This window comes from Podarcis gaigeae (genome assembly GCF_964106915.1).
Source record: "Podarcis gaigeae genome assembly, chromosome: 15".
Classification (NCBI taxonomy): domain Eukaryota; kingdom Metazoa; phylum Chordata; class Lepidosauria; order Squamata; family Lacertidae; genus Podarcis; species Podarcis gaigeae.
In genome coordinates, this window is record NC_139692.1 from 20,249,827 (window position 1) to 20,493,871 (window position 244,045).

Below are 244,045 nucleotides of genomic sequence, written 5' to 3' on the forward strand. Positions count from 1 at the left end.
ATTATTGAACAAACCAAAGGAAAAAAGAACATCTATCATTTCTAGGGCTATGAAGCTTATGAACAGTGTGTTATGGGGGGGGCGGGGAGGTCGTCTATCGGGGAAACAGTTCAGTTTGCTTAATGCCCAAAAGGCATTTCCAACCCAGAATTTCTGCATGTGAATACATGAAAAGCATTCCCGAGAATCTAGGGAACTGTCGTTCACCCTTCACAGCACTGCAGTTCCCAGAATCTGTAACGAACTACATTTCTCAGGATTCCTGGGGAAGTCCTTTAAATGCATGGTGTATACGCAGCCAGTGTCTTACCATGCACAGTGCCATTAGCAACGTGACTGGAAAAGAGAGAAGGAATAAGCAGGTGTGTGCGCAAACTGACCCCTATTTGAGTGGCAGCTCCAAAAGGAGTTCGGTATCTATCCTCAGAGGTCTGAACACACCCTGCTGACACTTCTGAAAACCGAGTGTGGGATCAACGCTGGAGGTGTGGAACCTGGAAGATACACTTGAGAAAACATGCCCGACCCTTCCATCCTTATGCATGTCAGATTTGGCACTCCTGGTCCAAAAGTACACCTCCAAAATCAGGCAAGCGGAACCACAGCCCCTGCTGCGCCGCATCGACTTATTCCAGGTTCTAGGTGGTACACATAACATCAGAGTAAACACAGTCCCCAGCAGGCGTCTGATTGCACAAATTGGTTTTCGCTGCATTTCCGTCAGTGCAGAGTGCACTGCAGGGTCTGCTCCCCGCCGTTAGGTACACACAGAATTAAATTGCTAATGGAGACGAATTTACAACAATCACTTGCTAAGTCCATAAAACAGAGAGTCCACATACTCTCGATTACTAATCACTGGTCATAATAAAAGCATGGCCAAATTCTGGATTGTTGTTGTTATCAATTATCAACACAGCTACCTTTTAAAAATTAAACCAGTAACTAATGATGACTTTTCCCTATCACAGCCACCCTGCCAAGATCATTGTTCCCCCACTACCATCACACATTTTACAGATGGAAGACTGGTGCTCAGTGAGAATGCCTAGCCCAAAGCCACTCCATAAATCCAGGGCAGAGGCTGGAATTGGACCCAAGCACAACTCTTAACATGCAGCCAGGGCCAAACAGATTTGGGGGGTGGGTGGGATGGGGCAGGACAGCAGGCAGGCCATTTGCCCTGGGTCTCCAGCTCAAAGAGAGTTGGGGAACATTTTTCAGACCAAGGGTCTCATTCCCTTCTGGGGGGCACATGACAGTGGTGATTGTGAGCAGGGTCAGTGGCAAAGCAGAGCATCAGATGCAAAGGATACCTTCATACAGTAGACTACTTCCTACACACACCCCTACCTCTATAAAGGAGCAGCCCATCCCATTTTGCCTCCTGAGGCAAAATGGGGAGGTCCCGCTGACACCACTGCCTTGATTACTGGAGTTACATGGCTGTGGCTTCTGGGTTCCGGTGAAGTCCATGTTATCTCGCCGGAAGCTGGAAGCTGCAGCCATTTCTTGCTTCTCCAGCAGCAGGGGCAGGTGCCTCAGTCCACCTCATGAGTGGGCCAGCCCTGCATCTATACTCCATCCAGAGAAGCAAAAGGTATTATCAAGAGTTCAATGGCATGTTTCAACCAGACACAAGGAGGGTGTGAGTCAGAGCCAGCAGGGGGTGCTGTGAGGCTCAAATGCTGCTCTGAGCAACTTTTGGAGGAAGGGATACTAACATGCCAAGGAAGCAAATGCCATACCTTGCACCCCTGCAAAGACTTCTGGTATTCATTTCCATAGTGCAATGATCATTATGCATGGCACAGGAGGACAGGCCTCTTTCTTAAGGGGTTTCTAGTCTAAAATTCAGGACAGGGAAGAGGAGTGAAATAGAAGCAGGGATAATTCAGGGAAGAACATGTATTTGTTTCACTAGTGTGCATTTGTTCCGCTGGCTGTGGCACTTTCCTTCAAACACAGTGCTTTGCAATGGGAGTCCTCAGTTCACACCCAGAGATGCGAGGATCAATGGAGTGGCAACACCGCCAATCAACTTCCAAACCACAGTCCCACACAAGACAGGCCTTGTTTCAGCTGAGAGCTCTGGGGTACCACAAGCAAACCCCTACGAATCGGACCTTTTAGTTTGTAAGAGGTGCAGGGTGAGAATGGCCAGGGTGGCGGTGGCTTTTTCTGCTCAAGACGGCAACAATGCCCAATCTTGCCAACTTCTGCAACCAGCACCACTTGACTAGCTTTCAAAGAGCTTTCAAAGAGTTCCAGGGTGCCCAGTTTCCTGCTGGACTGTTGCGTACAACCACAACCACATACACAGCATCCAAACAAGGGATGTTTTGCCACACCCCAAATTCCCCACCTTGGCACCTGACGGTTTGCATGAGAGTAACAGCTTGTCATTTACCCCCAGAATTCAATAGTCAGGTGTGCATCCATTGAGCCAATAGCTACTGGTAGAGTCATCTGTCCACCAAGTGCCTTAATCCTTCCCCCCGCCAACATAATCATTCCACCTTTTGCGACTGCTCCCAATTTTCTCTCTACTGTAGGAAGAGACGTGGAGAATCAAAATCCATTAACAAATCAACATTTAATGACTGTTGGTCAGGAGAATCACATAGTGGAAGCACCACACAACGTAAGTAGCTTTTATAGAGCATTTATATGTTACACTACCTCTGTGGTCCTTTCAACAACCCTGCAAGGAAGGGGGAAATTGTTATTTCCAGTGTTTTTTCCCTAGGGGTACTAAAGGGAATGCAGTATCAGCACCTTCCCCCAACCCCCAATGTTAAAAGTGTGGCACTTACTGGAACAACTTCATGGTGAGTACCAGCACTTAAAAAAGAAAGAAAAGAGCACTGGTTATTCCCATATCCCAAGAGTGACACTCAAAAGTGTGGTTTGCTGAGAGCTACCATTTGAGGCTGTGTATACACTAACCCATTTGAAGTGCAAAAGTGTAGTTTTTCTGAGGCTGGAATTGTTCACGCTCATCTACAACATGCTGCTTTCAGTGTAGATCAATTCCACATACTGCCACGCACAAGGGTGGCTGTGGTTACTTGATACTTTGAAAAACCTCCTTTGGACTTTCTTCACCGCCTCTGTTGAATCTGCAGAAAACAGCAGCAGGAGACTTTTTCAGGTGGCTCGCAATTTAGCGGAACCACCTGCTACATCGGGGCCCAGTACAGGCCACATGATCTCCTGCAATGATTTTGCAAAGTTTTTTGCAGATAAAGTCGGTCAGATCCGGGAAGAGGTAGAATCCACCGTGGGAGCAGGGCCGGGGCAGGAGAGTGCTAGAGTCCTGTCTAGTCAAGTTGCGTGGGATCAATTCCAATCTGTTACCTCCGAGGATGTGGACAGACTGCTTGGACAAGTGAAACCAACCACCTGTCTCCTTGATCCTTGCCCATCCTGGCTTATAAAAGCGAGCCGGGAAGGGCTGGGCGATGGGCTTCGTGGGGTGGTGAATGCTTCTCTCTGTTAGGGAGCCTTCCCAGACCCGCTAAAAGAGGAGGTTATCAAACTGCTTCTTAAAAAACCATCTTTAGATGCTGCCAATATGGCCAACTATCGCCCAATATCAAATCTTCCATTGTTGGGCAAGGTGATTGAGCAAGTGGTTGCTGAACAACTCCAGGCATGCCTGGAAGAAGCGGACCATTTGGATCCCTTCCAGTCGGGATTCAGGCCTCAACATGGGACTGAAACTGCCTTGGTCACACTGGTTGATGATCTCCAGTGGGCTAGGGAAAAAGGTGAGAGGTGTTTGTTAGTTCTGCTGGATATCTCAGCGGCTTTTGACACCATCGACCATAACATCCTTCTGGACCATCTAGAGGGGCTGGGAGCTGGGGGCACTGTTATACAGTGGTTCTGCTCCTTCCTCCTGGGTCGTGTTCAGAAAGTGGGGGGGGTGAGTGTTCAGACCCCTGGGCTCTCACTTGTGGGGTGCCTCAGGGTTCTGTCCTCTCCCCCATGCTTTTCAACATCTACATGTTTGGGGTTTGGGCTGGGTGTTCATCAGTATGCGGATGATACCCAGCTCTACCTCTCTTTCAAATCAGAACCAGTTAAGGCGGTGAAGGTCCTGTGTGCGTGTCTGGAGGCAGTTGGAGGATAGATGGCGGCTAACAGATTGAGGTTGAATCCTGACAAGACAGAAGTGCTGTTTTGGGGGGACAGGAGGTGGGTGGGTGTGGAGGACTCCCTGGTCCTGAATGGGGTAACTGTGCCCCTGAAGGACCAGGTGCACAGCCTGGGAGTCATTTTGGACTCACAGCTGTCCATGGAGGCACAGGTCAATTCTGTCTAGGGCAGCTGTTTATCATCTGGTACGCAGGCTGAGACCCTACCTGCCCCTGGACTGTCTCGCCAGAGTGGTGCATGCTCTTGTTATCTCTTACTTGGACTACTGCAATGCGCTCTATGTGGAGCTACCTTTGAAGGTGACCTGGAAACTACAACTAATCCAGAATGCGGCAGCTAGACTGGTGACTAGCTGGGAGCAGCAGAAGATGATGATGATGATGATGATGATTATCCTCCCTGCACAAGCCCCAATGAATGAAGAGAATGGTGACAGCAATCTTTGTATACACCCATCCACGATATCATTGGGTGGGTGTAGCTGCCCTGCTCCAAACACACACATATCTGGGACCCCCTACATGTTTTCAAACACACTGCAGGGTAATGCAGACTCAGTCTGCAACGACCTTTTATTTTTGGAGTAAAACCAGTTTTCTCAATTAGTGCTTTTCAGGGGCAAAAAAAATATGCATCAGAGGTCGATTGTGTGTGGACTACGTAGAAAAACCAAGCGCTCTGTCTGCATCAATTTGAGAAGTGGTGTGTGAACATAGCCTAAAATCATGGCAGATGTAAGATCTGGACTGGGGACCCTGATAGGAGTAAAGGGAAAATTCCATGGCCAACTCAATGGGAGAGGACATGTTTCCTATGTAGGTCCCAAGTTTAATCCATGGGATCTCCAGCTATCAATAAGGCCCCCTGAGCTGCACTAGGGAGCTCCCATTGGGGAACGGCCTGGAGCAGCCGATCCCAACGAGGATCTCTATCAGTGCTAATCAGCTGTCAGCGAGCCCCACGGGGCAAGGAGCAATTGGGAGCTCATATTAAGTACCCCAATTGTTCCTCTAGAGTCAAGTCCTTAACTGCCACACACATGGTGCCACATATTCCATCAGATGGGGGGAGGATGCCTCTGATTTGGGGGAAATGGCCTTGCAGGCCAAACATGGGATCTGTTCCAGGTCTAATGAGGCTTGTGGGCTGGAGGTCCCCCTACCACTGAGAAAATGGGATCAGTGAATACAGTGGTACCTCTGGTTGTGAACGGGATCCCTTCTGGAGGCCCGTTCGCAACATGAAAAGAACGAAACCCACAGTGGCACATCTGCGCATGCGCGGGTTGCAATTCGCCGCTTCTGTGCATGGCATCATTTTGCGTGCATGCGCGAGCAGCGAACCCCGGAAGTAACCCCTTACAGTACTTCCGGGTCGCTGCGGGACATAACCTGAAAGAACGTAACATGAAGAGGACATAACATGAGGTATGACTGTAAGTACTCAGGATCTTGAATTGGTGTGACTCTTCTCTTGTGCCATGTAAACGGAAACAGATACAAAAGGGCAGAGAAGCTACATCTTTCTCGCTATCTAGAAAAATAGAGGACACTTTGACACATCAAGACAGCAACTAATTCCAATAGCACAGAACTGCACAAAAGATTCACTTCCTTCACAAAAGCCTTGCTGTCTTTCTGTTATAGCATATCTTTAACAAATAAGATACATTCTAGATTTCTCATGGCTACACTTAGCAGATAAAGCTTATTAATCCTCCAGTTGATTGGGTTCTTTCACCAGCACTAGATCAAAGGCATCAAGACAAAGGCATCTTCATTTCTCCACAACAGTCCCCTCTCCCTTGTAAACAACAATGTTCTTGTCTGTTTCATACACTTTGACTTTATAAAGAGTCCCCTTAGGAAGGTGCTTCTGGAGGTTTTCCCAGATGTACACAGCAACATTCTCTGTAGTGCTGCAAGAAAGAACAGCGAGTTAGCCATTCTGCCCTTCTAGTTAGATTTCTGTCATCTTCACAGACACTCGGGACATGCCTACACCAGAGGGAGAAGCTGCTATGGATCACTGCACAACGATCTACAAGAATCCTTTATGGATGTACCCTTGATGTCCACGCCTGTGCTTCTTTGAGTATTTTCACCGATTCACTTTTGAGTTGCATAAGCTTAGAAAGTTTTTTGCACTCATCCAAAACAGATTATCTGGGTGCTTGCATTAGAATATACTGCTGAGGAAGGTTTGAAGTCTAACAAGAGTACGGAGTTGGAAAGGGCCACAAGCACTGCATACACAGATTTCCCACCCAATGGGACATGCACAAAAGAATGGCAAGTGACATTAATCTGCCTATATAGTGTAAAAAAAAATGGTCACAAGATCCTTGAGCTGGTGGGGGCCTTGGAAGTCTTCTGGTCCAATCTCTGCTCAGTGAAAGGAATCCATAGAACAAGCCTTCCCTGCGCCCCACCCCCCAAACAGTTGGATGTCCAGGCTCTACTTAAAGACTTCTAGCTACATAAAATGTCCCATAAAATTACCACTGTTGACCTCCTCAAGAAGCTTCTCCTAATGATCGGCCAAAACCTGCCCTCTCTTGTGCAACGGCCATTAGATCTAGTCCTTCCCTCTTTGCGACAACCCCTTCAGGAATCTGAAGAGGGCTGTGACATCCCTCTGGCCCCCAGTCTTCTCTTATCCAAGCTAAACCTTCTCAGCTCCTTCAATTTTTCCTCATAGGGCATATTCTCCATATCGCTGATCCTCTGTTGCCTTCCTCTGAACCATTTCCAGCTTGTCCAGACGCTGCTTAAGGTACACCACCCACAACTAGACACAATATTCCAGATTATGCCTAATTAGTTCAGCCTAATTATGCCTAATTAGTAGAGCTGTTACTTCTTGTGACTTGGAAACTACGATTCTGTTAATGCAGCCTGAAATTGCATGAGCCTTTTAGACAGGAGCATCACACTGCTAACACATGTCCAGCTTGAGACCAACTACAATCCCATGATCCTTTTCACACATGTGACTGGCCCAAGGCCACAGTGAGATTCATGGCTGAGTGGGGATTAAATAAATTAAATTAAATTAAAAATAAAATAAAATAAATAAAATATTACTGCCAAGCCAGGTATCCCCTCTATACCTATGCAAAATTTCATTTTGGTTGTTTTGGCCCAATTACCATCTGGTCAAGGCCATTTTTAATTTGTTATTCTGTTGTTGTCCTCTGACGTGCTAGCAATCCCATTCCAGTATCGTGTCATTTGCAAGTAAGATAAGGATCCCAACCACCCCCTATCAATCTAAGTAACTGATAATAAAAAATTATGGATTAAGACAGAGAATTATGGCACCTGAATTGAACCCTCCCTCCAGTTTGAGGAGAGCCATAGATAAACACTCTCTTGAGTATGGTTCTCCAACACACAACGAGCCCAGCTGACCACATTATCACTTACGTAGATATGGGAAATCTAGCGCCCTCTATTATTATTTATTATTATTTATTGAATTTATATACCGCCCTATACCTGGGGGTCTCAGGGTGGTTCACAGAATAAAATCAAGATATAAAACCACAAAATACGTAATAAAAATTAAAACAACAACCCAATAGCCCCGCCCCCCCAAAAAAGAAACACATTTTAAAAGGGCATAGGATGTAAATCAGATCAACCAAAGGCCTGGTTAAAAAGGAGCATTTTTGCCTGGCACCTAAAGGTGTATAATGAAGGCACCAGGCAAACTTCCCTGGGGAGAGCATTCCATAGATGGGGAGCCAGTGCAGAGAAGGCCCCGTTCTCGTGTTGCCACCCTCCGGACCTCTCAAGGAGGGGGCACACAAAGAAGGGCCTCAGAAGATGATCTCAGGGTCCAGGTATGTCCAAATGGAAAGAGGCGGTCCTTGAGGTATTGCAGTCCTGAGCCGTTTAGGTACTGCTCCAGGGACTGCTAAACCACAACTGCCATCATCCCTGACCATGTTGGAGGGTCACAGGTTGCCAACCCCTGTATTGAACATGCCTGCTAACCAAAATATCAGGGAGGACTTTGTCAAATGAAATCAAAATTCAATTATGTCCACAGTATCCCTACGAAAAAAGCAAAAAAGGACTAGCTGTGTAAGAGGAACTCAACAGCCCCAGTTCATAATGAGATGCAGAAAGCTCCCCTACCTTACGACTTCAGCAAAGTAGGGAACATCTTTATCCAGATTCTTGTGATCAAGAGGCTCCATGATAGCTTCCTAAGGATAGAAAGGAAAGGAGGTTAAACAGTTATGTCCATGCCTAGTGCGGCATAGCAGTGTTAGACTAAAGACCTGGAAGGCCAGGGTTGAAATCCCCACTCAGCCAGGAAGCTCACTGAATGACGTTGAACCAGTCACCATCTCTCAGCCTAGCCTGCCTCACAGGGTTGTTCTGAGGATAAAACCTAAGACACCGTAAGCTCCCTGGGAAAAGGGAATAATGGCAATAAATAATAAATAAAACGTAAATAAGAATGTTGTTGGTTCTTATTACAGGTCTGCAATGATGCATAACTGTTTGAATGGGGCGTTTCTTCTTAGGTTGTAGCAAAGCGGGAGATGAATAGTTCACTGCTTGGATTATAAGGTGTGTCACTTATTGATCTGGAGGAATTCCCTCCTTGTCCAGATCGTGAAAGACAAGCAACTGGTCTGCTCTCTCTCCCCCGCCCTTAGTTTAGGAGGACTGATGCGTCCCTTGTCTCTTTTCCGCTACCTGTCTGAAGGAAAATGCAAAAGCTTTCAGGTTGTGTTCATTGCTCTCCCAGTCATGTTTCTCTCCTGCATCAGCCTCCTGCCCCCACAACCCACTATTCCCTGCAGCATACACTGGGCTGGGGGCTGGGGGAGTACTGCAGACAACGTTTCCACTATAAAAAATAGGGCATTATTACCTCCATGTAGTCTTTCAGATCTGTGAGGTTGATCACCATACCAGTAGTAGGATCAATCTACAAAACAAGGACAAACAGAGCTTGAACCAGATGCCAAAGGAGAACAGAGAGTGCTGGACCAGATGGACTTTTCTTGTGGTCTTAAGCCTGACAAGAAGCAAATAGCTATGTTTTCCATAACGTAAACAGCAGAGATATTTGCCTATCGGTGACTACCTCTAATTATTAGTCCAAAAAAAGGCACACAACTTGGTATCCAAAATCTCATGCTGCTAAACCGCTCCTCTCATAGCCCCTGTTCAAAAATCAGCAGCAACAGAAGGCCTTGCCACTCTGTTGAGAGCCAAAATGTAAGATTTCTGAAGCTCACAGCTTGCCAAGTACACTGGACTTTGGTCTGGTGCAATGGGTGAGTGAACAGAGAGATTTGCTATAGACCTAGGACTTTGTAGCCACGATCTACGAGCAACATCACAGCACCCTCAACAGCAGCAATGAATCAAGGAAGCCTCTCTGGAATTTCTGGTGCTGGACAGAAGTTTCCTCTGTTCAAGTTTGTTATCACAAAGCTTGTTGTTGGAATCAAAACTAGTAAAGGGTACAGGGTAGGGAAGAGAAGAGAAGGGAAATTGTTTCAAAGGAATGGCTCTTCTTTTGCTTTAGGAAGTTCTCCTTCCTACAAGTCACAGGCTAGATCTATTCAAGACAGCAGCATCAGTATTTAACTCTCTAAAACTTGACATCTCTCAGATAAAAGACGTTTTATCTGATTTCCAGTACAGTAGTACAGTTGGATCTAAGCCATCAAATCATTTTTTCCTGGGCATTTTTTAGGTAACAAGATCTCATAAGAAAAAGACAGTATGATCTGGGGAATGTTTGGAGCTTTGTGTCTCTTGTAACTCTTGTAACTCTAACAAGGAACTCTCCATACTATCCAGGCCTTTGGTCCACTGAGCCCCACAGTCTACTCTGCTAGACAGAGTTCCAAGCAGGGAGTTTTCCCACCACTGGCCACCTAAAACCTTTCAGCTGGAGATGTGGGGGTGTTGAACCAACCTGGGAATTTCTGTGTGCAAAGCAAGGGAAGGGCGGTAGCTCAGTGATAAAGCATCTGCTTTGCATGCAGAAGGTCCCAGGTTCAATTCTGGGCATCTCTAGGTAGGGCTGGGACAAACTCCATGTCTGAAACCCTGCAGAGCTGCTGACAGTCAGTGTAGACAATACTGAGCTAGATGGGAAAATGGTTTGACTCAACTGAAGACAGGTTTCTATGTTCTGCTACTGAGCTTTGGCAATAATCTGGACCACTTTGCCTTCTCGTCTCCATGACAATAACCACCAGAGCACCAGTTTCACATATCTGAGTAAGAAAAAACAACTGCAGGCATTGCAAGGTAAAGTATACATGAATGCAGCCTTCTGGGTGCTGAGATAATCCTCAAACTTCACCTGGGCATGATGCCCAGTCCCCATGGTGAGATCAGAGGGCGACACACCACACCTTGGAAGCAAGGAAGAAAAGCCTGGATGTGCAAGACAAAGAGTTTTGTGCCTTGGAAATTTTGGAAATCCAAAATTATGACTGAGTCTGTCAGAGGGAATATGTTTCTGAACACTAATTGCTGAGGATTGAGAGCCAGTGTGGTGTAGTGGTTAAGAGCGGGAGTCTCGTAATCTGGGGAACCGGGTTCGATTCCCCGCTCCTCCACATGCAGCTGCTGGGTGACCTTGGGCCAGTCACACTTCTCTGAAGTCTCTCAGCCCCACTCACCTCACAGAGTGTTTGTTGTGGGGGAGGAAGGGAAAGGAGAATGTTAGCCGCTTTGAGACTCCTTAATGGGAGTGAAAAGCAGGATATCAAATCCAAACTCTAAGCAGGAAGCACTGAGGGCCTTCTTGCAGGCTCCCCATAACGGGCATCTTGGAGGCCTCTGTGAGAACAGGATGCTTTGGCCTGTTCCTTCAGGGATCTGTGTATGTTCTTATGAGTCACTCCCACAATATGAAGGAAATCCCTTTTTCTGCCCTCACAACTAGCACTCACTGAGAACAGCTTCCTCTTTCTAGGCTGAAATCCAAAAGCCACAATATGGGCTGTGACTCACCAAAATGTTGCAAAATAAAGACTGGATAAAACCCAGGTTGGTTGTTATCTAGAATCTAAAAAATGGCACATTGGTGCCAAACAATCTGAAATGTACTTCAAAAGCCTTGAACTTACCTCTCCATGTACAGTTACTTCCACTGGGGTGGGGAAGCAGAAAGAGAAGAAAAATATCAAGTCACAGTGAGTTTCAAATCAATTATGATGACGTACATAGAGATACTCATCAAGTTCAGCCAAAAGTTTTCAAAAAAGAACCCTTTTTCCCTACATCTTTGCTTGCAAAATACCGGTAACTCCTCTGATTTTCTGCCACAAAGAGGCACTATTATATGGAAAAGCCATTTCAGACAATTCTCCTCTGTTGCATTTAACTAGCAATACAGGAGCATAACTATCAGTTCTGCATTTACCTAACTGTGTTTTTGCAAGCACCCAGTTTCCACAACTTTTTTGAGTACTCAAAGCAAATGCTTGCAAAACAAAACAAAAAAACCCCCCACACAAATACTCAGAATAATGAGGACTGCTCCTGGTAAAAAAACTGGTGTTGAGGGAAAAAGCCCACCCTATCGGGGGGCGGGGGGAGAGTGTCCATTATGGCAAAAGGATGTCCTGTCCTTTTGCTGCTCCCCTGAAGTAGCCCTCCAAATATTCCTCCCCACCTCCCACATGCAAACCAACAGGGAGAACGTACATCAGTTTGTGGCCGGGGTTATTTGAAGGCCTGCTTATGAAAAGCTACTGGGGGAGCACACCCGCCCCATATGGGGTAGTCTTGTGATTCAAGAGTCCCCTGGGGGTGGGTTTCTCTCCCCCACCCAGCCCTCCAAATCACTCCCATCTGAGCTGTAGAATGTGAGCAGAATCAAGGTAGGGGGGCTGGGTAGGGAGTGGTTCACATAGCTGAGCACCCCCTCCTCAAATTTAAAACACAAGGATGCAGGAAGTTGCCTTGTGCTGAGTGAGACCATTGGTTCACCTAGATCAGGGACATCCAACTCCCAAGAGACTGAGATCTACTGCCAGTATTAAAATATGGCAGTGATCTACCCATTTGCAGGGGGGACGGGACCAAAGTTGTTGAGCTTTCTTAGGGGGGCTCCACAAACGATCGCTCAGTAAACAATAAAGCATGCAGCGATAACTCCATCTTCCATTTTGGCAATCATGTGTGTGAATGAAGGACAGAGCAAGGGGGAAGGCCAAGTGTTCTTTTTCCCATGCAGAGGAAAATGAGCCCATGATCTACCGCAATCGACCACTAGCACCCGGGGATCAACCTGTTGATCGCGGTCAACCAGTGGGACATCCCAGATCTAGATCATTATCATCTGTACTGACTGGCAGTGGCTCTCCACAGTTTCCACTTGGGAGATGTGTGGGATTGAATTTGGAAACTTCTGTGTGCAAAGCACTTGCTACTGAGATGTGAATTCTCACTGAGTTTTTCAAGCATAAGAAGTTCCTGCAAAGGATTTATCACCCACACAGGAATATCTCCTGCATTATATACCCAATGGAATACACCACGTTTATCAGGCATAAGTACCAACAAGTCGTAGCTTAGCAGAACTTAAGTTAGTAAGCCCAGGATCAAATCTCATCCTAACGCCATGAGTTTTAAAACTACACACAGGTATGGCTGTACATGAGTGCTCAGATTAGCTGGTCTTCACCTTTGTAGTTGTGCCCATGTCCATTGGGGTTATTGCATTTCCCAAAAAGTTTCTTGTTTTCTTCATCACTCAGCAAGTTACTGTGGAGAAGTGCATTAAAGAGCTTGTTACTAATCCAGTTTCACCAATTTAAGCATGTGAAAACATGTGTGCATGCATACACACATGCTTTCTCACTAACCTGGTGGGGCAACTTTTGTTTTTGCTACAGTTTTAACGTGAGTTTTACACATGTTTCTGGGTGGGTCTTATTCTAAACATGCCCATCTCCAGAGAATAAACAAGAGGTTTTTGTCCCTTATCTTTTCTGACTAAGAAGCGTCACAAGAGGGCTGAACTTTCGTAACCAGTAGTTCCTTTCCAAAGTTGTAAAATGCATAATTTTTAAAACACGGGAGTCATTCAAGACTGATTCAAGGACAACCCACAATAAAAGAAAGTTAAGAGGCAAAAAAATTAGTCAAGAGATTTTTTTTTAAAGAGCTGGTTGAATAGCTGAAGAAATAATTTGGGGCACATTTTCACATGTAAGGATTACAGCCCAACCCTAAAAATATTTACTCAGATGTAAGCCCCACCGAGTAGTACACTGAGTATTTCTTAGTAGATGTGTAAGGATGGGAAAAGCTGAAGAGTCACAGCCCCTCTTCAGGTTTAGGGACAGAAGGAAAAAGGGAAGAGTGTATCATTCCCTCCATGCCCTCCCCAAATAACTATGAAGCCTCACAGCTGGGTGCATCACCCTAGTTTATGTCCACTGCATGTGTGGAAATACAAATCTCCACTTCTCCTCTTTTACATGGCTACTGTGAAACACAAATGTGTGTCGTCATCATCATCATGCTTTGGAAAGAGGGATGAATTAGTACCAGGTATGCTTTTGAACTGCTAGGTTGGCAGAAGCAGGGACCAAGCAACACGGGGTGAGCTCCCGTTGCTCGGTCCCTGCTCCTGCCAACCTAGCAGTTCAAAAGCACGTCAAAGTGCAAGTAGATCAATAGGTACTGCTCCGACGGGAAGGTAAACGGCGATTCCGTGCGCTGCTCTGGTTCGCCAGAAGCAGCTTAGTCATTCTGGCCACATGACCCGGAAGCTATACGCCGGCTCCCTCGGCCAATAAAGCGAGATGAGCGCCACAACCCCAGAGTCAGTCATGACTGGACCTAATGGTCAGGGGTCCCTTTACCTTTACCTATGCAATTTAGATAATGGTTGCTCAGTGGCGAGTGGGGAGGATGCATAACACACTTTGGTGCTGGGGTTCAGCCCTAGTCTAAGTGAAACCTGTGCCTTGAACCCAGTCCTGACCCATCAAAGCAGCACATTTACCTTGCTCTGCAGGAAAGGAAGTTTGGAAGCCCCACATCCTTTCTATCCCCCTTAACTTCACAAAGCCTGCTTAGAGCTGGATTTTGGTATGACCAACCATTCTGAGGTGGAGCCCTGGAGCCAAAAAAAATTCGCATGCACACACACACAGAACGGCTCCATATAGAGGGGATTTGTATAAGGGGTGCCTCTCTACTGCTTCTTCGGGCAGCACTCTGCACATGCTCAGAGCAACCATCTCCCTTAACCTTAACATCATATCGGGAATCTCGGCCACGATCTTGCTGCGAAGAATGCCGAGTCTTGGTGCAAAGGGAGGAAGCGTACGCCCCCTCCCCATATACATACATATATACATATATATATATATACACGCAAGCGGGCCCCCCGCGCGCATGCGCGGGCCCTCCACTCGCCCGCTGCCCCTTCGTTCCTAGCAAGCAGCCGAAAAGGGTCGCTTCTTAGTTCCCTTCCCGCTCCCCGGCACCTGTGCAGCCGGTGGCAGGCGCTGAAGGAGACGCAGCGGGAAACCCGGGCCAGCCGGCTAGGTCCGGCGAAGCGCGAAGGCGGCGCCATGGCAACGCCGGGCAGGTGGGCAGGGGTCTTCGCTTTCCGCCGCCGGGGGCTCGCACTTCTGGGTTTCCCGAGGGGGCGCTACTGAGTCTGCGCGGCGGGCAGAAGGCGCAAGCTCAGTAGCGGCAATTGAAGCCTCTTCCTTATCCCTCTCTCTCCCCCCCCCATCCTCTGCCCACTGTTGGAGAAAGTTTGCAAAGGAAAGGAGAGATTTTTGTGTCAGTCTCTTAAGAGGATGGCGCAGGTGTTGGGGGGGGGGGGACTTTGCTTCATTCGGAAAGGTTTTGGAATATGCGTGAAGGGCTGCAGAGCTGGCAAAAGGCAGGGCAAGCCCAGTCTCCCAGTACCCTTTAAATGCTGAAAGCATGCACATTACAGTATAATTACAGATGAAATACTTGGTAGAAAGGTTTAGGGTTGCATGCAACGCTAGTCATTCTTAGACCTGTTAAATCGATGCACATTCAGTGGGTCTACTCTGAATAGATGTCAGTTGGCTTGAAATGATACTGGCATTGAAATACAACAACAACCACCACCACCACCGTAGTATGAATGAATGCAGCATTTTCTTGACCTTGTCTCTGACTGGTCCTGTTGCTGTTGTGGTTTTTTTGCGTTCCAGACAAATGCAATAGCCACAAGCCAATATGCAGCTGAACATACCCACAGATATGAATCCAATCTTGTGTTGGATCGCAGCCACTATTTTATCCTACTGCGACAATAAATAAAGGCACAGGGAGCAGATGCTGGCAATGAACAATTTTTGGCAATAGTCGAGGAAACAAACATTTTTGATTGTCAAGTCTGTCCACTATTGCTGCTCCCAGCACTGAAGAAATTGTGGTACTGGGACTAGTTGGAAAAGATGTTAAAAAGAAAGATAAAAACCTATTCCTGTGTGCCACGACAGCAGCAAGGACTATGTTAGCCCAGACTTGGAAAACAGAAGTAATACCAACTATTACTGAATGGCAGGTCAAAATGATTAATTATGCGGAACTGGCTAGAATATCGGGGAGAATAAAAGATCAGGATGAACAAAAGTTTTTTGAAAATTGGAGTAAATACTTGGATTATATAAGAGACAACTGTAAATCTTTAAAGACACTGGCAGGATTTGATTAACTTCAACAGCTTATGATCAAATAGATAAATGTATAAAATACCTGACATAAAGAAAATATATGGTACTTACCGAAGGGGAGGAAGGAAGTCCAAAGCTCAATAGAGCTAATGTTATGTATGAAACGTTTTAATACAATGAATGTATTGGAATGTATGTCTGATGAAAACTAATAAAAAATTAAGTTGAAAAAAAAAGAAGAAGAAAGAAATTGTGACACATGGCTACAATCCTGTTCATGTTTACTCATAAGTAAGTTCAACGGAACAGTTCAGAGGCCGTATGTGTCTGAAAAACAGTTGCTGGAAACTGCAGAAGCTGAGAGTGCAGTTGCACCCGGGTCCTGCTTCCCACACGCACGTGGCTGGCCACTGAGTACAGGACTGGGAACAGCTGTGACGTCACATGAGACCCTTTTAACTATAGATGCTACATAATAACCCAGAAACCTCAGCATGCCAATCATGCGCTCCATGTTCCTTCTGGGTCAATTGATTGGTTCTTCTATCCATCCCATGATCTCAGCTTCCAAGATGTAGTGTATAAAGTTCTTCTGTGACTTGATCATGTGATGAGCGGCTGGTCTTTATCTAGGATGTGGCTCCTCTGCTGCTGTCATTAGCAGAGCCTCTCACTCTTCCTGCCCTCCGACGAAAGATCAGCTCAACTCCAGCAATGCAGAACCAGGGGTCTCAAAGAACGATCCTAACAACCTCTCCTCCGAGGACAGCAACCTTCTCCAGGATAACTACATTTAGTGCTTCCCATAGGCTGGCCTGGTAACTTGCTTCCAATGATTTGGTGGTTTCTGACAGGGGATACATCCGGGATGCACAGCTGTTGGCTGGAGGATTGGTACCCAGTGGCTGGAAAAAAAATGGGACTTTGGGGGATTTTAAAACTTTTGAAAACTGCAGGTTGATGCTTTTAATATCTAATGCATCTAGGAAATAGAAATGCTTTCCCCCCATTCACTGCTGTGGCACAGTCATAGGTAAAGTGCTTTGTTGGAAATCTTGCTATTCTTGTTGCTGTGCTGCACCGTTAATGGAAGTGCACTTTGCAGCGTAGCATAAGCCAAAGAGAGAGGGGAGCTCTCTGCCCCAAGGAATTTACCATCTAGGCTGAAAAAGTGTGGGAGTCAAGCAACAGGGTAAGAGAAGAAAACTGGAAGAAGGGAGGAATGAAAGAGGCATGGGTAACAAGGCAAGGGTTGGGGTGAGAGACTGTAAACTGCTGGTTATTGGTGTTGCTCAGAAACATCTCCATTTCTTAAATGTACCTTGCCTCTTTCCTCCAGCTTGTGAAATTAAATCTTTGGAACATAATAATTTGTGCACAAAGTTTCACCCAATGCTCACACAATTGCTGGAGCATGGAGATGAATGCAGCCCCTTCTATGCAGTAACTGTGCAGAATGTGTGTACAGTAACGAGTCTGAGTCCATCTGTGCAGCCTTGGCTGGATGTTAGGAAAGCTACCCATAAGCCACCTGTGCCTGTCCAGTGCTCACTTGGGAAAGGAAGCATATGCAAAGCAAGTTGATGGTGTATTAAAAAGCCGGGGGCGGGGCGGGGCGGGGGAGAGCTGGCTGGGAATGTTTGAAAGCAAAGAGAGGTGTGAGCCTTGTTAGTGGCTGGGATTGGGTTTTCACTGTCTTAACACTGGAGCACTAATGCTCAGCATCTTGAATTCACTGAAGAAATGGGAGGGTTTGGGGAATGGGACCAGAGGGGAGGGAATCTTTCAACTAGAAATGTAAATTCCCAGAGGTACGAAGAACCAGTCCCTTCCAAATTATGTGCCACTGAAAGGTCATTCTGGTGAATACCAGGCTCCTTAAAGGCTTGTTATGAGAGAGAAGCACAGCTGTCCTGTTGGGTGCTAGTGCCAAGTGTGGGAATGCTGCTTTTATGCAACCCTTGTTTGAGTGGGACCCATCCGGAAGAAAAACTAAACCAGAAATAGGACTAGCAGCTTGGGTTGCACAGTGTCAGCTGGCTCCCAGGCTTGCTGCTTGCTCACCAGTGACACATTATTTTTCTTTCTAGCAAGATGCTGAGTGACACAGAGAATATGACGCTGTTTGGGCCGTGCAGTCAGATGCATGGACACAATTATAAAGGTGAGGTGGCCTGAATAACTTTGCGGGTGATCCTGCTTATTTTGAACATCACCATGGGGTGGAGGGTAGAGCATCTGTTGAAAATTTATTTGGGGGTTTCCACCTGAATTTTCTCTTGACAATTTGAGCCTCCCAGTAGTCCTGCAATTCTCTCCATCTGTTGTGCAGATACATAGTGGAACAGCAGAGGCTGGATATATTTGTCTGTTACATGGCTTGAATACATAGTCAATCCCCATAAGCAAAACAAAATAAAAAAATTCCTTCCAGTAGCACCTTAAAGACCAACTAAGTTAGTTCTAGTTGGTCTTTAAGGTGCTACTGGAAGGAATTTTTTTATTTTGTTTTGACTATGGCAGACCAACATGGCTACCTATCTGTAACTGAATCCCCATAAGGTTCCTCATGCCAATAAATGGCCAGGGATAGAATCACAGAGCCTAGGATTTGAATAAGAGTAGAGGACCTCCAAATCGAATGGCGGGAGCCTAAACACAACTGAGAGGTAGTGGAACAAGAGGTTGAGTGCTTTGGAATCACTCTTGGAAGGTGAATCAGGGGTGAACAATGGGGCCAGGTGGACTAAAATGGAAATAGCACCAGGTGCCAGTGCATTAAGATGTGTTTGCAAAGTTGGGTCGGAATAAGTCAGGATCAAGGTAACCAGGAGGAACTTGGTAAGATGGAGAATTTTCAGAGTTAATTAATAGCCTGGAAGCAAAACGGACGTCTGTTATTTCAACCACCATTGCATCCATTCACCATTCAAGGGATGTATGTGTTAGCTGCTGTATCAACTTAATTTTCTTTGTTCAGCTTTGTGCAAGTTCACATTTTGACAGGTTTGCCATGAGATTCCAACACTGTCCCCATTCCAGAACAAGCAATAAAGGAGGATCTGCAGACAGGTCTTGGAGAGTTAATTGTTTTCTTCTTCTCTTCTAGTTGTGGTAACTGTCCATGGAAAAGTAAGTAAAACCATGGGTGGCGTAGGGAAGAAACCATGAGTAGCTAGGTGTGACTGGCAGACTCAAGAGGTGTTTTGGCTCTTTTGTTCTTCCATGAACATCATTCATTCCACTACAACCTGCTCATCACTGAATTATCATGAAAAATGGAGAATGCCAAAATTATATTTGACAAACAGGCTGGTATTATTCTACAGTACACGTGATGAGAGCTTAACTTACCATCTTCCAGAAAGTCTTCATTATGTGGTTTGAAGGAAAGCACATAAGCCTATAGGGACATGAGTGGCGCTGTGGTCTAAACCATAGAGCCTAGGGCTTGCTGATCAGAAGGTCGGCGGTTCTTATCCCTGTGATGGGGTGAGCTCCCATTGCTTGGTCCCTGCTCCTGCCAACCTAGCAGTTCGAAGGCACATCAAAGTGCAAGTAGATAAATAGGTAGCGCTCTGGCAGGAAGGTAAACGTGTGCTGCTCTGGTTTCGCCAGAAGCAGCTTAGTCACGCTGGCCACATGACCCAGAAGCTGTACGCCAGCTCCCTTGGCCAGTAAAGAGAGATGAGCGCCGCAACCCCAGAATCATCTGCAACTGGACCTAACAGTCAGGGGTCCCTTTACCTTTACATATGCTTATGCACACAGAGACAATATTCATATTTACGTTTGCATGAAGACAATGTAATGCACATTTTAAAAGGCAACCCTAGAAATAATTATTGCCATGAAATATAATTACTAAGAGTATTAAAGGCTTGTGATTCAGGAGTCCTAACATAATCCTAACATTAAATTGACAGAACATTGGAGGGGAAAGGCATTAGGGTTCTGCTGTTGGTTAGTTGGCTTGTGTTAAGGGTTGTATTTATGATATTGTGAGCTGCTAAGTTGCCTAGAACATCTGTCTAGTTGGTGGGTTGCAGCCTCACCTAATGTGGATTGCAGCAGCAACACCTACAACCATACAAATATATGGTATAAAAAAATGTGGGCTTCCAAATGCACGTTTGGACTAATGATGGATCCCTGGTCTGAAAATGCTAACGTCTACTGAACTAGTCTGCTGGCGTGCTCTGGTCCATGGGGTCACAAAGAGTCGGACACAACTAAATGACTAAACTACTACTACTACAACAACAACAGAGCTAGAGGCTTTTTTCGCATAGACGCCATGTATATATAAATTTATTATTTTGATTAACCATCAAGAAGTTCTCCTATGTGATCCAGACTGAATAGGCAGCTCCCAATTCATTTTGGAGCTTGCAAGGTCGATTGTACCCAATGGACCTTTTTTCCACCCCACTATATTGCTAACCGGTAACCGCAAAAGCCAAGTCTCTAACTCTGAGGGGTGTTGCCACATTAGCCCATTGCTGCAGCTTTGGTGACACCTCAAAGGCAAACAGCTTTATTGTGGCATAAGCTTCCACCTGCAAAGCCCACATCATCAGATCATAGAGATTGCGGACCGTGCTTTAAAAAAATGTTGCAGGTTGCACACCTATGTCATGAGGCAGCCGTTATAAACTAGACACAAAGTTCTGGGTCGTTGGGAGTGCCATGCAGAAGGCTCTGAGACTAATTGCAATAGACTTCATGCCCACACCCTCTAGCGGGGAGTGGGTCGCCACTAACCTCTGGGTCATGCCTGTGTGTATTTGACTTTAGTGTGCTGGTCAGCTCCCAGACTTTCCTTTCCTAGATGGCTGTAGAAATTCTCCAGCGGCCATCAGGAATTCAAAGAGTAAATTGTATTCCCACAAAATCACCTGTCCATAGATTGCTGAGATGCCCACTGATCTTCTTTCTAGATTGATCCCACTTCTGGGATGGTGATAAATCTGGAGGATTTGAAAGCATTCATGAAGGTAAAGATGCTGGATTGTGCCTGGGAGATTCTCGGCTGAAACTGTAAACACAAAGGGGAGGGCAATGGTTCTCTAGCCCAAATCTGCTCAGCACTTCCCAGCTTTCCAACTCTCATAAGGTTGATGACTGCTGTTTATTAGAAAAAGACCTCGCGTAACCCAGCTTTCATTCTGAGAGCGCAAGCGGTCAATCACAAAGTTTGCTCAAGGACTTGCAAACCAGCAGCTGGCATGTCTGTTTGAAATGCAAACTAAAAGCTTTGGCAATTTCAGTCAGCCTAGTGAGCCATCTATTTTTATTTTGCCTTGCGGGGAAGAAAAGAGGGAAGGACATTGCAGTAATGAGTATATACTGTACTAAGAATGTCGGAAGAAAACTATTCAATCAGATGAAAGGTTCCATCTGTTTTAGCAATTCTTGTTTCCCAGAGTGGCTCGACCAAATGTCCCAATGGGAAACCTGTAAGTAAGACATGAGGATAATAGCCTTTTTTAGCTCATGTTCCCAAGCATGCTGCCTCTGAACCTGAAGGTAGCCATAATAACTAGTAGCTTTAAAAGCATCCCAATCTAGGGACCATCATCGTATCTTGTTGTAATGAATTTCATGTTAACTCAGGGAAATGTTTGGCCTACCACACATGGCTGTACTACAATTCCCATCAGCCCCAGGGCTGATAGGAGTTGCAGTTCAGCCACAACTGGAGAGCCAAAGGTTCCCCACCCCCGAGTTAACTCATATGTGCATAAGGGAAAGAACAATTATTTTAACAATCCTGCTATGCCAAAAAGTAAAACTGATTAATCAAAACATTGTTATTGGTTTGCTTGCTTTTCAAAGTACCAAGGAATAGGTTCAGCAAAAAAAACTCTTCTGTGATACAGGGCCTTGCATATAATTTGGTGCTGAACGTAAAGTTCAGCATTCTAAGACCCAGTTTTTTTAAAATAAATAAATGCTGGTTCCTATCCTTCATGGCCCTATTAGGCTTGAATATATTTGGTGAACTCTCCAAAGTTAAAGCAGAGGGGGAGGAGGAGATTGGGGGTAACATTTTCTTCCACTGATGATAAGAATTCGATACTCTATACATAGCTTTTTGCCCTGTAGCAAAAATAAAAGCGGAATTCCTCACACACTGCCCAAAGCCAGCATGGTGTAGTGGTTAAGAGCGGAGGACTCGTAATCTGGTGAAGCGGGTTCGCTTCCCCGCTCCTCCACATGCAGCTGCTGGGCTAGTCACACTTCTCTGAAGTCTCTCAGCCTCCCTCACCTCACAGAGTATTTGTTGTGGGGGAGGAAAGGAAAGGAGAATGTTAGCCGCTTTGAGACTCTTTAAGGGGAGTGAAAGGCGGGATATCAAGTCCAAACTCCTCTTCTTCAAAGCAAGTACTCATATTCATATAGGCTTATATGAATATCCCTATAGGCACATTCATATAGTACGTTCAAACTGAAGAATTAAATTATACTTGGTGTAAGATTTTGGCTTGTCTTGGTGCAGAATTCTTCAACAGAGTTCTGTGGAAACTAAATGAATTTATAATAGTTAACTGCTCTTTGCTACTCACTTCGCATCCTTTGCCTTATCTTGCTAAGTATCCTTTTCTGCCCTTCCCCAGGAAGCCATCACAAAGCCCCTTGACAAAAAGGATCTTGACCGAGAGGTCTCCTACTTTACCAACATTGTAAGGTAAGAAACCAGGATGATGCTCACGATAATGATAGTCATATACCTTACCCACTGTCAGTAGTGGACCACGGGGTCTCAAATTTCAGCAGCGCCCTGTGCAACACCAAAATCTGGTGCCCTCCCCCAACCTTCACCTTCCATTCTACAACATAGTACCCCCCAAGGCTCTGCACCCAGTGTGATCCCTGTGAGGTTCCTGGGAGGGTTATAACAATTTTAAATTCGCTATTAAAAAGAGTTAAAAACAAATCAGAGGAATAGTTCAACTGTGTTCAATTTTTGTCCAGCTCTCACATCTTTTATTAAAGCCTCAGCAAACCACTCGCCACTTTCTCTTGTGTTCCTCTAAGTCGCATGCAAGAAAGATGCAGACAAGCCTTATGCCCTGATTCTGTCTCTGTCAAATCTCCAGCACAACCGAGAATCTCGCTGTATTCATCTGGGAGAACCTCCGAAAGTACTTGCCTGCAACGGCTCTTCAAAAAATAAAACTCTACAATACAGATGAGAGCAGCGTTGTCTATAGGGGAGAAATGCCAGCTCCATCGACTGTCGTGAACGCCTGCAAAATGCCCCCCACAGATGACCAAAGGAAGCTTTGTAGCAGTCCTAAAAATATGTAACTGCTGGTCACGATTGCGCCCTTCCTGCCATGTGCTCCATTTGTGGGCTTGGGGAAAATCCACTGATCCTTCGCAGGTTACAAAGTCTGAACCCACAGGCGTGTCCAGCACTTACATGTATTCATGCGCACACTGCCAAGGGGTTTAGAATCTTTGGCTAGAGTTATGATGTGCATCCATTATGAGTGAATTTTCCTCTAACCCAATGCTCACAAGAAGTTCGTATACAAAAGTAATAAAAAAAGTTTGGTTTATGATATGGAATGAAAGTGAGAGAATATATAACTGCTGCTTCAGACAGCAAAATTTAAATTTAAGCAGCCAGCAAACCCTACAGTACATAGACACCTTGATTTAAAGAGTGAAAGAATCCCTAACTATTCTCAGAAGCCTACAGAAAGTGAGTGGAAAGTGACAATTTTGCTAATAGCAAGTCAAGGAATGAAGAGGGAAGAGTATACCTGTCCTTAAGGGCAAAACATATGATGGTTCCTTAAAGAGTGTGACTAGGTTCGTTATTGGACCTTGGAGCACTAACAAACCACTGAGAATATGAGGTTTTTGTATTAATTTTAGCCAGTGCAATCTAATGAAAACGGGAAGCGGGCTTTGAGAGGAGCGATTTCTATAACTCCAATAGTTTGATTGTTCTGTTGTTTCTTCCCAAAATTTCCCATTTTGTTTATTCTGCTTAATTAAAAGTTGAAAAAGTATAATCTTAGTGAGCAGTGACTAAACCGGTTCTCCTTCTTTGCTTCCTTGTTATCATGGCACTTTGCCTGGTAGCAAGCATTCTTTAACGGGAGATGTTGATTAGATTTTACCGGTAACTAGATTACATGTACTGATCTTTATTCAAGGTATTAGGAGCCCAGGAGTCTTCCAGGGCATGTTTGAAGTAAGATTGGTACCAGGGTCAAGAAAGTTCAGAATGGGGATCTCCTTAGGCCAACCTTTTTACTTGTGCCATGATCTTCAGAAATAAACCATAGAAAAAGTCCAGAATGACACACACCTATACACACACACACACACACACACACACACACTGCAGACTCTGTTTTTGAGCCTTCTTGATTTTAATTTGTTTTAAGTCTAGTTTTTTGCAGTTTTAAACTTCTGTCAGGGCTCTTTTACCTTTACATTTTTATGTTTTAAATTATGGTTGCAAGTCTTTGGTGACAATTTTATTGTTTTATCTTTTTGTTGTCCGCTTTGAGGTTTATCTACATCAAGCGGTATATAAATTTTATTAAATAAATCAATAAATAGACAGACAAATGGTGTGACTCACTATAAGGCAGTTTCCTAGGTTCCTGGTGCTCTTCCCAGATGTTTTGGACTACAGCTCAATTCTGGGTGGGGTGGGGCTGATGGTTGTTGTGCTCCAAAACATTTTTAGGGTACCAATATGGTGAAGGTTGACCTAATGAATGAAAGCAACATCTCCAGACACGGAGGCGGTCGTCTGGTTCTTAGCATACTGCCCCTGGGAAGAAGACCTTATTTCCACCTGTCAGCTCCTGCAGGTGCAACGTTGTGTTACCAAAAAACAAAACACGAATCCCTAACAGAATCAGGGCATCTCTTTCTCTGTTTCTCTCCTCTGTCTGTTTCTCTCTCCACCCCTTCGTTTTCAGCAGCCAACTTCTCCAAAAGAGTACAAAGCACATTAAAACATTGCTGTTATCATTGAAAAGATTTGAAAATATACAGAATATGTCCAAAGCACTTTAATTGCATTTAGATAAGTAAATCTCAATATAGATAATATAAAAATAAAGGCTAAACAATTAGAATTGTCCAAAAGGTTAGATTTGAAGTTGATATTGCTTGAGTGCCTCCTTTAAAAAAACTCGGATTTATGGTCAATGTTTTTCTTTCATTGGCAACAGCTCTCACACTCATTAACCTATTTCCTTTTGAACATCTCTGTGGATCAGAATAGTCCCGAGAACTCCTCTAGAAGGCCTGTTTATTGAGCTGATTTGCTGGCGCAAAGCTTACTTAAGAAGTTAGTCTATGGTCTTTGCAGAGTATTCTTTCAAATCTGTGGCAATGAGCATTCATCCTGATTTGCTGGTGGGATCTTCCCATTAATAATTTGTTAATCCCACAATTTTCCAATGCATTTCCCTGTAGCTTTCCAAACTTTAAAAGGTCAGTTTTTTAGTGGTTTTTTTCTATACCAAGGAAAGGGCTGTAGATCAATGGTGGGACACCTGCTTTGCATGCAGAAGGTGCCAGGTTAAATCACCATCATCTCTTGGTGGAGCTGAAGCCCTGGAGAGCCACTGTTGGGTCAGTGCAGATAATACTGAGCTACATAGCAGTGGTTTGACTTGGTATAAGACAGATTCCTGTGTTTAATCCGCCTTAATTCTGCAAACCTAAATTCACAGATGCACTTCAATCCCTCCCTCAAATATTGACTGCCTGTTGGCACCCCTAGACAGGTTAAGATTAAGTATATTGTCAAAGGTTTTAAGCTCAGAGCATTGTAGAGCAGACTCTTTCTCCTCCGCATCCTGCTATGTGACCACTGGCTAATCTCTATTGACCTGGAACAAAGATGCCATGAAAACCATAGGGGAACTGGACAGGGACTTCTGCCCGGCCCAGTTCAGTAAAATTCTCAGCATCCAGAATGAGCAGGAAGGTGCCTCGATTCTGAAAAAAAGAATGATGGTCAAAGTCGAACAACAACACTGAAATGCAGTATTATCTCCCTCCCACCAATGAACCCTCTCACAATGCTCTTTTGAATTAAATTAGAAAGGTGAAACACAGAGGAACAGAGAGGCTGTACAGGGTGCTTCTACATGGTAGTTTACTGTGGACTCAGCACTGTCCATGCATGCAAGTTTTGCGCAGCACCCTCCCAGTGCCACCCTCATCAAAACTCCATTTGATATCCTCACTTGACCCAAATTTGAACCAGACCTTGCCCGGGTTGTTTCACTTATCGGATATTCCACAGAAATGGTAAATTCAGATTAAATGGGAGAAAACTATATGGGATTGGCATTTTGATGAGGAGGACGTCACATGGTTGCATGCAGGAACAGCACCAAATCCACACACTGAACTGTTGTGTTGAAGCACCCACAAAGTTCTTGCATTTCGATGCAGAACACAGGATCCTTCTGTACACACCAGTGTTCACTAGAGATCATTGTTATTGTTGTTGTTCTTTATTATATATTGTATTTTCCTGGTTCTAAAATTAATGTTCAGACAGTGGCCATTTATATAGGCAACGAAGACCAAATTACCTGCTTGGCTGTGAGCACAACGGACAGAATAATCCCACGATCTTCTGCAGAAGAGTTAGGTTCTGGCACAAACACTGGCTCAGAAGGATACATTCCATCCTGTCGCCAAATCTTGCAGGCAAAAACAAGGGGACAAAACAGGCTTCTTATTATGGGTTTTTAGAGCCGGCTCTTGCCCACCCTGAAATTAACTGTGTCGCATCCTTTTACCTTCATCTCCTTAGTCTTTATGTCAGTCTTAATCAGTGAGTCACCAACCATATGCCCAAAGCCACAACCATAGAAGTAACGATATTTCTTCGTATTGTAATAAGAATAGTTAATCTGGGGGAATTCAAGACCGCCTGCTTCCTTGAGGTTCTCATTATGTAGACTTTCATATGTGCACCAGATCTGGAAAAGGAATCGACACATTATAGGTACATTGGCAGTTGCCTTATACTAGGTAAGCCTGTTTCTCCATCTAGCCAGTGAGAGCCAGTGTGGTGTAGTGGTTAACAGCGGTAGTCTCGTAATCTGGTGAACTGGGTTCGCTTCCCCGCTCCTCCACATGCAGCTGCTGGGTGACCTTGGGCCAGTCACACTTCTTTGAAGTCTCTCAGAGTGTTTGTTGTGGGGGAGGAAGGGCAAGGAGAATGTTAGCCGCTTTGAGACTCCTTAAAGGGAGTGAAAGGCGGGATATCAAATCCAAACTCTTCTTCTTCTAGCCCAGTATTGCCTTCTCTGGCTGGCAGTAGCTCTTTAGGGCACCAGGCAGTGGTCTTTCCCATGACCTTCTACCTGATTCTTTGGAAATGTCAGTTCCTATATTCACATGTGCTTGCTAAATTGGAGCCCAGTGTTTACATTTTATTTTGGCAAGGAGCAGCTTGGTGGCTACAGCACGTAGGAGCAAAAGGGATATTGGTGGGCAATACCATCATGTGGAGAGTGAGTTCAGCACAATATGGAAATGTCAGGCATAAACAGTAGCCCCTATAGCATCCCTTTGTACAGAGAGTACGTACCTTCCCGTTGGACTCTTTCGTGGCCGTTGCCGATGTGTAGGACAAGGGGCTGAGATTCTGTCCCACAGCTGCACTGGGATCCACAGTGATGGGCAGAACAAAGCGTCGTGGATACGGCCTTGCCACTGAATTGTAGGCCTGCCAAGGAGACAGGATGTCATTGCAAAAGGAAGAACCGGTCCCTTTTGCAGGCCTGGTATGGAGATAGGGAGCAAGAACCAACCAGTAGAGAAATAGAATTCCTTGGCCTCCCAGTTTGGGCTACTTCTTGGGATAAATTTGGTTCCGTTCTGATTTTAATGCAAACATGCACTTTCTAAAATAAAATGCAAACCAAAATATAGCTACCCTTTGATATTTGCACTTCTCTGAATTTTATGCTACAGTTCTCCAACCAAATAATCTGTACAAAATGGATTTAAAGATCATGAAATGTTAAAGTGCACCATTGGTGATTCAAAGCTTCTTTCTTCTGGAAGCTGGAGATTTCAAGCACCTGTATAACTAGCTGTCAAGTGCAGCTACACATGCTTTGGGCACAGAATGGCATTATATCCAATGCCAGTCCAAATCAGAGTAGACCCATTGAAGTTAATGGACATGACTGTAAGTTCATTAATTTTATGTAGGACTAGCACTGAAGACGACCCACTGGAGTGAAATGCTGCACTCCTGACCGCAACCCCACACCCACAACAACAGCACAGCTGTACTTACCATAGTTAATTATGCACTAAACTCCACCTTCACAGCATGTAGTGAGAGGGAAAGGGAATCTTGCTCCAGGAAAAGACATAGCTGAATGCAGCAGGAGCTGTACCTAGGCATTCCTTGCCACTGATGCCATCTGCCTACAACAGGCTGCTTACACAATACCTGAATATGAGAACCACCCACCAACAGTGCCTCCATCTTGCCAGGTTTCAGCTTCAGCTTACTGGCCTCCACAACTGCCTCCAAACATTGGCTTTACCTGATCCAGAGCCTCGCCTGCCTTATGGAGGTTTTGCAGCCGGTAAACGTCAAGAGCCCCTCCATCATCTTGACAGCATAGGTCAAGGACGATGCATCCTTGATCTTCAAAGGCATTGATTTGATGGAAAAACAAGAGAGGCTCACTGCAGTACTGCCCAGGCAACACCTGTGCAAGGAACACAAGACATGCCAGTGATGGCATCTCAGGCCCTCAGTGACACCTAGAGAACATTCCACAAAGCATCCCCTCTGAAAATCTTAAGTTATATATTTCAGCGTTGCTGGAAAGGGTTTTAATATAGGGGCAAAAGTAGGAGGTCTGCCAGCCAGCTTCTACTTCATAACCCTCTGCTGCTACAGGAGGTGGCTAAAGTATCGCACTTCACAAAGAGTGAGGGGGCAGGGTTGGGGGGCAATAGTTAGCAATGTCATGAGATGGTGCCTTATATACCTGAAAACACCAACAGCCAGATAGCTACGTATGAGGAATCTGATCTTTCAAGCTCCCCAGCCCATGATTGCAGAGTTTGACCAACATACCAAATTTGTACCAGGTGTGCAGGTTTTGGCGCTCCGGCAAGAATCTGGTTTTGAGAAAGTGAAGTGGCTATCAGCTGAATTCATGTTGTTACAATGGAGGCAGACTGCAGAAGCCTTGCAGGAGTTTGAGAATATATGATCCAGGAAGGTGGATCTTTAGTTCCATCTAGTGCAGCTTTCTACTTCCCCCCAGTTGATAGCCAGAGGCCTCTCAAATCTCATAAGCAGGGCTTGAATACAATGAGATCTTTCCCAGTTGTTTATTCCCAGAAGCTGATATTCAGGGGTACATTTTGAAGAAGTGGAATTCTTCAGGGGTAGGGAACTTCCAGCCTATGGGCTGAATGTGGCCCTCCACATTACTCTATCAGGCCCTCTAGACTTGCCCCAGGCCTTGCACTCCCTGACCTATCACTGCATCTTCCTTGAGTGCTTCTGCCAGGCTGAAATGTGACCTTGGATACTGTGATACATACAATATCCCTTGTGCATTTGCCCATGAGGGCAGATGGTTCCCCAAGCTGCAGAACGTTCTTCACCCTTTATATACTTGCAGCTGCATTATGAGTAAGTGACATGAGCTCATTCCTTCAAAACTCAATAAGTCAGCAGACTTGGCTGCTGGGCAGTTTTTCAGCAGCTAAACCTATTGTAGCAAAAGCCAGGCACTGCCCAGAAAAGAAAAACAAAAAAGGGCCATGAGGCAGTGAACCCAGAAGACATACCTGCCCAGTGAGCTTGTTCACTACGTGGAAGCGGGTACTGTGTTCAGGCTCCCAGCTGATCGCTTCCAAAAAGGATTTCCCAAGAACCTTGGCTGTGATGAACTTCCAGAGGTTCATTTTGAGTGGCTGCTCAATAAAGATCACATAGTTTTCACTCATTCCTACAAACAGGAGACAACAAGGCTCAGGACAAATGCTTCCAACAACACTTCTAAGCTCCTGCTGCTTTGCTTTCCATCATGGCCACGTCTAACCTTCCTCCTGCTATCTTGACCTTTCCTTGCCGAAGGCGTTTCAAATTGCACCCAGTGCAACCTGGCATGCTCCAAATGATCTTGGACTACAGATCCCATTAGCCACAGCCAGCATGTGACGTTGTAGTCCAAAAGCACCAGGTTGGGGAAGGCTTCAATATGTAGAGCTTTGAATAAAATATATTTAATCAGAGTATTGATTGCACTATTTATATAGCACTTCTCACTATACCGCTTGTGATCTGTGCTTAGCAGCCTGCTAAAAAAAAAAAAGGAATGCCAAAGGTGGTCAGTATATTCCTGCAGCTATTAAAAGTTTTTAATAATAGGATAACCTCCCCATTTCTTTATGGAACTGCTTTTTGGATTAGAGGAGTGCGGTCTAGTTAAATATTGTCCAAATTAAATTCCTCCAGATCCCAAGATGTGTTCCTAATGCAGCTGCACTTTTGGAAACAGGACAGTGCTCTTCTGAAATAAGAGCATGGTTGCCAACCTTAAACCTTTGGCTTAAGAACTTTTTTTAAATGGAAACGGGACTGTTAGCACATTTACCTGGGAGCACCTTTTGCAGTGCTTCAACAAAGCTTGTTGTCCTCCAAGCTGTCTGTGTTAGGCTCTCACCCTTCCTCCTCCTCCATATGGGACATGACAGGAAGTAGAATCTGTAGAGCATGTCCTATTTTATAATTTCAGTGCTGGAGTTTGGCAGCATACGATTGGCCCTTTAGTAACCAAATCTCCAGGAAGGTCAGTAAAATTATAAGTTAAATATCCCATGGAAGATAAAAACCCAAGGGTATCCCTATCCTGATGGTGGCTAAATTGCTATTAATATCAGTGAGAACAATAGGATTCCTCAACATCTGAAACTGGAAGGACTATCTCCAGGGACCAGTCCAAGATAACTGTAGCTCTAACTGGTAATCTTTATGTTACACTTTTGAATCTGTTGTGCTCTGAGATTCCGGTGCACTTCTGTTCTTTTCAGTCTATTGGCTGTGTTAAAGTGATTTGATGAATTTCTATTCCAACCCACTGACTAGGCTTTCGTTTCGTCTGGCTTTGACTCAGAGATGTTCCATACTTGCAACATCGACTATGGGTACATCTGCTCCACTTAAAAGGAGGGCTGGCAACTCTCACCAAAGCTGTGGTAATAGGAAGGTTTCATCTTATCCTCTGGCTCAATAGAACACAGCACTTTTGCACCCTGCAGGCTAGAGTCATCGGAGCCCGACGTCTGTGGGGGGACACAGATGATGTTATAGTTGGAGCCTGGAAGAGAGAAAATGCAATTACTATTTTTTATGATTATTAGCTGCCACCTGACTGGGTTGCCCCAGCCGTCCTGGGTGGCTCCCAGTAGTCGTAGTAGTAGTTATTATGATTATGATTTATTACTTATACCCTGCCCATCTGGCCAGGCCTCCCTAGCCACTGGGTAGCCACAATAAAACATCAACCATTAAAACCTTCATTATACAAGGCTGCCTTAAGATGTCTTCTAAAAGCCAGATAGTTGTTTATTTCCTTGACATCAGATGGGAGGGCGTTCCACAGGGTGGGCACCACTATCGAGAAGTCCCTCAGCCTGGTTCCCTGTAACCTCACTTCTCACAGGGAGGGAACCACCAGAAGGCCCTCGGCACTGGATCTCAGTGTCCGGGCTGAACAATGGGGATGGAAACACTCCTTGAAGGATACAGGGCTGAGGCCATTTAGGACTTTAACGGTCAGCACCAACACTTTGAATTGTGCTGAGAACATGACCTGGCCAGCAGTCCAGCTACAGATGGAACTACACATTGGCTCCATAATTGCTGATGTGGGGTTTTGGAATAAATGCATGACTCAAGACATTCTGATTCATAAGCCTCCATGTTTCCAGTTGAGAATAAGGTCATGCACACTCCATGCCACTAATTTGGATTTAATATAAGAGGGTGGAAGACACAAACTCCAACGCATGGTTGTGAAACAATAAGCACATAAAGATTCTGGGACAGTTCTTGTCTTATTCATGTGACAGAAGCCTCTTATTCATGTCCAAGGGCCACAGGCAGTGTTAGGAACACCAGTGATCTAACCAGAAAGTGCTTGCCAAACTCCCATGCTTTCCATGACATTACAGCAGCTTTCCTGTATAGGGGCCCTTCAGATGTTGACTGCAACAGACGTGCTGGGGCTAACGGGAGTTGTAGTTCAAAACACCTTGAAGGCACCATGTTGAGGAAGGCTGCATTAAAGACTGCAACCACTTCTTGTAGTGATCAGGTGGGATTGCTATGAGGAATTATAAAATATACATCAAGCCATCGTGTCCACGATGAAAGCATTGTGTTGACTGGGTTTGATATATTGATGATAGTTTCTGATTAAATCCCATAAGATTCTACATTCAGGCCCTTTTCATGCCCTTTTGCCTCTACTGCCCATTTCTCCTTGCCTGACAAGTCACGTACACAGCCCAGTTGCTTAGACAGGCAGGCTCCTGGGCCATAAAGATAGTGGGCAGTTTCTTTGATGTAGCTTTTCTTATAATATTAATCTTAGGATGTTAATCTTAGGGCCAGGAAACAGGTTTCACATTAAGGTGATAATGGTCACTGTCTTCCTGGCCATCCTCCTTATCATGTGTACTGACCTCCGGAGTTGCTGTATTTGCTCCTTTGTAGTATTCATTCGTTTACCCAAAAGTATGTATGCCTAACTAGTGTTTATAGTTTAACTTTGTCCCCACTTGAGGTTTGTTTAAATGTTCAGAGGAAATCTGATTGGTTCTTATGAACACGCTGTAAAAAGCTCTTTTGTGAATAAAACTACCTGGGCCAGGGGCTGCACACAGACAGGCACAGAGAGAGACACGATTATACGCACCCTTCCCAGAGTCTTGCTGGTTCAAGCCTCTGTGTGTATTCTTATTAATCAGAGTTCAAGCCTTCCTTTACTTTGTGAACACAATACTTCTCTCCCCATCCCTTTTCCCTTCTGCATGACAAGGATGTCTGCAAACATGGCATGAAGGCTGGCAACATCAACCCGGCCACAAGTGGGAATACCTTGCAGACGACCGCAGTGCCTGGAGGCAGGCAGTCAAGTCATGTATCCATAGCAATGACCAGAGGAGAAATGACCTCTGGGAGAAGAGAGAAGCAGAGAGAGGAAACGCCATGGTGCATCTGCAGCAACACAACCGGACGTCTTCATCTGCCCCAGCTGCAACAAAACATGTCTCTCCTATATCGGTCTCTACAGCCACAGCGGGCGCTGCAACCGTCCAACAGCTTGACCTCATTCCCAAAGGCACACTCCTTCATTGTCTCCCAACACAGAGGGATGCCAACCATGTATTTTTACATTGTAATCCTGAGGAGCCAGCAAGGACTGTTGTTGTTTTTATGGATTTGTAAACTGCCCTGGGAGCAGTTCTGGCTGAAGAACAGAGTAGAAATGCTTTGGATAAATAAATTATTTTGAATAAAAGCAGAAGAGAAGAGAAAATATAATGATCATCTTCCCCACCACCACCACCCATCTTCAGCAAATCAAAAGCCCCTTGCCTTTGTCTGCTACCAGATGCACTGGAAAAGGTATTGCTCTCTGACAGTTCCAAACAGAAATCAATTAGACAATTGGCAGTGCGGTCCGACAGAGTGACCAGGCAGACATATAAAGAGCAAGCTGCATCTGCTGCAATTTCTGCATCTAAAACCTTTGTTTATGAAGTGTCTGTCTTGGCAAAAGTAATGCTTGAACAATAATGCAGCAGACATCTGATCCCCCCAAACTGGTGCTGCCTTAGGTACATTCTGAACAAAGTGAAATATGAGTTGCAGGAAAGAATGCAAAACTAGTTCTGCAGACTGCTACATTGTTTTCCAAGTCTGCCCCAAATGTTTTATTATATAATGACAGGAGCCTGGCACCTTTCCCTGCTATTCACATGTCCTGACACAGAAGCGAACAGAAGCAAGTGAACAAAGCAACAACACTGAAAGTTCAGCAAATTCACAAAATTGCTGGGAGTAATTGGAGCAAGTTGGCTGCCTAAACTTCAACAACGCAGGGTGCTGAACATTTCTTTCAGGGCTCTCCTCCTGCAGCACTTCTCTTCATTGCAAGCTCGATATTACCAGTTACAATAAATACTCCAAATATTTCAGTTTAGTGCATTCTCTCTGCACTTCACACTCAACTGACTTCACCATTGCTGCCCCGAGCACAGCGACAAGTAGGCTGCAATCACTACCGAAGGCAATAGGAATATGCTTTGCACCATTTCATTTCAATACACACAGCCATATACAGTGCAGAATCAGTTACAGGACTGGAAAAATCAATAGATAAATTCCTGCCAGCTAGTTGTCAAGCTGTTTTGTGCGTTTTAATCAGAGCTGTGAGAAAGTGGAGTGAGGAATCTTTTATCAAAGTAAGATTATAAGGAGAGGGGATCTGCCAATGTTTGCCTTGAATGTTGCTATTGCCTGTCTCTTAGCAGCCCTTATCCAAGAGTCACAAGTGTGATATATTTTTCATCAGGGGAGCTAACATCTTTCTGAAGATGAGCAAATATTTTGATGCACAAAGGGCAATATTGCCGTGATTACGTGCGTCAGAAAAATAAATTAATGATGTCGCCATGAGGGCGGGGTGGTCTTTACATATTATGTTTTTATAAACATGTACCCCCCCACACACAAAAAAAGAGTAGCTGTGTTAGCTACTGTTGCAGAAAAAACAATAATAAATGTGGGAAAAGGCTTTTCCTGAAGCGTGGAACAGTCATTTTAGGGGATATTAATTATGGGATATCTGTAAAATGTGTTTTATTCTTTTTTTAGAGTTTGTTTTGTTGTACACTGCTTTGATGACCTCAGGCTATAAAGTGGTCTATAAATCTGTAAAGAAAATATACCAGAGGCAGTGCATGCAATCCAGGGATTCTAACTCTGTCTCTAACTTGTGGAGCAAGCTTCTGGTATCTTTGGAAGTTGCAGGAGAAGCTCTCCCATAGACCACAGTGACCTTCTGGGTATATACTTTATAAGAAATAAGGCAGCCTCTCAGGGAATCTGGTCCTGAGCTGTATATATTAGTACCAACACTTTGAACCTGGTCCAGTAGTGAATGGAGCTCCGCATCCAGGCCATCCCTAGCATAGAAACATCACAATCTCATACAAATGTCGTGATTTTCCTAAAAGTCAGACAAGTCAGCCTCATCTGATCCATACAATCTCACCATGTTTTCCATATGAGTTGCCCATGTTATACGCTGTCCCGTCCGGGTCATAGTGTGGGTGGGCAGTTGCTCCATTCACTGCAATGTACTTTGTCCAATCCACCTGCAAATGCAAATATATATATATATATATATATTCCCTTTCAGGGTGTAGGTGGAAGCGATTCATTTATAAATATTTCTCCAGCCCTGGTATAAGCTAGACAACATGGCCCTCTGCCTTTGCAACTACAGGTAGTTGTGAACGGCACTCATTGGCTACCTCTGCTAATCAGATTTCAGTAAACAGACCCTTTTGACTTCTTCGCAGGTGCATTCGTCAGAGTGTGCATGCTACAGTTTCATACACACATGCAGAAGATTGGAGTGGGAAAGAGTTGGTAATCTGCTGGGTTAGAGATGGACTCTACCATTTCAAGGGGGGGGTCATTTGTGGATGGTCCATTTTCTTCTTCTTCAAAATAGCCATGCCAATAGAAAACTTGAACAGTGCAGGTGGGGATTGTGCTAGAAACTGTCTTTGCTAACCTGGTACTCTCCAGATGTTTTGGACCCCCATCCAATGAGAGCTGCAGTACAAACGACCTGAGGGGAAATGGCTGCACTAGAAGGTTTCTACCTGTGGGGCTACCTTTCTACTTTCATTGAGTTTGGAGGGAAATATTCAAAAATGGGATCTCTCGCCTGCAAACTGAAGCATTCTACCACTCCAGGTCTCATGTTATTCCCATCTCTGCCACATCTGCAGAGCAGACCAGGTCTGAGTCTCAAAACAGCAAGTCTCATCCAAGGTGACCTACCCTTCAATACGGCTTATTTACAGAGACTTAACCAACACCTGTGGCGCTGTGGGTTAAACCACAGAGCCTAGGACTGGCTGATAAAAAGGTCAGCAGTTCAAATCCCAACAACTGGGTGAGCTCCCGCTGCTCGGGCCCTGCTCCTGCCAACCTAGCAGTCCGAAAGCACGTCAAAGTGCAAGTAGACAAATAGGTATCGCTCCGGCGGGAAGGTAAACGGCGTTTCCGTGTGCTGCTCTGGTTTGCCAGAAGCGGCTTAGTCATGCTGGCCACATGACCCGGAAGCTGTACGCCGGCTCCCTCGGCCAATAAAGCGAGATGAGCGCCACAACCCCAGAGTCAGTCACGACTGGACCTAGTGGTCAGGGGTCCCTTTACCTTTAACTAACACCTATGAACCTTTAATCTCGCCCTGCAAGTGCTGTGATCCAGCTTCCTCCTCCTGTGACCTTAACTCTATTCCTCTATTCCTTCGCCTTCTAAGAGCATCAGGTAGCCGTCCTGGATTCCTGGGATACCCCAGAGAGCCACTCTCAGTCAGACTGAACCATACTGGGCTTGATAGACCATACTGGGCTTGATAGACCTGATTCAGGTTCCTTTACCTTCTCCTTTGTTTCAAGGGTTTCCGGATCGACCTTACGCATTAAGTTGGTTTCTGTGCTGACGTAATAGTCGCCTTTGTAGACCACATAATTCACATTGCAGTTGTCCGTCATTTCTGGAACAAAAACCCCAGGTTGGTTTGTGGGTGTGCTACAAAACACTTGGGATCATTGGAGTTGCATGGACACTTTTAAACTGATATTGAGTGCCAGAAACTAACAGTAGCAGCAGAGAAAACATGTTCTTCTCTTTATTTTCAACTTTCTTGGGTACGTGAAGCTAACCACAATTACTTTGAATTTCTGCCTAACCCTCAAGAAAGAAGGGCTTTTTCGCTGGACAGGTTTAATTCAAATCCATCAAACCTCCTTTGGGGAAGGTTCTCAGGCAGGGTGGAAGGAGAAAGAACTTGCCCATATGAAGACCACCTGGTGGAAACCCTTACACATATGGTTCTTAACTGTAAACTATATGCTGATCTCCGTCAGCAATTTCTAGATCAACTCTGTATCCCCAAAAAGAAATCAGAGTTGGATGTCATACATTTTCTATTACTGGGGAATGATCAGGAGCTCACCAAGTTAGTGGCTAAATATCTCTATGTGGGTTTTTTGTCGTCAAAATACACTGCAGACGTCTTATCTCCCTGGAGACCTAGACACGTGACGATATACTGCTCTGCCTCCTTTCTTTTAGCAAATGTTTTGTGCCACTGGGGAAGTGGCAATTCTGTATTGATTTGTTTTGGATGTATGGATGTTATGCCAATAAAAGGTTTGATGATGGTGGCGGTGGCTTTTAAGCCAGTGGTTTTCAACCAGTGTGCCATGGCACCCTGGGGTGCCTTGAATGATGGTCTCTGCCCCTCTTTCCTTCCCTCCCTCCTGTGATGCCCTCTTGCATCTCTGCCTCCCAAAGGCTTGCACAGCTGTTTATTGCGTCAGCCCTGGCTATAAGCTCTGCAGGTGAATGGTGCCTCTGGGAGCAGTTGCAGAGAGGATTCCCAAGGAGAGGGGAGAGGCAAGGAGGCTGAGGGAACACTCCACAAGGGATGTTAGAGACTGTCAGCTCTGCAGGCAAGGGGTGACATAACTGGGCTCCTGAGCCCCACAGGGGGGCCGCAGAAAGAATGTAGTTGGTCAAGGGAGCCATGGACTCAAAAAGGTTGATGTACAAATGTGCTGGAAATGAAAAGAAAATGAGGGTACTTTTTAATCATATATGGTGGTATGTAAGATGACAAAAGACTTCTGGGAAGTTACATATAATGAACTGGGGGGGGGGTGTTGAAAATATGTTTCCTAAGAAACAAGAAGCTTTTCTTTTAGGTATTATAGGACCAGAGATCCTGAAGGACCAGACGAAACTGTTTATTTACGTGAGCACAGCTGCACAGACTCTCTTAGCTCAGAAATGGAAAGATGGCACACCTCCAACCAAAGAAGAGTGGCAAACAAAATTGATGAACTATTCTGAGATGGAAAAAACTTACAGGAAGAAACCAGGAAGAGGGGTTCTTTAATAAAGAATGGGGAAAGTTTCTAATTTATTTGAAAAGCTATTGTAAACAACCACATACATTGGTAGGACTGACAGGAAACTTGTAGTAAAGATTTAAACTATGGATTGGCAAAGGATTTATAAAAATAGAGTTATGATAGAGATGCAGAGGGGGAAATCATTACATTAAGATCCGCAATGAGGGAAGTCAGAAGGGACTATATGTTTATGTTTTTAATTCATTTGTTTATGTAAAATAGAAAATGAAAAAATAAAATTTATATATATATATATAAAGAAAACCTCTGTTTTCCTTGTCAAAATTGTTTGCGCCTCCAGGAGTCACAAATGAAAGTGGGGGACAGGGTGGGGAGACACACACAAGTGGTGGCAACCTGCCTTACTGTGGCAAGTGGCCTGAAAAAGAGAATCACTTTGACTGTTTTTGATATGAGCCAATAAAATGGCCCCTTCCTCTTGGCTCATTCTCTTGGATTACTGTCAACACTGTGAAAGCTGAGCTCATTGCAACTGAATGAAGTACACTGCGGAGTCTCAGTAGAACTGATTCAGAGGAACCTGAGACATCCAGGCAGCTATAGAGGCCCTACGGGGGCAGGGGGTAAAAAAAGGCACCAAAGATTCTAAGATAAGGTTACCAGATGTCCCCATACAAAATCCACTGAAGTTGAAAAGTGTCCCCGGATTCATTGAAAAACATCTGGTAACCTTATTGTAAGAGGTGTCTCCTCTTGGCATTCTTAGTGCTAAAGAAAGGATTTTAGCGATGTTCGAGAAAGGCTGAGCAAGCCTGTGAAAGTTGGAACAAGAACTGTGGGAGCTTGGGAAGGAAACAGAAACCATGCAAATGAGATGAAGCAAGAAGGTGCTGATCTTAATCTCCAGGTGGGAGGGTGGAGCAACAGAAAGCTTTTTGTGTGGTGGGATCAAAGAAGGTAAAAGATGTACCAAAGCGTTGGGGGAAAGTGCTAAAATATATTCTTTGCTTGCTTATTCTGTAAGGTTAGTCTGCGTTGCATTGCAAGGCTTAATAAACTTTTTTGACACTTACTTGGCACTTCAAACCTTGACATGAAGCGCTCAAAAATGGACTTGCAAGGGTCAGGCATAGCTAAGGTTCCAAACTCAGATACCATGATCCGGTTGTTCCGGCTGTTAGCCGTGTAGGAATCGCTCCTTAGGAACTTGCTGCTGTACTTCACAACTCCATCCTCAATGTCAAACTGGTGCATCAGAGACATGCCATCAAACCAGTGGTTATACCTTCCATTGGAGAAGAGAAATCTAATCAGCGGGGGGGGGGGAATAGGAGTACAGGGTGCTGATTTCGCCCATTTCCCCTTTTCAGCTCCTGCCTACTTTAGGTATCCAAGGCAGAGGGCCTTCTTGGTATTGGCACCCACCCTGTGGAATGCCCTCCCACCAGATGTCAAGGAAATAAACAACTATCTGACTTTTAGAAGACATCCGAAGGCAGCCCTGTTTAAGGAAGCTTTTAGTGTTTGATGTTTTATTGTGTTTTTAATATTCTGTTGGAATCCACCCAGCTTGGCTAGGGAGGCCTGGCCAGATGGGTGGGGTATAAGTAATAAATTATTATTATTATTATTATTTATTACTCCTACTCCTACTACCTACTTAGATCCTCACTGATGATAAAATGTGCACATGCAATTCTGCCCATGTAAAATGCACATACCGTAATTTTCGCTCCATAACACGCAGTTTTTTCCTCCTAGAAAGTAAGGGGAAATGTCTATGCGTGTTATGGAGTGAATGCCTACGGATGGCAGGGGAATCTGCCGCAGTTGTGAGCAGTCCGTGGCTCGCTTTGAAACAGCAAAGCGGGTGTAAGCGGCTCCTGTCAGCGAGCCCAGCCGGGGAGGAGGGAGAGAAGCAGAGCGGGGTTGGCTGCTTTAAAACAACCCCGTGCTCTCTGTCCCTGCCTGCAGTTTTTTTCTGTCTGATTTTGGATTAGCCACTGTAGGGGCTGTGTGTGTGTGTGTGTGTGCTTGAGCTATCGTCCTCCTCCTGCTTCCTGTTCACTCTCCCAGCGCCCCTGCGCTCTCCTGTGACTTTAGGATTGATACCGTGTGTGTGTGTGTGTGTGTGTGTGTGTAGGATCTTTCTCCTTCTCTTGCTTCCCGTTCACTCCCCCAGCGCCCCTGCGACTTCCAGCGCCCCTGCGACTTTAGGGCGACTTTAGCATGGATCCACATGGATCCTCAGGATTTTTGCATTGGGCTACCCCAAGCTCACCGTCAGATCACATGTCTGTGGCCACAGCATGAACCACAAAAATCATACATCCACTGTTTCGTTTATAATATTTTTTTCTTGTTTTCCTCCTCTAAAAACTACGTGTGTGTTATGGACTGGTGCGTGTTATAGAACGAAAAATAGTGTATATACCAAAGTAACAGCAACAAGATCAGGTACAAGCTGATTACTGGGGGCAGGGGTAAAGGGGATTGATGAGGGCACACAGGTGTGTTATTTCCTCTTTTCCTTCTCAGCCAGGTAATAAAGGGAGGAGAAAACACACCTCCCAAACTTGGGAAAACACTTGTTTGATTGAATTTATGTAAACTTCACACAGAGTGGGGAGGAAATTCAAAACCGATGAATGCAAATCTCAAAGGACTGAAACGTTTTTCTTAAAAACTTCCCTTTAGATGAGGGAAACAAGAAATGTTTATTAATAAAGAATCTATCTCCAGGATACTGATTTGCTTGTTAATCCTGCCACCGCTAAGAAGATGGGGGTGGACAGAATTCTCGAATCCCTAAGAACAAACCTTGCCAGCTGTGAACAACATGGTTCTTGTACAGTGGTACCTCGGATTAAGTACTTAATTCGTTCCGGAGGTCCGTACTTAACCTGAAACTGTTCTTAACCTGAAGCACCACTTTAGCTAATGAGGCCTCCCGCTACTGCCACGCCGCCGGAGCACAATTTCTGTTCTCATCCTGAAGCAAAGTTCTTAACCCGAGGTAATATTTCTGGGTTAGCGGAGTCTGTAACCTGAAGCGTATGTAACCTGAAGCATATGTAACCCAAGGTACCACTGTATTTTCTTTCTGGAGACACAATTGACAGAACAACCTACGTATGAAAGAGCATATCCCTGTGTGGCTTGTAACTTTTCTGGGTGGCTTCTACGGCCTGATCCATAAAGAGATGCAGATTTTTTTTTTATCTCTGAGGTTTAGAATCCCTTGCAGGGCACAGCCACAGCAAACCAATCAGGCCTTACTTGTCTTTTCCAAACTCAAACTTCCCTGGGCCAACCCTCAGCAGCTTGCCCTTCAGCCAGGTGGGGACGTGCCCCTCGATCTTCGTAGGAATAGCTTGAGATGTCTCTTCTACGCTGCAGAAAAATGGCGAGATGCATTCCAAGCCCTTCCGGTTGCTGAAGGAGACCTGCTGCTGTTTCTGGGTCAATAGGAGACTTGGTACCACTGAGGAGACAAAAGCAAGAAATTAGCAGACCTAAAAGGAATATGGGCACCCACCAACTTACCTGGAGGTTGCATTCCAGGCTCCTGTGCGCATAAGTGAAATCGTGTAGGCTGCAACCTATGGAGTCACAAGAGCATGTGATATACTGTAATACTTGGGTAAAGCAATGCATTTTCCCAGAAAAACTAAATAATGAGTCCTGGCAGGAGTGGCACACAGAGAGTTCTGTCTCAGTGGAGACTACCACCAGTGTCAAAGACATGGGGGCAGGCTTCTTCTTCACCAAAGGATGTGCCCAATTCTAGCACTTTTTCCTTCCCCCAGCAACGAACTTCTACGGGGAAAATAAACTCATACCCTCAGAGACATTACTGGGATGTCAGGTTTCCCAGGCTCTCAATTTTCTGACCACAGCTCCCCCATATTTCTGTTCACAGGCTTTGATTAATATTCTATTTGATTTTTATTGCATGTCGATAACAGACATTTATTTATTTTTTGCTTGTGTTTACGACAGTAGTTTGTGTAAACCACTTAGAGATTTTCTTACATTAAGCAAAACCAACAAATTTGCCTAATAAAAACCTTCCTAAAAAAGCAGAGGGAGGACCTTCCGGGGGGGGGGGGAATAAAACTCACAGAACACACAGCTACACACCAGCCTAGGCAAATTAAATAAGGGATATGCTTTATAGCAGCTATCAACAACCATGTACCGATTGACATGCTTGTCTTAAGTGTAGTACTTAAGAATAATCATATTTTCACATGCGGGCTAATTGAGCCTTCAGCAGGGATCAGCATTCTAAAACCCCTTCTTATATCTTTAAGGATCTAGAAGCTTGAAAGGGGAAATCCACCTGCAGGGTTAAAGCAATTATCCCTTTGGTGGTTAAGCTCTGGTAAAATACATTCAAAGCAGAAAATCTGATGCTATGTGTAATAATTATGTAGTGAGGTAGGAACACAGAGCTGCCAATATATCCCTTTCAAGAAAGGGAACAACATTCCCTTCTGGGCACACTCTCACACACTGTTGGTGCATGACATGTGCCAAACATGTGCAGCTCCCCAAGCATGTAGGTTCATGGCAGTGAAGTTTTGTGCTGGAAGAAATTCATTCGGACTCCAACTCCTAAACCGGTTCAGTCCTTTACTGACAGGTCCAAAGCATTAAGGCAGTTTCCCAAAGATATATATCTTTGTTATTAGCAAACCAAGGTACTAAGGGAACATTGGAATAAGGAATTAGAGATCTCAGTTTCGACCAAACAGTGAGAAACTGTTTTAACTGCTACAACAAGAGTGTCTCTGGACCTTAAATTGAGGCTATTACAACATCAACAAAAATTTAGAGTATACTGGACTCCATTACCGGTAAGTTTTTTTTTTTTTTTAAGGGGCTATCTAAGGTATCTAACTGTTGGAGATACAATAGGGATAACACTTCTCTAAAACATATGTTTTTTCATTATCCTATATTGAAAGAGTTTTGGCAGAAGGTAACTGAAGCTATCAACAGAACTATATGGAACAAACTTACATTTACAGAGCAAAATATCCTCTCGCATTATATACTCATGGAACCTTACAAAAGGACAATGCGAGTGGACTCTCCGTGCCCTTACCACACAGCCAAAAGAATGATACTCATGAATTGGAAAAATTAAAATGCGGCTCCCTTCTATGATTGGATTGAAGACTTATTCAAACTCGCAACATATGAAAGTTGTTTTTGTTTTGTTTTTAAAGGCAGTTTCACTATATACAGGCCTCTGGTAGATCCCTAGTAGAAGGTGCAGGCTTCAAATGCAAAGCAAGTCCAATTCACAGCATACATACAGCACAGAGTTCAGCGTCAATCTGGCAGGGCTTCTTTGCAGCGAAGCAAAGAAGCAATGTACCCTTTGCTCATTGTACTCTTAATATACCCAAGAATGACCACACCCTTGGCTGGTTGCCAGGTCAGTGACCGTCAAACACTAATCACATGACCTGAAGGTGCAAGATAAGGGAAGCCCATGCACCAGCTTTTCCTTAACAGCAATTAAAGGAACCTCAACACCCCTTCTTAATTCTCTTAAGGAAAAAAATGTATCATAGCATGTTATTATGCCATTATATCAGCAATGTTCTGGCTCGACTCACAATATACAAGTTTCATCAATCCATGTTCCACATTGTCCCTGACGTGTCTATATTTTATGTCCATGTGTTTTGTCCTAGACTTGAATTGTTCAGGCTCTGCCATGGATATGCAGGCCTGATGGTCCTCATAAACTGTCACAGGTATCTTGGATTCTACATTCATGTCGGTAAGAATCTGCACAAAATAGGGAAGCTGATTGTTCAATTCAGACAGAGCAGCCTATTCCGCTTCAGATGTAGACACAGATACCAACCCGTTTCCGGGATTTCCAACCCACTAGAGACCGTCCAAATTCTACTACGCGGAACTGGACAGATTGACACGGAGGATTCGCAACCGACAAGACCAAAGATTCACTGAGGACTGGAGTAAATTTACAGAATATATTAAAAATATTTGTGATAATGATATAACGTTTGTAAGTTTTCAAGAAGCTCTGTAAGAAGATTTGGTAGAAATATTGTTTAAACAACATGGTAAGATAAGATATATATAGTGCAATATAAATTAAGAAATGTGAAGATTTGTGATAATTACGGAAAATTATCAGACATGTTGATGGAAGTCTAAAAGAAAAAAAGATATGTGATGAGTTTTTGATGTTTAATGATGTTATAAATTTGTCTTTATTGGAAAATTAATAAAAATCATATAAAAAAATTGTACTACTATCCCAGCAGTGGACCTTCTTGTCTGTACATCATTTCCAAAGAGGATGACAGTTTTAAACAGTAGTCCTTTGTTGCTTTTAAAACACTCTTTTAACTGCTTGCCAAGCTGCTGTGGTTAGCTTTGAAACTAACCTGCTAAGAACACCCACAGCATTTTTAACATCTAGTCTGGACCACTGTGAATGTACAACAAACTGCCAATGGCAGAGTGGTATAGCTCCTGGTTTTCAAACACCACATTACTCTGCTTTTTAAAAGTCTGTCGCCAGCGGAGTTTGAACGCCTTTACAATTCTGCATACCAAAACGTTCTAACAGTTGTGTAAATTTCTTTTTCTGGCTTAGTAGAAAAACTCCCATCACTTATTCTCTGTACTTCAACTCCCAGGTAACTCTTTATAGCTCCTAAATCTTTGAGCTGGAACCCTTGCTGGGCAAACTCCTGAATTTAGTTGTTTGTTTTCCCAACATACGTTAGATCATCAACAAACACTAGAAAAAACATACAATCATCTCCTGTCACTTTACAATATAGACAGGAATCAGCCCAGCTCTTTTGGAATCCTAGAACAATTAGCGCTTCATGCAAGCACATTTTCCAATTTCTGGCTGATTGGCAAAGTCCATAGATCACCATGTAAAGTCTGTATACACCTTTAGGATTCTGCTCAAATCCTGGAGCTTGCTGCATATAAACCACCTCTTTTAACCCTGCGTTTAAATATGCTATCGCAATGTCAAAGTGACTAACTTCAAGATCACGTATTGCTGTAAGGGTTAAAAGAATTCTCATACTTTCACTCCTGGCTGTCAGAACGAAAGTCTCATCATAATTTAAACCCCTTCTCTGCATGAATCCTTTCACAACAAACTTTTCTTTAAACTTCACTTTACCAGATGCTATGGTTTTACTTTTATAGACCCAACGGAACCCCACAGATTTCTCCTGGCACATCAACAAGTGAGAAAACCTTGTGATCAGTCAGGGATTGCATTTGTTGTTCCATTGCAGCAAACCCAATATCCTGCTGTTGTGAAGGCAGCTGCAGGACTTCCTCAAAAGTTTGAGGTGCATGGCTTCCAGTTCCAGTCTGCCTTAATGGAGGCAGCTCTCATGACAGCAGGAGATCGTCGGTGGAGGATAAACAAGGATGACTGAGGATAGTTATCCTGGCTCTCACTCCGGCATGGAATGCAGGAGGCAGGGAGGCACTGAGTACAAAAGCACTTCTGCCGAAAACCCAATGCCTCCATTAAGAAGCAGAGGTTCTCCTGTGAATTAGAGTTTCATTCAGACTAAAGTACATGTGTGTGCTAGAAGAGATGAGATCACAAACTGCAGAACAGAACCAGCTGCAAGGTTGTTAAGGTTTGAACTTGAGAGAAGACTTTATTCACTGCAAAAGATGGGGGGGGGAGCCTATGGTTTCTTTATATAACTTTTTTTCTCTACATTTATGATTCGGCAACCCTCCTTTGAATGTTATTTCAAATTATATTTGTACAAGCGAGGAGGGAAGAAATTGGATTATAGATATGGAATATAACATTAAACGGAACTGTTTGTGTAAAAAAGGAAAAAGGGAGGGAGGCTTTATTTTGCAAAAGGTTTACGATGGAAACTTAAAGCTGACTCTTGAAGTAAATAAGAAAAGTGAACTGAATAACACTAAGAGGACTTGGAATTTAATTTAATTGGAAGTATAATTGCTCATATATCTTCATTTGGAAGGAAGGATGAAAGGAGTCTGTGAACTGCCAAGGAACTGACTGCTCTTCTTCCCAGGCTGAGAGGAAAAATTATAACAACAGTTTATTTATTGGGACAGAGTGAGTTTTGCAGCTGTTGTTAAAGTTGCAAAACAATGAAGCACGGAACAGAGTGAGGTAGAAATTTCTGGAAAAACAATGGGATTTCAGCTCCATCCAAGGCATGATGGATAATAGCAACAACCGGGAAAAGATAGACATAACATTTTACAAGGACAGGAAGAAACACCATGGACAGAATAATTGCCACACATAGGAAGAACAAGGATATAGGTTTTTTTGGTTTTTATTTATTTTTAACAAGGATATAGTTTGAGTGCCTCACTTGTAGTTTTATAAATCATTTAATGTGTCAACATGAATAGAAGTTATTAATATCGCAGTTGTTGTATAAGGGATTATTATGATGTCCAGAATGTAATTGAAATCAATAAGGTTTTGGAGATCAGAAATAAAGAAAATAATCAAACCTTCAGTTGTAGCACACGGGGAGGGGGGGCATCTTATCTAAATTATATAATTCGGTATTTGAACGATTGGTATTAGTAATTGTATTACAAATTGGTATTGTTACCGTATTTTTCGCTCTATAAGACGCACCAGACCACAAGACGCACCTAGTTTTTGGAGGAGGAAAACAAGAAAAAAAATATTCTGAATCGCAGAAGCCAGAACAGCAAGAGGGATCGCTGCGCAGTGAAAGCAGCAATCCCTCTTGCTGTTCTGGCTTCTGGGATAGCTGCGCAGCCTGCATTCACTCCATAAGATGCACACACATTTCCCCTTACTTTTTAGGAGGGAAAACATGAGTCTTATAGAGCAAAAAATACAGTATATTGAGGCTACTATTAGATTGTCATTGAAAACTAATAAGTTAGGTCAGTTTGCGCTTGAGCAAATGGTCTTTATGACACTCTGTTACTCTTTTTGCTCACTTAGAAAGTTTGCAGGTTTCACACTCCCAAGTATTTACCTGCAGGCTTTTAACTTTACATCAGTGCACAGCTGTGGCATTTTTGCTAAACTTCTAAAGTGTGCATGGCCCATTCTCCGGCAAGTTCTGCCAGTAAAGATTACATTGTAAATATCTTTTGTCAAGCATGCTACACTCAGCAAACATTACTGGAGATTTCCCACTAGCAAAACATTTTCCAAATGTGCCCCCAGACAAGGCACATACGCCGGCCCTCACCCTTGGATTGAAACACATGAACCATCAGCAAGGGTTACATGGTCCTTACTCAAAGTGCTTCAAGAAATAAAATAATTCCCTGGGGTTCACCGCATGCTCAGTACAGGCAGAGTCCAACAGCCAGACTCAGCCAGCAACTCTGGTTTCAGGAACTGACTGTCTCACCACAGCTGAGACAAATTGAGTTATTTGCTTCTGTTTTAAATGGGGGTGCTTTTTATGGTTGGCATCTGGAGCCAGGCAGGCAGTACAGTGTCTCCTGAGGTGCTGTGTTGAGCCACAACAAAAAGAGCCACACCACAACTATCGCCCTGGCTTCTCCCTCACCCAAGAATGACCACACCCTTGACTGGTTGCCAGGTCACAGTGATGTACTTGGCAGGTTGCCAGGTCAGTGACCAACAAAATCCTCCATGCTTAAGTCAAGCTGTTGACTTTTCTCCCTTTTGAAACATTGCTTCTGATCATCTACTCTATCACCATCAATTACTGACATGGCTTGGCTTCACCTGCACGTTTTCTGCCAGCAAAAGCCAACTGCAAGGAACATTCTGTTCCTATCCATTGGCTAAGGAAGAAAGGAAGGCAGCAGTCCTCTACTCATTTGCCTGGGAGTAAGCCTTATTGACGCCAATGGGATTTGCTTCTGAATAGACATGTACAAGCTCTCACTGTAAGCCTGCAATTCTCTAAATCAGGATTTCCCAACCTTGGGTCTCCAGTTGTGTACTTTCAAAAAAAAACAACACCCAAACTTTTCATACTTTACCTGCTCCATTCCTTGAGAACGGTGTGTTAAGAGGCAAATCAGAAGACGATAACGCTAGAAATGCCAAGTATTTCTAAGGTAAATTACAGTTTAGTGCCACTAAAAACAAAGTACATGAATCTGGCAACTAAAGAATTCTCTCTCACTCTCATGCCAGTGCATGGAGTTGGCTCCATTTTCTGGTTCGCCTTAGACAGGCAACTGCCTGCAACTTTGAGATTAAGGAAGCACTTTGCAAACTCATTGGTTTTGTGTCCAATGCAAACGATCTCAGGCTGCACCAAATGCATGGTATGGCAAAGAAACAAACAACCGTGTTTGAAAATGTAAAAGCCAATAATTATTTAGTTTTGTTTCCGGCATTCATCAGAATTCTGGAACACACCTTTAGAAGGGAAAGCAGAAGCATATTAAGAAAACTAGATACTAATTTTAGATTATTCGCTAGGTGAGAATGATATAAAAATTGAGAATGTTTTTATGACTACTGTTCATGCGAAAGGCATTTCAGAGGAGAAAAGTTCAGGCAACGTCTGAAAATCTGGGCCCTGCCAGACCTGCATGCCTGTAATACCCAGCAATTATGACAAGTTTGATGCACACAGGAAAACAGCCACGATGGATCAAGATGGAAGATGCTGTTTCATGTCTGTGTCATTTTTGCATAGGCAGTTTGTATTATTTTTTTTAAAATAGTTTTTATAAAATATTTTCTTGGTTTACAAAAGTACATGTCTTGTCTTTTTTTTCCAGGTTGCAAAGTCTTTGTGCAAGTTTTGATGCTGTACGTGCTGCCGTTTAAGACTCTGGCATAATGATAAATGTAGCAGCAAAACAGCCATGAAGCCACAACATAAATGAAAGCATTATACATTTTGGCAGGCCACTGCTGGAGTGTGATAACCCAAGAGTTCCAGTTAGTTACTTTCTTCCACTCTTCCTGACAAATAATGGTAATTCATAGCTACATCTTATGTGGGTCCACCAATAAGAGTAATGAAATTAATGTAAAATTGGCAAAAAGAAGTCCAGTCTCCTGGTTCCATTGCTGATTGATATAAAAGGTAGCATTGTGAGTGCGCGTTTTGTTAGTTCTTTATTTTGGGGGGTGGAGATGGGAAGAGTTGTATAAGATTTATTTATTCTTCTTGCTTACTGCCTACTACTCAACTTGTTTTGTGTATTTGGCCCTGCTGAAGACTAAAAGGCCTAGCCCACTGCCTTGGGTTGAAAACATTGACTTTTATTCATTTATTTTACTATGCTAGGGATTTAGAACTGTTTCAGAACTAGACTGACTGGAGGAAGGGGGAAGAAGATTATGTTATTTATGACTTCATACCATTAATGAGTACGTGCAAATTGTATAAAGCTGCTTTAAGTTTTGTCTTATGTAAGTTGCTTTAGTTTCAAATATTTTATCTTTTGTAACTTGTTTTATCTTGTTTTATTTACTATAACTTTTGTAATATTTCATGTCGTTTAATAACGCCACTCAGTGATTTGTTTCAGTTACAATCTTGAGTCTGTGGTTTTACTGGTTAAACTCTATTCTCTGTTTTTAATGTATCTGAGATTTGTCAGCTATGAAAGTTACCGCTTTCCCACAATTTGTTTCTATTTTGCTTTGGTGATCCAAAGTTTGCATTTCCAGCAAAAGGGTAAAAAATAAAGAAGAATAACTTTGATAGAAATTGCTTTTTAGATTACTGCTGTGATTAAATGTTGTTTTTCTCCCATCTATGTAATATTGCACAACTCTTGCTCTTAAAACATATTACATTGCTGTCAAAATAGCATAGGTACTGTGAAGCAATACAATACAGAAGATAACTAAAAAACATATTACACTATCGCTCAAGGCATTTATCCTTACAAAGCTTGCAACAATGAAACTAGCAGGTTCTACCTAACAATACCAAAGCTTGCACAGCAGATGAACTGAATTTGCTATACATGGATAATTCCATTATTGCTTTCCTGCTCCATTCTAATGAAAATTTGACAGCAGGCAACACCATGGCTTAAGGATAGCAATGCAACTTAACTAGGCTTTGAGAGTTCCAATCCCGATTCCAATGAGAAACACATTACACATTATTTTAGTTCATCACTCCCTAGCTGACTGTTTTGATATTCTCTGAGTTCTGTATTGTGGAGACTAGGTGAAAGCTTTGGTGTTACATGTTTTAAACAAGCGACTTCCTTCTTAAAAATAAAATAAAAAGCCATTCAAATTTCAGACTGCAACCTAATTGCAGAGATTGTTGTTGGCCGCCGATGACCTCCCAGCCCCCAAACTGCACAATCTGAAATAATTAGTATGTGCGCTTCTGAATAATAACGAGACTCTAATCTTGTGGGATACAGGCACAATCCCAAACAGGCCTCTGAATACAGTCGGTCCAATCTCAGATGCTGAAAAACAGCCTCTAGCAGAAAACTGGGAGGAAATGGAAATCTTACCTGGGATGTACTGGAGCAAAGACCAAAGAAAATCAGCCACATTCCTAGACAGGAGGCTAATGAAAGAGAACATGTGGGAAAGCATCTTTCGTGATTCTGAAGCATACACTGAGGAACCTGCATAAACCGTCTATGCGAAAGATGGTACAGTGCATCTGTTAATGATGGGAGTGTACAACTAGGCTGGCTGAGCACATCATTTCAGAATAAAAGCCTGACTCTGTCTCAGCCTTTTCTGACTGAACAAGGGCATTTAGGGATGAAGCTGAACAGAACAGACAGAAACAGCGATACCAGCTTTTTGCACTGTCATTCTGCAGTGTTCCATCTCTGCAGCTTTGAAAAGAAATTGATGGCATAGTATGCACTTTCCCAGTTAAGATTGCCTTTTCACATGCACAAGCTTTGCTGTCTAACACGTTTAGGACCGTTTACAAATATGCCCAGAGAATCTAATGAAATGTGCTACCAGTTAATTGTTTCAAAACAAGAGGGCAAAGTGATTTGACCCAGCTTAGTAAGGAAGTGAATGAAAGGAAATTCTTACTGTGAATTTCTGTTCCCAGAGACTCCCTTACATCTGGGATGACTCTTCCCTCTCACTAGTAGCTAGGGTCACATAACAAAGCAGGTCCTTGCTAGAGAGAAATAATAATAATAATAATAATAATAATAATAATAATAATAATAATAATTTATTATTTATACCTGGCCCATCTGGCTGAGTCTCCCCATCCACTCTGGGTGGCTCCCAGTCAAGTATTAAAAACAGTACAGCGTTAAATATTAAAAACTTCCCTGAACAGGGCTGCCTTCGTATGTCTTTTAAAAATAGGATAGCTACTTATTTCCTTCACATCTGAAGGGAGGGTGTTCCACAGGGTGGACGCCACTACCGAGAAGGCCCTCTGTCTGGTTCCCTGTAACCTTACTTCTCGCAATGAGGGAACCGCCAGAAGGCCCTCGGCACTGGATCTCAGTGTCCAGGCTGAACAATGGGGGTGGAGACGCTCCTTCAGGTATACTGGACCAAGGCCGTTTAGGGCTTTAAAGGTTAGGATAGCTAGCACTTTGAATTGTGCTCGGAAACGTACTGGGAGCCAATGCAGATCTCTCAGAATGTCTCACATTCTCCAGTTAGGATGGTTGAGCAGGAAATAACCGCTCCCCTTTAGTCAGCACGTTGCAGGTGGTGAAGTTCATTTCCTGCTCCAATTGGTGTGTCGTATCAATTTATCTTCCAGGTGTACTGCTAGATAAAAAAAAACCTCAGGAACATAACTTATTAGGTACTATCTTGTGGCTTTACTTCATCCTGTGAAGTCCCATCCCATACAGCCATGCATGACTCTCTCATTGTGGTAGCTGCTGTCCCTGGAGTCTCGGGGAATAGAAATTCACTGTACTAATTTTCTTCTGTTTCCCAGAGGCTCATGAAGGACAGCCCTTCTTCCATCTGGAATGTACCAGAGCTATTCCTATTGGGTGGGCTTAGAGAAGCATCATGGCTGTACCACCTTTTGTAGTACCTTCCTGCCAAAGGCTGTGTCGGCTGAAGCCCATTTGTCTAGCTTGTAGTGTATGGCGAATGTGTGCAAGGAGGCCCAGATGGTTGCCCAACAAGCATCCACCAGGGGAAAGTCCCCTTTAAAGGTGTGCTGTTAAACCTGCTGGAGAACCTGCTTTGGAAGAACTGCTACAGACTTTGTGAAGGCCTTTGTTCTGTCTAAGAACCTCAGTGCTCTATGCATGCCCAAAGAGTGCCAGGCCTTCTCCTTATCTGGCTTGGGGCAGAAGTAGGGTAATGCTATTTCCTGAGACCTGCAGAAAAGGGAATTCACCTTGGGGATGAATGAAAGATCCACCTTGTCTTGATGGAAGGTACAAAGATATGGGTCGGAAGTCAGTGCTCCGATCTCTGGCACCCGTTGAGCTGATGTGACAACCACCAGAAAAAAAACTGCCTTCAGATGGAAGTCTATTGTTGCCATAGGTTCGAGGGTAGTGCTCATTAGGGCTGTCCAAAACCTGGATTCCAGCTGGGGAATCGACACACCACTTGGGGAATTCTTCTGATTTACGCCCTTCAGCGAGGGGTGTGAAGACAAAGGAAAATCCCCTTTTGCAACCCAAGATGCTGCCTAGGGCAGCTGCCTGTCTCTTGAATGTGCTAGTGCTTAGACCTTTATCTAAGCCCTCTTGCAGGAACTCAAATATGCTGAATATGTCTTTGGCCATAGGATGCCTCCCTTTCTGACTGAACCAGCCCAATAATATTCTCCAATACTCTAGAACCTTCCCGGATGCTGCCAGGTCCGAGAGCCAGATGCACTCAGTCTCTAGCCAGTTAATCAGAACATTCCTAGGTCTGGGTGAAGGATTGGTCCCTGTTTGAGCAGATCCCTCCTAGCTGGGAGTCGCTATGATGGGAAGTTCAATGATGAGTAGGCGCTCTAGGAACCATGGTCTTCTTGCCCAGTGTGGAATGATTAGTATCACTTTGTCTTGTTTATTTTGTTTTTTAATTGATTAATTAATTTTGTATTGTCCTTGCCAGAAGGCTGCATTGGGAGGAGAGAGAGAGAGAGAGAGAGAGAGAGAGAGAGAGAGAGAGAGAGAATCCAGAAAGAAATTAAAAATAAGAAAACACATGCTGGCACGTTGAGAGCTTCAGGGCCAAACTGGGGATCGGGAGATGGCTCCTCCCCCAGCAAGGACCTTTTTTGTCACATGACCCTGTGAGAGAGGAAAGTCATCCCAGATTTTAGTGCTGTCCTTCAGGAGCCTCTTGGGGAATTTTTCTTTCTAATGCATCTGCCTCCTATTTTTAAAATACTCATAACACTTGGTTGCTGTCCCTTTCCAACCAACAGAAAGCAGACTCAAAGAAAACTGGAACCGGTCTGGATTGTGAAGAATATTATTATCACCTATACCCGCATGCCTCCCTCTGTGATCCTTCTGCATGTGCTAAAGTTTTCAGTGCCACACACCTCTGCATTTATGTGAAGGCTGTGTAAAGAGATGAATAGTACTGAAGAACTCACATCAGAGTAGATCCAGCAGGAAAATCTAATTAGAAAAGAGCAATTTCTTCCTCCATCAGCAGCTCATTGTGAAGGGCAGGTCTGAAGAGGAATACAGCTGGTGAGGGGAGGCTGAGAGCCATTTGGAAACCCACCACAGCCACATCCAGCTTAAGGCTGAAAGATTCCCTAGTTTTGTCATAAGCCAACATGAAGGAATATTGGTAAACAGTCTATCTTAATAAGCATATTTACAATTTAATAGGTCACATGTGTCAGAAGAACAAAACATTAAATAACTGGCAAAAGTATGAAAGAGCCTTGTGTTCTCTAGTATTCTGTATTTTATCAATTATGGATATGATCCATATAATTTTTAGTAGTGGTCAGAGTAGTCACAGCTACTCCTAACCAGTAGAATCTATAGACCTCATCAGCGGTCATTTCAAGACACTGGGTTCTGAGGTCTTTGAGTCAAGTTGACTCTGTTAATAGTCTAAAATATTAGGAAGGTTGCATGTTGAACAAAAGGATGGAAAAGATTAGAGGGAGAAGTAATTCCCAGCTAAGCTCTGTTGATCAGACATGGCAGCTTTAAACCCAATTAATTTTTAGTTTAAACCTTACCCTGAGTCTCTAATCCAACAGGAAAGCAGATCATGGAAAGAAAAGTGGAAGTATAATTCTCAGTACAATGAAAAACAGGTATTACATTTAGTCTAGGTCTAGGATATACCAACAATTGTTGACGGATAGAATCTTGTATCAGTTGCTTAATAACTTATCATTACACAATGAGTAAAATAATGTCCTTGATTTCTGAAGGTTAGTAACAAAAGCATGATTTTATTTAGGGACAGATAGGTGTTGCAAATTTGCACAAGCAAAATAAAATAATTTTTGGAATGTCCTATCTTCCTTTCTCTTTTATTTTAATTGACTGAGTCCCCCAACATTCCAAAATAATAAAATATGCAGCAAGAAAGATGAATCTGTAAAATCTATTTATGGTAGTTAAAACAGGTGTTTAGTCTGAAATATGGTTTTACCAAAATACACTGAGTGCACAATCCAACCAAAGTTAAGCACTGTTAAATACTAAAGTTTTTATGTGACAATTAAACATGTGTTTGACTCTCTTCTGTTTAACACAATAATGAGATTTAAGAAGACTTAGCATGGTCTAGATTTTGTTAGTGTAAGCATTATGCATGCAGTTTATGCATGAAGAGGAAAGGGACAATACAGGGTTAATTTTGGTGGGTGGGTAGGTGGGCTTGTCCTTCACCTGCAGCTGGTGAAGTGTGATCAGCAAACCCATGAGAGTGAATCAGGGGAAGATGACTTAACACAAGTATAAATGCCCTTGTGTTTGTAGCAAGCTAGCCTTTGATTGAAACGTTATCTGTGCTGGCTCTCTACAGGCAGAGAGTATTCTGGGGCCACAATCCACTGGCATGTCGAATGGGCACACTGCACTCGCTTTCAACAGATTACAGTATGCCCACAAAAATAAAGTATCAGTCAAAGTTAGCCACTTTCTGCCAAACCATAAAATGTTCCTAACTTGTTTGTCCCTATTCTTCATTGCAAAGTCTGTTTTAGTTCAAGCATTCCAAATTCTCCGCATTCCCTCTTTCTGATACATTAAGTTATTACTATCAGAAAGGGAGCCCAATCTACATCCAAACTTGTTTTAGAAAGAAAAGGTTATGGGCATGGGCCTTTTAATAGACTCCAATCCCACATAATCATATTAAAAACAAAATCCTATATTCTATTTCATCAATACTGCTAAAGTTACATTGCTTTGAAAAGTGTTGGGATATTTCTTGAATGATAAATACAAGTATATGTAAGTATTACAAAAGATAAGAGGGTGTTTTGTTCTACAATAGTGTACAGCAGAGATGGAACCCTAAATATGCAGCCTGTGCATTAAAATTCAGGTCATTTGCCAGATAATCCATGTTCACCTCATAGAGTGTCTGCAATTGCAGCAAATCTGTGTTAGATTCTCCATTTTCACCTTTATGTTATATTCCATAGAACGAGCTTCTTTCAGGATTCCTTCGAGCTCCTCAACATAGGAGGCATCCATCGCTGATCTCTCAGTTTACATATAAACACAAAAAACCCTATACAGTGGTACCTCGGGTTACATACGCTTCAGGTTACATACACTTCAGGTTACAGACTCCACTAACCCAGAAATAGTACCTCAGGTTAAGATTTTTGCTTCAGGATGAGAATAGAAATTGCATGGAGGGGTGCGGCGGCAGCGAGAGGCCCCATTAGCTAAAGTGGTGCTTCAGGTTAAGAACAGTTTCAGGTTAAGAATGGACCTCCAGAACAGATTAAGTACTTAACCTGAGGTACCACTGTACTTAAAATAAAGTTCTATTCATGTTGACACATTAAATGATTTATAAAACTACAAGTGAGGCACTCAAACTATATCCTTGTTAAAAATAAATAAAAACAAAAAAAACCTATATCCTTGTTCTTCCTATGTGTGGCAATTATTCTGTCCATGGTGTTTCTTCCTGTCCTTGTAAAATGTTATGTCTATCTTTTCCCGGTTGTTGCTATTATCCATCATGCCTTGGACGGAGCTGAAATCCCATTGTTTTTCCAGAAATTTCTACCTCACTCTGTTCCGTGCTTCATTGTTTTGCAACTTTAACAACAGCTGCAAAACTCACTCTGTCCCAATAAATAAACTGTTGTTATAATTTTTCCTCTCAGCCTGGGAAGAAGAGCAGTCAGTTCCTTGGCAGTTCACAGACTCCTTTCATCCTTCCTTTCAAATGAAGATATATGAGCAATTATACTTCCAATTAAATTAAATTCCAAGTCCTCTTAGTGTTCACTTTGTAAATAAGAAAAGATAGGGAAGGGTCAGCTCTAAGTTTCCATCGTAAACCTTTTGCAAAATAAAGCTTCCCCCCCTTTTTCATGTTTTAACACACACAGTTCCATTTGATGTTATATTCCATATTTATAATGCAATTTCTTCCATCCTCGCCTGTACAACTATAATTTGAACTAACGTTCAGAGGAGGGTTGCCAAATCATAAATGTAGAGAAGAAAACTTTACAGTAAATAAGGAAACTGTAGGCTCCCCCCACCCCATCTTTTGCAGTGAATGAAGTCCTTCTTTCAAGTTCAAACCTTAAACGCCTTGCAGTTGGTTTGTTCCACAGTTGGTGATCTCATTTCTTCTAGCACGCACCTGTACTTTAGTTAAAATTAAACTCTAATTAGCAGGAGAACCTCTGCTTTTTAATGGCAACATTGGAGAGTTTTTGGCAGAAGAAGTGCTTTTGCACTGAGTCTCCCTGCCTCCCGCCTTCCATGCCAGAGCGAGAGCTAGAATAATTACCCTCAATCATCCTTGTTTTTCCTCCACCAACGACATTCCCCAGGGGGTGCCTCCATTAAGGCAGAGTGGAACCAGAAGCCAAGCATTGTCCATATTTTCTTGTGTAACCAACAACAGTAATTGTTGCGGCAAATTCGCAAAATGCTGGCTATACTCTAGCATTGGCAAGTTTGTTTTTAGAAGTTTTGTTTCTCACACACCCCAGCCAATCGTAAGCAAACGCATCATTTACATTATGTTGATCTCATCACAAACTGCTGGAAGAGTTTACGACCATAAAACAGTATAGGAATATTGCAAAAGAAATAATAAGATAAGCTATAAATCTTTTTAAGCTCAGTAAGGCTCTCTCCCTATTAAATGCGCTTAGCATTGCAGGCATACAGAACAATTGTCTACGTATCACTTCAGTACAATGCCACACTAAGTGCAATGGGACTTACTCCCAGGTAAATGAGTATCACATTTAGAGCAGGACACTGAGGGATTGTTGTTGTTGTTTGCCAGCTTTACCAGCACCATTACCACACACAGTGAACCCCGACAAAGGAGTGAGGAAGGAATAAAAGGACTAGATGCCTTTTATTTTAAAGGAAACCATTTCTTTTCAATGAGTTGTTCCTCGTTCCTCAGCGCTTAACAGATCTAGAACAGAGTAGCAGCAGCAACAGAAATTGAGCTCCAACTCCCCACACAATAAAGGACCCTGTTTTAAAGCACCACCACCAAATATTGCTTGGAGCTCCAAACACCAGGGACAAATTAATCCCTCACCCACATGGAAAGAGGTGTGGGTGTGGGGGATTAGTAAATCTAAACATCCAGCAAGAGTCTTGATAGCACAAGGATGGAAGAATGAGGAAACCCCGACAAAAGAACAGGGGCAAGAGAAATCGATGAACTATGCAGAACTGGCGAAACTGACATGCAAATTGCGAGACAAGGACAACTGTGACTTCAAGGAAGAATGGGAACTTTACACAAATTATTTAAAAACACAACTAAATGAACTGGACTCCTTGGCAGGTTTTGAATAAACATACACAAATTTATTGTTGATAACATGATGGACAGATATGCAAGGATATATACAATTTTACAATATGCAGACAAAGTATGTGTAGCGAAATCAGGGAGAGGAACTGAGGGAAGTTCTTGGTTTGGGGGAGGGGGAAAGGGGGAAATTATGTAGGTGATGATATGGTTTGATAATTTGTTACATGGAAATGGAGCAATAAATATATATATATATATATTTTAAAAAGTAAATCTAAACATCCCCGCAATGGATGCCCTTTAACTTTCAGCATCTCCTTATGTGTGTGTGTGTGTGTGTGTGTGTGTGTTTTGGTTCCACAGTTCCCACACCCATATATGAATGTGCTGCCTTTCCCCCCTCACACCACCCCCTCAAGATGGTGGTGATGATGGAAGAAATGGAAGGAGCCATTGCTTCTCCCTTGCTTCCCGCCCTGAGACGCGGGGAATGGGATGGGCAAGGTGGGGGTCCTGCTTTGGCGGTAAGACGCTGTCTTTCCTTTCCTCCTCAGTCTGGTGGAAGGCAAAGTCAGAGCAGAATAACGGGGCGAACTGCCTTTAAAGGGGTCTTATTTGGGGCAAGCTTTCAGGTGCTGCTTTTGAATTTTATTTATTATTATTATTATTATTATTATTAATCTTTATTGCATTTTTAAAATTGACAGTAGAAAAGAATACAGTGGTACCTCGGGTTACATATGCTTCAGGTTACATACGCTTCAGGTTACAGACTCCGCTAACCCAGAAATAGTACCTCGAGTTAAGAACTTTGCTTCAGGATGAGAACAGAAATCGTGCTGCTGCAGCACAGCAGCAGCAGGAGGCCCCATTAGCTAAAGTGGTGCTTCAGGTTAAGAACAGTTTCAGGTTAAGTACGGACCTCCAGAACGAATTAAGTACTTAACCCGAGGTACCACTGTAAGTTGAGCCTAAACCATATATACTATAAAGGAAAAAAAAATAGAAAACAATCATAAAATAAAATTTTAGAGATTTAAAAAACAAAAAGAAAAGAAATTGAAAAGAAATGTATCAAATACACAACATTTTTTAAGGAGTACAAACCATAATTTGAATATTCTATACACAAAATTCCTAGAAAGACGTTATCTTCATATTTCTTCTTTTCTTCTTTTCCTTTTCACTTTCTTTCTATTCCACTAAACTGGTTTGAGTCCCTTTTGAATTATATACCTGTTTATGAAGTATGGAAAAAATTGAGAGCCAGCCCAGGTCTCCCTTTATCCTACACAATTAATTGCCTTGTACACACAAAGCGTTGTCTTGTCTGCTATCTTAGTCATACACAAAGTCATGGACAAAGCTAATGCAATTCCAGGCTGCATTGTCATCAGCACTGTAAAGCGTGTTCTCCTTCATTGAGAGCACGTGTTGCGGTGGGGTCTGGCGAGCCACCCCTCTGTTACCAGGCAGGGTTTCTAAAGATGGCCTGGGGCAGTGATTGGTTCACTGGGTTGCTGGGGTCAAAGTTATGTTGCAATCTTGGTGGGAGGGGTAAAATGTTTAAATACTCTGCACGCAGCCTGGAGCTTTCTCTTTGCTGTGTGCAACGGATCACCCGCCCACGCGCCCTTGAGTAAGGGGTTGTTGCATTGACCTTGCTATGCCTGTCATGGGGTCGTCTGCCGTTGGGGCAGGGGCTTGGTAGGAATTTTGTCCATCTGGCTGATTGGCTGGGCCATTTGGTTTTTGCCTACTGCGTAGCAAATCGTCACAACTTGTAAGGTTGCGGTTAGGCATTGGTTATAAATTGGTGGAGGAGGGGTTAGGATAGGCTGGGCCTGCCCCTCCATGGTTGCTGCGGAAAGGGAATTCCGTTAAAGGAATCCTGGGGCTTGCCATCTTTTCGTCCAATCCCTGGAATGGGACTAGGGCCTGCAAGCCTTTGGGGAGCATGCGGATGAGAATTGAGAGTCTGTGACTCAGCTCCATTTCTCCCCGACTTGCTTTCCCCCGCACTGTCTTTCGGTGGTGCCCGGAAGTCAGTTCTGTCCCCAGGCGGGGGGACAGATAGTCTTAACCAATGCCTAAACAACCACTCACAGTTTTGTATTTAAATAAAGTTGTGGCCAAAATTATGCCAAAAACCTTAAACAAAAATTAAGTGTGCGTTGTGAGTTATTTGGGGGGTGGCTTGGGGACCTCGACACGCAACAAAAAAATGGCGATTCAGCATGTTTCTATACACTTATTGGCTGGGGAAACCTTACCTGCATTGCTAGCTATTGCAAGTAAGGGATTTACTGTATTTGTCAATTATTGCAAAATAACCCATATGGAGATGGAGGGTGTGCTTTTGTGGCATGTTACCAAACATTCAGCTGATTAAACAAATACAAAAAATCATTCCAGAAACAAATGAGTCAGAAGAAGAGGAAATGGCAGAAGGCAGAAGAATAAGCTCACGCTACAGCAATATTTCTTAGTTTAAAATGTTGCCTAATTTTTCTTCTGCCAGCATGTATGACATCATTCTATCGTTACACAATTGAAATATATTTGTTAAACAGAGAATTGTTGTGCACAAGACACATTTTAGCAGAATTGTTGCTGACAAAACCATTACTGTATAGCTGTCCAGCTCTTAAGAGTTTGAATGAAACCCTAGTCACTGGTCCAAAAACATTCTTCCAATTGTATCCAGCTCTCATTTTTCTCCTTCCTATCAGTATGCCAGGAAAACTATTCCAAAAGCTTAGACTTCTAATGGCTGAAAACATTGTCTCATTAGCAACCCAAATATACAGTCTTTGCAAGTGAAAACTAATTATTCATTTTAAACATTTGTATCCTTATGCTGCAATTGTGATGTTTAGCCTATTTCTTAGCTGCTGCTTTGCTAACAGTGCTTTATAGATTGTAATTGTTTTATTGGCGTTTTGTTAATTATATGATTTATGCTGTACTTGTGGCGTTTTGTTTTGTTATTGTTGTTTATTGCTTGTAAGGCACTTTGGGATTCATGTGAACGGAAAGCAGCACAGACGTACTCTTTGGTGAGAGAATCCCAACAGAGATTTAAAATCACAAAATATGCAGGAAAGTAAAGTGTGGAAATATAGGCTATTAGAGCTTTCAAATATGCCCTCATTAGTTCCAAAACTTCCCTCTTCCCCTAGCATGGATAAAGACCAAATATTTGGTTACAAATGGTTTACTTACAAATTCTGTCGGTCAGATTCATGTGCTTTTCCATACAGCATTCAGAAGAAGTTACACAGGCAGTAAAACTTGGCTTAGTTACAGTGGTGAGAGTTCCAAAATTACTGGTAAATGAACTCAAGAGCGGCTTCTGAGAGCCATGCAGCTAAACTGGAGCAACCAACTTAGCCTCTTTACATGCTGTGCTCAGGTTGGTTGGGGGTTGAACAATAGGCTTGGTTACCCATTTCTTCCCAAGGTAAGGGAAGTGGACATAGCTAAGCCATTCACGCCTTAATTAGACTTGAGCATGTTGGTTATATGAGGCTGGTTATCTCACAGTTAGGGCCTCTTATCTGTTTTTCTCTCCCACTCTTAATATTGTCTCCCAGGCTCTTTGCAGAAAATGACAGTTACGGGGGTGGGGTTCTCCTTCACTATCTCATAAATCTAAAGAGTGTCCCACAGCTGCTGTCCCTTCACATCCAAGTAGCAGAAAGGGTTGGGTGGGCAATATAGCTAATGAAGAACTTGCTTTTTTCTTCCTCCCTCCCAATAACCCTTCCTTTTAAATTGTAAGCCTGCGGGCAGGGACTAGCTTATCAGTGATATGTGTAAGCTGCTCTATAGATAGATGATAGATAGATAGATAGATAGATAGATAGATAGATAGATAGATGATAGATAGATAGATAGATTAGATAGATAGATAGATGATAGATAGATAGATGATAGATAGATAGATGATGATAGATTAGATAGATAGATATAGATAGATGATAGATAGATAGATAGATAGATAGATAGATAGATAGATAGATAGATGATTAGATAGATATAGATGATAGATAGATAGATGATAGATAGATAGATAGATAGATAGATAGATAGATAGATAGATAGATAGATAGATATAGATAGATAGATAGATAGATAGATGATAGAAAGATAGATAGATAGATATAGATAGATAGATAGATAGATAGATAGATAGATAGATAGATGATTAGATTAGATAGATAGATGATAGATAGATGATAGATAGATAGATAGATAGATAGATAGATAGATGATAGATAGATAGATAGATAGATAGATAGATAGATAGATAGATGATAGATGCAACAACCCTAAACCCAGTTCAGTTTTCTAGGGGCTGCTTCTTTGATTTGCTTTCAAAATGGAGAAGATATATAAAATGGTAGGCATGTGAGGGATAGGAAAACATCAGATTCTGCAGAGAAGTGTTCCAAGATGTGCCACACAATTTCCCCAAACTATGGTTAAAGGATGTGGTTAAAGGCCTAATCTCACAGGTTATAAGTAAATAAGGCTAGATAGATGTAAAACAAAATATGTGGTTATGGATTTGATGATGGGTGACCTTTGGGAGGTAAATCTCCATAGATACCATATTTTTCACTCTATAAGACGCACCAGACCATAAGACGCACCTAGCTTTTGGAGGAGGAAAACAAGAAAAAAGTATTCTGAATCCCAGAAGCCAGAACAGCGAGAGGGATCACTGTGCAGCGAAAGGAGTGATCCCACTCACTGTTCTGGCTTCTGAGATAGTTGCGCAGCCTGCATTCGCTCCATAAGACACACACACATTTCCCCTTATTTTTTAGGAGGGAAAAAGTGAGTCTTATAGAGCAAAAAATATGGTACATTCCAGAGACAGTAGAGTGGTTCTGAAAAGTAAGATAAAAGGAAGTATTTGGGCCCAGAATGGTTGTTTCTGCCTTTTGGTTGTCATAAGGAGGACAGTCTGTGTCATTTCAGGGTTGCTGTCAATTCATTGTATTTGTTTTAATGTACGTGGAGCTTCCAGGCGGTTCCATATTCAAGTATTGACCGACCCAGACCAACTTCATAGCTCCAGCAAGGGTCATCTGGAGTTTGTATGGTTTTTCCACTCAAGCCAACTTCATAGTTAAGTTTTTCTCCAAATATATATTGCCTGATAGTGTCCACTTGGAACACTAGTCTCCATTAATCTCTTTCTACTTGCAAATTTATACTTTATCTTAGAATCTCATTACATCTGATAGTTCTTTGAATTAACTTCTGCCTAAGTGTAATTTATAATAATTTCATTTGAAATTGCTTTAATTTCTTTGAAGTTGGTTTTACCGGTATTATTTCAGGTTGTATTCCAATGCACACTTGAGTAACAGAATGTTTACAGATTGATGTTGCAAAGAATTCCTTGCAGTGACATATGTACGGATAGCATATTTTGTACCATAACTGTGACAAATCATTACCATCATGCTATTTGTTAACTGTGCTACCATAGTAAGTTACTACCAGATGTGTAAGTGGCATTTAAGATTGGGCTCCAAGCACATGAGAATGTAGTTAATAAAGTTATGTAAAAAGATTTGCATCTAGAAAGAAAGTGAGAGAGTGAATGCCAGAAACTATATATAAATTTAACAAAAAATAATAAAACGCTGCAACCTCACACTGTGGCAGAATTATATGCTAGAAGGCCCTGAAGAAAAATTAGACACTTCATATGATTCAAATTGATTTCAATAGGGTGTCTCCTGGAAACACAGGAATCTTAGAGGCAAGTTTTTTCACTGGCCGAGAGACAGACCAGTGATTTGATTACAGGTTTTAAATATACATACCAGTACGTCAAGGGAGTGAGTGCAGGGTTCCCACATCCCAATTCTTATGAATCACCATTCCACTCTGCAAATGTACTTTTCCCACACCATGCTGCCCACAACAACATACTGATACTTCCTGGACAAACTGTGGGCACTGCAAACACCCCAAAAACCCAGCTACTTCCTCTCCTTCTTTCAGTTCCTTGTTAGGAGGCTGAACCTTTTATTCCGGTAATATTTCCTCCACGACGCACTGGGTAGTACTGAAACATAACCACACTGACAACAGTGGTACAAAATGACTTAGACTGACATTCTAAGGTAAGGGTAAAGGGACCCCTGACCATTAGGTCCAGTCGTGGCCGACTCTGGGGTTGCGGTGCTCATCTCGCTTTATTGGCCGAGGGAGCCGGTGTACAGCTTCCGGGTCATGTGGCCAGCATGACTAAGCTGCTTCTGGCAAACCAGAGCAGCGCACGGAAACGCCGTCTACCTCCCCGCTGGAGCAGTACCTATTTATCTACTTGCACTTCATGCTTTCGAACTGCTAGGTTGGAAGGTGCAGGGACTGAGCAACGGGAGCTCACTCCGTCACGGGGATTCGAACCGCCGACCTTCTGATCAGCAAGTCCTAGGCTTTGTGGTTTAACCCACAGTGCCACCCACGTCCCAACTGACATTCTACTCTAACCTATTTAGCATATCCAGTTGCCATCATGAACACAAATTTGGCATATCCTTAGAGCAAATACCTAACTCCTTAGCACCTAGGCTGCAAAATACTACCCACGTTACCTGGAAATAAACCACAGTGCATTCAATGGGACTTACTTTTGAGTAGACATGGTTAGGACTGTGCTATTAACTATTATTTTCATCACTTATGAAAAGTGAATGGGGTATGCTAAAATAGATTAGGCTATCAAAACAAACACCTGAGCAAACTAACACCTCTTACTTTAATCATTTATTTACATGGATAGCCTGCCTGAATGGAACTCCAAGAAAATACTAAAAAAATTAAATATTTTTTTAAGGGAAATAATTACAGTTCCTTGTTCTTTTAAGAAGCATGGTTTGAATTCCAAAGACAGATAAAGAAGTAGAAAAGTCTGGGCATTTATGTTAAGAGACATAAATACAAACTCCAGTTTTTCCCAAAGGCAAACAAATGGGCATGTTATTCACCTGTGGCCTTGTGGGAGCAGTACATTCTCAGACTTACTTATTTTTTCTCATGAAATTGCATAGTTTGTTTGCCATGGAGACGCAGATTGCAGCTATAACAAAGACGGGATTTTTTCATCTCCGCCAAGCTAAGCAGTTGGCTCCTTACTTCTCTCGCCCTGACCTAGCCACTGTGATCCACGTGACGGTCACCTCCAGACTTGATTATTGTAACTCACTCTACGTGGGGCTGCCCTTGAGACCGACCCAGAAACTCCAGCGGGTGCAGAACGCTGTGGCAAGACTCCTTACAGGGTCCTCGCTGCGGGATCACATTCACCCAGTGGCTCCCGGTGGAGTACAGGATCAGGTTTAAGGTGCTGGTTTTAACCTTTAAAGCCCTATACGGCCTAGGACCCTCATACCTACGGGACCACCTCTCCTGGTATGCCCCACGGAGGACCTTACGGTCTTCAAACAAAAACATCTTGGTGCCAGGCCATGGGGAGGTTAGGCTGGCCTCAACCAGAGCCAGGGCTTTTTCGGCTGTGGCCCTGATCTGGTGGAACGCTCTGTCCCAAGAGACTAGGGCCCTGCGGGACTTGTCATCTTTCCGCAGGGTCTGCAAGAAAGAGCTGTTCCATCAGGCCTTTGGCCAAGGCACAGTCTGACCCCCCTCCTTTGGTAATCCTCACAGAACACTAGCCCAATGGTTGCCATTAATTTAAATTGATTTTGAATTGATTTTAAAATGAATTGATTTTAGAATGCTGTGTTACTTTTATTGTTGTTAGCCGCTCTGAGCGCTGCTTCGGCTAGGGAGGACGGGATATAAATTATTATTATTATTATTATTATTATTATTATTATTATTATTATTAGAATGTATAATTGTTCACATCAAACTCCTTAATGATGCTCAGAGAACCAACTATTGGTAAATGTCTCCACTTAAATAATAATAATCTATGCATAACAGTTTGATAATATTTTTGTTGTTAAATAAAACAGCCCTGCTGAATTAGACCAAGTGCCCATCTAGTTCGGCATCTTATTCTGGCTGGGCATTTGTGAAGTGAGTTATTTAAACTGATTAAAATTAAATTAGATTGCCTGTTAGTACTCAAGGTTGTTAAGCTAAAGAACTTTGGAGGTTTTTAATCATCCTGAAAAGTTTATTGTGATTAGGAACTCTTCATGTACAGTTAAGGGCATACACTGTTTCTGTAGTAAAGTAAGAAGAAAGGGAATGTTGTTAGTGTTTGAAGAATTAAAATGGGAACTAAAGGACTATCATTCTGCTGTTTACTGACACCTCAGCTGACATCCTTGAGGTGATTGTGACTCCATTTCTGGAAAACGAGCTAAACAGATGCAAACAGTTTGCAGAGACCTGTGAATGAATAAATAATTATTAAACAATTAGAAAAGGTTTCAAAGATTCATACAACCCGAAATGCTGACTTCTGAAGTGAAGGACTTGGAGCCAAGGCTCAATCCCAGGCGGACACAGCCAGAACCTACATTCAATGCCAGAGCACAACTCAGGAGCAAATAAAAAGCGTCACTGAGCATGGACAGAGTGCACAGGCTTTCCTGGTCCGAGAGGCATCTGCTCCATCGCCACTGCTGAGAAATAAGTTACTCGTGATTCTATATATTACAAAGAGAAATGAGATATGAGCATTCTTGATTCTTGAATTTTGGGATAAAGAGAAAAGATTGAAGGGGGCATACTTGTGCAACTCCAAATCATGTCTTTGTTTATTTATTAAGTTATTTGAAGCATTTTGTCTCATTTTTCAAGGAAGTCCAGAAAGATAGGAAGGAACCTAAAAAAGCTACCTTAAATAGGTAGTCAGACCATTGGTGCATCTAGTTCAGGAATCTCTACTGCAGGAGCAGACAAGGCTATCAGGTTCACCTTTATTTTTGGAGACCCACCAACCAGAGCCTAGGACAAAAGCCATACACTTTGAATCAAATAATTCTAAGTCGAGGCCAGGAATGTGCTTTGAGAGTAGCACAGATGAACTGACTTGGCAGTCCTTCCACGCATACCCAGTTTCTGCTTAACTCCCCTCCAACCGCCCTCCAGTTTTCTTATTTTCAACAGTAATGGTTCGGTTTGAGTGGATGCCATCTTGCTGTTCATTTTCCCTTCCCAGCTCCGCCTGGAAATGCCAAGAACCTGGGACCTTCTTACGTGCACGACAGCTACTGAGCCACAGTAGCCCTTCCTCAATTACAGCACTGTACAACCCAATAAAAAACGTCATATGGTTGGTGGTAAAACTGCCTGGTCTGGTGCACTGCTTTCCTGTCTGTTCCTCCCTTCCTCTCCGTGCACCGCCCAGCTTGGCTGTTCTCCTGCATCATCCACATATACTCAGACCTCAGCCACTACTTCCCCAGTCGCTTGTGAAGGTTCAGCCGACTCAGTTGCCGTCGGATCTTGGGCTGCGCAGGAGGCAGGTAGGTGAGGATGGGCAGCCTGGCGCTGCAATGGCACGGGTGGCTGCCTGGCTGCGTGCAAGAGGGGCAACAGGGCGCCCTTCCTAGATTGGCCTCCTGCCTGGGGCTGGTACTTTAGGGCCAATGAAGGTCTGGGTTGCAAAGGAAGCCAGTCCCGAGGCTGCAGCTTGGAAATCTCTCAGGAGATGCTAAGAAAGGGGGATCTGGGACTGCTAAGTCGATCCATCTACTCTGCAAAAAGTGGGAGCGGAGCTGGGCACAGCTTGGCGGGGCCACCAACCTCTGTCTCCCCCAAACGCAAGAGGGGCGCCCCAGAATCCCTCACAGAGGATACTGCTAAGGCACAGCCTCTTGGATTGCGATCTGCTTCATTGACATCCCTAAAGATATCCCTACATGAAGTAAACCAGCCTTGCAGCTGTAGTGGGCACAGTTGTCAAGTATTGAGGATGGGGTAACAACTGGAGTATTGCCACAAGGAACCAAGGTGGGTGCACTCTTCCCACCTTGGATCAAATCTATGCTTCCAGGTGCCATAAGAAAGCTGCAGAGATAGCGCAGGATAGTGCACACCCCAGAAATGATCTCTTTCAGCTTCTGCCTTCTGAAATAAGGTACAGGGTTATAAAGACTAGGACTAGCCGCCTGAGAAACAGTTTCTACCCAAATACGATTTTGGTTTTAAATGCATTGTAAGGAGTCTCTATGGGAGTATATTGTATTTAAAAATGGGATATCAGAATTTTTAGGGGGCTAACCAGGTTGGGATAGCTGGGATAGCAGGCTTGTTGGGTTTTGAATGTCTTATGTAGATTTTTCAATTTCGTTGTTCTGTATGGGACAATGACAATAAAGATATTGTATGGTATGGTATGGTATGGTATGGTATGGTATGGTATCGTATCGTATCGTATCGTATCGTATCATAAACTTCTGCACTAGCTTACTTTGGGAAGATTTTCCCAGCAAGGAGATAAAGGGATGGGGAAAGTTTACCATATTTTTTGAACATCAGACAATTCAGCTTGAATAGGATACCAAAGAGGACACCTATGGCATCAAGATACATTATTTGAAGGGACGCAGGTGGCGCTGTGGTCTAAACCACTGAGCCTCTTGGGCTTGCTGATAGAAAGGTCAACTGTTTGAATCCCTGTGACGAGGTGAGCTCCTGTTGTTCTATCCCAGCTCCTCCCAACCTAGCAGTTCGAAAGCATGTCAAAGTGCAAGTAGATAAATAGGTACTGCAGCAGCGGCGTTTCCGTGCACTCTGGCACTTGTCACAGTGTCCTGTTGCGTCAGAAGCGGTTTAGTCATGCTGGCCATGACCTGGAAAGCTGTCTGTGGACAAACGCCTGTTCCCTCGGCCTGAAGCGAGATGAGCGCCGCAACCCCATACAGTGGTGCCTCACAAGACGAAAATAATCCGTTCCGCGAGTCTCTTCGTTTTGCGGTTTTTTCGTCTTGCGAAGCAACCCTATTAGCGGCTTAGCGGATTAGCGCTATTAGCGGCTTAGCAGCTAAGCGGCTATTAGCAGCTTAGCGGCTTAGAAAAAGGGGGGGAAGCAAAAAAAATCGCAAGACTCGCAAGACGTTTTCGTCTTGCAAAGCAAGCCCATAGAGAAATTCGTCTTGCGAAGCGCCTTGAAAAACAGTAAACCCTTTCGTCTAGTGGGTTTTTCGTCTTGCGAGGCATTCGTCTTGCGGGGCACCACTGTAGTCGCCTTTGACGGGACTTAACTGTCCAGGGGTCTGGACTATGTAAATTATTATTAATAATCTAGTGGTGTCATTGCAAACAAGAAAGGTCAGTGTTCTGCGGCAGAGAAGTAGGAAATCTTCATTCATAGTTTTCATGAGAAATATGCAGCCACTACATCCCTCACAACTCCCTTTGTGCAGGCCTTCACCAACTCTGTGACTTCCATGTGTTATGGACTACAGCTCCCAAAAACCCTTTCATTGGTCAGCAGGCATGGTACTAATTCCAGCTGCCTGAATTCTGTGTGTGTCTCCCTAACAGTTCTGCCACACTACGTTGTGGAGCAGCTGAGCATGGGAGCAGAAAGGCATCATGTACCTTGGAACACTCTATAGAGGACTGATACATATTATTAACACTTTTCTTCCTCCTACCCCACTCCTAAAGAGCAAAGATGGCTGATATAATTCAGATGTGTCCACTGCGTATTGAAGATGATGGGACCCTCTTTTTTGAAGGTAACTCTCACCTGGATTATTTTGGTTTCATTTTCTGCAGAGGAGTTGCTATGGCCATAATCAGGGTCCTACCCCCAAATGACTATTCAGAGTGGCAAATGGTGGCAGTGGCAAACAGACCTGGTGTCAGCATGGTATGCTGGTCACCACAGGATCAATCAATCACACACACACACACTTCATAGTTAGTGTGGCTGAGCACGTGCATAATTTCAATGCTCATTTTATTTTTTTAAAAACCATTGTTTTCTACAAGAAAATGGTGCTTAACTGTGTTTAGAATCAGGGCAGCAAGCCCAATTTTATTTTCAACATTGACTGGTAGCAGTTTTCCAGGGTTTCCGATAGGGGTTTCCCAACCCCACCTGGAGATGTCAGGATTGAACCTAGGATGTTAGCTCTACCACTGAGCTATGACCTTTCCCCACACGGATCAAGGATGGCACCCAAATTTTAAAGTGAAATGAAGTCATACATGTTGCCATCTGAAGAGGAGTGTTGGTAACAGACCATTAGGGTAGGAGTGCAAGATTAGCAAATTGCACCGCTAGGACTAAACATGATTAATCCTGATTTGGATCAGGCCCAGTATCTCCAGAGAAAGCATATAAGGCAATAAGGTAATATCTGAAGGAAAATGTATGATGTGGGTTGTGACTCTTTAAAAAAATTAGGCCAATATTTGCATAATAATATAAGCAGAGGGCAAAATAGACAATTGGCTGCCCTTGTAGGTGAGCGATTCAGGGGCTGTTCTCCACTGCCTGTGGGTACTCAATATATTTCTGTTGGTAGCAACACTTATCAGCACTTAGGAAACAATCTGTGGTTCAGTGGCAGAGCTCCCCTTTGCCATGGTTAAGTCCTAAATTCAGCACTCGGCACCTCTAATTAAAAGATTCCTTGTAGCCTGGCTGCAAACTAGGAGATCAAACTGTCTGTCAACCTACACATCAGTGGGCTAGATGGACCAAGTGGTTTGATGCAGCAAAGAGTGGGTGGAGAGAAACCTTCTGCTATGGAATTAGGAAATTCTGTTTCCTTGTTTCCAAGCTCCCCCTCCCTCTGTTGAAATTGGGCTTGAAATAAGTGTTCTCTTGTAGCCAATGCTACAGGCTGTGGTATGTGTTTAGATGTTGTGTGCAGTGCCTGCTGTTTCTCCAGTTTGCAAATACAGTGGTACCTCGGGTTACAGATGCTTCAGGTTACAGACTCCGCTAACCCAGAAATAGTACCTTGGGTTAAGAACTTTGCTTCAGGATGAGAACAGAAACTGTGCTCCGGAGGCGCAGCAGCAGCAGGAGTGGTACCTCAGGTTAAGAACAGTTTCAGGTTGAAGATAGACAAGGACTGGAAGTTGTTTAAAGGATACTTGCAAAATCATATTGAAAAATCAGAACTCCTATTAGAATAAACAAGTTCCGTTATAAATACCAAAATACTAAATAAGATGTATGACAATGTGTGACAGAAAAATAAGTAGAAAAGTTGGTTTAAAAGTGTGTGAAAGAAAGTAAGAGAAGTGGAAAGGAATTGCAATTGAGTAGATTGGAAGTCTAACACAAGGGTGGAGTGAGGGGTGAGGAATGGTGGTGGGAAAAGGAAGAATCTGTGGGATTGAGTGTGGGTATATATGAATATTTTAAAGGATTGTATGAAATGTATGTTTGTATATTTGTAATATGTATGTATATACAGTGGTACCTCGGGTTACATACACTTCAGGTTACATACGCTTCAGGTTACAGACTCGGCAAACCCAGAAATATTACCTCGGATTAAGAACTTTGCTTCAGGATGAGACCAGAAATCGTGCTCCGGCGGTGTGGCAGCAGAAGGAGGCCCCATTAGCTAAAGTGGTGCTTCAGGTTAAGAACAGTTTCAGGTGAAGTACGGACCTCTGGAACAAATTAAGTTCTTAACCTGAGGTACCACTGTAATGTTGAATTATTTTAATAATAAAATATTTTTAAAAAGAACAGTTTCAGGTTAAGAATGGACCTCCAGAACGAATTAAGTTCTTAACCCGAGGTACCACTGTATGCCCGCAGGCAGGGACAGCCCACCCATGAGGCAAGATAAGGCGCCCACCTCAGATGGCAGGATCCTTGGGGCAGCAGATCTAGCTTCCAAGAAATGCATCGCCTGCTGCCGCTGCCACGGTAGCAACAACAGTGTGGCATGCTCCTTGGAGGCCAGAACTGTTGCCTTCTTGGCAGCTCCTCCACAGTAACCTCTTGGCAAATAGAAGGCACTTCTAGTGCCACAATGTAGATTTTTATCCCGTCCGTTCCTGATGTAGATCTCCATTCACTCCTTCTTCCCTTGTTGGCTGGGGGGTGGGTGTCATTTTGTGGTTTACCTCAGGAGTCAAAATGTCCTGGGCCAGCTCTACCTATAGGCCCCAAAGGGTTGACAACCCCTGTTCTAATCCAATTGATAATAGGAGGGAGGTGTTTTTTTTTGGGGGGGGGGTAAATATTAATTCCTTTGTATTCAGCGGGATGGGGGGATAGAATACACCCAGCTAGCAAATAATAAACTGTCTGGATGCACTCTAACAACATTTTCCCATTCTCTCCCTACTCTGTTCGTGGTTTGGCTGGAACAGAAGATGAAGGTAGTTGTAAATTCTCTGTTATAAATTACTCAACAAACAAGAGTTGTGCCAATGTGTTGTGGTGTTACACTTTTGTATGGAGAATTGCGGCTTTATGGGATAGGTGGGTCCCCCCCCCCGTTTAATCAAATGCTGTCGATAATCAATATTGGGACATTTCCTCACTGTCAGCTTTGCTTTCTAACTTCAGCAATGAATTAATAAGATCAAGTGGTTCCACACACCCAGCTGAACATCACATAGCAAGAATGGCCGTGGTTTCGTGCAAGACATGATGCAAAGCCACCAAACTTTCAGTAAATTAAATCACATATAACAGCACAGCCAATCAGATTTATGCACCAATATCACAGCAATTATATACAGTGCTGTGTTACCCAAGACAAAAGAACAAAAAATAATAATCAAGAGGTGGAACCGATGTAGTTCAAAGATTATAATCCTAGTCCAGAATTATGGATTATTAAACTGAGAACAAGTGTTGTGACTACATCTTTCATAGTCAATCCTCACTCAGCTTCAGCCCATCAATCACGTCTTATTGCCAGTGTTTCCCCTTACTTCCGAATAGGGAAACTGTGGTTTAATTTCCATTTATAAAACAGGATATGAAACCAGGGTTAGTGAGTGCTTTCATATCCTTTCTGGCTAGGAGCAGTGCTCCGAGTTTCCCAGTTCAGGTGTAATGGGAAACCGCGGCTTAATACTCAGAAATTATCTCAGAAGAGAAGAAGAGAGGAAGAACAGTGCTTACACATGGTGTAATAAAATATGGTTGGGGAGGGGACGAGATCTAGGCCTGCTAAAAATACTGATTCAAGGGTGAACCTGCCTGAAGAAAAGTTAATTCAACATTCAAGGGTTAGAAAATGGCCCCACTTCAAAGCACTCATGTGGGGTGCAATTATTATTATTATTATTATTATTATTATTATTATTATTATTAATGTATTTATACCCCAGCCACTCTGGGCAGCTCCCAACAGAATATTAAAAACTGAATAAAACCTCAAACATTACAAACTTCCCCAAACAATTACTTTCTGGAAGAGAAAAATCTACAGCCCTCCTTCTGAATCCACATTTATCATGTCTCTTGAAAGGTTTAGAAGCAGACAGCTTTAAAAAATCTGAAAAATGCAAGGCAGCACAGATCTTCAGAAACCAAGAAAATCACGTGCTCATTGTGAGACCAGAGGATGATGCTGATGCCATGGCAGCATTTGAGCCCATGACAGATGAAGAAATGATAAACGGTACAGTAATACTTCCAACCCTTCCTTGAAGTCTGAACCGGTTTCACCTATATCTTATTTTTTCTCTTGCTTCATGTATTCAGGAACAAAATAAACAACAACGACAGGTGTGTACAGTTAGGTTGCTCATTAGGAAATACCTTTGTAAGTATAAGAGAAGTTTAATAATGGAACAAGTTGTGCAAGGGGAGTTGTGAATCCATTGCAGTTTTTAAAGACAACCTATATTAAACAGGAAATGCATCTGGAGCACACTGATAGTTAAAAACCACTAGTTGTCTTACAAGGTGCACTGAGCTATACCTGTAAATGTTCATAGCTCTGCCACCACATCCCTCTTTGATGAAATAAAGAAAAACAACTTTTGGGGGGAATCACAAGTAAAAGGGTACTACAGTGATACCTTGGTTCTCAAACGCCTTGGTACTCAAACAACTTGGAACCCAAACACTGCAAACCTGGGAGTGCTCCGGTTTGCGAACTTTTTTCAGAAGCCAAACGTGCTCTGGTTTGAGTGTTACACCTCTGTTTTGAGTGTTATGCTGACGATTTGAGTGCCACACTTCTGTTTTGAGTGTTACGCTGAGGTCTGTCTGGTTTTGCTACTTATTTTGCATTTTTGTTTTTGCAGCTCTTTTTTGTTTTGTGTCTGTGTCTGTGTGGAACCCAATTCAGCTACTGATTGATTGATTGATTGATTGATTGATTGTGTGACTGCAGTACATTGTTTACTGCTTTCATTTTATGGATCAATGTCCTCATTAAACAGTAAAATTTATGTTAAATTGCTGTTTTAGGGGTTGTTTTTGAAAGTCTGGAACAAATTAATCCATTTTGCATTACTTTCTATGGGAAAGCACACCTTGGTTTTTGGAACGCTTTGGTTTTGGAATGGACTTCCAGAACGGGTTAAGTTTGAGAACCAAGGAACCACTGTATTGTGCTCATCACCTGCTTCTGAGTTTCCCATTAGAACATCTGGTTAACTAACATGAGAACCAGTTACAGATAGGTAGCCGTGTTGGTCTGCCATAGTCAAAACAAAAAAAATTCCTTCCAGTAGCACCTTAAAGACCAACTAAGTTAGTTCTTGGTATGAGCTTTCGTGTGCATGCACACTTCTTCAGATACACTGAAACAGAAGTCACCAGACCCTTCTATATAGTGAGAAGGTGAGTAATACCCCTCCCCACCTTCTCACTATATAGAAGGGTCTGGTGACTTCTGTTTCAGTGTATCTGAAGAAGTGTGCATGCACACGAAAGCTCATACCAAGAACTAACTTAGTTGGTCTTTAAGGTGCTACTGGAAGGAATTTTTTTTGTTTTAACATGAGAACAACATGCTGGAGTAGATGGAGTCTGACCCAGCAGCACACCTAAGTTCTAACTGTGGGGAAAGGATCATATTTCATGTTCTTAAAAAGCCATCAGTTTTATGCAGATATCTGGTCAGCCCCTATTGCCACCTGATTCAGTTTGTCTTAAGCAAGCAACCTCTGCTTGCTCTTGTAGAAGTGTTGAATATTTGCTCCAGCCTTCACTAAAAACAAGGCAGAAACCATCGGTTAATCACACAAAGGCCACATGCTCTTGTTGTCGTTGTTTAGTCGTTTAGTCGTGTCCGACTCTTCGTGACCCCCTGGACCAAAGCACGCCAGGCACTCCTGTCTTCCACTGCCTCCCGCAGTTTAGTCAAACTCATGCTGGTAGCTTCGAGAACACTATCCAACCATCTCATCCTCTCTCGTCCCCTTCTCCTTGTGCCCTCCATCTTTCCCAAAATCAGGGTCTTTTCCAGGGAGTCTTCTCTTCTCATGAGGTGGCCAAAGTACTGGAGCCTCAGCTTCAGGATCTGTCCTTCCAGTGAGCATTCAGGGCTGATTTCCTTCAGAATGGATAGGTTTGATCTTCTTGCAGTCCATGGGACTCTCAAGAGTCTCCTCTACTGCTGGTCAAATGCTTTTGAGTCGTCAACACAAGGTTACACACTTTTGAGGTTTCTTGGTGCAGAAATCCAGCATGCTGAATACATTGCATCTTACTGAAGTTGTGCCCACTTAATCAAAGGGAAGGGGTGATGAATGATATTGACAGTAGGCGATAAACCTCAAGGAAAGTGGTGCAATTGTAGGCACTCAGCTCTGAGCTTTGTTAGCCACTGCTAGAGACTTTTTCAAAAGGTGCCTGATTGTCCTTTGTGCGCAGAACCTGGAATCTCATTGAATATTCACATTTACCAAGACACCAACCTGAGAGGACTGCCAGTGGCCTTCAGCATAAAGTGGAATGGTGAAACTTACATCATGCAAATCGTGAAAGACGGTAGCAACATGAGGGTGGTATTTAGGGTAAGCCACTGCCAATTGCCATAAAGACTCACTTTTAAAGTTCTGTAGCTTTAACGTTGCAGCCTTGTTGACTCTCTAGGAGGGAATTGCGCAGGTCAAGAAGGGATGGATGAGGAATTGGCTGATTGATCTTTTCGCAGCAGACTGACCCAGTTTGACAAACTTCCTTGTGCATTGGAACATATACGTTCCAAAAATACGTATACTATGATTAGAATGTGTATAAGACGTATATTTCACAGGAAAGTGCATGAAAAGAATTGAAATTTATGTATTTTGAGAAAACACATAAAATAATGTAATTTATTATTATTATTTAATTTATGATTTTCAGTTATATACATTTCAATAGTTTTACAATCATTTTAACATTTCAAAACTCAACTGCCTTCCTCTTCTGCGGTTCCTTAAATTTATTAGCTTCTGTATAAAAACACACAAATATCTTATTTCTTTAGGGTTTTTCTACAACCCTGCCTTCTATATTAATTTTATTTATACGGGTTTTTCCTTGTCTTTTCTTTATTTGCCATGCTAATAGTTTCCCTGGTTTGTTAGCCTGTTTGAATTGTTTCTGTTTTAAATATTTAATTTCCCACTCTATTTCTTGATTTATTATCAATGAGAACTGTGTGTGCAATATCTTAATATCCTGTTTCACAATCTCTTTTCGAGGGGAATTTATTTATTTTTCTTTTCTTTTTATTTCTTCTAAGGTTTCTTGCTTTTTCAACTTTCTCTTCTTTTTTTGGTATGCGGTACAAAATCCTTTCCCAATCTTTTATTAATCAAAACCCTTCCGCGTTTCTTCGCAATGTGTGTTTCCTGGAGACAAATCATGTCCAAATTTAACTTTTTTTCTGTATTAGCCATGATTTTATCAACAAAGTTTTTTTTTTTTAAAAAAAGGTTCAAAATTAGTTATTATTTTAAATAATAAGTACAAAATGGGACAGAATGGACCAATGATTGAGCACCAATGTAAGTGAAATGGGACCAACTTTGGAAAAGCCCAGTAAAACATTTTAAGTAGATTAAATAATATCAAGTAGTCCCATTTGTCTCTGTCCATATGCTCAAGTAACACAGAAAAAGCAGGTTCACATGTAACACCAAACCAGTTTTTCCCAACAGTCATATGCATACCAACTTGTCAATCCATGTTTCAGATCCTGGTTTCATGGACATTCACAAACCATGGTTTGTGTGATAGCACAAATTCAGATATCACAACAAACCATGGTTTGTTGCATTACATCTCACTGTACACAATCACGGCTAAAGCATGGAGCGACCAGGGCCAAGTCATGGTCATGTGAAACTGTCTGATGAGCATCTACAGTGTTGCATTTTCCATGTGAGTTACATATCAAAGTATTAACCAGTTCCCAGAACTACTTGCAGTGACGGGATCCTATTGCTTGAGTCTACTCTCCAACAAGGGTCTTAAATTACAGAGAGGCATATTTAATTCAAACACTGAGAAGCCTTCCTAAACTGGCTGTTTAGCATGGGATCTCTCTGGGCTTCTTTTGCCTCTGTGTTTGGTGGTTTGATCAAGGCCTTGCTTCAGACACTATTTGCAAGATTCTGAACTTTCTTTAAGATAATACATTTCTAATCTTTCTTCTTTGCAGCCAAGAGACGTCCCAGAATTCATTCCAGGAGAAAAAAGTGATATGCTATTCTTCAAAACCCCATTTTCCAAAGCTGACAGACAATTCTACAGATTTGAGTCCTCACTGGAGCAAGGCTACTTCCTTGCCTTTGAGAGAAATGAGAGGAACAGAGTCACACAACTGGTGATAAAGAGAATAGATGGAATAGACGAGTCTATAAAGCTACATACTTCCCCACTTCCCAGAAGAAAAATATAACCATCACAAGAAAAACATAAGCAAAAAAAATACTAGAAATGGAATACAAACAAACAATACAAACAAGTAAAACAAATAATATAGAATACCAGTACTGTAATGAAAAACATCACATCCCTAATAAATAAATCTTGGAATATCTATATAACACACTGCAGAGCCCCGAAGGAAAAACACACAAGGTTTATAGGATCGCGGGATTTGCAGTATAAAGAAATATTTTGTTATAAAGCTCTCTGTGTCACTTTTCTAAGTGGCTGTTTCATGACTGTGAATGCTATATGCAATTTGAGTTGATGAATATTTTTGTACAGAGTATTTTGGACTAAGGCCTACTATTCAGTGCTCCTGAGAAAGTTGCGTAATAAAATACATTGGGCATTTTATAACTCTTAGTAAAGTTTCCTGCATCTTCATACCATTTTGAGTCTTGCCTTTTTCTCATGCATTTGTGTTCCTGCCCATGATTAACCAATATAGATGTACAATAAGCCATCTTTTAGCAGATGAGATTCACCTAGTCCAGAACCAGCTGAGGTATCAAATATGGGCCTTTGCCAGCAAGGAACCTAAAATCCTTTTACTGGAGACTGACCCCAGAACTTCCTCAGTGTGCTCTACAGATGCTGAAATAATTATGTCATTCACACAAAAAAGTTTATGTGCAAGAAAGTGCTTCTTCATTGTATCATCAGATACATGCACAATGACTCATTTATGACCATCTCTGTCGCCTTATCCTTGAAAAATGTGAGTAAGCGTCTAGTCACATTTTCACAGAGACAAGTAATTAAAACAGCTCTGTAACAAAATGTATCCCATTTTTAAAAGAGTCCAACTTATTATTAAGAACCATTCCTATCAGTTTAAAAACAGCAGGTTGACCTCCCTGCTACAAGTTTCAACATTTGTCAGCAAAGAAATATATTTATGCAACAAAATCTACCACTTAAGCAAAAGCAACTATGAACAATAGATTTTCTTCCTGAGAAAAATTGACTGTGTGAAGGTGACAGACTGGGGAAATCTCTTGCAGCTGCAAATCAACACATGCTGTGATAAACATGGATCAATTTAGATGTTACCCTATTAAAAACACAGCAATTTGATTTAAACCAGTTTCTGTTTGAATGTCACCTTGTTTACTTATAGCTAGTTTATTATGATTTTTAAAGTGTGTTTTTCTAACCTGCTTTTATAAATCAACACAACATTTAAAAACTCATTCAAACTCCTGCACATCTTCAAGTCCGCACCACACAAAGGAAGTACTCCAAAGATTCCAAAGCAGCCTTTACAAACTGGTGCCCTCCAGATGTTTTGACTACAACAGCTGGTTGTGGCTGATGGGTGTTGTAGTCCAAAACATCTGGAGCATAACCACCAGCTTGATGAAGGCAGCTCTAAAAATTCCATTTAATGCACCAAATGAAGAGGCTAGAAAATACAGGAACTTATTATGAAACCATTTCACTTTTAGTGTGTGTGTTTGCACAGACAATTTGCATGAAGACTACAAAGTTAAGTATTGTAACAATTTAAGTGACATGCAGATAACTTGCTCTCAGTTTGTTATACGCTTTAAGAGTGGTAGCAAAATATTCAGCTGCCTTCTCTGTCACAAAAGGTGTAGTATCTGCTAATAGTTCTGTGATTGTAGGTTGTTTTAAATGGTTTTTTATACAGTGGTACCTCGGGTCACATATACTTCATGTTACAGACTCCACTAACCCAGAATAGTACCTGGGTTAAGAACTTTGCTTCAGGACGAGAACAGAAATCGCGTGGCGGTAGCGGGAGGCCCCATTAGCTAAAGTGGTACCTCAGGTTAAGAACAGTTTCAGGTTAAGAACGGACCTCCAGAACGAATTACGTTCATAACCAGAGGTACCACTGTATTGTGTTTTAATGTTGTAACCCCCCAGGACCTTAGAGTGAAGAGCAGGTGAACAAAAACAACAATAGAAAATTAATATAAGCAATGGACAAATAAGTGCTTCACGTAAGTCACTGTGGAATTTGCACGAAAAAATATGTGAAAGAGAATTTCCATCTCCTCAGACCCACATGGACACTGAAATTCTGCCATAAAGCCCATTTAAATCAAAGTGGAAGGGCATTAAACAATACAGCCAACTTCGACAAGCCCTAACACAAAAGAGAGATTTGCAATGAGGAATAAGGCTATTTCAGCTACAAACCAAGAGTTAAGTCCAACCACTGCCAGTGAGGAAATCAATTAAGCAAAAGCAATGAAGTCAAAAGAAATGCAAATAGATAGAGCTGTTGGCTTCTGCAGTTTTGTCGTGTTTTCTGGTACAGACACCTGTAAATCTGAGGTTTGTTTTTAAAGCAAGTTTCTAGACCTTGTGACCATGGAAATGAATTGTGGGGGCGGAAACGGGGAAGGCAGGAACAAGCAGGAACCTCAGTCTCAAACTCCTTGGTTCAAACATGGGAGTTTAAGGTCATTCACTGTTCTGGGAAAATCCCTGCTTCAGACAGCCCTCAGCTATGAGAATCAGAGCCTTTGGACTCAAGTGAATCATTGACGGGAGGCAGTTCTGTGAGTTGTCCTCCCACCAAGGCCTTTTGCACTCGTCATTGGTCTTGAGACAAAAACGCCATGCTTCTCCAAGAACTGAATAATTAGGTTTAAACTAAAGACTGCAACAAGTGACGCAGCAAATGATGGGATCTCATCTCCCAGTCTCCAGTGTTGACAGTGCTTTTTCTGTAACATTTGAAGGTGTCTGGAAACATGAAGCAAGCAGAGAACTTGAGCCAAGGTCTTGTTTTCCATATACTTCAAATGTTGCTAAAGAAGAGATTAGTCAGCTAATTAAGGAATATTTGGGCAATTAGGGATGTGAGTGGCGCTGTGGTCAAAACCACTAAGCCTCTTGGGCAGGCGTAGGCAAACTCAGCCCTCCAGATGTTTTGGGACTACAACTCCCATCATCCCTGATCACTGGTCCTGTTAGCTAGGGATGGTGGGAGTTGTAGTCCCAAAACATCTGGAGGGCAGAGTTTGCATATGCCTGCTCTTGGGCTTGCCGATCAAAAGGTTGGCAGTTCGAATCCCTGCAACAGAGTGAGCTCCCGTTGCTCTGTCCCAGCTCCTGCCAACCTAGCAGTTTGAATGCACACCAGCGCAAGTAGATAAATAGGTACCGCTGCGGCGGCGTTTCTGTGCGCTCTGGCACTTGTCAAAGTGTCCCGTTGCATCAGAAGCGGTTTAGTCATGCTGGCCATGACCTGGAAAGCTGCCTGTGGACAAAAGCAGGCTCCCTCGGCCTGAAAGTGAGATGAGTGCCACAACCCATCACCTTTGACTGGACTTAACTGTCCAGGGGTCCTTTACCTTTATTTGGGCAATTTTCCCAAGTGAGAGGCCATAGCTCAGATCTGCAGCACACGTTCAGCAAAAGTTACAGGGTTATCTCCTTAGCATTTCTTGGGCAATAAGGGGCAGGAAGACATCCCTCTCTGCTTCAGAGCTGCAGAAGTCGCAGCCGGTCAAAAGCAGCCAATACTGTGCTTAGTGGCGCAATTGTATATGACAGTTTAAAACGTGCTTCTTAATATATCACTGCAAACAGCACTGTGCCCATTGGACTGGATTCCTATTCATTGTTGGGCTCAATAAAAAGTGTTGCTTTTGACATTAACAGTTTGAGAACAAGTTATCTAAAATTCTACTATATTTTTATTATTGTTTTAATCTTAACTGTTGATTGCAATGAATGCCCAATTCCAAACCTCAATATAGGTGGATTTTGGGGATAAAAGGGAGTGAGAGGCAATTTACAACATAAGCTACCACCTTTGGTATCTTCTTTTAAAATTCTCATTCTATCAACTCAGAAGAACAAAAAAAACAAAAGGCTTTCTTAGCACGCAACCCCAATCAATCAACTAAAGCATTCATTGATTTATCTTCCAAATAAAATTTTAACTGTTTTATTTAAAGTGTTAACTGCCTTGGTAGTAGTAGGAGAGGACACAGTGTGCTGTTAACTTTAAAGGGATTGTGGTTTTTTTTTTAAAAAAGCAACATTATAGACAACTGAAAGGATTTTCAAAGAAAGACTTCAGAATCAAACAGTTGAGGGTTCTGTAAATTCTTTATTGTACATCAATTAAACGAAAAAGAAAAAAGAAAAATTCCCTTTTGCACAGCAACTGCTTAGGGCCCAGCCTGAGCACCATGCAAGATGCCGTGTACACAATCCACTAATTGCAATATCAGGACCAAAAATATCAGGACCAAAAAACCCCAAGTGACTGGAATTCAAGACCAGTTCTGCTGCACCTGTTGAAGCCAAGCTGCCATTTGACAGGGGAAGGGGACAGCCATACAAAAAAAAGGCTGCCACTACAATCACTACTAGTTTGCCCTTTACATTAACACCAAAACTTTGTGAGCTCTCTAGCCTGTCTCAAGCCTAGCTCTTTTCTCAGCGAGAGAGCCCCACAATTTGATGAATGGCTATCTGAATGCCTCCTTCCCCAAGTCATTCTGCTATATGCAGCGTGGGACCCCCTGTCACTATTTCTCCCTCATTCAATGACTCGCCAATAATACAATGAAGCAGAGGCAGCGGTGAACAATCATTGAATGTTGCCGGTAGGTGACGTATCGTGCCTCAGAGGCTCCACAGCATGGCCACGGCCCTGCAGATGCCCACATCGTGGTAATTGAAGTAGCAGAGGCCAGCAAAGGTGAGCGCTGAGAGCATGTAGAGGCCAGTGTTGGCCAGTTTAATAGATGTCTCTCCATGGACGTAGTCAGTTACTATTTGCCCAAGGCCCCTACAAGGAAGAAGAAGAAAAAGCTAAAAATGAAGACGATTCAACCCAACATAGTTTCAAATGTTTTCTAGGAAAATGTTTTCCATAGGAATTGGCTGATCCCCAACATCCCTTTTGGTCACTTGACACACCCCTTAGAAGGGTGCTGGCTGCCTTCATCAAAGATCAACTCCTTTCCATTTCCGCAAAAAAAAAAAAAATTATTTGCCGTCTTAATTGGACAGCTATCATTGCTGAGATCAGGTGTGAGATGTATCAGTGGGAAAGAGAAAAGCTCAAAATTTAACCTTGATGGAACTGAGGACCACAACTGCTTTCACGAATTATCCAGATAGCATTAAGCAAGTCAGAAGGAGCATAGGTTGTGCTGAATGACTGATTGTATTACTGAAGCAGAAAGGTATTTTATGAACTTCGCATTAAACCAACCACTACGCAACAAGCCTATGGAGGAGTGCCAAGGAGTATTACAGCAGCTCTTGCAGACATGTTGCCTATGGGCACAACAAACAGCACTGTCAGCGAAAAGCACAGCAGAACACAGCCCTGGCACCTTTAATCAGCTGCCAAGAATTCATAAGCCAGGCATTCCAAGACTGCACTATTATTTCAGGAATTACCAATTCAACAGAAGGTTAAGGTTGGTATCACTGATCTTGGATGCCTTTAGAAGGGGATTAGACAAACCCACGCAGAATACAGCCTCCGGTATAATAAATATGTCTATGAATGCCAGCTGTGTGCTGTTGCGCTTATAGGCTTTTCAGCGGCATCTTGTTAACCGCTATGGAAACAGAATGCTGGACTAGGTAGTGGAGTAGAAGAGCTGAAAATAATGCCAATATATTTCACATCTGGCAACCAACACATCCCTTTGTTTTCAGATACTACATGCGCAGACGAGTTTTAAAAAAATAAGATGCCTAGGACACAATAGAAAGCCTCCTAATGTATATTTTGCTCTGGGAGGCTTAGTTTGGTCAAAATCGAGTTTACACTTCCAGAGTTAATGCTAAATACAGTGGTACCTCGGGTTACATACGCTTCAGGTTACAGACTCTGCTAACCCAGAAATAGTACCTCGGGTTAAGAACTTTGCTTCAGGATGAGAACAGAAATCGTGCTCCGGCGGCAGCCGGAGGCCCCATTAGCTAAAGTGGTGCTTCAGGTTGAGAACAGTTTCAGGTTAAGAACGGACCTCCAGAACGAATTAAGTACTTAACCCGAGGTACCACTGTACATTACTTCTGGTAAATGAGACACCACAGCCACTAGAGAGCCATGAAAAACTGTGTACCGGGCTTTTTCGACTCATCTACGCATGTACAATCTGAAAACAAAGGGGAGCGCAGTCAAAGTGCAGAGAGTGCTGAGCTTGAGAAAAACACCAACAGACTTTTTAACAAGAAAACAAAAAAAGCTCCTCCTCCACAGTAACAGGTTCCATTAACAGCAACCCGTTCCAGAATTCAGGTGCCTTATCTTCCAGGAGAGGAACAGCTACCCTCACTCTCAAGGTCTTCCTCTGATGTATCCTACTTCCAAAACAAGTGTCTATGGTATGTTTTCTTCTCTGAGTAAAATTTTTGCTCTGTAATGAACATTCCTTAAATTTGCTGAGCTACTGTATGAATGGCTTTGGTTTAGTCTTTTATGGGTCCCTCCCTTTCCTGTTTCTCCTCTTTATATTGCATAAATGTTTTATAATCAATTTAATCAATTTATAGGGTTTATAATCTTGTAAACTCTGAAGAGCTGTTTTTGTTGTTGCAAATTTCTAATAAACATTAAAAAAAAAAACCACAGTCAGTTTGCCGATTAACTAGTTGGATTCTGGGTGCAGTATTGACCTACAAAGACATAATATGGTACCTGAAGGACCTTCTGTCTCAATAGGAATCTGCCTGGATGCAGAAATCAAAGGACCACTTCCAGGTTCTTTGGCCTTCTGAAATTAAGGTGGTTTACTACTAAAGCAAGGCTTTTCCACTGCTGGCTCCCCACCTGTGAAATGCCCTCCCCAGGAAAGTGTGTGTAGTCTCTGCTCTTCTCTCCCTCTGATGGCAAATAATTTTATGGGTTGTGGGCGGGGGGACCTTTGGGAGAGAATAGCTGCTTCTGCTGTACTGCTGGCTGGGGATGGCCATTTCTACGAACTGTTATTCTTACATTGTTTCACTGGCAAGTTACATATTTTCAGGACCAAACTGGATCTCTGAAGCTCCACACTGCCCTCTAGCGTTAAGTCAAACAACAGACATGGATAAACCTCTATATGGCATAGTCCTGGGAATGCTTATAAACTGTAATTGTAAAATGCTTCTAAAGGCTTGTAAAAACCCAGGAAGGGAGAGTAAATTTCTAGGACAGCATTTGGAAAAGGCAGAGAGCAAAAGCAAGAAGCCGTAAGAATTGACTAAAAGCTTCTGCCTCCAGCGGTGGTCAGCCAGGTGCTCCTGGGAAGCCTACAAGCAGAGCATGGGGAAAGATCATAGAAGTGGAAGGGGCCATGAGGGTCATCTAGTCCAACCCCCTGAAAATGCAGGAATCCTTCGTCCAACGTGGGGCTTGAACACTTCTTGCTTGCTTGTCCAGCATCTGGCATTCAGAGGCCGGACCAATCCCAATGCAACAAATTTGTAACAATTTTACTGAAAAGTAGGTTCAAACATTGCAAGGCTTGGGGACCTGGTGCCCTCCGGATGCTCTTGGGACTACAACTCCCATTATCCCTGACCAATGGCCTTGCTTACTGGGACTGATGGGAGCCCAACAAGATCTGCAGAGCAGCAGACTCTCCACGCCAGAAATAAAGTACAGAGGTGCCTGCGCATCTCTAGGGAAGTGGCAGCTCCCTCGGTTACAGCAACCCCTGCTGTTGTTTACAGACTCATCTTTAGTTGAGCAATGTGGCAAGCCAAGAATCTCCCCCAACCCTTTCACACTCTATTTATTTATTAAATTTGTATACCACCCTTCATCTCAAGATCACAGGGCGGTTCGCAAGATAATACAAAAAGAGGGTGCAAAATACACAACAAAGCAATATTGTAATCCCTCTCCTACAAACCTATTTAAAAGGGCCATAGAATATTATCAGCCAAAGGCCTATCAAGAAACTTTTTGCCTGGAGTCAAAAGAGATGGGACGAAGGAGCCACTACAGAAAAGGCCCATTTTCATGTTGCCATCCTCAGAACCTCTCATGAAGGAGGCACATGAAGAAGGGCTTCAGAGGATAATCTCAGAGTCCTGATCAGTTCATATGAGGAGAGGCAGTCCTTGAGGTATTGCAGTCCTGAGCTGTTTAAGGCTTTATAGGTCAAAACCAGAACTGTGAATTGGGCTAGGAAACTAACTGGCAGCCAGTGCAGTCAGGCCAGGTTTGGTGTTATACGCTCCAGCCATCTTGCCCAGTGAGCTGCCTGGTTGCTGAATTCTGCACCAGCAGAGTTTCTGAAGTGCCTTCAGAGGCAGCCCTGTGTAGAACGTCTTGCAGTAATCTAACCTAGAGGTAACCTAGAACATAATCAACAGAAGTTAGGTTATCCCTGACCCGATAGGGGTGCGACTGGGCCACCAGCTGAAGCTGGTTGAAGGTGGCACTCCATGCCAATGAGGCCACCTGAGCCTCTCATGAACTTGCTACCATGCTTGAAAGAAATCCAGATCTCAGAAGGAATGATGGGATGAAGCAAGTTCCAGGGCTACCGAGTCAAAACAGCACAGAGAAACCAGCCTCTGGACCCCACTGCAATCCAGGGTTCTGAACTGAGCAGGAGAGGCAGCAGGAATTAATCCCGGTTGGGTTGCTTCCCTCCTTACTCACCAGTGACCGTGGAGTGTGAGAGTGGCTGCCAGCGAGTAGTCCATGGCTGGTCCAGGATACAGGTAAGCTGCAGGCAGGAGCCCAAGCAGGAGGACACTGACTGCTCGCTCACCTGTCCAGTGCAGAGAGGCAGCCTTGGAACCAGCTACAGGGAGAAAAGAAGCACTGTTAATAATCTCCAGGAACGGCTGCTCGAGAGCTGGGAATGAATAAAGGGTACCTTTAATGATTCAGCATTTGTCAACAAATCAATGCAAACTAGTTGGGTTTATAGGTCTCCCCCTGAAATTTGACAACAGTTGACTTCTTCATGCCAACGATGATATCGGTTGAGCCTCCAAAGAGGAAATGGTAACTGATTAATGTTGGCAGAACTGTTGTCCCAGATCTGAGGTCAAACAGGTGGCAAGGAAAAGGAGGCAACCAGGCCACATAACCCCAGAAAAAAGCACAAATAACCTTGCCTCCAACAGGACTCTTACAAAAAATATGGATTTTTTTCATTGATTCCCAGCATCAATCACACATGGAGGCTGTTTGCTACCAATGTTACACTGATTTGGGTGGAAGGGTAAAGACTTTTTTGTCTTCTCTTCTGGCCCTTCAAGATGTGTAGAAATAGTATATTTAAATATATTCATCCGATTATTTGTATGCCACTTTTACACACAATTGTGCCCAAAGTGGCTCACAAGGTAGAAGAAGAATATAAACAACAATTTGATGGCACAAAAAAAACCCTTCTCCCAGCCTCCCACAACCAAATCAGGAGCCCAAACATCATTTATGCAGATTTGCTTATCAATCATTTGCATGCATTATTCTGAACTGAACAGTGGATATTTGCATACCTTCTTTTGTGTGGAGATGTAGCATGTTGGTGGCAGAAGTAAATCTACAGGTGACAGAGGGATAGTTGAGTGTGTCTTGGAAGAAGAATATGACTGGAGCTGAGAAAGGAGGGGCAGGTAGCCTTGGGAGAGGGGAGTACATAAGCCTGACCCCCTGAATATTGAAGCTTTTGCACATACAACCTGGGTGCACCCAAGCATATCTCCACAGCCATGAGGACTAGAAACTTGCTTTTAAAAAACCTGGTACGGTAAGAGACGAAATTTCCAAAAATCCAAGTTGTGAGCAAGAACACCAGATTCTATTTAAAATTCTGCATACAAACTGCAGGAACTTAGCAGATGCAACAGACAACACAACTAGTGCCACAACTAGTATATATGGACTAGAAAAGAACTATTACACACCAGGGAAAACACCAGCTTCATTCAAGACTAACTGTGGAGAGGATCACCCACTGTGAAAAGTTGAATTGGCACATGTCAAAAGCAAGAGTGTTTAATTACAAAGGCAGATGGTCGAAGATACGGCACAAGTGTATTTTTCCATCACCACCTACATCTTTAAAGTACAAGCTTTGACTTTGAGAGTATTAACAAACACCTGCAGGTTGCACTAAGGTGCTAAGTTTGCAAGGAGAGCTGTAAGTGGACAACTGTTCTGCTTTCATCCATCCTTGCTGGATTACTTTTAAGGCACCTATTTCAAGATATATTACATGAAAGTAGTTACAAAACAACACAGACTCTGAAATGGCTTACTTTTATGCAGTGCATTTGGGACAGGAGCACTAGTCAGTGCTAAAAAACCTCTAGAAGAGAACACCTTTGAGTGAAACAGCTTAGGTCTAGTTACCACGCGCTCTACACCACATGGGGCCTCAGCCAGCCTCTAAAAAAACTGCACCCAAATGCATTCTTAATTGTAGGCTCATCTACTGCAAGGCTGTTGTGTAGTTCCCATGAACTAGGAAACCAAACATCCAATTAGTTGTCCTATTTAAAACAGGCCAGAGGCAACAAAGTACATAATTGTCTATGGACCGTTATGGAACAGAAGGAGGTTGCATGGCAAGCAGGAGAGCAAAATAGTGTTTCTTTCTCAACCCAAGAGTACAGATTCCTGTTTTGCTGATGATCACGACTGTCCATTATATGAGCAGCCTGAGACTCCACTACATTCAAGGATGCAATTCAATGTCCCAAGATTGTTCACCACATCATTCAAGTTCAGAATAAAAGGATGCAAATAAAGCAAACTGCATAAAATGAGTGCACATCTTCTGTACCGGGATGTAAACACATAGCTTTGCAACATATACATTTGTGAAAAAATAAATAAATTGGGAAAGTAGGAGACAGAAAAACAAGAGGCATTGTTTGGGTGCATGCTTGAAGTGTGTAGGATGGAACCAGCATGGTTCAGGCAGGAGACAAAGGAATGCTGAGAACTGAAATTCCACCAAGCTGACCTCTCTTCCCAACTTTCTGGCTTTTCAGACACTCCCAGCACACTCCCAGGTACTCCTCTGCAACCATCAAGTCTAGAAGTTTTAGCTCCGTAACTTAAAGGAATGGGGTTTTTCATAATTATTAATCTAAAACTTATTTTTATAATCCTAGGATCTTCCCCAAGCCTTCCGGGAAGAGTGAAATAAATTCAAAAACAGTAATTTGTTACTGAAAGCACTGTCAATGACGATAATTTGTCATTAAAATGATTTCATTTACCACTTGCTGAACTACAGAAAGCAAATTCTTCCTAACATGTCTCCAGCTTTAGCTTGCCAAGTTGAGGATGACTGTCATAACTTCAGAGAGAGAAAACACACGAACTATTTTGCATGGCCACATGAAACAAAAGCACGGTAAAGGAATCCAAGAAAGACCTACCTAAACTCCTGGGGGATGTGTGGATTTTACATGTCAGAGGATGGCGCTTGTCAGTTGCAACACAAACAGCTGGTCTGGTGAAGACAATCTTGTTCAGGAGAACTGTGGGTAGAACAGGCAAATTTCACCCAAGGTGGAAGAGGACTTTAATCCACAGACTTGAGTAAAGTGCTTATGCATGCAATAATAAGTACTAATGATGTGCTAATATTTTTTTTAAAAAAAGACTTTGGAAGGGAAGCTCTTAAGAACAAAGGAAACTGAAAAGAGATACAGCTCTCCAGCCACTGAATGACAAGAAAATCCACTATGAGAATCTAGAGACAGGTGATACAAGAAGTCAGTGTGGTATCAATATATAAGTATCCTCCAGAGATACCGCCTCACATGGCAACAAAAGGGGGTCCCAGGCCTCCCAGGTTGAAGTTATGAACATGCATGTGTGAAGCAGCCCATAAGTTAGTACAGATGGGATGCTGGATAACAGATGGACAAGATGTCCTCCAGATATGCTTCACTGGAATTTTGGATGCATTCCAAAATCATATTGTGCAAACCTACATTTCCATATATTGCACAAACAAAGAGGTATGGGTAGGTAGCAGTGTGAGCAAAAGAGAGAACAGTTAGGTCAATGCATGTCCCCTTTCAATGCTTTTATTTCTTTGCAAAGAAAGGTAAACTACCCTCTTCTCCACTCACATGCTAGCTCTTAGGTCACATGTTACAGGGCAGTGCATAATCTCAGAGGCTGCTGCACAACATCCCAAAGTGTATGTGACCAAGGGTTTGAGATGGCAGCGGCGATACCTAGCCTGGTTAATATTTTCTATGTCTCGGGGCACTCATGTATTGCAAGTTGATGACTTGCATGTGTTATTAGAACTGTGTGTGTGTGTGTGTGTGTGTGTGTGTAGATTTACAATTGGTAATTAAATGTTGCTCTTCCACATCTGAAAGAACAAGCTGCATTGTTCTGATCTGCACAAAATTGTGTCTGTCTTTCACACAAAACACATTTTAGTAAAAACAGGTTTTACTAACATAGGAGAAATATCTCAGTCTCTATTCTAATTATTAAGACATGCTCCTTTCACCACCCCAACAAAATTCTTAAGGCAGAAAGGTGTGCAGAGTAAGTTGCTTGTGAGCAACAGCTGGAAGGTTAGCAGGTATAGAGTGAAGCGAAAGCAAAGGAAAATGCAGCTACCAAAGCAAATTAGTTTGACATTAGCAAATACCTAAGGACCACAATGATAAAGAAGCCTTTCCTAAGAAGGGAGCAAGAAAACCAGGTATCTCATCTAGGGAGCCCCAAATCTTGCCTCTTGCTTCAAAAGAGAGTCACCTTCAAAAGGATAACGCTACAGCTCCATGCAGCACAGCAAGAAGCGGATAAAAGTTGCAGCCAGGAAAGAAGACCTGAAAGGAAAAACTTCCTGGCCACAGGGCCAAATACTGCTGGGACAGCAGTGGAGGAGAAACAAGCAAGGAACCACCAGTACCAATATATATTATTTTGTTCCCAAAAATGGCTTTCTGGAGGGGGATGGGGTGCTCGGTGGCAGAACCACTCGTGCCCTCCAATGCAAGAGCTCCCAGGTGAAATCCTCTACAGCATATCGGAGCAGGACTGAGAAAGGACTCCTTTGCCTGAAACCCTGGAGAGCCTTTGCTGCCAGTCAGTGCAGACAACAGTGCGCTGGGCTACAGGTCTGACTCAGGACGAGGCAGTATCCTATGTCCCTCTGCCTTATGGGGAAGGGCAAAGCACCCGCCTTGCCGGCAGAAGGTCCCTTCCATAGCGCCCCCTGGCAAGGCAGGGAAAGGACTCCCTGGTCTGATACCCTGGAAAGCCGTATCATACCCTGGTCTGATACCCTGGAAAGCCACCGCTGCCAGTCAGTGCAGACAGTACCGAGCTACGTCGACCAAAGGTCGGGATTCCGTATAAGGCAGCTTCCTACGTTCTCAAATGTCAGTTTAGACAGGGAGGAGAGACAAGGGCGAGTCCCTGCGAGGCAGAAGGCAAGTCAGGTCCGCCCCACCCCCCCGTTCCCCTCCGCTCACTTACCGACTCCCCCGAAGTGGGGTCTGCCCAGCCCCGCCCGCAGCAGCAGCAGCCCCGCCGCCATCTTGCACCGCTCGCCGTCCCCCTTCTGCCTATTCGTGCCCTCCCGCTCTGAGAGAGGGAGGGATAGGGCCCAAGGGCACTCGCTGCCCCGGAACCGGAAGCGAGACGTTGGGCTTCCGGTCGACGAGGCGCCGCTTCCGGTCGACCCTTGAGCGCGCGGGTGTGGGGAGAGTGGCCCTCGCCTTTGCCTTCGTCCTTGTTACGAGGGGGGCTTTTCGTAGCACCTCGGTTCGGGGAGGCCGCGGGGCAGAGGCTCCGCCATGGAGGACCCGGAGAGGGAGGCCGACGTGTCGGAGCTGCAGCGCCTGGTGGCCGTCGAGGAGCAGCGCGCACGCCTCGCCGCCCAGGTACATGCCGCGAGATACGTGTGTGTGTGCATGGAGGTACAACAACCGTGCGAGATCGCCTAGGTTGAAATAGGAGGAGTGGCTGCCTGAGTGGAGCGGGGTCTTGAACCTGGCCTCTTCTCCATGGAACACCCTGCCCAGAGCAACCGTATTACGAACTTTTTTGTCTCGTCTGAACCCACATGCGTGTCCACGACTCAGACCTAATAGTAATTCCCTCTTCTCTTTCAGACTAGGGTCTGACAGATCCCTAATAGCACGCCCCTTTACCCCACCCCGCTCCTTTTTAAGGCCCTTCCTGAGTTCCTCTCCCCTTCCTTTTTTTGGGCAAACCAGGGACTAGGGACCTTCCTGAGCCCCAGGGCCATGTTCCCCCTGGGAAAGCTTCCGGGATCTTCACGCCAGTGTGACACCATAGGTGTGACTCATAACTTTGCACGGTAACATTTGCCTTGCAGCCGTACAAAAGCCAGAGGTTTCTGCACACACCCCTTTCTATCCAGGCAAGTGAAAGACATAAGTCTTCTCCAAACGTCATTTATTTACTATACCTGCTTCCATTAAGAGAATCCAAACTGGATCCACCCTCCTGTTAAGAAACCTGAGCTATAGTTTACTTTACAGTATTTTTCTGCCTAGAAGGCTTTTCAGGTGGCTGGGCTTTCTGAAATGGCTGCAACTGCCTTATACCCTTTCTCCACCCAGACCTTCTGCCTCTTCTTATACCTTAAACCTCCTCCCCAGAATTCATTTAAGACCTTTGATTGTCTATTCTGTCCTGACAGTCACCCCAAGAAGCTGGACATGATGCTTTCTCATGGGGGGGGGGTCTGCTAGAATTGCAGCCCCTTCTCACAAATACTACTTTTGAGGCATGCGAGATTGGGAAGCATCATTAAATTCATTGGGATTAGCTTCTGAGTAGATAGGCATAGGATTGGGCTGTTGGCACACAGCCTCATGCTGCACCGCTGTGGCAAGGTCAAAGCAATTCCTCCCACATGTGTTGGGGGGGGGAGTGATTTCCTACAGCTTCACTTCAGCTCTGCTGTGAGAAATGGAGGAGTGATTTTTTAAAATGTCCAGTTCCAGGCTTCTCCGCCAGAGATCTGTTTCTCACATCAAAAGTTCCCCACAAGAATGTAGGAAGCTATATTATACCAAGTTAGACCATTTGTCTATCTAGCCCTGTACTGTCCACTCAGATTGGCAGCAGCTCCCCAGGGCCTTACCTCTTCTTTTCCACTGGAAAATAGCCAAGGATTGAACATGGGACATTTTCCATAGAACATAAGCTGTACCTCTAGAAATAATAAACAGAGCTTTGAAGAGTATGCACTTCCATTATTATTACAGTGGTACCTTGGTTCTCAAACTTAATCCATTAGACTCCCGAAATGGTTCGAAAACCAAGGTGCAGCTCCTGATTGGCTGCAGGAGCTTCCTGCACTCAATCGGAAACCGCGGAAGCTGCTTCAGATGTTCAGCTTCCAAAAAATGTTTCCAAACCGGAACACTCACTTCCGGGTTTGCAGCGTTTGGGAGCTGATTTGTTTGGGAGCCAAGCCGTTCAAGTACCAAGGTACCACTGTGTTATTATAATTATTATTGGGGGGGGGATGGGACTCATTGATCCTTGATTGTTGTGATTTCTGTAACTTTGAGGTATGAGTGTCGTCCTCAGTGTTACTAGCTACATGTGTACATGCTGTATGGATGTCTTATGTGAGAAATGTGGTTTTCATACACAGATCACTCCCCCTGGAATGTATTTCTCAAATTTGGGGGTGTTTCAGATGTCCTGGTTTTTTGAATATGTGTTAAAGCTTCACTTACTTTACCCACTAAACCCATACTTTTGGAGGGATGGGTTTTTAAGATGGTCAAGACAAGGGCCTATGCCACACATCACCCAAATGGTCAGATTCACTTTCTGAGGGTGTGAGTCTCCCCTGTAGCTATGTTGTGCCATCAAAAGCTCAACACGACTGCAGGGATATCTGCTACATGTACACCAAGCTGGGGAGGGAAATGGGGCCTCGTGTTACCCATGGCAATGGAAACTTGCCATGTTGAAGGTTGTGAGTGGAATTGAAAGAGGCTGGTCCTAATGGGGAGTGCTGTTAATACTTGTATCCGTTCTCATCTCTCTCTCCCTACTTCAGGTTCACAACTTCATGGAGGTCTGCTGGGAAAAATGTGTTGACAAGCCAGGTTCCAAGCTGGACTCCAGAACAGAAACTTGCCTCGCCAACTGCGTTAACCGCTTCATAGACACAACACTGTCCATCACCAATCGCTTTGCACAGATAATACAGAAAGGAGGCCATTGACTGCCGCATGGAGAAGGTCCCCTTTGGTCAACGGACTTAACAAGAGCCAGGTCTTTCACTTGGCCCCTACTCTGTCAGTTGTTCTACCTCAGTGCAGCAATGCTTGAAGAGCCATTTGTACATGACTGTGTCGTGTAGAACAAAATCTTTGCTCCTTTCAAGCTAATAAATCAAGACTTGTCTAAACAAATTGACTCTGCAGCAAAAACCTAACTGCTTTGCTTTCTTCAGTGCAGGATAATAGGGATAACATATACCCTCACACTATATAGCATGCTCTTAAAATTCTCTCTCAAAGGTAGAAGTGTTTTCAGGAAATCTTAGGGGGAAATGGGGGGGGGGAGAGAGCATTTGCAAACTCTTTGCCAAAGGAGCTGTCTTTTTTATCCCTATTTATTAGCCTCTTTGAGGGATCTTATAGCTCACATAGGCTCTCTTGTGTACTCTTTCCATTTGATAAGAGAACAGAAAGTTGCTTTACAACTCAAAACTAATTTGTACGGTAGTTACTGCTGCTGATAATGATTGCAGTCAAATTCCATTCAGCCATCCCATTCTCTATTTTGGAGTTTATACTGCTTCAGTTCCATTCTACGAGCATGCAAATTGGAATTGAAGCACATTTCTTAATGAATTACTATCTTCTAATGAACACCTGTGAACCTGGTCAGCATATTTTATCCCTGCAAAACATATGTTCTGCCATTTGAGGAAAGAGCTGCTTTCAAACAGAGCTTTCTAGATCTTTGCCAGAGTGCTGATTACAAGTTTTGCAAATGTAATGTAGGATTTCCTGGCTTGCACTTAAAGGCCAGTAACAGGTATAGATCCTTCACTCTGCCATTCTCCCTCCAGAAGTTGGAATTCCATTTATAGTGAGTGTGCTGTTGCTGTTCTTCAGATTTATTTTTGAAGCACACGCCTTTCACAGTGTCTTTCCGATCTAAGAGTGTCTCATCTCCCCCACCTCCAAAATCATCAGTGCATGTTTACAATGGTGTATAAAATCTTAAATGCTATTATACTCTTCATTTTGACCGCCGATGGGTGAAACCAACATTGTTATTGCAGACCCTCTGAATTTATTCATGCTGATACCTTGCACATATTAAAAAATAGTTTTTGTCAAAATAATTTGAGTTGCTTTGCTTTTTATAGCAACACATTAGAACTACTTTCAAAAAATAAGCTTTGTGCACTGGTACCACAACATAGGACAGAACCATGTGGCATTCTGTTCACTATTCCCCAGATATGGGGTGATGGCAGGCAACTGTATTTGTGCAGGGAGGCCAAGCGGAGGGGAGAAGGTCAGGAGGCTGATAAAACAGCTCCAGCAGGATGTTACTGTGAGAAGGTAAGATGTGACCATTAAGGATAAGGAAAGAGGGGAAAGGTCCAAAACCCTTTACTCTAACCAGCCTGTTAATCCTGTGTGCGTTGAGTTTACAATGGCCCACTTTAAGAAAAAGGAGGGAATGATGAATTATCTACACTACAAACTTAGTTTTATAGGTACTTTTAACAGTCATGGTTTCCCCAAAGGCATGGTGGGAATTTCAGTAGGAAATTGGTAAGGATGCAAAGAAGCCACTAATGTATAGCCCCAGTCCTCCTTACAGGGTCTGGGTAAGAGGGAATCAATGTTTGGTTTATGGTGTAGACTCTACCTCTTGACAGCATAAGATGCAGGGCAGAGGTAACTACTATTTCAACTTGTTTTTATTATTGCTTGTAAGCTGCTCTAAGCCCGGCCTTGGCTGGGGAGGGCGGGGTATAAATAAAAATTATTATTATTATTATTATTATTACTACCAAGTTCTTTCTTCAGTGTGCATCTTTGCAGCCCCCAAGCTGTAGAATGAGCTAAGCCAGCCTTCCAGCAAACTACTGAAACCCTTTCTGCTGCCTCCTATCAATCATAGAAGGCATGTGGATCTGGAGGAGGGAATTACATGAAAGTCAAGCCACATCTGACTAGTTACACCATGGATGGGACATCTCTGACCCTTCAGATGCCGCTGGTCTCCCATCAACCCCAGCCAGCAGTTACTGTGAGTTAAAACATATGGGGGTGGGGCATGCTCCCCCCCCCCCCAAGTTGCACAACAGTTCCTTTTGGAGCTGCAACTTAAAGTGCTCTAGCAATAACACCAGGAGGGAAGAAGCTGGGTGAACAAAGATCCCAGCAGCCTCTCCATCATGCTGAGAAACCACTTCCCTTGTTAAGTAAGAACAGGAACTCTCCATCTGCTCTCTCATTCCCTGACTGGTAGCGAGATACATTTTTTTCCAGCAAGAGCTGGCAAAACCAAAGGGCCGTCAGCTAGGACATACACCAGCAAAGCTGACAACCAGCTTACCAGAAGGAATAGGATATGGCATTAAGTATACGCTTGCAGGGGGTGGGATGCTTATAACCTCCATTTGACCAAAAAACAGCTAGCAGAGGCGGCTTACTTTAAATCTCACCGTGGCTTGTGTTTGGATAGTTGTCTCTGAACCCCAGTAGATCCTATTTGAACCTAGGGTGGCCACATGCCCTGTGCTGTTCTCCACTTGGCCCTTTGGACCTGATGACACATCTTGTATGCCACCATCTGATCAACCTTGCAAATAAGATGGGTACATGCGAAACACAGGCTGGCAACCTGAGGAGCGTCTGATCTCCTTCATTGTTTATTGCAATTAAATGTTAGGTATTGGCCATCAAAAATAGATTTTAGTTTTTCAAAAAAGGCAAAGGGGACCCAAGGTCAGTTCCGTTCAATGCAGACTCCAATAGTAGCTCTTTTGTGAGTTAAGGTTCCGTATTGTCACAAACTCAAGTTTGAACCTGGGCTGGACAAACGAGCCTTGGGCTGGGACTGAAAGCCCCCTGCAAGTAACTGAGGTTTGCAGCATCTGGATCATAGAGCTGTTGCCCAGACTACTTTTGTTCCAAGGGGGCAGCACCTGGAGACCAATCTCCCAGAACGTCAGTGCCCCTGCCCCGCCCCACGAAAAGCACCGACTGTGTTGGTCCCTTTCCCCTAGTCCTCATCAGAACTGTCCTCTGAATTCTCATCAGCAGCCACTTTCCAGTTCTTCCTCTTACTGCGCTTCTCCTGCACCCTTTCAGCACACCGTTCTGAGAGAGACACGTGGCGTTTCCGTCTCTTTTTCTTTGGCTGCTTCTCCTGCTTTTTATCTGGCTCACTGTCCTCAGAACTGCTGGAGGGGCAGCTGCTGGCCTTGCTGGAGTCACTGTCTTCCCCTGAGGAAGAAGAGGGGGCTGCCTTTGCAGAGCTCTTCTTGGCCTTTTTGTGACGCTTCCGCTTTCGCTTGCTGGCGCCTCTCTCCAACGAGTCAGACTCCTGGGAAGAATCTGCCGCGGCACTTGGCTGCTCCTGTTTCTTCTTCTTCCGCTTCTTATGAGATTTCTTTTTCCGCTTCTTCTTGTGCGACTTTTTGGCTTTTTTCCTTTTGGGCAACTCGAGGGAAGACTGCGTGCTGGGCTGAGACTTCCGTTTTCCGTTCACAGAGTTTTGTTCATCTTGCTCTCGGTCACTGCAACACAGCCAAGAGGACAAACGTTTAAGGCATAATATTGAAGAATAATCAACAATGTTCTAAAGTGGAGGTGGCTTAATCTTTTTCGCTCTAAGGATGTGTTTTCATCCTTGGTCAACCTTCCACAAGGGCTGTGTGCTGTGGGGTATGGTTACCCATGCATAGAACACAGTCTGGGATACAGAAGTCCATGCGTTTAAGACAGATTTCTGCAGGAGCTAAATTTCACCTGGAATAAGAGGTATAACACTGAAAATACACACCTTACTTGTTTTGTAATGGAAATAAGGAACCATCTCAGTTTGGACACAGTTTAGCTTTGCATTTTATTTAAAATGAAAAGTTATACAAAAAATAAAACATGTCCACAAGGCTCATGCGCACACCATGTCTCCTTCTCTAGAACAGCCATAAGTCAATCAGCATCTGCTTTTAAAGTGGGAAGAAGACTCCAGCTCCCATCAGCCCCAGTCTGCAGAGCTGATTTGTCAGGGATTATGGAAATTGGAGTCAAACAACACAGGTTCTCCACCACCACCGGTTTAAACTAACCAGAGTTCCTTGTTATATCCAAACTTGGGAGAACAAGCTCCAAACACATACTACGGTTTCATCCTGGCTTGCGTGAACAAACCAGACTTTAACCAGAGTTTTCTCAAGTTTGGATGTAATGTGAGTTCAGCTTAGTTTAGAAGCAGAGATTTCTTCTTCAATTTTTTAAATTAATTTTCACAAAATTATAAACAAACAAACAAACAAACAAACAAACAAAAATCATAACCTTATTAAGATTACACTTATTAACATTGTTAAGTGATTTCCTCGCTTCCCCTTGGTTGGGTTTCAATGCATATCCATTTAACGGTTTTCCAAATCATAGTTCTTATAAACTTAATCATTTAACATCATTCTATTTTTTTCTATTCAGAATTAAACATATTAATTCATCACTAGGATTATATAAAATCCTAGGCCGATCTAGTACTTGCAAGCTATTTCCAATTAATTTAATAACGTATTTAACTAAATAGTCATTAAATTTCAACCATTCTTTCTGATACTCCTCCACATTCTGGTCACGAACTTAGAAGCAGAGATTTCTGAAATCCTCACTCCTGTGCTAGAGGGAAGGAAGGAGCATGTGCATTTGAGGTTTGTACAGGCAACACTAAGCCAGAGATTAGTGTGAAGGTCTAAAAAGGTCAAACCTACTTTCCCACCCCTACCCTTTTTGCAAGCAACCTTATTGGCTTTACCTGTCTGTATCGAATTCTTCTGGATACAGCTCTTTGTAGCCACTGTGGCCCCACCTGCAAGAGAACACCATGCTGTCTTAAGAGGTTCACAAACATACAAGCTATGCAACCACAGAGCAAAGCGACACAGGCAGCAAAAATCGCATGATGCAACCTTTGTTGGACTGCACCACTTCTGGCTGCAGGCCATGGGATGGAGGGAACTTTACCCTTTAGTGCTGCAGTACCTCAATCTACAATGTGCTTTGCAGATTCAAAAGAGAAGAGAAATTGTCACTGTAAGATATTCCTCCAACTTTAGGATTCCCCCAATTGGCGGAAGGCCTAAAATATGTCCTCTCTCATAACCTTGCCTCACCCCTGCCAAACAAAATCTAGAAAGCAAAATACCTTGGGGGCAGAGGCCTGTCACCTGAACTCATTTTTTCCTGGGAAAGCACCACATGCACGAATGGACTTCTTATCAACGACATCGGTAAACATTCAGACCTGTCTGGCATGTTTGCTTCACATTCGTAGAGCTTCTTGTTCCAGTAGCGGGCATGCCGGAGGTCGTCTTCCATCTCTACTGACACAGGAGCCAAGTTCCTCGCCTTCCAATTGGCCTGCTGAGTCTCTTCATCAAACCCGTCGCTACGCATCCGGCTGCTGCAGACGAAAGACAGCAGGCATTGTACATTTCGAAAGGTAAAAAGCCAAGCCATGAAAAGAGGCTAAAAAGAAGGTCCTTCAGAAGGAGTTCCCCAAACAGTATGGGAAGCTGCATGATACAGAGTTCATCCCATTAGTCCATCTAATTCAGTACAGTATTGTCTACTTTGACTGGGAGCAGTTCTCTAAGGTTTCAGGCAGGGGACTTTTTTTCAGCACTACCTGGTGATGCCAGGGATTGAACCAGAGACAACCTGCATGCAAATCATGTATTCTATAGTATGCCCCTCAGTTTCTTAGCCTGGTTGCCCTATAAACACTTAGCTGGGTTCGGGTTTGTCAGGGTGCATCGAGAGAAATGTCCCACTAGTGCTATGTTTCCCGGAGACAGTGCTGTAGTAAAGAAAGTGTCAGTTTGCATTTCTTGGTACAGAAAGTATTGATCTGACGTGTAGAGATCTTTCCTATTCTAATTAATTCAAGAGGGGTCTGGAAGCTTCTCTGTGTGATACAAACTGGTGCAAGCTAGAAGTTCTAGCTGGCAAAAAAAATTCTATTCTGCCTAGAAACAAGCAGAAGGTTCATAATATTTGGATTATTCCTTCAGAGCTGAGAAGCTGGCTTAAACTGGTTCTGTTATATCTTTATGTAAAGGTCATGCCGACTATAATAATAAGGCCAAAAGGCACCTGGGCTTCACTTTCTATCTCTCCTTCTGGTGTGGTGTTCTGTATATAGCATGCTTAGTGTTAAGGTTTTTGTCTTATTATGTTTTGTAAGTTTAAGTTAAGTCTGTTGCAACTCAATTTCTTATGGACGGTGCCAATCCTGAATGTATTGGATTTTTGACCATTATGCTCATTTGCCTTCAGTAGCAGTAAAGCTCTGCTGGATGAAATATTACCGTATTTTTCGCTCCATAAGACGCACCTAGTTTTAGAGGAGAACAAGAAAAAATATATTATCTCGCTCTCTGCTCAGCGCCTCTCCAGCAAAGCAGGAGGAGAAACGGAAGGGGCTCCGTTTCTCCTCCCGCTTCACTGAAGGGGCGCTGCGCACAGAGGGAAAGCTGCGCAGCACCTCTCCAGAGAAGTGAGGAGAGCAAGAGGGATTGGTGGGCACCAATCCCTCTTTCTGTTCTGGCTTCTGGGATATCTGCGCAGCCTGCATTCACTCCATAAGACGCACACACATTTCCCCTTACTTTTTAGGAGGGGAAAAGTGTGTCTTATAGAGCAAAAAATACAGTAATTGCTTCTGGTCTATTTTGGGGGGAATCCTGCAACATGTTTTAAGTTTTTACTCTGCTAACTATACGTTGGAATCTGCTCTGGATCAATATGAGTAGAATTTTTGACAGAAAGATGGTACACTTTCTCCCTAATATGAAGTTCATAAACGATATTCCTTGGCAAGATAGCTCAGTTGGTTAGAGTGTGGTGCTGATAACGCCAAGGTTGCAGGTTCGATCCCTGTATGAGACAGCTGCTCTTCATTCCAGGCTCTGATCCTCAGAGTCCCTTCCAACTCTACAATACTATGATTCTAAAACTGGCCAATTTATGCTAAGATAGAACTTCCCTGCTGTCCTTCCTTGGCACTAACTCCTTCAAGCACAGATGGGGAACCTGTGGCTCTCCAGATGTTGTTAGAGTCCATCTCCCACCAGTCGCAGGCAGCCAGGCCAATGGACAGGGACAATAGAAACGGTAATCCAACAACAATCTGAAAGGGGGCAGAAATATCCCATTCCTGCTTATAAAGAGAAGCCCCGTCCCTTCCTTCTCTATGGTTCTGCTGGGGTCAGGCTGCCGGACCTTTCCCTTCCTGCCATATCATCAGTTGGTGGGGGACAGGAAGGGGAGGGTGCAGATAAGCTTCTCCTGACTCCCAAACCTTGACTGAAACAAGCACAGACTTCTGATCAGGGTAAGAAGCCACAAAGTAGTTGGTGGTGGAGAAGGATTGCTGCAACAGATGCAGCACTGGCAACACTGCAAAGCAGAAACGTCACTTGTTGACACATGCAAGTCCCACCTGGAACAATCAGGAAGCAGTCTCTTTTCCTTGCCCCACTGAATGTCTTTGTTCTGCTTTTCCATTTCCCGGATTTTCCACATTTCCGACTCTTCTTGAATCTGAGGTACATAAAGAAATATATCAGTTTAAGAAAGTACCCACCAAATTGCTGCATTTCTACAGGAATGACCCCATTGGTAGGAGGAGGAACTACCAGCAATGCACCCCCCACAACACCCCACTAGGCTTTTATTATCAGGTCAGAGGAGCAGTCTTGTACCCCAATGCCAGCTTTTTCTGTCCCCTCTCCCCCCAGAAATACCTGGAGGGAAAAATGAGATAGAGCTGTGTCTGTTGTTGTTATTTAAATTTGTATACTGCCCTGTACCCACAGGACTAGCACAGTTTCTAGGGCTAGCATAGTTTAATTGTTGTTTTTAGTGGCACTTCAGGGACTGCGAAGCCTACATATCCTTTCTGAAGGCCATGGATCCTACTGAGAGTTGGAGCTCTGACATCAGTTGGACCAGGGCCACAGAAGCTGCTGCAGTGAAATGGAAGGGGAATCTGACACCAGCACTTCCTCCACCCTCAAAGATGGAGCTAGGCTATATCCTACATCCCAAGAGATGTTTTGGGCTACAAAACACACGTCTCAATACCTTGTTATGTGCATCAGTGTGACGGATGACATTTCGCAGGAGGACTTTCCCCAAGGGGACACGGGACATCCTTTAACCTTAAAAGCAGACAATAAACAAAACACAGTATAAGCAATAAACGACAAGTATATAATATACCTTCTCAAAACTCTGAAAGCCTCCTCAATGGCTGTTTATAACAGAGCCTTATCACAGACATCGTAACTGCTGATGCAGTTAAGAGTGAATGCAGGGAGGCTTTTTTCCCTTATGCAGAACCTTCTGTGGGCCTCATCCCAGTCATGGACCAGGTCAGAGGCAGAGATGAGCAAAGCAATGAATGTGACTGTCAATTTTGTACAAGAGGCTACATTTCACCCACATAAAATCCATGCATTTACAGTGAGGGGGGGAAGTATTTGATCCCCTGCTTAATTTGCCCGTTTGCCCTCTGACGAAGAAATGACCAGTTCATAATTTTAATAGTATGTTTAGTGTAGCTTTGAGAGACAGAATAACAACAGGAACCCCCCCCCCCGAAACCCAGAAGACAAAAGTCAGAGAGTGAAATAAGTATTTGATCCCCTATCAACCAGTCAGATGTCAGGCTACCTGGTATCTTCACTGTATGTAATGAACTGATATTAGAAGAACCTGCTGTAAGGGAGAGGTCTTGCCTGTAATCCCAGCTTGTTACAGTACCTGTACAAAAGACACCTGTTGACAGAAGCAATCAATCCAGCAGATTCCAAATAAAGGCATATTTCTCTTCCCTAGGAACTCCTTATACCAATGTAAATTCTCAAGCTCCCAGGAACCTACTTGTGTCAAACGCAACAGCTAGCAGTTTGGAGGTAGGGGGTAGAGAGAAAGGTGGCTATATATTTAGAATAAATTGTGCATTTGATAACAAAATGCAAATAAGAGCAAGGTTTATGAAGCTGGTTCTTTGAATCCACTGCATGACTTTTTTTTTAGCAAGGGACCACTGGTGTGGACCATTCTCCTCACATGCTTTGGGACCACTTCTGTCCTCTGAAATGCTCTTGGGTATTCCAGACAACTTGGTGCAAATCATTTACCCAATTCTAGAGTCATACCCATAAATCAGAAATGCAAAACAGCTCCCATTATCCTTGACCACCCAAGTTTCTTAACAGCTGTAGAGATTTTTCACCCATGATTTGCAACTACAAAAGAAATGGGCCATGATTATTTCAGATTAATGATTATTACAGATCAACTAACTAGCCCAAAGAAGGATCTGATCTTGAGGTCGTGCAGGGCGCAGCTGCTGCGATTTTCTTCCAAGTCGACGCTGCTTCTCCAGCTTTGCTAATGGGCGCTTGCAAGGCGGGCACGACGCGCCGCCCAGCCCAGGCGTCACTCAGCCGGCCCGGGTTCAAATTCCCGCTCAGGAAGCACGAAGCTCATACTGGGTCAGGCATCGTGTCTGAACCTGGCCTACCTCACGGGGTTGTTGTGAGGACAAAAGAGGATGAGCGGAGGGAGGGAACCACGAATGTCCGCCGCCCCGAGAGACCTGGACAGGAATAGAATAGAGCGAGCATCCCCCTTACCTACTTAGCGAGCCTTGCCAGCCCACGAGTCACAGCCGAGCACCCATTCACACGTTCCTTCACCACCCGTGTCCCGAGTTTTCCCTCCTAAGGAAATCTCTTATTTATTCCTTTTTGTCCCCCGCTTCCTTCCGGGGACCTCGACCACGCAAGCGGCAGACTCCCGAGCTGATGATTCGTCAGGCCTCGGAACCCGGAAGGCGTGGGGCGAGGAGAGCCGGGGGAAGAGGGAGAGAACGCCTCGCTTCCGCTTCCGGCGGAGGCCACTTTCTCCTTCCGGCGGTTGCTAGAGAGACGGCTTGGGTCTTCGCGGGCGGGCGCGGACCGGCTGGGTAGGTTGCTCGTGGCCTCCGCAAGGGAGTCTCAGCGCAAAAAAACACCAAAAATGATTTGTACATTATTAGCTCTCTTGTCGTTGTTGATATTTCTCTGGCATCCCTTTTTTTACACGTGTAAGATGCCTTTCCCTCCCATTCTTCGGCTTGCGAGTAAGCCCCGTTTAAGACTAAATCAGCGGGATTTACTCTTGAGTAGTCACGGCCACGAATCAGGGCCGCTCGTTCGTTTTTCTCCTGGGTAGCGGGGAAACAAGTGCGTGTTTGGCACCTGAATCAGGCACCCAACAATATTTATAGCCCAATCCTATGTATGTTCTACTGTGAAGTCAGCGCCCGATTTAAATTGAATTCTCAGGTCGTTAGATATAGGATTGCAGCCTTATGAGAGCAATCCTTTGCCATGTCTGCTCAGGAAAATGTTCCGTTGTGTTCTGTAATATTTATTCCTCACGGTAAGTGGAAGTCTTAGCCCTTTTATATTGCTTTCCAAAGTATCAATCCTGGGCATGTCTATTCAGAAGCAAGTCAGATTGAATGTGGTAGGTGTATACTGGATCGAGGCCTCACGGGCACTGTCTCAGTCACTCTTAAATTTAATGAAATGGTTTTGGGTGCATTTTTTAGCTTTGCAGATTTTACTACTGAGTTTTTATTGCTTTACATTTTGGAACTTGCCCTGCAAAGGTATAAATATATAAAATAAAACAAACAGCCCTACAAAGTAGGCCAGTATAATTACCCCTTATGACAGGGAGTGCAGAGAGAAAACAGGTTTGCTTAAAGCCATTTACAGAACAATCCCATGAATGTTTACTCAGATGTTGTTCTACTGTGTTTGATGGGATTTGATTCCAAGGCATGTTTGGATAGGATTGCAGTCTTAGGAAGCGCATAGCATAGAATATCTAAACTTGGGACTTCCCTTTTAAGCTACTTTGTCACATCGTCTTTAAACAGGCGCAGCTTTGTTCATCACATTGGTTTGGAAAAGCTGCACCTGTTGCATTCATGCCTGCCAAGCAACTGTTTTAAAGTAGCTTTCCCCAAGTTAGTGTTTTCCTGATGCCTTGGATTACAAATCCCATCTGCCCCAGCCTTCCTGTAGCCCCAAATCTCTGAAGAGCCCTGTGTTGGGGTAAGAGAGAGATCCTGCCACCACACAAGGCAGCAAGGCAAGTCCTGTAGGACTAGCTCATTGATTTTCCCAATTCTTTAGAGAAGGAATGGAGGCTAGTGTTGAAAGAGGGTTTTCTAGGAACTCTCCAAGGACAGCCACAATGAATAATTTCTCCCCGTATAGATTTTACTGCCAGAGAAAAGAGCACAATAAGGCCCTGGAAGCACCTGCTGAACTTCACAGTTCTGTTCCCACAGTCTTCTCCGACTCTCTTCTTGTGTTGCTGCAGCCGCCCACTATTGAAGAGACAATCATGGAGGCTCTTTGTCATTCTGAGGATATGCTGGCAAAAGCGAACCAACTCTGGACGATGCTTGATGACATGGCTGAGAGCAATCCTGAAAGTTACCACCAGTTCATGCAGCAGCAACTCAAAGACGCAAAGCAACATTATGCTCCTGCAGAACCATACATGTGCCTGAAGACCTGCATCTTGGTATGTTGCAAGACACCTGCACAGCAAGAAGGAATCTCAAACATCAAAATGTGCCTCCAATTTCACCAAACCTTTACTCAACTAGCCAGGCAGATACAATAGGCATGTGTGCATTTGATTTGCATTCTATATTTGTTCTATTGCTTCTCCCTAAGTATTGATTTCTTATTTATTTAGAAAACAACATGGATGGAAGGTAACAGGTGCAATTATCTTTTCAGTTAATCCAAAAACACTGGACTGTATCCAAGACCAGAAATACCAGAGAATGCAAACCAGAGTTTGACCGTGTTCCTATTCCAGTTCATGCCTGCATGATGTAGTAATAAACCACCCTCCTTTATTAATTAACTGGTTTTGGATTCTTTTTCCAGGATCCTACTGAAAAATCATTGTTCGTTAACCTCTGCAGGTGGAATCAGGTTCCAGCACCCCAATCACCATCTGACCCAGTGCCATTGAAGGCTGGCAAAATGGAGGAGGTATCTGAGAAATCAGGTCAGCTTTGCTCCTTGCAGGTTTAGCTTGCTGTGTAGCACAGTACTCATTTCTATAGGTCTATTTTAGCCCCTTATATCCCAGCCCATCTTCTCTCTCCAAATGGGTGGGGTGAAGATGACAGAAATGTACATTATAAACCAATAAGCCTTAGCTGAAAGAGTAGGAAAATAACAGCCAAAAGAGCAAATTAAGTGTAATCTCACAATTTGACAATATAATATACAATATAATGTATATGATAAAACAATAATTACTTTTTCTTCTTCTAGAGTTTTATACTATCCTTGATATTGCATACAACCAATCTGTTATTGAGAAGGGAAAGGATGACCCAACAATGAAGGACCAATTGATACGTCTATCACTTAAGTATATTGAGGAGCAATACAACATCATTCTGTCAAACTCCTATACTATTACAAAATTTAAACTGAAGGGAAGCCTGGCAAGGATGAGACGGAGCTTAAGGAGAGAGCAAGCAGCAGTGGCTTTGTCCCAAAAGACCTTGCAGAAAGGTAGGTACCCTCCCAAGTCATTACCAGGAGTGAAACATGATGGGATATAATGAAACTTCTCACACCACTCTTTAGGATGCAAGTTATAACCCACATTAAGAGGCACTTGCAGAAGTGTACTTGGTTTCAGCATGCCTCAGTATATTCTTGTTTTATGAATTTAAGATGAACAGTAGGAGCTGAAATATTTTATCAATTGTAAAATGAAGAGATTAAAAAACTTTTGAGTACACTAAATGGAACCTTCCCTTAAATTTGAGTTTTTATGTGAGTATTTATACAAACTTGGACAGCTCTTCGGTCTTGGTCTTGGTCTTGGTCTTGGTGGCTACTTTGGAATCTGCTGGATTGATTGCTTCTGTCGACAGGTGTCTTTTGTACAGGTACTGTAACGAGCTGGGATTAAAGGTAAAACCTCTCCCTTACAGCAGGTGCTTCTAATCTCAGCTCATTACATACAGTAAGATACCAGGTAGCCTGACATCTGGCTGGTTGATAGGGGGTCAAATACATATTTCACTCATTATAACACACATCAATCTCTGACTTTTGTCTTCTGGGTTTCTTGGGGTTTTCCTGTTGTTATTCTATCTCTCACAGCTACAATAAACCTACCATTAAAATGGTCATTTCTTCGTCAGAGGGCAAACGGGCAAATTTAGCAGGGGATCAAATACTCCCCCCCCCCTCACTGTAGAACATATAACTGATACTTCTGTAGCTATGTGATCCATTAAAGTATTTTTTAAATTCCCATGTCTAAAAATCACCTTGGAAAGAAGTGACACTTGACCAACTGAGAAACATCATAACAAAGGAAGATAGCAGTGACCTTACTTTGCTAATGGAGAACACGGTGCCCTCTAAAACATGCCTCATTGAAGAGATTTCCACTACAGAGCAACCAGAAGAATTGTGCACCCCAGCCTATGAAATCACCATCATAAAAGATATGAATGAGAAGCCTCTGAAGATTGAACTGAAAGTTGAATTGCCAGAGGTACACTGTGTCTCTGAGTGTGACCTAAGCGTTTCTGAGGTACGTTTGTTATGAATGACACTCAATTCTGGCTGCTGCCCTTCGGACAGCCCTATGTTCATCTCTCACGCCTCACCTGTAGCAATCACATGTACTTCATTTACAAAGAAACTTCTTTTTCGATTTTAGGATGATGTATTGATTGAATGCCCTGCAAAGTATAAATTACACTTGGATCTTCCACAGTCTGTGAATGAAGAAGCAACAACAGCAGCATTTCACAGCCAGAAAAGGGTCTTACTTATCACAATGCCGGTGTCTGAAAAGAAGTGATGTTAGCAGATTTGTCATGGCATGTGGGCTTGGGCGTTTGGGTTTAAGTAATGCCCACTCAGCACTTCCAAACACTTTGCATAGGATAATATTAAAGTCTACTGGCTGCTTGCCTGCATTTCACACATTGGATCATTAGAGCAGGCATCCCAGCTGCCCTTTGGACAGATGCAGAGCTGAGTAATGCTAACTGGAGATAAGATATGTTTCTAAGTACAGAACTGAAACTCAACTCTAATGGAGAATGTTCCAATGCTTACTTTATCAGTCATAGAGTTTCTACTGTATTGTGCAAACTGTAACGGCTCAACAACTACATGAAAATCTTATAAAAGCAGTTGTAAAGTTTACATTTGCATTGATCTCTCAATTAACGAACAATAAAAGATAACACATTCTACCACTTCCAGTGGTGTCTAGGTTTGAACTGTGTCCCAACACCTATTCACAAGAACTCAGCTCAAGGGTGCAAACTTAAATACAGTACAGGTTTTTCCCTGGCACTATTTAAAGACCATGTGGTTGATGGGAGATTCATTTTGAACACAGGACAAACAGGACTTAGCTTACCAGTTGTGGATTTCTTGAATCTTAAAGGTTAGATTACTCTTTGTAACTGAAGCAAGAGTTCCTGGCTCAAAGGCTGTCCATGCTGTTTCTCAGCTACAGCAGCAGCAAATATACTAGAATTGTGGAATTGTAGAATTGGAAGGGGCCACAAGGGTCATTTATTCCAATTCCCTGTAATGCAGGAATCTTTCACCCAACATGGGGCTCAAACCCACAACCCTGGAATTAAAAGTCTCATGCTCCACAGACTGAGCTAGTCAACCTCATACCGTAGCATCAAAGAAGAAAAATAGAAGCTAGCCATTCCCTACTTATAAAATAGTAAAATAAAAAAAAACAGTAAAATAAGTCAACTTTTGGATTATTACAATGAAACAAACACAAAAGTTTCAAGGCTTTAGTTAAGTTAGATTCTAAAAATAACTGAAGAACATTTAGAGCAGTTACGGAGTTAGTAGGCACAAGCTATCCATACTTCAAGTGACAAATCTCTTGTGACTCCCAGCCCCTGAGTGGCACAAGTTAAGATTCATGTTTCACTGATTCAAATACTGAGGCAAGCTCAGCAATCCTTCTTACCAGTAGGGTCAGTTCCACACATACCATAATACCCTCAGCAAACAATGAAGCACCAGGGACAAGGAAAAGCCATCTAATAAATTTTAAACATTTAATGCAACACAACTGGCCTAACTGGCCAGACGGGAACTGAGTTAGGACGTTTTAAGTGCAACTTGCTTCTTACCAAAACAGTAAAAGATTTTATGCAAAACAGCAACTAAATTAACAAAATATTAGATGGGTCTCAGAAAAATATTTAATCTCCACAGTATAACCACCTTGAATATTCTTTTAGTGGATTTGGTAGCACAACTTTACAATACTTAATGCAATGCATATCGTACAGAATAATTTTGGGTATATTTATTAATGGTATACTTGGCTCTCCAGGTCACGTCACTTGGCTATTACATGATCCTCCTTTGTAAATTAACATTTTCTTTGGAAAGCAAACACAGGAGTGTTTTCCACTAGAGAATCCTTCCCTTTGTGGACACAATCTTAAATGCAAATGGGCACAATTTCAAAAGAAAACTATTCCAAGCAATTTAAATTTTTACACTATTTACATGACCAAATAAATTCTGCCACTTTCCCAAGGCTGGGATTGGCAAAAGACAAAGTTGTTACAGAACTCACCCCAATTCAGAGAAATATAGTTGCACCTATTTTGAAATGAATAGGACTTCTTCAATAGTCATGACTAACCTGTCCCATTGATTTTAATGGAACTTAAGCAAAACTCATTTACTCTGAATTATGGCCAGTGGTCACAAGCCACTCAGGTTATCTTTTCTGCACAATCTTTTTTTATATGAAGGAAGACAGTGACCTCACATTCATTTCAATGACAGGACAAGTCCCATTTGGATTGCACCTAGTCCCAACACCTCTCAGAGCTTCCTAGGGTCAACAATGTGGAAGGGGGGAGGGAACCCTAAAGTCAGCATCCAGATGTTCAGACCACATTGGTTTATGTTTATCAGCCCCTAATGAATTTCATCATTTCCCTGAACGATGACTCCTGCTTCAAGTGAAGCAGCATTCACTAAACTAGAGGGGGGGGGGGAGCAGTCTCTTAAAATGAAAGATTTAATGCCAAAAAAGATGAAAAGTTCATAAAATGCACTAGAAAGAACATATATGGTCAGCATTATTTCAAAAAAGAAATGTCGCCATACAATGTGGGGAGTCTGATTGGAGTTCTTGAGTTAAAGTGCTCTCAAAGAATTCATGTGGCTTTAAAATCTGAGTAACTGCTGAACTCTAGAAAAAAGCTGGCATGTGGACCATTAGGGAACCCTGTTCTCTTCCATCCTTCAGGACAGCCTGCTAATCTAAAAGGACAGGAGGACAGAATGCACAAGCTCCCTGTCTTTGCTAGTAAGGGGATTTCAGCCACCAGATAGTTCAACTTGTGTTTTTGTTTTTCTTTGCTTTTACAGTCTTGGTTCCTCTGTTTTTGGGAACACAGAATGAGTCATCAGGTTGCTGGGTGGGCCTGTGTTCCCTTGATCAGAAGCACGAGCTCCTCCACATGATTTCAATCACTTTGGGCTATTTAGGAGGGGGAAAAGTTTGCAAATTCATTTCCCTGTATAAAATACAGTATAACCGAACCAGGCTCCAGAAAGCCTATGCAAACCATTTTAATATGTACAACTGGTAATAAAAATTACCAGCAACCATATATATATATTTAGATAAGACTTTTTTTAAAAAATAAAGAAGGGAACATTTGTTTAAAAGTCTAAACACTAGATATATAAATAGCTTCTTTAGAATGAAGTGATGTGACCTAAGAAAGTCCTGGTGGCCTGAAGGGATTATAGCAGCATGGTGGCCGGCTTCTCAAGCAACTTCTTGAACTCGGCCAGCCACTGGGCTCCAACTGCTCCATCCACAACGCGGTGGTCACAGCTAAGCGTGACAGACATCACGCTGGTTACGTCAAATCTGGGGTGGGGGAAAAAGCACATTTCAAATGCTCAACCTCCTCCATGAACCAATCAATAGGAATGGAAAGAAAAGTTTTTTTAAAAAAAGGAATAAAAGCAAAACGCAGTAATTGAGGATTAAGTCAGCAAGGAACAAAGCAGCGACAATGGGGCTGCCTTTGGGGGCACACAGCTTGTGCATAACCAGCATAAACATGACCAGCCATTTTTCGTTTTTTCTTCTATACAAATTTTGGACTTTTCCTGGCTACAGGTATATACTGGCCTGGTTTGCACACAAAGTTAAACCATGATTTGAAATAAACTGTGGTTTAACATGCACAGGTACTTTGCACCTGAGTATACCATGGCCTAGGAGAAACAAGCTAGGTCTAGCTCAGGCATAGGTAAACTCGGCCCTCCAGATGTTTTCAGACTACAGTTCCCATCATCTTTGACCACTGGTCCTGTTAGCTAGGGATCATGGGAGTTGTAGTCCCAAAACATCTGGAGGGCCAAGTTTGCCTATGCCCCGTCTAGCTTGTTGTGAGATGTGAATCCAGGCTTGTGCTTTGTCTCCTCTAAACCACAAGCAGTGAAGCTAAGAAGAAAACTTGGCTACCACTTGTGATTTGATGGGAGAGAAATAAAACATGAGCCTGAATTCGTATGTCACAAGAAGTTGGTTTCCTCTACTCCATGGAACGACCAGAGGCACGGGAGAAGCAAAGTGCATGTTAAACCATAGTTCATTTTAAACAATGATTTAACAATGCATGTAAACCAGGCCACACAAATTCCCTTGGGTGCTACCCTATTTAAAGAGGTACTTTAAAAAAAAAACTTACCCCTTCTCATTATCTGCTGGAACCAGCCTTTTCTCAGAGGCACCAACTGCTAAAATACAAGCCTGTGGTGGATTGATAATCGCAGAGAAATTCTTAATCCCATACATTCCTAAATTTGAGACTGTAAAAGTTCCTCCCTGAAAGGAAATAAATACATTAGCATTCTTTGACAAACTACTGTGTATGGCATGCTGTCAGCTGTGGAACATAAAAGGGTAGCTCTGAGAAACTGTTTGCTAAACAACCATCACCACTACAAAACATTTTTCTCATCTCTCAGAAAGCAAATCCAGAACACAGTCACACCTTTGGAAATCACTCCTGCTCCATGTAAAGTAAAGGTAAAGGTACCCCTGCCTGTACGGGTCAGTCTTGACAGACTCTAGGGTTGTGCGCTCATCTCACTCTATAAGCCGGGAGCCAGCGCTGTCCGCAGACACTTCCGGGTCACGTGGCCAGCGTGACAAGCTGCATCTGGCGAGCCAGCGCAGCACACGGAACGACGTTTACCTTCCTGCTGGTAAGCGGTCCCTATTTATCTACTTGCACTTAGGGGTGCTTTCGAACTGCTAGGTTGGCAGGCGCTGGGACCGAACGATGGGAGCGCACCCCGCCGCGGGGATTCGAACCGCCAACCATGCAATCGGCAAGTCCTAGGCACTGAGGTTTTACCCACAGCGCCACCCGCGTCCCTACCATGCTCCATGTAGCTTACCTGAAATTCATGTGGCTGTAACTTCCCTTCGCGAGCTTTGGTTGCCAACGTTACAACATCTTTGTTAATGGAAGCCAATCCCTTTATGTGTGCGTTAAATACTATTGGGGTTATAAGCCCTGCTGGAGTACTGACTGCAACGCTTACATCGACTACATGATTCCTGGAAGACAAAAGGGGTGGGGGTCCATCTGTATGAACCTAGCAACTCAAAAGAAATTCAGACTTGAACAGAAATTGGAAGGCACTTTCACAATCCATTATTGGCTAACTTATACCATAAGGCAACCTCCCCCACAAAAAGACATCAAGCTGCTGCCTCTCTACTGCTGCAACTCAGTTCCAGCATGCAGTTATGAAATTTACTTGCTAACTTAAAGACTGTACACTTACTGTCTAATGACTGTGTCCAACCAAGAGGAATTTGCTTCAGGCACTTTCATGCAAGCCAGAGCTGAAGCCTTAATTATGAAGTCATTGACAGAAAGCTTAGTGTTCTGCGGCATCTCCTGCAAAGAGAGACAGAATGGACATATCTGCAAAACTGTTCATCTGCCAGGGTCACCTTAGAAGGCTGAAAAAGTATGAATTCATGCAACCATGTATTCCACATAATTACAACGATTGTGGAAAGCAGCTATTCAAGGCCAGCTGTTACACAAGGAGTCAGTGAACCTAAGTATACAGAAGGCAATGCAAGCAAGAGCAGGCTGTCTGTCTAATGCAGACAGGTCAACCAGGCTGAGAAACCCAGAGCATACAACCTGAGTGGTTTCCCCCTTTTTCTCCAGTTTACCAACAACACACATCATACTTCTCCTAAGCCTAAGTCTCAGAATGAAAGATTTTTATTCCAATTGTAAGAGGGTTTATTTCCCAGAGCACTGTGCAACTTTTTCTCATTTCAGTTCTAATAATGTAGAGAATAAAACAACGCATAGAACTAGCTCTGATTTAGTCATCTTTCCCTTATACTTTACAATCTCTTGCTACATATTCTGTGATCTTGACTGGGAATGCAATGTTGTGGGAAACCAGAGGTGCATGTACCGTATTTTTCGCCCTATAGGACGCACTTTTCCCCCTCCAAAAATGAAGGGGAAATGTGTGTGCGTCCTATGGGGCGAATGCAGGCTTTCGCTGAAGCCTGGAGAGCGAGGGGGGTTCGTGCGCACCAACCCCTCTCGCTCTCCAGGTTTCAGGAAGCTATCCCTCCCACGGCTAGCGGAGAGCTTGCCTGCACCCAGAAGCTCGGGGCGCGCGGAGCTCAGCATGCCCCAAGCTTGGGGCTTTGCGCAGCGCTTCGCTAGCCGTGGGAGAGCCGCGCGAAGTCGCACGGCTCTCCCACACTAGCGGATAGCAGCCTGTTCTGGGGGCTGGGGTCGGGGGAAGCTCGGGCTTCCCCTGCCCCAGCCCCGCACCTGGGGGGGGGGGGGTTTCTTTATTTCCCCCTTAAAAAACTAGGTGCGTCCTATGGGGCGAGAAATACGGGAAATGCATACACTGCTGGAATATCCATGGATGGTGGGCTGTTCTGTATTATGTGAAAACTTCTACATATGGAAAACTCAAGGAAACATCAAATCATTACAGAGCTGCAGCCCCCTACAACATAGGAAGCCACAATATTTTAGGGACTACCTACAATGCCATCACAAATCTTCCCCCACCACAGCAAGTTACCTGGTTGAGCTCTTTTCTTAGCACCAGTATTTCTCCCATGTCTACATCGACTGAGAGATAGTAGTGAGGTATCGTTTGCTTAGACTGCATCAAACGCTGGGCAATCACCTGCAAGTACAGACAGCAGGACAAGAAATTAAGACACAACGTATTCTGCCAAGAGTTGGGTGTCATATACAAACTTGGTGGCTTTCAGTTGGGTGGAACAGTTTAAATGCGCCACAGAGAAGCTTACCCTCCCCAATTGCAGTCAGGAGTGGCCTCTCTCTTCCTCAAAACACACCTTTCACATGCAGCCTTTAGACTAATTCCTTTGTCATCGCCCACAGCCAGAAAAAAGCACACATACTTTTGCTCCCATTAGCTCCTTATTGCCTTGCCCCCCTGCATCTAAAATGTTAACTTCTCAAGGTAGGAATCACCTTTTTTCTACCCTTTTGCTACTCTAAAGCATGGCACACATCTGTACGATACCACCCTTGACATGATGGGAACTCCAAGACTAGCATTTGGAGGCTATGTGTGCTAAAACTCTGTGCTAAAACATCTGCTAGCACCTGTTCACAGGAAGCCCTTAAGAGGCTTCACACTTGAATGATGCTCAACAAGAGGCATTGACTGTTAACACACACCCTAAGGCGACAACGGTGATGCCTTACCTTGCGAATATTGCTGATTGGAATATCCGTGAAGACGCCTGTGGGAAGAGCTGCGGCAGCTGCTGGCGCAGGTGCTGCCAGAGGAGGTGCTTCTGCTGCCCGGGGCTGTGTGCAGAGAAACCTTTTTAGCTACAATGTTTCTTGTGAAGAGAGGGGCCTAAGTATTGTTGGGCTGAGGGCAGAGAGGGCTCATTGTTCTTTAAGCTATTCCAACTTAGAGGAGCTTTAAAGTGTTGCCATCACACATATAAAAGAGAACAGCTTTGAGACCCTGCTTCCTTCCTTATTTTCTCCAGCCTACAGAACACAACTTCTAATTCCTATGCTTGTGCCATCAATCTAATTTACAGTCCATTTGTGTTTATTAAAGCAAAATTTCCATCAGAAGGAGCTCGGTGTGGTTGGTGGGAAAGGTCAAAAAAGGAGTCTTAAAAGCGCTGGGCCAGTGGTGATGAAGTTGTACGCAGGTGTATCCATGCATACTGTACCAACAATGCACAACCTGCAGTAGTGATCAGAAATATTTGAAGAATTTATCAGTACATAATTCCATGTAGCTACATTTAGAAAGTCAGATGAAATACTACATTAGCACCACATTTCTCTAGAAGTATCTCTAAGAGAATGCCAAATTGGCACAGGAGGTGCAAGCAGTTCTGGACTTTGAAAACAAAAAGCACCTGGGCATAGAACCCATTGACCAGTTGGCATACTGAGGGACAGAAGCGTGGAATGTGCTGCAAGCCATTTTCTCACATCCCAGGGCTGAAACATTGGCACTCAGGTCAAGTTCTGAGGGAAAGCCCCAGTTAAAATAATACATTGGAGGTAGTCTTCAGTAAAGGTTTAGCCTTGTCAAATATATAACTTTGATGCAACCAAGGCAAAAACATCAAGACGCTGCATTTCTGTGCGCTACTAACCGGGGCAACCTTTGATGGCACAAACGACTCAATGTCTTTCTTTGTTATCCGTCCATCTGGTCCCGTGCCTGGAGAGAACACACAAAAGGGAAAGTGTTTCAAGGAAGAGCTACCCAAATGAACTGGGGATGTGGAGTGACAAAAGTATCCTGGGGATGGCCACTCACCTTTCACCTGTGAAAGGTCAATTCCTTTCTCTGCTGCCAGTTTCTTTGCCAGAGGGCTGACTATTACCCTCCCTTTTTGTCCAGGAACCTTAGCTGAAGGAGGGGCTGCTGGCTGGGATGGAAAAGAAGGAGTAGGTGTTGCTGCCGCTGCCTTAACGGAAAAGAGAAGGCCAAATGTTTAGTTAGATGCCAACACATGGAAGCTCATAGGAATTCCCCAATGTTCCAACCTGTGCTTGACTAGATGGATGGGTATTTGCCATGGGGCACAGTGCCAGCTGCTCAAGTCCAGTACACAGTACCACAGTGGAATTGCACTAATACATGCATGACCCAAGAACGCAGGGTCCTAATGGGAGCTGGACATCTTACTTAGAAGAGGCCTGAGAGAGAGAGAGAGAGAGAGAGAGAGAGAGAGAGAGAGAGGTGTACTGAATGGGGGGGGGGGAATCACATACGTTGGGAAGTGGGCAAGACAGCCTCAGTGACTCAGGAAAAGCTCCCCAATCCTCTGAAGAACAAAATTTAGCAGGCAGATAGGAAAGGTTTCTTTCTAAGCTGTCTTGTAGCCCCTTTCCTTGCAAATATATGAAAACACGCAGCACACAGTTGATCAGGTTGTAGAAGCAATCCTGCATCTCTCCTATGTGGAGATAATTTCTAGAGCAACAAAATCTTCCTGCACAGGAGAAGCAAAAGTCCAAAAATCTTGGATCCAGCTGATTACATGGGGCTACCCAACAGATACATTTTTCCATCAGAGGTATCACAGATGCAGGTTGTACTTACAGGACTTGGGGGTGGCGGCAGCACTGGAGGCTTGATATCTGCTACTCCAGCATCCTTGTAGTCTGCAAACGCTGGAATGTCAGACTCTTTCTCCACAATGATGCAGAGGGGAGTTCCTAAGGGCACATCTCTCGTGCCTTCGGACACCAAGATTTTTGCCAAATAACCTTCTTCCTGTACTTCAAAGCCTTAAGCAGAGAGAAATTGTTTAGGGAAACAATCACTATGGAGACCAATACTGAAGGAAACTTCACAATCCTACTATGGAGAGAGAGATTCCAGCAAATAAGTTAATTGTGTATTATTTACAAAATAAAATATTTAAGTTAGGAAATCTGGAAGATGTAATCCACAGAGTTCTTCTAATTGAGGAGAGATCTGCATGTAATAAGATAACAAGCCTGGAGCACCTGATGCTGTAGTCAGAAAGGGTAATGTTTTAGATTGCTCAGTAATAATAATAATAATAAATTTTATTTATATCCCGCACTCCCCAGCCAAAGCTGGGCTCAGGGCGGCTAACAACAATCAAAATAATCCAACGATTCTAAAAACATTTCATTATAAAAAATTAATTAAAATCAAATTGATGGCAATGCCAATGCTGTGAGGAGAGAAGGGAATCTTGACTGCATTACATATTCTTTATGAAATGTGAATAGTAAAGAATCTTCCAAACTAGGGGAGGGGAACCTGCAGCCCTCCAAATGTTAATGGACCAGAACACCCACCACCCCTGGCCACGCTGGGTGTCTGAGACTGATGGGAGCTGGGATCCAGCCACTTTGGACAAGCCACAAGTTCTCCAACCTTGCTCCAAAACTTTATTTGTTTAGGATTTAAAAGCTTCTCACCTATCGTAGCTTTGTCTGTCTCAATTTCTGCCAACAAGTCTCCTTCGCTTAGCTTTTCACCAACCTTCTTTTCCCATCTCTGAACTGTGCCCATTGTCATTGTGGGTGAGAGGGCAGGGAGAAGAATCTAGGGAAGTAGAGAGTACAAAAGCTTGTATGAACAGATCTCTTAAAACAAAACAGCAACCATCCTCAATCCAAAAGGCAAGGCCAAACAGTGTGGTTACAGTCTTCAGTCTTCGTGACACAATGCTTGATTGAAAGGAGGGAAACAGGACATAACTGCCCAATGGACAGTGAACTGAGTGGTCATTCCTCCTCCTGCTGCAGCATTGTAGAGGATAAGGTAGAGGGACATTCTCTGGCACCCAAAGAAACTTCCTCACTCTCTAGCAGTGGGCATGTTAGTTAGCACAACGTGTGTGTGTGTTTTCTCTTGGCAGGGAGCAAAGTCAACCAGCTAACACCACTAATTGAGTCAATGTGGTGCGGTAGTTAGTGTTGCACTAGGACCTAGGAGACCAGGGTTCAAATCCCTGCTTGGCCATGAAACTCATTGGGTGACCTTGGGCAAATCACAGTGTCTCAGACTAACCTACCTCCCCGGGTTGTTGTGAGAATGAAATGAGTGGGGCTGCGGAAGGAGTATGCCAGTTTGAGCTCCATGGAGGAAAGGTAGGATATAATTGTGATAAATAAAAATAAATAAGGAAATAGTTGCCCCACACACAGACATGTGCCAATCTGCCAAGGACAGAAACTTTTCATCCTCCATTTCCACAGTCCTTTAAAGGCAGTTCTGCTTCTCCTGCTATAGCAAATGCAAGCTCACAGCCTGCATTGTTTTTACAGCATGGGGACATGAATAAAGTTTGAAGAAAAAGAATAAATGATAAAGGACACAGAGAGAGAGACAGTAAGAGAAATAGTAAATAGGGCCTGTACTGTACCTGCATATGAGGAGGATAGGAGCTGCCTGGAGCTTGAGCAGAGGGATGAGCTGCTGGCGTGGGAGGAGCTGCTGCTGCTGGAGGAGGAGGAGGAGGCACTGAGGCTGGTGGAGCAGTTGCTGAAGAATCCAAAGTGTAACTCTTAAAGGCATCAATAAGCTCAGGCCTAGGAGAAGGCAGGGAGGAGCCTTGAGCAAGTGCAAAGATACGATATACCTAAAAATATAACTCAGCCACCCAGAAGGCCTCACGGCTCTGCTGGCTAACACCTGCATGTCCCAACTGTCGGAGTGCAAATATCCAGAGTGTGGGGTCAGGTGGGATTACTATGAGGAATTATAAAATATGCATCAAGCCATTGTGTCCACAATGAATGCATTGTGTTGACTGGGTTTAATTCATTGACAATAATTTCTGACCAAATCCCACAACCCTCTGCATCTCTGGACATTTCCTCTACTGCCCATTTCTCTTGCTTGACAAGTCACGTACACAGGCCAGCTGCCAGCTGCTTCACCAGGTATGCATAGGGCTGTGAAAGATAGTAGGCAGCTTCTCTGAAGTAGCCTTTCCCATATGTTAATCTCAGGATGTTGATCTTAGGCCCTGGAAATAGTTTCACAGGAAGGTGATAAAGATGCCTATCTCCTTGCCATCCTTCCACCCTCTCCTGTTTACGCCTGAGTTTCTCTAGTCCTCTTTTATTTACTCTCAGATTATGTATGCATGCTCAAAGTAGTCTTTGTAGTTAAAAGAATTTCTTTTGATCTGACTTTGTCCCCACTTGGGGTTTGTTGAAATGCTCAGAAGACACCTGATTGGTTCTTACAAACACTCTGTAAAAAGTTCTTTTGTGAATAAAACGACCTGGGCCAGGGGGTGGAGAGGCAGAGATTATTATACACACCCTTCCCAGAGTCTTGCTGGTTCAAGCCTCTGTGTGTATTCTTATTAATCAGAGTTCAATCCTTCCTTTAATTTGTGAATGCCTCACCAACAACACACTGAAGCATGTAGCAGTACAGAATACAGAAGAGATGTGGCCCTGCCCAGAAGGTTTCTAGACCAAGCGAATTGGACAGGAGAAAGAGCAGAGGCCTGGGCTTGAAAGGAAGAAGCAGAGCTTAATTTAAACCAGGACTCAGCCCGAGAACCTGCCCCAATATAACAGAACATAGAACATAAGGGTGCCTCTGCTCACATGTGGAGTATCTTTCAGACCACTGAATGGCAAGCAGGCTCCATACATCTTAGAAATTTGGCCAAGGGCCTTCCAATTAGATTTGAACCCCTCTCATATTAACAGATTTTATTACTAAGGAGGCTGAGGCCGAGAAGAGGGCTAGCCAATACAACACAATGGAGGGGCCTAGAAAAGATTTTGCTGCTGAAGAGTGTTTGAAGAGAGTTTTAATCTGAATGGAGAGAAGGATGGTGTGACAAAGAGATACTTTGGGAAGCTGTCCTAGAAGGAGTAGTTTGGCAAATGTAGGGCAGAGATTGTGTGATGGGGGGGAAAGTGAAGGACACCGAAACAGACATTAGCAAAACAGGTATTCTACAAAGATGGTCCTAGCTCTACTCACTTGTCCACAGTGATGCAGATTATGGCTCCAATGGGAACATCCCGCGTTCCTTCTGGCACCAGGATCTTGGCCAAGTAACATTCTTCCAGGCTCTCAAACCCCACAGTAGCTTTGTCTGTCTCTACCTTCACAAACATAGCAAAGTTGTTACAGTAAAGAAACATCCTATTTTCTTGACCTACACCTCATCAACCTCATATTAGCAATGTACACCATCAGAAAAAAAGAAAAGAAAAAGATGCCAGTGAAATCGACTTCCTCCTCCCTCTTAAGCACAGGTGGTCAGGAGAAAGTATTAGGCGATGAAGGAGACCGACATCCCTCCAAGATGTTCTTAGGAACTCAATTCCAACAACTTGCTCAGACACCACTTAATAAAAATGACATTAGTCACCTGATTGGTACAAAAGGCTACTGACCAACAAGTTATGCCAATTTCAAGGTACCTCTGCTATGAGATCCCCCTCATTGATCTTGTCCCCTTCTTTCTTCTCCCATCGTGCAATAGTCCCCATCTGCATCGTAGGAGAGAGAGCTGGCAAAGGCACCTACAAAGAAACAGGTTGTTAAGGTGATCAATTTTCCACCCTGGAATTTCAGCGTCAACAGGTATTGACAAGCACCCACCAGCATGTCCCCTTCACAAGGAGCCTTAATTTGTGCAGAAGAAAATAGGGCTCCAGGCATAGGAGTAATATCCTATTCATCATTATAAGACCCTAGGGCCAATCAATAAAATACATTTATATACAAAAAAGACACCCATGGGTAGAGAACAATCAATCAAAATACAAAAACAGTCAATGAAACGTTAAAAACAGCACAAATCAATATAAAAAACCCCACTTCATCTGTCTAAATTTCCATGCAGGCCAGTTGTCTTCATTTCTCATAGGACTACAGAATGCCATTATTAATAGGTCTTGGGTAGAGATGTAATTCATACAGGAAACGGACAGAAGTCCCAGGGTACCTCATAGTAAAGAAAGATCCCCAAGTTCTGGATTCCAAGCCCCTTTATTGACCTTATAAATAAACCCACATAAGTGATTAGCCTGCCAAAAAACAAAAACAAAACCCTAGCCTGCATTTTCATGCTAGACAAAGAGGCTGAAAAGCAGAATGTAAGAATGCAAGAGCCTTGCTGAATGCGATCAAAAGCCTATCTACTCCAACACTAAGTTTTTCGAGTGTCGAACCAGGTGCCTATGGAAAGTCCCAAAGCAGCACATGAGCACACATCGCTAGGTATCTATCTGCACTGGGGAAACTTACATACAGAGACTTCCATGCACTTTGGAACTCCCAGCACACAGGGTCCCAGAATAAGTAAGAGATCTATGTACATAGGCTGCCCTGTAGCATATGTTCAGGCTCAAGGTATGAACATCAACAGTCAATTATGGGTCCTCAGTATGCCCATCACTGGGAAAGGCCACTTCAATAAATTGAGTCCATCTTTAGGAAAGGGGTTACTCTAATCAAGTCTTACTTTTTATATCTAAGGTGGGAAGCAGAGGCCAGGAGACCACATATCTGAAGAACCACTACACACACAAACAACACTTATGGGATTGCTAACAGCAGAAAAGCACAGTGTGTGTGTGTGAATGGGAGGAAGACTCATGAGCAGGATAGAATAACTGATCCAAATACCACCAATAAATACAGAGAAGACTGGGGGGGTGGGGGGACCCTAAACACCTCTAATGAGGAAAAGCCATCCATATCCAAACTGGGAACACTGAACTAGACTCAACCCTTCCTTCCTTCCAGGGAAGGGGAAGAAAGAATCTGAAAACACAGAAAGCTGCCTTATCCCAAGCAACAGCCTCAGTCCATCCACTTCAGGATCTGCTGCAACAACTGACAACAGCTCCAAAGGGTTTCAAATAAAAGGTCTTCCCCAGTCCTTCCTGGTGATGCAGACAAGGACCTTTTGCATAGAAAAGCATGTGCTTTGCCACTGAGAGATGACCTTTCATAAATAAAAAAAAATTAAACGAAGAATCTAGCCTTCATCATTATGAATAACAAAAGCATGGGAAGCTGCCTCAGATATGAATCTATCGTGCTCAGTACTGTGACAGGCAATGACTCTCCAACCTGTCAGGCAGGTGTATTTCTCACCCTACCAAAAGATGCTACAAGATTTGGTACATGGGACCTTTTGCATGCAGAGCCCATCCACGTTCTACAAACTGAGCTCTGCTCCTTCCCCTAAAAATAAAGATTCCAATCCCCGTGGCTCTAAATGAAGGCATGATTCAAATAGCAGCAAAAACCATTGGGGTCCACCTAGCTCTAGACTTGTGTGCACCAGGTTTCTTCAACGCTGGGCCCCCCCCAAATGCTTCTGTGCGACTCCCATCATCCCGGACGACGGGATTTGCAGGAGGGAAGAAGAACCGAGGGCTGCTGAGCTCAAGCCCCGATTGCAGAGGCTTCCCGTTAGGGCACCGGGCTGAGACCAAGATGCTGGGCTGTGAAAGTGGGGGGGGGGGGTGGCAGTCCGGCCTCGCCCAGCAGCCAGGCGCTTCTTACCTTCGCATGACCTTCGTTTCTGCCTGCGAAGCAGGTCTTCTGCCACCGCCGAGCCCGCAGCCTTCCCAACCGGGAGAAGGAACCCACCGACCCCATACCAACCGTGAGAGGATCTCCCAGTCCCTATGAGTGGAGGATCCGCCCCCCCGCCCGATCCTCCCAGCCCGGGGCCACCGAAGGGTAGCCCCCCTGCACAAATGCGGGGCCCACTCACCTTCTGGTGGGCCGGGTAGCTGCACCAGTGCCGGGCGGGGCCGGGCTGGAGCCGGGCCTTCCCTTCCTGGAGGAACAGCGGCGCCTCTCCCCGCCGGCGGGGCCCCCATGAGGCGAGGCCGCCGCCGCTACCACCGGCGACGGCCCCCCAGGAGGCGCGGCCCCGCCAAGGGGCCCCCTCCAAGCTCGCCCCCGGCGCCCTCCGCGGGGCCGCGCATTGCTGGGCCACGCGCCTCGCCAGCACGCGCCACATCCCGCCTCGCCTCCCCTTCCCCCTCCCTCAAGAGGAAAAAAAGGAGGAGGCCCCGGCCTCCCCTGAGTCTGTCAGGCAGCGGCGGCCGAGAGAGAAGCGAGTGACCTCCCTCAGACTCCCCGGAGCGGGCAGCGCCGTAAGGCACGGGAGGAGGAGGGCGCGCGACACTGTCGCAAAAGGAACCGGGAGGCGGGAGGGCGGGCGAGGAAAGGAACCGTCAAGCGCGTCAAGTATGGGCGGGGCTGCCTCCCAACCGTGGCCTGAGGTTACCTTTCGGCGTCGCGAGAGGCTGCGCGCGCAGCCTGCCTGAGCCACTGGCGAATGAATGAACGAGTGGATGGAATTCTTACACCAAGGTATGCTGCCCCGAGGAATCCCCGTAACCTTTTACCTACACACAAGCACGATGTGCTGAAAGCTCTTCTGTCTTTCTGTGAACTGTGCTCCTTTACTTGGCAAGAGACAGTCCTGGCTAAAGACAGCCTCTGAACAAGGTGTTCTGGCAGACTACAACTGTTTCCCCTTTTGAAGCGGAAAGGTGCTTAATCTCTCAATGGATCTGGCTGAATTTACTATAGAATGAGGTGGGCATGCACACGAAAGCTCATACCAATAACTACGTAACTTAGTTGGTCTCTTAAGGTGCTACTGGAAGGAATTATTTTATTTTACCACAGAATAGTTGCAGGTTAAAAAAAATACCCGATTTAAAAAGTTGCTGATTAGTGGGTGTGCTGGGTTTTAGCTGCCAAAAGGATTAAAGAAGCTGGTGACTGGAGGGTGGAGGCTTTAGCAGGTGGTTTAAGATCATACCTGATGCTGGCTGCATGTGTGTGTGCGCGATGAGAGGTACAAGCCTTGGGGCATTTTCTTCTTCCAAAGACAGCTGCTTCAACACACATCAAATACTACTAGTACAATGCTGCCAGTTCCTTGGATTCGCTGACACATCTGAGAAAGCAGCTGTAACTCACACCCACTACTAAGCACTTTGTAGCAGGCAGGTTTTCCTTTCACTATTTCTTGCTGAAGAATGAAGCAGGTTGCTTGGGCTGGCACAGATGCTTGGGATTTAAATTGCAGTTCCTCCCTTTGCCAAACAAATCAGGATGGAGGAAATGGCCTCTGTTTCCTTAGTTGGTTGACTTCTCACACCAGTCCCAGGCAGCAGCACCTCCTATGGCAGCCTCAGAGCTTCCACAAGTACAGTACACATCTGTTGACGTACAGGAAGCATGTCTTATGTGATGTTCAGTGCACCTAGTAAGCTTCTCACCATCCCCCCCCCCCCTCGCTGCATACAAAAAATGCAAATCAGACCTGGGTTTGCGAACTCTCTTTATTGGAGGTTATTTTTTTCTTTAAAGTCTCGGTCCACAAATCCAAATGTGTGTGTTGCAGCACACAAACAAGCTTCAGGTCTCTCTTGGCCAGCAATGTGCAGGGAGGAGGTTGTGAGAGCAACCCCCCTCGTAATAGTAATGACTGCAGACTTCAGAATTTCTATACAAAATATAGAGCATTTTATACATAGCTTGCATGGGACATGCTGCAAGGATATGAACTCAAAAGAGGAATTTCAAAAGGAAGCAGGACATCTCTCGAGTTTGTGTAAAAATCAGGCATAGATTATGTTGAGGAGAAAAACCAAGGACTTCTCCCTACTTTTCAGTCTCAAATACAGCCTTCCCTAACTTGATGTTTTTGACTACAACTCCCATTAGCCACAGAAGCTGTAGTCCAAAATACTGAGATGCACCCAGTTGGGAAATACAATTGCCCCCATTATTCCATGAATGATTAATTTTATTTCAGGCCTATTTTGTACCTCCCCAATGCTCCTCATCCTTATGAGGGGACAGTACATGTGGAGCATATCTACATGACAAACTTTCATACGATTTAAGCACTATATTGCTGCTTAACCCCAAAGACTCAAGGGATCTGTAGTTCAGATCGTGAAGAGATGCCTATATACTTTCCTGTGGTTCTCTGGTGGTTAGAGTGTGACGGCCCCTAAGGCAGTTTTACATCAGCCTCAGCCATGTAGATACACCTTTGGTGTAACTGCAGAAACAAAGTAAAACTAGGTGTTTTGTAGAAAGAGGACAACACTGATATGAAAGAGTGGTGATAGTCTTAGGAAAATGCAAGCGACAACTTCAACCTTAATGCTACAAGACTGAGGCTGAAACCCTGCACCTACTTTGGATAACTAAATCCCACTGGGGTTCACAGTATTAAAACAGCCCAATAGTATGTAGGGCTGCAGCCAACCAGAGCCCTTAGGTCTTTCCTGAGGTGACCCCCTGAACCAGGGTATTCTTTGCTCCCTCTCGCCACCACAGCCACATTTCTGCCAAGAAGCCTGTCTGAAAAGGAAGAACTGGTGCAATTAAACTGAAGTTAAGTTGTTGAGAAGTGAGTACAAGTTTGAACTTAAAAGCATAACACTTCCTGGGGGAAAAACAAACCACTGGACAATTCTTCTCTGTCTCTTTGTTTAGTAAATATAATTCCATGCTGCCTTTTCGCAATCTACTAAAATTCATGCAACAGAAAAAAACAGTAATTCCATGAGGAGAAGGAAGTTTTTCCTTTATCAGGGGTGAGGAACCCTGTTTCTTCCCATTTAGTAATAAGCTCTCACCTCCAAAAGCCAGCTCTGTAGTCGCTGTTCTGAAGGACAACAAGGATTGCACTCTGAATTGCTAACAGCAGACATGGATTCTAATGAGGGCAGGGTTTAGAAAGGCACTACTGCACTTTCTGTACACTGAGGGCATTGGGAAGACCAACAACACAGAAAACACAATCAGTACAAGAAAAGAGCTGGCAAAATATAAAACCATTAGGAATCTGTAATACCTTCATAGTAAAGTAAACCTAGTAATGGGAGCCACTTGGGGTGGTGGCATTAACAGGATGCTGTACAAAACCTGCTAGCGTCCTCTAGAAAAATGGGTAAAATACAGCTCAGCATGTGTGCAGAAATATACAGAGGGGAATAATACTTGTGCTGGTATAAAAATATACACCATCCTTGAACAACAGCAATGCAAATGGATACAAAATAATTCCAAAAAACAGGAACAAGTTTACAAAAAGGACATGTTTAAAATCTATAAAATGATAAAAGCCAAGTTTTCCTTCAAATGTCCAGCCTCACATGAAAAAGGACACGAAACAGGCTGACATACAGAAACGTTCATTCAGAGTGCTGGTGCATGCACCAGAGACATGCAGGCCTGCAACCACCTTCAACGCACAGGACTGTGCTGGATGGAAGACGAGATGCAGATACATGGAGTTGGACTGGTGGAGGCAGCAACCTCTGGTAGCTGGAGTGATATTCCTGATTTTGCCACTCACCATCAGCTTTTCAGTTCAGTGATGCCATGTGTGCACTTACCAAGAGGCACTCCCTGCACTCCCCAGTTCTGCGTTTTAGAGCATTGCTGGAAACACAGAAAGTCAATATCCAAGAAAAGCTAAAAAGTATCATGTTACATGAAGCAGTACTGATTGCCGGCTGGAGTACCAGGAGACCAAATTTGGCATGTGGAGAACAGGTGTAAGCAGCAAGTGGATGCGTCCCAAAATGATGTGTAGGTGTGCCCCAAAGACTCTTACTTAAACCTACTTATTTAAACTCCACTGACCTTAAGGGCTACAATTTCTGTCCAAGCTTTATTATGCTATGAAAAGTGTGTGTGTTATGCTTGAGAGCCAGTTCATGCAGCTGCCCTGCTCGTGGTGCCTGCTGTGGCTCAGAGAACTGGGTAACTCGTTCTCCGCAAGCACACACCACCCGTTTTGCACGCCACACTTGAAGAGTGGTCTGAGTGGCGCTGGGCAAAACTGCAGATTCTGCTTGAGGCAAACAAGCCAGTTGACCCCACCTTCATCAAAGGGAAGGGAACCTCCATGGGCAGTAGAGGAAAAAGACAGTCACCACAAGGAGGGGCGATTGTATTCAACAGTTTTAAAACCAGGGGACCAGAGAGGTTATGTGCCTGATGCCTTGCTCCCTTTCGGCTTTCCCGAAGGTAGTTTCACACAGTCACACACTCACACTAGAAAACTTGCAATGAGACTCACATGAAACAGTTCAACGTGCATTCCACTGTCCAACCAATTAAAATAAGTAGCATTGAAACAGCAAAGTGGGATCTCAGTCTCACATGAGTCTCAGCACAGGCTGATTGGAAAAAAACTCAGATGGTGATGGGAGAAAAGCAGAGTCACGAATTCTTGACTTGTGGAAGAGGACAGAGAAGCCCCCTTTCCGAGGGACCCACATTACATTCCCCTACTGTTTGGACTGGAGTTTAAGAGAACAAAAGCATGGACTGGACTCTCTTCTGCCACTTGATCCCTGGAGAAACAAAGACGTGGACCTTTCTGTGGCCTCCTCTGCCAAAACGAAAGCAAGAGGGTGACAAGGCAGTTGAAGGAAAGGGCAAAGAACCCTCCTCACCCATACCCCCCCCCAAGCAATCCAACTATCGTTTCATGTCCCTCAAGAGTTCCATGATAGGAGAGCGAAACAAGAAGAGCAGAAGCCGACACCCCAACCCCGCTCTGATGCTGCCAACTCATGATCCAACCCACTTCTTTCTCTCAAGAAAGTCTTGTTGGCTCCCGGTGCTGTCTGGCACAGAGTCATTTGGAATGATTGGCTGGCGAGAGCTTTCAATATGGAGAATGTAGCTGTGACAGCGCTGCCTGCCTCCAGAGGACAGTTTCTAAGTTTCCGCCATTAAGTGCAAGGTTCCTTGTAATACTGTACGTCTCCCAATGAAAATGCTCTGGATACTCTGACAGCAGGGGGAAGGGGAAGCGGGGACAAACACACCGTTAAGGCTGACAATGACTGAAAAAGAGAGGAGGGCCACTCCCTACACCATGGGACCTTCAAACAACGCAACATTTGGCCATGGAACTCAAGTGCCATACATCCACTTCGCTTGTGGCAAAACGTTATACCCGTCATTTTGCAGAGAAGTCCGTTCCTTCCTTTTGGCAGTTTCGAGACAGATGCATCTCAGTTCACACACTTTTTGGTCAGTATCTGGGAAGTGCAGCAGACCAGTGGTGGGGTCGCCCAGGAAAGAGAGTTCGGGTGGTCTCCGATTAGTTCTCCCCATGGTCCTCTTCCACCCATGCCACAATCTTTCCCTCCCACCCAGGAATGATATCGTCGTCATGGAAAACCTGTGAGAAAAGCAAAACGAGAGAAACTTGCTAACAAAATGAGGGTACGTGCAGATGTTCCATTGCCAAGAGTCCCCAAGGCTAGCGGTTCTTGCAAGTTTGAGTGGGTTGAAGCTTCTTCTCCCTAAGCACGTCTCAGGATGTGTTTTGAACGGCCAGCTGCTGGCATGGCACAGTGGCTAAGAGAGCCAGCTGCACGTCAGGAGTCCTCAGTGCAAATGTTATCTCAACCATAAACCTACCAGGTGACTTTAGGGTAAGGATGGGAAACCTCAGACCCAAGGACCAAATGCAGCTCCTCAGCCATCTGTATTTGACCCTCAGAACTCTCCTCAGTCCCCACCCCTCAGTATCTCTGCTTTGCACCATCCTGAAGTGTCTGGGGGCTAGTGCAGGACATGCCTGAGCTCTTATAATGCCTCTTGCTTGCATGGGTGGAGGAGAGAGAAAGAATGTGTGTGCATGCGCAAACTAGCCTGCTGTTGCTCTGCCCATGCCCACCCCTGGCATGCGGCCCTTGTAAGGCTGTCCAGGAGGGAATGTGGCCCTCAGGATGGAAAAGGTACCCTATCACTGCTGTAGGGCAAGCTGCTCTTTTCAACTCTGTATCTGGATTACTATGAGAGATCGAAAGGCCACCCTCATGTTGATAGTCAAATGGTTATCCCAGTGAGCCCCAACACTATTAAAATTTTTCCTTTTCACAGGCTGATCCTGAGACACGATGACATGCCCATGCCCTCACACGATGAAGCCCATGGCAGCAAGGGGGGAGGTGGGCCTGAGCCCAGCTCCTCCAGGCACAAGCCCAATTCTCTGTTCACCGCACTCAGATTCACCTGTGAAAACCGAGAGCCAGAAAGTCACTCCTTTGTAAGGTGCAAACGGATTATGTTGCACATTCTGGGGAATCTCACAAGTTTTGCACCAGAAGGCTTATTCTGCAAGCTTGCAGGATGATCAGGGCCTTGTAAGCTCAGAGAAATTGCAGGTCCTTGCCCTACATGACGGCCTAACCTCCTTTAGCTATTACAGTGGCATCACCCAAGCCAAGCGCTGCAGAAACCTGTCCTTACCAGCCAAATCAAACAGGACAAGTTCCCAGATCTTTGGCACTCTTATTGGTTGAGTGACATTCATCAGCAGATTTGTCTGGAGACTTCACTTTCTGCCTGTAGCTCTGTAGAGGGCGGCTGCTGAATAGTCAGGTTGCTTTTATGCAACATTCTTCAGTTGTACTTTAAGGTTGAATGACACCCCACACCTGGGCCAACCCTGGCCTTTCTGCCCCGGGGCTTCCACGCCACAGGACACAGGCCAAGCATGAGCACACAGAGATGAAAAAGAGTGACCACACGATTAGGGATGGAGGAATATGTCAAATTCGGTTTCTCTCAATTTCCCATTTTTCCAACCTTAAATTCAGTTCTCCTCATTTCTGCAGCAATTTGAAATTATTTTTTAATCCTCATGCAAATTGGTCAATGGTTTAGGGCAGGTTTCTCCTAATAAAACACATTTTTGTACGCACTTTCCCCCAATATATTTTGAAAGCAATTACAACTAATGTAATGCATTTTTGTAATTTTCACTAATTTGTGACTTTCCCCTAATGCATGCATTTTTTGCACATACTGTTTGGTTGGAAAGCCTCCATCGCAAAATTCAAAGAAGTTCAGATTTCAAAGGATAGCTGTGTTTCAGTTTGTGTATTAGTTCGAGAAGTGTTAATTAAAAAGTCTCTCATTGGGATGCAAACAAAATCGAACTTCTCCTCCATTCCCATCCCCACGCACAACCAGCTGCCATTTTGCCACTCTCTACAAGTGGGCATGTCACAGTGGGCTCAAGTCCTAATGAGAGACTGTTACATACCTCCTCTTTTACTGTGCCAAATTCTGGATCTAGGGCTTTGAAGTGGTAGCGATGTGTTCCTTCCCGATCAATAGCTGCTTTGAAGTCCCTTAGAGTCACCTCACCTAACCTGCACAGACACAAGAGTAGGAGAGAGGTAGAGCCAGTCTCACTGCCAGCTTATGGCATAAATAACACAGGGCCCCATGGGTGCAGCGGCTGTTGCAGTGCATGCTGGGAGAAAGAACATCCCCACAAAGGCACAAATTCTGACTTAAGTCCCCCCATGACAGCCTCACCTCTTTGGTATGTTCACCATGAAAGGTGTGAGGGAGCGATCCGTGAAGTAGAGCACTTTGGTGCAGGCACTGCTGCTCATTGCAGGGGTGCTGTGAGAATGAGGCAGTTCTGCAAAGACAGACGGACTCTGTTAAATTATAGCCCTCCAACTCTAAAAGAGAAGCTAGAGAAAGAAAATGTGAGAGATCACCTAACATCAAGGGCTAGTGACCACACCCTGACAGAAATCTCTCTCTCTCTCTCTGTTTGTGTACACACACACACACTTCACACCTCTACAGAGTTTGTCACCAATAGCATTTAGGGACAACACCAGTGGACTAGACCCCAGGCCACACAACACCTCTCCCACAACAGCATCATCCTGCTTGCAGCCTCTGGAGTCACTGGCAATAATCCAGCCAATGATAAAATCAAGAATTCTGTTGTTGTTTTGCAGTCTCAAAGCACAACTCCTGCAATGCCTCCACTGGCCCCAAAACCAACACCACTATGTGGATAAGCAGAGAATTGGCACAGGGAGAAACTGCAGGCATGCCTGCCTATCAAGGGTTACACAGCACATACATCTCTCCCTACTTTTGGAATAGTCATGCAGGTGTACATCCCTCATGCTACATCTATGCTATTTCCAACAAACTGGATGTGGGAGGAAGGTTTGGGATTCAACAAGCCAATTTGTCCAGGAACATGAAGTAGCTTTATTCCTATCTGCCACTGCGCACAACTCACAATCTCCAGTATAGGTAGGGGTGAGCATGGATCAGACAGGTACAGATGCCAGCAATGCCTGAACTTCCTGGAAAATGCTTCGGTCTAAAGGCTTGGCTTATTACCAGCTCAACATTTCTCATAATACAAAACCTCTTCTGTTTTATAGATGCAATGCAATGATGGCGGGGAAGGAAATGGTCCACCCAGAATGACATAAGAGATGGATATGAGATGCCCGTTTTTTAAAAATCCAGCTGCAATGACTGGGGAGCAAGGAACCACTGCCAACTGTGACCACTAGATGGCAGAACCTGTTTGCGGTAAGACACTGCAAGGCCTCGGAGAATAAGGTGGTGTTTTCTGCTTGGTGTTAAGAGTAAATATTAATTGGAGTTGTTCATTATTTATGGTGCAGTAGTGTCCAGAGACCGAAGCAGTCTACTTTGTGCCAACAATTGCACCTTGGCAAGCTCTTAGTTCCAAGTGAAGCTGCTGAAAGGAACACTCCAAGGCAAAGGGGCAAGTAGGAGAGTGAGCAGGTCAGGGGTGAGAGTGAGGAGGAGCAAGACCTGCCCAGATTTCCAAAAGCATCCCTGCTAAACAGCCTCTGTTCCAGAGTATCTGGCAGCCCCTCCAGATTTATTCTGCATTTGTCCCAATTTGCACAAAACTTACATCGAGGTTAGACAAATGAGCATTTGTTCTGATTTGTCTACGGGGCAGTATTATTATTATTATTTGCTTATTTATACCCCGCCTTTTTTGCCCTAATGGGACTCAACGCAGCTTACAGATAAAAACAAGAGTTGCTAAAAACATAGAAAGAGCAATAATTAAAAAAACAATTAAACATGAATAAAATTATAACTATATACACATATAAAACCTGTTCAAAGCATACAAATAATTACAATAAAAAATGCACAGCACCAGTCCTTTCAATAAAGCAGCCAGTTCCCAAAAGCCTGTTGGAACAAGAGGCTCTTCACCTGCCAATGGAAGAACAACAAGGAGGGAGCCAGTCTAGCTTTTTTAGGGAGGGAGTTCCACAGTCTGGGAGCCGCTACCAAGAAGGTTATGCTGGTATGTTAATGAACATTCATCAGAATTCGCTTGCAAGGTGTTTACATGCCTTCCTATTAATCATTTGTCCACCCTACACTTTCCAGAGATATTTCCCCGTCACTTTCCTAACCACAAAAGGTCCATTCTTTTTTTGGAAGTGGAGTGCTAGGGCGACAAGAGCACTTGAATGCACTTGAACGGTGCAAATCTGCTTTTCTGGAATGTAACTGAATCCCTCCCACAAAATACTGACAGTCTAGACCTGAAGCAGGAGATTTCTGTCTGGAATGAGAGAGCGGTCTTGGAACTGCACTCACTGGAGTTGGAGGGCCAGGACTCTCGGTACTCGTTCGTGGCGTGGCCGGCAGGTGATTTTCCTTGGATCTAGAGGGGGAAACCAGAAAGACACTCTGTTCATGCTCATAGGCACATTATTATTATTACTATTAAGATTTCAGGACTGAGCCCTGGCATCACAAATAGGTTCTGGGGTTGAGGATCCAAGGACAGGAATGACTTGGAAATTGTCTCCTCTTGTTGCTCCTGGAGAGTCTTGGAGAATCTACTTTAAAGCTCTGACAGAAGGGCCTACTTTTACTATTCCAATGCAGGGCAACCCTTTACCGGTCTTTGCATCGCTGAGCTGAGCAAACATCACAGAGGCTCAGGAGACTTGAGAGCTTGAGAGGCAAGCCAGGCTTGCCTGCCGAGTAGCAGCTACAAACGCGAGGGGCTCCATCTTAAAGGTCAGCGGAGAGGAAAACAACAGATGGGTTAAACTGATTAAAGGACCATGCGCAAGTGTGCGCACCAATTGGGACAAAGGGAGCATGTGCCGCTGTAATGTCAGCAAGAGCCTGCTCAAAAATGACCCCCACCAAGGACAGCATCCAGTGATGTGAGTGACTGAAAAGCCCTACAGCAATGGCAGCACCTGGCGGCCCTTTAGCCGTTTCACAGCTTGTGACGAAGTCACCCTCAAGGCTTCCTAGAGGAGGAAGGTCCAGTGGGAAAGCGGCAAGAGGCCTGTGAAAGGAGGGAGGGCGCAGCAAGCTTGTGAGAGTCAGGAGCAGGAACCAACACTCCCATCTCCTTGGACATATTTGCCTGGCGTAATATAGCCCAGCTGCAACTAAGCCATGAAGCCTGAAATTCACACACCACAAAACCTAGATCAAAGCCAGGACTCCCAAATCCCAGACACATCCCAGACAGTGCCTGGGAAAAGCATTCATTTTTGGTGGAGCTAGTGCTTTAGGACAACACGCATCTCTACGTCCCCTACCTCAAGAATCCCTCCAGGGTGAATCAGGTGGCTGCAAACTCCCCCTTTGTCACAATGCAAGTCTCAACACATAACTCTCCCTGTTGCTCCCTAGCCCTTCCTTGGGCACCGATGCTTCCTCCATTTTGAATTTAAAGGATGGCTCTAGCTCAGCTCTGAAGCTAAAGCAGCCGTGGCTGTGAAGTAAAGGATTTACAGGTCTGTGCCATCCTTTACTGCCAAGTACACTAGGGAAGCCATTCTCCCTTCTCACTAGATGAAGTGATTTTGGAAAATGCAAATAACTCTATACATAGATCCCTCAGGAAGAGAATGGGCTACAGAAGGCATTAATTAGGCCACTGAGCTGTAGCAACGAAATTTCCCCCTAAGCAGCCTTGTTACGGCTGGTCCCCCAACTCCCCACGGGCCTGCACTCTCACCATATTAATTTACAGCATTTTTAACAGTCACGGTTTACCCCTAAGAATCCTGGGAACTCTAGTTCCTAGCACCTTGAGAAACCCAGGATTCTTAGGGGGAGGCCACATGCTTTAAATGTATGGCATGGAACTCCCCTACAGGAACTCTCACACAGTGCTTTTTCTAGGACCCCAGCAAGTGCACATGCCCTGAACTTAGCCTACACTTGCTGGAGCATGCATGGCAGAAGGAGGGGGTCATAGCAGAGATGATGATGATGATGATGATGATGATAATAATAATAATAATGTACTTTATTACCCCCTCTTCACTGTAAAGTGTCATGGGCACATGGTCTGTCCATGCAGGGCAAAGGCGCTTACACAGCAGTGACTCCTCCAGGCCCCATGTGCAGGTAAACCCACAAGCCACAAATGGTGCAGAAAGAGGCAGCATCGCCCCAGCATGACCCAGGAGCGCCTCTTACCCTCCTCTCTTGCCTCTTCTGCATCTCCATGCGGTGCAGTCTCTCCATCAGGCTGGAGATGCCCTGCTCCAGGCTGTCGATGGTATGGTGCTGGGGGTCGTGGCCGCTGAAGCTGTTCCGCAAGCTGCGCAGGGCCTCGCGCACCAGCTGCAGGTCGTTGGTCTGTCCAGGAGATCAGAAGAGATCAGGAGGAAGCAAGCCTGGCTTCTCTGAGAGGCTCTGCCCTGCAATACCCCTGAGCCCTTCCAGCAGGTGGCTTGCAAAGCCTCCATGGAGCCCCAAGAGAAGGAGAAAGAAGTAACTTACCCCTCTGTGTGCTGTAGAAGCAGCTCCTTTTCCTGACGTCTGCAGGAAGCCGTTGCTCTGAGAGCCGTGATTGCTGTAGACTATCACCTGGTTGGCATGAAAGAAAGAAAAACTTTTGTGGCCACAGGAAAGGAGACAGAGCTAAGAATGGATTACAGACCCAGCCTCATTTGCCACCATATTCTGGGGGTCTTCCAAAGTGAAGGCAGAAGATTTATAGAGGAGCGAAGTCCATTTTTGGAAGCACTTTCATGAAGCGGTTCTGCAAGTTTGTAGCAGAAACCAGCTGCACATTGTGTTGATTGGCTGGTGTCCATGCTGTCACCACCTCCCAAATTCCCAGAGCAGTTTTGCACTTTAGATGATTTTTTAAAAAATAATTAATAATGCTTCAAATCAGTACATGTGATATTTTTTTTTAAAGCCAGAGAATCCACCTTCATTTTTAGGGGTGGTCTCACAACAGAGCAAGTGTTCAATTTGCTGATATGCACATCAGTCATTTCAGTTTCAGAGCTAGGTGGTAGCTAAGCTCAATCCTCAACTCTTTTTCTCTTTTCTATTACATCTGTTTCCATCCAATGCTGCTGCTGCTGCTGCTTCCAGTCTAACTGCAGTGTAATCAGAGCTTACTATTATTATTATTGTGCTGTAACAGCAAAAAGCCACACTTGCAAAAGGCAAACAATGAAGTTCTGCTGCTGTTTCACACACCTCTTCTGCATCCTTCTTCATACACTGAGCCAACAGAGCTTCTTTGTGCTCCAGCTCTCGCTCCAGCTCCGCCTGCATACAGAAGAAATGGATCAGCAAGCAACACAACCAAGAGGCCTGGGACATGAACGGGGACTGGTGGCGGCAGCAGGGCAGGGGGTGGTGCCGGTACCTGGTGATAGCTGGCCTCGGAGAGCTGCCGCAGCATCTCCTCCATCTTGGCCTGGTGCTGGTGCAAGTGCCGATCCTTCTGGCTCAGCTCCTTCTGCAACACAGTGGGAATTGGGGTCATCAGCAGGGGAAGGAGGCTTGCACTGGATGGGAGCAAAGTTGGGGGCAAAGGTCAGCACAGGCCACGCAGCTGTTGCTACACGGCTTTCTTCGGAGAGGAAAGATCAGCTGGGCACCCAGCACACTGGGCTGCCTGGATAATGGAGAGACTCAGTAGCACAACCCAGCTACAGGTAAGGGAATAGGAGAGAGGCAGAATTAATAAGGGCACGTGAGGAGGATTTCCCAGTTACACTGCAGGAGTGACCTGGGCAGTATGTCCCCTCCCAACCCCAGAGAGGAAGGAAGATTTCCTTACTTTGTATTCAGCGAGAAGTCGATTCCGCTCTTCCACTTTCCTCTGTAGATCAGCCTGCATAAGAAACAACTGAGTAGTGAGCTAGGTGTGCTGTTTGTACCCCCTGGCTCTGGAGACCCAGTGCAACACTCCACAAAATGTGCCAACACACACACACACACACACACACAGGCCCCTGTTGTTCCCTAGCCCTTCCTTGGGCACTGACGCTTCCTCCATTTTGATTTTACAGGGTGGCTCTAGCTCAGCTCTGAAGCTAAAGCAGCCCTGGCTGTGAAGTAAAAGATTTGCAGATCTGCGCCATCCTTTACTGCCAAGTACACTAAGGAAGCCATTCTCCCTTCTCACTAGACGAAGTGATTTTGGAAAATGCAAATAACTACATACATTGATCCCTCAGGAAGAGAATGGGCTGCAGAAGGCATTAATTAGGCCACTGAGCTATAGCAACGAAATTTCCCCCTAAGCAGTCTTGTTACGGCCGGTTCCCCAACTCCCCGTGGGCCTGACCTCTCACCATATTAATTTACAGCATTTTTAACAGTCACGGTTTCCCCCTAGGAATCCTGGGAACTGTGGTTCATTCCTCACAGAGCTTCAATTCCTAGCACCCTGAGAAACTCCAGTTCCCAGGATTCTTAGGGGGAGGCAACATGCTTTAAATGTATGGCATGGAACTCCCCTACAGGAACACAGGAAGTTGCCTTATGCCTGCACACAATTACCTGTGCACTTATCCCAGTATTGTTTACTCTTGACTTGTTGTGGCTCTCTAGGTTTTGAGGCAGAGGAAGGCCATTCACATCACATGGTCTACACACACACACACACACACACACACACACACTCCTGGAGAGGATAAGGATTCAATCTGGAACCATCTTCAGGCAAAGTGCATGCTCTCACGCTCCAACCCCTCCCACAAGTCCCATGAGCTTCAGTCTCCAGAGAGGAAACCTCACACACGACGCTGCAACACAAAACGGCCACTCACATTTTGGCTATGCAGTTCCTCCTTGTCCATGTTTGCTCTAAGCAGCTCTTGCTTTATCTGAAGAATCAGAGCATCCTGTTGGGCCAACCGCTGCTGCAAGGCATCCTGGGAAAAATAAAACGCACCCACTTCAGGCTGCCATCCTGGAACATTTGCTAGGAAGCAAGTATAATTGCACTCAGACTTACTTCTGAGGAATTGTGCAGTGTAAAGAACCTACAGACTAAAATGTGAAGAGAAAAGGAAGGGAGGTGCAGAAGGCAAGAGCACAGTGGCTACAGGAAGAGAACTATGCAGGCCAACCCAGGTGAACTGTTTAGACCAAACTCCAGGATCTCACCACACTCCAGCCAGCAGTCAGCATCTCAAAAGGTATATCTGTCCCCAGGGCTGCTCAGGCAGCTAAAGTGATAAAAATATGGGCAAAAATATGTGCCTTTGGAGGTTCTTTTGTGCGGCCCAGAGTCAATTCCTACGGCCACCACTCAGTGACCACCTACACAATCCATGAAGGAGAAGCTACCATTGTGTCTTCAAGTGAGCAGAACTATACAACACTCACCTAGGAGTACCCTAGTGCCCACTCAAAGATGTAAACATCTACCAGGGCTGAAAAGCTGAGAACGTAACATTCAGAGTATCACTATATGAAGATCCTAATCTCTGTAGCAGAGATAGGGAAGCTGTGACCGTCCCGATATTATCGACGCAACATGTACTGTAGCCTGGTAGGATCTGAACTGCTTTACCAAAATTGCCTTTAATTCAGGCATAGATATTGTTTGAGACACTTGTTTTGAGGGCTGCTAGTGGACCAAATAAAGATCTCAAAATACTTAAACCAGAGCAAGACACATGTAGTAAAATGAATGTGAAGCATGCATGCAATTTAAAGCCTAATGGCCCGGGGAATACCATGGGATTTGAGCTAGCTAAGCTCTGAGAACCACATTGCCCTGCAATCCTGCTGTATCTGTCCAAAGCAGGGTACATTTCCACAACTCTCCCTTCGTGTTTCTCACAGGTTTCTTCCTCCAGCAACATCAGGTGAGGAGGCAGAACTAAAAATACCTCTTGCTCTGGAGCTGATTATCACATGGCCGGGATATAAACAAGCTGAAGGCAGCCAAGCACAGCACATAGATTTGTTGCAGATCCTTCATATGTGTGTTGTACGCCTAGGAATGAGTACACTGATCCATGAAGCAACAACCTTCACCTTCAGGAGAAGACAGATTCGCACAACCGTTTCCTCAAAGCACGCACTGACTTTTTAAACTGCCATGCAGTGGGGATGTGATTGTTTTTGACCAATGAGTGTTGACTGCAGAGCCAGATCCCATTGCTGGGTAGACCCTTTCAAATTGCCTACTTCCACCTGATCCTCAGCACTTTTCAAATGGCAAAGGCAGCATTTATTAGGGAATCACAGGTTGTTCTTTCAGTCCACCCAGAATGACCTGTCCTCAGGTCTGGTTAAATATTTTAGCTCCTTACAGTCAATAATCTAATTTTTAAGTATCAGTTTCTCATGCTGTCACAAATTGTTCTACATCCTGTTTTTGCCAGCATTGGGGGCGGTGGGCGGGTAGGGAATCACAATTTAAAAATTTTAGAGGTCCCCCTGGGATTTCCCCAGCCTTGCCTATTCAGTTTGTCCTTTGGAAACTGAATAACAGAGAAGCTGCTGCCTCTAACCCTACAAACTGCTTGCAGAAACCCACATTAACGTCAAGAGTACTTGCAATCAGACACATAAATCAGTTTTTGCACATTCAGCACAAATGCAATTGCTCCTCAAATCGCCTTCACATTTTCTCCAGCTATTCTTCACATTTTAATTTCCCTCTGGACAATCCACCAGCTGGGAAATGGCAAGCTTGCTAGGCAGCCAGGGGCGGGGGGTATAGAGCGCTACCAAAAAGACACATTCCTTGGGGGAGTCCTGATGGAGAGAGGCATTTAGACGGGTAACACTTATCTTCCTGGTTGGAGTATCTCCCCCCCCCTTACCCCACCATATATCCCAGTGTGAGAGATCTTCAGCTACAAACATCTGTGTACATTTGGATAGGCAGGTGGGGATTAAATGTGTATTACAAAATGTTCAGAAGTCATCCTGTCGGGGTGAAAAACTCACAAGCAGAATTCAAGGTTCAACACCTCCAGTTGGTTGCTTTAAAAATGCTGCACTGCTCACAGAGAGAATGAAAGTTGTGAGTCCGTTCCAAACATTGCTAGCAATTTAGATCAGGGGTCAGCAAAAATTTTCAGCAGGGGGCTGGTCCACTGTCCCTCAGACCTTGTGGGGGGCCAGACTATATTTTGAAAAAAATAATATGAACAAATTCCTATGCCCCACAAATAACCCAGAGATGCATTTTAAATAAAAGCACACATTCTACTCATGTAAAAACATGTTGATTCCCGGACCGTCCGTGGGCCGGATTTAGAAGGCGATTAGGCCGGATTCGGCCCCCGGGCCTTAGCTTGCCCACCCATGGTTTAGATTCTCAGATGTGCAAAAGAAGATTCTTTGAAAAGCAAGCATGACCCAACATTAAGGCTGGGTGAGCCATTTCTGCACTTCTTCCCCAATCACGCCAAACTGCAACAATAGGCCTTAGCCAATATTTTAAACTTTATTGTCTTACCTTTACCCCTTGCAGGCTTCTTGCTTCTTGCTTGTGCCTCTGCAACTCTTTCTGCAAGTTGAACAAAGTGAGGTTGCAATGACATCCTGATGTCACTGTCTCAAAATCAATGCTGCCTTTCCCACCTCCCTTCACTGCTCATCCTCCCCCCACCTGAAAATGTTTTAAAGAAACCCTCTTTCATGCTTGAAAATCAAATGAAATTTTGTACAGGACCTGTTTTAATGAGCCCGAAGGAACCAAGAAGAAATCAATGCGTGCATGAACGCCCCCCTGGGCACCGCCTGCTCCCTTAAGAACTCGACATTAAACGGGAAACGGGGGAAACCGACAATCCCTCAAAATCACTCTTTCGGCCCAGCGCTGAGAATGTAGCTTCCAGTGAGAGTCCTGGGCTCGCTGCCAACTTCTGCATGGGCCCCAGATGAGACAGACATGACAGAATTGCCTTTTCCTGAGCTGCTTTCATCTTGCCAATGAAAGTGTGAATACACTTAGACATGGCTAGAAATCTTAAGTAATGCCCCCATTAGTTCTCCAAATACAGCGTAACTTTTCAGTGTTAAGTAGGGTTCAAGAACACCTTGCAGAGTTAGGCTTCTCTTAGTTGCTGAAGAAGGGATGTTGTAACAGGGGAGAAGAAGAGAGGGTGCAGAAATTTGTGCAACCAGAATCACACGATAAAAGGGGAGAATTAACTACAGAAAGCCATGACTGCAGTAAAGCCCAGTGCAGAAGTATAGCCCTCACAGTTCTCCATGGGAAAACCTGAAAACACATGGGGAACTTAAGCTTTCTGTTAAGAAATTTGTAAAGAGCCCTTGTGGGATATAATTTCTAGTACTAGGCATGCTCCTTCACTGCAGCTGGTTCCCACAGTCCAGGCCTGGTTGTTGCCAAGGGATGCGGTTGCCAATGACCAGAACCGAAGTGGTTCAGGATGAGCAAGGTCTGTGCAGTTTGCATGGTTCGCTTCCCTCAGTGAATGCAAGGGCATCCTGAGGGGGCGGGGGATATCTGTGTTTCCCCAGGACATGTCCCTTGTTCCTTGTTATGCTTTATAGCCCTTGATCCCACACTTGGGATAGTCCCGCACTGAAAATGTGTAATGGTTTGGATTTGCATGTTAGACCCCCCTCCCAAAAAGCCACCGTTTCCCTGCATGTAGCATTCAACTCCTCCAGTGTAAACACAAATGACCCAATGAGATCTTTTAAAACGCAATCAGACGAAAGCTTCCCATCTCACAGACATCCTCAACAGTTAGGTATATATCCTGTACGTGACCATCAGGTCCACTATGCGGCTTGCAAAATGCAAAAGTAAATGAGTAAATTCAAACCTCTTGGGCCTCCCCTTGTCTAAAGCAATTGGTGGGTGATGCTTCCTATATGGCAGAGGCAAGGGCACTCCAAAGGCCAGGAGAACTAGAGCAAAATGCCCGTTTTCCAGGTAACCACCCTGTGATGTTCTGTTGGGTCTGTTACTACAAGTAAAAATTCCCCAAACCATCTAAGTAATCTTACAGGTTTATAGAGGAGCAGGCGGTCTGTCAGGCAACCTGGTGTCAAATTGTTTAGGGCTTTATAAGTTAGCTACAAGACTTAGTAGCTGGTGCCCCAGGAACCTCTCCCTTGCATCCTGTCTGCCTCTTCTTACCTTCAGCTCTTGATTCTCCTCCATGCTCTGATCGAGACGGCTTCGGACTATGATCTGAAGGCAAAGTATTGCAGTTATTTACCAGTGCCTGCATAGAGATACTACACACAAAGAAGAGTCTCTAGAGAAAAAGCCTTTCTGACTCACCAGCTGCTCTTCAGGGCAGGCATCTTGTTCGCAAAGGACAAACAGTCTTTCTTGCTCATCCTCAGGTAACGACCCATTGAGCAGCAAGGCCTGGCAAAGCAACAAAGGCAAAGGGAAAGGCCCAATCAGAGACCTCCATGGAAAAGCGCCAGAGAGAAATTCAATCCCGTCTGGAAAGGCCCTGTCTGGGATGTGCAACCTTGTCTGTTTCAGCAACTGGTGCCCAACAGCACAAAAACTGGATTCTGTCCTCAGATGACATTAAAAGCGGTATTTGGACACAAGGGAAAGAAATAAGAGTGCTGCTTTTGGCAGACCGCTAAGGCCCTTTTGGAGTCAAATCCTCAAAGTCGTAACTGTATAAACAGCAAGCTTAGTTTCCCAAGAGATATCTATTTTAACTTGAACTTGAGTATGAATAAGTGCTGTTTTGGCTACCTAAGGATCGACACTCATCTCTGAACTTTGGAAATAGACGGAGGGAGAAAGAGAGACAGACGCTATTCTAGCCCTGTGAATTTAGACTGTAATTATTCCCATTCTGCAGATCTGAGCATGAAAATAACTATAGGAGACAGAAGCTGACAGGAGTTAAGATATGGAAGATGCAAGGCAAGCAGTCTTTACTTTGCAGGCTGAACTTTTGTTTTACTTAGATCCCAGAGAGAGCACTGGAAAGCAACACTGGTGTCCAATGGCAGGGACAGTCCAACTGAGATTCGGCAAGGCTAAACTCTGAAGCTGGCAGAATGTGTGTGATAGATAACCAAGGGAGAGGCAACCCTGGCAGAATGCCACCCTCATACACATTTGCATTCCCTATGCCAAGAGCTCCCAAAGTTTGCCCAGCAAGATATCCAGTCGGGACCAACCAGGGAGCTGCTACTGTCCTCCTTCCCAAAGAAACATGCTAAGCCCTGGGCCTTCAATCAAACCCTCGTGAACTAGAGGCTTTAAAGGGGAAAATTGACTATTCAGATCCAATTTCCTGGACAGTGGGATCAGCTGCCTCCTCACTTCTCCTGGGAGACACGATGCCAGGCAGCTGCCGCCCCGAGTACCAGCTGCCTCCCGTTGGCTCCCGGAGCATGAAAAACCAGAGCAGGGAGTGCGTGATCTCAGAGGGTACAGTGGGCAATCGATTTTCAGCAGGGCACCAAGCAGCCCTGCTTGCTTTTTGAGCCTTTTGTGTCTCCCGTTCACTGCCGGCTGCAAATGCACCCTCCTGCCTGCCCTGTTTGATGCTGCCAACACAATGCTGCCTTTGTGCACTCATACATAAACATTTACAATTCAAAACCAGCACAGTTCCCAGAGCAGAAAATGCTGGTGCTTGAGAAAGTACAGAGCCTTTAGCAGAAGGAACAGAGCACTTGACCTCCAAGCGGAGCAGTGAGGAGGAGGTGGGTGGGTCACGTAACCAGGGAGGGGTCAGAGGTGGAGGAACAAACCAGTCAGGAAGAAACACTATCTCTCATCATTGAAGCAAGGCTTCTCACAAGGCAAATAAACTCAGTCCTTTAGAAGCCTTAGATGGAAACCTGTATTCTAGCTTTTTATCAACTGTTGAACTGATGAAGGTATTGTCCCCCTTTCTCTATGGTTTTTACTGTGTATTCTTCCCTTTTTAAAAAAATATAAAAAGCAGAATAGCGTACTTGGTATGCATTTGTTACACATAGCCCAGACCTGTTCATCTCAGACCACACTTCTGGTGTGGGGATGTATTTTCCCAGCACTTTGCATCTGGTAGAACACAGTTTGTCCCCCAGATAAAACATCCAATCATGATTTGCTATTGCTGTGCAGAATGTAGTTGTGCTACTATTATGGTCATCAAGTGGTGCAGAGAATGACATAAATCCCTCCCCAGCCCTATGCCAGTGGCACTTTGTGATTTTTTTTACTTTGCCGTGCCCTTGGTGATGATGTGCTTCCTGAGTGCGCTTCCTCAGCACTGAAGCATTCGTTCAACACATTTCATTAGTTAGTATTGAAAGTTTAAAGAGCAGCATGTCTCTCTTGTCTTCCCTGGGCTTTCTCAGAATTTCTAGAACTACCAACCTCAGGAATGGCTGCAGGTCCCTTTTTGGAAACTATTTATTTAACAACATTTGTATACCACTTGATTGTAAGAAGACCTCAAAGCGGTTTACAAAAGAAACAAGACATAAAAATTATCAGTAAAAAAAAAAACACAGTTAAAAGCAAATATTTAAAGAACAATTTAACTCATCTGAAAACTAAAAACATCTCGGTTTCTATATGTCAGTATAGGATTACCTAAACAAAAATGTTTTAAGCAGTTGCCAAAAAAGTGTCTGCCTTATGTCAATAGGCCGGGAGTTCCAAAGTGTGGGTACTACACCACTGCTTTATTACAAGAGGAGGGGACAAGTATTACATGGCACATGTAACAGTGCCACTTCCGCAGATCCAAGCGGTTGAGTGGGCAAATATGGGGCAAGGAGCTGAACCAACAGCCTCTGACTCCCACAGCCGTGCCTCAAATTACATACAACATCAACTTACAAGTGGCCGCTAGAAGCAAATGGGCTAAATGCAGACAGAGGAAGCAGAGCAGATACCTGCAGTCCTGAAATCATCTTCTTTGCTTCTTCCATCTCCTTTTCCAAGTGATCTTGCTGCTCCAGGAGCTGCTCCTCCCATGCAGTCTCCAAGCTTGTCGCAGGACACCTGGCCTGCTGCAACTCTATAGGAAAAGGAGAGCACGTCTCTTCTGCAAGCAAAACAATGTGCTGGTTGAACAACTCTGGGTGGCCAAAACTAGTTTCCTCTGCACTTCAGAAGGGGGACAACAGTATAGCACATGCCTACGGGTAATTTGTACACTTCCACGACTTCCTGCCATTAACAACAGGATGCTATGTCCTTAGGTGAAAATTCATCTTGGCAGAATCCTCGCAAGAGGACACACTGTGCTAATCTGAACTAACGTCTTGCTCTAGTTGCTGCATTTGGGAAACTGTAAGGCAGGCACACAGGCCACGTTCACACTAACAGTCTCTCTGCCCCAAACTGCCAGGCAGTGCGCCAATTTGCACAAGGCCCAACAGCAATGCTACTGTTTCTCAGGAGGACAGCTTTCAAGTCACTCCTGTCTCAAAATCTGTAATGCCACGTTGGTTCCCGCATTTGTACAGCATCCTACCGGCCATCTTTTCCCGAGTCTGTCTTTTTCTCTGCCCATCTAATGCAGACTATAAACACCTTGGGCAAGGGACCTAATCCCTTCCTTCCACATTATTTAGAGATAGGCAGCTCCCCCACAAGCAGAGGCTGACAGATCTGGACAGGGTTGGGCAGAGAGAGACACCTTAGTTTTATCCAACCTTCCTTCAGCAAAGTGGACTTTTCTATTGCTTTGCCCTGCTAGGATCCTATGCATAGTGACTTGGAAATTAGGGCTACTGAACTCAGGGAACTTTACTTCCAAATGAACATGCACAGGACTGCATCTCAGAAGTTGCCTGGTTCAAATCTCAATACAGCTATGAACTCCTTAGATGGGTCTCTGGCAAAATACTATTTCTTAGCCTCAACCCATCCACCCCCAACTGAAAAATGCTCACTTACAGAGCTATTGTAAAGGGTGGCAAAGATAAAGTTGTGGAATGCTTTGAACACTCACTAAAACATTAGAAAAATGCTACATGTTGTATTTGTTGTTGTTATTATTTAAAGAGCAAGTACTACCCAATACTTTTTAAAGAGTCACTCCAAATGACTGAGGGGAAGTACCAACCCCCATTTTCCCAGGCTCTGTTCCAGCTTCTGCGATTATGAATTCAGACTTAGTCAGATGGGGGATTTCAGGCTTTTGTTTTGAGGATCCCACCCACCCACTGCTTTCCTTGAGTTAAGGACAAAGCATCATTCCCTGTACTGTGAATGATAAAAAGGACTTCTCTGGGACTCGCCCCCTCCACATACTTTCATAGCTTTAAGCGAGTCCCCCCAAGACCACTACAAATGTGTCCCAGTCACATCATAGGTTTGAAAATTAAGCTCAAACAGGACTTTGCCTCAAATCCTATCATCTGCATGGACTCTGGAGCCCTTGCTGCAGTTTTTCATTCTCATCCTTGTTCTGGGGATCCTATAATCAGGGAGGGAAACTGCACTGTTTTTATCTGTGCCAGCTGAGACTTAGGCTGTTTCTAAGGGGATGTCAAGGATGCTTTGAAACCCGGAATGCATTCCTTTGGAATGTTGTTTTTGTACAGAAAGCAGGTGACATACATTTTAGAAATCAAAATGCATGATCTAAACAATATGGATCATTCAGATTACAAACCTAATTACAAACTGCCGTTATTGTGTGGTGGTTAGAGTGACCAACTAGAACCAGGAAGACCTAGCCCCACTTGGCTGTGAATTTCACCAAGTGAATGTGTGCTAGTCAGTCTCTCTCAGCCTAGACCTCCTTCGCAGGGTCGTTGTGCAGACAGAGAAAGGAGAACAGAATCTTTTGTGCTGCCCTTAGCTCATTGGAGGAAGAGCAGGTTAAAAATCAGCCAACTGATTAAAACCAGCATGAGAGACCATGAGGGTGTAGAAACAGCCCAAACCAATTTTCGCTGAAAAAGAGCAAGGGCCATCTTCATATTTCAGAGGCAAACCCCAGGGTGTTCCACATTGAGTCATGGGCCCCTGGCTTTAAAACATCCCGGGTTTACACTTAACAAAACGCCATGTGGAAAGCTGCCCTCAGAACTGCTGGACTGCTGTATAAGAACCAGTGGCTCACCTGGCTAAGGCCAGTTTACCTCTAAGTGTGTCTGTCTCGGAGGCAGTATGCCTCTGAATACCAATAGCTGGGATCCACAGGTTGGGAGAGTGCTATTGCACTTAGGTTCTGCTTGTGGGCTCCGCATAACAGACATTATGTTATGTTGGCCACTGTGAGAACAGAGTGCTGGACTAGACAAGTCCTTGGCCTGAGACAGTGAGCTTTCCTTCTGCCCCTATTGTGCTTGCTATCTGCAGTTTTAATTAATCAGAGTTACCTTCCCACTACATTAAAAGTGTTAAAGTCGCTTAATCTAGCCAAATTATAAATTAACCACTGCAGCCCTAACCATGATGCAGAACCAGAGTAAAATCTCAGAGGAAGGCTGTGGCAGCCCAAGTAGTGGAAATGTACCTCTCAATTTACCTGGTCAGTTGTTTGTTCCCCTACCTGTTCTGGTATCTGCTTCCTCTTCACGAACAGTGTCAAATCCAGCCTTCTCCTCTGAGTGTGTTATACTGGACTCGCTCCTCGCACTGTTCACAGGGCTGGGCGATGCGAGGCTATAAGGGGAGAGGAAGGCAAGCATTATTTTCATTTCAAACTCTTATCATTCCATCGACTTTCTATGTGAAATAAAGTTAGCATGCAAAGTTTGATTACAGCAAATACTGCCCACACGTTGAGAGCAGCGATGGAGTGTAAGAGAGGGAGTGGATTACAACAAATACATCAAGACAGGAATAGGGCGAGAAGGTAAGGTTGATAGAGCTCTGAAGAAGAAGCAGACCTACCCCACCCATGTATTCCTTGCCCCACCCCATCCATGTCCTACTAAGTGTAGCACTGCTGCCGGGAGGATGTCACTGCCTCCACCCACCTCACAAGCCACCCCTGGTTGACAAGTTAATCAGAGGGGGACGTTGTACCTGTGAACTGGGGCTGGTAAAAAACAACTCATTGGACAGACTTTCAGTAATTAAAAATAGGGCATAATCCATCGGTAAGTTATCCTGTGCAAGCCCCATGGAAATGAACTGGATGTGTGCAAGAGTACAGAAGAACTCCCCAAGGGAATGCACTCCATGAGTCCGATCTCTAGCTCTCTCCCATTTTGCCCCCCTAAATGGCACCCAAATATGCTATCTGATATTGTTATCTCACTCTTGCCTGATTAGGAGACCACACTTCTGCTGCCAAGCCCATTCCTCGCCCTGATCTGGATGCTGACAGCTGAACAAAGTGATACTGGGAGAGTTTCTTTTTCCAGCATACACAAGAAGAGTTCAGAAGGGCTACCACATACCCCCAGAAGTCAAGGAGTTTATTCTACACATACACATCGGGAATTCTGCTTACAAGGGGGGGGGGTGCTGTTGCGGTCCTCCATATGTTAAGTACAATTCCCATCAGCTCTGACCACTAGCCCTGCTGGCTGCTGGGAGTTGCGAGTTCAATAACACCCGGAGGACAATAGGCTCCCCATCCCTGGCTTACAAACACTTCTTGGGGCAACTTCTGCCCTTAGAAGTTAGTTAGAAGTTACAAACAAAGGCTACCCACAGGATCTAGTATCTCATTTGGTCCTTGCTTCTAAGGGCCTTGTGCAACTAAAGCCTAAAGTCAAATAGATTATTTTTAGCAAATTGTGAACTCCCATGAGGATAAAGATACCAACTTATGATCTGGCTTTAAATGCCTGAACTCAGCTTTTTTTCTTTCTTTTTTAACCCCAGTCCTCCCAGCTGCTTATTCTGCTCCAACCACTCAAACTTTCTTCCCTGTGCCCCCACCCCAAATTCTTCTCACATCCATCGCCCAGACAACAGAGAAAGGCATCTGAAACTCACTGACCCATTTAACATGTCCCTAAAGAATTTCTCCTTGCAAGTGTGAGCCAGAGTTAATGTATCATTTTCCCAGAGACAGGAAACAAAAGGTAGAGCATACAAAAGAAAAAGTGGGGGGAAGAGTGAAGAAAACAGAATGGATTAAAAACAAAAATAGAAGACGCCTCCCCAGCCAGCCTGCTTTCCAGATATTCTCAGTACTTTTGAGTTGGATCCCAAACCTAGAAAAGCACACCTAGGAGGCACACACAGCAGAGTAATAATATCAAAGCATCTTATAAACCCTGACATGTTCTTAGCATGTTCGTTTTTAACTCACGGGGCAAGAGCAAGGCTTCTCCAAGCTCCTGAGTTCAAAAATCAAAGTCCCTCCACTAAATCAACTGCAGCTTGGCTGCATTCAAGATCTTAAGACACAGGTTGCCATACTACTAGCCCAACCCCAGAGCTGCAGGCAGGCAGGAACACAAAACGTAAAAGTTGTGTGTTTTGTATATCAACCCCCAAGGAATCAGTGACTTGGGCTACACTGTACCAATGTGGACTAAGGGGCTTCACTCAGCACAGCTGTCAATCCAGTCCTTGGGGATCAGCTGGAAGAGCACAACTGACACACGCGTGGATTCTCTCTGACCATGGAAGCACCTTTAGGGACCTCCATGCATAGGAGCAGTATACCACAGAAGAAAAGAAACTAGACAGGGACCCTCAGCATTTGAGGACTACTGTTGGAAACAGAATGCTGGAGGGAGATGGACTGTTGTCCGATTCTTTAAGATATCTGAAAGTTCTCTATAGCTCTCATTCTGCGGGATCAACATGGCAATGGCACTCTAGTGACTGAAATCACACAGGCAGTAGGACTGCCAACTTCTCCTCTTCTTTTTGCAGACATCACTATTCTGCCTTCGTTAAGACCTGCAGAAATGAAGCCATTTTCCTCATCACTTTATCACCATGCCAGTACAGTATTAGCTTCACCAGTTAAATGTCTGTATAACACAAAGGCATAGAAGCAGGGCCAGTTAAGAAGGTTGCAACCCAGCAGGACAGCCCCCAGTGTAGGCAAAGCAAGATGAAGGGGAAATGCATATGGGAGATGGTGGTACTAAGCAGACATTGCTCACTGGGATGAAATGCCCACTCCATTCAGAAGGGTATTAAACATTACACCCTCCCCTAAAGCACCTTTTGGGGAAGAACGCACAAGAAAATGCTCAACCATGCTTTAAAATGCAACTACAGAAGGATTTTAATAAACACCTTACAGATGTAGCTCAGTTTAATGGCAGTTTCACATGCAAGATAACAGCTCCGTTTTACAGTTCTTTGGCCCATGATTTACCAGGGACTGCCATCAGGCTACCTCCAAAATAAATAAAGTTACCAAGTCAAAGAGTGTACCTGAAACCCAAAACACGAGTCACAGGTCATCTCCATCATGCATCCTACTAGTTAAGTGTTGGGGTGGGGTGGGGGGTTAAGGAAACTCAGAGTCTTGCTATCAATTCCCAGGAGAATTGTGCATTTTAAAAATTCCAATTCAATATTCAACATTAGCAACACATAGAAATTAGGTCTGGGGAATTGAATCTATTTCTGCAGGATTTATGGTGCAGGGAAATTATTTATATGCATCATTCCTTCCAGGACTGCCTGGTCCCTTACCTAAAAAAAGGTTGCCCACATAAGCGTCTAACAAGGGACCACTGAACAGTCTTAGCAACCAAGCCCACATCCCCTGACCGTTTCCACAACCAACCTGCCCCCCTCTTTTAAATGACAACAGCCACTGCCACTGGCTCACCATTTGACCTGCTTCCCTCCCATGATCCCCCCTTGACCTCTGGCCTCACAGAGCCAATCTCCTAGGGAGCCTCGGTCTTCCGCAAGTCCCAGCCACGGGCATGCCTCGTTCCTTCACGTGCTCAGAATTTCTGCGCCAAGGATGTCGGCTCCTGTCAAACTAGCAGAGAAATGTTTGCCAGGCGGACTCCCTCGCACGAGCCAAGAAATTCACAGCAGGAAGAAGGGGGGAAATTAAAAGAGCAGCTCCGGTTCTTTGGCAGGAACAGGTCGGTGATAAATCTGCAGCCTATGAGCATGGCTCAGGGAGGAGGAGGCTGGACGCTCGGCAGCCGCGGTTTTCGGCTTGGCTCGGTCGCCTGTTGGGTTGTTGTTTGTTTTGCACTGTTGCATTTTGGTCTGACGTATGCCCAAAATCTTTTCAACAGCAAGGATCTCGGTCTGAATGGCAAGTCCTGCTTTTCATCCCATTCTAATCAGTTCAGCCGCCAGAGAGACCCCAAGCCAAGCCACAGAAACCACTTCTCCAGCCTCGGATCCTATCTCTGTAGCACAGTAGGTAGCTGTCCCCCAGTCCTCTGTGCCTGTTATGTCTGTGTGCGCAGGCGAGTGTCTATGAGTGTGTTGCTTCTTCCTTCGCTCTCTGCAGCTCCGTCTCTCTCCTGCTGTCACCAGGGCTGTGCGAGGCAGAAACCTATTCTCTAAGATGTCTAAGCATAGGGTGGAGAAGAGGGATGGTCGAGGGGAGGGGAGGGGCTGGGAGTGGAAGAGGGAGGGAAGGAAGACGTGCTTCATGGCCTGGGAAAAAAACAGCATGATTTGGGCAATTCCTGTCTGAAGCATGTCTGCTGCCTTTCCATAACAGTACTCTGCTTTCCCTCCCAGAAACTGTGGCACTAAGTGTGTGTCTGTGTCTGTGTGTTGATGAGGATCCAAAGGAAATTATCTCTGGCTATCTCACAGTCGGGAGGATGGGCATAGGAAGCATAGATTGTCCATCTATACATTTTATTATTTTTAACCAATAGATTTCAGACACTAATAAAATGGTGGCATGTCTGTTCCGGGCAGATTTGACAAACTGCCTCTGTGATGTTGATCTATTTCTTTGGGGGTGGGGAAAGAGCCTTGAAATATCCATTTGGCAATCAGGATGCACAAGGCAGCTCTATTGTCGAGCCTCTTTTTTTATTAAAAACTGCAACATGCACCAAGTATAAATACAGCAGGGTGATATTTGGGATCAAAACAGCAAAGGAATTGTAGACAGACACCCACACCCTGCCACGGAGTTACCACTAAGTATTTCACAACCATCAGAGGGGCCCGTGACAAAACCAAGATGCCCTGTTCATGTTCCACAGCTGGGAAAAGCAAAACACAGAGCCAGGGAGAAAGAAAACAACTTGGGTCTGGCAGTCACACTCTGTTCCTCAGTTACTATTGGCAACAGCTACCATTGCTATATACAAAGATCTCACAGAAAAGAAGGATGGCAATGAAAATGGACTTCATACTCTATCCAAAAGAGGCCAGCTACATCAAGGTAACCCTATGCACCCAAAATACATTAGTAAGAGCCACTTGTATTCAAACTTTTGGTGAGGATGGTAGAGAGATGGTTACAGCCACAATGCTCTAATTGATATACATATCAATATAATGGTCATGCAGAGACCCCAATGAAGTCTGCCTCAGTAAAAGCACATTGTCAACCATCCTGAGCCCTCAAAGCAGGGGTGCTGGAGAAAAATCCAGTGCCCTGTGCACAAGATCACACCTCAGAGCAGATGCAGGAGTTACATCAAAACCCCTTCATACTCCTCTCCTAGTGCTTGTGCATATGCACGAATTATTTTACGTGTGCATTTTTGCAGAAGGACTGCATTTAATTCAACAGAGGGGTGCACAGGAAGAAGACAGGTGAAAGAGTGCATTCTTCTACTCTGAGGGCAAACTTTAAAGCAGGAAAATTTGCCATTCTCCAAACAGACATAGAGAGCTACTTGGCATTCATTAAAATGTTACCCCCCACTCAAGGCAAAAACTGTACACCAAGTCAGACCACTGGTCCACCTACACTGGTTCTGAAGGGGGACGGGGAATGAATGCCAGGGGCTCCAAAAAGGTATCTCTAAATTGAGCAAATGGGCATCTAAATGGCAAATGTAAGCCAGTGTAAAGTGACAAAAAATACTAACTTCCATATAAAGTAATGGGACCTGAATCAGTGGTAAGTGGTGACTGATAAGGAAAAAATCTTGGGGTCGTAGTGGATAGCTCAAAGAAGATGCTGGCCCAGTGTGTGGCAGCTGTGAAAAAGGCAATTCAATGCTAAGGAACATTAGGAAAAGGACTGGAAATAAAACTGCAAATATCATAGCAGTGTTATACAAATCTATGGCGCAAGCACACTCTGAATACTGTGGACAGCTGTGGTCACTACTCCCGAAAAGCATACAGCAGAGCCAGAAAGGGTTCAGAAGAAATGCAACCCACATGATCCTGGGGCAAAAACAACTCCATTACGAGGAAGGGTCACAATGTTTGGGGGGTTTTAGATTAGAAAAATGGCAAGGAGGGGACATGATCGAGATCTATAAAGTTCTGCATGGTGTGGAAAAAGCACGCAGAGAGAAGTTTTTCTCCTGTGCTCATAATACTGTAAGTTGGGGGCATCCTATGAAAGCTGAATGTTGGAAGATTCACTCCTAGAAGAGGCAGTGATGGCTGCCAGCTTGGATGGCTTTAAAAGAGGATTGATGGAGAATAAGGCTCTCAATGGCTACTAATCATGACGGCCATGTTCTACCTCCACAGCAGAAGGCAGAATGCTTCTGAATACCAGTTGCTGGAAGCCACAGTACTGTTGTGCTCAGGTCCTGTCTGCAGGCTTCCATAGACATCTGGTTGACCATAGGATACTGAACTAAATGGGAAACTAGCCAGATTCAGCGGGCTCTCCTTAGGTTCTCATGCGCTATGGTTCATTATAATTGTATAAACCAGGATTCACAATGCCTAAATTCTACCCACAGTATCATGCTTCTGAATACTAGTTGCTGGGGCTCATGAGAACAAGAGAGCTGGTATTCTTATATCTGGTTTGAGGGCTTCCCAGCGGCATCTGATTGGCCACTATGGGAACCAGGATGCTGGACCAGGTGGGCCCTTGCTCTAACCCAGCAGGGCTCTTCTGATGTCCTATTAGCTCTTCGAAGTTTCAGAAACTTTTTCCAGATCAGCTACCCAGAGCTCCTTTTTAACTAGAGATGCTGAGGACTTTATGAAAGATCCCTCCCCTGTCAGGGGCGGTGTGTCCTTTTATGTCCCATGATAATCCTGAAAAATTACGACCCACTAACATAGATTAGAAGCCCAACTTCACCTAGACACATTTGAAAGGTCAGGAGAGAAAGATCCACCCTTTTGCCACCTTCAGAGAGAATACAATAGGGTGGTTAAAGAAGCATGTTAAGGTGTAAATAATCTGCAGCAACTGAGTCTATGACCTAGATTTAAAGCCAGCACCAATCACCTACATCATCGTTGGAAGCATCATAAATTGCCTTGATGCTGACTTAACTTGAATTCTCGCTCTGAGTGGCTGTGCCTAGCCTGCAGCCATTATCTCCCCTTACCAGCTTGACAGTTATGCTGCAGTTTAAACAGGCATTTTCCATGTCTGTGACAGCTCTGGATTTGGTAAACCAGCACCAGATGCCTTTATCCATGACAGGCTCAACAGCCCACCTCCTTTCACATGGAACAAGTTGTGTATCTGGCACTGCTGGGATGGAGACGCACACAAGGTATGGGAGAGATGGAGAACCACTCTGCAGGGTAGCCTGGATTTGATGTCTCAATCTGGGACCTTGGTGTGGGGATATAAACAGCATTTCCATATCTGCTTCTCCCCCCCACAAAACCCTACAGCACACAGAAACTACTGTTCTTCCCTGCAATAATGGACACAACTCTGAAACATCTCCCTCCTTTTCAACCTCTCCCTTGGGTCCCGCTGCTGAGTTTCACAATGCAGCTTCTGCCCTTTGTCTGTACACAGTTACAAAGCCGGCACACAAATCCACATTTAACGGATGGAGAATATCCCCCATTCTCAAGACATTATGATTGAAATCTAATTACACATCACAGCACAGTCCTGGGTTTAATTAAAAAGCATTTTAGTTCTAGCTTGACATAATCTCCGATCAATTTCCTAGCAGGTTGTCTGTCCTTCTGCCTGCTTCTCAGCCCTACAGGATTAGGAGAACTCTGGGAAATTTGCACACTGGATCAAACCTGTCAAATCTTTGGGGGTCTTCTTTTCTCTTGCAGCTATGCCGGGGATACAGCACCTGCAGGGGGGGAGTCAACAAGTCTAAATAAAAAGTCTTTGGGAAGTTCACACAGCTTTAACACCATGTCTCAACAGAAAGCCCAGTCTGAATTTGGGTTCCCAGTTACATACTGAGTTTGCCTATAGATCCAATTTAAGGTGTGAAATGGACAGGGTAAAAAGCACCCAGTTTCTATTCATCCACAGCCACGATGTGCCCCTATTACCTGGCCTTTGACACCCAAGATGTGTGTTTTCAGGACCTGCCCTATTCATGTGACTGCAATTTGTTAAAATTGTTTTTAATACTGAAATTTAAATTGTCGTAACCTGCCCTGGAATCTTCTGGTGAATCATCTACTACTACTACTACTACTACTACTACTACTAAGCTCCCAACCAACACTCAGACATGGACTTTGGTAAAAGTCAATAGGAAGGAAGTTCCTGAACTCTGGGTCAGCCACAATAATGCGGTGCTTAGCTCGCCACGATTAACTATGATTATTAAACAAAACCTCCATGTACAGCAGTTGGTGACTAACCTGTGGTCCTCCTGATGTTGTTGGACTCCCATCAACCTCAACTAGCACTGTGAATGGTCAGGCATGATGGGATCTGAAGTCCAACAACATGATGTACAGCAACAGTATATCTCTGAATACCTGAAGCTGGGAACAAACTAACAAGCAGGGAAGGCCATCAGCATCAAGCCTTGCATGTGAGCCATCCAGGGGAATCTGGCTGGCTGAAAAAGATAGGGCTAAAGGACACTAGTAGGACAAACAGGACAGTTCTTGTGGAACACCTCTCCTCCTGCCCTCGTTATTCAATCAATGCACAGATGACACAATAAAGGAGATGCTCTAGAACAGGGGTCAGCAAACTTTTTCAGCAGAGGGGCCGGTCCACTGTCCTTCAGACCTTGTGGGGGGCCGGACTATATTTGGGGGGGGGGGGAATGAATGAATTCCTATGCCCCACAAATAACCCAGAGATGCATTTTAAATAAAAGGGCACATTCTACTCATGTAAAAACACACTGATTCCTGGACAGTCCACGGGCCGGATTGAGAAGGCGATTGGGCCGGATCCGGCCCCCCGGGCCTTAGTTTGCCTACCCATGCTCTAGAATACAACAGGATATAAGGGACGAGGCAATTTCTGCCATGGGTCAGGCCCCACATGAAACCGCCATATTCTGTGTGAAGCATGAAAATATTATACGCCCAAAGAGCTGGGGAGCTGGGCTGGAATTCCAAGTAACATTCCCAAATAATGGAGTCAGCATATTGCTTGCTTCCAGAATCCTCAGCTCCTGATTACCAGAGTTATGGCAGACTTTAGGTCAGGGAAAGAGAGGGGGGAAATGTTGCCAATTAGAACAGCAGAGGGAACTGCAGGAGGCAAATTGTAATTACCCACCCTGTGGGCCAATCACTCTAACTCTTGTGAAATGTGCCATGCAGTTTTTAATGAGATCACATGACCAGGGATTCCATTTACTTCTCTTTCAAAGGGTATTTTTGGTGGCACTGTCTCTCTTTGCCCCATATATCAGAAACCCAGGGACTGGCACAGTTGCTAGGGAAAGACAAGCAGTTTTTCCTGCCTATATCTTCCTAGGCCAAGAGGCATTCCACCTCCATTCCTTACCTTCTCACAAGCTGACGTGCATGGGTTGGTGGTAGAATGATACTGCCTTAGGTTAGGGGGATAGAAAGACCTGTTCTACAGGAAGAGCAGCTGTACACCTGTGGGCCTGGTTAGGTGCTATGTTAGCTCCTTCTCTGTTTTGAGTTACAGTTGGCTGCCTTGGAGCATCCTATACAAGACATCTTATTCTTTCCCTCCAATATGCTTGGGTCCAGGGATTGTCACAAGAAGGACCTCTGTCTACCAATCAACATAGGCTCCTTTAAAAAATAAAATAAAATATGGGAGGCGCAAGTCATGCATTTCTTGAATTGATAAGAGTTCTGACAAAAGTTGAGAATCCCTGACTCCACTAGACTTTTTGAAGTATCTGTATGCATGGGAGGTACACAGAGATGGGGTCGAAATGATCCATACTATTTTCACTGCGCATAACTGCACACCTCCTAGGATTATTATTATTATTTTAAGCACACCACTGCAATCCAAATCAGTGGCTGTTTTAAATCTGAATGCATGTAAATGAACTGACATGCAAAAATGAGGCATGCCTGTTATTCCATCTCCCTTGTCTCCCTTTCCCAAACAGAACGTGAGTGGCAGAAAGCCCAGGAGAACTATGTGCTTTCACTCTTGTATTTAACAACTTGCTTGGCAGCTGCGGGAGGTAATGAGGAATTCCATGCAAGAGGGAGTATGTGGCGAAAGAGGAACAGATCTTTCCACCTCTCTTCCACCTGTCCACTTGGTCTCCTCACTAGCTGCAGAGAAAGGGAAGCTCCATCCCTCCTCCGCCAGCCCACATGGTAGAAGGCATTTTTATTTTTATTTTTTACAAGCCTCTTACCAGTGTAAGATACTGCATTTCCGTTACTTGCTGTAGAAAAGAGGGCGCCTTCTCCTCCACAGCCAGCATGGAAACACATTTAAAACACATGGCTCCCTGCCCCCACAAAGAACCCTGAGAACTGTAGCTCTGCAAGGGGTAAGCTAGTTCTCAGGATCATTTGGAAGAAGCCGTGTGTTTTAAATGTATGGTGTGCATGTGACCTAGCTCCTTAGGTAGTAAAAAAAAAAAGTGTGCTTGTTACCTTTCTGTGGAATCATTAACAGGCTAGTGTATGTCTTCGCTTTCTATTCTCCGGTGGCCATTATGACCTATAAGTTTCTGTGGTGCACAGCTGTCTTGCACGTTTCTTCCCATATTAATGAGAGGGTTGCAAAAAAAAAAAAAGCAGATCAGGAGAAAATTTTGTTGGTTTCTTGTTGAAGAATGCATATCTGTTTTTAGCAATTGGAATGCTGCAACTAGCTGTATGATTTATTTGTGTATCCAGTTTTAATGTTCCAAGACTATGCTAAATAATTCATCAATTATTTAATCTAGTGTGGGGTCTACACAGAGTCTGTCTGCAATAGAAGCTCCAGCAAAAGAAGAACGGATTGGATACAAATTCTACCTTTGCAGTAGAAATACCATGGCATGGGACACCCTTTTGAGGATACTGCTTTTCAGGTGAGGAATACAAAGATGAAATCACATCTATGTGTAATAGCAGAAGCAACAAAATACACTGTGTGGGTCACATCATGCTGCCCTGATGTGCAGATGACCCCCCGATTTGCATTATTGTGTTCACAGCTGTAGCCCTATAGGCCTGGCAGAGAAACAAGGAATGGATTCTGCTGCCTAAGCTGCAGAGGCACACAAGGCACTCGTTTTAGACTTCTTGGTTGGGTCTGAGTAAAAATAAGCCATAATTACAGTCAAGCTCCACTTCCTGCAAGGTCCTTTTCCCAGGGGCCTCCGTCTCAACTACTGCCAAGGCTCAGACCTCAATTAGCTTGTGAGCTTCTCCAACAGCCATGATAGCATGGATTTTTATAGTGCGGTGCAAGTACTTTGCCCTGAGTTTCAGTTCCAAGGGAGAGCACCGCTATGTGGACTGTGGAGAGCTCTTACTTTTCCACCACAGGGGAGTTGTGGGAGGAAGAGGTTTTCCACAAACTAACTACGTGCTGAACTGCACCAAATGTGAAAATCCAGAGGGGTCCATGGGGTTTGAGGATGGAGAAACAAGAGAATGAAAAGCCTGGGGTGATGTCAAGCAATAGATGAGGCATCATGGTAGAAAGAACAGCTGTAAGCCACAGTTCCTTTCAGTCAAAGAAAGTGAGATTTCTTGCTGTCTCTCTGTCTGTCTGTCTGTCTGTCTGTCTGTCTGTCTCTTTGCAACTGTCTCCATGACTTAAATCAGCTTCACTCTGCCCAGCTGGCCCACAAAAGGTCCCTGATACAGGGTATCAGGCTTTCTCCACCATGCCGTCAAAGGTTCCTTCCTTTTCTTGTGTCTCCCACAGAGAGAAGAAAGCCGCTTGTAAGCACCGACATTTTACTGTGCCCTGCAAAATTTTGCACCCAAAGAGAAAATGCATGTAACAGAAATCCGGAGGCAAGCAGAAAAAAGCCCAGTGAGCAGAAAATAGGACGCAAATTGGCAGATGCAGGCAAACTGATTAACACACAACGCTCTGAGTTCAGAGGGTTTGCTTTCTGATTGTACAATTGTGAGGGTATCAACAGTGACTAAAGAGTAATGGCCATCACAGACAAAGCACTTGGGAGGAATTTTGGGGGGTCAACTAAGGGAACACATTTGGGAAGTGGGGAAGGCATTTAGTAGTCTCATGCTAAAATTCTGGGAGAATTGCTAAATTCTAATGAACATGAGAACAGAATCTCCCGATTCTAAATCCAGAGAAACAGTATAAAAGTTAGTGCAATTTAAACAGTTTGCTGCTGCTGCTGTGTGTGTGTGTGTGTGTGTATAGTATTAAATATTTCTAGCACAAATTGAGGAGGTAAAGGGCAAGAAGCAATATACTTGGGGAATCTGTGCGGCACAGGGCTAAAAGCTATGGGAGAAGGCAAAGAGACAGACTGTGCATGAAAGTACCACAACATAACTACTCAAACGGTTTGTGTTGAGAATGCTTTGGCTTTAGGGCCTTCAGCAAGCAGTGTCTGCTCTCCAATATATACATATTCATGAAGTCTAGATGAAACAAAACTTGAGATTCTAAAGAAGCTAAATTCTGCATCTGGCTGAAGATTCCATGTAGCTCACCGTGTGCATGGAAAATAGCCTTACTTGTTTTTTGAAAAACCATTACAGGACCAGCTTCTACAAAGAGTAGATTTGGAAAAGCATGGAGATAGGAGCTGCAAGGAGCAAATTTAGTACCTGGAGGAGTGGGACTCTGAAGGCACACTTTGCTGCCCCTCGTATTGCTGTACCAGTGCTCGGACACTCCAGTACGGATGCTCAATCTCTTCATCCAGGCTGCTGTCTCTGAAGATTAAAGACCCCACCATGAGCAAGGACAAACAGTGTAAAATATTTTTTTTAATTAATATTTATTAAAGTTTTAAAGGATGAGAAAAAGAAAGAAAAAACAAGAAAAAATAAAATCCATTAAAAAAGTAAAAAAGAAGAAGAATACAACGCATCTTCCCATTACTTATCTTTCGTTAGCTTATTTCCTTGACCTCCTCACACCTCCCTTTTTTGTATTCTAATTCAATTATCTGTTTCAGCAAATCCTTTCCATCTTTTCAAATTTTTGTCCTGTAATTTATCTTAATATAATGTATCTTTACTTAAAATAACAACAACAACCTTGGCTTCAATTTAGGCTAATGAGGCACATTCATAGGATTTGGTTGGCACTGCCTCCTTAATGAAATGATTTTAGAATGTTGTATCATTTTACTGTTGTTAGCCACTCTGAGCCCAGCTTCGGCTGGGGAGGGGGTATATAAATAAAATTTATTATTATTATTATTATTATTATTATTATTATTATTATTATTATTATCCAGATTTTTAAAAGGCACATCACATAGCATATAATTGGTTTAAAGATGTGCATTTAAAAAAAACAACAACTGCTGTACCATCAGCTACAGAAGACAAAGCAAACTAAACAAATGTTGCAGAAAAATGGCAAAGTGGCAACTGTGGATCCAAAGAGAGAAGTAGATAGGTTAATGGTATGAATGGAAGGGGCCAGGTCTGCAATCCCACTGGTCTGTGGAAATACAAATCTTTAAGGCTTTTGTTAATCTCTTCTCATCAGCCTACAATTCCAATTGCTCCTTTCATTGGCTCCTGATAGAGCATTTTGCCGTCACAAGTGTACCTGCACAATCCATACCAGCATGCTACTAGAAAATGGGAGTTGCAGAATGCTGTCAGCAAAGCATATACCCCCAGGTATCTCAAGAAAGGGAGCCAAGTCACATGCTACAGAAAAAGGCAAAAAAAAAAAAAAAAAAGCCTTCCCCACCCAAACAAAAACAAGATGATGAGTCAATCCACTCTAGGGAAAACCCCTTTTTGATCAATTCTAGGTATGTCAATGAGGCAGAAAATCGAGTATCGGCAAAACTAATCAAAGGGTGTTTGTTGGAGTTTCAAATAGCTCACATTATCAAAATGAAACTGAACAAGTGAAATGAGTTACCTTTGTCTGTGCCGGAGAACATCACGCCCCAAACGCAAAACATCCTGGCGAACATCTGCCAGGGCAGCCACTGCACCCTGGGCAACAGCAGCAGCTGACTGAGGCCTGTGATTGGCTGATGACAGTCCTGTTCCTGCCGAGTTCTTTCCCATCATGCTCGATGGAGTCTGATTGGCAGCTTTACTTGAGCCAGGTTTAAAATGAGCAGCTAAGGCAAGGATTAACCTCATGATGCATTTCAGGTTCCCATCAACAATGTCTATAAAATACAACCAAACCCAAACAATGAGGTTATTTGCCTGAAACCCAGCATGACTCAGTCTGCTCAACTGTTGCAACCATGTTAGTATATTTATATCCCAACTTTCTTGCACCATGAAAGTCATGGCAGTGTATATGGGATTCCCAGGCTCCAATCCTATCTAGCCTGCTTAGCTTCAGAAAGGTGGCTGCACCATGAGTCTTCAAGTCCATGGCCTTCCTTCCTTATCCACTGGCAGGTGTAGTTCAACTTATACAGGGCCCCGATGCTGTTATGATATGCATTTCTTTCTCCCAAGAGCAATAATGTGGAATGGAGGCATATAGCAGTGCCTCAAGGACCACCTCTCCCCATATGAACCAACCCAGACTCTGTGCAGTGTTAGAAACTGAGTTGTGAAAGCTAGGAGCTAAATGACACCTTAAACCTAGGTTGTGGGTGCACGGAATTATTATTATTTAGGGAAGTTTTTAATATTTAATGCTGTATTGTTTTTAACACTAGACTGGGAGCCGCCCAGAGTGTCTGGGGAAACTCAGCCAGATGGGCGAGGTATAAATAATAAATTATTAATAATTATTATTATTATGTCCGGGCATGCTTTTTTTATAACAAGAACACAAAGTTGACAATGAATGAACCGCAGCTGAAACATTATGTTCACTTTTTCACATGGTCTAGTCCTTCCCGTGCCCACCCCCCTAATATTCTTAAGAGGGTCTCTTCTGCAGTCTTCAGAGAGTAGCTGGAAGTGGGGAGGGAGAAAAAGGTCCTCCTTTCCTTCCACTCTGCAGTTTTAATCTGAAATCTTAGGCGCAGTACTGTGCCCAGAGTTCAGAAACTAATTCCCTGTTGCAAAATGCACCTAGAACAATGAGTGTTTTGAACACAAGTGGTCCAGAGTGCAGCAACATGAGAACAAGCTTTTTCTGCAATGGCTCCCCGCTTTTGGAATACTCTCCCCAGTAAGGCTTGCCTGACACCTTTATTGCATATCATTAGGCACCAGGCAAAAACATTCCTCTTCTCCCAGGCCTCTGGCTAATTAAACCAGTGTTTCCCAACCTTGTGCCTCCAGATGTTTTTGGCCTACAACTCCCATCATCCCTGACCACTGGTCTTGCTAGCTAGGGATGATGGGAGTTGTAGGCCAAAAACATCTGGAGGCACAAGGTTGGGAAACACTGAATTAAACAACCTATGGCCTTTTAAACTGTGGGGGGGGGGGGTGTTCATTTGTTATTATGCTAAGTATGTGTTTTTATACTGTAAACTGCCCTATGAACCTCAGATGAAGGGCGGTATTTAAATTTGATAAAATAATGAATAAATAAAAATGAATAATAATGTCTGGAAGACCCAGCTGAAGCAGAGAAGGTTTAAGGGAATCCAGCTTGCAGCTGCCACTTTTGGTAGCTACACCCATTAGAATTTTTGAGAATGTAGCTCAATAAGTGACTCAAAAGAAAATCAATTACTGCCACCTACAGATCAGGCCTTTAACTGCATGGCACACTTCCAGGTTTGCTGGATGGGAAACTATCTCATCATAATTATGGGGACACTTTCCAGTAAGCAAGCCCAATTAAGGCCAAACTATACATTCAGAGCTATCACATTTTATTTTAAGCAGGTGTCTGCCCTGTTCACATATAAAACTGGGAGGGGAGGGGAGTCTACTTCTAACTCAAAAAGCGGCAGCAAAATCTAACTCTCAGGTTATCACACGTCCCTACATAAATTTTAAGCAATGCATTGAAATGGGCAGTTGCAACTAACTTGTTGCAGGCAATCTTGATTTTTTCCTTCAAGCTAGGGCTTGCTTTTGTTGCACTGGTTTTTCTTTTCTTTTTTTTCTTATTAACGCTTTATAGTCTTCAGAAAACAGTACATACCACATACAAAGCTAGGAAATGATTTTCTAAGTTACGAAGCATCGTACTTTTAAAGCACAGATATCTGAATGTGGGGGAGAAATGCACATTGCTAAGGCATGTTTTTATACTGTATTTTATGCTGCTTCTACAATTGTTTTAAATTTGTTGTTAGCCACCCTGAGCCCTGTATTCTGAACCAGGAATGGCGGGGTATAAATAAAAAATTATTATTTATTATTATTATATAAGTGTCACAAGCACCACCTAACTGAAACTCTTGTGAGAAAACTTCAGGTCCCGTGCTCACACCATTTGGGGATTTATTTAGTTTTATTGATTTATAAACCACTGTCGTCATCCACACACACACACACACACTACAATCCTCTATAAGAATGTGGCTGGGGGTAAGTATTCATTGAATGTTTAGATAAACCCAAGGGAAACAAATTGCAGAATCCCTGAAAAAAATCTGACACTGTCTGTGCGGATTAGCAAAGCTGTTGCTTTTCAAGAACCAGCATTAACGTTAACAGGTGAACCTCCTGGGAATAATAACAAATCAGTCTGCATTTCGGATGCCGTACCTCCAGCTGTGCAGTCTTCCTCCTAAGTGCAGCCGGCACTCTTCACAAACCCATTCCTGCCAGTGGTTGTGATTGTGCTCATGACAAAATTGCCAGAATACAACGGTATCACTTCTATCCAGGCAGCTGAATAACTTGTTCTATATTATTTCAGGGGCGGAAATATCCCAAGCCCCAGCCCTACCTCTATCTTGCTATCGTTTGATCTTCATTGAAGTATGATGGTGCGCCCAATTTCCTGAAAAAGTAGCTGAGCTAGGTTAAGCACAAGGAGTTTTTGCCAAGAAAACCCTATTTATCGTTTCCCAGGATTCCACCTAAAATTGTAGGAAACCCAATCTTGGTTAAAAAAACAAAAAAGATGGTTTCCCAGGGTGCCATAAAAATCTGAGGCCTGATGCAGCTTACATAAAAGATGGTACAAACTCTTGGGTAACATCTCACGGCTTCTCAGGAATGCTGATGTTGTCACAGAGAGTCCACTGTTTTCCCCCATATGTACAGAGGGTTCCCAGCTGACAGCTGCAGCCTGTAGGGCTGCACTCTTCTCCTCCTGGAAACAACAGAAGCCACTGTGCCCCTTGTCACCCACACCCAGTGCCTCAAGGTAAGCAGTATTTCCAACGAGAGAGCTCTAAAGCTCACAAGACTGGGAGAACATTTCTCCCAATTCATGTGATGTTTGTGACTCATGTTGATGCCAGAGGAAGACGGAACAGCATCTGGCTTTGCCTTTTATATTTCTTTTCCACTGTATGCTTTGTTGTGCTCAGCAATGGAAATGCTGGCAAACACGGCTTGCAAAAAGCAAAGAGGAAGGTGAATGCTTGTTTCTACTGATGTGCAACGCTATTTCATTGATTTGTATACATCAAACTAAAGAGCCCTCACCTTTAGCTGATGTCTGGTGCATACGAATCTTTTTGGATGCCACAAATTGCAAGACTTTCTCCACATTCTCCCTCATTTCTTGAGGGCTGGCGGGGTTGACCTGCACTCCATTCAGTTTCTCTCCAGCTGTGGAAGAGACACAACCTAATTATCAAGAAGAATGAGCTTGTGTGACAGTAACTGCCTACTGGAGCTGTTACAGGTGGATGGGAATAGTTGTTAGCCTCAGCAGCTGCTTCTCCTCAGAGGCAGAGGGGAGTACAAGCTGTGATTTCACCATCCTCTTAGGGCACTGGAACACTAGAGCTCATGCCCTTAAATGCAGCTGGCAAAGAGGGATCTTTCATTATCTGCTATATCAGCTGGATTCAGTCATGTCCTCCTGCTGGCAGACTCCACCATGTGGCCTTTGAAAAGAGTGGCATTATCCCAACAATCGTTATGGCAAACCCTACTATTTCCTCCTTATAAATAAATAGTGGTATCTCAGCAAAGAAATTAGTACCCAAGGAAGCCCTGTGAAAAAATAAAATCACAGTTTAGACATACTCTCATTGTTTGGCAAGGATACCTACCATGAATAAGGCATTGGTCAAACATGGCCTTCAGGGCAAAAAGAGATATTATTTTCGTTCCACTCCAGTACAGTGGTACCTTGGGTTACAAACACTTCGGGTTACAGACTCTGCTAACACAGAAGTAGTACCTCAGGTTAAGAACTTTACCTCAGGATGAGAACAGAAATTGTGTGCTGGTGGGGCAGCAGCAGCAGGAGGCCCCATTAGCTAAAGTGGTACCTCAGGTTAAGAATGGTTTCAAGTTAAGAACGGACCTCCAGAACGAATTAAGTTCGTAACCAGAGGTACCACTGTACTGCTTAGAACACACAATCCTGTGTGACCCAAAGAGAGGTAGAAAAGAGACCTAGAACTGGGAGCTGATGGGACCATCAACAGCCTAAGAGCTTCCCCTACCTTCTGAGGGGCTACTTAAGACATGAACACCCCAATGAGAGGCAGATTAAAAGAAATGCAAGGTAGGGAATTCCTGCCATCCTGAGACTGAGGGCCCCGTTTCTCATCTTTTAAAAAAGTATACTACATTTCAAGCCATCTTGGCAGAAAGGTGATATACAAATGGAATCAATCAGTAACTCCTACCCATGTTTACTTAGAAGCAAGCCGCACTGAGTGCCAGGGTAAGTAATAGGATGGCAGCAAACTCAAACTTTTTTGTTGCTACTAATGCTGCCTTTATTCTCCTAAAAACATCTTAAAATGCTTCTGCTGGTGTATACAACCATTGCTTGTGGCTGGTGCTTTACCTAAATTTATCAAAGCCATAGAGCTGTTTGGGAAACTTATTTCCAGCAGGGACTGGGGCGAGTCTGCTTTGTGGCTGACTTGTGCAAAACCTCTCCCTTTCCATCATTGACTTCTCTCAGCTGCCTGGACGCTGACTAAGGATTTGTATTGAAAGCTTTGTTTGTACCATGATTTGGAACAGCCAAAAAAGTTCCAAACAATCTTTACAGCAGGTTAGAAAGGCAGCCTTTAAAAAAATTCCTGCTGTTTTTATACTCCACCATAAGCAGATGCATATAGCTCACTGCTGCGCCATTTTGTGTGGACCCATTTACCACCCCCTACCAATGAAATCCCATTCTGTCTCATCAATATATGCAACTCCTACTCTGCTTTATAAATGACAAGAAAAGGGATCAAATTTTATTTAAGTTTCTACAGTCCTAGCAGTATGAATGGCTCTTCCTAAATGCAGGCACTGCTGCTTTTAAATAATAAGAATAATAGATCTAGGAGTAAAGGAAATCCTTTCATCGCTTCCCTAAAACGGCTCTTGGCTCAGGTTGTCAGTCATGAAAAGCATTCTGACATCTATTGGGACACATATGGAAGTATGGAACGTTTGCTTCTGGGATTCACAGGCTGTTCTCTTCTGATGGGGGATCGTGGAGACCTGGTTGCAAACATCTTGAGCCTACGTGAAACTAAAGAAGCCCTACCTATTCACCCCTCTTGTTTTGTTCCGCCATTCCCACCAGCAGTTTAAAGATTTATCCTTAGCAGTCCAGGCATAACAGGTACTGGGGAGCTCCTCTCAAGGGACAGGGCAATGGAAGTGCAAGCAGACAAACTGGAGCAATATTAGACAAATTTCTGGTGAAGTGCTATCATGGATTTATTATTTTATGTTATTTTATTTTGGAGACAGAAGGCATGAACACAGTCTTCCTTCACAGCACACTTCAGCCATTGTGCATCACTCTAGAGTAGCTTCATTCAAGTTATGGAGGAGGGTCCAGTTGAAAAGAACCCGGACATGGTTACAATGAGTGTCTTCTGCCCACCATGTTACTGACCTACGATCTCAATGAGAGAAGCCAGGACAACGCCATCTCGGAGATCATGCCTCAAGTCCTGCACTGGCTTAACTGCAGGCTTCTTCTTCAGCTGTGAATTCACCCAGGCCACATATGCTTGCAGCTGTTGCTGGAAAAGAGGAATCAGAACACCACACCATTACCATCTTAACAGTTGCTTGAGAACCTTTGCACAACTGCATCCTTGCATGAGGGGGGGAAAGCAACAAGGCAGCAATCCAAAACACCATGTCCATCCTGACATACACAATGAACTGCACATGCAAGGGCTCACCCACTGACTTTACACTCAGGTGTTCAGCAGTTCACAAGAAATGAAGAGGAGACCAAGGAGCTACCCCTTCCGCTGAAGTCACCCGAAAAAACTTATGCACAGAGGAGGTTCAACACACACACACACTGTAACTCTTGTGAACACTGGATCCCAGACTGAGCTAAGACTTCACTTTCAAACACCATGGACGGAGAGGTTTATCTGAATTGCAGGTAAAACCACAGAACACTGTTTCTCATGGTGTACACATAGTTCCATTGTTGCCTCAGGTCACACTCTACAAAAAACAACAACAACACAACCCTGTAGACAGACACCATAATGGAATAAATATTGATGCCACCTCTTTTATACATTTTGGAGAGTATAAGAGAGGATCAAATTTATGTTGGAAATGTTCAGATACAGAGAGATCTTTAATTCACATGGGGTGTCAATGCAAATTAACAAAAAAAAATCTGGGAAATGATATATGATGAATTAAAAAAGATGCTTAAGTGCACTTTCCCCAAAAACTCATAAGCATTCCTGATAGCAATAGTAGGTCAGGAAATACCGAACAAAGTTAAAAACTTATTTCTATACACAACAGCAGCCGCAAGAATAGCGTATGCAAAAATGTGGAAAGGGAAGGCCATCCCAACAAAGGACCAATGGCTGCTTAAACTAATAGATTATGTCGAACTAGGAAGTACGACAGCCAAAGTAAGAAATATAGATGGAAAGATAGTAACAAGCAAGGGGGAACAATCTGAAGTGTATTTAAAACGGAGTGGTATTAAGATAAATCTACAAGCAGGGATAAATCTGTGATCAGCAGCAGACAAAATAAAGGATCATGAATGGAAGGAGAAAAGAATAGATAATCAATGGAGACGTAGCAAACTAAAGATTGTGAAATAGGATGTCAGCGAAAGAAAGGTTGGGAAGCCTGTACAGTCGTACCTTGGTTCTCGAACAAAATCCGTTCCGGAAGTCCATTCGACTTCCAAAAACGTTCGGAAACCAAGGCACGGCTTCCGATTGGCTGCAGGAGCTTCCTGCAGCTTCCTACAGCCAATCGGAAGCTGCATCGGACGTCTGGCTTCCAAAAAACATTCACAAACCGGCGTTCGGGAGCCAAAACACGCAGCAATAATAATAATAAATTTTATTTATATCCCACCCTCCCCAGCCGAAGCCGGGCTCAGGGCGGCTAACAACACTAAAACAGTACAACATTATAAAAGTCACAAGACGTTTGAGAACCAAGGTACGACTGGTCCTTGAATGTGTCTTGTTCTGAAATGTGTATTTAAGGACTTCCTGCTCCCCTTTGAACCCATCTGTGTGTTGAGATTTCCTCAGAAACTTTGCTTCACATGCCCTGCAGCATGCTGTGCAGCAAGTGAGAACATGAGACTGTGGAACTCTCTCCCTAAGGATTCTGGACTTGCTCTCCTTCCTTCCTTGCTCTCGGATGCCAGACCAAGATGGCTCTCTCCCAGAGCACTTTTGGGTTGCCCCAATTGCCCTTCTCCTCCCTGCACCCCCAGGCTTCTGCTCATCTAATCGCTTTGGTTGCTACCTAAATGTAGGGCATTTTAAAAACCTGACTTGCTTTTGTGTATTCTTTAGGATTTTTTGTTAACCAATTTGGAGGTCTTCTACTTAACTGACAGGTAACAAATATCGTGGGGGGGGGGGGAGAGAGAGAGACACACCTGTGTTTACCAGTTTAATTAACATGAAAATACATAGTTTCCATCCTACAGTACAGCGGCAAGCAGCAATCCTATTGTGGTGGGAACTCCCTAGGGGCAGACAAGAGCCTGTGCCATTGAGGCGACATAATCCAGTTTATTCCTTTTACGGTATATTGCCTTCCTTTCTGTTAAGCTCCCTGTTATTCTGCCGATGTGGCAGGTTTCAAGCCATCTCAGCAACGTCAGTCACAGTACATGCTTCTACGCAGCCCATCCGCCACAAAGTCTGATCACAGCACCACTTGTAATCATCTTGACAAGAAAAATCCAACTCCAGCCGTAACACAACATGGTTTTGGTCTGCCTTGCTCAGAAAGGTGTTCAGCCACTGATGGATGCCCCTGCTCAGCAGAAAAACGGGGGGACACTGGGAGGGTGGAGTGGGCTGCCACAATGCAACACAGTGCAGAAAATCCAGAAGCGAGCAGAGTAAAACCGTGAAGGACAGGACAGTGAAAAACTGTGCTGCGATGGGATGAGGGTACCTTTGATTAAATGCATCAGCCTGTGGCGTCGGTCAGAGGAGACATATTGAAGGAGCTCCAGAGTTGCCAGTCAGCATCTTGGCTCTGTTCAAGGGGGTTGGTTTAACAGTTAAAGCTCTCTAAGCAGCCTGGCCCCAAGGCATTCTGTGGGATTTTCCCCCCTTTATGAGCCACCACAATGTGGTGTGGTCACCATATGGGGAAACTCAGCTTTGAACTCCTAGTGGAGGTTTAACTCATCTGTGTTTGGAACAAGGCCTTGTCTGTGGTGGCACCTTCCCTGCAGAACACCCTCTGTTCTGCAGGAAAGCTCATCAGCTTCTGTCTGTAGAAGCCTTCAAGAAATTCGTTAAACCATTCCTTTCCTACCGGACTTTTGTCAATGAGTTACCTATCACTCCAAAGTTGGATTAATTACATGTGCGGGGGTTGCTTTCTAGAGTTTTGTTTTAGAAATACGTTTTATCCAGCTGTTGCATTATCATTATGCATGGAAATTGAGTTTTTAAAAATGAACAGTGTGTTATGGTGCATGTTGCGATGAAACTCTAACAGCTGAATAGGTGGGTAAACCTTTAAAATAAATGTATTTTTTAAAAAAACAAAATCCAACAGAATTTAATTCTATTGCAATTGCAAGCATACTTTACTAGAGAGAAAGTTCCACTGAAATTCAATATGACCTACTTCTGGGGGGGGGGGGGACATTTGTGTAGGACCATGCTACACAATCTACTGAAATCAGTTATACATTTAAGAAAAACACAATGTTTTTGGCCCATGGATTTCAACAGGACTTTTGGGTGTTACCGGTAATCTGTGTTGTACCCTTTGCGTGGGGAAAGAAATTCAGTTTTTAATATTAACAATTTATTTCCAAAAGTGTCTACACAAACATTTTAAACTGCAAACTTCCCAGCCTCCCATCTCTTGCTCTCCACTTCACCCAGCTTCTTCTGCATCTGTTTGCAAAGTGAGTATAAGTTACAGATTAGCTCCACTTAAAAGCACTGCACCAATACTGTAGTAGACCTATCAGACATATTAACACTAAGATCTCAGCATCATAGACTATCATTCAGGCAGCTATCATAAGTCTTGTTGTTGTTGTTTAGTCGTTTCCGACTCTTCGTGACCCCATGAACCCGAGCACGCCAGGCACTGTCTTCCACTGCCTCCCGCAGTTTGGTCAAACTCATGCTGGTAGCTTCGAGGACACTGTCCAACCATCTCGTCCTCTGTCGTCCTCTTCTCCTTGTGCCCTCCATCTTTCCCAATATCAGGGTCTTTTCCAGGGAGTCTTCTCTTCTCATGAGGTGGCTAAAGTATTGGAGCCTCAGCTTCAGGATCTGTCCTTCCAGTGACCACTCAGGGCTGATTTACTTAAGAATGGATGCGTTTGATATTCTTGCAGTCCATGGGACTCTCAAGAGTCTCCTCCAGCACCATAATTCAAAAGCATCAATTCTTCGGCGATCAGCCTTCTTTATGGTCCAGCTTTCACTTCCATACATCACTACTGGGAAAATCATAGCTTTTACTATACGGACCTTCGTTGGCAAGGTGATGTCTCTACTTTTTAAGATGCTGTCTAGGTTTGTCATTGCAAGGTTTGCACAATTGAAGGGCTCTGCCCCCCTAGTACAACAAATCTGCTAAAAAATGATTTTTTTTGCAGTTAGAAAAATAAAGAGGGGATGCATTAAAAACTGTGGGATGAACAAATGATCAACAGGAAGATGTGTGAACACACTTCAAGCGAAACATGATGAATGCTCATTGACATATATCCTCCCTGCAAACAGATCAGAGTGAATGCTCAGTAAAGACTGGACAATGTCTAACGACCACATAAGCTTTGGGCAAGCAAATCAGGATAGATGCTCAAATAAATAGGTTGCCTGGAGGAGGAGCTCCCTCCCATAATAGCTCTGACTTGCATTATCTTTGATTAGGCCCAGAAATTTTAACATTTCATTTTTTAGCCAATCACTTCAGAACCTTTGCGACTGTCTGCCTTGAGAGACCCTTTCAAAGGGAGATGAGTTCCTGCTACTATCAAACAGTGATGCTGCTCTCCAAAAGAGAAGCAAATGGTGTTGCAGTTGCTGCAGACTCTCATTTAATTAACAATTTCGATAATCTTTCCCCTTCAGAGCATCAGACTTTCCTGCAGCAGTTTCAGGCGTATTATGTGTCTAGAACTCTCTCCGCACTTACGACTTTCCTGCAAGATTCCACAGAGATTTCATTTCCCTACAAAATGAAAAATCCCCAGCAGCCTGTCATTCCTGGCAGCTGAGATGAACAGGCAACAGAAATGAAAAGGCATTAAAATTTAATGGCTAAATAGTGGCAGAGTGGCATTAAATGCACAGAAATGAGAAAACCATGAGGCACTGGGCAACCATGAAAATTCTGAACTGTCAGAATGAAAAGCATTTGGTTTGATCACTTCCTTACATCGTAACTGCCCTGCACATCTTCAATGAACCGTTATGTTAATACAGCAGAAAGTGTTATATACAGAGTCCGAATCGAGGGTAAAAAAAATAAGAATAGTTGAACCTTTGTTAAAAAAACAACAACAACCATGTTAATAAATGCACCTTGCACTTCACAAGTCTAGAAGTCCTTCTGCATATCTCAGGGAATCATATTGCTCCCAATCCAAGCTTGGTCCAAGCACAAGAGGGAATAATAATAATAATAATAATAATAATAATAATAATTTATTATTTATACCCCGCCCATCAGGCTAGGCCTCCCCAGCCACTCTGGGCGGCTTCCATAGAAACCAAAAATACAGTAAAATATCACAAGTTAAAAACTTCCCTGAACAGGGCTGCCTTAAGATGTCTTCTGAATGTCAGGTAGTTGTTTTTCTCTTTGACATCTGGTGGGAGGGCGTTCCACAGGGCGGGTGCCACTACTGAGAAGGCCCTCTGCCTGGTTCCAGAACCAATCCATTCTATTGTGTGTGTGGCTTGGCTTGATTTCATCAATCTGCTCAAGAGGCAAACTTTGTCGTTAAGGTACATCTACCACAGATAGAAAGCTGGTATTTTGTATATGTTTACTCAGGGACTTCCTAATTTAATTTTTTTTTTTAAAGCATCTGAAGATGGGACATTTATTTCCCAATTTCCAAAGTTTCTCCAATAGTTTAAGATCTATATTGTGTCCTATATCTATTGCCCAGAGCTTGCCTTTTGTTTCCCATTTTAATAACAAATATATACATTTTAGACAGAAGTTTATCCTTATGTCGTAAGAGTTCTTTTTCAAATTTTGAGCTTTGGTCCAGAAATCCATTCTTTCAGTGTAATTTAAATATGTCGTATATCTGGTGATATTGCAACCAATCCATAACTTAGGCTCCTTAAGTTTTCCACTGATTTTAGTTTGGGTTCCACCACCCCACCACCCCCCACCCCCCGTAAAACCCATCAATGCCCTGTACAGTAAGCCATTCAAGAGGCAGACTTTGTGCCCCAGGTCTCAGGTGAAAGGCAATATATGAAAACTTTTTGTTATGGAGCGGCAAAACAAATAGCATAAATAAAAATTATAAATAAATGTCCAAACAAAATATCGTGAAAATTATGCACGGTTTTGGTTTCGTCAGAATTCTTCATCAGGCTCGACGGCAAACAAAGCAGGCCGGTTGTAAGGACGGATACAGAGCAAACTGAGAATAGGGTGGGGGAGAGAACACCTATAAAACCCATTTGCAGTTATTAACCACAATCAGAAACATTATAATGATGTCTGGATACAACTGCAGGCAATGAAGCCAAACTCAGCTCCTGTTCTTTCTCTAGAGAAAATTACTTCACGGGACTAATTACTAGCTTCCATCTTTAAAGACTAAAACTTTACCCGCCATTATTTTTATTTAGGGAATATGAATTCCCCTTACTTCCACAGCTGGTTTATCAAGACCCAGCAATCACCTTAGGCCAATATTCTAAGGCTGTAGACTGCCAACTACTTCAAGTGAACCAAGGAATTGCTTCATATATTATGCTTTTACCTGCTGAAGAGCTTCTAGGGTTCTTTTTCTTCTTTACAGTGCTTAGCTGCACCAGCTATTTCCTGCAGGCCAATGCCAAGTTGAGGCATCCAAAACACATACACATTACAACCTAAAAGCTCCCCAAAATACACAGAATCTGCAGCGCCAACCCATAAATCTATGCAATTGCAGTGTGGTGTGGAACGATCATCATGAAAATTACACAGAGGGAACAGGTGAAGCTCTCCTGGTGGTCTCTGCATTAAATGAGGCGCATAGTGCATGCAGGAATCTGTGGGAAATCCTTTTCAGTGGTGGCTCCATGTCTGCCAAATGCCCTCTCCACAAAAATGTGTCTTGCTCCAACTTGGAATCCAATTAGGTGCCAGGTAAAAGCTCACCTTTTTCTGTCAAGACTTTTAAAGGCCAATGGTTAAGTTATTTTTAGATTATGGTTCTGCCAATCTGTTATTTATGTATTTTATGAGTATTTTTTTCAGTGTTTTCTGCTTATCATGCATTATGTGTTACATGGCCTCAATTCGTTGTAAATTGCTGTGTGCTCATTTTTGATGAAGGGCTGTATAGAAAGACAGAAATAATTCAGCAACACACAGACACACACACACACACACACACACACACACACACACACACACTTGTCTTTGCCCCAAACTGCTCAACCTCAAGCCTCTTTCCTTACTATGTCACACATTAAACTTTGTATCCTGCAATCTGATGTCCTGGGTTCAAACACTTCTGCCTTTTTTGCAGACTCTGCTTTCACCTTCACCTGTCGTCAGACTACAAGACCTTATCAACCACTGCAAAGGTTATTCTCTAAGAAACAAGTATCCAGACCCCAGAACAAACCTCTACTTTCATCAGTCTTGCCTCCACTATTTACTTGTCAGACCCATACCTCTCCATCACCCTATCTAACTGATGTACTGTACATTATAAACTCCTTTGGTCGAGGACGACATCACTGCTCTGTCCTGCACATCACACAGCCTGGCATGAGACAAATACTAAACAATTAACAATAGCAATGGAAAAAGCAGAAGGATGGCATTGGACTGTCACTGAGAAAAATATCATTGCATGATCATAGCACAGACAGCATCTTCCTGTGGCTTGTTTAAATACTTTCCCCACCAGCTGCTCACCACCTCCACCTGTGTCCTTCCGATGGAGCGCAAAACTCCCTGTGGTCTCATTACATTGCTTCTTGTGACATGGTTAAGCAGCCCTGCTCCAGCTCAGACATCTCCAAACAGCACAGTATTTAACAATTCCCTGAAGGTTCCCCCCTTTTGTCACTTTCTGATCGTATAACGCTCACAGTTATAATTCAGGACAGGTAAGGGCAAAAGGTGCTTTAAAAAAAATAAAAATCCCCACTTTCCCTCACCTGGCATCTCCTTAGTCCTCAAAGATTTACTTCATTATCTGCTACTGTTAATAGCCCTAGGATCACTCTGAGCTTTGGCCAATGGCCAAACTGGAGCAAAGAAGCGCTAACCCCCAAAGCAAAGTCCAAATTTCTCCCTGTATCATTCTCAGTGCAGGAGTTACTATACAAGTCACCGATTGGTGGGATTGTCGTGGGGTTAGGCATAATCCTATTTATATTAACACGGCTTTGCGTTCCAAAAGAGTGCCTGCTTTACCTTAGCTCCACAGATGGGAAAGTAGCTGCTCTGTTCAGGTACAATCTCTCAGGCAGTATTCCTTCCTCATATTAAACCTGTTGGATGTGTGTGTCCTTCACATACTTTTAAGGTCAACATAGAAGTTTCTAAAAGAAAGGAACTGGCGATCTCCTGCTGCACCTTCAGCTGCTGAATCACAGCGGACCATTCTTGCAGCCAGCGAAAGGTCTGCAACCATTTATGGCACCTATACAACGCAACTACACTTGTATCGTTGCTATTTTAAACCCTCAAGTTGAAACAGCAGGTCAGACTTAGAGTGTGCCTGGACTAGTTTTTCACATGATCTAACACAGACAGAGAGGCGGGTTCTGAGCCACATGCTGTGATTTGGTGCCGTTTTATTTTTTCCTGCTTAATAGGTGTACAGAGACAATAGTGAGAATTCACCAGTGTAGGGGGATGGAGGAATGACTTTAAATAGGCCCTGACAGTTAAAGAGAAGAAGTGTGAATATCATTTATCCGAAGCAATTCTCCAGTGCACTGATACACAGCACTCATCCTGATGCAGCATCAGTGGACTGATAATGACACAAACTTAAGATAGGTGGGGAAAGAGAAGTCTCGCCAGCAAGGATAACGCCTGTTTTATTTCATATTTCTAATGGCAGGTGCTTCCCCTAGCAGCTCTGCAGAATTCAAAAAAAAAAATTATGAGAATACATAAAAATCATGGCTTCTCCTAGTCAACTTGATTCTCAGGAATTTTTGGACCGACCCCCTTACCGCTTTTGCATGCACGTTTTCTCTTATGAATTAATTTAAGAAAACACTTTTCAGAAACTTATGTAAAGCCAAATATTGCAGGTATTGTGATTCCTGTGGCAAGAATGATGATGAGATGCAAATCTGGCATTTATGGATGGTCTAGACCACCATATTGATGAAAGAAGCAGAAAAACAAAAGGCCGGATCATCCAGGGCAGTTGTGAATTAGGGTTTGTTTGTCCTTGGTCACGTTGCTCAGTCAAAAGTAGCACATCTGCTTTATGGCTGGGAGGGCAACTGTGTGCAGAACTGGTAAGGACATGATAAGGCATGATTCCATCTTGTCCTTGCCTGTCCCTTTAAGATACACAAGTTATCCATCACCTCCAACAGAGAGGTCACCTCTCTCCTCCAATCCGCAAGCTGAGGACAGGCTGTTGTATGGTAGGAAAATCAGGAGAAATCTGACAATATTTGACATTCTCACTGCTTCATTTTCCAGCTTCCCAAAGGTGTTAAGTACATGGCTGTTCTGCAATTCAATGTGCCAAGGAACCTGTCACTAAAAGCTATCTGGACACAAGAGACCATAAATATCATTATGCCCCCTGTATTCCTTTGTCCCCTCTTGATCCCGCATCCTGAAACCAACAAAAGAAATTATCAAGACCAGAGTTGGCCAATAAGAGTACTTTGTACTATGTCAGTTTCACCAAATGTAGGACCGGGGTGGAGGAAGGGGGGTGCAGTGGGGCGCGATCTGTCCCAGGTGTCACCACTGAGGGGGGTGACAAAATGGCTGGCAGGGCCTGCAGCTCGCCCGAGTTGCACATCTCTCCTGGGAGTGATGCAGTGGCTTGGGTGCCCACAGGCTCCGTGCTGCCCCAAACTGCTCGCCACCTGCCCTGAGCTGCAGGGCATGCGCGCCGCGCCAGGCACCCAATCAGCTTGCTGCGCAGCTGTGTAGGACTAGTTAGACCAATATTCTGGTTTAGTGTTTTATTTTCATTTTGATTGCACATTGCTCTTTTTTCCATTTATCAATTCCTCTTGAATAAACTGGATTTCTGGGCGGTATTGGCACCTGAACACATTCCTTGAGGACACTTCACTCCTAAAGCAAGAATTGCTTTTTTCTGGTCTTAAGCATCAGGACATATTACACGACAAATGTAGGTGAAACTTAAGGAGAAAGACACATTTCCCAACATCCATCAACATTTATTCCTCGCCAGATATAGTGCAGGTCAAAAGGAAAATGCCAATAAGGAAAGACAAATTTTATGTCAACAACCCCTGTGAATTCTATAATTAGAAAGTTCAATTCTATTTATAACAAATAATAATAATAATAAATTTTATTTATATCCCGCCCTCCCCAGCCGAAGCCGGGCTCAGGGCGGCTAACAACACTAAAACAGTGCAACATTATAAAAACATTATAAAAGCATGATGACTGAAGAATGAATTAACTAAATGTGCACATTTTACATTATGGTTATAATTTTTCTTTTTTCTTTCTAGCAGAATCAGCCACTGCCTCTGTTCCTCCATAGTTCCTTCCCATGGAGGGTGTATGTTGTTATTGTTTCAGTGTCCACATAGCACTCAAGGCTCTGCAGGCCAAAGAGTGAAGCAAGGAATGAAGCTCAAGGCATTAATTGCATCAGGACATAATGTGGCTAAGGCCTTGCATAATTTCTAAGCTCCTAGACATTATCTTAATTAGATGATCTCAGTAATCTCCTGGCCAGAGCTTGGTCAGTTTACATTCTTGTTGTTTTTCAAAGCAATGAAGTGGGGTGGGGAAGATTTCTACAAAAGCATGATTGGAGGTATGGAGAAGAGAGACTGGTCGATGTGATTAATTCCAAGCGTCCATCTGGAATAACCTAAGCATCACCAGTGGGGGGGGGGATTCTATTTTTTCTTCTGATGTGCTAGAAAATGAAGGGTTCATTCCCTAAAGGTCAACTCCCTTGGACACCAGTAGATATGGTCAGTTGGATATAGTTAAAATGGGTAGAATACAAAGCACAGACTACTTATTAAAGGAATCTGTTCCCCAAAGCTGGTCACCACTACAGTGAGCAGCCTGGAGACTTGGACAAGGTGCTAAGTCTGAATTTCAGTTCCTGCCTATATTTTTGACAAGACCAAAACAGTCAGAAAGGCTGCATTGAGACCCAGAGGTCTGAGAAGCTAATCCATCTTTCTCCCCATTCAGTCATTTTTCCTGCAGTGCTTGTGCCTGACCACCTTGAGCTCAGCAGTGCCTAGCAACAGGTTCTGTAAGTTTAAAAATAGCGGCAACATTTTCCTCCTGATTTTAAGGCTGTTTCCAAGGAGAGGCAATCAGGGACGAGTCTAAGGAGGTATGACTGTCAAAATCAGGGTTTAACCACTTTGAATCCGTAAAGAACAATATGAACTGTGGTTTTGCATGAAGCCCAGCAAGTTATCCACCTCATTCACTTCAGAAGGCCAGGCAAATTCCAAGGAACAAAGGATGCATCAACTGGTCCTTAGAGTCATGTTTTCCTGAATACAGATCATGAGCCCCAAATGATCACTGGAAATATTGTCTGTCTCTCCGCACTGGCAGGTCTACAAACAGTTTCTAACCCCATCAATCTGCAACAACCACCGTTGCCCTTCCTGTCCTCCAAAATGACATCCTACCATCCCCTCTCAACCCAACAAGCCTCAGTGATTTTTCCCAGCACTTTTATTCAAAGGTAGGAGATCATTATGATGATTATTATCTTCACCTTTTCAAGGAGAAAGAATATTTCCAATGCCTGCCTCCTTAGAGCAAGTGCTTCTTTATCAGAAATCTCAGCTGGTTCTGCCATATCAAACAAATCAAGGGCCATCATTCAAACATATCTCTATGCAACATGATCCGGTGTTTCGGAAAAGAAAATTACTTCCCCCTCTTTTTTCGTTTAGGGCCAGGTCATGCTCATGATAAATGGAACCAGCAGCTTAATAATGCAGTCGTCTTCCCACTCTTGACAACTCACTTTCAGAGTGAGGGAACTGTAGCATCATCAGTGGGTATTTCCAGATGGTCACTATTTTCTTCCTGTTAATCATTCCTTTATCCTACAATGCATTCATTTATCTTTCCAATGCATTTTCCCATCACTTTCCAAGCTGCAAAAATAGTCTTTCTTTTCCCCAAGTGGATTTGGTGTGCTAGGACAGCAGACTGCCTTAATCCACTTTAATTGCACAAAGCTAAATTTCTAGAATATGCTTGAATCCCTCCTGCAAAATATTGAATCTGGAGACAACTGACACTATGGAAAGCCTCTGTTGAGCCCGGATATCAAAATCAAGTCTCACAGCAGCCTTCCCTAACCTGCTGCCCTCCTGGTGTTTTGAACTACAACTCACATCAGCCCTAGCCTGTGTCAACTGAGGCTGAAAGGAGTTGCAGTACAAAACATCTGGAGCACACCAGATTGGGGAGGATTGTCTTATACAAAAAACACAGTTCACCCAATTGAGTGTCTTTGCAGTGCCTTTGATTTGTTTCTGGGGTTGTAATTTCTGAATAAAACCACAAATGCTGAACCACACTCAAGTTCCTGCTAAGTTTCTTCACCGTGCAACCTGCCACTTATACCAGCCCTGCAATATCTTGCCTCCATCCTGCTGGAAGGCTGAATTATTAAAGTGCCGAAAAGTGTGGAGAGCATCCTTTAGAAATAGCGGGAAATCAGCCTAACTGCAGAACATAATCCACTAATGAATGAAGGGCTAGGGGCTGTGCAATCGCCTCAAGGGGCCTTCCAGCTTTTAAACTGCAGCCACTCTGATTTAAATGAGACAAACCGTATCTTATCCAGGAACTGACGGTTCATTTAGCCTAAGGATGCTCCCCTGAACCCTGATTCAAGGATTACGTTAGCGACCAGGGGTCAAACGACATATGAAGCATCCCTTTTTGAAAAGGGTACGTTTAACACTGGCACTCTTATTTTAAAGGAAAAGCATCTGATCAGCAGCTGTTCCTAGTGAAGAGAAGTCAACAGCAATTTCTTCTCCCTTGACCTGCCATGTACAGAAGGGAAGACCACACACACACACACACACACACATACAGCACTAGGAATCCTCCTGGAGCCTATCAACCCCAGCAGCTCACCCCCTTTTGGCCTCTGCCTCTTCCAGGGGGAAGCATGCAAAAAAGAGAAAGCAGTGGCTGTTCTTGTCTCTACTCTCTTGCTCACCCCCATGGCAGTCGACTGGGTCCATGATGCTACTGAGATAGCAATCTCAAACAGCCACCTCCGCCTCCTCATTCATCTTCTGAAAGGAATCACAGAGTGGAAATTTTGTCCAGAGAGAGAGAAAGAGGAAGAGCGAGCAGCTTCCAGATTCACCATAAGCAACTATGGGCCCAATCCTCCCAACCACTATGCCCACGAAACATGGGCATGAGAAAGGAAGTGGGAACAGCACATTTCCACACCCTGCTCAGCAGCAGTGGTAAAGATAAGAAGAGGAAACATCACTGGAGAAGATTCCAGGAGGCTTCCCAGCTAGAGGGGCCATCTTGCTCTCTTCTCCATCTTCTTATACAGAGTTGATGGAGAGAAAGATTGCTATATATTGTTACATTGCTTTTCTGTACTACCAACTGCTCTGCTGATTATATACTTTTCCCTCAAATGAAAAGTGGCAATGTTGATGTGCAATGGAACCCCTGCAAAAACAGGTTCTGACTGGTGCAGAACTGGCCCTGCACCCATGAAGGCAGTAAGGCCCTCTTTCTGGGTCACACTCATTCCCTGAGTTCATGGGGCTGGGTGAGTGCTCACAGCCAGCAAAAAGGAGGCAGGAGAGACCTGCAGAAACAAAACCACCTGACAAATCCAGATCCCAAAATGCCAACCACAGAAGCAGTGTTGTGATCTTGAAACAAGGAGTGTATTACTGTAAAAGCAGTAGGGAGATTCTTTGAGAGCCAAATGTTTGTGTGTGTGCGCGCGCAAACTCCCCCCCCCATATTTGCATTTAAGAACTTTTAAATTCATCTTCATGAATATTAACACTTACAAAGTGTCTAAAATTTTCTAAGCTCTGTACAGATGTTAGAAGCTAAGTCCCCGCCACAATCTTCTTCCTAGGGGGCAGAGGTGCACCCTCCTTCCTATGTACCGTATTTTTTGCTCTATAAGACTCACTTTTTCCCTCCTAAAAAGTAAGGGGAAATGTGTGTGCGTCTTATGAAGTGAATGCAGGCTGCACAGCTATCCCAGAAGCCAGAACAGCAAGAGGGATTGCTGCACAGCGACCCCTCTTGTTGTTCTGGCTTCTGAGATTCAGAATATTTTTTTTCTTGTTTTCTTCCTCCAAAAACTAGGTGCGTCTTATGGTCTGGTGCATCTTATAGAGCGAAAAATACGATACCTTGGTCCCCTGGCCCACTGGCAGAGACCATAATGTGTTTTCTTTGCAATTTGTTATTCTTTTTTCTAAGCAGTTAGTTTTTGGAGTTGTGTGAATATATAAAGGAATGGGTGTATTTCTGTTTTGTTTTTTAAGCCGAACCCATTCTATTTTGCTGCACTGTATCTAGGCCCAAGCAGCAAAGTTATGCAAGGTTTGTGACTCTCATGCTTCATATCAGGGCAGGTGGGGTACAATTACCATTCTGCTCCAGGCTTCATGAAACAGGTCCATTAATTTCTGTGAGACACTTGTCACATTTGCAAAAACTGCATTCAAAATGTATTAGCTGCATGCAAGTAAAATATGCCATTAGCTGCAGCATTTTTTTAAGCAGCTACTAGTGCTGAACCACTTTCTCACTCCTGCTGTAATCATGTCCTGAAAAGTCCTCTAGTCCAACAAGCGTCAGACAACATCACCTGGCCAGCTGGGGGTGGGGTGGCGGTCACACATAGCTGAGACTGCAACTGCTCCGAAGTCTGGTGAGTTCATGAATAAACCTCCTTAAGACAGTAGAGCGGAAGGACTGTGGTTAGTGGATCAAAGCACAAGATTACAAATCAAACATCCTTGCTTCCCTTTCTAGCTGCAAGCATGAGACCGAGAGCAAAACAGATTTACTTCTTATGCCTCAGAAGCTGAAGATGCAATTTAAGGATGATGGCTGTTGTTGTTGTTTAGTCGTTTAGTTGTGTCCAACTGTTCATGACCCCATGGACCAGAGCACACCGGGCACTCCTGTCTTTCACTGCCTCCCGCAGCTTGGTCAAATGCATGTTCGTAGCTTTGAGAACACTGTCCAACCATCTTGTCCTCTGTCGTCCCCTTCTCCTTGTGCCCTCCATCTTTCCCAACATCAGGGTCTTTTCCAGGGTGTCTTCTCTTCTCATGATGGTAGCAACCTATTATAGTGAGTCCCTTTTAGCTTGAAGCTGCCCAAATAAAGGTGGCCCTGCCTTTTGCAAGAAAAGGAAGCTGAACCTCAGTTGCAATTTCCTGATCTTTGGCCAAAGTGCTGTGGATATTTATGAGGGGCAGCTGAGAAATTCTCAAGCCTAAAAGCCAAGCTAGACAAGATAATGGAAATCCATAATCGGATTTGCAGTCACTATAAATTTTAGCGAACAGCAGCCACAGGAGGAATTGTGGCACTGGAGGGAGTGGTTAACACTTTCTCATCAGTTTTCCTAGATGAAAATGGCTGTTTGCCTCATTAGGAAAAACTTATATGTGCAAGCAACTCCAAAATCTTGTCCACAAGTCCAGGCTTAACTCATTTCTACTTAGTCCAATAACTTTTCAGCTGTACGTTTATTAGCACTGTTCACATTTCTACTTTCTTAAAACATTTTTAACAATTTGCCCCAGGCCCTGAATTCCCTACTACATATATGATGCAATGATCTAGCTATGGCTAACAAAAGCAAGAAATGGCACAGCTGGTGAACAGCCAACAATAATACCTCTGTATGTGTTCAATAGTATACTCTTGGTTGATTTAAGACACTGTGATGGCATATAGGAATGGAAGTAGTCTTGTGAAGCTCATGACATTTAGGACTGTGTAGGTCAAGATCAGTACAATGAAATACGCTCAGAAATCTATAGGGAGATGCAGTGCCGTAGCGTTGGTTGTCAGCACCCGGGGCAAGGCAAGTAATTTGTGCCCCCTAACCCATGGATTTGCGCCCCCTAACCCATGGATTTGCACCCCCTAACCCCCAGATGTTGCGCCCGGTGCGGCCGGCCCCCCTGCACCCCCCACGCTACGCCACTGGGGAGACGGCACAGATGCTCTGACATTGCATGCCCTCTGATGCCTATTCCCCATCTCACCCCTCATTTGAACTTATCACAATGAAAAAGGGAGGAAAGATCTGCTTCTCAAAGCTCTGAGACCCAGCCTAATTGAGATTCCTGCATGGTTCATTTCAGATGTAAGAACTGAGAATAGTATGATCTTGTTACCCTATTTGGCAGTTTCCCAAAGTCAGTTGGGAGTCAAGGGATCTGAAAGCCAAAATGGCACCCAGCCGGCACACCAGGAGGTTAAATCCTAAACTGACCTTGCTTGGAAGTTCAAGACAGATTTGTTGTAGAGGAGCCAAGAGTCCTTCTACATGTCTTTTTTTCAATGTGCTTTCAGGGTGATTTGAGCTCATGGTGGTATTGAGGTGGGGATAAGCAATCCTGCTCTCAACACTGTTAATGCCCTCTAAAGTTTTATACTGCTTTGTTTTTTAGTGGTGCACATCCTGTCGTTTCCTGCTAAAATCCTCTAACTTTACATATTACAAATGTTCCAAGAAGGCATTATAAAATGAAATTTAACACACACGCCTTGCCCCCCAAAAAGGTTCCAGAGATTTTTGGGTGCCTACTTTAGTTGTCCTATTGTGCAAGGATGCCCTTCCAGATGGAAGTAACGTGGTAACACTAAGGAAGCATTGCAGAGAAATTAATGAAGCAGAATAATGTGTGGGCGGTTCAGCAACATGCACTATTACTGTGTCAGCAACACATTGCACAATACACCAGCAAAAAATCCACAAGTCTGTGGGGGAATCTCTGCTTTCCTGACCCTCAAAACTATGATATTTTATTCCTGGGGAAATGCTCAGACCAGGGTGTAAACAGCTGTTCACCCATGACCTAATCCTATGCACCTTTACTTCAGAGTGGATCCCACTGCTTGCTTTAAAAATGAGAAAAAATAACAGATCCTGGTCACAGAAATATCCTTCAGGATTCCTCTGCTTCTACCTGCCACCCCACTCCCATTAGAGAATAGAGAGGAGGACAGACTAAGCCAGGTGTGGAGAACCTGTGGCCTTCCCGACAAACTACAACACCCATCAGCCCCAGCAAGCATGGCCAATGGGATGATGGGAGCTGTAGTTCAACACCATTTGTAGCCTGCCAATAGAAAACAGAATGTTAACTGCATTTTTTTACTTTCGTTACAGAGCACTTGGGGACTTTTTTTTTTAGTAGGAAGCAATGTATACGTTGAATAAACCTAAAACGCATAAATGACAGCAGGATATTCAAATGAAAGGGGGGGGGGACAGCAGTGAAAGAAAACTAGAGAGAGAGAGAGAAGTGCTCATTTTCTATATTTAAAAGTCTGAAGTTCCCCCTGAGCAGTCTCATTTATCTGATGCACTGTGAGATAGGAGTTTGTAAATAGGAAAGACGGAATGAAACATCTCATAGGAGCTGAAGCCTGCAACACAATGTAAGTTCTGTCAGGTGAGGGGGAAAACCACCATAATCCTGATCACTGAGCATAAGTCCCACATTGGTCTCCTGTCTTCTCAGCTTACTTAGCCAGGAAACCCTTGACTTGGCTGCACCGCCACTGAGGGCATTCCTTGATAAAGGCAAACAGATCAAACTGAACTGGCTTTGCACCAACTGCTTGCAAGGACTAGAAGATGCTGCCCTCCCCCCTAAGTGGTATCAGCCAGGTATTTCATCCCACAACTTAAGTGTTTATTTAACATGCTTTCTTTCAACTTCAGAATAATTGATCAAATTACCCCACCACCACTGCCCCGTATGTGCCGATTTCTATGTCCCCAACTGTTTAGAATCAAGATGGACGGGAAAAGGGGGCGGGGGGAGCAACCAGCATGTTAAGTCCCTACTCCAGGAATCTGCATGCCCATCATAAAAACAGACTTTACAGCATTTCAAGCACACACACAGCCAGCAAAAACCTGCCAATTCTACGAGGCAGGTCTGCCATCCTAACGTTTCCGCACTTTGCTGCTGAGTCAGTCAGCAAAGGTTGCTGCTGCAACTTGGTGCATAAACAGCTAGCTAGGAATCGCTTACACAAACTCTCCAAAACTTAACGATGCTCCGCAAAGCGCCAGCGAGGCTGCTGGGTGCTTCAAGTCCTCACGTTTGAAGGTCAAGATCTTTCCCGTTTCAGTTGCATTCGGGGTCCTTTAGCTTTGCAGAAGACAAGGTACGGAAGACAGATAAGTTTTATTTACCTCCGTGAAGCCCTCGTGCAGGATATCCAATAAATTTCCGCGCGCCAAGCAGGCAAGCATTCTTCAGAAGCCCACCCAAAGGGCCGAGTTCTCGGAGCATGCAGAACAAATCCTCCAGCCTGGGGCACGACCCCCTCCTCCTTCTCCCCCTCCTCCTCCTAAAGACAAAGACTTGCAGCTCATGGGGGACCTCGTTCATAGTCCCATATGTGCAGCCCGTTAGTGCAAACAGGATACTTGAGCCAAAGTCAAGACTTGTACTGGGCATGCTCGGAGGGAGCCACTGGGGGAGCAGCAGGAGAGAAGTCACACCACTCTGTTCCTATAGAAACGCCTCAGCTTAACAGATGCAGGCTGAGGAACTGGTCAGGGAAAACATCTGAAACCTATTTCCAGAGGCTGGCCCCTCCATCTGATACAGAGCTCTGCTCCGAAGGACTGGAGGCGGGGGACAAATCTGGTTCGGCTAAGACGGAAACATAGTTGAAAGAGAAGAAAATATAAAATGGAACTTCCAACTTTAAAACTTTGCGCAGGAAAGCTGAAAGTCAGCGCCAGTGTGGCTGCGCCCAATTTATTTGCCATCTCTTCAGTGTTAGGGTACATTGTATATCTAACCACACAAGGCAGTTCATTGCTAAAATGTGGTTTGAAAACATGCTCTATGGCTTGGCTATGCAAATCGATCATTACAGCCCAGGGGGAGCAATAAACAAATTAAGTGTGTCCACATCCTCGTAGCATTTCCTTTCAAGCTGCTGGAATAATTTAGGCTGCATTCCTAGGCACATGTACCTGAGAGTAAAACTAACAGAATATGGACTTAATTCCAAGTAAACGTGTACAGGGTTGCTTCATCTTTGTCCCGTGGTACACACTTCCTTCTCTTGGATTTTTAAAAATAGAACTCTATATTTGTTACGCACCAAAAAATGTAATTTGGACTTCAAAAGGGGTGAGGGTTGGCTATATGTCTGTGAGTATGCTAAGTGCCTTGAGTCAGCCACAGCCCTGTTCTCCCACCCTTCTCATCTCCTTACTCTTTTAAAAAAAGAAATAAGCAAGATTTGTGCAAAATCAAGTTTTTGTTTTGGCATTTGTTTGTTTTCCAGTTAACAGAGGCTCTAGGAATAGAGGAGGCAAGGCACAGTGATGGCCAGGATTAGAGCTATTATGAGATATTCATCCAACTAAAGTGGGAACAATGGTACCTTTTTAAGCTATCAGTGAAGTTAAATGCTTTTCTGGAACAAACCACACTGCTCAGCGAAAGACTTCACCCCCTTCCTTTTAAGTGAACAAAACAATGGGAATTCTCAGCACTGCTTAACAAAACCATATGCAGAGTTATGCAAGAACAGCCCTGAGACAATCCCATCCCAGTACTGTTAATAAATTCCTGAAATGACACACTTAAAACGGAGCATATTGCTGCCTTTCAGTCCGATCCTATGCAGTATTACTTGCAAGTTAAGTTTCACTGACTTCAATAGGACTCACTCCTAAATAACTGTACACAGGATTACAGCCCATGTTAGAAGTTACAGGTAACTGTAATTAAAGTTGGTGTACAAATAACATATTATTACTTCCTAAAACATGAAAATGTCCTGTGATAGGCACACACAGAAGAGCCCAAATTATAAGCCACTTTCAACACACTGGCTTAACTTGTGCCATTTCTCTGTTCATTTCTCCAGGTGAGGAAGGTTGGAGCTGGGAATGAAAGCTGTTGTTTCAGGAATGAAGCAGCTCGGACTGGGATCTTATATAGGAGCTGGAGGCTCTATCTCTTCCTGGCTCTCAGCCAGCCCCTCTCCAGGTGGGAGTTTCCATGCATTTCCTCTCCTCCTGAGTAGCCTCATAGGTAGCTAGGTGGGCACTTTGTTGGAGACTCTGAAGTTCCTGCCTGGGAAGTTCCTGCCTGGATTGCTGTCTCCTCTGTTCCTGTAACCCTGGGAGATGGGATGGGTAGGAAAGCTGGCCAGGAATCCAGGCAACTGGTGTGGGGACCTCAAGTAGCGGAGCAGGGACATCTGGATCCAATGACTATTCAGAATCATTGGCAGTGTGGAGACCTGGTGTAGCATCCTGCTTCCCTTGTTCTTCAAGTTCAAGTCCTCATGATCACCACTTCGAGTTCAAGACCACAATCAAGTTTTTCTTATAAATTTGGGTTAGCACTTTTTGGAAGAAAAATAAGACCAAACATGAGAATTGGGTAAGGGGAGAAGCACATAAAAATAAAAGGGACAGACAACAACAAGAGGACATGAGGATATGAGAAAGGAGAGAGAGAAGGTTCGCAGGCTATGAAGGACTTGCCCACAAATTTATTGATAGCTGCACGAATTATGAGAGCTAGGAAGTGGAAGGGGCAAGCAGAACATAAAAAGGAAGAATGGTATAAAGAGGTGTGGGATATAGCTATGAATGATAAATTAACATATGCCATTAAGGTAAGACGGGGCATATGCAGGAGAAATGATTTTGAGGAGATATGGAAGGTGTTTGTAGAATGGAAAGGGGTCAAACCATCGCAAGAGGTGTTGAAATTTTGGGAGGTTGGATAGTTACAATGGTCTCAGTGGAGGGGTGCACACTTTTATTCTTATTTATTTATGATTATTACTTTGTCAAAATAAAATAATAAAAAAGAAAGGAGCAAAAGCAAGCTGCAGTAGGGAAACTCCATGTTTCAGCCATACACCACTTCTGCATCTTTTAGCAGAAGCAGCTGGCAAGTTAAAGCAATTATTTTGCCACCGTAAGGATTGGAAACTTTTTATTTAATAATAAAGAATGAAAACCAGAGCTCTCCACTTCTGGATTCCAAACTATGCAGTGTATACAAAGGAAAGGAACAATATGCAGATCTGTCACCAAGACAGAATACAATAACTCAAACAGGTCAAGATTCTGCATTATAGCCCACGAAGAGTAGCATGATATTCTATGAGACCTTGAAATAAGGAACGATATGTAGCTTTGATAAGAAGCAATGCAATTTTAAGACTGTTATTCTTAAAGCATTTAAGGTAAACATTTAAGCCTCAATATAAGAACAACCGTTGCCTCAGAAATATGTAAAATAATTGTTGCACACTGTATAAAGATTTACAGACAACTTTTCATCATGTACTAAGTATGAGTTCAATGTGTGAGTTCAATACCCTACAGGATACAGAAAAGAATGTTCGCAACATGGATGCTGCTATGCCAATCCTCTCCAAAAAACAGACTGCATAATGCTTGTTTACTGTTGCATATCTTTAAATGGCCCCCAAATGCAATATTGCGAACATGATAGCATGTCAAAGTTCCTCTGCTGTAGCATCCAATAACTTAACATGATGTGGGGTGGTATATGAAGTGAAGCCAAATCAAAAGTATTAGTATAATGCTGCCCTCCCCAATCTAGTGCTTTCCTAGTGATGGGCTAGAGTCCCACGAGTCAGCAAACTTTTTCAGCAGGGGGCCAGTCCACTGTCCCTCAGACCTTGTGGGGGGTCGGACTATTTTTTTTGGGGGGGCGACGAATTCCTATGCCCCACAAATAATTCAGAGATGCATTTTAAGTAAAAGGACACATTCTACTCATATAAAAACACGCTGATTCCCAGACTATCCGTGGGCCGGATTTAGAAGGCGATTGGGCCAGATCCAGCCCCCAGGCCTTAGTTTGCCTACCCATGGGCTAGACTGATGGGACCTGTAGTTCAAAACCCCTGTATATGGAAGGCTGCACTAATGAGTGCAGAAGGCCATGTTCAACATCTTGATGTTGACATATAAGCCCTGAACAGCTTGGGATCAGGTTCCTGAAAGACCACCTGTGCCTGTAGAGAACTGTAAGATCACTTAGACCATATGGATAAAATCTACACGTGGCACCGCAGCCTACAGAATATCACAGGGTATACTGAAAACATACATGGTCTGTTGTTGTCCCTGTATTATAGAATGCCATTCCCTCGACCACATGTGAAACGTTCAAACATTATGCAAAGATTTATCTTTCTATCCAGGCTTTCCTTGACGCATAAGATCGGACCCTGTTGCTGGCTCCCCTGAATTCGTGTTTTACTTGTTTTCATGTTTTTACATTGAGGTTTTATTAGTTTTAGGTTGCATTGTTTTACTGATATTGTTTGTTTTTAGACAGTACACAACTTGCAGATTTTAAAAATGTTAAGTACAGTGGTATCTCGGGTTACATACGCTTCAGGTTACAGACTCCGCTAACCCAGAAATAGTACTTTGCTTCAGGATGAGAACAGAAATCGTGCTCCGGCAGCCTGGCAGTAGGAGGCCCCATTAGCTAAAGTGGTGCTTCAGGTTAAGAACAGTTTCAGCTTAAGAACGGACCTCCGGAAGGAATTAAGTACTTAACCCGAGGTACCACTGTAGTTTATAAATGTTTTTAAATAAAACAAATGCATAAGTAATGAATAATCTATGCTAAGGGGTGACGGGTGTCTTCTAAGAGGTCTCATGTTCTTAACAAATCTGGTTTCCCATTTTAACATGTTCTATTTTCCCATAAGTGATACAATCCACAAACTGAGATTATCAGGGTTGAGAGGATGCTGGGAAGACTGCCCGTGTCCTACATCAGAAGCATGGGGGAAGGGGAGAGTGGGGAGAAGTAAACCAGCCCTCTACACTACAAAGAGAGAGATAATCCTTCTGAATAATATTGATAGCAACGTGGAGGGGGAGGTGCACACAGGACTTAATCCCTTCAATGCCATGTTTAAATCATGAAACAGGAGAAGCAGCAGATCAGGCAATAGCTCTTATCAGGCAATAGCATCTGGGGGTGGGTGAGCTTTTTGAGCTTCACTCACAGCTCTTTTTCCAGGTTCAGAAAAGGTGAGCCAAACTGCTGTCTTAGACGTGGAGCAAGCCCTGCGCAACTTGCCACTTGATGGCGAGAACTAATTATCAAGTGATTGTTCCTTTTTCATAAATGTGATCACACACAGAAGCTTTGGTGGCTGGTACCACTGCGGTTCGAATCCCCGCGACAGGGTGAGCTCCCGTTGCTTGGTCCCTGCTCCTGCCAACCTAGCAGTTCGAAAGCACATCAAAGTGCAAGTAGATAAATAGGTACCACTCTGGCGGGAAGGCGTTTCCGTGCGCTGCTCTGGTTCGCCAGAAGCGGCTTAGTCATGCTGGCCATAGGACCCGGAAGCTGTACGCTGGCTCCCTTGGCCAATAAAGCGAGATGAGCGCCGCAACCCCAGAGTCGGCCACGACTGGACCTAATGGTCAGGGGTCCCTTTACCTTTACCACCATTGGGACTAGCAGGGTGGGAAGTGGGGACCCCAACAGCAGGTGGCGACAAAGCCAACTAATTCTAGTTTTGTCCCCCATCGTCCTCCTGCCAAGTTCTACAACAGCAACACTGGGACTAAGGGGAGGAAGATGACAGGCAATGCCATCTCCTGGGCTGGTTTATAAGTAAGAAAGCAGGCAAGTAGGGTCTGGCTGAGGACAGACAAAAGCTGCCCTAGTAGACCAGCCTCTGCTGCACAGAAGGCAAGTTTCCTTTGCCATTCACCTGGATTTTCTCATACACAAGCACAATTGAAATGAATGGGAAGCCCCTATTTATTTCAGTGGGCCTTGTGCAGGAGAACTTGCTTTAACTGTGCCCTTCCACCGCAACAATTCACAAAGGACTGGGCTTGATTTCAGGGCATCTGATGGGGGGAAATTATGTTTTGAAAGGCACCTGCAAGTTCCAAAGATCTCCTCCTAAAAGACTTGCGCTTCAGAGCTGTTGATCATGGCAGCTGTTCAGATATTCCCATAGGATCTGCATCAGCTGTTATACCAAACCTAGCTTCCACCGAGCATTAATGAGGTTTGGCTCATGGGGAGCTTGGTTTTATTGATAAATGTGGAAACCCCAGAGGCAGAAGCCAGATGTTTAATTATTAATAAGACGGGGACATGTGGCTGAGAACAGCGGTTGGTCCAAAGACCTTCTCTCATGGTGAGAGCATGGCTACAAAGGGCTTCCTGCTCCAAGCCTATCCATGTGGACCAAACTCAATCATGTGACATAATGCAAAGGTCATGACCCAGTGCATAGCTGTCAACTGTCCCTTATTTGGCGGGAAACTCCCTTATCCCAGCGCCTTGCCCCGCTGCTGTCCCTTACTGATGATGTCACTTAAATTTCCCGGGTTTCATGCTTGCCTGGCTCGGGATGGAAGCAGCGGCTCGGGGTCCTCCGCCGCAAGAGAGAGCGTGCGCTGGCGCCGTCGTCCTGATGAGAGGAGTTCCATTGGCCCTTCCCCACCTGAGAGGAGGAGGGAGGGAGAGAGACTCTTACCCACGCCACCTGTGAGCCCGGAGGTGGCAGCAGTGGTGGCAGCTGAGGAGGTGGCCTGAGGGAGGAGGAAGAGGAAGGGATGGGATGTAGAAGGGCGGTGCTTCAGCGGCCACCGCCGCGCTGCAACCGCCTCATGCCGGATTGACAGCATCTGTCAATCCTACCAATGTATGTAACTCTTTACAATAGCAAAATCCCTTATTTTGGCTGCCGATCCCTTATTTTCGAGGCTGCTGGTCCCTTATTTTCAAATCTGCAAGTTTGCAGCTATGACCCGGTGGGAGCTTCCTGTGCCTACTGATTTGACACAATCAGGCACTCAGAAACATCCCCGTAAAAAGCAGCAGGCCTGCTCCTTCCACCCTCTACTTGGAGCAACTGTACAGACTAAACATCCAAAGTCACCTCAAATTATAGCAAGCCTGGCTCATTCCAACACCTTGTTCTCTACTCTGACTTGACAGTGGATCTCCAAGGTATCAAGCAAAGGTCTTTCCAAGCACTTCAACCAAAAGTCCTCTTAAAACAGGAGAGGCCAGAGATAAAGCCTGGGACTTTCCATGTGCAAATCATGTGCATAATATCACTGACCTATCCTTGCCTGCAAACAAAAAAACATTAATACACATACAGCCCTTCGTGAACCAGTAGAGGTCCAAATTAGCCACATGGACCAACACACCCTCCCTCGATGTACCACAGGGGGCAAATGCATTTGAAACAACACACCAATTCCCTAAAATTTCGGGATGTGGATGTGCCCCATCCTACAGACCAAAAGGCAAGAAAATATTTCGCCTGACCAAAGCAGCGGATGCTGCCAGCTGCTCTGGATAACTTATTCTGCCTGCTAAGTTACAGCAGACAATGTAGCCTTTCATTCGGGCTCCAGAAGTCATAATAAATGAGCTCACAGGAGAGAGACTACTCTGGCCTGTCTGGGTCGCAGATTTGCTGTTGACAGAAGTGGGGTGGGGAGGGGTAATAACATCATCTGAAGTACTAATCCCCAGTTCAAACACGGGGCCCCATATGGCACTGTTGCCTGGAAAAAAATTATAAAACAGGAATTGGAGTCAACTGCAGCACAATACTAAGCGCATGGCACTTCACAAAGGAGGCAGGAGGAGGGTGGGGGACAAAACAGAAACTTATGGCAATAACCTTCAAAGCATTCATCTTCTAACACAGGTGTGGACAACCTTTCTCACCGGAGCGCCACATTCCCTTCTGAACAACCTTCGGGGGACCGCATGACAGTGATTGGCAGGGCCAAAAGAAAAAGTGGGTGGAGCATTGAATGTTGTTTTTACACACACACACACACATATGCACACCTCTATCATCAGGGACGTGGGTGGCGCTGTGGGTTAAACCACTGAGCCTAGGGCTTGCTGATCAGAAGGTCGGCGGTTCGAATCCCCGCAACGGGGTGAGCTCCCGTTGCTCTGTCTCTGCTCCTGCCAACCTAGCAGTTCGAAAGCACGTCAAATTGCAAGTAGATAAATAGGAGTATTGCATCTAGATCAAGGGAAGTAATAGTGCCACTGTATTCTGCTCTGGTCAGACCTCACCTGGAGTACTGTGTCCAGTTCTGGGCACCACAGTTCAAGGAGGACATGGACAAACTGGAACGTGTCCAGAGGAGGGCAACCAAAATGGTCAAAGGCCTGGAAACTATGCCTTATGAAGAACGGCTAAGGGAGCTGGGCATGTTTAGCCTGGAGAAGAGGAGGTTAAGGGGTGATATGAAAGCCATGTTCAAATATATAAAAGGATGTCACATAGAGGAGGGAGAAAGGTTGTTTTCTGCTGCTCCAGAGAAGCGGACACGGAGCAATGGTTCCAAACTACAAGAAAAAAGATTCCACCTAAACATTAGGAAGAACTTCCTGACATTAAGAGCTGTTCGACAGTGGAATTTGCTGCCAGGGAGTGTGGTGAAGTCTCCTTATTTGGAGGTCTTTAAGCAGAGGCTTGACAACCATATGTCAGGAGTGCTCTGATGGTGTTTCCTGCTTGGCAGGGGGTTGGACTCGATGGCCCTTGTGGTCTCTTCCAACTCTATGATTCTATGATTCTAGGTACGGCTCTGGCAGGAAGGTAAACGGCATTTCCGTGCACTGCTCTGGTTCGCCAGAAGCGGCTTAGTCATGCTGGCCACATGACCCGGAAGCTATACGCCGGCTCCCTCGGCCAATAAAGCGAGATGAGCGCTGCAACCCCAGAGTCGGTCACGACTGGACCTAATGATCAGGGGTCCCTTTACCTTTATCATCAGTCTAGATAAGAAAGACACATTAAATGAGTGCAAGGACACATCATGGCCAGGCAAAAAAACTCAAGGAGGGTGTGAAGCATAAGGATGCTATAGACCAGCCTTTCTCAACCTGTGGGTCTCCAGATGTTGCTGAACTACAACACCCATCACCCCTAGCTAGCAAGGCCAGAGCTCAGGGATGATGGGACTTGTAGTCCAACAGCATCTGGGGACCCACAGGTTGAGAACTGCTGCATAGACCATGGGTAGGCAAACCAAGGCCCAGGGGCTGGATCACCTTCTAAATCTGGCCCGCGGAGGGTCTGGAAATCAGCGTATTTTTACATGAGTAGAATGTGTGCTTTTATTTAAAATGCATCTCTGGGTTATTTGTGGGGCCTGCCTTGTGTTTTTACATGAGTAGAATGTGTGCTTTTATTTAAAATGCATCTCTGGGTTATTTGTGGCGCGTAGGAATTCGTTCATTCCCCCCCCCCCAAAAAAATATATATAGTCCAGCCCCCCACAAGGTCTGAGGGACAGTGGACTGGCCCCCTACTGAAAAGGTTTGCTGACCCCTGCTATAGACCAATGGGCCCTGTGCTGCTGTAACATTAGGTCAGGAGTGGCTAACCTGCATCCTCCAGGAGTTGCAGGACAACAACTACCATCATTCCTGACCACTGGTCATGATGGTTGGGACTAATGTGAGATGGTACTGTATTAAGTGTTCCAAGAATGGGAGAAACTGATTTAATTGTCGGAAGGCTACAATGGCCTGAGTGCCAGTCCTCCATTGCCTTAACTGGTACTCAAGAACGGTGCCATGCGATAGGAAGAAAAGGTTCTCTGACTACTTCCTGCACTTTCGTAGCAGGGGCAGAAATATTTAATCATCCAGTGGATTTTGATGTGGTGTATACCCAGCTTCCACAGCAGAAAAATTGGAAGGTTGGATGGCTGTCTGTTAGTTGAGATTCCTGCATTGCAGGGAGTTGGATGAGATGACCCTCAGATTCCCTTGCAATTCTGTGATTCCATGTTCCATCCCTGTGTTTGGAATAGTTTATAATGCAGTACTATTAATCAAGCACCCTGTTAACAAAGGACTGCAAATCCGAATTAAAAGATCAAATATAGGCACCTTAGAAATAATAAACACCGCCACATATTTTAAGAGTGAAAATAATCTCTCCCAGACTTTGTACTAGAGATAAGTAAACCCTTTTATCAATTTCCTGCACACATACAAAAACCCCAAATGGGAAATCTCCTGAGCCACCTTCTTAATGCTTGAGGAATCATACAGTTCAAGAGAGCGATGAAAAAATAAAGAGCAGTCTAAATATTTCCCAAATGCACCCGGATATAATATTAGCTGTAAGTCAGGGAACTGCAATACAAAGCTGCTCATTATTTAAAAAGTAAAGCAAGTTGCAGCTGTTCTCCCCATCCCTGATTGGATTGCAGACTGCAGGCTTTTAAAATCCAACATAAGGTCCACATCTACATCCTTAGGCATCTTGTACAACACCCACCCACATCGGGACTCTCTACCCCATTCTCTGACATTAGTTATAAGCTATGAGACATTATTACACAAGACTCCAAATGTTCAGCTCAAAGTGTTCCTGCAAAAATTGTCATTATCTTAAAACAGCCACAGGTGAATACAAATGAATACAGACAACCAAGTGTTCTGTGGGAGCGGTTTTGTACAGACTGGCCACCCATGACCTTCAAAACAAAATTTACAATTGGTTGAGAACAGTGACCCCTGGTGGCCAATTTCAACAAAACATGTGCATCTCCCTGCCTAGGCAAAAGCTTTATTTGATACAGTTATTATTACTCCATGTTTAACATGTTTTAGTACTTACCCCTTCTTACAAAAGTACATCTACCCTTGGGTATTGACAAACATACCCTGGTCTTCCAATCTGACATGGAACTTGTGTTTCCTTTCAACAATGTAAACCAATCTGGGGGTGGGAGGGGTGTTAAGTAAGTTGTAAGTTTAAAAAAAAACCTTACATAGAGCCCACATCTTTGTTAGTTTATTAGAAATATAAGTTAACCTGGAAGTAATTCTCACAAAAAATTATGTTCTCTCTTCCATAAGGAAAATCTATTGTAAGTTAATTCTCAAGTACATCACTGGATCAAGTTCATCTCTTTTGTTGAATTAATTAAACTAAACAGTTTTGACTGGATCTTGAATAAACGTGTAACTAATTGTTACTGCTTTGAATGTTATTGCAGTTGTTATATTCCTTGGTGGGTTGTGCAAACCGCTATTCTGAATAATGCTTTTTATAGAGCATGGTAGAGGGTGCTGGGGATGGGTTTATGGAACCAAGGGGACAGTGGTCAGGAAAGGTTTGGGAGCCACTGGTCTAAGGCAGCAATCTACCTCTTATAGAAGTCGGAGGGGGAAACTCACACTGATGGTAACAGAGCTAAGATGCAAGTTGCCTGGAGCGGATAATACAAATTTCTACCTATCCGATATACTAGGCTGAAGCGCTAACATTTCAGGCTGTGGCAGAGTCTGCTGCTAACATCATTATCCAACAATGGATGAAGGCTACTACTGTGTGTTCAGCAAATTGAAACAGGACAAAGTATATGAACCGCTTAATCCTCTATGGCCTATCTAGTGACCGTAATATAACATGCCATTGTAAGAGCTTCAGAACTGTGCTCCTGGATCAGAACAGACCTATCTAATCTGGCGCTCTTATTTCCAACATTGGCCAACTAGATATCTCTGGGTGCTCTTCAGCAAGGCATTGCTGTTTCATTTGCCCCCAGCATCTGGAACTGAAAAGTACTAACTTGGCAAATCTTGTTTGATTTTCACAGCTGTTAACAGACCAATCCTCCATGAGAATCCTATGTACCAAGCATTAGTATAAGGAGAGGGTCTCAAATTCATCTGCCATTATCAACATCCTCTGATGGCAACAGCGGGCATAGCTCTCCTGGCGAAGGGCTCATAGCTCAGTGGCAGAACATCTGCCTTACACGCAGAAGGACCTGGGTTCAATCCCAGGTAAGGCTGGGAGAGACTTCTTACTGAAACTCTCAAGAACTGCTGCCTGTCAATGCATATAACACTGAGCTAGAAGGACCAATGGTCTTTCTATGATAGCATTCACTATGTGCCAGGTTTGGACACCATGGGACACCAAGGTTTCCTCTATGTACACAAGCCTTCATGAGCCTCAAGCAAGCTCAAATGCTCCCCACTCCATTCCATCTTGTGAGGCCACAAGAAAATTGGAAGGTTTTGCTTCTGTTTCAAAATAACAAAGTGCATTTTTTTAAAAAAAATGGCGGGAAGTTTTGATGAGGTTTCTTTAAACTGTGATATCCAAACAGGCTAGGATTCAAAGCCACAATTCTATCCTGACTCATTTGAACAAATCATACTTTAAACTAACCAAGTTCAGAAGTAAAAGGAAACTATGGCTTGTTGAAAACTGAAATTTAAAAAGCTTCCAATCTCCTCCTTATGGCCATACAAGCAGGGAGGGAGGAGTGCACGAGCCCAAGGCTTGTGCACGTAGCAGGAAACTCTGGTATTCCATTACATCTAAACCGGTCCTGCGTTAGCATTCAGTTTCAGAGATAACTGTATTTTGTGGCCAGTTTATTACAGAGGCTGCATTTGCATGTCATGCTAAGTCATGATGTAGACAAGCAGGAACAAGCATCACATGGTCAGGAGGAGGAGTTTTTTATTTTGCTTGTAACTAACACTTCTATGGTTAATTTCAAACAAGCCAACGTCAACCTGTGGTTCTGAAGCAGGCTTGTTGAAACTAACCATAACTTTAACCTCAATTTCAGGTCTGGGACACATGGCAAACTGCAGTTAACTAAAAACAGAAGCAAGCACTTACAAGCTACTACCCCTTGGCCATGTGGAAAGACAAGAGAGGGCAGGGGCACACAAGCCCAAGGCTGACTGCAGCTTGTTTCTGCTCATACATGTCAAATTAAAGAATTTAGCACATTTAGCATGACGTGTGAATGCAGCCAGTCAGAGAGTCAGGAAAGACTGCAATCAGCAGTTTGCCCCATTTAAGTTTCTAATGCCATAGTCAAATACCACAAAACAAAAAAAAATGCAAGGAAAGCAGGTGTTCTTGGAAAAATATGGATTTAGAAATCCTTGAAAGATATGAGAGGCAGTTCTATGCAACACCTATCCATAAGCTTATGCCATTGTGCTGCTGCAAAGTCTCTGCTGCTCTGCTTTTACTGATTTGTCACTTATTAGGTTTTTTGAATGTTAGTTTTGGGTGGGTTTTATACAGGATTATTATTGTTGTAAGCTGCCTTGAGAAACTTAACACAGGATATACTTTTTTAACACAGTTTAATACACTATTCTATTAGGCCTACTTGAACATTAGGAACATCAAAATAATTTTTCTTATATAAGGTGTGGCATAAAACTTCATGTATATCTGAAAGGATGATCCTATAGCAAATGTATAGTCCAATAAATACTTTCAAATATAATTGCATTATTTAAAATACTGCACAATGTTTTGCACGAATAGGAACATAGAAACTGCCTAACACCAATCAGACCACTTGTCAACTGCGAACTGGTACCCTCCAGATGAAGTGGATTACAATTCTCATCAGCCCCAGGCAGCATGGCCAATGGTCAGGGATGATGGGAACTGTAGTTCCAAAACATCTGGAGGGCTCCAAGCTGGAGAAATACCGTAAATGACTGGCAGTATTTCTTCTGGGATTCAGACAGAGTCCTGTGAAGAGATACTGGAGATTGAACCCAGGACACTTTGCAAAACACCCGAGCTGTACAACTGAGCCACATCCTTGCTTTCATTACTATATATTCTGAAAATGAAAATTACAGGTTATCCTATGTACAGTGGTACCTCGGGTTACATACGCTTCAGGTTACATATGCTTCAGGTTACACACTCCGCTAACCCAGAAATAGTGCTTCAGGTTAAGAACTTTGCTTCAGAATAAGAACAGAAACTGGGCTCCAGCGGCGCAACAGCAGCAGGAGGCCCCATTAGCTAAAGTGGTGCTTCAGGTTAAGAACAGTTTCAGGTTAAGAACGGACCTCCAGAACGAATTAAGTACTTACCCCGAGGTACCACTGTAAACTATAAGTGATTTTTGTAGAAATTAGTTCAATGTTAAGGCCGTGTTCTACTTACCTCTACTACACTATCTCATTACAAAGATGTCAGCGGTGAATGACCAAACAAGGCAAGAATAATCTCTGTCATTTGGGGGAAGGAGTTCTCATTTGTACTCTTCAAACATTTCATTTTCTCCTCAGTTTGTCAGAAATAATTGCCAGAACACTTACCGAAGTTTCAGTTGGCTGCGATGGATTACAAGACCCTACTTCCAAAAGGGTCCCCATGTTTGTCCTTAGGAAACTGAGTCAGGAAGGCAGAAACACAGCTTTTGGAAAGGAGCGACGATACTGCAACAGCAAACAATAGTTCATTTTCAGTCTTTAAAGGAGAGGTCTTCTCTTACAACCTGCAGCAAGTAATAGGAAGAAAAGGGAATAACAACTAATGAAAAGAAGTGTGCATGCACACGAAAGCTCATACCAAGAACTGACTTAGTTGGTCTTTAAGGTGCTACTGGAAGGAATTTTTTTTGTAATGAAATGAAATTGGATATGCCGTTAAAATAACAGAGCGTGCCTATAAATATGAAGTGCTCCATTCTTCCGCAGCATACCTCCACCCTACACTTCAAGCCCACTTCAAGTCCCAGATTTGGTACATCTGGCACCAATGATTAATGAGAACAATTAATAATGAAGAGTAGATGGGAATGCAAAGTGATCACTGTCTACCTCCACAACAGTAGACTTTATAACATTCAGAGTAACATATGTTTGAGGGGATTCCTCCACCACTTTAATCAGGCTCATACTCTTGAAAAATTTGTTATTTCATAGCACAGTTTTACTGACATTTTGCTTTTTCTCCTTTTAGCATGCCGAATCATTTAGAAATAATAGAGATATGGCTTTTCTGTCATCCCCCCCCCCCCCGCACGTATGTGAAATAATAATTCTCAGTACACACTGACTGGAAGGACTAAACCAGAAGCGTTAGTTATTTCAGGCTCATTTCTCTAACTCCCATGCACATTGCACAACCTCCAATAGTTAATCAGAAGAAGAGCCTGATCCTAAGTGTGTTTACTCAGGAGTAATAGCTGTACAACCTGTTATTGAGCATTCATTCTGCCTTGTTTGCACAGTTTGTGGGGAAGTTAGATGATGTCACTTGGTTTTTTGAGCATTCTTATTTGTTTGTGGGAAGGTCAGATGACGTCAAGTCAAAAACTTTCCAGTACATTTTCTCATTTCCTTAACATATAAAGTCGTTTTTGAAAAAGCTGATTTGTTACACAAGTGCTCCAAATCAACTTTAATTTCTGGCATGTGACTGAATCCCACTCAAAAACCGTCTGAGAGTGCCCTATGCTAGGAATGTGCTACGATTTCAGTCCTTTAAAAGGCAGCGGTTCTATCCACACACAAAAAAAGTGGCAACCCAAATGGTACACGCCGGCATGCACAAACAAATAGAATTGTTGCTTTCAAATTCCCAACAACAATACCCACGCAATTTTTTTCGTTTTATTTTTTTAAATTACTATTTCCTTTTGAGCTGTTCCTACCTTAAAAGGTGGCACAGAAATGCATATAGATTTTAATATATATATATATACAATTCAGGCTACAGTTCTTGGGACTGGGAGCAAGTCTCACTAAATGAAAACTTACTTCTGAGTAGGCATACTTAAGATCGCCCTGTAAATAAAACAAGTGATTTTGGGTGAGGGAAACAATCCCCTACAGCACCCCCAACTCGGTTTTGGTTACCAAAACTAACACGGGTAAATATTAGCAGAAGCCAAGTGCTTCTGGAATTTCTGGAGATTATATATATATACATTCCCTTCAGAACTGCGTAACCCCCTTTCTCCTTTCCCACCAGAGTCGAGGAAGAAAGTTGCTTTGCAAGGAGCAAGGAGGTGCCTATATACTTGGGGACTGGGGCGATGCCTGAGAGGGGGGCTTATACCCGTCACGGCTACCTTACCCACTTTAAGGAACCAGCAGCGGCCGCCCTTGGGACCCATCTCCTCTCCACTGCGCCCCATGCGACCTCCTTCCCGCCCATGTTTCTTCCCGGGAAAGGTGCTGGGCGCGCGCTGCAGGCCGCCCTTCGCTCCCAGGTAGCAGCGCCGGCGCGTTCTCGTCGCCATGGAGACGGGAGCCAGCCGCGGCCTAGTCCCCCGTTTCCCGCCCCTCCTCCTCTCCCCCCTTCACTCTGGGAGGGAAATAAATTTGTGCGTCTGATCAGGCTCTGACCTATTTCCAAAAGCTTTCTTTCTCTCCGGGGGAAAAAGTTGTTTCTTCCATTTATATTCATTTTGGGTTTTATCCAATGCTCATTTACAGTGCCGGATTTACACATAAGCTAAACAAGCTATAGCTTAGGGCCCCGCTCTTTTGGGGCCCCCCCAAAAAATTAAAGGGAAAAAACTGGGTGTACATTTCCAAACTATAAGATAAAATAAACAAAGCCTAAATGCAGCAACAGTGTTTTGTGTTGTGTAGGCTCCTATGATGTAAGTAATGGGCCCCGCCTGCTCCCTAAAATATCACTGGTTTGTATTTCACTATTAATATACTACTTCTTAATTGTATTTCAGTTTAGCAGTTACTTTGATAAAATGCATATTTTGTTATGTGCAAATGGCTTTAGATAGGTCCATAAATAACAATATCGCATATATTCAACACAAAAAAACAACAATTTGTTGTTGACGAAGGACAGCTGGACATATAAATGGCCCCATTACCTTCAGTAGCTTAGGGCCTCATCAAACTTAAATCCGGCCCTGCTCATTTAAATGACACCAATTCATTCCAATGCATCTGCTCTGAGTTGGGCCCTTGGACACATCACTGTAACCTTGGCTGCAAATAGTACAAATTCTAAGTGTTGTAGTGAAGGAGGTGAGGACAGGTGACCCCACCTACGCCCGAAGTCACCCCCCCCTCAATAATCACCCCAGGCCCCAAAACTGTCCAAAATTCCTTTTGTCTTCTAAAAATTCACAGCTAAAGGTTTTCTCTGCTAAGATGCTGTGCAAGGGCAAACCGTTACTTTTATCAGTAGGAGAGAGCTTCAAAAGGGCTAATGAATAGGCTCTGAATGACTTTTATCTCATTCAGTAGCAACATCTTTGGACATGCTGAACCGCTCTCATTCCCCTTTCCTGGGAAGAGTCCAAAAGAGTCCCAAGACAGCAGCTTTCTGTTCATGCTCAGGGGAACTCGAGGCAGGACTTCAGAAGAGGAGGAGAAAGCGGAGGGAACTGGAAGGGGCATATATACTCTGTGCAAATGACTGTGAACTCGTGCTTGTTTGTGAACTATCACACTTTCCAGTTCATGGATGGTAGAAATAAAGCTTTTTCTCCGAAACGATTCCTTGAGTGTCTGTTGACTCCCATTTTCCCTTTCCCAGGCGCAATATTTTTCCCACCCAAGGGCAAAGCCTCATAAGGCTACAGTAGCTTGGCAGGTAGAGCACATGCTTTGTGCTATAGGTCTTAAATAAGACAGGCCTGTAAGACAGAGTTGTTCCGCCTGGCCTTTGGCTTGGAGCCAGTTTGATTCCCTCCCTCCCTCTCTTTTTTTCTTTTCTTTTCCTTCTCCTCCTGCGATGAGGCTACATTTTAATATTTTAATGTTCCATTATTTTAATGTTGTATTTTATTTTTGTTTTTAAGTTTGTAATCATTCATCTTGTTTTTATTATTGCTTGTAAGCCACTCTGAGCCCGGCCTTGGCTGGGGAGGGCGGGGTATAAATAAAAAATTATTATTATTATTATTATTAAATATAGAATCAGTGTTGATAATTGCACAAGGTAAACACACATACAAATATAAACCAGATGTCTAAAATAGTACAGGAGAGCAATCCAAAAGCCATCTTGGCTCTTCTAAAGATTCTTAAATATTTCCTCTGCCTCCTTCATCCCCCTTGCCTGAGAACAGGTAGGCAGATTGCAATCCAGGGAAGCACCTGAAGGAATTCCTCTCCTATATCTATTAACCTCCTTTGTATGAATTGTCATTGTTTGCCCAGATGCTCTGCACTGATGGATGTCTGATGCATAGCTGTCAACTTTCAGATTTGAAAATAAGGGATCAGCAGCCTCACCTGTCCCGGAGACAGTCTATGGGATATCTAACAATCCGGGATAGCAGAGGGAATCAGCAGAAAACGACGCTGGAATAAGGGAATTTCCCGCAAAAAAACGGAAGGTTAACAGCTATGGTCTGATGGGCAACCTGATGGGTCTTATCAAATGCTAATGTTTTGTGTAAACTGTGTTTGGAACTATGTGAAACTTGCTAAATCCTCGGGAATATCACCCCTTGTTCTGCCTGAGCCACAGTAACCCCACCTTTCGTTTGATCTAATTTCTGACTATTTGTAGAGGGGTTTTCCTTCTCCAATTTGGTGGTTCAGAATAAATTCTATTTGGCTCTTCCTACAACACCAAAATGCAAACCCTTCAAAGAGATGATTCTTCTCATTCTCGGTCTCTCTTGCGTCCTGTGCTGGGGGGGGGGCTCTGTTGCAACAGAAAAATAAAGACCTGAACTCCTGAAGAGGTGCTGCCAGTCAGTGTTGACAGTACTGGACAAGGTAGACCAGTAGTCTGACTAAGACTATTTACTGTATTATGTTCTAAGTGTGATCTTATGCTTGTCTACTCACAATCTTATTTCAGTGTATAGAGGATTGCAGCTTTTAAGAAATCAAAAAGAATCTGGGTACAATCCATGTACAATATTATCTAGGAGTAAGCCCTGTTTAAACCAGTGGTGATTACTGATATGTAAGTACATACATATTATAGGATTGAAGCTATAATGTAAACTATATACAGTTAGCTACCTGGCCCCACTCACCTTAGAGTTTTTTACGTCTTAGTAAAGAATGCGTAAGGTTGCTTTCAGATAAGTGTATGTACATGGATTGCAGCTTCCAGAAATAAAAGAAAAGTGGCTGCAATCCATATTCTGAGTTACCTGAAAATTAGCCCTGCTTAACCTTCTGAGTGGGATGTGGGTGGCGCTGTGGGTTAAACCACAGAGCCTAGGACTTGACAATCAGAAGGTTGGCCGTTTGAATCCCTGCAATGGGCTGAGCTCCCGTTGCTCAGTCTCTGCTCCTGCCAATCTAGCAGTTCAAAAGCACATCAAGTGCAAGTAGATAAATAGGTACCACTCCGGCGGGAAGGTAAACGGCGTTTCCGTGCGCTGCTCTGGTTCGCCAGAAGCGGCTTAGTCATGCTGGCCACATGACCTGGAAGCTGTACGCCGGCTCCCTCGGCCAATAAAGCGAGATGAGCGCCGCAACCCCAGAGTCGGCCATGACTGGACCTAATGGTCAGGGCTCCCCTTTACCTTTTTTTAACCTTCTGAGTAGACATGCAAAGGAATTGCTCTGTGTGTAAACTCACGCTCTTAACACATAAAGTTGTGCAGAAAGGAAACTTTGAGCATGCTGAGAAAGACTGAAAGAAAGAAATAAAAATGACATAATTATTAACCCAGCAATAGGAAACAAACAAAAGTAAATAGCACAAGAGGGAAATTCAAGAGTGAATAAAGCTTCAGAGAAGAATCAAGAGAAAGCCACTAGAATATTTCAAGGTAAAGAGTTCCACAGAGAAGTAGCCACAAGAAAATAATCTCAGATATGAGAAATGGAGAGGTTTAAGCAGATTAATGCACTTCAAACATATACTGTAGGGTGCATAATTTTCCATCCCCCATATAATTCTCTAACTTTCCACCGCATCACTTTTACGCAGCCCCTTGCCATTTCAAATCCTCTGTAAATCTTCCTCACAATTACAATTATGTCTTTTCATTAGTGTCTTACATAGCCAACCACAGTTCTTATCTCCAGACACTAAACAAAGTAGTAATTGGAGGAGGAGGAGAAAAGTAAATGTGAAGAAAAATAGGGAGAGGAGGAAATTGGGGACAGGGGAACCATCCATGGGTCTTTTTTTTCCTAGGTGCAATGTGTCTTTGAACTCCGATGCCTTTTTTTACTTTCCACGATAAATGATAGGGCTGTGTGTGTCCGTCCCAAGTGACAGAGGCCAGGGTGAAGAGGTGCATCTTTTACAGAGGACAGTATTAGAAGGGGTCTTTCTGGTCCAAGTCTGATTTTAGGAGACCAACATGAAGTTCTTCATCAGTGGTTAGCGTCTGGACAGCAGACTAAGCAGGCACACAGGTCACCTGGCCACAGTCTTCCCTACTATGGTGAGATGGACTGTATTTGTATTTAAATTATAATTTAATTAAAATGTGTGTGTGTGTAATAAATAGGATTTTCCTGGAGATTACCAATTATTTAAAGGCTGAATTGATGTCTTCCTGAAAAAAGTTTAACAACTATTATGTATCAATTCATGTAAAACCAATAAAAAAAAATTATTTAAAAAAAAAGACCAAAAAACCCACCCGGGCTTGTTCTGGTTTTTTGAAATAGAATAAATTGTGCGAGTCTGATCTCTCTTTTTTGGTAACACACATGAAGACTAGTCTTAAACTACAGGGTGAGTCTTTTAAAGGACTCACCCCGTATATTGAACAATAGGCTATATAGCACTCTTGTGTATCATGCATTCGGTGTACTGTACTCCCACCACTGTTTTGGGATGCAGTGTATGTTATGTACTGAAGTTCTCACCTGGGCCAGCAGGGGGATACTGTAGATAGTTATGCAAATAAGGGATCGAAAATGACGTTCAGTGATTGGATAGTTTTAGAAAATTGTTACAGTTACGTTGTACTGGAGCTCTATATAAGCAGGCTGACTGAACCCTTCAGTTCAGTTCTGTTCTGGCCTCTGAATAAACAAGAGCTGTTTGAAGAATCGCTGTGTCGTATCATATGTTCACCCACAACTTAACAGTGTACACACAGCATTAGCCACAGTCCATATCTATCCAGCATCTATATTGTCATTTCATGTGAAAGACTTTGTCAACCCGAATTGAGAAAAAGAATGAACTAGCTGTGTTTTAAACTGGCAATGCATACACAGCTGTACAGTATTCTGACAAGTCAGTGCCCAGATGCTTAGGAATAAATTCAGATGACTTTGTTGTAAGATTAATATGCTTCATATACACTCAGAGGACCTCTTATTCTTATTATTGCTTGACATCTTTTGCAAATGAACATTTGCATTCAGAACAGATTCTGGGACTCAACTCTAATAAGACGTGACTCAAGTTAAGCCCAGGATGGAAAATAACAGTTCTGATCAATATGCCTTGATCAAATAAAATCATATACATTGTTAAGGTGGTAAAGAGCAATCAGAAACCAGAACAATCTCCAGTGTTAACTATAAAAAATATTTATTTGCAATAATAAAATGTGCAGCCCCTAAACCCAGGAGCCAGGAAGTTCTCCATTAACTATTTCCAATATTTTTATGAACAATAATCAAATGCTGGTGGAGGAAAAATCCCATTCAAAGACAGTATGCACAGAGGTTTTTGCAGAAAGTTTCCTTTTAGTAAAACACATTTAGTTATACTGTTCATTATACAAATCATTACAATAAAATAAAAATAATTCAGGATATATACAGATTCTTTTTCTGCTTTTCAGCTTTGCTTGTGCTGAAAATAAATAGGAATAGCTTTCCTTCATATAATATTTAACAGAGTGACAAGCTGCTCAATGCTACCTTTTGCCAGTATAAGCTAGTTCAGAACTGACCTAATTCATCTTATGACCATTTAACGACTTGGATAAAGCTCAACTTTTATTCATTACTCAATGCATGCATGAAGGTAAACATCATGAGGAAGACCAAATATTTTTTTAAATAGCAAAACATATTGACTTCTGCCTTCTCCAGCTGTTCCCACTGTAATAAATATATGATTTTATTAATTAACTGTATCCTACCAGGATCCAGAGCAAAATTGTCTGAAGTGCAGCATGAAACTTAAGCATTTATACAGCTGTCAAGCTGAAATTAACCCACTGGAGGACAGTTTGATGCATGGATGCATAACCCTGTGTAGCACTGAGGTCACATTTCCTGAGCTACAAGCAACAGCTGATCTGCATGTCTACATTGACATGTAATTAACATAATTTAGATGGCACTAAGCCACAAGTGAGCGATACCTTGCACTTCCTCCGGATGCCATTTGTTTAAACAGGGAAAGCACTATAGAAAATTGTTTGAAGATAAGAAACTGAAATATTCAATGCCAATTTAAGTGCATGTCCAAAATGTCCAGCAACAAGAATACTCTGTTTTTTAAATATTTGATGGCATCAAAAGTTAGCCCCAGCTGAAGGTGTGGTTCATTACTAAGAAGTTACAACACTTGTGAAAATCAATTAAATGGGTATCAGTTTTGGTTGTTTATTGGAAGCCTGGGAAACTGTTTTCAGACTTCAGTTTCTCCAGCTTGGTCTTCTGTGGCATTAAACTTTCACTAAGCAAACAATGCTGTATCTTAGCGCCAGCTGAATCCTTAACTAAAGGTGACTGGAGACTTGTTATTGTGCATCCTGATATTCAAAATTCAAAATCCTGAGTAAACCTTGTCAAATCATCAAACAAGATTTCAGGAAGTGCTGTTTTCACCTCTTGAATTCCAGGTGTTTTAAGTATTCCTGCTACCTTGAGAACCAGTCTATTAAAAGTGAAACGAGATTGTCAGGATTCTTGTTCAATACGTCAGGCAAAACCACTTGAGTAACTACGTACACCCATTTCTGGTCTGATCTCATTCCAATTGTTGGAAATAAACAGGAACCAGAAGCCAAGAAGGTGTGTCTGCCTGATCTATAAATCCAATGCAAATAATAAAAACAATTTTTTCAGGTAAATCATCTTGAAACACTTTAAATGTTCACATTTCATCTATTTAGCGCCTGCTAAACAGGCAAAATTGCTGTTATTATTTCCCTTTCCCTGCAGAGCACTTGATTATTGGTTAAATACATTGTACCTCTAAAACCAGGCGTGTAATCCTAGACCCATCTGCAGGCTTCTTAGAGTTCCCCTGGGCAACCAGAGATAAAATACTGGCTTTGTACAGTGAAGCTCATTTGAGGACAGTGTTTATTGCTGTTACTTCACATGCAGAATATATATATATATATATATATATATATATATATATATTTGCTTTATATATATATAGCCTGAGGCCTTACTTATCCAATTGCATCAAATGACATGGCTGGAAGACAACTTTCACATGTTCCATTTTTGTTCCGTCAACTAGATAGACAGAAGAACCAGTTTGTTTGTGATAACATAAAGCAGTCTGCAGCCAAGAGCAGAACATAAAGCATTCTGCAGCCAAGAGCAAAATGAGACCAGCCTCATTCACACGTAACACTAATCCAAACCATGCAACAAGCTGTAGGGAAAACCTTGGCCTCAGATTGTGGATAAGGAGGAAAGACCTTAATCAGAATTCCAGGTTCGGTTGATGTGCTAAACTGAGCATTAGTTTAGCTGCTTATCATCCTGCATTGACATAAATAGCCAAGTGACTCCAGTCTCCTCCTTAGCAACAGGTTTGCAATCGCATGCACCAACCAGGCCAGAGTGTAAATAACCTCCTTTATGCTGCTTGCTAACTGACACCCCAAAGTTGTTTTCTATGGGACAGCCATGTTTCACCCATCATAAAGGCAATTGCCTCTCTAGGGACGCAAGGCTGGCCATATGAGGGAGGGGTGTTGTGCAGAGGACTCCCCATTTGAAAGACCGGCTTGTTGATGACCAAGCCATGGCCCTGTGCCAGAGAAAGCTCCGGGGGTTATGGCGCTCTTGGGCAATCCTGCTCCATGGCAAAGCAAGGCAAGGCAAGGCAGAGGTCAGCCTTGGGTGCAGGGCTAGGTGGAGCCCGGATAGGCAAGGCAAGGCAAGGCAAGGCAGAGGTCAGCCTTGGGTGCAGGGCTAGGTGGAGGCCAGATACTAGCCAGCCTGAGGCAGGACAAGTTGGGGAGAACGTCAACTGCACTCTAGGAAGTGAAAAAGTGATGGCACACCTACACCATGCATTCAATGCAGTCTTATACCACTTCTGACACCCATGTAGCTCTGGGGGAGGTCTCCTAACTACTCTCAGTACCCATAAGGTTTCTTTGGCAGAAGCCATGGATGTTAAGGTGGCATAGGAGTGCTTTACATTTAAGACTCTCCAAGAGTCTCCTACTGTGGTATGTAGTGGGAGAGCCTCTGGCCCCTCACTGGGGCCTCAGTGGAGTCTTCTGAATCAGAAGACAGAAATGCCACCTCCTCTGGCCAAAGGAACTCTGAACCCCTCAGGCTCATCAGGTAGCGGCACCTCTGGGACGTACCCTTCCCCCTTTTGGTTCAGAGTCCTAGACTTGCTCTCCTGAAGAGGAATCTGCTTTCCGGTCCCTGACACTGAGCCTCCTTTGCCGAGTGGGCCCAACTCCTCTTCAATCCCTGTCATCACTACTTGCCTATTCATTTCCCCGCTCCCCCTGGGCCCGAAGCAGAAAACATCCCAGAGGCAACCGGAGTGCGATATTCCATCTTCATATCACTGCTTGTGTGGTAAAATGGGGTTGGGCAGTGTGCGAAAACAACAGAAAGGAAGAGGAGGAGTTGGACCAGCAGATGCAAGAGGTGAGCTTTGTGTCACCGTTTTCCCCTGTGCCAAAAAAGCAGCTATTCTACGATCATCACAAATTTGTTTTAGACTTTTTGAATTTGTACATGTTATCAAATATGCTAGAAGAAAGGCAAACACCCAAAGGTCACACCTGTGCTTTCTGCCAAGGCTCCTCGCCCCACCTTTTCCATTGAAAGGTCAAGCCTGCTTTGCAAGTGCCTGCACACAAAAAAACAGAAACCTTGGGAGATCTTACACTGCCTATTCCGGATGAGAAAACTAATAAGCTAATATTAGGATGTGTGAAGTCGTCATTCATCACATAGCGATCCTTTCACAAGACAACTGTGTTGCATAGAAAATGGGTGCAAAAGTCACATTATGACAACTTTTCTGCCTCAAAAACGGTCAGGTAAATCAGCCCCATATGCTATCACTGAACTTCACTGCCACAATCTCTGTACTTTATGAATAGGTGCTTAACATCCGAGAAAATGTAGAACTGTTTTGCCATAGGTGGAAACGGGGGCTACGCTTTCTGATGGCGTTGCCCACACGAACAAAACAAGCTTGTATTCCATGTAGGAAGAGGTATGTCCTGAATTTCCTACACGCAAATCACTTGTCATAGGATTAATCTTATTGAAATGAATGTGATTATGTGGCTGAGTTGAAGACGACTCAAATGGAAGATGTTCTTGGTACATTTGTCCTGTAGTATCGTGCAGTAACATTTCTGATTATCTGTGTCCGATGAACTGAACTGAAGTCCAAAGATGCTTATGCCATGAAAAAAAATGTGGGTTTTTTTTCTTTAAGGTGCCACAAGACTCTCTTTTCTTTTCCTTTTCGCTGCAATGTATTAACAAGGCTACTCCTCTGGATATTGTTGATTATGTTAGTACCTGTTTTCTTTGAAAAATCACTCTCACTGTGCATCTTAAACAATACTCCCCGGTTGTAATTTCACAGTGAACGTTCATAATATGGTAATGGAATCCACTTACTATTGATCTGAAGGGAGGGGGGGACATCACAAATATCTATATTCTTTAGCTCCAAAGGCACTTCCAGACTGTTGCTATTTTAAGTGGGGATTTGATCACATTAAAGTTGATTTGCAGTTCTTTCACAAACTTACTTCCCCCCCCAAAACTGGACTTTTTGCAATAAGGAAAGCGATGGAGAAATGCACTGAAAGTGTGGGATAACAACTGCTTGGCGCAACATCATCTAACCTCCTCACAAACAAATCAGGATGAATACGCAATAAATCACAAAAGTCACCTAAACTCCCTGCAAACAAATTGGGATGAACGCTCAACAAACGGGTCATTTGGAAGCAAACCAATATTCCAGCTGTGTCATTCTCCCCGTGTAGCTTGGTCTCCCAGTGATATCTTTATATTATAAAAGAAACAAAAGAGGAGAGATTCCACTAGCTTCAGAAACGTCTCTGGTCATCTTGCCCCAAATAGTAATTTTCTTGGCACGCTTGGGGAAATGTTTTTGCTCCCGTTACAACAGTGACCCCTTATCAGATGCAGCCGAAAGGTGACACACACCCTTCTTAGGTGTTCACCAGCCAAGGAAGTGGAGACAGAAAATCCACAACATCTTGGTCTGAGAGATGCTTCTGTTGTTGGATAGCAAGAAAGGTTCAGCTCTTACACCAAAGTGCCATTCTTACTGTCATACTTCAGTGTAGCCCGGGGGAAGTTGAGGGTGGCATATTCTGTAGTGTTCTGGGATTGGAAGGTCTTCACCTCTTCAGCTGAGCGCTCCCGTATTTTGCTGAAGACCTGGATGTCTGCGTAATGCACACTGCTGTCGTTGCGCTTCATGCTCTTCGGCTTGCTCACGGTGGCATAGACTGGGAACTCAGACACATCGTCATAAACGGGCCCAACATCCATTCCCTTCAGAGAGAAAAAGGGGAAGAGATTGAGGAAGGCAAATCTCTCTGAAGCAAGCTCAGCCCAATCAATGTTGGTGCATCAGGGAGGAAACCCATATGGCACCCCTGTTGCATTATATTCACTCCATATTTTTTATGTTAGTTTATAAGGGAAGGACCACAGGTCAGTGATGTGGCACCTGCTTTACATCAGAAGGTCTTAGGGTCAACCCACAGCATCTACAGGTAGGACTGGAAGAGGCTCACAGTCTGGAACCCTAGAGAACACTCCCTGTCAGTAAATGCAATACAGTCATACCTTGGAAGTTGAACGAAATCCCTTCCAGAAGTCCATTTGACTTCCAAAACATTCGGAAACCAAAGCATGGCTTCTGATTGGCTGCAGGAAGCTCCTGCAGCCAATCAGAAGCTGTGGAAGCCCCGTTAGATGTTTGGCTTCCAAAAATAGTTTGAAAACAGAACCCTCATTTCCGGGTTTCAACTGTTTGGGAGCCAATTAGTTTGGGAGCAAAGGCATTTGAGATCCAAGGTCCAACTGTACTGGGTTAGGCAGACCAATAGCCTGACTCCGTTTATGGTAGCTTCCTATTCCTGTTTTAATGTTTTAAAGGGGTTTTATTGTGTCGTTTAATTCTGCATGCTCGTATTTTAATGTTATGTGCAATGGGCTTTTATACAAGAGAGAACAGCTCAGAAACCATTTTGGGCTTTAAACAATATATAATATAATAAATAATTACATGGGGCACAATCCATTGGAAAATTATTCTCCTCGAGCCCCACTGAACATAGGGGGCTGCCTTATACTGAGTCAGAACATTGGTCCATCTAGCTCAGTACAGTCAACACTGACTGACAGCAGCTTCCCTGGATGTCAGACAGGGATAGTCTCAGCTTTCCTTAGAGACACTGGGTATCGAATCTGGGACCTTCTGCATGCAAAGCATGTGTTCTGCCACTGGGCTAGAAAAGAGCTGCTTGTGCTCCATTGATCAGAAAAGTCTGTCTTACTAGCACCATGCAGAGTCTTAGTAACACCAGAGCACACACTTTTATTATTCCAGATTAATTACTCCAGAATATACATCAACCCATGGTAATGCATTCACAATTATTGATGACTTCAGAACTGCAGTTAAACATACAACAGGATCATAGAAGTTGGAAGGGACCCCAAAGGTCTTCTTGTCCAAACTCCTGCAATGCAGGAATCTCAGATAAAGCATCCATGAGATGTGGCCATCCACCCCCTGCGTAAAACCTCCAAGGAAGGATGAATGCACCAAAGTAGATGCATTGTGTGTGTATGGTTAAAATGGCCTGAATTGAGCACACTCACAAATTGACTAGGCTCATGAAGCTGCACTCACAGCACTGCAACTCATACGCCTGTGTGGCCTCTTGTGTGTATGAATTAGGGCCAAGAACGGAGTTATAAGGCTGATCCAATAGGCACTACTTCAACTCAAAGTAACATGGCACTGAATCAGCAACATACTTTAGGAGCTTTTGCAATTGGTAGGCAAAGTCTTTTCAGAGGCAGTTTTACCTTCTTGCTCTCTGGGTGCTGCTGGGTGCTTGACTTAATGATTCTTGTACCTGCGGAAGAAACAGCGGATATTTAGAGAAGCAGCATAGCTCGTACTAAACAATGATAGGAAAGGCTAAATTAGAACACAATGACTCCAGCAGAATCCTATTAATGTAAAAGTTCATTTTTTAAAACAGCAAGTTGCTAGACCTCATGAGTTTACAAACACCTCCAAAAATATGTAGGCACTGTGAGGTTTCCAGTAGGCTGGAAATAGAATTATTCCATCTACCCAGGCACAAGGACATTCTTCCTCAACATGCGTTCTGAAACAGCATCATCTCACAAATACAAATCCTTAATTGTTTTTGAGGGAGGAATGAGACCCCAGCCCCACTATAATTACTGCAACCAAAACAAGCTCAGCAGAACAGTAAGATTCTGCGGTAAAACACATGAAAATTAAGAGCAGGGGTGCAAAATCGTGTTGTTTGTATTGTCCACCTCAGAATGTAGGCGTTCAAGTCAGAACACCTGAGTCTCTTGTGTGTGAAAGTCAATAGGCCCTCAGCTATTATTCAGTTATTTGAACACCAAAGAGATCCTGCCTTCAGTATGAGCCCCCTTCACTGCGACATTTGCTAATTTTTAACCCAGAGTGAACACATGACCTTCTCCCATGAGAAAGCCCAGATCCGTTCCTCTGGCAGAAAGCTTCCCACGAAGCACTGGGGTACAGCCGACCACAGTGGTTAGTGGCCATAGCAACATCTAGCAGAAGGAATGTAACGGTGGAGTTTTCCTTTCCAGTCCTCCAAGAAACCTAGGAACATTCTGTTTATTCCTCTCTGCTAACTTTGCTGTTTGTCAAGCGATGTGTTTTGCTAGGCCAGGGCCGCACTGGGCAGCCAGGTAGCAATTCTGTTTATTGTTCTTGGCTCCCGCTTGCTTTTAGGAAGGATGTTTTCAGCTCTAAGCCCAAAGACTGAATTTGGATGTTTCTTTGTCTCCATGTTGATAAACGCCTGGTGCACGCATAACATTCTAGTTCTGAAAACACCCTGTTTCCAGCTGCCCTTACAGTATTACCCAATCCTGATCCTGTTTTCTGTTGTTGTTGTTGTTGTTGTTGTTTCTTACCCACCCTTCACCATTAGGTCTCAAAATGGTTTACTGCATAAGTTTAAGGCAAACTTTATTAAGTTTACTGCATAAGTTTAAGGAAACTTTAATAAAAATATTTTTTAAAAAAATCAAAATGGTTTACTGCAATTTTAAATTCAATATTACAGACCCTCCAAGTGTCACTATTTTCCAGGGACAGTCCAGGATTTACAGAAGCCATCCAGGTTTCTGACTTGATCCCAGAACCTCCCACTTTTCCTTAAGACATCTCTATTTTCATCGGAGAAATGTTGGAGGGTATAGAGCTATGCAACCTGCCAAGCCAAGCAGATAAATAACTATACAACCTTTAGAGGACACCAGTATAGGGAAGGTTTTTTAAATAAAAAAAAAAGTTTAATGTTTTATTATGTTTTCATATATGTTGGAAGCTGCCCAGAGTGACTGGGGAACCCAATCAGATGGGCAAGGTCAGGGGTCTGCAACCCGCGGCTCCGGAGCCGCATGTGGCTCTTTTACACCTTTGCCGCGGCTCCGGGGCGGATACTAGCAAGGGGAGGAGGCGCATTGTGCGCCCTGACACTCCCCACTGTGACGGGCGCTGTACTGGCTGTGACGTCGCATGGGGGCAGTGCGTGCGTTAGTCACGCACTGTCCCGACGTCACCTTCCCACCCGCTGTCAGATCGCGGCTCTGGAGATATATTTGTTTTAAATGTCGCAATGGTTTTGCGGCTCCCAGTTTTTTTTCTTCTTCGGAAATGGGTCCAAGTGGCTCTTTTTGTCTTAAAGGTTGCAGACCCCTGGGCAAGGTGTAATAAAATTATTAATACTATGGAACAGGACGTCCCTATTTTCCTCAGAGAAATGTTGGAGGGTATGATATTAAAAACAGTTTAGAACAAATTACAGTCACAGGAATAGGGTATATATATTTATGATCAGTGTATCTTCAGCAGAAACTACATTTCATAACACCTACACACCACTCGATTGTGAGGGGGAAAACCTCAAAGGGGTTTACAAAAAAGACAAAACAATTAAAATGAACGCTAAACATTTTAGCTTCTTAACATTGCAGCTGCTGCACTGTACTCTGGACTGCCAATAATCTATTTTCGGGTCATTCTGTTTTAGTAACATATCCTTAACACTTACACACAAAGGCATTCTCCATGCTCTACGTGGTTCTTGGATCAAATGGAGGGCAGCCTATGGTACATTAATGCAGCACATAACAGTGTAGAGCACTCTAGACCAGGAACATGTGGCCCTGCATATATTTTTCAATGTTCCCAGGCAGTTGCCCCGTTGATCGCTAACAGAATCCCTTGAAACCAATAGGACTTGCTTCCAAGTAAGCCTGTTTAGAACTGTGGTGTGACTAGCTGAGTATTGCAGGGTTGTAGGCAGGAGACGAGAGGGTGAAACACCCGGGATGGAGCTTCAAAAATCTGGTAAAGAAGCCACGTTCCAGGTCGTTCCAGGTCTTGCTTATAAAAATATTTGCAGAGGATTATTTACCTGGCTTTTCTTTTTTCCGCTTAAACAGCGAAGGGCAGTTCCTGAAATAAAAGAGACAGAGTTGCATGAAATTCAGAGGGTCTTTAATCCTCTAATGGCGCACTGATCAGTACTTGGTAAAGGTGTATTGATCCACAGCCTGCCGCAAAAAGCTGCAGAGTAGAATACTCCTGTTCAGGTTTCCAGCCAGTCCCATTCATTTCTCTAACCCACCTTCAATTTTCTGGTTCTCACCCTCATCTGTCAGTCAGTATTCCATGCCCACTGAGCATGCTCAGTCTTTGCCAGGTTTGTGAAAAGTGCTGGGACGAAAAGAAAACTGCTCAGAAACAGAGCTTTAAAACCCAGACCTGTGCCTAGAAAAGCACCATGAAAGGAAGTCTGGATGAGCTCTGACTGGGAATTTGAGCCCTCGTCTCCCAGGTTTCAGTCTGATACTCCAACCACTACACCACCCTGCCTCTCATTGGCTGTAACACGACTGGTGCTCTAGATTTCAGCATTGCCAGCAGCAGAGGGGAGAGATACCACTGTGTTATATGGATAGCTAAAGAATGGAAAAATACCAGGAGGGGTTGGGGGACAGAGAGAAAGGAGGCGCGGCTGTGGGGAGCCTGTTGCTAAGGTACCCGCCTAAAAACTCATTTTTCCATGGAAAGGGTTGGAAATGCCGAGAGCTCCTGGGCAGGGAGCCACAGCTGGCAGCTCTGTGACCTTCTTCAGAAACAAACACCCGGCTCTCGTAACATGCCTCCCTTCCTCCAGCCAGAAGCCATGCGGCAGCACGCAGACCGAATGCATTGTACAGTCAGCAAGCACACACTGGCTGGCTTATGAAAAGAGAAGAGAATGGACCCTGTTCAGTACAGGCCACCCCACCCGTCCTCTTCCCAAAGCTGGACATTGTCCCTTGCTCCCAGTGAGGACCCCTGCTCTCTTTCCCATGAATAAGAAAATTGTTTCGCAGCTGTATTCTGCTTCCATGTGATCCAGTACTTGTTTGCCCTTTCTGTGCTTTTATGGAGCCTAAAACTAATGTTGAACTGGAGCATTTTGTTTCTTGTTTTCTGCCAGAGGTTTTTTTCCCCCCAGGGCGGAGTTAGTGATTAGATCAGCCACATGTTTTGGAATGCATCTCCCATAAGCCCTAGCCAGGGTGATTTTGCTGGCTGATGGGAGTTGTAGTCCACAAGCACAGTTAAAATAAGTCGTGATCCCATAAGGCATGGTTCCTTGTAAAAGTTTGTTTCACATAATGGTTTGTTGCAAAAAAACCAAAAAACAAAAATAAACCATGGTTACTCTGCGTGGCTGAGTTCAAATGTCCAAACAAGCCATACTTTAGCCAAACAAATCAGAGCATAGCGTCATGTCTGAAGCATACCAGCTCATTTACATGAGTAGAGCTGCCATACGTCCAGATTTTCCTGGACATTACCAGGATTTCAAAGGAAGAATTGACGTCCAGGGGAAATTTCTTGGATCTTAAGCAGCAACATATATAATATGGGAACCCTAACCTGAGAGTAAGCTGCACCAAACTCAATGGGATTTGCTTCTGAATAAATATGCATAGGATTCCACTCTGAGAGTGGTATCCATTGGGTGGTATCCATTGGGTGGTGATATCCATTGGGACTGGTAGTATCCATTGGGACTGTTAAGTTGTGGATGAACATATCAGACAATACAGCGATTCTTCCAAAGCAGCTCTTTATTTGTAAGCTGGACCAAACTGAACTGAGGAGCTCAGTCAGCCTGCTTATATAGAGCTCCACTAGAATGCAACAGTAACCATTTTCTGTAATTAGCCAATCACTGAACTCCACTTTCGATCCTTCATTTGCATAACTATCTACAGTATCCCCCTGCTGGCCCAGGGTGAGAACTTCAGTACACAACAGGGACTGGTAGTATCCATTGGGAATGGTAGAGTGAAAGGCAGAGAGGCCAATATAGGCAGAGCCAGAACCAATGACAGACAGAGTCAACTAATTCTACTTTTGCCCCCATCCTCTTCCCTGCTGACATCTACAGCGACAGCACTGGAACTCAGGGGGAAGAAACTGAGTGGCAGTGACTCCCTGCTAGACAAGTAGGCAGGCAAGGGCTGGCTGAGGATGGACTGAGGTTGGTGGGGCAGTACCCCATTCATTCACCCAAAAGGACTGCACTACAGATAAAATCCATTCTGCCTCATTTTCCAACGTGTTTTCCTTCCCTGCTGCAAGTCCAGAGACTTATGCCAGGGGTCAGCAAACTTTTTCAGCAGGGTGCCGGTCCATTGTCCCTCAGACCTTGTGGGAGGCTGGACTATATTTTGGAAAAGAAAAGAAAAAAGAACGAATTCCTATGCCCCACAAATAACCCAGAGATGCATTTTAAATAAAAGGGCACATTCTACAAACACGCTGATTCCCGGACCATCCGCGGGCCGGATTTAGAGGGCTATTGGGCCGGATCCGGCCCCCAGGCCTTAGTTTGCCTACCCATGACTTACACTATCTTCTTGTAATGTAAAGAGCAGGTGGAGCATCATGAAAGACCCACAACTCTACTGGCCATCTTTCCACTCCGGCACCAACTTGTTCATTTCTCTGTTCTGCCAAGGCCTGGGCAGTGCAATTAAAATAGCTCTGCTTTAAATATAATCATTGGCATCCTAAGCCTGTTTCCTAAGAAATACAAGGCCCCTGTATCATTTTTCAGAGCTGCTTTTCTCTTGTATCGGCTGGCAGAGCGGAGGGGTGTTTTAACAAGCTGCCCCGCAGGCGATGGCTATTCTGAGGCTGTCTGCGGGCTAATCCCCGGCTCGTCCGTCCAAAGGCATCTCCAAGCTTCTGCTGGATCAGACAGAATTAGAATGGACAAGGATGGGAGAGAAGTCTACAGCAATGAGGCTGCTCCCTCTCTCTCTAAACCAAATACAAAATGTTCCTGAAAAATCTTGCCCTTTGAGGCTTAAGCCCTAACCCTCACAAACCACTTTTTCCCACAGCTACCCAGAACTACTTGATCACAGTTGTCCATGTACTGGTAACCTGCAGGTTGGATTACCGCAATATGCTCTGTGTGGGACTACCCTTGAGGCTGGTCCAGGGGATGCCACTGGTTTAAAACCAAGCAGCTAGGCTGCTTGTTGGGACAAACTTCCACCAGCAAATACCACCTTGTCTATTGGCTACCAACCTGCTGTGAGGGCTAAGCTCAAGGTTTAGGTACAGTGGATGCTCGGGTTCGAACGTGATCCGTGCAGGAGGCACGTTCACAACCTGCAGCGCCGTGTCTGCGCACACGCGGGGTGCGATTTGGTGCGCATGCGCGAGTGCCGAAACCCAGAAGTAACCCATTCTGGTACTTCCAGGTTTGGCGCGGTGCGCAGCCTGAAAACACACAACCTGAAGTTTCTGTAACCCAAGGTATGACTGTCCTAACATGTAAGGCCGTATACAGTTTGGGATCAGGTTATTTGAGAAGCTGTCTTAACCCTTACCTACCCAGTAGTGATAGGTCATTGCATTCTGCAGAAGAGATTATCCCCCAAAAATATCAGAGGACCACTCAGTACTATTTTTCTAGAAAAAGAGGTGCCGGAACTCATCACGAATACCTTCCTTGTTCTCTTATACAGTAATGGCAATGGTGTCCACCTGACACTTGCCAGTACCGAGTTCCAGCCAGTTCTGGCTGGGGAAAAACCCCACCCTGGGCCCACTTCACAGCAACTCAGATTGGGACTGCCCCTGTTTTGTGGAACAGCATCTCTTAAGATACGACCGGTGCCTGCTATCAGTCCTTTTCAGAAATAAACGGAAGACGTGTTTGTTTCAATACGTTGTTCCAGTTGGGTGAATTGGTCTCTGGCCTCAGGTGTTTATTCTGTGCTGTTTCTAAACCTGTATTACATTGTGCTTTCTCTACTTTTTTTTTTTTAATGCTTAAGGTATTTTTATTGTATGTTTGCAAATCACCATGAGCCTCATGGGAAATGCAATTCATAAACAAAATAGACAGAAAAGCGATTACAACCTCCAGCTGATTCCACTATGCAAACATGGTGCAAAGTTCTTTTTGTACGATCAACAGCATTTCTCCATCTCTTGCGCTAAATTTCCATGCCACACTCTTGCTACTCCAGGGCCTTGTCAAAAAATATTAATATTCTGCAACTCAGCTGGGGGTGGGGGTTAGATTCAGCCCCTCTTTCCTCCATCTAGCTGCTTATTAAGTGGGATTGTAATCTCCACTGGTTGCTTGTATCTCATAATTTTACATGTCCTGTAATGCAATTTTCCTTCTTCATGGGATTTTGACAAATAGAGAGATAATTTTAGGTCCTATGGAAATCAATGGGACAGGTTAATAATGGCATAAATAAAGTCCTGTTGTTTCAATACAAACTAAGTGCAACCGACTTCTTGCTTGGATTTAGCTCACTGTTATTTCAAATCACCAGCTCAATTAATTATGATAACACTTCAGTCCATTAGAAGATTTTGAATCAATTAATCTAACTGATCAAATGCACACTGCAGCCCTAATGGCAAAAGATGCTGAAGTACTCTGAGCACTCTAAAATGCTACATAAATGATAAGTATAATTATTACTGTACTCCTACTGCATTATCTGTGGAAGAGAGTGGCACTGTTAAGCAGAAATTGTTTCAGCCAGCTTGCCTTGTACGGCTCAGTTAAAGATGTGGGAAACTCACACTCTGATTAATTTCTTGTTGTTTGTCATTTAGTCGTGTCCGAACTTTGTAAACCTTTTGTGGGTTGGCAGGCCTGGAACTAGTTCCCATGTCTTGTTCCTCTCTAAGGAATCAATTTCAGCCTTCATGGCATTTAACCATGGCTCAGCATCCTCTGAGGTTAAACTTTGGACCTCTTGGAAGCTTGAAGGTTCCCAAACCTTCTCTGAGTTACTAACAACATCTGTATCTGCTATGGCTGTTTTAGCAAACTCTTCAGCATACCTTTTGGGTGGTTTACCCTTTGTCACCCTTTCAGATCTGCGTACTATACACCAGTCTTCCATGCTAGGCTTCTCCTCTTTAGGAGAATGCTGGGCAAGCCACAGGCCTGGGCAGGCTGGACTGTCCTCTTATATACCTGCTGGGATTGACAAGGCATCTGACCCTCACCTGAATCTCATAGCTCTCCTGTAGCTGCCTCTGATTAGTTATCATTTAACTCTTGGGGGAAATAATTAGCATCACACGCCATGTGCATGGAAGTTGCCGAACCAATTAACCAACTAGAAGGATTACTGTTAATAGCACCAGTTTTCCTATAACTTGATATTCCTGGATAGTTTTGATGAACTGCAAAAGCATTTTTAGTTTGTTTTCTGTTGCCACCGTGGAACTTTTCTTTATTAGTGCCACTTTGTTTTATATGATTCCTTGCAAATGAAGGAAAACAACTTTTCTGCTTGTATATGTTGATAATATAATTTTGGTTACTGAGGACAAACAAGGTTGTACATAAACAAGATTGGGTGCAGGCCTGGCCAGGACATAGGCATCCTGACTGTGCCAAAGATGACCTGTGTGCTTGCTTGCTTGCTTGCTTGCTTGCTTGCTTGATTAACAGCTGTTGGGAACTTCAAGGTCTCTGCTCTCCCTTCTTATGGTCTTTGTACTGGACCTGGAGACTCCAATAGAGAGCATTCCATGTCAAGAAGGAGGGTAAGTGGGCACTCTATCAAATGTCAGGGCAGGAGTTACACTGAGCAGGGCCTTTTCACTGATGGTGCCCATTGTATGTCTCGCTCTTCCCAGACCTGCTCTCTTTTGGTCTGTATTTTGGAGCTTTATAATTTAGGAAGACTTTGGAAGAACTGGTTGACAAGTCTTATCAGTTGCTGACGTATGAGCGGATTTTATTTGCTGCTATTCTGGGCTTCTGGTGCACCAGGGTTTACACCAGCGTAATAGAGTTGGCCAGGATGCCAGAAGGGATACAATTTACAAGCTTTCTCCCTTATCTGCACAGCAGGGGGTGTTCAGTCAACAGTGCAAAGGCTGAGCTGAAGCATTCCCTGCTGGTTACCTGCTTTCAGAAATAGGGGTCGCTGTTTGGTAGTAGCCAATTGGTTAGCTGTCAGATTCTAGAGCTCCCTATTGGTGGCTCTCAGGTAATTCACAAAATACAGAGTCCATTCATAAAACACAGTGTTCATTCATAAAGCAGTAACATAAATCTTCATTGCTACACATTGGGTGTATATTTCAACGGTTGAATGTACAAGTTTATGGCCATGCTATAGTGTAGTGTTTATGCGACTGTGAATAAAAGGTGGCTGGGCCCTTGCATGAAGTCTTGGATTTGCAATTTTGGGAGAGGGGAGACTGACCGATGGGGAGTGGGAGGGCTGGCGAGGCCCCCTAGATTTAGAGGCTCTAGGCTTCAGCCTACTTAGTCTCCCCAAAACTGCCGGATTTATGTATAGGCTAAGGGCCCACCCACACTTTCAAAACATGGGTCCAATAAGTTGTGCGTTTGTGTACTTCTGCTGCGTTCCCCAGTAAAGTCGACTGTTTATTGCTGAATTGGAACAAACGTAAATCCACAGAAAACCCAATTGACATTTGCTCTGATTCAGCGATTGAATATCGGATTTTATTGGGGAAAGTGGTGGGGCCAAAAGACCCACCCACTCCACACAAAAGAAACAAAAACTTCTCTGACCTGAAATCACTTTCAAGGGAGAAATGAAAGTGTGGCAAGAGCTCCAGGGAACACTGAGTTCCAAGATTCCCACCAAAGTATCTTTCTGTTGAAAGATTTCAGGCAGAAAGAGCCACAGGAGCCAATGTGGGCTGGAGTCTGCAAAATCATTTGGGAGGGGGGATACCTTGCAATTTAGGAGCAATTTTTAAAAAGTAAGTTTCTAGTCCTCGTTACTTATGGAGCTAGAGGGGGAAACTCGAAGGCATGATTCTGCTTAAACTGCTCTCTAAGAGAGACATTTGTTCCTGTTTTATAGTGTTCTGGTCCACACATTCAAAAACTGTAAAACAACCGACAATCACATTACTTGGTTTTAGAAAGGCACCTGCACCATAGGTTGAAAGCACTCTTATACCACTTTAAGTGTCCTGCTTCCTCCAAAGAATTCTGGGAACTGTAGTTTATGAAGGCTCTCCTAACTTTTAAGTACCGTATTTTTCGTCCCATAGGACGCTCCGTCCCATAGGACGCACCTAGTTTTTTGGGCTCCTGCAGGGCTCCCCAGGCTGCGGATATCTGCCCGGCACGAGGGGCGCTCTGCTTTAGGGCGCCCCGGGCGGCAGGCTGCTATACCTGCGCCGGGTGGCAGGTGCGCACCGACCCCTCTCGCTCTCCAAGCTTCAGCGAAAGCCTGTATTTGCTCCATAGGACGCACACAGATTTCCCCTTCATTTTTGGAGGGGGAAAAGTGCGTCCTATAGGGCAAAAAATATGGTACCTAGTAGATATGTTTAAAACAAAGCTAAAACAAACCAGATACTCATGACAAAAGCCCATTTATCCAGCTGTGTTGCCATTCATAAAGTACACAATCAAACTTTTGATGGAGATGCTCAGCAGGAATCTGAAATGTATTCTCAAGCCTAGCAGATCAGGCCAAAATATCTGAATCCCAGCTGCTGGGAATCCCAAGTGAGGATTCAGGTCCAGCTTGTAGGCTTCCATTTTGAGCATCTGCTTGGCCACTGTGAGAACAAGATGCTGAGCTGTGATGAACCTTTGGTCTGACCCAGCAGGCTAAGCTCATCTTAGGTTCTATTTGGAACCATCTGAACAGAAAACGTTGTCCTTAACCTCAGGAACAGGGCTGGGAACCTGTAGCTTGCCAAATACTGTTGGACTCCCAAGTCTCAACATCCCTGACCATTGGCTATATTGGCTGGGGCTGATGGGAAACAAAGCACCATTCACAGTGTTATGTACTGAAGTTCTCACCCTGGGCCTGCAGGGGGGATACTGTGGATAGTTTTCACTCAGGTCCACATATGCAAATAAGGCATCAAAAGTGACGTTCAGTGATTGGATAGTTACAGAAAATGGTTACTGTTGCGTTCTAGTGGAGCTCTATATAAGCAGGCTGGCTGAACCCTTCAGTTCAGTTCTGTTCTGGCCTGTGAATAAACAAGAGCTGTTTGAAGAATCGCTGTGTGATCTGATATGTTCACCCACAACTTAACACACAGAGGTTCCCCAGCCTTGCCCAAGGGGGATTCCCAGATTGCTAGCAGCCCTGTATAGGGAAGCTTTCTAAGGTGTAATGTTTTATTACATTTTTATATATGTTGGAAGCTGCCCAGAGTGGCTGGGGCAAACCAGCCAGATGGGTGGAGTACAATTATTATTATTATTATTATTATTATTATTATTATTATCTGCTCTGCAGTTATCCAGCATGTGCTTTTGCTGACCCACCCATCACCATTTCATTTCCCACTTGCTATCAAGAGAAGCCCTTTCTCTTTGTGATGTTGATCTCCACATTCAAGGATGGGAGACCTGAATCTGATCTGGATTTCCCCCCTTTTAATTTCCTCCTGTTGCCCCAAACTGGCTTTGAAAAGCCCTGCATAGAGGTCACAGCTACGCCATACATTTAAAGCACATACGGTTTCTGCCAAATAGTCCTGGGAACTGTAGCTTAACGCACCCACCCACGAAGCAATGATTCCCCAGCATCCTGAACAAATCATGGTTCCCAGGATTCTTTGGGAAAAGCCATCTCCTTTAAATTTGTGGCGGGGGGCTCTACAAGCGTCTGTGAGAAGTTGGACTCCTCACAGCAGAGGCTCAGGGAGCCAGTGTGGTGTAGTGGTTAAGAGCCATAGACTCATAATCTGGGGAACCGGGTTTGCGTCTCCGCTCCTCCACATGCAGCTGCCGGGTGACCTTGGGCCAGTCACACTTCTCTGAAGTCTCTCAGCCCCACTCACCTCACAGAGTGTTTGTTGTGGGGGAGGAAGGGAAAGGAGAATGTTAGCTGCTTTGAGACTCCTTTGGGATAAAGCAGGATATCAAATCCAAACTCTTCTTCTTCTTCTTCTTCACATTTGATAGGTGCCTGCAGACCAATGGTTTGGTAGTAATAAAATTCTGAAAGGCTCCCTGTTTGCTTGTATGTGTGCTTGTCTTGAAAATAACACTGGGAGTTGCATGTGTCAGACCAGATATCCCAGGTGAGAACATTGTGTGTGGGGGGGGGATTTTTTAGAAATTAAGGACCAAGTTGAAAATCCACCAACAAATCTAGACAACTTTTCACCAGGAAATAACCCTGCAGTTCTCTCTCCACTAGATGATGCTATTTCTCTGTTCCACTACAAACCATTAGCGTCACAGCAAAACCGAAAATCAGGACTTCTGTTTCACAGTGAGCCTTCTCTCCTCTTGCTCAAAGCAGTCTTTCAGACAGCGGCCACACCACAGACTGGGCTCTCCCCACCCACACTCCCGATGTAGGAGATCCTTCCACCTGCCATAAAAGGAATACACTTCTTTCTGCTGCTGCTTCTATTACTGTATTTACTCTGTATCAAATGCTCACCTTTTTTTTGCCCAAATTACGTTGTGAAAATTGAGGGGCGCATTAGATTCTATGGCACATTTATATTCGCCAGCAAATACTTTTTTTTTGTTTCAAAGTTCTGAAAATTGACGTGCGCATTAGATTCGATGGCACATTAGACTCAAGTAAATATGGGATATAGGAGGCAAAATAAATGGGGACTCCTAGGGAGATTCCTCCCCAGAATGGAAGGACTATAGCTCAGTAGAACAGCATCTGCTTTGCATGTCAAATGTCCTAGTTTCAGTCCCCAGTGGCATGTCCAGGTAGGGCTGGGAGAGACCCCCTGCTTGAAGCCCTGGAGAGCTGCTGCCAGTCAGTGTAGACAATACTGAATTAGATGGACCAAAAGGCAGCTTCATATGTTGCTAGATCACACCAAACCACTCTCATTTGGGACTCAACATTTTCCTTTTTTTAAAGGGAAATTTCCTTATTCCGAATAGGATTCCTCGCAAGAAAAGGGAAAAGTTGACAGCTATGGACTTCAAATGTAAGCTGAAGGAATTTTTGGCACCCTGAACCTTTTTGTCAGCAACCTTTTGAAGCCAGTAGACACATTTGCCATTTTGAGAAAATGCCATTGATGCCAGAGGCTTGCAAACTCTCTATCTATCCAACTATTTATCTATCTATAGTAAAGGTAAAGGGACCCCTGACCATTAGGTCCAGTTGTGACCGACTCTCGGGTTGTGGTGCTCATCTTGCTTTATTGGCCGAGGGAGCTGGCGTAGAGCTTCCGGGTCATGTGGTCAGCATGATTAAGCCGCTTCTGGCGACCAGAGCAGCGCACGGAAACGCCGTTTACCTTCCCGCCGGAGCGGTACCTATTAATCTACTTGCACTTTGACGTGCTTTTGAATTGCTAGGTGGGCAGGAGCAGGGACCGAGCAGCAGGAGCTCACTCCATTGTGGGGATTCGAACCGCCAACCTTCTGACCGGCAAATCCTAGGCTCTGTGGTTTAACCCACAGCGCCACCTGCGTCCCCATAAATAGTGGTTGGATCCCCCTAAAAGAGAATGGCTGAGTGACAACCAGGATGTTCCTGGTTCGAAAGTCGCCCAAAGTCAGTGGCATTAGGCACAGCACTCTTTCCTGGCCTCATCACCTCATCTGCAATATATGGAAAAGAATGGATTTCTTTTCAATAATTAAATTGTTTTCTGGTTGTTGTTCCCTACTTTCTCCAAGGAGTCCCCAGTGCAGATTAATGCACTGGGTTCTCAAGTGGCTGTCAATACAACAAGGAGTGCCAACTGACCCCCACCCCAGTCAGCTCTTAGGTTTTTAAATGTTGCCTGATATATAGAAACCAAAGAGCAAAGTTTTTTCTCAGCATGGAGATAGTAAACAAAACTGCCTATTAAAGGCAAGACAAAACTGCTGCTAAGGGAACAGGAGCAGCAACAGGTGGGAAAAGTTGGCAGCCTGCTAGCTCTCCTCTGAGTGGTTAATTTCTAAACGGGGCGGTGCCAGCACTCCAGCCTGCCCATCAAACTTATACACATTGACCTCCTATAATCTAGTTAGGGATGGGGAACCTGCAGCCGTCCATCAGCCGCATCAGCTAGCAGAGCCAATGGCTGGGGATGATGGGAGTTGTAGTCCACCAACATCTGGAGAACCACAGGTGCCCCCCCACCCACCCCCAGCCAACCTGGTATGTATGGGCTAGTGGCAGCTCTCATTGGGACAGGCAGCACACCCTGTAAGTGCTCAGCAAATAAGTCTCGGGGTTTTGACAATGAATTAGCTTCTGCGTCAGGCTGAGCTCCATTGACACCTGTCTCCAGTTAAGCTCTGCCTCCTTTGGAGAAGTGGAAGCCGCTCCAAGAGGATCTCTCTGTATCTTGCCTGCAAAAGCATTTAAGGCAGATCAGGAGAGGGGCAGGCTCCTCCTGTGGATGTGAAACCTGGAACGCTTCCATCCTTCCCCTAGTCGATACCAGGTGCTGCCCGGGTGGCTCTGCTCTCAGCCACGGGGCTGAGGAGGATGGTGGTGGCACCATCTAGAAGAACCAGCCAAGCTCTCCAGACCCGGCAGGGAAACACCACCTCTCCCTCTCTTTAACACGACACAGCTGGCAAAGCTGGTCTTCATCGTAGCCCTGGGCTGCCCCCAAGAAGCGCTCCCTCCCTCTTTGCCCAGCTCCCAAGCAGCAAGCCAGCCCCAGCTAACTCACCAGCCGCAGCAGCAGCACTGGTTGCCCATTTCGCTCTCTGGAGGGAGAAATCGTGCCTTTCTGCAGAGGAGAACCTCACTGGAGCACAGGGCGCCCGCATTTCCTGGTTCCCTGTTCAGCCCCTGGCAGATCCAATCCAAGGGAGTGTCTGGATCATGGACGTGTCAGGTTTCTCCCTCCATCAAGGAAGGCAAAGCTGTGTGTGCCATCTACTGGACAGAAGATCTCCCGAAGGCAGCGTCTGCCGCTGTCGCTGCTCCTCTCCCAGCTGGTCTGCTTCTCCCCCTTGACTCTGTGCCTGGCTGGCTTTGGAGTGTGTGGCAGCTTGAGTTATAGGAGTTAGATGCACAATGGCTTTTGGGCTCCTCACATCCGCTCAGAGCATCGTGCCCAGGACATTCAGCTCTCCGCCACCGTAAGAGCTGAAACTTTGGGTGAGAAATCTGGCAGGCACAAGCAGAAGGAATCATATCCATATGGACGGATGCACAGATTTTGATTTTGAAAAATATTTCCAAACTTCCAGTGGGGTGAGGAGCCGACTTGCCTGTGGTTGCAGGCTTGTCTTATTCTCATGCAACATTTTGCTCCAAAAAATACCCACCTGAAGATCATGAGCCTGACTCACTGGCCGGACATCAGTGGTAGACTTTAGGCTTTAAAATTCCAGCAGTAAAATTGGTGCAACACCAAAATTCAGAGCCCCCACTTCTCGCTTTCTGTTGTACGGTGCGCAGTGTGGGTGAACCAGTCACGCTCCCCTAAATTTGCCTCTGCCAACAACCTCCCTTCTTTCCCACCACACCATGATATGATGATGAGTGTGTGGCTAATTTATAGGAGGGGGGGCTAGTGTGTATTCTTTACTTTTATGTTCCTGAGCCTCCTGCAGCTGTAAAAGCGACAGCAGTTCTACAGGTGGCCTTTGCCATCCCCGAACATGCTATCTGCAGCTTTTGGGCAAGGGAATTCCAAAAACTAGACTCAGGAAGTTTTGAAACAAAAACAGGGTATACGTAGCTCTCTCTGCTCTTCTCCATCATCTTGCATCTGCAGAAGACAGCAAGGGATAAAGGAAGAGGAGATATTCTGCTCATTGAGATCCCCAGCAGAACTAGGGTTAGGTGGCAACCCTGTGGCCAAGAAGTGGACCATAGCGGAGTGAGAGAGCTCATGCTTGGCATGTAGAAGGGCCCAAGGTCAACCTCCATTTGAAAAGATCAGGTGACAGGTGATGGGAATCATAAGAGCCCTACAGGATCAGTCCAAAAGCCTGGCTCCTCCAGTATCCTGTTTTCACAGTCACCAACCAGATGCTGATTGTGGAAAGTGTGAACAACAACAACAACAACAACAACAACAACAACAACAACAACAATTATTTATACCCTGCCCAGGGCGCTAACACCAATAAAATCACAGTAAAAACATATTGGGGGAGGGGGACCAATTTAAAATACAGGTTAAAATGCAATTTGAAATGCAGCCTCATTTTAAAAGTAGCCGATAAATCAAGACCATAAGGAGAGGGAAACATAAGGGTCAGACTAAGTCCAAACCAGAGGCGAGGCGGAACAGCTCCATCTTGCAGGCCCTGCGGAAAGATGTCAAGTCCCGCAGGGCCCTAGTCTCTTGTGACAGAGCGTTCCATCAAGTCGGGGCCAGTACTGAAAAGGCCCTGGACCTAGTTGAGACCAGTCTAACCACCTTGCGACCTGGGTCCTCCAAAATCTTGTCATTTGTGGACCTTAAGATCCTCCGCGGGGCATACCAGGAGAAGCAGTAACACTTGCTTTGACGCATCATCATCTAACCCCCCCCCCAAACAAATTAGAATGAATGCTCATTAAATAACCAACATTGTCTAATCTCTCTGTGAACCAATCAGAATGAATCTTCAATAAGCAGCTCATATAGAAGCATCCAGAGGGTCTGATCGTTTTAGTGGCTTCCACGACTATATTCATAGTGCAAACAAGTACCGTACAGTAACCCTGAACAAACCACCTCCCCAGAAACACTAGGCCTTTGCTAATACGAGCACAGTCCCTGAATCTGTTTTGATTTCCAGACCGTCTATTGAGTTCTCTTAGCCCTGCGCTGAGACCCAAAAATAACACAAACTCTGGGTTTGCACGCCTGCTCCTTTAAGCCCCTCTCTGGACATGTGCTCAGTTTGCTCAGGGTTTTTTTTTAGCTCCTCTGGGGAAACAGAGAAGCATCAAAAACACCACCCCTGCCAGCCAATCCTTGGCTGCCAGTCCACATTCCCTTTTCATAACGTGTCTGCGGGCACAAAAGGGAGTCTGGGTCTCAGCGCCCAGGCTTAACAATGCAATGTGGGGCAGTGGGGTGGGGGGGGGTGGATTATGCTTTGCTGGCAAAAATCTGGGCCTGTAATTCCCTGCAGTAGATGGGCCAAAACCAAGACCCACTTCTTTGGGGCCTGAAATGTAGGGATGGGCAAACCAGAATGTTATTATTCCAATCTTAAATCCAGCTCTCCACATTTCTGCAGCAATTTGCAATTTGTTTTTTTAAAAATCCTCATGAAAATTCATCACCGTTTTAGTGCAATTTTCTCCCACCAAATGTATTTTTGTAGTTTCTTGTTTAGCAATATGCACATTTTGCATGCTATTTTGTGACTAATATATACATTTTTAAGGTGCATCCCCCCTCCCATTATATGCATTTTTATGCACTGTTTGGTTGGATAGCTGTGTTGCAAAAATACAGAGAACTGCAGATATTGAAGGATGGTTGTGTTTTGGTTCACACATTGGCTCAAGAGGTGTGGAATTAGGTAGTTTCTCATTGAAATGTAAACAAAGTCAAATTTCTCCTCCACCACTACTGACACGATCAATAATCTGTTTCTGTAACGAAGGAATTGAGCACTGGCTGGAAGAAGGGAATACTGCCCAGCTCTGCAGAGTGGCATCCTGAAGTCCACCAGTCCAGCACAGGGCAGAGAAAAAGAGGATGAAAAGTCAGAATTATTGAGTTTTGCAAATGTAAGAAGAGGCCTGCTGTATCAGACCAAAGCATAGCTGTCAAGTGCCCCTTATTTGGTGGGACAGTCCCTTATCCCAGCGCCATGTCCCGCTGCTGTCCCTTATTGATGATGTCCCTTAAATTTCCCGGGTTTCAAAGGAAGCAGCTCCTCTCCCTCCTTGCCGGCCAGGGAGGAGGGAGGCTCCAACTGTGTTGCTTGGCTGCGATGCTCACCCAATAAGAAGTCTAAGAATGACTGGGGGTAGAGCTTGCATGCCTTGTGCTGATCAAATCGGTTGTGGTGCCTGGGGTCTCGCCTTTGCTCAGCACTTCCCAGCGGTGGTTTTCCTTGAGGCTTGAGGCTTCGTTTGGCTGCTGGCTGGGCTTTCTGCCTTTGGCTCGGAGTTGAACATACCTGTGCTTGGAAAATCCCTTATTTTGGCTTCTAATCCCTTATTTTCGAGGCTGCTGGTCCCTTATTTTCAAATCTGTATGTTGACAGCTATGGACCAAAGGCACATTTGGCATCCGTTTCTCTCCATGATTAACTGGATGCGTATGAGAAACGCACAAGTAGGACTCGAGTACAAAAGCTTGGCTGCTGCCAAACTCACTGGATGATCAGAGGCCAGTTCCTGTTTCTTAGGCTAGTTTACCATAGATATTCTTCCAAAGCAAATTTGCCTAATATCATGCATTCTTGCATGTTGTTTAATATATGCATTTTAATGCAAAAATTACCCTAGTATATGCATTTTTGTACACCTTACTTGGCCAGGGAACTGCATTGCAAAATCTGGAGCAGCATGACTTTCTAAACATCATAGAATCGCAGAATTGTAGACTTGGAAGGACCCCAAGGGTCATCTAGTCCAACCCACTACAAGAATCTCAACTAAGTATCCATGACAGATGGCCATCCAACCTCTGTGTAAAAACCTCCAATGAAGGAGAGTCCACCACCTTCTGAGGGAGTCTGTTCCACTGTTGAATGGCTTTTACTGTCAGAAAGTTATCCCTGATATTTAGTTGGAATCTCCTTTCTTGTAACATGAATCCATTGGTTCGGGTCCTACCCTCCAGAGCAGCAGAAAATAAGCTTGCTCCATCATCCAGGTGACAGCCCTTGAGATATGTGAAGATAGCTATTATATCTCCCCTCAGTCTCCTCTTTTCCAAGCTAAACATAACTTTTTATGTTGTGAACCACCCTGTGATGTTTGGATGAAAAGCAGTAGACAAATGGAATAAAATAGATAAATAAATAAACTCCCTCAACTGTGCACCATAAGGCTTTCCAGACCCTTGATCATATTGCTTGCACACGTTCCAGCTTGTCAACAACCTTCTTAAATTGCGGTGCCCAAAACTGGAGACAGTACTCCTCCAGGTGTGGTCTGACCAAGGCAGAACAGAGCGGTGCTATGGCTTCCCTGGATTTAGACACCAAACTTCTGTTAATGCAGCATGGAATAACATTTGCTTTTTTGGCTGCTGCATCACACTGTTGACTCATATTAATATTTTGCTCTACTAAGACCTCTAGATCTTAGATGCCTGTGTTTCGGTTCACATATTATTTCGGAAAGTGCGCATTTGGTAGGGTTGTTAAATGTGAATTGGATTGAATTTCTCTCCCGTCTTTGCTGAGAAGGTACAAAAAAAAAAAAAAAAAGGTTTATCTTCCACACCTCTGGGAAGGTGCATAGCACCCAAGTTAATTTGGGATCCTCAAAGCCCTCTCTCTTTCACTGGGCATTAAAAAACCCCTACAAGAATAAAATAAGTAGCGATTTGCTGTCCTTTGGCAGCACCCACAATCAGCTGCTCAAGCCAGCTGCCTCCCTCTGCCTAATGGGATGCTCAATAAGAAGGAAACTTTATCCTGAATAGTTTTTCTTCTTCTTGCCAAGGAACCCTGGGGATGGCTGACAAGCACTTGGCATTTTTTCAGGTCATTACAATTTTAATGATAACCCCCCAATGATATATTTTAGGAAGTATGTATGTTCACTATGCATTCAGACACCTTTTGAGATATTGTAGCCAAATTTGCATGAAGATTCATTTGCTTTTCCTGATACCTTCTCCTCTCTCCATCTTTTGCAGTCGCCCCTTCTGCTGAAATATAGAAAACTAAGTTTTCTTGGGCAGGGATCTGTGTTGGTTTAAGGGACCAAAAAAACACACCTTTTTGTATATGCAGTAGGTCTCTGTCCCCAGCATCCTAGAGCCCCACACTCAGCATGAAAAGAAAGGTTTTTTTAGCCACTAAGAAGCCTTCTCACCTTTAGCGCTGATTGGAGTCAGTCAGAGTGAAAAGAGAAGAGTCAGCCACTGATGACTGGCTGCTAGGGTCACTCTGGAAAAGGCGCAAGAGGAAAACACCAAGGGGGAGTTGTTTAGTATGTTCCAAACCTTAGCATTTAGACACAATGAACACACAAGGTACCTCCATTTCAAGAGACTGGTGTGCAAGTTCTGTTACATACAAAGGAACTTCAAGGAAAACACAAATTAAAATACTCCGAAAGAAGATCGGCACTCGCCATTGCAATGCACCCCTATTTGCGTGTTCAGACCCAGAAACCTACCCCCTAAATAAATTCAAACTTGTCTCAAATTTTAGTTTCGGTTTTTGGCAGAATTTAGGTCACAACTTTATTGATTACAGAAAGTGACTGGTTGCATAGGCTCTGGTTCAACTAGCTCCCTGCCATGCAGGTAGCGCTGACCCAGGGTTCCAGCATAGGTCAGCCAAGGGTGAACACCTGGATAAGCGGAAAGCCTGGAACAGGTTATCTCCACCACCCAAATGTCCCCCTGGACTCAGGCACGGGCATAACCCCCTCTCAGAGGTTGACCAAACCACTGAGTCCCTGGATTCCTTTAACGGAATAGCCTTCACATAGGGATGGCGAGAGCGTTCTCCCATCCCTATCACCTGAACCAGAGCCTATCCGCAACCTTACAAGTTGTGACGCGGCAGGCGAAACCCAAATGGCAACAGCCAATCAGCCAAGTGGGGAAAATTCCTGCCGTGCCCCTGTCCCAACAACAGAAGACACATGACGACATAGCAAGGTCAAGCGCAAAGCCCTAAAAGTAGGGAGAGGTGGGCGGGTGCTCCGAATGCACATGCCAAAAGAGGAAGCTCTGGGTCACGTGCATGGGTATAAATCGGTCCCTCAAACCGCTTGGACTGCGTCCCATTGGCCAGATTGCACCCAGCTACGAGGGACCTACCAATCGGGTGTTGTGGCTGACCATTTGTACCCACCCACAACACAGGGTGTCGGTTTCCAGGTCTCACCGCAATACGTGCCCTCTTTAAGGGAGGACCCGATTTATCATTATTGGGTCATTATAAGATTGCATAATCTTAGAATGCTGCATAATTTTAGGAGGGTGTGACTGAAAGTGGCCATGGCTGTGACTACTAAGAAGGGACTCTGCACTTCTGAATTTGCCACTGCACTGCTGACGTCATGCCATAAAATGCTGGTGCTCTGTAAGCAGTCATTATAACATTCTACATAATTACTCGGAAGTATCGCTCAGTTCAGTGAGACATACTCCCTGATAAGCGGGTACAGGACTGCAGTCTAAACCCTGTTAACTTATCAAGCTTCTTATATCCATGTCCCTGCTTTTTCACATCAATACGATGGGCCTACTCCCAGTGTGTACCCTGAGGTCACCTGCATTGCAAATTACCTGCTTATGGCCCTCGGTTAACAATCAGCTGCCTCTAAGGTGTGTTGTGGAAGTAAAAGTCAATAGAGCTGGTAAGCTTGTTTGCGCAGGAGAAATGTTTTAGTCATGAGGAATAGTAAGCATTACAAACTTCGGTTCTCCCCCCCCCCACCACCACCTTTGTTTATTTTTATGAGCTTTCAGAATGGCATGCTTCACTGGATAAAGCACACATGTGCCTCCTTTCAGTTGTGGTTTTATTAATGCCTTATTCTCATGGCACACAAAAAAGCAAACACATGAGTTCAGTAGCCAACACACCCAGCTGGAGCAGCCAGTTAATGCACCAGCAGAAAAGGGGATACAAATCTCCAAGAAAAGAGGGTGCCAATTTGCATATGGTAACTTAGAGGCAGTCCATACCTCGTCTTAATGTGGACTGTGAACCCCTCGTGCCTCTTTTAATTCCCCCTCGTTTGTGCAGTGTTTTCCTCCAACTACTAATGTCCCACACTTTCTCTTCCCTAAATCCCTGTGATTTGAAAATCCAAAATAGCTATATTGATTGCATAGGGAATCTCTGGATTTAGGGAGGAGAAAGTCTGGGACAGCGGGAGTTAGAAGAGAATGCTGCATGAACAGGGGGAGAATTAAAGGATGCGCAAGGGGTTCACAATCCACATCAAGTTGAGGTATGGATGGGCCCTTGCTTCTACAGTATTCCTAAAACTCAGGAATAATTACTGTGCTGCCGTTGAAATAGGAACACAATTCATCTCACCATAGCGGGAAGAGGTTGAGGTGGCTTGTGTGCTTGCCCAATCTGCTAACATATGCCTCATAATTTGGGGCATGGTGGGAGCTCACACGCATGAAGGGGGCTGTATCAACATTGGCACTGCCACACTGTCGCCAGCTTCTTTTTTCAGAATCCCACTAACTTGAGCTCCATGGACCAAATAGGCAAAACTAACCCATTGCAATGAGTGGCAGTACCCTTGTTGCCGTGACAACTCGAGCAATTGTTGGCTGCTGCTGCTGCTGGCAGAACCAATGGGAGCAGCTCAGCCCAATCAGATTGACCAGAATGCCCGCCAGGCGCTCCGCTCCCTTCTGATTGGTCAAATGAACATCCTATCTTCTTGCCTCTCAGAGTCTTGAAAGAGTATTAGTGAGGTACAGAGGTCCACAAGCATATAATTCTCAGGATTATTTATTTTTTAAAAAACCAATTTATACATTCAGAGCATGAGGCTTAACAGTTCAAACACACACAGAGAGAAAAAATGTTGATCCAAGTCAGTAGGCATACAATAGGACAGGGGCTTTTGCCAAATTTTTTCTGCCAGTGGGCATGTTTGGAATATTTTGAGCAAGTGCCATGGACACCAGCCACAAAATGGCTGCCCTGGGGGCATGGCATAAAAAAATGGCTGCCGCGGGTGCGTGGCATAACACAAAACGGCTGCCTCATTTAAAGGATGAGAAAAAGATACAGGACCCCACAAAGCCCCCTTCCCCAAATCAGCTGTCCAATCCTGACATCCAGTGAAATGTGTGCATGTTGAAGGGGGCATGTTCAATGTGGGAGAGGACATTGCTGAGGGATGTTTTAGGGCTGTGGTTTCTCCTCACAGCCCTTTCCTTCAGTTGCTGGCTGTTCTTGGTGTGTTATTTTCACCTCATTGATTTTGGCCTTCACCTCCTTTCCTGTCCGCGGAGCTTCTATACTCAGGATGCCATCATGGGTCACGGTAGCTTTGACCAACAGAGGGTCAACATCAAGAGGGAGGATATAGGTCCTGGTGAACTCCCGGGATATGAAACCATGCCGATCTGCCTTCTGTGGGTGCTGAGCTGTCACCTCCAGGAGATTGTCCACTGTGCGGACAGCAATCTCATCTGGCGTGAACTGACAAACGTCGAGGAACACTTGGAATTTGTGGTCGTTGAGGTTGACCTCTGAGATCCCTCGGTCCAGCTGCTTATTAATCCGAGGTCTAATGTAGTAGCCATGGTACAATGTGGGGGACAGGATTTCCCCTGGGGAAACACCTAAAAGGGAGAATGGACAATTACAGATTATGCCACACTTGAGTACAATTAAAATAATAAGAATAATAGAAGCGGATTTAGGTTCAGTGCCAAAGCAAGGTATGTGTTCTTAGTGCATTGTTTACTTATGTAGAAGTAAAAGGGTCAGTCCATTGACTGCCCCTGCATACACATAGCTGTAGTGCCAACTTCTTAATTGGAATCAGGCCCCAAAGTTTCGTCAACCAAACTTTACAATAAAGGTTGCTCTCCATAGCCCCCTGATAGCTTGCAATGGTGAGCTGTGCGGCCATCATGAGATGGAGAGTAAGGTCTTTTTTGAGAAAGGTCCATAGTATCCAGGTCAAAGAGTGGCAAAAGAGCAGGCTTGCCTCATATAAACCAGCCATATGTTCAATAAGCTGCCATGCTAAGGAAACTTGGCAAACTCAGCATTTTGGAGTTCCTGATGTATTTCTTTTGGAGGGTTCATTTATTTCCCAGATTCTATGCATTCTCACTCTCCTTACACTGGAGCCTTCCTCTCCTGCTTTGCCTTCTCTTCCCTACCCAAAGGCATCATCACCTACCATTGCCCTAGGCCTGATCCTGCCCAGCCATTTTGCCAGGCCCAGAAGCAAGAGAAGCACATGGCAGCCGACTGCAGTCTGGAACAGACAACAAAAGCCCTTTTATGCAACACAGTCATCCCACCGGCTTCTCTCTGGGGGCTTGCAGCTTTTCGCTCTGTTCAGCGCTGAATGGTTTACTGCTGCCTTCTGCATTCTTTCTCCTCTAACAGCCACTGCAACTCCAGCCGGGCTTTGTGCACAACCCACCAGCTCAGCTTTTCACCAGTTTTAACGGAGTTTGCAAAAAAATAAAAATAATCTCTGGCTGGCATCGTTCCCCTCCATGCTGCTCTGTGCCAGCCACGTTCCATAAAATGTCCTGGATCCGTGTGGAGAAAGAGAAGGATCTCGTTCCCGGCTGCCAGCAGCTTTGAGAGGGCTCCCTCACCAGCTGGAAGTCTTTTTAACTTCTTGCAAAACAGAAGTAAAGCCAATTGACCCATATGGTCTCAGCTTCATGGGTTGTTCCTCCTTTACACCTGGGAGGCTGTCTCTCTCTTTTGCATTGTGTGTGGTTACAAATAGCTTGGTTGTAACATATTGGCTTGTTTTTTCTTTTAAACCCCCCCCCCCCGCCCAAAAAAAACCTTGCCTTACAGTATAACAAACCCATGCATCCCTTTATGTTGGTTGATTCTGTTGCTGACCTTTGGGCGCACATATTGATTTTAATGACCACAATATTAATGGACTAAAACATATTAAGGATTTGGAGATGTGCTTCAAGATATGTTTCCCCATCCCAGGGGATATGGATATATAGTTTCATCATCCCAGGCGATACAGAGAGAGTGTGTGTCTATAGCTATGCCTCTATAATTCTATTTAGCACAGTGAATGCATGGCAATGCCTTTAGTTGCAATCTGACTGCGTTATACATTAAGAATTGAATGAACTCACTTTTTAGAGGATTGATTTGTGTTTTCTATAATCTCAGACCGCAATCCACTGTACCACTGAACCCAGAAAAGCTTATTTCTGGGCAAACAAGCACAGAATCAGATTATCAGCACTTGGGGGAAACACACTGAGAAACAGTTCTGATTGTAGGAATAATCTAAAAAACAAAACCTAAAAGGTTTCCAATAGAGAGGTTGTTTCCAGATGGGGTTTTTAATATTATAAATGGGTCACTGAGATATCGCGAACAGGTTTTTCCTAAGAAAGGGGAAATTTGGATTAAACAGCAGGAAATATGGGGTGGCATTTTCATGCAACGATGCTGTTTGGATACTGCAAGAAATTTCACATGCATGAAGAACAGCAATCCTATAATACACACTCACTTGGAAGCACCTTCAGTCTCATCAGACCCATGAGGAAGGTAGTCAGTGCCACACACTGGTGCCCCACTGTGCCTTTGTTCATGCGTTCAGGGAGGCAAAAGTGTGGTAAAAAGGGGGCTTCAAACACTCTTTCCGTGCAAGCTCACGAGAACATTTCTACAATTGCAAAATGTGTGTTATTCTTTGTTTCGTAATCACAATTCCATAGGATTTGTAACTCAGTCTAACTCAATCTAACTCAATCGCTGAGTTAGAATTACCAACCTTGGATTGTTTGCAATCTACTGTGTGCAAATCAAAGGGAAACGCTACTGGCCAGTCATTTTTCTTACCTTCTCCGAAGTTCTGGTCGTAAATCTTGCTGGGGTTGGCAAACTCGTACTCCGCGCTCATGGGGTAGGCGTGAGGGACAGTGCGCTCTGCCATGGTCTTCGCTGGAGGAATGGACCTCTTTGACTACCTGTTTCTGTGTCTCCTTGTGAAGGCTGCAGTCTGATTGCGACGTTTTCCTGGGGCAAATTCCATGGGGTGGGGGAGCAAGTGATAAAATATGGACCAAAATAGATAGGCAGGCCCTGGAACGCCAAGCCCCCAATGATGACCAAAGAGCTCCTTGCTGCATTCCACCCGAGAGGCATCTTTTCGCTGTGCAGCCCTCTAACAACGCAGTTGCAGCTGTTAGAAATGTCAGAAATTTGCGATTCTCCCAAGCAGGCCGTGTTGTGGGACAACTGGATGGGAAGCGACATGGATGAAATGAAGAGCTGGCTGTAGCCACAGGCAGTGTCCTCTCCTCCAGCTCCACTGTGTTCTCCATGACTCCCTCACGGAGTCCATCCACCAGCCTTCCCCAACCTGGTGCCCTACAGCAGTTTTGGACTAAAGTCTCATCAGCCCTAGTCAACTCCCAGCATGACTAGACTAGAGGCATTCTGCGTGGCTGCTCCACAACTATGTACTATGGAGGGAGTACCTGAGTATCTTTTACAGACCGCTTTAGGTAAAAGCACTTACCATTTTGCCAAGTCGTTACAGCCTTAGCAGCCACAATCCCCAAATGCAATGCTTAAATACATTGGGAGATAAAGGTAAAGGGACCCCTGACCATTAGGTCCAGTCATGGCCGACTCTGGGGTTGTGGCACTCATCTCGCTTTATTGGCCGAGGGAGCCGGCGTACAGCTTCCGGGTCATGTGGCCTGCATGACTAAGCCGCTTCTGGCAAACCAGAGCAGCGCACGGAAATGCCGTTTACCTTCCCGCCGGAGCGGTACCTATTTATCTACTTGCACTTTGACATGCTTTCGAACTGCAAGGTTGGCAGGAGCAGGGACTGAGCAATGGGAGCTCACCCCATTGCAGGGATTCGAACCGCTGACCTTCTGATCGGCAACTCCTAGGCTCTGTGGTTTAACCCACAGCACCATACATTGGGAGATACTTCTGCCTTAATGTAGCAGGAAGGCTGCATAAGATGCTCAATTGTCAATCCCACTGTGGTAGATGGGATAGTCTGTAGCACGCTTTTGTGTTCTGGTATCTTTCAGGTAAGAACACAAGAAAAGTATGGCTAATGGTTGGGTCCTATGGTCCCAAACATCTCAAGGGCACCAGCTTGAGGAAGGGTGGTCTGGAGCTGAATAGGGAAAAGGTTGGCAATGATGAATCAGTTGGAGCCTGGAACCACTCTAGGTATGTTGTTTTGTTCTGAGCTCACACTGTATCATTTCGTTTGGCTCAAAAGAAGTGATTCATATGCTACGCAAATGTGCAGTAGAGAGAGGCAGAGAGGGAGACACTGTGCACTGGATAAAGTAGTAGGAAAAAAGGACATCTAAAGTTACCCCTATTTCCTTTTGTTAAAAAAATAATATTTATTAAAGTTTTAAAGGTTACAAAAAGAAAAAGTAAAAACACCATATTAAACAAAAACAAAACAACACATCACAATAAGGAAAAAAGAAAAAAAAGAAAAAAATACAGAAAAATAAAATCCATTAAAAACACAGCAAATCTTCCCATAACTTTCATTTGCTAGTTTCATTGACCTCCTCACACCTCCCTTTGTTGTATTCTAGTTCAGTTAACTATTTCAGCAAATCCTTTCCATCTTTTCCATTTTTTGTCCTGTAATTTATCTTAATATAATGTAACTTTACTTTCCCTCCTTTCACCAATTAACGGTCTGTTTTTTCCTAAACCTTTATAACATTTCTGCTAAAACCACATAACTTCATTCCAACATCCTTCTAACATTCATTAATTGTACAATGTTTCTGTAGATAGTCTTTACATTTCTTCCAGTCTTCCTCCACCGACTCTTCTCCCTGGTCTCGGATTCTGCCAGTCATTTCCGCCAGTTCCATGTAGTCCATCACCTTCATAAAGTTACCCCCTATTTCCTTCCCTGTGGACTTCTGACTGTGCTTAGTAGTGAAAGAAAGGTTCCTCTCTCTACCAGGACCAGTTGCTGCCTGATGCAAAAACAACACAACACAATGCAAAACAGGTGCTCTCCCCACCTTGCCACCTATTTATTTATATAGTCAATGCATTCACACTTCACCTTTCCTCCAAGGAACCAGGGCCAGATTCAGGTTTGATGAGGCCCTAAGCTACTGAAGGTAATGGGGCCCTTTACATGTCCAGCTGTCCTTTGTCAACAACAAATTGTCGTTGTTTTTTGTGTTGAATATATGCTATATGGTAATTTATGGACCTAATAGGTATCTAAAGCCATTTGCACATGTTGCCATGCAGAATGTAGGCCCCCTATATATAGAAATGAGCAAACCAGTGATATTTCAGGGAGCAGGCTAGCAGGCCATTACTTACATCATAGGAGCCTACACAACACAAAACACTGTTGCTGTATGTAGGTTTTATTTTATTTGTTTTTTATCTTATATTTTGGAAATGTGCACCCAGTGTTTTCTTCCTTTAAATTTTTTGGGGCCCCCAAGAGAGTGGGGCCCTAAGCTATAGCATGTTTAGCTTATACATAAATCCGGCACTGCAAGGAATGCAAGAGGCCTTCCAAGGTTCCACCCATCTTCCCATTTTATCCTCGCAACAACCCTGTGGGGTGGTTCAGGCCGAGAGATGATGACTAGCCCAAGGTCGCCCATCCAGTGAGCTTTATGGCTGAGTGGGGATCTGAACCCTAGTCCAGCACTCTAACCACTAACCCTAACCCCTGCATTGCACTGATAAACCAACTGGACTGAGAGCTGAATCTTACTTTGTTACTGGCAACGGGATAGATCATGTACTGTCTGTACATGAAAAGGCTAGTTATGGGGCTTGGAAGGGGCAGGACAAGATGTGTCTCCCAACAGAAGCGTACAGCCAGAGGCCTCAAGAGGAACATCTGGAGAGGCTGCCCCTTTCCAACCCCACCCCAGAATTTGCCCCCTGAGGCAGCTGCTTCAATCTGCCTCAACCTGTCTGAATGGGTCCAGCATCCATAAAGATTCCCAATGCGTGCAGATCCCCCTCACACTTAGCTTTGTCAAACATACCGTGTGACCTTGGGCCAGTCTCTCAAATGCTAATCTACCTCCCTGGGGTACTGTGAATAACAAACTGTGCCGTCCCTTGTAAAATGTCCTGCCAAAGAGGAAAGACAAGACACAAAGGTGTTAAGGACTTTCCCCACAACCGAATGTCCTCCATTAGGCCCAGCCCTTCAGTTCTTACCCTCAGGAAAGCAGGCAGAGGACTGCAATCTTTCCTCAGTAGAAATGATTCACAGAATGCAAGAAGCATCACCATCGCAATCATCATCCCTTATTCATTTGTGATGTGATGTGAAACCAGAGACTTATTGAAGACCCTTTGGGGCAGCAGGTGCACAGACTTCTTGTCTCCCTTGTTATTTACATGAGGCGAAACTGGAGAAGGAAGCCATCTCAGAGACCATAGCTGGCTACAGCCAGGCAAAATGTTGCCCCCACCCGCCAACCCCCCACCTTACAGCTCCATCCTACTTCAGTAGCAACTGGTCCTGGCTGTCACAGGATGGCTCAAGGGAGAACCCGTGCCCTTTTAAATGGAAAGTATAAAAGCATACCAGCCTCTCTCATTAATTTTTCTCTCCTTTGAAATTCGCTATCCTGCAAATTTCATGCAGCTCTCCAATGGAAAATTATTCCTAGAAATGCAAATATTAGTGCAAATATGACACACAAGTGCATTGTATTAGGTGAAATTGCTTGCCAAAATGGATTAAGGGAAATGCACACTAAAATGCTGGTGAATTTTTGCAAGGACTTCAAAAAAACCCTGAAAAACTAATGTGGAAATTTAGTGAACTGAACTGAAGTTTCGGAAATAGAGAGATGCAGAAATTGACTGATTCATCCATCCCTAATGTATGTATGTGTGTGTGTATATATATATATATGTGTGTGTGTGTGTGTGTGTGTGTGTGTGTGTGTGTGTGTGTATAAAATTAAAATTTCTGTTTCATAATTTAGAATATTCATTTAAACAACCTTAAAATATCAATGACTTCCCTTCTTCTCTATCCATGGTTCATTTTACAGAGCATAAATCCCTGCATATTTTATATAAACTAACCATTCAGTATTCCATTATTACTTCCATCAAAACCTATTTGCACTGTTGAATTTATCTTAAATGCTGCCAGTGTTTTCAAGTGTACACAATTCCCCCCCATATATTCAATAAACATTTTCCAATCTTCCTTAAACGAATGTTCTTCTCTTATTCTATAAGTTAGATCCACAAGCTGCACATATTCCATCAGTTTAAGTTGCCATTCTTCTTTGGCAGGGACCTTGTTCTTTTTCCATTTTGGGGCTAACAAAACATAAGCCGTTGTGGCAAAGACAGTTCCCAATAGCTGCCAGCCAGATGCCTCTGAGAAGCTCTTAAGATTGCCAGCATATGGCAACACATGTCCAATCCTTCCGTAAATTTAGCAATCATAGCTCAGCTTGGCCAGCTCTATTGGAGGGGTGCTTCTTGTTGCCTGCAAGTTCCCCAAGAGGCCCCAGCTCAGGTGCAATCACAACTACAGATCTGACAAAAGGCAACTCCCAGCTACGGGTATCACCAACGCACAGCATGGGTTACACCCTTGGAGGGATGGGGGCGAAGAAAGAGGAACAGAGAGAGTGGAAACAGGTCGGGCAGCATTCATGTCATGCTCAGCTGGAGGTGGTGTAATGGCTGGCTGCAGCCTTGCATCTCCTTTCAGAAGCCTGAGCAATCAGACTTAACACTCCCAGTTTTAAATTTAACCCAGTAAGGCTACATTAGTCAGCTCTTATTCTTAGCAGCTGAATCGGAGGGAAAGGGGGTGGGAAGTGTTTGGCTTGAAGGGAAAGATATGAGGAAGTAAACAAACGCTCAGAAGTTCAGATCCAAACATGGCAAGGAGGCCAAACGGATAACAAAGTACCTTCTTTCAATATAACCTCTTGAGCACGTCAACAGAAATGGAATTCAAGCAAGCAAAGGCTTCCAGATCAATAAGGTCAAATGATAAGAAAGAAAGAAAGAAAGAAAGAAAGAAAGAAAGAAAGAAAGAAAGAAAGACTTTTTCTGTGTTACTCCAAAGGACAGGACTAAAATAAGATCACTGGAAAGTAAATGTAGAGCAGATTTTGGTTAAGTATTAAAGAAACTCCCCAATGGTTCAACTCTGGGATCTCTCTCAGTGAAAGATTTAATTCATCTGTCATGGATGCTGATGCTGCACTGAGCACTGGGTTAAGCTAGATTGGTTGGCCACTGTGAGAACAGGATGCTGGACTAGGTGAACCTTTGGCCTGATCCAGCAGGCTATTCTTACATTCTAGATGACCTCTAAAGCACCTTCCAGCACTACGGTTCTATGAAAGAGGAAAAAACCTTGCCAGGTCCCTCTGCACTAGTATGATGTTTCTAACAGCAGCCGCCTGAAGACCTCTGGAAGATGACAAGCAGGGCATTAAGGCAGTAGGTATATCCTGTTTGCCTCCACCATCTTGTAACCAGAGGCACGTGGATGCTTTGTGTTCACATATCCTGGCTATTAGCAGTGGGCATCTCTTCCACGGATCTATCTCACCCTTAAAAACAACAGAAGCCACCCAAAGGAGTTGCTGACACCACCACATCTTGTGGCAGTGAGTTTTCTAAGCACTGGTCGCACAGAGTGGAATGGGACTTCCTTTTTGCCTGTGCAGA

General features: G+C 44.1%; 10 protein-coding genes and 2 long non-coding RNA genes across 35 annotated transcripts; 5 read left to right on the forward strand and 7 right to left on the reverse strand.

The window, feature by feature from the left end:
- Nucleotides 1–2,577: 2,577 nt before the first annotated feature.
- On the reverse strand, nucleotides 2,578–14,922 carry LOC310832392 (6-pyruvoyl tetrahydrobiopterin synthase-like). 2 transcript variants are annotated; one of them, XR_014558254.1, is made up of 7 exons: nucleotides 14,660–14,848; nucleotides 12,844–12,923; nucleotides 11,282–11,304; nucleotides 9,058–9,114; nucleotides 8,310–8,380; nucleotides 4,012–6,082; nucleotides 2,578–3,812 (listed from the first exon to the last, which is right to left on the reverse strand). XR_014558254.1 is itself a non-coding variant. In XM_083714179.1 (6 exons), the coding sequence occupies exons 1-6, from the start codon at nucleotides 14,746–14,748 to the stop codon at nucleotides 5,941–5,943; spliced, it is 462 nt and encodes a 153-aa protein (XP_083570305.1). In that variant the 5' UTR covers nucleotides 14,749–14,922; the 3' UTR covers nucleotides 2,578–5,940. The 2 variants fall into 2 exon arrangements, 1 of the variants encoding a protein (XP_083570305.1); XM_083714179.1 differs by having other exon boundaries at nucleotides 2,578–6,082; nucleotides 14,660–14,922.
- A 781-nt stretch (nucleotides 14,923–15,703) lies between these two features.
- LOC310832386 (6-pyruvoyl tetrahydrobiopterin synthase-like) lies at nucleotides 15,704–24,158 on the forward strand. Of its 2 annotated transcripts, XM_083714167.1 has the most exons (6): nucleotides 16,378–16,653; nucleotides 17,926–17,999; nucleotides 18,945–18,967; nucleotides 20,776–20,832; nucleotides 22,456–22,526; nucleotides 22,939–24,158. In XM_083714167.1, exons 1-6 carry the CDS (start codon nucleotides 16,550–16,552, stop codon nucleotides 23,147–23,149), a joined length of 540 nt encoding a protein of 179 aa, XP_083570293.1. In that variant the 5' UTR covers nucleotides 16,378–16,549; the 3' UTR covers nucleotides 23,150–24,158. The 2 variants fall into 2 exon arrangements, with proteins under 2 accessions (XP_083570294.1, XP_083570293.1); XM_083714168.1 differs by lacking the exon at nucleotides 20,776–20,832 and having other exon boundaries at nucleotides 15,704–16,653.
- Nucleotides 24,159–24,867: 709 nt separating this feature from the next.
- On the reverse strand, nucleotides 24,868–91,366 carry BCO2 (beta-carotene oxygenase 2). Of its 3 annotated transcripts, XM_083714038.1 has the most exons (13): nucleotides 91,238–91,366; nucleotides 89,164–89,265; nucleotides 41,354–41,558; nucleotides 39,148–39,359; nucleotides 36,575–36,690; nucleotides 35,170–35,272; nucleotides 31,072–31,203; nucleotides 29,672–29,832; nucleotides 28,405–28,572; nucleotides 27,432–27,569; nucleotides 26,635–26,817; nucleotides 26,425–26,535; nucleotides 24,868–25,819 (listed from the first exon to the last, which is right to left on the reverse strand). In XM_083714038.1, exons 1-13 carry the CDS (start codon nucleotides 91,296–91,298, stop codon nucleotides 25,703–25,705), a joined length of 1,809 nt encoding a protein of 602 aa, XP_083570164.1. In that variant the 5' UTR covers nucleotides 91,299–91,366; the 3' UTR covers nucleotides 24,868–25,702. The 3 variants fall into 3 exon arrangements, with proteins under 3 accessions (XP_083570164.1, XP_083570166.1, XP_083570165.1); XM_083714040.1 differs by lacking the exons at nucleotides 89,164–89,265; nucleotides 91,238–91,366 and adding an exon at nucleotides 51,123–51,141; XM_083714039.1 differs by lacking the exons at nucleotides 89,164–89,265; nucleotides 91,238–91,366 and adding an exon at nucleotides 50,576–51,125.
- LOC310832403 lies at nucleotides 72,181–78,197 on the forward strand. Of its 2 annotated transcripts, XR_014558259.1 has the most exons (4): nucleotides 72,181–72,293; nucleotides 73,397–73,549; nucleotides 75,757–75,899; nucleotides 77,537–78,197. It is a non-coding gene; the product is annotated as an uncharacterized lncRNA (long non-coding RNA). The 2 variants fall into 2 exon arrangements; XR_014558260.1 differs by lacking the exon at nucleotides 72,181–72,293 and having other exon boundaries at nucleotides 73,386–73,549.
- Nucleotides 91,367–91,503: 137 nt separating the features above from the next.
- Nucleotides 91,504–95,108, forward strand: TIMM8B (translocase of inner mitochondrial membrane 8 homolog B). The gene is made up of 2 exons (XM_083714184.1): nucleotides 91,504–91,644; nucleotides 93,810–95,108. The coding sequence occupies exons 1-2, from the start codon at nucleotides 91,558–91,560 to the stop codon at nucleotides 93,975–93,977; spliced, it is 255 nt and encodes an 84-aa protein (XP_083570310.1). The 5' UTR covers nucleotides 91,504–91,557; the 3' UTR covers nucleotides 93,978–95,108.
- A 1,510-nt stretch (nucleotides 95,109–96,618) lies between these two features.
- Nucleotides 96,619–103,890, reverse strand: NKAPD1 (NKAP domain containing 1). 2 transcript variants are annotated; one of them, XM_083714110.1, is made up of 6 exons: nucleotides 103,677–103,890; nucleotides 102,118–102,194; nucleotides 101,474–101,574; nucleotides 99,275–99,433; nucleotides 98,786–98,839; nucleotides 96,619–97,526 (listed from the first exon to the last, which is right to left on the reverse strand). In XM_083714110.1, the coding sequence occupies exons 2-6, from the start codon at nucleotides 102,184–102,186 to the stop codon at nucleotides 97,010–97,012; spliced, it is 900 nt and encodes a 299-aa protein (XP_083570236.1). In that variant the 5' UTR covers nucleotides 102,187–102,194; nucleotides 103,677–103,890; the 3' UTR covers nucleotides 96,619–97,009. The 2 variants fall into 2 exon arrangements, with proteins under 2 accessions (XP_083570236.1, XP_083570235.1); XM_083714109.1 differs by having other exon boundaries at nucleotides 99,176–99,433; nucleotides 103,677–103,866.
- Nucleotides 103,891–103,921: 31 nt separating this feature from the next.
- PIH1D2 (PIH1 domain containing 2) lies at nucleotides 103,922–108,361 on the forward strand. 5 transcript variants are annotated; one of them, XM_083714102.1, is made up of 6 exons: nucleotides 103,922–104,008; nucleotides 105,389–105,627; nucleotides 106,002–106,125; nucleotides 106,398–106,643; nucleotides 107,423–107,682; nucleotides 107,812–108,361. In XM_083714102.1, the coding sequence occupies exons 2-6, from the start codon at nucleotides 105,445–105,447 to the stop codon at nucleotides 107,953–107,955; spliced, it is 957 nt and encodes a 318-aa protein (XP_083570228.1). In that variant the 5' UTR covers nucleotides 103,922–104,008; nucleotides 105,389–105,444; the 3' UTR covers nucleotides 107,956–108,361. The 5 variants fall into 5 exon arrangements, with proteins under 5 accessions (XP_083570228.1, XP_083570229.1, XP_083570226.1 ...); XM_083714103.1 differs by having other exon boundaries at nucleotides 103,934–104,008; nucleotides 105,421–105,627; XM_083714100.1 differs by having other exon boundaries at nucleotides 103,983–104,466.
- Nucleotides 108,362–109,172: 811 nt separating this feature from the next.
- Nucleotides 109,173–123,343, reverse strand: DLAT (dihydrolipoamide S-acetyltransferase). The gene is made up of 14 exons (XM_083714009.1): nucleotides 122,956–123,343; nucleotides 120,644–120,745; nucleotides 120,198–120,322; nucleotides 118,612–118,777; nucleotides 117,662–117,788; nucleotides 116,808–116,995; nucleotides 116,019–116,169; nucleotides 115,852–115,919; nucleotides 114,929–115,033; nucleotides 114,270–114,377; nucleotides 112,980–113,095; nucleotides 112,587–112,749; nucleotides 111,872–112,008; nucleotides 109,173–111,042 (listed from the first exon to the last, which is right to left on the reverse strand). The coding sequence occupies exons 1-14, from the start codon at nucleotides 123,205–123,207 to the stop codon at nucleotides 110,913–110,915; spliced, it is 1,938 nt and encodes a 645-aa protein (XP_083570135.1). The 5' UTR covers nucleotides 123,208–123,343; the 3' UTR covers nucleotides 109,173–110,912.
- A 1,189-nt stretch (nucleotides 123,344–124,532) lies between these two features.
- Nucleotides 124,533–200,885, reverse strand: DIXDC1 (DIX domain containing 1). 14 transcript variants are annotated; one of them, XR_014558307.1, is made up of 21 exons: nucleotides 200,704–200,885; nucleotides 198,939–199,117; nucleotides 166,526–166,655; nucleotides 164,146–164,271; nucleotides 160,529–160,787; nucleotides 159,247–159,354; nucleotides 146,798–146,910; nucleotides 144,183–144,307; nucleotides 141,595–141,684; nucleotides 141,448–141,501; nucleotides 139,789–139,839; nucleotides 137,135–137,239; nucleotides 136,141–136,194; nucleotides 135,724–135,865; nucleotides 135,552–135,623; nucleotides 134,838–134,924; nucleotides 134,532–134,693; nucleotides 132,675–132,741; nucleotides 130,578–130,686; nucleotides 130,300–130,408; nucleotides 124,533–128,424 (listed from the first exon to the last, which is right to left on the reverse strand). XR_014558307.1 is itself a non-coding variant. In XM_083714216.1 (21 exons), the coding sequence occupies exons 2-21, from the start codon at nucleotides 198,993–198,995 to the stop codon at nucleotides 128,344–128,346; spliced, it is 2,052 nt and encodes a 683-aa protein (XP_083570342.1). In that variant the 5' UTR covers nucleotides 198,996–199,117; nucleotides 200,704–200,885; the 3' UTR covers nucleotides 124,533–128,343. The 14 variants fall into 14 exon arrangements, 11 of the variants coding, with proteins under 11 accessions (XP_083570342.1, XP_083570337.1, XP_083570344.1 ...); XR_014558308.1 differs by having other exon boundaries at nucleotides 144,183–144,334; XM_083714216.1 differs by having other exon boundaries at nucleotides 135,724–135,816.
- Nucleotides 200,886–205,199: 4,314 nt separating this feature from the next.
- LOC310832408 lies at nucleotides 205,200–210,494 on the forward strand. The gene is made up of 2 exons (XR_014558267.1): nucleotides 205,200–208,559; nucleotides 208,614–210,494. It is a non-coding gene; the product is annotated as an uncharacterized lncRNA (long non-coding RNA).
- Nucleotides 210,177–227,396, reverse strand: LOC310832395 (uncharacterized protein C11orf52 homolog). Its single transcript, XM_083714182.1, has 4 exons — nucleotides 227,203–227,396; nucleotides 215,441–215,481; nucleotides 212,811–212,860; nucleotides 210,177–211,262 (listed from the first exon to the last, which is right to left on the reverse strand). The coding sequence occupies exons 1-4, from the start codon at nucleotides 227,229–227,231 to the stop codon at nucleotides 211,011–211,013; spliced, it is 372 nt and encodes a 123-aa protein (XP_083570308.1). The 5' UTR covers nucleotides 227,232–227,396; the 3' UTR covers nucleotides 210,177–211,010.
- A 7,696-nt stretch (nucleotides 227,397–235,092) lies between these two features.
- Nucleotides 235,093–238,376, reverse strand: HSPB2 (heat shock protein family B (small) member 2). The gene is made up of 2 exons (XM_083714169.1): nucleotides 238,181–238,376; nucleotides 235,093–235,950 (listed from the first exon to the last, which is right to left on the reverse strand). Exons 1-2 carry the CDS (start codon nucleotides 238,272–238,274, stop codon nucleotides 235,508–235,510), a joined length of 537 nt encoding a protein of 178 aa, XP_083570295.1. The 5' UTR covers nucleotides 238,275–238,376; the 3' UTR covers nucleotides 235,093–235,507.
- Between the last annotated feature and the right edge of the window lie 5,669 nt (nucleotides 238,377–244,045).

Bases quoted from the DNA above. Each gene is read 5' to 3' on its own strand.
- LOC310832392 (XM_083714179.1), bottom strand. From the start codon at position 14,748: ATGGCGCCGCCTTCGCGCTTCGCCGGACCTAGCCGGCTGGCCCGGGTT. The intron at 11,305-12,843 runs GTGAAGACCAGC...TCCCCACCCCAG, and splicing joins ACATGGGCACAACTACAAAG to TGGAAGTAACTGTACATGGA. The intron at 8,381-9,057 runs GTAATAATGCCC...TTCTATCCTTAG, and splicing joins ATCTGAAAGACTACATGGAG to GAAGCTATCATGGAGCCTCT.
- LOC310832386 (XM_083714167.1), top strand. From the start codon at position 16,550: ATGCAGAACCAGGGGTCTCAAAGAACGATCCTAACAACCTCTCCTCCG. The intron at 18,968-20,775 runs GTAAGTAAAACC...TCTTCTTTCTAG, and splicing joins TGGTAACTGTCCATGGAAAA to ATTGATCCCACTTCTGGGAT. The intron at 22,527-22,938 runs GTAAGAAACCAG...TCAAATCTCCAG, and splicing joins TACTTTACCAACATTGTAAG to CACAACCGAGAATCTCGCTG.
- BCO2 (XM_083714038.1), bottom strand. From the start codon at position 91,298: ATGGCGGCGGGGCTGCTGCTGCTGCGGGCGGGGCTGGGCAGACCCCAC. The intron at 41,559-89,163 runs GTAGGTCTTTCT...TTGTCTCCTCAG, and splicing joins CACATCCCCCAGGAGTTTAG to TGGTACCAAGTCTCCTATTG. The intron at 29,833-31,071 runs GTGAGAGTTGCC...TCCTGTTTGTAG, and splicing joins TTCCTATTACCACAGCTTTG to GAATGAGTGAAAACTATGTG.
- TIMM8B (XM_083714184.1), top strand. From the start codon at position 91,558: ATGGAGGACCCGGAGAGGGAGGCCGACGTGTCGGAGCTGCAGCGCCTG. The intron at 91,645-93,809 runs GTACATGCCGCG...TCCCTACTTCAG, and splicing joins GCGCACGCCTCGCCGCCCAG to GTTCACAACTTCATGGAGGT.
- NKAPD1 (XM_083714109.1), bottom strand. From the start codon at position 102,186: ATGTCCCGTGTCCCCTTGGGGAAAGTCCTCCTGCGAAATGTCATCCGT. The intron at 99,434-101,473 runs GTGGGACTTGCA...TTTCGTCTGCAG, and splicing joins CTGCTTCCTGATTGTTCCAG to CAGCCGGATGCGTAGCGACG. The intron at 98,840-99,175 runs GTATTTTGCTTT...GTTCTCTTGCAG, and splicing joins GACAGGCCTCTGCCCCCAAG to GTGGGGCCACAGTGGCTACA.
- PIH1D2 (XM_083714099.1), top strand. From the start codon at position 105,238: ATGGAGGCTAGTGTTGAAAGAGGGTTTTCTAGGAACTCTCCAAGGACA. The intron at 106,644-107,422 runs GTAGGTACCCTC...CACCTTGGAAAG, and splicing joins CCAAAAGACCTTGCAGAAAG to AAGTGACACTTGACCAACTG. The intron at 107,683-107,811 runs GTACGTTTGTTA...TTTCGATTTTAG, and splicing joins GTGACCTAAGCGTTTCTGAG to GATGATGTATTGATTGAATG.
- DLAT (XM_083714009.1), bottom strand. From the start codon at position 123,207: ATGTGGCGCGTGCTGGCGAGGCGCGTGGCCCAGCAATGCGCGGCCCCG. The intron at 120,323-120,643 runs GTACCTTGAAAT...ATGTTTGTGAAG, and splicing joins AGGGGGATCTCATAGCAGAG to GTAGAGACAGACAAAGCTAC. The intron at 116,996-117,661 runs GTGAGAAGCTTT...TCTCTGCTTAAG, and splicing joins GACAGACAAAGCTACGATAG to GCTTTGAAGTACAGGAAGAA.
- DIXDC1 (XM_083714208.1), bottom strand. From the start codon at position 185,023: ATGCTTGCCTGCTTGGCGCGCGGAAATTTATTGGATATCCTGCACGAG. The intron at 160,788-164,145 runs GTGAGGGCTCTT...TGTATTTTATAG, and splicing joins GCACCAGACATCAGCTAAAG to ACATTGTTGATGGGAACCTG. The intron at 139,840-141,447 runs GTAAGAAGAGGC...TTCAACTTGCAG, and splicing joins AGGAGAATCAAGAGCTGAAG to AAAGAGTTGCAGAGGCACAA.
- LOC310832395 (XM_083714182.1), bottom strand. From the start codon at position 227,231: ATGGGCAACCAGTGCTGCTGCTGCGGCTG. The intron at 212,861-215,440 runs GTAAATAATCCT...TTTCTTCCGCAG, and splicing joins GCGGAAAAAAGAAAAGCCAG to GTACAAGAATCATTAAGTCA. The intron at 211,263-212,810 runs GTAAAACTGCCT...TTCTCTCTGAAG, and splicing joins AGCACCCAGAGAGCAAGAAG to GGAATGGATGTTGGGCCCGT.
- HSPB2 (XM_083714169.1), bottom strand. From the start codon at position 238,274: ATGGCAGAGCGCACTGTCCCTCACGCCTACCCCATGAGCGCGGAGTAC. The intron at 235,951-238,180 runs GTAAGAAAAATG...TCTCCCTTTTAG, and splicing joins CGACCAGAACTTCGGAGAAG to GTGTTTCCCCAGGGGAAATC.